At 56.4% G+C, this 281,518-nt stretch overlaps 6 protein-coding genes and 1 pseudogene across 8 annotated transcripts; 3 read left to right on the forward strand and 4 right to left on the reverse strand.

Annotated features, from left to right (window-relative positions):
• Window positions 1-17,673: 17,673 nt before the first annotated feature.
• On the forward strand, window positions 17,674-41,969 carry WFS1 (wolframin ER transmembrane glycoprotein). Of its 2 annotated transcripts, none has more exons than XM_070399614.1 (8): window positions 17,674-17,744; window positions 26,621-26,853; window positions 31,962-32,044; window positions 32,699-32,843; window positions 33,312-33,482; window positions 34,113-34,193; window positions 35,084-35,229; window positions 39,457-41,969. In XM_070399614.1, exons 1-8 carry the CDS (start codon window positions 17,677-17,679, stop codon window positions 41,260-41,262), a joined length of 2,733 nt encoding a protein of 910 aa, XP_070255715.1. In that variant the 5' UTR covers window positions 17,674-17,676; the 3' UTR covers window positions 41,263-41,969. The 2 variants fall into 2 exon arrangements, with proteins under 2 accessions (XP_070255715.1, XP_070255724.1); XM_070399623.1 differs by lacking the exon at window positions 17,674-17,744 and adding an exon at window positions 21,318-21,436.
• Window positions 41,970-49,502: 7,533 nt separating this feature from the next.
• On the reverse strand, window positions 49,503-131,107 carry PPP2R2C (protein phosphatase 2 regulatory subunit Bgamma). 2 transcript variants are annotated; one of them, XM_070399635.1, is made up of 9 exons: window positions 130,882-131,107; window positions 84,750-84,847; window positions 82,602-82,767; window positions 81,130-81,242; window positions 77,226-77,403; window positions 63,649-63,813; window positions 57,160-57,329; window positions 55,041-55,132; window positions 49,503-52,113 (listed from the first exon to the last, which is right to left on the reverse strand). In XM_070399635.1, exons 1-9 carry the CDS (start codon window positions 130,949-130,951, stop codon window positions 51,822-51,824), a joined length of 1,344 nt encoding a protein of 447 aa, XP_070255736.1. In that variant the 5' UTR covers window positions 130,952-131,107; the 3' UTR covers window positions 49,503-51,821. The 2 variants fall into 2 exon arrangements, with proteins under 2 accessions (XP_070255736.1, XP_070255745.1); XM_070399644.1 differs by having other exon boundaries at window positions 130,806-130,896.
• A 15,577-nt stretch (window positions 131,108-146,684) lies between these two features.
• On the reverse strand, window positions 146,685-176,666 carry MAN2B2 (mannosidase alpha class 2B member 2). The gene is made up of 22 exons (XM_070398715.1): window positions 176,529-176,666; window positions 174,777-174,923; window positions 172,058-172,163; window positions 169,272-169,444; window positions 168,564-168,652; window positions 167,357-167,561; window positions 161,301-161,499; window positions 160,065-160,255; window positions 159,392-159,513; window positions 159,148-159,157; window positions 157,888-158,046; window positions 156,565-156,839; window positions 153,475-153,666; window positions 152,305-152,557; window positions 151,270-151,380; window positions 150,996-151,196; window positions 150,211-150,216; window positions 149,617-149,750; window positions 149,102-149,204; window positions 147,661-147,769; window positions 147,206-147,304; window positions 146,685-146,776 (listed from the first exon to the last, which is right to left on the reverse strand). Exons 1-22 carry the CDS (start codon window positions 176,664-176,666, stop codon window positions 146,685-146,687), a joined length of 3,114 nt encoding a protein of 1,037 aa, XP_070254816.1.
• A 4,801-nt stretch (window positions 176,667-181,467) lies between these two features.
• LOC138997239 (heterogeneous nuclear ribonucleoproteins A2/B1 pseudogene) lies at window positions 181,468-182,588 on the forward strand (annotated as a pseudogene).
• Window positions 182,589-183,949: 1,361 nt separating this feature from the next.
• Window positions 183,950-186,402, reverse strand: MRFAP1L2 (Morf4 family associated protein 1 like 2). Its single transcript, XM_070411303.1, has 2 exons — window positions 185,885-186,402; window positions 183,950-184,988 (listed from the first exon to the last, which is right to left on the reverse strand). Exon 1 carries the CDS (start codon window positions 186,256-186,258, stop codon window positions 185,899-185,901), a length of 360 nt encoding a protein of 119 aa, XP_070267404.1. The 5' UTR covers window positions 186,259-186,402; the 3' UTR covers window positions 183,950-184,988; window positions 185,885-185,898.
• Window positions 186,403-198,237: 11,835 nt separating this feature from the next.
• On the reverse strand, window positions 198,238-200,356 carry MRFAP1 (Morf4 family associated protein 1). The gene is made up of 3 exons (XM_070399654.1): window positions 200,286-200,356; window positions 199,735-200,167; window positions 198,238-199,204 (listed from the first exon to the last, which is right to left on the reverse strand). The coding sequence occupies exon 2, from the start codon at window positions 200,127-200,129 to the stop codon at window positions 199,746-199,748; it is 384 nt and encodes a 127-aa protein (XP_070255755.1). The 5' UTR covers window positions 200,130-200,167; window positions 200,286-200,356; the 3' UTR covers window positions 198,238-199,204; window positions 199,735-199,745.
• Window positions 200,357-222,770: 22,414 nt separating this feature from the next.
• Window positions 222,771-223,376, forward strand: LOC138997304 (fibrous sheath CABYR-binding protein-like). Its single transcript, XM_070398927.1, has one exon. It carries the CDS (start codon window positions 222,771-222,773, stop codon window positions 223,374-223,376), a length of 606 nt encoding a protein of 201 aa, XP_070255028.1.
• The last annotated feature ends 58,142 nt before the right edge of the window (window positions 223,377-281,518 follow it).

The raw sequence follows: 281,518 nt of genomic DNA on the forward strand, positions 1-281,518 counted from the left end.
CTGGCCCCCAATCAGCCTCCAACACCCCAATCGGAAGCGGGGCCAGCCGGCCAACCGCCCATGCCCCTCCCCACCCCACCGCCAGCCCCGCCTGATGGGCCCCGATGGGGAGGGGGCCGGCCAGACCCACCTGTGCATGAATTCATGCACCGGGCCTCTAGTCTCAAAATAAAATGTTTTTTTAAAAAAACACTGTTGGACATGAAGGCAGCTGAGCAAGGCTCTTGCAGCGGCATGGGGCCTGTGGGATTTTCCTTAAAGGTAGGTAGGGCCACCAGGAGGGGTGCGAGGCAGGCAGAGTACCCATGTTCCCCATCACCGTCTCACAGGGATGTCTGGCCTTCTCCGCTGCGAGGTCCCTAGGCCAGAATGTGCGTCTGGCTCCTCTCTACCTTTCAATGAACACCCATTCTGTGGCATTTCCTGTTCTATGAATAATACATGCTCATTGCAAAGAATTCAAACAATGCCGGCAGCTCTGGGGAGAAAACAGAGGTCACCTTGAATCTCGACAAACCCGCTAACCCCCATGGGCCCTCCCATGACCCGGCCTTCGTGCCGCCCCTGTGCGCAGATGCACGGGTATAATTTTACACAAACGGCCCCGTTTATGCTCAATGTCTTTTTATGGATGCCCTGCCCCACTCTCCTAACACTCCCCCGACCAGGCAGCCCGTGTTAACAGCCTCACTAGTTTGGTTTGAACTTGGAAGGTCTGTGCTGGTCAAGATCCTATCGGAACGGATTTTTCTCCCATCAGTTGATTTTCTGCTCTGCTGCTGGCTACGCTTTTTAAAAAACCAACCTTCCTTTGCTCAGTCATCTTCCACGTCTCCTTTTCCCTGGTAGCTGATGTGCTCGGGCGTGCGGGAGATGTTCTCACGCAGTCACGCCCTGCGCTAGTGATCAGCTCGCCGTGGACGTGGCTGTATGTAGGGCAGGTCAGTCGGGTACAAGTCCTGTGTGGGAAGTTCCGCGGGCAGAGGCAGCTTCAGAGGGAAATACGCCCGCTGCTCCCCGGGTGCCTTTGTCGCGGGAACTATGCTTTCTAGGCAAATGCAGAAAGCTCGCAGGAGGGTTTTTTTTTTTTTTTTTTTTTTTTTTTTCATAAAGAAGCCGAAACACAGAGCCCAGGATGGCAGCAAAGCGATAAACCCAGTTATGGTGACTCTTGACCTCTAGTAATAGAATATAGAGACACACAATAAAATGTATTTTAAGGTATTTCTTCCAATTAAAAAAACAGCTTCCGCCCTGTGCAACAGCAGAGGGCTGAGCGGGAAGAGGAGAGAAGGTAGCTGCTGTGAGGAGGGCACAGGTGACCTGGCCCACATCCCCCTCTCCCGGGGCCGCAGTGGGGTCTCCCTCAGGAGCAGGCTCTGAGCCCGGGGTGCTCCTTGCTTGTCACTGCCACTCGTCTTCTTCCCATCATCTTTCTGAGCGTCCCCCTGTGACGTGGAGTGATTGTGGGTTTTGCTTTGACTGGGGAGTGTGAGGCTCACGTTGTTGCAAAGCCCTGGTGAGCTCCATGTAGACAGGCCATTGCTCTCAGCATTCATTACTGAAGTCAGAGCCCAGCAGGGGCCCTGGGAGCTCTCCGCGGTGCTGAAGGGATGGTCTCCTTCAGGTTCAGGCTCTGGGATCAGCTCAGTGGACACACACAGGAGTGAGCGAGGAGCCTGTCATTAACTGTGCACCTGCTGCGTGCTGCCACCTCCTGGGAGCCTGCAGCCCTTGTCACTAGTGCACGCAGTGGCTACCTGGCTCTTGGCCTCTGCCTGGCCCGTGCTCTGCCCTCCTGCTCCTTAAGCCCTTGATGCCAGGCCCTGCCCAGACCTCCTCCGTCTTTGGTCCCCAGCACATCTGGCCTGGCTCTCAGGCCACTACCCAGCTGTGTACCTCCGGACCCCTGGGAAGGCCAAAAATGGGCATGTCTGGGAGGGAGCTTTGAAAACTGGAAAGCTGAGACTGAGGTTTTCAAGGCCACGTTTTAATCACTCTCCGCCATTTTTGGCACATGTGTGTGTTTGGTTTAGGGATATTTGACACTGAGCCCCGCGTGCCAGGCATCCAGGCTGCCATTCTGTAACCCTTTCCCCCACAATGAATTGTTGCGATTGTTTATATACAACTAGAGGCCCAGTGCATGAATTTGTGCACCTTGAAAGGAACTGTGGGCCGCAAGACTGCAGTGGGCACAAGAGTGGTTCTCGGCCCATCCTCTGAGCCCCCACCCAGTCTCTCCCGCCTCGGCTCCCAGTCCCCTGTCTGCCAGCAGCCCCACTCTTGCCGACACTGCTCCCATGCACTGATGGTGCCGCCCCACTCGCATCCACTGATGGCACAGAGTGATTGGGGCTGGCACCAGCAGCGGGTATGAGCAGGGCCAGCGCCGTCAGCAGGTGTGAGCGCCTGGTGGGACCATGGCATATGGAAGCAAAAAATTTTCAGTAATCACCAGAGGCTCGCCCCAATGACAGCAACTGGCGCCCTACCTTGGTCTGGTGCCCCTGATCACTTGCTCCACTGCTGGAAGCTATCCATTGTCTACACTACCAGGAAAGTGCAAACAAGGAACCCAGAAGGCTGATGGACCTTCAGCTTTGGCAAGGGCCAAAGCTATGCACCGATTGTTCTATTGAGACAATGGTGGCTCAAGCAATTTCCTGACCTAATAGTCTCAAAGTGAATCTTTACTAATATTTACTGACCTTTAAGATAGTCTGTCTGCTATCGGAATTGCCTGCCTAAGGGCAAGATGTGTATCTAAAATTGAATAAAAGGCTGGCAGGGCCTGAGCACCAGTGAAGCCTTTCTTCTTGAGAAAGACTCTCTGCCTGGCCCCCTGTAATTTCCAAATTCATATTTCTTGTCTAGTCTCTTCATTTGTGTGCGACCCTTCCCCAGGTCCTGAACCCTAGCCGTGCAGGTCGAGGCTGTCACATCTTTCACACTCCACCATCCTGCCGTGGCCAATGCCCACCATGTTTTGCACTCTGCCACCTGCTGCCAACACCCTCCATGTTTCGTGCATGCCCTCTGGTGGTCAGTGCATATAGAGACCCTTTGTTCGGTTGTTCCGTCGTTCTGTCTATTCGCATATTAGGGTTTTATATATATAGATGGTCTCCACCATTAGACTGAGCTGCTGAGGGCAGACCTGTGTCTCAGACAGCCCTCCAGCCTCCGAGCCTGGCACAGGGTCCTGAAGACAGCCAGCACCCAGGTACTGTCGATGGACCAAGGAATGCGATGAAGAGTGAGCCTGGGCTTCCCTCCCGAGACCGGCTTCAGCGGGAGGAGGCCTACGTTCCAGCATAGCAACGGCACTAAGGGAGCATGTCCTGTGTGCCTGGCTCTGTTCAAGAACTACACGCATATCAACACGTTCAGTCCATGCTGTGACCCACAAGCTAAGGACTACTAGGATCCCCATTTTATAAGTGGGGAAACCGAGGCACGGGTTGCCACTAGTTTACCTAAGGCAGCGGTTCTCAACCTGTGGGTCTCGACCCCTTTGGGGGTTGAACGACTCTTTCACAGGGGTTGCCTAAGACCATCCTGCATATCAGATATTTACATTACTATTCTTAACAGTAGCAACATTACAGTTATGAAGTAGCAACGAAAATACTTTTATGGTTGAGTCAGAACATGAGGAACTGTATTTATTTATTTATTTATTTATTTTTAAATTAAATCTTTATTGTTCAGATTATTACATTTGTTCCTCTTTTTTCCCCCCATAACTCCCCTCCACCCGGTTCCCACCCCACCCTCCGCCCTCACTCTCCCCCCACTGTCCTCTTTCATAGGTGCACGATTTTTGTCCAGTCTCTTCCCGCATCTCCCACACCCCTTTCCCCCCAAGAATAGTCAGTCCATTCCCTTTCTATGTCCCTGATTCTATTATAATCACCAGTTCATACTGTTCATCAGATTATTTATTCACTTGATTCTTAAATTCACTTGTTGATAGATGCATGTTTGTTGTTCATAATTTGTATCTTTACCTTTTTCTTCTTCTTCCTCTTCTTAAAGGATACCTTTCAGTATTTCATATAATACTGGTTTGGTGGTGATGAACTCCTTTAGCTTTTCCTTATCTGTGAAGCTCTTTATCTGACCTTCACTTCTGAATGATAGCTTTGCTGGATAAAGTAATCTTGGTTGTAGGTTCTTGACATTCAACACTGAATATTTCTTGCCATTCCCTTCTGGCCTGCAAAGTTTCTGTTGAGAAATCAGCTGACAGTCGTATGGGTATTCCCTTGTAGGTAACTGACTTTCTTTCTCTTGCTGCTTTTAAGATTCTCTCTTTGTCTTTTGCTCTTGGCATTTTAATTATGATGTGTCTTGGTGTGGTCCTCTTTGGATTCCTTTTGTTTGGGGTTCTCTGCGCTTCCTGGACTTGGAAGTCTATTTCTTTTACCAGGTAGGGGAAGTTTTCTGTCATTATTTCTTCAAATAGGTTTTCAATATCTTGCTCTCTCTCTTCTTCTGGCACCCCTATAATTCGGATGTTGGTATGCTTGAAGCTGTCCCAGAGGCTCCTTACACTATCTTTGTATTTTTGGATTGTTTTTTCATTTTGCTTTTCCAGTTGGGTGTTTTTCGCTTCTTCGTATTTCAAATCTTTGACTTGATTCTTGCGCTCCTCTGGTCTGCTGTTGGGAGTCTGTATAATATTCTTTATTTCAGTCAGTGTATGCTTAATTTCTAGTTGGTTCTTTATCACAACATCGAGGGTCTCATTAGATTTCTTGAGGATCTCACTATATTTATCGGCGGTCTCACCAGTCTTTTCGAGGTCCTTACTAAATTTATTGGCGGCTTCTAGACAGTTCTTGAGAGACCTTAAAAGAGTGGTTTTGAACTCTATATCCTCTATTTCTGATATTTGTGTACTGTTTCTTTGTCTCCGCATTTTTTATGCTTTCTTGGTGCACCCCCTAGTGGTCTTTGTGCACAGTCTTGTTGTAGTTAAGCCTTGATTGTTGTAGGTAATACTCGGGGGGGGGGATTTGACCTCCAGTCCAACTGGCTGTGAGAATCAGCTGTGTCTGCAGTGGGAGAATTTCTGTCCTCTAGGGAGGTGCTAATCTAGCCTTTGCCTGAAGCTATCCGGCAAACGCCTCTGTGCAGGGCTTGGGCTGGGCAGGTCCCACGAGATCAACAGGGTGGGCAGAGCGAGCAGTTATGGCTGCTCTCAGTCCTGTCCCCAGAGGCTCTGCTTCTCAGTGTCCCAGCAACTGCTGCAAACCTCGGAGAGAAAGCTGCCCTCGAGTTCCGACCAATGCCAGACAGTCCCGCTTCTCCTGTATGAGTCTGGGTCCCTAGAGACTCGCCCGGATCTGGAGCTCAGAGCCTGAGACTCCCTCCTGATTGAAAACGACAACCGCGCCCTCAGCTGCCAGCCCACTCCGCGCGCACCTCCGCACCTTAGTATTTGACTTCCGCACTGCGCCTCCTCTGAGTCTCAGTATGCTTTTCTCTTTCCTTCTAGTTGTAGAATTTCCCCTCAGCCAGCCTTCCTGTGGTTCTGGGTGATGTCCGTTCCGTCTTTTAGTTGTATTTTTGAAGTGGTTGTGCGAGGCAGCAATCTCCAGTGTTTACCTATGCCACCATCTTGGTTCTCCAGGAACTGTATTTAAAGGGCCAGAAGGTTGAGAACCACTGACCTAAGGCCACATGGCAGGTAAGTGGCAGAGCTGAGCTGTAGACCCAGGCTGAGTGCCAACCAAGCCCAGGTGTTAACCCCCACCTCCCAGTATCGAGGCTTGGTCCCAGCCCCTGGGAACCTGTTGCCTAAACCTTAGGTTGCATTCTTGCTGGGGTCCAACCCCAGCAGGTCCAGGGGTCCCCAAAGGTGTGGACGGAGTCGGCGAAGAAGGAATGACATGGAAACTGGGTTCAGTTCATCAGCATAGTGAGGTTCTCCCTCCAGGATCTCCAGCGAAGTTCTGGTGCCATGTTCTCTCGCTAGGTTCTCCAGCCAGGTTCTCCAGGTTCTCCAGCCAGGTTCAGTCACCAGGTTCTTTTGCCATGTTCTGTCTAGGTTCTCCAGTGAAGTTCTGTAGCCAGGTTCTGTCCAGGATCTTTTGCCATGTTCTCTGGCTAGGTTCTGGTTAGGATCTGATGATTATTGTCTTGTTACGTCTGTATTTATACCAGCTGATTTTAATCCTGTCAATTTCTATTACAAAGGTTAGGGCGTTTCTTATCTCCATTCCAGGGAGTAAAGATTATGTAGCTTAACTACCCGCCTGGCAATTAAGGGGTTGTATCCCCTCCCTAACCTCAGGGAAAAATCCCCAACTGGGGAAACAACCTTTCTTGGAGAGGTGACCTTGGTTGAAACACATGGCACTAAGGAGAGCAAACATATTAAGAACAATATGCTATATATGCCAGGTCCCTTGAAACATATGCTGTGCAGATGTTTCTTTCCTGCAGCAACTGTGTCAAGCAGCAAGGATGGACCGGCTTCCGGCACATTCTTTTTATTAAAAAAAAAATACAATTTTATTGGTTTCAGAGAGGAAGGGAGAGGGAGAGAGAGAGAAACATCAATGATGAGAGAGAATCATTGATCAGTTGCCTCTTACACGCCCCCCACTGGGGATTGAGTTCACAAGCCGGGCATGTGCCCTGACTGGGAATTGAACCCTGACCTCCTGGTTCTTAGGTTGATGCTCAATCACCAAGGCACGCCAGCCGGGCAATATATATATATGTGGATTTCAGATCAGAAATCGGCTGCCTCCTGCATGTCCCACACCAGGGATTGAGCCTGCAACGTGCCCTGACCAGGAATCAAACCATGACCTCCTAATTCACAAATGGATGCTCAACCACCGAGCCACAGCTGGCCAGGCTTGAGTTGCATTCCGGATCATGCACCATGACTGTTGTGCAGCCATAATATAATGAGAGGCACCGTCCCTGCTCCCGCACCTGTGGGGGGACACTGGGGCGGTGGGTGCATCCCCTCCCGTGCCTCGGCTCCCTCGCCTTCCAGGGACGATCACAGCTACTCTGCAGAGTTGCTCAGAGCTTAGAGGCCACGTGGGTGACTCATGGACACGAGAGGACACTTCTGTATATGGTCCTTAGTGTTGTAAACTGTGATTCAGATCTGGTCAATCATTATTGACAGGTGAAGTTTTCCTCTGGTGTTTCTGTTTCAGAAAAGGAAAGGGGGCTGGCCGAAGGGCAAGAAGAAAAAAACCCTCGAGGGATCTCTCTGTCCCCCGAGCTCCTATGACCAGGTAAGAGGGGGGCCGTCACCTGACCAGGTGCTAAGGTGACGTTTGGGGCTCACGCGAGAACTGTGCCTGGCGCAACCATGGTCCCGTCTCCGCATGCATTTGCTTTTCAGGGCCCCTGATCGCTGGGGCCCTCGCGCCGCAGGGTGGAGGGCGGGCTGGTTAGTTCTCTCACCTGGAACCAGGTTCTGATGCTCAAAGGAGGGGCCGGGAGAGCCGGGCTTGGGTCACAGGCAGGAACGAAGCGGCTTTGGGGTCAGCGTCTGGTGTCCCTTCCAGGCCTGCTGTCATGGGTGTTCTGGGGCCTCAGGCGAGGTAGTTAACCTTTATCGAGGCTTGGAAGGCCCTCCCAGAGCCCCGAGTCCTTGTCCCCTGCCCCCCAGCACCGTGGGCTGCAGAAGAGGTGTCCTGTGCCACGCACTTCCCCTGCGCTGAGGGTCACCACGCCCCTCCGGGAGCCCGTGTATGTTTCTCTGTCCTCAGGTCCACACCCGTCTAAGAGCGAGGGTCTTTTCTGTTTTCCTGTTGGTCCCAGGACTGGTCTGTCTCACTCGAGCGCCCACGGCCCCTCCCCCTCCCCCTGAGGCGGAGCCTTTGGATCAGGAGGTGTAGGGCCTGCACCTGGAGCAGGTAGGCACCTGTCCATTACACAGAGGGGAAACTGAGGCTCCGGCAAGGTAAGTGGCACACCCATCCAGTCCTCATTCGCCTCACGCCCCATCTGCGGGAGCCCTGTTCTGGCTCCTCCTCTCGCTTCAGTCTCTAGATCAGTGGTTCTCAACCTGTGGGGCGCGACCCCTTTGGCGGTCGAACGACCCTTTCACAAGGGTCGCCTAAGACCATCCTGCATATCAGATATTTACATGACGATTCATAACAGTAGCAACATTACAGTTATGAAGTAGCAACGAAAATAATTTTATGGTTGGGCCACAACATGAGGAACTGTATTTAAAGGGCCAGAAGGTTGAGAACCACTGTCTGTGCTCCTTCCAGAGGATATTTAGTAAGCAGACGGGTGGCGCCACACCCGTGAGCTGCAGGCCTGCCAGGGCTCCCGGCTTTACTGCACCTTCCTGCGGCGCATGGCGCAGGCGCAGGCCCGGTGAGGTGGGTGGGGCCTGGGATTAACCTCTGACCAGATCGCAAGCATGTTCTCCCATTCTGCAAGTCCCCTTTTCCGTTTTTTGACTGGTGGCTCTGCAGAAGCTTTTTAGTGGGATGTAGTCCCACTTGTTTACTTTGCTTTTTTGTTGCCTGTGCTTTTGGTGTCAAATCCAAAAAAATAAAAATAAAATAATCACCAAGACTAGCGTTTAGGAGGGGCTTCTCCCCTGTGTTTTCCTTCTAGGAGTTGTAAGGCTTCAGGTCTTACATTTAAGGTCAGTTTTGATCGTGGTGTAGGATTAGGGTCCAGAGTCATTCTTTACGTATACACTAGAGGCCCAGTGCACAGATTGGTGCACTGGTGGGGTCCCTCGGCCTGGCCTGCGGGGATCGGGCTGAAACTGGCTCTCCGACATCCCCTGAGGGGTCCTGGATTGCAAGAGGGCAGTTCTCAGGTGGCCCACCCTGGAATTGGGCTCCCTCCTCTCTGGTCCCGGGTGCATCACCTGAGAACCGAAGCTTCTAAGTCACTGCAGCTCCGCAGATCCTGCATTGAACTGCCTCCTGGTGGTCAGTGCCCATCATAGTTACCAGTCGAATGGTCAAACGATCGGATGGTCACTTAGGTTTTTATATATATACTAGAGGCCCGGTGCACGAAATTCGTGCACTGGGGATGGGTGGGGCGTCCCTTAGCCCAACATGTGCCCTCTTGCAATCCAGAACCCCTCCCTTGTTACTGCCCACCTGCTTGCTGCTTCCTACGGCTTGGCTTGCTGCTCCTTAGTTCTGCCACGAAGGCCTTGGGTCTGCTGGGTGCCGGGCCTGCGGGTTTGTGTCTCTGATACCCCCAGCAGCCCCAGCACCAAGGTGGCGGGCCTTGGGGCTGCTGGGTACAGGCCCCCCATTGCATGTTTGTGTCTTCTATCAGGCCCCCAGCAGCCCCAGCAGCCCCAGCACCACCTAAATAACTTAAGGGAAACTTTATTTAGTCTTCTTTTAAAAGCAATCTAGTTTAAAAATGAGTTGCAGTTAAGACAGAACAAAGAACATGGTACCTAAGAGTGAGATAGACTGACAGAGGAGAGGCTGGGCACTGGTCAGGGGCTTACATGCCAACTATTCTCCACCTGGGAAATGATGTAAAATCGGTTTCTTTAGTTTTCTGCTTAATGGTCTTCTCCAGCACTGAGGTCAGGGGAGCCCCCTTCCAGGCCGTAGGCTGCTTCTTAGAGTCGAAATTTTCGCCATAGGCCTCTGCCTAGGAAAGGACCTCTGCACCCCCAGGATGCATGAACACACAGGGCTTCCATCAGGCTCCTCAGATCCTGGGGCGGGAGGCCTCTCAGCTCCGCTGATCCAGGCGGCCGGGAGGCCCCTCGGCCCCGCTGATCCCGGGGCCGGGAGGCCCCTCGGCTCCGCTGATCCCGGGGCCGTGAGGCCTCTTGGCTCCGCTGATCCCGGCGGCCGGGAGGCCCGTCGGCTCCGTTGATCCTGGGGCCCGGAGGCCCCTCGGCCCCGCTGATCCAGGTGGCCGGGAGGCCCCTCGGCCCCGCTGATCCCGGGGCCGGGAGGCCCCTCGGCCCCGTTGATCGGGGCGGCCGGGAGGCCCCTCGGCCCCGTTGATCGGGGCGGCCGGAAGGCCCCTCGGCCCCGTTGATCGGGGCGGCCGGAAGGCCCCTCGGCCCCGTTGATCCCGGGGCCGGGAGGCCCCTCGGCCCCGCTGATCCCGGGGCCGGGAGGCCCCTCGGCCCCGCTGATCCCGGGGCCGGGAGGCCCCTCGGCCCCGCTGGTCCAGGCGGCCGGGAGGCCTCTCGGCCCCGCTGATCCCGGGGGCCGGGAGGCCTCTCGGCTCCGCTCAACCCGGGGCCGGGAGGCCCCTCGGCCCCGCTGATCCCGGGGCCGGGAGGCCTCTCGGCCCCGCTGATCCCGGCGGCCGGGAGGCCTCTCGGCCCCGCTGATCCCGGCGGCCGGGAGGCCTCTCGGCTCCGCTGATCCCGGCGGCCGGGAGGCCCCTCGGCTCCGCTCAACCCGGGGCCGGGAGGCCCCTCGGCCCCGCTGATCCCGGGGCCGGGAGGCCTCTCGGCCCCGTTGATCGGGGCGGCCGGGAGGCCCCTCGGCCCCGTTGATCCGGGCGGCCGGGAGGCCCCTCGGCCCCGCTGATCCCGGGGCCAGGAGGCCCCTCGGCCCCGCTGATCCAGGGGCCGGGAGGCCCCTCGGCCCCGCTGATCCCGGGGCCGGGAGGCCCCTCGGCCCCGCTGATCCCGGGGCCGGGAGGCCCCTCGGCCCCGCTGATCCAGGGGCCGGGAGGCCCCTCGGCTCCGCTGGTCCAGGCGGCCGGGAGGCCTCTCGGCCTTGTTGATCCAGGCGGCCGGGAGGCCTCTCGGCCCCGCTGATCGGGGCGGCTGGGAGGCCTCTCGGCCCCGCTGATCCGGGCGGCCGGGAGGCCTCTCGGCCCCGTTGATCCGGGCGGCCGGGAGGCCCCTCGGCCTCGCTGATCCCGGGGCCGGGAGGCCTCTCGGCCCTGTTGATCCCGGGGCCGGGAGGCCTCTCGGCTCCGCTGATCCCGGCCTGGCTGCCGCCGCCATCTTGGCTGACAGTTAATTTGCATATACTCACTGATTAGCCAATGAAAAGGGTAGCGGTCGTACGCCAATTACCATGTTTCTCTTTTATTAGTATAGGATTAGAGGCCCGGTGCACAAACTCATGCATGGGTGGGGTCCCTCGGCCTGGCCGGCAATCAGGGCTGTCTCGCCCAGTCCTGATTTGGGCCGATTGGGGCCAGCAGGCCCGGGGGAGGAACCGTGGGAGTTGGCCAGCATCGGAGGTTGGCTATGGGAGTGCACTGACCACCAGGGGGCAGCTTCTGCATAGAGTGTCTGCCCCTTGGTGGTCAGTGCGCGTCATATCAGCCGGTCGAGCAGCTGACTGGTCATAACGGTCACTTAGGCTTTTATATATATAGACTAGAGGCCCGGTGCATGAAGGTCCTGGTGGGCATTGCATAGTCACGCCAGGGGCCGCAGAACGCATCAGGGACTGGGAAAGCTGGGTTTGCAGCTGTTGTGATGGTGCAAACACCCAAAAGCTCAGAAATACAGATTCTGGGTCAGATGGTCACGTTTGATGGAAAAGAACCCCATTTCCACATCAAGCTTTGATGAGCCGATTATTAAAGAGGAAGACGAAACTGGAGTGATAGGAGGCACACACAGTGATGGGGCTATACATGTCACTCAGTCCCTTTCGATTGCTTGTATAAGCTCCACAAGTTATATAACCAATGTCAGACGTCACCCATGAAAGCACCACTGTGTAAACTTACATTTGAAGCGGAATTCAGGCTGACACAAGACCGTTTTATATGAAGAGTCCAATCTTTTTAGAAAAAACATTCTGCAAGAATATCAGTTCTAGATATACTGAAGTTTGTATTCAAACTAATTTACCAGAAATGTATCCCAGCCTACAAAACACTCTTCACAGCGCCAATACCAGTCTCAGCCACGGGAAAATCCTCCTCAGAATGAAAAATTATCAAAAATAATGACTTGCATTTGCCAGGGGCAGCTGACGTTACTGTCCATCTTATCGACTGAAAGTGAGGTGTGGCCCCGGCAGGGCAGCTCCGTTGGTTAGAGCATCGTCCCAACACACCAGGGTTGTGGGTTCAAGCCCTGGTCAAGAAGCGACCAATGAACGCACAAGTCGCAACAAAACTCTCTCCCCTCCTCTCTCTAAAATAAAAGGAGCGAGTGGCTAAAAATGTAAGATGTGGTGAGCCAGTAAAGGAACTTGCAGCAAAGCAAGACCAAGCTGTCTTATAACCAAGCTATTCATGCACAGGGCATTGCTTCTTGTATGATATAAATTATGACGCCAACATATTTCCACAATTTGTAAGTTTCCGTTGTTACTCACATGTCCCTGTTGTCCCTGTGACAGTGTCTACGTGATAAATATTCTGAAGGGAAAAGGTTTACAGTCCCCCTGCTTTCAGGGCCCCCACTTTTACTTTCCGCTGGGCCCATCAGGTATGTGGCCGCGCAGTCCCGGGTGACCCTGTGTCATTGTAGCTGCTGTCCCTTGTGTTTCTCCCACGTTGCTGAGGATGTGGGGGTGCTGGCTTTTCGAGGCCCCGTGAGAACGCCCCTCGCCGGCAGGGTCCTGGGCCTGTCCCTCCCGCCCGATGGTGAGAGGCACAGGGAAGCACTCCCAGGCGCCTGCTCAGGGGCAGGTGCACGAAGTTCCTGTCCTCCAGACGCGAGTGCTCCGAGCAGCAGTGGCCTGGCCGGCACCTGGGAGCGTCACGGGTGCAGAGCCGGGGGCTCCCCCAGACCCGCTGAGCAGACGCCGCCCTTCCGCCCCGTCCCCAGGTGCCCTGCAGGCAGGCGAGAGGCTCAGAGCTCCGCCCTCCACACACCTCTTGGGGGAGCTTGTCCTGCCCCGTCTTTTATCTTTGTCCTCAGTTGTTATTAAAACTGTGGCCACTAGGGGGCACTAGAGCCAAGTGATTGTTCATTTGGTTTGACAACCAGAAGCTAGGAAATAGAAAAAATGCCAGGAACAGGACTGGAGTGACTTCAAAAAGTCACCCTACCCCTAACCCTCCCTCCCCGCTCCCCACACACACATGCAGACCCCTCCACCTCCACCCTGTACCTTCCCGCACAGGAATTCCTGTGACCTCCCCGGGGCATGTTTGCTCAGAGACCTGCATTTGCAAAGGAAGTGCCCCCTGAGGCCACAGCCCTGGTTTCCACAGTGAAACCCCCGTGGGGCCATCCTGGTGGGACGTGGAGCTAAGGACGGCGTGCTGAGTGCTCGCAGTGCTCCCTCGACCACGGTGACCTCAGGCGAGTCGCGCTCTCTCCACGTAAAGTCTCATCCATAAGGTGTAGGCACTTGGACCATGAGATTCCCAGGGTCCCTGAGCCCGGGGGATGCCGGTTTCTTCCACCGCAGCTCTCAGTCCTGTGCCCCAAATTGGTCAAGGAAATAGAACCGAGCTCCGGGCTCCCTCTCCACCGAGATGAGGACTACTCCTCCCCCTCCCCCTTCTCCTCCTCCCCCTTCTCCTCCTCCCCCTTCTCCTCCCCCTTCTCCTCCTCCTCCTCCTCCCCCTTCCCCTCCTCCTCCTTCCCCTCCTCCCCCTTCTCCTTCTCCTCCTTCTCCTCCTCCCCCTTCTCCTCCTCCTCCTCCTCCTCCTCCTCCCCCCTCCTCCCCCTCCTCCTCCTCGCCCTCGAGGCCTTGGGAGACCAGGGGCTGGGCTGGGAGGTTAGGGTGGCTGCATTCCAGAGGCGCTGGCACATTCATCTCTGTGTCAAGTAGATGGGTCTGAGCGTGGAGAGGAGTGAGATGACAGAGGGAAGAGCTGGGCCACCCCGCCATGTCACAGATGGGGAGACCGAGGTCCAGGCGAGGATGGGCGGTCTATGTGGTGCTGGGACCAGATCTCAGGTGGCCGCAGGCCCGGGCAGCTGCGCCTTGGATGGTCTCTCATCGCCCGGCTCTCTGTGGGGACTGTGCTCGCTGACTGACGTTCTCAGGGGACCCGCTGCCCAGAACGGGGCTCAGAGCCGTGGCTGGTGGGGCAGGGGGGCCAGCGGGGGAGGCCCCCGGTCCTCATGCCGCCAGGAGGACAAGAGCAGGGGTGTCTTCCCACAGCGGGGGCGCATCCAGTCTCCACTTGGCTCCGAGTCGCTGACTGCACACCCTCTCTCATGGGGCTGAGTGGTGGCGGCCATCCCAGCCGCTCTCACCAGGCCACCCCTGCCCAGGCCCTGGGGGCTCCTCTTGCAGAAACCTCGGGCTCCTCGGTGTCCTCCCCGTAAGGCACACCCAGCCATCCCACCAGACCGCCGCTCGCTGGGCGGGCACATAACCCCAGCCCTCGTCACCCCACACTCCTGCTGGGCCCACTAGCGGCCGCCCTCCTCCACCTTTTCCCGAAGGCCCCCTCCCTCTGTTGGGGGCCTAGCTCGGCTGCTAGCCTCTCCCCCCTGCCCCGGCCCCCGGGGCTCCACAGGCCCCCACATGTCCGAGCCGCTTGCTGACCATAACGCTAGGCTGCCCCCGGTGTGGCTCGCCCTGGGCCCCGGCGTGTCCCCTGGAGGAATCCCTGTGCTCACATCCCCTGGGCCATCCTGCCCTTGGCTCAGGGACCGAGGGCGGATGGACGCGAGGATGGCTGCGCGTGGGCCCTGGGTTGGGGCGGGACACAGGCAAGCGGAGTGCCGAACCGCCACCAGTCCTCTCTGTTCTCTGGGATGGGGTTCCAATTCAACAAAGGCACGCAGACACCATGTCCCGCACCCCCGGCCCCTTCCCCATCCGAGGTCCATGGGCACCGCACACAGCGAGTCCCAGGCGGGTCTGACAGCTCCCATTGCATCAAAGTGTAAGGAACACAATTGCCTGTGTGCGCAGCAAGCTCTCTGGGTAACGTACGTCTCTAACAATTGGCAAGAACAATATCTCTTGCACAACTGTCCAAACTGCCCCCACAAATCTCAGCGCTTTGTTCCCCGCTTCCTCCGCCAGACGCTGTGTCATTCCCGTCTCCGCTGCTAAGCCTCGCCCGCATGGAAAGTGGGGGTGGCTTTGAATGGGGCGCTGTCAGCTCCCCCTCACTCTGCCTGCGTGCCCCACGCCTGAGTCTTCTCTTGTTTTCTGCTGAAGTGACAAGAGCTCCTCTCCCACCACCTGTGGGGGTTGTGGAGGTGACAGTGGGAGCTCAGGCTGAGAGCTGTCACTCCCCACGAGGCAGGAAGTTAGGAGCCGGCTGGCTGCTGTGTAACAGGGACCCATAGTGACCCCCGTCTTCTCTCCTGAGAGCCCCGGGCCCCGCCTAGTGAGCCGGCTGGGTTTCCGACGTGGGGTCTGTGGGAGGCGTGGTGTAGCATCAGGGATGGGGATGGTTATAGAAAAAAGGTGTCGGTCGCAGTGTGACCTGGGGCACGTCCTTGACCTCTCAGAGCCGCTGACGCCCCACCTGTGACCTGGGATAAGGAGCCACCAAAGGCGGAGATGTTCAGGAAGGGGACGTGTTGGTTTCTGGTGTGACTCGGGGGAGCCAGCACCCCTGGGGCAGCTCCCAGGCCCTCCCGGCACCCGCAGGGTACAGGGCGGTGCTGAGGTGGCCCTCAGGGGGTCCCCGTGTCCCTAAGCCGGGCTCACCTGATGACCCCTACGCTCAGGTCCCTGACGTGAGGACAGCCCCCTCGGGTCCAGTGGGTGGAGAGTAAATGAACCGTGTTCCGGCCACACGGTGGGACGGTATTCGGCTGAACCGAGACATCACCGAAGCATGGGAGACCTGGCGGCACGGACATGAGTGGCGAAGTGACAGGAGCCGGCCCGAGAGCCACACACCGTGATTCCAGCCACAGGACGTCCTGGAGACACAGCACATGGAGATGGAAAGTCGGTGACTGTCGGGGGTGACGGGCAGGGAGGGGTGGGCAGGGAGGGGTGAGCAGGGAGGGGTGGGCAGGGAGGGGTGGGCAGGGAGGGGTGGGCAGGGAGGGGTGGGCAGTGGGGCCCAGAGGATTTGAGGGCAGAGAATCTGCTCTGTGTGAGACTGTGGTGATGGATACAGGTCATTCCGCATGTGTCCACCCCCACCCCCACCCCCACCCCTGCATGTACCCACAGGAGTGAGTCCTCGTGTAAACTTGGACTCTGGGTGACGACATGCCGTGGGGGTCACTGACTGCAGCGAGTGTACCAGCTGGGGAGGCTGGTGGAGGAGGCGGTGCTGGGATGGGGTGTGGGGGGGATGCAGAAACTCTGCACTCTGCTCCGTTTCACAGTGCCTAGGTGTTGGCGAACCTTCTGAGCTCGGTGTGTCAGCATTTTGAAAAACCCTAACTTAACTCTGGTGCCGGGTCACATATAGAAATTTTTTGATATTTGCAACCATAGTAAAACAAAGACTTATATTTTTGATATTTATTTTATATGTTTAAATGCCATTTAACAAAGAAAAATCAACCAAAAAAATGAGTTCTCGGGTCACCTCTGACACGGGTGTCATAGGTTCGCCATCACTGGCCTAGGAAATACGTAAAGCCTATTGAAAGAAGATGGAGGAGGAGGAGCAGGAGGAGGAGGAGAAGAGTGAAGTCAGCACCTCCTCCAGGGAGCCTTCCCTGACCACCACAGCCATCAGCAATTTCCCCTGCAGGAACCCACAGGTGGGCGTGGCTTCCCCATGGCCAGCCCATCCCTCTTCTCTGCCCAGTGACTGGTGCTCCCAAAACAGCCATGAGCCCCCAGGGCAGGGAGCCAGTGTTTCCGTCTTGCCGTGGCTCCAGGGTGGCTGCTGAGGGAGCGCGTGACGGACGTCCTCCTGCACCCTGACATTGGTCAGACGGGCTCAGGGCCACACAGAGATGTGGGGTGCCAGGGACAAGGTGGTCGTGTAGCAAACGTCACTGCTGCCTCTGCCCCCCGCCCCCGCCTGGTGACACAGAGCCCTGTGGCCTGTTAGCCAAGCCATCACGGCTCCTGTGGCCACGTGGCTGGGCTAAGGGTGCCCGGGTAGCTGGCCGAGCCTTGTTTCTGGGTGTGTGAGGGGTCTCCAAGAGACCTCAGCAGGGGGTCAGGACTGAGCAGAGGCGAGGCCCTCCCCAGTGTGGGCAGACTGCATCCCCTAGGGCAGTGATGGCGAACCTATGACACGCATGTCAGCGGTGACACGTGAACTCATTTTTTTGGTTGATTTTTCTTTGTTAAATGGCATTTAAATATATAAAATGAATATCACAAATATAAGTCTTTGTCTTACTATGGTTGCAAATATCAAAAAATTTCTCTATGTGACTCGGCACCAGAGTTAAGTTAGGGTTTTTCAAAATGCTGACACGCCGAGCTCAGAAGGTTCGCCATCACTGCCCTAGGGGCTGAATAGAGAACCCAGAGGCCAGAGGAAGGCGGTTTGCTCTTAGCTTGAACGGGGCATCCGCCCCCTCCCACCTGCACCCCTCGGTGCCCCCAGGCCTCGGGCCCTCGGAGAGGACTGAACCTGACCTGCGGCCGTCCTGGCTGCAGCTCCTGGACGGCAGGTGGTGGGACTGCTCAGCCTCCAGACCACGTGGGCCGGCCCCTCATCATAAACCTCATTTTTCATAGGTCCTGTGGGTTCTGTTCCTCTGCAGAACCCACACCGATGACTAGTGACAGTGACGGTGACAGTGGGATGGCAGGGACGGGGGAGGCCTGTGCCCCGGCCCTCCTGCTGCCCCGGAGCTGCCTGCACCCCCTCACTGTTCCTTTCTCCAAAGGGAACTTCTAAATGCGCTTGATGACTCACCGCCAGGCCCCTGAGCAGCAGCACGCCTTCGCCTTCGCCTTCAGAGATGAGTAAGTGGCCACTCCACTCACGGAGCGGCTCAGAGCTCCCAGCAACCGTGCAGTGTGGGTGGGTGGGTGGGTGCGCGTGTGTGGGTGCGGAGGTGCCGGCAAGTGTGGGTGGAACAGGAGCCCCCGCAGTAGCACCAGGCCCTCCGTCAGAATCCGGCCACTTGTGCTGCGATTCCAAGGAGACTGCAGGGCAGGCTGGGAGCACGTGTTTATAAAGGGACTTAGAAGGGGGGACACAGGGAGGGAGGGGGGAGGGGAAGACAGGTGGAGCACAAATAAACTGCTATTTCCCTATTAATGTCTTCAAAGAAAATGGTAATGATGTCCCCTCCCACGGCATTGGCCTTTGCCACTCTCCACCCCTAGCCCCTCTCCCCCCACAGGCACCAAAGCAGACCCTATACTTCCTCCCTCTCCCCCAACCGGATGTGGCCTTAGGGTGTCTGCCTGCACTGCGCCCCTTGCTCCCTCCACTCCTAGGTTTGCTAAGTTGGACCCTGTTTTTTATGCCCAGGGGAATGCAGGCTTCCTTTACAGCGGGGTGGGGAACCCTTCTCAGCCAAGGGCGGTTTGGATATTTATAACATCATTCGTGGGCCATACAAAGTTATCCACTTAAACATCAGCCTGCTGTATTTGGTCAAACATTTAATTAACTCACCCCAATGCCTTGGTGGGGCCAGACCACATGATTTCACGGGCCTTATTCGGCCTGGGGGCCGGGCGTTCCCATCCCTAGCCTCACAGTACGTGGCATAGATCTCAAGAACACTTACTGAGCAATTACTGTGCAAAACCCCAGGCATATGTCGATTGAACCGGGTGTTGTGCAAGGGTCACTGCTCCCACCATCTCCTGTGCCCCACGTCCGCTCTACCTTGAGGTCTTGGCCGTGACTGAACTGTCTCAGTGAGAAGGGAACTTCCACAGGGAAAAGGGAACGAGGCCGGGCCCTCTCTGCCTTGTCCTGTCACTGTGTTCTTTCCTTTGCCCTGACAATGACTTCCATTACAGCAGGGGAACAGCCCCTTGACCGGATCACCAGAGTCCCTGGACACTGTTCCAAGTCCCCTAGGGATCTGGGGCCCCTCGATTCCTGCCTTTGGGCGTAACCGGTTGTGTTTGGAACTCTGCAAGCCTTTCTCCTTAGCCTTGGAGTGGGAGACGTCGCAGGCCACCTTCAGGCCAGACACATTTTCTTCTAGCGTTTCTTTCATTTCCATTTCCCCTCCAGCTCCTTTCGGAGCTCCTGTCCCTTGCAGCTGTTCCTCCTGGAACTGTCCTGCGAGCCTCGCATCTCCTTCCTGATGGCTTTCATGTGCTTTCCCTCCACACTACAAGGCATTTATTTACTCCACAGCAGCTTCCAGTTTGCTGATTCTCCTCACCCCAGCCATTCTCTTCCTGCACTTGCCTGTGACTTTAAACATTTTTTAGTGCTGTGGCGAATGTTAAATGTTTCTATGCTCTGACTGAGGCTCCTTATGCAAGTCTCATACATTTTTAAAATATATTTTTATTATTGATTTCAGAGAGGAAGGGAGAAGGAGAGAGAGAAACTTCAATGATGAGAGAATCATTGATCAGCTGCCTCCTGAAAAACCCCTACTGGGGATCGAGCCTACAACCCCGACATGTGCCCTGACCCGGAATTGAACCATGATCTCTTGGTTCATAGGTCGATGCTCAACCACTGAGCCATGCTGGCCGGGCTCCACAATTTTATTGTGTTCAGGCCCATCTGAATGGCTCCTGGGCCAAGCCCTGCTGGGGGAGACCTCTCTGCTTCCAGCCTCGCAGGTGCAGGGGGGATGGCTGGCTCCCCCGGTGGGCTGCAGGGCCATTCAGGTAGGCCCTCGGTCCCCCGAGCTCAAGGTGAGGATGGGCGGTAAAGGGGGGCGGGTTGAAAAGAAAACAAACTCATTTAGGTGATTTCTCACAGCGCCTCTGAGTTCCCAATAATGGAGAGAGGGATGTTTCTCAGAGTTAACATGAACTGTGCAACGGCATTAGTGACAATGGAAATCAAATGACAATAGCAAAGAGACCACTTTTCAGTCACCATATTGGGAAGGAATTGGGAAAAACAACCCTACAGTGATTTCCCAAGCCCTCAGCGGTGACCTGGAAACAGATCTGAGAAACCTGTGTCGGTAAATGTGTCTTTAGATCTGAAAAGCCCCCGGGACCCAATGTTTCTGCCCCTCGGACTTCACATGAACACATGTGGTGGGGTCAGGGTGTCGTTGCCCTGGTGAAACAGCCACACACGTGCACCTACACATGCAGTGTCGGCAGCAAGTGTTGGAAACCCTTTCTTAAATATGCAGAGGCCCCAAAATGTGAGCCGCAATCGCCTCTGAGTCATTTTTAATTCTTTCTACTTTTTGTAATTAGCCAACTTTTCTGTCATTCGTGTATTATAAGGAGGGAAGGAGTTCTGTATCTGAGCCTCAATATGCTCATCAATAAAAGTGAGCCAGTGCACCTGCCTCGTTGGGTCATTGGGGTAAAATGAAAACCTCCTGAACCTGGGGCAGGAAGGGGTGCTGCCTGGTGCCGATCTCCTTCCTCCCTGTGAGCCTCACGGTATTAGAGGAGGTGGGGGTGGGGGGGGGGCATCTGGGGAATGAAGTGAGGTGAGGGACCTGAAGCATGCAGCTTTGACAAAAGCCCCGGGCAATGTGTTCAGTAGGTGGAGGTCATCTCCAAAAGCATCGGAATCTTTGCTCCCAACATGCTGGTAGCATACCGCTGGCAACCACCACCCCCACCCCCCCCGCCCCAGCTCAGGTTGGCCGGGAGGACCACACATGGAGCAGACACCGGCCACAGGCCCGGCCCAGGGCCTCACTGCCTCAGGGATAGACCTTTGCCCTCATCTCCAAACCACACCCCTCAGATCGGGTCAGGACCGAAGAAGAGGGTTCTCAAGCTGCCTGGCCTTGCCTCACTCCCTGGGCTAATACACATCTTTAAACGCGCCCCCCAATTACGTGAAAAGAGCGCTACGTGCATTTGATTTTTTGCACGTAAAGCGACGCTTGGCCACATTTTTGTATCCCTGCTGCTGTAGCAGGGGAGCCCCCTCTTTCTAGCGGGCCTGGAATGAAGGCATCTGGCGCATAGTAGGCGCCCAACCTGTTAGTTACTATTGCAATAGCAAGCATAATGAACCTGAAGAGTGGTGGGTGAGAGTGGCACGAGTTTTGTCCACGGGTCCAACCAACCACCTGTTATAGTCAGAGAACAGAGGTCTCGCCGAGCAGGGGCGGGGCGGGGCGGGGCCGAGGCCCGAATCGGCTCGGAAACTTTCGCAGTTGGACCGGCCCCCGGCGCCCTCCAGCCTGGCGGTGCTGGGGAGGACGAGTCTCCCACAGCCCGGCGAGGCGCGCCGTGATTGGCGGAAGTGCGCAGTTATTGACAGGCGCGCCGGCCGCTCAGCGGGCCGAGCCAGCGCCGCGTCCTCCCAGCCGCGTCGGGAGTGGAGCGCGGTCCGTGGCCCCGCCCCTGGCCCCGCCCCTCTCCGCGCGGAGGGCCGCACTCGCGGGCCGTGGCTGCTGCTGGCGCCGCCCGCTCGTCCCGGCTGCTTCTCTCCGGCCGCGGCGAGTCCGGCTCCTCCCGACAACTTTGCTGCGACCCGGGAGGCCCGAGAGCCAGCGCGGCGCCGCGTGCGGCCCACTCGCGGGCCGGTGAGTACTTCGGCACCGGGGACGGCCGCGTGTGGGGGGGGATGGAAAGAGATGCCGCCCGTCTCGGGCCTCAGTTTCCCCAAATGAGCAGATGGGCGGCCGGTCCCCATTTCTGCAAGTTCCCCCGAAAGGGAAGGGCGGGAGTCCCGCCCGCTCCGCGGCCCCACGGCGACCCCTGCCTGAGTGGGGTCTTCCTGGGGGGGGGCGGGGGGAGCGCCCCCTGGGCCCCAGCGCCCGGGAATTGTGGGGCACAGCGCGCTCCAAGCACTTCACGCCCTTGGCCCTTCGGGCCTCGCCGCGGAACCCCCGTGTGGGGCGGCAAAGCCCGAAAGGCAGGCGGTCCGCGGCTGGGAGGGACCCGGCGGGTGGCCCGGGCCGCCCGTCCCCGCAGTACCGTCCCGAGCTGCCCCGTCATGGCCCTTCCCCCGCGGCCGCCGTCGGTGGGACCCAGGGCCGCCTCCGGTTCCCGCCGGGCCGCTGGAAGGGCCCGAGGGGCTTGGTGGGGTTCAGTCCCCGAGTGGGGACCGGCCCGCTGAGCAGCAGCAGCCCCCGGGGACACTGTGACAGTTACCCCCATCGCACCCCACTCCTGGGGAAGGCGGTGGGGGGCGGGGGGGCTGCGTGAGCCCGGCCCTCGGAACCATAGTTTCTGTTTTGAAAGATGAGAATCTGGGGAATCTGACCCAGCCCTTTAAAGGAACGAGCATTTGTGCACGGCTTGGCCCTCTAGGTCAGCTTGGGGGTAGGAGTCGCGCTTTCCCACGAGGAAGCAGAGGCTGGCTGGGATTTGGTGACCTGCACACACACACACACACACACACACACACACACACACCCGCCTTTCCTCACCTTGGACACTGACCCTTGGAGTTCGGCCCATGGAAAGGGCTTTCCCTCCTGCCCGGATCCATCACTCACAGAGTCCTAGTCCCTCTGTGCAGGCAGCGGACTGCACTGCGCCCCACTCCGTCCCCACCCCCAACCCAGTGCAGGGGCCGTGCTGGAGGCCACACTGGCTGGTGTCCCTCCGGGGGTTCTCCTGGGAACCCAGAGGTATCTGACCAGGGATTTTGACAGAAGTTCCTTTGTTTTCCCCCCTCCCCTCCCCCAGCAGGTGGACGCAGGAAAGGTTGCTAGGCGACCACCTCTCACCTTGCTTGCGGGGTGGGGGGGGTGGGGGGGGTGGGGGGGGGTGGAAGTCCCGCTCAGGTCTCCTCTGCCCTCCCAGGCCACGGTCAAAGAGGGGAGCCTAGCCCAGTCCTGGCCCCCAAAATGCCTGTGCTGCAGGACAGAGACCAAGCCCTGGTCCCGATGCTGGTGACAAGAAGAATCCTAATACAGAGGGGGTTTTATGCTTTACACGCTCCCACGCCCCCGCCTCAGAAAGTAGCATTGCCACCTTGTGGTCCTTAGCCACAGACCCAGCCCCCCTCTGCGTCCCCACCCTCACATTCAGTTAGTGGTGCCCCTGTCTCTCCCGGCTCCAGAGCTATGCTCAGAGGACGGCCACCTGCCCCCTTTCCTGGTGCCCCCGTCCTGTCCCCACACAGCCCCACTGGTTCGTTAGCTGCCATCCCCTGCTCAGCACCGCCCTCACTTCCTCCGGCCCGAAGCCTGGCACTCCTTCAGGCCCCCAGGACCTTCCCCTGCCACCCAGCCAGCCTCTTCTCTCATCCCCCTGTCCCCTTCCCGGAGGCCACTCCACCACCTGCACCTTCCCAGCCACATTGCCGGCTCACTCTCCTTCCGCTGCCCTTTCTGCTGGGCAGTCCCTGCTGGAACGCCCCACACCCCCTTCCTCCACCCTCGCCTGGCTCGTGCCTGCGGTCCTGAAGGTCCTGGCCTCTCTTCCAGAATCCCCACCCTGGCTCTTTCCACCGCAGACTGAGGCCAGCTCCACCTCCATGGTTGTGTCTTCAGATGTCCTTCTTCCCGTCCGGCTGAGGAGCTCTCTCCAGGCAGGGGGGCCCGAGAAGTGCCAGGCGCAGGCCAGGTGCCCGGTGTGCAGTGGGACTGAGGTGCAGAGAGGGGCGAGGCCCACTCAGGGCTCCGCAGCTGGTGGGGCGGAGCCACGGGCAGGGAGCTGTGGCAGGTGAGGGGGCCAGGTGCCCTCCCTGCCAGCCTCTGCCTGTTCCACGCTCAGCGTCCTCACCTCAGTGAGGAGGGCGGATGGGCCTGGAGTCTGGGAGGGGCCTCGCAGGATCCCCACCGCACACACGGGGGCCAACCATGTCAGCGGGTTATGTCCCCGAAGCCCAGCCAGGGCCTGTGACCGTGCTGTCCTCACCGTGCCAGATGCTGCGGCTGGACATTCCCCGTGACCCGCCCTTTGTTCCTGTGAACTTGGCACTTGGGAATGTTCCTTGGTTTGGCCCTTAATACCCTGGGGCAAAAATAGGTACCAGGGAGCCTCCAAGGGCCTGGTGCCCTTGCCTTAAGGGGCCGCCCTGTGCCCGGGGGCTGGGCCGAGCAGACATCCCAGCATCTGGAACCCCTGGGCCCACACCCTTAAGGGCTCCCAGAGGTGCGTTTAAAAACATTCTTATAATCCCCCAAACCTTGCACATCCGTTACACAAAATTAGAGAAATACATTTAGAAAAAGAATTAAGTGAAAACACCCGTAATCTCTCCACCCAGAGATAGTCAGTATTTACCTTGTGGAGGCATTTTCTTCCATCTTCTTCTGTAGATAAGCTTTGTTTTCAGCCTAAATAGACGTCATGCTGCTTGGAATCCCGCCTAACAGTGTTACACACACATTCTTCTGTTGTTTAAACGTGTGTACACAGCATACAGCTTTAAGTGTTCGTGTACAGCTGTTAACAGCTGTATAGTGCGGCAGCATCTGGACGGACTGTAGCACCCATAACCGCCTTCTGGACGGGGCCGGGCAGGGCAGCGGAGACCGACAGCAGGAGGGGGCTCTGCAGGGGCTGTGGGCCTGGAGGAGCACCCTGTTTGGGGGGAGTGGACCAGGGAAGAGAAGGCCGGGGGGGTAGGGTTGCAGGGGCCCCTTGTTTTGCGGGTTGGAATTCCAGCGCCCACACTGAGCTGTGGCTGCTTTCCTGGCCCCGCCCTTCCTCTTCTGTGAAACCCGCGGGGGGTGAAGCTTAAGCCGTGTCTCCCCCTATAACACCCGGATATTACTACCTACCCGACAGGCCGTGAGGACCCCGGAGAAGTCTGTGGGAAGCGCCGGGAACAGAGCATGTTCCAGATACATGTTTGTTGTCATTACGACAGAAATGCCCGGCATAAGTCAGCTCTCAGGCGAGCTGCCCTCTGCCATTCCAAGAGGGTGGCACTTGATTCTGGGGCAGCAGGAGCCATGGAGATGGCCAGTAGCCGTGGCCCCAGGGTTCAAGTCCTGCCATGTTTGCCAGCTCAGGTCAGCCGTGGCCCGCAGTGCCCGGTTGTGTATGCTGCATCACTGCCGGTGTTCCGCCCACAGCCGGGGCACGCACTTGGGTCTGCACATGCCACCGATGACGGGTTTTGCAGAAGTGGCCTCGTGGTCTGGCTCCCGGAGCCTGGGGTTTGGAAACAGGCCTGCACTGCTTTGATCTGTGGGCCGATTTGCGTGGCCTGCCCGCGCTGCAGGTTTGCCCCCGGCGGGGCGGGGGGGGGGGGCGTGTTTTACAATAAGGGCTGAGTCCCTCTGAGGCAGGAGTGTCCACATCGGACTCGGCAGGCTTCTTTGATGGATACAGATCAGATCTGTGGGACCATGTGTAGCTGGGGACGGGCAGACACGGCTGTGAGGCCCCTCTAGAGATGTGTCGGTCACCGACCCCATCAGCTCGATGCTCGGAGCTGGGTGTTGGAACATGTCAGGGACCCTCGCACCCCCCCCACACCCTCCCTCCCCATGCACCTCGTGGTGTAGTCTCACTTGGTCCTCAGTGTCCCCGAGCATGGGTGGCAGCCCATTTACAGAGGAGACTGAGGTGCAGAGAGGGGCGAGGCCCGCTCAGGGCTGCACAGCTGGTGGGGCGGAGCCAAGGGCAGGGAGCTGTGGCAGGTGAGGGGGCCAGGTGCCCTCCTTGCCAGCCTCTGCCCGCTCCAAGCTCAGCGTCCTCACCTCAGTGAGGAGGGCGGATGGGCCTGGAGTCTGGGAGGGGCCTCGCAGGATCCCCACTGTGCACACGGGGGCCAACCATGTCAGCGGGTTATGTCCCCGAAGCCCAGCCAGGGCCCAGGGCCAGCGTCCAGCCCCGGGTCTGTGACCGTGCTGTCCTCACCATGCCGGTGGTGTCTGTGTCCACACTGCCACCAGCCGGAGCAGCTGCTTTTGTGGACCGACTGAGCCTTCCCCTCCCCCCCATCATGAGCCGGTCCCAGGATCCTCTCAGACACCACGCGGCTTACGTCACCTGCTTTTCTGTGTGTGTTCCTCTCTGGTGGCGTTGGCGCTCTGAGATCTGTGTCCTGCGGTTCTGGCCCTGGAGTTGGGCAGGTCTGACTTCATCCCAGGCCCACCGACTGTGGTTCCTGCCCCCCCTCCCCTCTCCCGTTCCCCCTCTCTTACCCTACCCCCCTGCTCCTGGGACCTCGAAGACCAATCCTTCCTGCCCTCCAGCTGCTGTGACTCTGATGAGGTCGCAGCTGCACCGCTCCAGTCTCTGCCTCTGCCTTCTGGTCCGTGGTCTCCTCTGTGTCTCTGTTTCCCTCCTCTCCTGGCAAGGCCACCGTTGTGGATTAGGGCTCCGCCACACCCGATGCCCTCCTCCGAAGAGTGTTAGTTACCTCTGCGAGCCCCTCTCCCAAGTCAGGTCTGCGTCACAGACCTGGGGTGGACGGTCACGGAGGCCAGGCCGCCAGGCAGCCCTCCACAGCCAGGCTGCTTCAGGGCATCCCTCTCGCTGCTCAGATGGGGACACCAGGCCGTGTGGCTCGTGCCCCGTGAGGCGGGGACTTGAGGTCTCAGATGTTGGGGCCTGAGCTCCCGACTGCTGGGCCCCGTGGAGCCGGACGGCACTGGCCTTGAGTGCGTTTGCTCCCTCGGTTTCCTCCTCTGTAAGTGGGGACGGTCCTACGAGGCTGTGGTGAGGCTGAGGTCACAGCGATGTTGGGCAGCTCCCAGCCGTTCCCTCGCTGCCTCCTTTCCTTCCCTAAGAGGAGGCCTGAGCAGGCCCAGCTGGGCGGTCCTGGTGTGTCTGACCCACAGCTTTTCTCCCGGCAGGATGGACACCAGCGCCTCTCCTCCAAGCCCCTCCCACCCACAGCCATCGCCGCCGGCACAGCCCCAGGCCCGCTCCCGGCTCAATGGCACTTCCTCGGTGAAACAGGAGAAGAGTGGAGCGCCCAGAGCTCCTGGACCCCAAGTTGGACCTGGACCAGATATGGGAGAAGCCGGGGTCCCGGCAGCACCCCAGGCCCCTCGTGCCAGGAGCCGAGAAGGAGTGGACAGAACGGGTAAGGGTTCAGGGCCGGGGAAGCTGGGTGGTCCTCAGCCCAGGCCAGGGCTGCTCCCTGGGCACAGTGCGGGGTGAGCCCCAAGTCCCTGCGTGGTCCAGGCCCCATCCAGCTTCCTCCTGTGGGGCTTTCCCTGCGGGTCAGGGCCCAGCACTCCATCGCGGCCCTTCGGCCCTCACCTGCGCAGATGGGATGTCACGTGTCCTTATTTTATTTAAAATCAGCTCAGACCTGCTTACGCTGGGCTGGTTCCGCACCAGGCACTGTGAGGGGGAGGGGAGAAAGACAGCCCCCCCCCCCCCCCCCCCCCCCCCCGCCCACAGTGCTGGGGAAGCTTGTGTCGTCCCCTCCCCACTCCTCGGGCCATAGGGTCTGAGGCCCCACGTGGTCACTCCTCGTGCCGCATGGGAGCCACGGCCCACAGTCCACCTGCACCACCTCCACCGGTGGCAGCCCAGCCTGTCTCTAAAGGCTCTGCTGCCTCTTATGCTTTCTGACCTCATCCCACAGCAAGACATGCACACACTGCTGTCACCTGGCGTGCCTGCCCACGGGCACACTCGCACGCTCAGTCAGTGGGGACAGATTCCCACAACCGTGCTCAGCCGTGTGTGCTGCCGGCTGCTAGTCTCCCTTCTCCTTTTATTTAAAAACTAGGGGCCCAGTGCACGAATTCGTGCCACTTGAAAGGAACTGTGGGCCACAAGGCTGCAGCGGGCATAGGGGCGGGTCTTGGCCCATTGTTCGTGCCCCCGCCCGGCTCCTCCAACAGGTGCAAGTGGAGCCGGTGCTGTCAGCGGGTGCAAGCGGTGGCTACTACCCCAATCGCCCCTCAGGAGCAGAGGGAGGTGGAGAAGCCCTGGGGGCAATAGGGGACGGCAGCCACTGCTCACACCCACTAATGGCGCCGAGCAATGGGGCTGATGCTGAGTGCCGGCAGCAGGTACATGGATGCGGGAGCAAAGAATTTTCAGTAACCAGCAGAGGCTCACCCTGATAACAGCAACCAGCACCCTGCCTTGGTCTGGTGACCCTGCTCACCTGCGCCACCATCCTGCCGTGGCCAATGCCTACCATGTTCCACGCTCTGCTGCCTGCTGCCTATGCCCGCCATATTACGAGTGCACCCCCTGGTGGTCAGCGCACATCATAGCGACTGATTGTTTGGTTGTTCGGTTGTCCGCCATTCGGTCTATTTGCATATTAGGGTTTTATATATAGACTAGTGGCCTGGTGCACAAAATTCGTGCAGGGGGGGTGTTCCTCAGCCCAGCCTGCATCCTCTCCAATCTGGGACCCCTCGGGGGATGTCCGAGTGTTGGTTTAGGCCCGCTGGCTCCTAACTGCTCACCTGCCTGCCTGCCTGATCGCCCCCAACTGCCCCCCTTCCAGCCTGATCACCACCAATGGCTGCCCTCTGCCAGCCTGCTCATCCCCAGCTGCCCCCCCCCCTGCCCCCGCCGGCCTGCTTGCCCCCAACTCCCCCTCCCCCCCCCCACCGGCCTGATCACTCCCAACTGCCGCCCCCTGCCAGCCTGATTGCCCCTAACCACCTCTGTCTTGGCCCTGCCACCATGGCTTTGTCCGAAAGGAAGTCCGGAAGGTCTCTGGTCTAATTAGCATATTACCCTTTTATTAGTATACTAGAGGCGCGATGCATGAAATTCGTGCAAAAGTAGGCCTTCACGGCCCCTGCTGCCTTGTGGCCCTGTAGCCCCCGTCCCCCGCCCACTGGTTATTCCGGAAGGTTGTTCGGGAAGGCTGTTCCGCCATCCAGCCTAATTAGCATATTAGCTCTTTATTATATAGGATATAAGCACTGCTTGCTGGCAGTTGAATTGGATCCTGGTGGGCAGAAACCTGTACCACAAAACTCTGTGGTTGGCTGCCCGTTTAGTTCTCCCAAGCTTTTCCCAACCGGGCTCCGCAGCAAATGTCTGGGCACCCGGACTGTGTGTCTGTTATGTGCCGTGGTCCGGAGGGACCTCGGAGATGGGCTACGTTTCCCCAAAGGGGCTGTGAGTTACCGAAGCCCAGCCCCCCGGTCACACTCTCCTCACCTCTCCAGAGACTAGCGGAGGAGTGACTGGGCTGGGCTCACCTCTCCAGAGACTAGCGGAGGAGTGACTGGGCTGGGCTGGCAGCCTCATGCTGGGTGCCTTTGAGGGTCACCCAGCCATGTCTGCACCTGTGAAGTGGGAGGGTGGTACTGAGCCTGAGGCATCCGCGAGGGCTGTGCGGGTGCTGGGACCTTGTGCATTGGAGGGACATTCCTCAGGCCCGTGCCTGCAGAATCCCGCTGAGTCCCCACCCCTCGCCCTGCAGGGACCTGCCCGGTGGCCCACAGAGATGGGCTGTATCTTGAGCTGTGGTACTTGATAGGCTTCATGAATGTCACCAAGTGTCTCCTGGCCCCTGGCTCCTTCACTGAGGTCCCTTTCGGGCCTCCTGTTGGGGTGTCTCTTGCACATGAGTGCGTCCACCGAGTTTTATGACCCCCACTAGACACCTCTTTGGTGACTGACCATAAGGTCAGCTCAGGACTGTGTATCTGTGTTTGGGGGCTTGTGTGTGTATCAGATTATGCCACAAACTACATGTGTGTGTGCGCGCTTGTGTGTGCGAGTGCATGTTGGGGGATGCTTGCCTTTTCTCCCCCACCACCATAGGGCGGGACCTGTGCCGGCTCTCCTATTCCTGGCTGCGTCTCCCCCAGGGGGTCTGTGAGTTACGGCAGCCCAGCCCCCAGTTCTCCTGGTCACGCTCTCCGCACCTCTCCAGCGCGCCCAGCCGGTCAGGATGTTTTCCCTGGAGAGGCCGCTGCCAAGGTGACTCCCCAGCTCACAAGGCCCACGCAGCGCCCCACTGTGATGAGCACCGCTGTGGGGTCGCTGTCCCCGGGCGTTGTGTGACCCCTCCCCACAGGGGGAGTGCTGCTGGTATCCCCACTTGGAGATGAGGAAACCGAGTCACAGACTGGTCCAGGGACCTCGGCGAGTGAAGGGCCACCCGAGTCTCTGTCCTCCCAGCCCCGCCCCCCGAGCCTGGCCCCCGGGGCTCGGTGCCGCAGACCAGGCTCCTGTCCAGTTCCTGCTGGGCCAGCCCTGACGGGCGCTCTGATCTCTGTCTCCTCCGGGAGCCCCGAGTGTCTGCTTTTACCGCCAAGCTCTGGGCGGGCCAGGGCCTGGCCTGAATCTCAGCCCAGCCACACGGCCTTCCTCCTCGGGCTGCAGAGGCCCAGCCCTGGGTGGACGAGACAGGCCTGGAAGTTTCAGATAAGAAATCAGGAAGTATGTGGTTTCTGTGTGGTCCTGCCCCTGAGGCGGGGAGAAGGGGGGAGAGGAGGGAAGGGGAGGACAGGGAAGGACAAGTCCTGGGCAGGTTGGCCGCCTCAGGGTCCCCGCCCCCCACATCTGGGCTGTGCAGTCACAGCAGCTGACCGCAGCCACAGGACCGCCCCCTGAGGCTCCCGCTGCTCGCACCAGGCCAAGTGCTCCCTTGGGCAGCCGCGGGGCCACAGACAGGGATGGGGGCCGGCACCGTTGGGTGAGGGTGCAGACTGCCAGGAAGTGTGCGAGGGAGGAAGGACCGGACCATGCAGGCGTCCTGGGCACAGGCTGCGAGGCTGCTGGCGCCCTGGGCAGGTGTGGGGTCAAGGAGTGGGGTCCACTGTCAGCCAGGCCAAGCGGGGCTTGAGGCTCAGGTTTTGTGGACGCCGGCTCTGGACTGAAGATAGCGCCCCCTTCCTCATGCACCTGTTGGAGGGTCAGTGACCGTGGAGGCGGCTCTCACTGGGCCTGGGCACTTTGATGCTGAAGGCGCTTCACCGGGTCAGGCTTCCCTCCACACCCACCCCTCCCTGTGCGCCTGCACCTGCAGGAGGCCCCACCCCTCCCTGTGCCCCGCACAGCAGGAGGCCCCACCCCTCCCTGTGCCCCCACCGCAGGAGGCCCCACCCCTCCCTGTGCCCCCACCGCAGGAGGCCCCACCCCTCCCTGTGCCCCGCACAGCAGGAGGCCCCACCCCTCCCTGTGCCCCACACAGCAGGAGGCCCCACCCCTCCCTGTGCCCCACACAGCAGGAGGCCCCACCCCTCCCTGTGCCCCACACAGCAGGAGGCCCCACCCCTCCCTGTGCCCCACACAGCAGGAGGCCCCACCCCTCCCTGTGCCCCACACAGCAGGAGGCCCCACCCCTCCCTGTGCCCCCACCGCAGGAGGCCCCACCCCTCCCTGTGCCCCACACAGCAGGAGGCCCCACCCCTCCCTGTGCCCCCACCGCAGGAGGCCCCACCCCTCCCTGTGCCCCCACCGCAGGAGGCCCCGAGTACTGGTTGTAAATCACAGAAAGGGGCGGGCAAAGGGGATCTTTTTCAGAAACTGGTTCCGAGCACCGAGCACCGCGGGGAGGTGCCGGTGAGATTGGTGAGGGGCGTGGTGCTGCTGGCACGGGCTCAGTCTTTAGAAAGTGACATGCGGCACGAGCATGAGGCGTTGGGGCGGGCACCTGGGCCTGGCCGTCAGCTCAGAGAACAGCCCCCACAATGCCACACAGGATGGCGTGTGGCCCCTTATAAAGTGAAGGGGACCGGGAATCCCCTCGAGGCCTGGCTGTCCCCTCAGCGGGATTTCCGAGCCAGTGGAATGGTAAGTCCCACCACAGGTCGACGTGGGAATTGGTTATAAATCTCTATTATAAAAAGTTATCTCAAAATGTATGCGCACTGATGCGGCTTCCAAAGACCATGTGTGTATAGACTGCAATCTCAGAAAACGTGCCTTTGGTCTGTGTGGGGGGGTGCAGGGCATCGGGGTGCAGATTCGGTATTGAGGTGGGGCCTCCTAGTGCTGCAGTCAGGCAGTGAGCCGAGGGAGGTGGGGGGACTCGGGTCTGTGGCCCCGTCCTCCCCACGTGCCCAGAGACAGAGCAGAGGCTGAGCTGACTGCCCAGGTGCTGTCCTTCTTCCGTGTGGGGCATCATGGGGTGTCTTCTCTCACCTCCCAACCCGGGTTTTCACGGAGAAGTGCTCCAGGTCTGGCCGTCCTTGCTGTCCTCCCGGCCCCTGCCCAGCGACAGGCCGGCTCCGTGACATTGTTTTCCTGTTAAAGGGCCTGTGAAGGGAGACATGGAAACCCCCTTTGAAGAAGTCCTGGAGAGGGCCAAGGCCGGGGACCCCAAGGCACAGACGGAGGTGAGGACGCGGTGTCTGGTGGGAGGCTCAGGCCGTGGCCCCTAGAACAGCGGGCCTGGACGAGAGCTCTGTGGTCATGGAGGTCGGTGCCGGGGTCGGTGCCGTGTGGACGGGCTTGGGTGCAGCGTGGTGATGCCGCCATGTGCCTGGCCCCCTGTTGTTGTGTGTCTTTGTGTGCCTGGTCGCTCCTGCCACCTCTTTGGGGAGCTCACAGGACTCTCCTGTGTCCTGCTCACACCTGTCCTTGCTCCACTCCACTCTCCTTGCATCTGGGGAGGGGCTGCCATGCCCTCCTTGTGTCTGTGAGGAGCCGGTGCCCTGAGAGTCCCACAGGCCCAGCATAGTGCAGATGCCAGTGGGACCCCGTTCCTGCAACCTTGTTTCTTGGCCTGAGTGACAGGGGAGGCTGGCCCGGCACTAGGGAAGGGAGAAGGTCCAGGAAGCCTGAGGTTGCCCGGCTGTGGGGGTCAGGTCAGGGGCGGGGCCGGCTGTGGGGGTCAGGTCAGGGGCGGGGCCGGCTGTGGGGGTCAGGTCAGGGGTGGGGCCGGCTGTGGGGGTCAGGTCAGGGGCGGGGCCGGCTGTGGGGGTCAGGTCAGGGGCGAGGAGGAGGAGGAGCCCCTGCTGAGCACGGCCTGAGCGGTGTCTCCCTGGCAGGTGGGGAAGCACTACCTGCAGCTGGCGGGCGACGCGGACGAGGAGCTCAACAACTGCACGGCCGTGGACTGGCTGACCCTGGCCGCCAAGCAGGGCCGGCGCGAGGCCGTCAAGCTGCTCCGCCGCTGCCTGGCGGACAGAAAAGGTGGGTGCGGTGGGGCTCGGGGCAGCTGCCCAGGGGATGCGTGCTGCCTGCCAAACCACAGCTCAGATGTGGGCTGAAACCCAATTGGGTGGTGGTGGTGGCCAGAGTCCCTCCCCGCCGGCCTCCTTCCTGAGCAGACCGTCCGTGCGCTGTCCGAGCAGGTCAGTGCGTCCCCCACGGCGGAGTCGGAGCCAGTAGTTCCCAGAGGCCGTGAGGGAGCCGGTCAGGACGAGGGCCAGGGTCTGAGGAGCGAGCGGGGCGACAGGCGGCCCCCGCCCACCCACAGTGGCTGCTGGGTGTGGTGGCCGCCCGCAGGGACTGGGCCTGGTGTCCTTTGTGGACAGATGTCCTTTTCTGCCTGGTGACCAAAGGGGCTGGGATGCCTCTCGCATGAGTCCCGTCCGGGCCCCTCGGACAGAGCCTGGCTCGGGGCAGGACGGGGCCCTGATGCGCCCGCTGGTCCCTCAGGCATCACCTCCGAGAACGAGCAGGAGGTGAAGCAGCTGTCCTCTGAGACCGACCTGGAGCGGGCCGTGCGCAAGGCGGCGCTGGTCATGTACTGGAAGCTCAACCCCAAGAGGAAGAAGCAGGTGGCCGTGTCCGAGCTGCTGGAGAACGTGGGTCAGGTCAACGAGCACGGTACGCGGCCTTCCCCAGGGTCTCCCGTGGCCTCGGGAGGGGCCTTCTGGGCACACCCCGTGCCTGGGGCTCCTTCCTGGGGCTCAAGGGTGGCCATGCTTGGTGTGACAGTTGGGGCCACCTGGAGCCCAGTGACCCTGCAGTAGCACAGCCCAGCTCCACCCCTGCCCCTCTGCTGGGTGACGGAGCCACTCCCTGCTGTCACGCTCTGCCCTCCCTCAGCGGGTGGCACATGGGAAGAGCCCAGGTGGGTTGTGGTTGGTGGACGGACGTTGACGAAAGGGCAGAACATTCCGGTGCCGGCTGTGTTCACTCCTGGAGCAGACCCGGACGGAGCCCCAGCAGTAGGGCTGGGACACGGGACGCAGAGTCTAGGCCAGGGAGGACCCTGGCAAGGACAACGCCAGTGAGGTGTTTGGGGCCGGTTATGCTGTCCATAAAGGGGACGCACTATGCCCAGAGGGGCACTGAGTCACTCTAGTGGGTGGAGGCCGAGAGGTGGCTGCCAGAGACGTGGCGTACGGCGGAGGCTGCAGGCCCTGTGGTCCCAGAGCTGGGGACCCCCAGGAGTGCACCGCTGGTTTGCGGAGGGCTGCCCGCCTTCATTCTCGCTCCACTCTCTCCCTGCAGATGGAGGGGCACAGCCAGGCCCCGTCCCCAAGTCCCTGCAGAAGCAGCGGCGGGTGCTGGAGCGCCTGGTCAGCAGCGAGTGTGAGTACAGCCGTGCCCGCCACCCTGTGCCCGCGTCCACCGCATCCTCAGTCTTGGGGCGTGATGGGTGTCAGTTCTGGGCGCGGGACCCAGACCCCTGCCCATTGGGAGCAAGCGTCTGAGCGGGAAGGCGGACACGATGGTCCCTGCGGGTCCTGGGCACATCGGGTTCTGGGCAGTCAGCAAGGGGGGGCGGCAGCTCACAGTGAAGGGTAAGGGGGGGGCACCCAGCATGGGCTGTGGGGTAGAGGGCAGAGTGTGATGGGGGAAGGGATGGAAGATTGGGGGCTCTGGGAGCTGGGGTGCCTTCAGGACGTCCAGTTAGAGGACACCTTCAGGTCCCCCGTGTGCAGCAGCAGCGTGTGAGTGCACTCCTGGTCAGAGCCCCGGGCGCCCACTCGGGGGAGACACAGCGGTGGGGGGACCAGGGCTGCTCAGCACTAACGGGAGCTCCCAGGTCGGCACAGTCCTCACAGGACATTAGAGGCCCTAAGGGTCTCAGTTGCATGGGGGGCGGCGGGGGAGGGGAGGGCATCATTCAGAGGGCACGTCCCACTTTCCCGCCGTGCAGGTGGGAAATGTGTTTGGAACGGCCGGAGCTCTGGGCAGATCCAGCTCTGAGGGTGGGGCCTCGGCTCCTGCTCTGTTCCGGGGGCAGCCGGCTGCCTCCCTCTCTCCCTCTCCTCCTCATTGGCCGGGTTCTCACCCACTGCCCAGGTCAGAGATGGGTGTCTGAGCCCCTGCCTCAGCTGGCCCAGCCGCTGCCCGCCTTGCCGCCCAGGCGGTGACGGCCTTCCAGGCGTGACGGCCGCCCAGGCGGTGACGGCCTTCCAGGCGTGACGGCCGCCCAGGCGGTGACGGCCTTGCCTGTGCCGTTCTCCCCGCTTTAGCCAAGAACTACATCGCGCTGGATGACTTCGTGGAGATCACCAAGAAGTACGCCCAGGGCATCCTCCCCACAGACCTGTTCCTGCAGGACGACGAGGACGACGAGCTGGCGGGCAAGAGCCCCGACGCCCTGCCCCTGCGCCTGAAGGTGAGCGTGCGGCGACCCCCAGGCGCCCTCGGGAGCAGGTGCCGTGCGCGGCGGCCCAGTGTGATTTAGATGATGTCACTCTGAGAAATTGTTTATGGTAGAGAATGGAGGTTAGTTCTTCACGATGCCTCCTGCAGAGCAAGAGCGGGTGCTCAGGAGAGCAGGGGGACCCGGGTGCAGGGATGCCAGGGTACCAGGTCAGCGGGGGCTCAGGGAGAGACGGGTGGAGTACAGAGTGGCGAGGAGGTGACCGGGGCCAGCCTGAGGGCAGGGGGCACCCCTTCCCCACCATCGGCCACGAGCAGCCCCACACGGCCTGACTGAGCGAGGAGCGCATGTGTGGAGAGCAAGGAGGGGCGGGCCAGCCTGTGACAGACGTGTGTCCTTGCGGAGACCTCGGTGCAGACACCAGGTGGCCACCTGCCCTCCACGCACTTCCCCTGCTCACTGGCCTGAGCCGCATGCGCCCGTCTCACCTGCAGAGCGCGCCAGGTTTGCAGAGGTTGGGCTGCACAACCCGGACAGGTCGGCCAGCCCAGGGCCTGGCAGACAGGCCTCACAAAGCCCATTAGTCACCCAAGAGCCCTCGGGGTCTGTGCGTGACGGACGTGTGTGACCACCCTGAGTGGTGGGGGGCTCAGCCCAGGGGGTGGCACTGGGGACACAGCTCAGCGAGCCCTGCGGGAGCCAGACGGTGCTCAGCCCGGCACCCAGGACGAGGCAGAGGTGTGCAGCCCAGGGCAACGGGCATGGCCGCCACCTCACGGCTGATGGCTGAGTGAGCACCCCGAGGACAGGGCACATTCAAGAGCACGGCGCTGGGTGGGGGGCCGGGACGGCGCTGGATGGGGGGCCGGGACGGCGCTGGGTGGGGGGCCGGGACGGCGCTGGGTGGGGGGCCGGGACGGCGCTGGGTGGGGGGCCGGGACGGCGCTGGATCGGGGGCCGGGACGGCGCTGGATCGGGGGCCGGGACGGTGCTGGATCGGGGGCCGGGACGGTGCTGGATCGGGGGCCGGGACGGTGCTGGATGCGGGGCCAGGACGGCGCTGGATGGGGGGCCAGGACGGCGCTGGATCGGGGGCCAGGACGGTGCTAGATGTGGGGCCAGGACGGTGCTAGATGCGGGGCCAGGACGGCTGAGGAATGGGACCGAGGGCGGTCGCAGCTTGTGTGGGAGGTCCACGCAGAGGCAGCCGGGGGCTGCGCGCTCACAGAGAGGTTCCAAGAGTGTCCTTACTGAGAATCAGAAGGAAGGTGGGCACTTACGACGGCTCTCTACTCCACTCCCCAGTGCAGAAAAGGGTCAGAGGGCAGGGCCGAGGGTCAGAGGGGAGGACCGAGGGTCAGAGGGCAGGGCCGAGGGTCAGAGGGCAGGGCCCAGCTCGGGTCAGAGGGGAGGGCCATTGGAGAAGACCACAGCCAGGGGACCGTGGCCTGTGGCCCAGTCTCGGTCCCAGGGTGAGTGCTGCAGGGCCCGCTCACAAAGCACCCGGCATGGACAGCATGTGTGTCGCCCACTTATGGGCAGTGAGCTCAGAGCTACACAGTCTTTCATTCCTTTCGGGGAAGAGATGGAGGGTCCGAGAGAAACAGGCCGTGTGTGTGTGTGTGTGTGTGTGTGTGTGTGTGTGTGTGAGAGCTGCCAGAGCTGGGCCCTTCACAGGTTTGCTCATTGAAAGGCTTTCGCAGGAGAGAGTGCATCACAGCAGGTGGCTCCCAGCTGGAAGCTGCTCCAGCTTTTAATAGCAGGACGTGTGCTCCGGGGTCGCTCCCGAAGGGGTGAGGACAGGCCTGTGAGCTGGTGCCTCCCACGGAATGTTCCGGGCTCCAGGCGCGGTGTGCGACAGCTGAGACCACCTAGAAGTGAGCACAGGGATAGCCGGACCCGGCCAATGCGGCATTAGGGGCTGCAGGGTCGGCCTGAACGCTCCCTCGGGCTGACAGCATCCCACAGCGCGGCCTCTGGGCCTCTGGTTAACACCAGGCGGGCGCTTTGTGAGGTCCCGTGGCCTTGGGTTCCCGAGTGGGGAGCGGCTGGCGACCTCAGACCTGGCCGAGCACTGAGTGCCCCTTTGTAGAACTTGACTCCCCACTCGGCTTCTACAGTGTCTCCTGGTCAGAGAAGAGCTGTGTCCACGTGTTTGGACTTTCTCTATGGGAATGTCTTCCGTCTCAAGGCAGTGGGGCCACAGGGGGCCGGGTGGGGCCACAGGAGGCCGGGTTGGCACCTGCACGGAGAGAACTGCCCGAGCAGCGGCCCAGGCACCTCAGTGCAAGGCCAAAGCCGGGCTCCATCAGGCCGCCTGTTCTAGAACTTCCGTCGTTTAAAAGTTCTCTCAACCATGTCATTGTGTGGCCTCACGGGCAAAAGCAGTGCCCTGGGCGTTAGGATAGGGTTTCAGATGAGTGGCCAGGTGCCAGCCACGTGGGGACCCATGCCGGCTCCCTCAGAGCCGCCGCGCCGTTGGTCACGGAGGAGGACGGGAGCGGTGGCCGCCCTGGGGGTACCTTGGCCTGTCTTGCCATTTCGAGGTCCCTCCGCGCACAGGACCGGTGAGCAGGCCTTGGCGACACAGGGCCCCTCCAGAGGAAGCCTGGGGCAGGACCTGCACAGAGGCCTCTTTGCTCTCCAGCAAGCGCCCAAGTCCCCACTGAGGCTACGCTGCGGTGCCCAGGCGCCCCAGTGCCCCAGTGCCCTCCCCACGGGCGGGAGCCTGCACCGCTCCTGCCAGAGGCTGCTGGCCCCGGAGCTGGGGCCTGTGACAGGTGCACAGAGGCCCTCAGTCTCCATGCCCACGTGTGCCCACCCTGCCCCCGAGAGCTCCCCCCCCCCACCCCGCCCCCAGTGCTAGCCACGGCTCTCGGGCAGATGACAGCCACCTCCCGGGGTGGTCACCCAGCTATGCTCACGCAGAGGGTCTGTCCTGAGGGCGTGGGTGGAAGTGGTGCTGCCCACCTCACCCGGCGCCAATGGGGTGCCATCCCAGAGCCCCTCCTCCCCTCCCTTGCCCCTCCACACCCAGACCCCTGCCCTCCACACGGCATGCAAGGACAGGCACAGCCCACAGCCCCTTTGTTTCACCCCCTCCAGCCTCCTCCCACGTCCCCCGAGCTCTGGCAGGGCCGCCAGCTCCTGGGATTTCTGCCTGGAAACCGGGCAGGTGTGGGGTCCACCCCGGATGGGAGAAGCACCCCACCCCCTTCCCAAGGCCGCTCCCAGCTCAGCTCCCCACGAGCCTCATTCACCCTTTGCTGCGGTCCAGGCCGAGGGCTGCCTCTGCCCTCTGCACTGGGTGCAAGCGGGGACCCACGGCAGGGAAGGGCCTGCACTTGAATGTGGTCGTGTGGGGTCGTGTGTCTGTTCTAAGCGGGATGGGTGGGCGGGGGTGTGGGGGGGTGGGGGTGTGGGGGGGGCTGGGCGGGTGTGGGGAGGTGGGGTTGTGTGTGGGTGTGTGTGTGGGGTGTGTGTATGGGGGTGGGTGTGTGTATGGGGGTGGGGTGTGTTTATGGGGGGGTGTGTGGAGATGGGTGTGTGTGTGGGGGTGGGGGTGTGTATGGGGGTGGGGTGTGTGTATGGGGGGTGTGTGTGGGGGTGTGTGTGGGGGGGGTGGGAGTGTGTGTGGGGGTGGGGTGTGTGTGTGGGGGTGGGGGGTGTGTGGGGGTGGGTGTGTGTGTGGGGGTGGGTGTGTATGGGGGTGGGGGTGTGTATGGGGGTGGGCGGGTGTGTTTGGGGGGAGTGACTGTTCCTTGGGTCTCCTGACACCAAGGAACATGGCCCGCCTGCCCAGCCCTGTTGCAGTTGAATCCCCTCCCCTTAGTGGGCGGCCACACCGCTCTCCACCTTCACACATGGCTCTTCTGGAGCCCCTGCCCCCACTGCCACCCAGGACTGTTTGGAGCCCAGCGTGGGCTTGTGGTGTGCGGTTCCTGTCCCCCTGGGCAGGTGGGGCGCCCCGAGGCACAGGAGGAGATGAGCCGTGCCCGGCAGTCCAGGGTGCTGTTGTGTGGACAGGGTGAGGCCCGTGGGGAGGGGAGGGCCCCGGGGTGGGTGGAAGTGGCCCACCGAGAGTGCATTGCGGTGGAAAGACCCGCGCAGACAGACAGGGGCCAGTGGTGGGAGAGCAGGGCGATTGCCCAGAGCTGGGTGGCTGCCTCCTGGGGGGCGTGAGGGGCAGCGAGCAGCCTCTGGTCCTGGCTGCATCCTCGCCTCACCCCCTCTCCGCAGGTGGTCAAGTACCCGCTGCACGCCATCATGGAGATCAAAGAGTACCTGATCGAGATGGCCTCCCGCGCGGGCATGCACTGGCTGTCCACCATCGTCCCCACCCACCACATCAACGCCCTCATCTTCTTCTTCATCATCAGCAACCTGACCATCGACTTCTTCGCCTTCTTCGTGCCCCTGGTGGTCTTCTACCTGTCCTTCGTCTCCATGGTGATCTGCACCCTCAAGGTGTTCCAGGACAGCAAGGCCTGGGAGAGCTTCCGCACGCTCACCAGCCTGCTGCTGCGCTTCGAGCCCAACCTGGACGTGGAGCAGGCCGAGGGGAACTTCGGCTGGAACCACCTGGAGCCCTACGTCCACTTCCTGCTGTCCGTCGCCTTCGTCATCTTCTCCTTCCCCATCGCCAGCAAGGACTGCATCCCCTGCTCGGAGCTGGCCGTGGTGGCCGTCTTCTTCACCGCCACCAGCTACATGAGCCTGAGCAGCTCCGCCGAGCCCTACACCCGCAGGGCCCTGGTGACCGAGGTGGCCGCCGGCCTGCTCTCCCTCCTGCCCAGCCTGCCCTTCGACTGGGGCGGCCTGAAGCTCCTGGGCCAGACCTTCTTCACCGTGCCCGTGGGCCACTTCGTCGTCCTGAACGTCAGCCTGCCCTGCCTGCTCTACGTCTACCTGCTCTTCCTCTTCTTCCGCATGGCGCAGCTGCGGGGCTTCCAGGGCACCTACTGCTACCTGGTCCCCTACCTGGTCTGCTTCATGTGGTGCGAGCTCTCCGTGGTCATCCTGCTCCACTCCACCGGCCTGGGGCTGGTGCGCGCCTCCATCGGCTACTTCCTCTTCCTCTTCGCGCTCCCGGTGCTGGCGGCCGGCCTGGCGCTCATGGGCCTGGTGCAGTTTGCCCTCTGGTTCGTGTCGCTGGAGCTCACCAAGATCGCGGTCACCCTGGCGCTCTGCAGCGTGCCCCTGCTGCTGCGCTGGTGGAGCCGGGCCAACCTGTCGGTGCTGGAGCTGGTCCGGTCGCTGACGCGGAGCTCCGTGGTCAAGCTCATCCTGGTGTGGGTGTCGGCCATCGTGCTGTTCTGCTGGTTCTACGTGTACCGCTCGGAGGGCATGAAGGTGTACAACTCCACGCTGACCTGGCCGCAGTACGGCGCCCTGTGCGGGCCGCGGGCCTGGAAGGAGACCAACATGGCGCGCACCCAGATCCTGTGCAGCCACCTGGAGGGCCACCGGGTCACGTGGACGGGCCGCTTCAAGTACGTGCGGGTGACGGACATCGACAACAGCGCCGAGTCGGCCATCAACATGCTGCCGTTCGTCATCGGCGACTGGATGCGCTGCCTGTACGGCGAGGCCTACCCCGCCTGCAGCCCCGGCCACGCCTCCACGGCCGAGGAGGAGCTGTGCCGCCTCAAGCGGCTGGCCAAGCACCCCTGCCACATCAAACGGTTCGACCGCTACAAGTTCGAGATCACCGTGGGCATGCCCTTCAGCGCCAATGGCAGCCGCGGCCCCGAGGACGACGACGTGACCAAGGACATCGTGCTGCGGGCCAGCAGCGAGTTCAAGGAGGTGCTGCTGGGCCTGCGCCAGGGCAGCCTCATCGAGTTCAGCACCGTCCTGGAGGGCCGCCTGGGCAGCAAGTGGCCCGTCTTCGAGCTCAAGGCCATCAGCTGCCTCAACTGCATGGCCCAGCTGGCGCCCGCCCGGCGCCACGTGAAGATCGAGCAGGACTGGCGCAGCACCGTGCACGGCGCCGTGAAGTTCGCCTTCGACTTCTTCTTCTTCCCCTTCCTGTCGGCCGTGTGAGGGCGCGTCCCCGCGGGTTGGGGGTGCGGGACGGGGCGCGGCCGTCCAGCCAGCCAGCGCAACACTAATGCTGAGTGTGCGTGTGTGTGCGTGTGCTCGCGTGTGCACGTGCAGGGGCCTTTGTCGTGTACAGCTGGCCTCCTCCGCCAGCTGCCTGCTTCAGCTCTGCCACTTGGAATGCCCAGTGGCGTGGAAATTGCATGCACGGCCTGACCCCATCCTGCCCTCCCCGAGTGAGGCTGGGTGCCGGGTGGACCGGACGCCCGTCCCGAGAGGCACTTTGCAGTGATGTTCCCCCCCCCCACCACCAGCGCCCGGCCCTGCTCACTTCTGTGTGGATTTGTTCTTGAATGTGCTGCTGTGTAAACTCAACATGACACTTATTTATTTGGTGGCTGCTAAGCCTCGACAGCTGTCTGCCGGCCCTGCGGGCTCTCTGAGCCGTCACATGGCCCAGGCCCCCCTGTTCCCTCCAGGTTGGAGCCATGCGAGGGGCACAGCACGTCCACGCTGCGCTCTGCTCCACAGCTTGTCTTCCGCTTCTGGGGAGTGGGGAGCGGGTGAGGGTCTCGCCTGGCTCTATCAGGCCTAGGAAACAGAACCTGGGGTGTCCCTTCCAGCCCCGAGGAAAGCCTGGCCGTGTCCCCACGGGGAGCAGAACGGCGGGGGCCCCGAACAGCAGAATAAAGCCTGTGTTGGAATCACTGTCCGTTCCTCCTGCCTCTGTTTAAAGGAAGGCCTTTCTCACGGCCCCGAGGACAGGTCTGCCCTGCGCCGAGTTCCACGCCGGCGCAGTTTGTGTTACAACGAGCAAACCCGGCGCAGGAGTTGGCGAGCCTGCCCTTGAGCAGGCCTGGCACCGCCTCCAGGCCGGGCCCTGCCTTGTGGCCTGACCACTCGGCTGGCCCGAAATCTGCCATGTCTGAAACGCGCATGGTTGCAATTATCTGTGAAACCAATCGCTGGTGAAATAGCGCTTGCGTGGTTCCTGCGGTTTGTGAAACCATAGCCTGTGGTCAGTGCCGGACAGCGTCACATCGTCCTGTTTATCCTGCAGCCCCACATCCCTGGGTGGTGTGGGGGTGAGGTTAAAGGTCAGCCCCGCCCCCTCACTGATCCTAAAGATTTGAGGCCACTAAATGCTTCACAGGTCAGCTTCACCCCCCCAGACTCACCACTAACTGTGGGGGGCGGGGGGCTGGCACTTCCTGAGCAAACAGGTGACCTCTGTCCTAACCCCGTGTGAGGGAGGTGCACTGACAGCCCTGAACCAGCCACAGGAGAGAAAAAGGCTCGGGGAGGAGGCCACGCCAGCCACATGTTAGCAGCAGAGCCGCGTGGCCGAGGCGGCCTGTCCCGTTCCCCGGGGCCCGCTCCGTGCTGGGCAGAGCCGCCTGCACTTGGACGGGCGGCTGGGCCCCTGAGGATTGCCCGGGTTGGGCTTTGGACCCCAGGTTACACTTCTGCCTCCTTCACAAACCCTGGCGTGACCAGCAGCCACTTGGTCCATCCCCGGGCCTCTGTCCAACCTGGGAAACAGGAAGTCGGAGCTTAGTGGTTTTCAAAACTTCATAGCAATGCAACCTCCTTAAACACCCAACACCCGGGACTCCAGTCCGAAGTGGGGAAGGTGCTCTGTAAGTTCAGGCGCAGCAGGCACAGCGGATGAGCCGGCCGCTGCTCCACGGGAATCCCACTCGGACTCAGCCCTGTGACCTGGGGTGAGAGGGCGTGCTCCCAGGCCTCTGCTCCCTCCACTGTGAATTAGGGACATGGCAGCACCTACCTCGGTTGTTTAGGCTCAGATGAGTTCATTTCCTTGCAGGGTGATGAAAATGGGGCCAAGCCCTAGTAAATGCTCACCAAACATGGGATTTTAAAAGGTTAAATACTCATGGAACTTCAGAACCTTCTAGCTTCTTAGAAACTTAAACTTTGTGAAAATAACCCTGTTTAGAGTGGAGCTGATCAGAGTGGCCTAATCCAGGCAGAGGGCGGGGTGCCTGATGGCGCTGTCTGCACCCAACCCTGTCCGCCCTCGTCCCTGACGTGCAGGAAAGCGTGGCCAGTACCCGTGACTGACCAGCTAAAACATTCTTTATTTAACTTAACTAATGAGCCTCGAAGGCGCTGGCCGCCCTCGAACAAATATTTACTGCGCTTTGATGCTGAGCAGATGCTGCCCTCAGCAAAGCCACCCAAGTCAGACCTGAGGCCCCAGTTCGGAGCAGGAAGTGCCATGGGAGCTGGAGGGAGGCACCCCCAGCCCAGGGGGGAGACGGGCAGGTGGCTTCTGGGAGCACGTGGGTTCGCCCACCGTGAGAGCAAGGGGAGGAGCTGGACTTGGCGAGGCCAGAGGAAGACTAACCAACAGCAGGGCACCCCTGGGAGGCCTCGGGCACGGCCCGCGGCCAGAGCCTCGGAGGACAGAGCTGAGGTCAAAGGCCGGGGTCGAGGTGGGCCCACCCTGCCAGCAGCCAGAGCCCCTCCGGGCCCTGAAGCCCGAGCCAGAAAAGCCACTGAGCTCTGGGAGGACAGTTTGGAGGAGAAGAGGCGTGGAAGGCCTGGCCAGCTGTGTGCTCTGGCTCTGGAGACTGGACGCTTCCATGAACCGTAAACATGAGACCACCCCTGGCCCTGTGGTCCCAAGGCTCCTGCTGTGTTCCCGTCCCCCTTCCTGTTGATAAACAGGCTGCTGCCTGCACCCAGCACCAGGTGTCCCTGGGGGGGGTGGGGGGCAGCACCGGGCATCCCTGCAGGGGGGGAGGGCAGCACTGGGCGTCCCGGGGGGGGTGTGTCCCTGTGAGGGGGTGTCCCTGCGGGGGGGTGGGGGGGGCAGCACCGGGCATCCCTGCAGGGGGCGAGGGCAGCACTGGGGGTCCCGGGGGGGTGTCCCTGTGAGGGGGTGTCCCTGCGGGGGGGGGCAGCACCGGGCGTCCCTGGGGGGGCTGACCACCCTCTGCCAGGGGCAGGGGCCTAGGTGTCTGAGCCACCGTGGGTCGGGCACCACTTACATGAGGTCATGTGGTCCTTGCAACTAGGTCTCATGCTCCCCCGCCAGCATTTCCCATGAGAATTCTTAAAGGTGCCACGTCTTGCCCAAAATCACACGGCAGAGCCAAGGTGGGAGCCCCGCCTTCCTTCGGGGCCACGAGGAAATCGGCATTTTCCCGGGGTCGAGCGCCCTCCTCAGACACTGCCCGTGGAGTGGCCTCGGACTGGCCGGGAGCACCAGCATGTCAGCTGCCTGCTCAGGGCTGGGCCTCACCCCGTCCCCGGCCAGGGGAGCCCCAGGCAGGGTCAGCGTAGGGTCTCACGGGCCTTCCAGGAGGCAGTAGCAGCGTCTGAGCTGCTCCCGAAAGACCCAGTGGGGTGGCCCCATGGAGAGTGATGGGTGCAGGTTCCAATGCAGCTGGGGGAAGCCCTCCCACTCCCCACTCTCCCGCCTCCCCTCCCACCTGCATGGCTAATAAATCTGGATTCTGGCCAACAGGGCTGGGACCAGGGGAAGCCCCGGACCCCACCATCCGGGCTGGTGCTGGCAGTCTGGGTCAGCCTGCTGGCTCCACGCTCCAGCAAACCCCCTCCTGCTCCCCTCCCCAGCTCCCCCAGTGCCCCCGGCACCCCTCCCTCCTGCAGGCTGCCCTAAACAGCAAGGCCTCTTCACTCCCAGTGAGGACACAGACTTCCCTACTTCCCCAGGGATGGCTGGGCCCCGTGGCAGGTGTAGCAAGACCTCAGTTAAAGGGAACAGCAGTGATGTCCTTACTGGGCTCTGGCTGGGGGGGCACGCAGGAGTGGGGGTGGGGTTGGGTGGGGAGGCAGGCTCTATGCTGACCGCATATGCAAAGATTTTCTTGTTTAGTCCCACAACCCCATGAGGTGGGACTGTCAGCCTCCACATACAGCAGGGTAGGTGGTGTCCCGAGACCCACAGCCCATCAACGCCAGGTTGTGACTCAGCCTCGGGCTGCAGGGCCCTGCTCCGACCCTCCCAGCCCCCCGTGCGGCTCCCCTGGCAGGTGCCGGGGCAACACCTGTTGGGTGAATAAACGAATACGCAGCTTGGCGGAGATAAACGGCGGTCCATGTAAGGGCAGGAGAAGGCCTTTCTCTTGGCGGTGGCCTTCCACAACGTATGAGAAGCACCTGGTAATGAAGCCCCAAGATTGTTAGCGCCTCTGATCCCAGCAGCCCCTCTGTTCAAACTGCAAGACAAGCCAAGCTACTTTCAAGGCTACATTCCTGCGTCCCCCTCCTCCCTGCAGTTTTAATGACTCCAGGGAAATCAGGCCAGTTTCTGGTTAGTGGAAGGGCCCTTCTCCCTTCCTTTCAAACCCAAGCTGCCCCCCTTCTGAACCTCTTGCAACTTCGCTCTAAGAATGTTTTGCAGGCTGTGAAGACGCTGATGAAGACGCCTCCCTAGGACATCTATGGCTGACGGTCAGACAAGCCTTGGCTCCGCAGGGCAGCCTCCGGGAGCTGGAAAACGCCAGCGTGAGTTCCCCGATTCCCTCTCCTCTCTCTATCGCTTTGCCCCACTGCCGTTTACCCTAATAACAGAGCAGCCCACTGTCTTGGGTGCCTTGTGCCATCCAACGGCACCTGGCCCTTTCCCTTTGGGGAAAGTAAAAATAAACGTTCCACATCTATCTCTTCTCTCAGGTGTGAATTCTTTCAGAGCCCGCGCCCTAACAGCCGCCAAGGTGAGAGGTGAGGCTCATTCACAGATGCCGTGGTCACCTGCTCCTCAGGCAGCCTTTGCACAGGTGCTAAGTGAACGATTCGCTCCTCCACACTTCCATGCCTATTTTGCAAGTTTGACAATGGGGGCATCATTTTAAAACTGGGTTCCTTTCCATCTCCATTGTACTTTTGTTGCTGCCTTTTGCCCACGTTTCAGCCCCTCCCTGAAAGGCTCTGATCGGATGCATCACCTGACAGTGTGGGCCCCGTTCTAATGGATCCAGGCGGAGATAATGGGGCTTTGTTTTCCAAAAGGACGGAGCTGTTTGAAGTGAATCACTCAGAACTCGGGCAATTATTCTGAGCTCTTAAAGCTGCTGGGTTGCTAGGAAACCACCCCAGAAGCTGGAGCCTTTGTTCAAGTTTTCACCAGGTGGTTGAACCTCTGCAGGCCCTGCCCCAACAGGTGGTGGTTGCGGGGCTCTAGGTCAACAGTCTGGGGGTGGGGGGGGGCAGCCTTAGTTCTGGGCAGAGGACCCCCAGGAGCCGTGGCTGGGCATCCATCAGAATCACCTGCAGGGACCTGGGGTGGTGCAGGCTGCCCGGCTCCGATCCCGGCTGGCTCCAGGACTCAAGTTTACAGCCCTGCGAAGTCCCCTCTTTGTGCCTCAGTGTCCTTGTCTGCGAACTACAGGAAGTCACAGCATCCTCTTTGGGGTGCTGTGCGATGGAATGGGGTGACGTAGGTACACAGACCCCTCAGCACGGGGCATGGCTCGCAGGGGCCCACGGAAAGGTGGTGTCGAGGGAAGGAATGCTGGTGGCCAGCCAGGCCCATCGCCCAGTGGGCCACGTGTTGGCCAAGGCTCACGGACGGAGCCTGGTGGGTGTCAGGGCCTCGGTGCCCCCAGGGTGAGGACAGACAGGGTGATAGGGACGTTGTCATCTGAGCAGACAATGGCCTGTAGTTCGGAGAGGTCCGGAGACGGGGTGGGGGAGGGGGGGGGTGGGGGCAGAGTCTGAGCGTTGTTACTTCACGTTGTTACTGGAAAGAGCCTGGCCTGGGTGGGCTCTTGACTTCGTGCAGGAGAGAGCTCACAGCAGAGTCCAGGTGACGAGGAGGGGTGCTATGGAAGCTGGGACAGCGAAACGAGGGGGTGGGGGCGCAGACAGAAGCAGCAACAGAGAGCGGAGCGGGCGGCTCTGGCCGCTAGAAACCTTATAGGAAGGAAGTGAGCCTGGCGGGTGCTGCCAGCTCACGGGGGAGTCAGGGAAAGGGGGGCCTTGGGGACAGGTCCAGGGGGTTAGCCCAGGACGATGTACAGCTGCCCAGTGCTCCCCTGGCTTTGAGGCTCGTGGGGTCCCTTAGAGTTAGGAGCTGCACACAGAGAGGAGAGGGAGAGAAAGGCGTGGCCGGCTCACGGAAGGGCCTGCTCCGGGGCCTTTGCTTAGGCTTTTAAAGGCTGTGCGTTAGGCGGGCTTCGGGAGGGTCTCAGTCGAAGGCCCATCAGCTTTCCCGGTGTGGCCTCTCAGGGCCGTGGCTCCCGATTGGTCGGCGCCAGGGCGGGTCATTAGTCCTCGCAGGTGGTCCTGGCAGCGCCCACCTGGTTCTGCGCTTTTCTGGGCCTGGAGCCGAAATCCAGCCAAGGCCTCAATATTATCTCCAGGGAGAAAGGTCAGGGGTCTCGCCCACAGGACAGCGAGATGCCAGGGGAGGAGAGGCCACCTGTTTTGCCCGTTGCTAAGCACCTGGCTTTCCGCCCCGGGGACCGCCTGTATCTGGCTGTAAGTTGCTCGGCTGTGTGTCCTGCTGTCTCAGTTTCCCCATTCCACGAGCCAAGGAATTTTCCTAGCTCCTTATTCCCCGGCCTCATCGTGGTCCGTCCACAGCTCTGACCCCGGGCCGTCCACGTGTGCAGACCCAGGGGGAGCCTGCCTGCAGCCCACCAGCCCAGGGGCCCAGCTCCCGACGTGTTCCTGGCCTTCTAGGCCCCCTCCCCCGCTCACCCCGCTGTGCCATGATGTGGGTGCCAGCCCTGAGTATTGCCGGGAGCTCCCAGCAGGATCCCTCCTGCCACCCCCAACGAGGGCAGCGTGGAGTCCGGTGGCTCTACCTCCACTGCCCTCTCACGTGTGCGACAGGCCGGCCGGGACCCGCCTGAGGGCCCTCAGCTGTGAGAGCCGCAGGAATCAGCCGGCGGGGCGGGAGGAGGGGGGCGGGAGATGGAATGAAGGTGCCCAAGTGAATTCATTTTCCAGGGCCCGTGGGACAAATGAGCAGCTTAGCACCGCGCCCCTTTTCTCTTACAGGCCTGGGTCGGGAGTCCGGCAGGTCTCTCGGAGATGGAGGTGTGGGTAGGGCTGTTTCCTGCCGGACACCCTGGGGGAGAGTCCGCGTCCTGCCTTTTCTAACCCCCTGACGAGCCCAGGTTCCCTGTGCCGGCCCCTTCCTCCAGGCGGTGGCTTCACACCCCACCTCCCTGGCCCTTCCCCCCCAGGCGGCTCCAGCTCATCCTTCACCTCTCAGAACCTCGACTTCCTCGTCTGCACCACATTCTCACGGTGGATATGAAAAACCTAACGATCCTGGGAGAGTGTGAGGACTGGGAAATCACGGGGGGGGGGTGATGCTCGCCAGCTTCAAAACAAACTCCCCAATGCGGAGGCTCATGGCCAAGCACAGTGCTCTGCAGGCCTCGCCACGCAGCCACGCAACCCCACCCCTCCCAAAACGACATGGCCGAGGATGGTCAGCTCCGTTTCCTCGGTGATGAACTCAGCTTGGAGAGATCCCAGGCTGCACTGGGAGCTGGAGGCAGCAGAGCCTGGAGTGGTCCGGGCTTCCCTGCACCCAGGTGTGTCGCCTCGGGACCGGACCCACACCCTGTGATGGGCCTTGTCAAAACAACACCGGCCTGGCCAGTGTTGCTCAGTGGTTGGGCATCGACCTATGAACCAGGAGGTCACGGTTCAGTTCCCAGTTGGGGCACATGCCCAGGTTGCAGGCTTGATCCCCAGTGTGAGGTGTGCAAGAGGCAGCCGAGCCATGATTCTCTCTCATCACTGATGTTCCTCTCTCTCCTGCTCCCTTCCTCTCTGAAATCAATAAAAATATATTAAAAATAAAAATCTATACTAATAAAAGGGCAATATGCTAATTAGACTGGAAGACCTTCCAGGAGACTTTCTGGACATTCTCCCGGACAAAGCCATGGTGGCGGGGCTGAGGCAGAGGCAGTTAGGGGCGATCAGGCCAGGAGGGGAGGGCAGTTGGGGGTGATCAGGCCAGCAGGTGGGGGCAGTTGGGGGTGATCAGGCCAGCAGGTGGGAGCAGTTGGGGGTGATCAGGCCAGCAGGTGGGGGCAGTTGGGGGTGATCAGGCCGGCAGGTGGGAGCAGTTGGGGGTGAGCCTAAACCGGCAGTCAGACATTCCCCGAGAGGTCCCAGATTGGAGAGGATGCAGGCCGGGCTGAGGGACGCCCCGCCCCCCGACCGAATTTCATGCACTGGGCCACTAGTAAATAAATAAAAAACAAACACCACCCTGAGCCTGATTTTCAGTGTAACATTTGTTATTTTATTGGAAAAGGCTGGTATTCACATATTTATAATTTTATTCCACAGCTGGATGATTTGGGAGACCCCAAAGAAAACGATGCACCCATGAGTTACAGGGTCCAACAGGGTCAGTCTGTCCGCCCCCCGCGGCCCCAGGCCGCCCGGCCCGCCCCGAGAGCTGACAAGACAGCCAGCCACCGCCTTGCAAGGCCCACGCAAGCCCCACAGGCACGAAGAGCAGAAAAACCAACCGCCAGGAAGCAACGCCTGTGACTGTTCCCGGTCCTCCCGCCGGTTCCGGCTTTGCCCTCCGCCCTCCGCACCGCTTCTCAACACACATTTGGTTACTCGGTCTTCTCTGGACGTTATTTCCCAGGGATCCCAAGACGGGCTTTCCTTCGGGAAGATCGTTTTCTTTCCCTTTTTGGTTTGGTCTCAGCCAACGTTTAAAACAGACGTGAGGAGCCAGGAGCCGTGCACAGACCTCCCTCTGGGTCCTGCGTGAGATCTGAACCCGGCAGACGGAGCGTGTGAGATCTGGGGTCGGACAGCCCCCCAGCTGCCCGGCCGGGCTTCCTCTCCGGGGCGCAACCTCAGAGGGAACCGGTCGTGCCGAGCATCCCAGGGGCCGGGTCAGGCCCTCAGAGCTGGGTTCTGGCTTCCACAAGGTTCCAGACAGCTGACCCCATTCCCGAACCTCTTTCCAAAGGGGGTGGGCGGAATCCGATCCCGTGATTGTTCATCTTAATTGGAGGGGTATGTACATGTCACGGCGGCCAGGCGGCCTGGTCTTGCCGTGAGACACAAACGTTCTTCATTCACGTTGATTAGAAAAAGGAATGCACGGACCCCTTCCCTCGTGTGAATGGCCGGAGGCGAGTGCCATGTGTTTGTGCTTTGACACACACAGGTGGGTACACCGTTGCCCACGGAGAAGAATCTCGGGTGGGTCTATTTCCTGCGTCAGGTTACATCTTGTTAAAACAAGAACGGCTGGGATTGGTGGGGCCTGTGCAGGCTGTTTTCTGAATCAAAGAGCACAGCCCGGTCCCGCTGCCCTTCCCAGCAAAGACGGGGTGGGTGGTGGGTGGGGTGGGCGGAGCTGGTTTTGACGCCGCCGTGGCCCCAGGAGAGTCCCGAGACGGTGGGGCCCTAAAGGAAAGGTGCCTAAATGGTCCTAACATGCAATTTTCTCCGGGAGGCGGGTCAGTGTGTCTACAGAGGAGAGAGGGGGCTGCGTAGGGGGGGGCGGGGAGCAGGTGGGGAGGCCGAGCTCCTGAAGCCAGCAAACAGCGGGAGCCCCCGGGGCTTCTCCATTCTCCACCCTGCACCTCGTGCTCCGGGACCCGTCGTCCTACCTGCTCTGTCCCGCTCACAGGTGATGAGAAGCTTCCGGGCCAGGCTGTGGTTTCAGCGTGAGCCGCCAGCGTAGTAGGTCGGTGCCCGTGGAAGGCCCGGACAGGACTGACGCACCCCCCGCCCCCGCGGGTGCACGCCCTGGGCAAACTGTGGGTCCTTCTGGGGCCTGTTTCCTCGTGTGAGCCATGGGGGTGATGAACTGTTCACCTTCCCCTCCCTGGCACCTGGCACGGAGCCTGGCACGCAGTGAGCAGTAGGGGTGCGTGAAGGGTCAAGATGAGGATTCCAGAAGGGCCTGGGCGGGGCAGGGAATCCCCACGGGTGCCCGGGGCTGCACAAGCGCTGGGTGCACAGGGATCACATGGGTGTCCTGAGGCCTCGGGCCGCAGCAGAGGCTGGGGGAGTCGGGCGGGCGTAGCAGGCACACGCACGGGAAGACGGCACCCCCTCCACTCAGTACCCTGATGGACCGGGACATGGAAAGACATGGGAAGAACCTAAACGACGAGCCTGCGTCCCGAACGTCTCAGCATGAACTCAGTCCCCACGCACAGGGAGCCGCCGCCCCCAGGCCCTGGAAACCACTCCCTTTCGGATCCGAGGGCCCCGGCTGGCTGGTCTGAGCTTCATTATCTGTCCCGAGCCCCAACCTGGGGGCACAGGGGGTGCGTAAGGAACCGCCGGGGGGAAAATTAACCCGGAGACGTGAAAACCCTAATAATGCGGGAAAGACAGCGCGGGGTCAAGTACGAGGACGAGGAACCCTGAACGGCAAGGCCGACGACGCGTCCGTTTTGCGGTCTGTGGCTGTGAATCCCTGTTCTCCTCTTAAAGGCGCCGGGCCCAGGGAAGCCGGGGAGAGGCTGGGCCTCGGGGACCCCCGCCCACAATGCACTGCCTGTGCTGGAGCGGCTGCGGGACCGGGACCTGCGAAGGCCGGCGGACGGGCCGCACACCTAGTGCATCTCGGAGTTCACCTTGTCCTGGAAGATGTACAGGTTGTTGGTGGCCGCGATGGCGATGATATTTTCGGCGGGGTGCCACGCTGTGTGCAGGATCTTCCGGGTGAAGTCCAGGCTGTCCACGCTGATGTCGTCCCGCCGGCGCTTGCCGCCCACACACACGCGCCGCGGCTTGAGCACGGCCCGGGGCTTGCTGCTCTCCCGCGAGGCCTCCAGGGTCACGTCCCGCTTGGTGTTGCGGTCGAACATGCGGAAGAAGTTGTTGTAGGCCCCGGTCATGATGACGCTGCGGAGAAGGGAGGCGTCAGGGGGGACGCGGGAGAGGACACGGTCCCCTCCCGAGTCATCAGCCCCGGGCTGCAGAGCCAGCACCCGGAGAGGCAGCCCGGGAGGAGGCGGGCCAGCCTGCCTCGGGGTCACCCCTCGTCCTCCCTGACGTCTCAGCTGCCATCGCTGCCCACATGTCAAGGCCGGAGCTGAGGCCCCGTCAGTGCTCTGCCCCCAACTTCCGAACAGGTCTCCTAAACGTGCCCCTTTGGTCCAGGAGCGAGAGCCCCAGGGGGCGGGGGGCAGGGGATGGGAATATGCAGAGATGCTGGGCTGTAAGGAGGCTAATCAAGGCAAGGGTAGGCCCCCCAGCCAGCCCGACCCCAGGACCCTCTGTCCTCTGAGCAGCTGAGTGAATCAGTGAACGCTGTCCGCACACGGCTGCTGTGCCAATGTTCACAGACCTGCCCGTCCTGCTAAGGAGAACAGTCCATCTGTCCGTCCACTGTCCTCACTGTGAAAACCAGGGGACGCCCTCTCTCCTCTCTCCTCTCCCCAGTGAACCAGCCATGCGGAGCTCTGATCCGTCACAGATCCGTGCTGCTTGGGGCTGGCACGTCTGTGCCAAGGTTCCCGCCCACGAGTGGCTGTGGCTCCGCTGCCCGGCCCAAGAGCCCACCACCCCCAGAGTGTGTTTGGGGTCACCTCCCCGTGACACCCACACTGCTTCCTCTGACCTCGTGCTCAGAGGTCGCTGGGCGGCGTTTGGGGGCAAACCCTGCACACACCGGCTCTGTGTGGGTGCTGGGGGGTCCCTGTGGCCCCCTGGGCTCCCTGGGCAGCCTCCCTCTGAGCCAGGACAGGCCAGCCCTGCATGCAGGGTGCATCTGGGGAGCCGTGGGTATGGGGCGCGGCTACAGTGTTTGGCCAGGTTCAAGCCTTGGACTGAGGAGAGGGCACAGTCCTCTCGTGGCCACGTGCAAGTCCCAGCTGGAGGGCAGAGCCTTCCCAGCACAATGATAGCCAACAGCTGTAGTTGTGAGCTTGAACCTGTGGTCCGAACACGTGGCCCCACGTGCCTGTGATAGAGTTCAGGTGCATGTAGTTGAGTGGGACTGAAACCCACGAGAATGTTGTTAACATCTTGATCACGCCCCTACTTTGCCTCGTGGCGTCTGCTATAAAATAAAGACACGGCTTGTAGGCGCTGGTGCTGTCTCCTCATCAGGGAGCAGCGTCCCACCGAGACCTAGCTTTCATTCTCTTGTCTGTTTGTTCTAAGCCCTTCACCGCCCCCACTCGGGGTCACTGAACCAGGCTGAGCTGGCACTGAGTATGCCATGGCCGTGCCGGCTCCCCACACGTGGGGGTGGCCCAGGCGGGGGGGGGGGGGGGTGGAAAGGGGAGTCGGTTCCGCCTTTTTCAGAGACCTGTCATCCTGGAGACAGGGAGTGGGCGGAGAATCCAGTGTACTTTCTGGCTCAGCCCCTTTCTGTTCTAAAATCGGCCACTGAAACCTTAACTCATGTGCACAGAACGTTTGCTGTTGAGACAGTGAAATGCCGTGTGCGGAGGCCCCACCTGGCTGCGCGGGGGTGGACAGCGCCGCCTCCCACCGGCCGAGGACGCCCCCTCCTCTCAAGGAGTCCGCTCACCCTGGGGGGCTGGGCTGTGCTAATGTCCACTGCCATGTGACCCCCCCTGTGGTCGCAGGGAGCAGCCGGCTGAGCCTGAAAGGCTCCGGATCCAGAGAGGCCGGGCGACGGTCACTGTGAGAGGCGTGAGGGCCAGCGGTGCCCCTGGGCGTCCAGGCGCCTGGCCGTTGTAGCCACCTGGAGGCCACGCAGGGTGTGACCCTCGGCCAGGTCATCCCGGGAGCACCCTGGACCTGCCTGGGGGCTCTGCACGGAGACCAGGCTGGAGGAGGAGGTGGCCACCACACCCGGACGGGAGCCGGCCTTCTAGAGGAAAGGCCTGGCATTAGGCTGGCTGAGAGCCCGCCAGGACCCGGGCTTCTGAGGCCCCGCCTTTGTGGGGCCACCCTGGGGGACAGAGCCGGGGCCAGGTGAAGGCGGCTGGGGGAGCAGGAGAGGCCACACTGCCCCAGTGCCAGCGGCCAAGGCGGGGAGGGGGGGAGCGGGGTACAGGGTAACACCGCCGTGACCCGTGGACACACGGGCGACTGAGGCCCGTCCTCTGACACTGATCCCCATGCAGCCACGTGGCCCCGAGGTGATGGGGAACAGCTCCCCGCGTAGGAGGAGGTGAGGCAACCTCCTGTGTCCTGTAGGGAAGGGCCACTGGCCCAGCGGAGCGCTCACAGAGCACCCATTCACGATAACTGGGGGGAGGAGAGTCAGCTCATTCAAGCCATTTGCACCCACAGTTGCTAATCCTGGTTCCATTAAGGGGCAGGGAGGCTGGGGTGCCCACGTGTGAAGTGCGGGCAGGAAGTGGTGGGCCCCAGTCAGCTGGGAGGCGTTGGGGCTCCAGTCCCAGGGAGCCAGGCATCGCCTGGCCACGCGCGCCCTCTGGTGGCCATGCGAGGAAGGGCAGGCAGCCTTCACAACCTGTGGAAACCCCAACACACACATATGCACACGCACACACACACGCACACGCACAATTGGGTTTACCTTTTGCCGGCACTAAGAATTGAACCCCAAACCCATGACCTACTGGCATGTTCATCAGGGAACCCCAAAGTGTCAGGGAACAGCCCTCACCCCAACAACCTGGCGGTGGGGCCCAAACTGACTAAACACACTTCCTCTACCGCCAGGAGAACCGGGCTCAGCGTGGGTGTCCCCGCGGGTGTAGCTACATTAGGGGACGGTTTGCTTCCTGTCCCAGGATGGAGAGCTGAGTCGCGCCTGCTGCAGGGAAGGCGGGCCCCCTCCCAGCACCTGCCAGGTCGAGGGCCCGCTGGGCGAGGTCGGGGGTTACCTGTCGCTCCCGTTCCAGGCGCATTCAAACTTGTCGAAAATGCAGTCGTTCTCATACAGGGAACAGAGCTTGCTCCGAAGGTAATCGTGGACCTGGCACGAGAAGGGGGCCAGGTGAGTCGGGGGCCCTGGCAGTCCCGGCCCCTCCAGGGGAGGGTCTCCCTGAGCAGCGAGGGGCTGTGCCCTCCGGTCTGAGGTCACTCCCGAGTCAGCCCTGCTCACCGGGAAGAGCCCACGGCTGGGCACATGGCCAACCCCTGAGCAGTGGCCAGAGCGGGGACAGGCAGTGACAAAGGACACCGAACCCTGGCTCTGCTCCCCTCTAACCCCCCGACCCCCCCACCCGCACTGTGTGATCCCAGACACGCGGCTTCGCCTCTCTGAGCCTTGCCTCCTTCATCCTTAAAGCGGCCACAGCACATTCCTCACGGGCTGTTCTGGGACCAAGTGGAGGACCCCGCCTGGCGTCAGGTCGTGCCCTCTGAGGACAACAGTCACGTGAGCACGGTGACCGTCACGGAGAAAAGGGAAAGGTGCCCCGCCCTGCTCCAAGCACCGACCCCAGCTCATGGCAGATGCCTCCTCCTGCTCTCCCCGCACCTGCCACCCCCACCCTGGCCATCTCCCCAGGCAGCCAGGGGGATCCCTTTGAAACTAAGCTGGGCCATGTCAGACCTCTGCTCACCCCCCCTCCCCACAAGGCCCCCTGGGCTCCACCCATCACCTCTCTGACCTCAGGCTCTTCTTCATTCCCCTTTGCTCACTGTTCCAGGCAGCCCCTCGACAATCTGTGATCATACTGACCGTGTCCCTGCTCAGGGCCTTTGCACCTGCTGTCCCTCCTCTGGGACCCCCTGTCCCGAACTGCTCATGCCTTACTTCCCTCGGCTTCAGCACCCCACAAGCCCACATGGCTCACAGCGAGCCATGGTGCTGCAAGGAGCTGCGATGGTCCTTGCATGAATTCATCCAGGGAAGGAGCAGAAGCTGAGGGAAGGGGTGATGGACCAGAATCACGCCGATGTCCCTGTGGGCAGGTGGCTTCTAGAAGCATCCTGTCCTCTCCTCTCAACTTCATGCCCCCCTCCCCAGGACACTTCCCTCCCCCAGGCCTTGCCAGGGAGGGAAGACAGGGCAGGGAGGTACAGGGTAGGGATATGGGCTGACTCTGTCGCTGCCCAGCAGTGAGCAGTGCCCACATATCCTGACCTCTCAGAACCCCCTCTTCCCCTCTGCCAAAGGGGGCTGACGGCACCCCCTTCCCAGGGACAGATGACGGCACCCCCTTCCCAAGGAAGAGAGGTGACAGATGTCGAGTGTGTGGAACCCCCCGTGCACCTTGGACCACCATGAGGCTTTGGCGGGGCTGCTTGGGGTGTGTGGAGGGTGTTATCCCATTCACACCTGCACAATCAAATCCTACCATCCTACGAGGTCCAGCACAGTGTCACCTCCTCCAGGAAGCCTCCCTGATCTCCCAGCTAAAGACATAACTGGAAACCGCTTTGAAACAACTGTAACGCAGTCCACATTTCTTTCAGGTCCCTGTTTTATTTTACCATCCCCTGAAATTTTTTCCCACTCCTTAATCTATCCGGATGAATCCTAACAGAAAAATAATGAATGAAGACTTTCCGAGAAGGTGCCCTAAAAGGCCTGTGCCCAGGACTGAGGAAGGTAACACACTCCCATCTCCCCACCGCGCGCCCCAGGGACGCTCCCTGGAGAGGGCAAAGCTTGCCATCTTAACGCAGAACTGCAGGCGCGGCCTCCCTGGGCAGGAGGGAGGGAGGGATGCCATCGGCTGCCCCGGAATCATTTGCGCCCTCAAACTGGGCCCGGCCCGATGCTCCTCTTGTTGCCCGGGGCCCGGGACCGCAGGCCAGTCACAGCCCTGCCTCGGGGCAGGGGCCGGCAGGCAGGGGCTCAGAGCTCCCTGCCGGGCAGGGCTGGGCAGGCCTCCTCCCTCGGCCGAGCTACGTCTGCTGATTTCCTGAGCCTCAGTGTCTTCACCTTTAAATGGGCGTATGAAAGCCCCCCCCCCCCATACGTGGGAAAGCCCCTCCGTGGGTGTTCCCAGCACAGGGGAGGTGGCTGGGGGTCTCCACGCCACAGCCCACCTGGTAGGTCTCGATGGGCCTCGCCTCCATGTTCAGGTCCCAGACCTTGACCGTGAGATAGTCCCGGGTGAGCATGTACCGGCCGCTGTGGCTGAACTTCACGTCGGACACAGAGGAGATGATTTCTGAGAAGAAGGAGCGGTTGCTGGGGTCCTCGGGTTCCTCGAAGACTGCGGAGGCAAAAAGAGACGCCCGTCACCGGCCGCTCCCGCCACGGCCTCGGAGCCACACACGGCTGTTCCCACCCTGTGCGCTCGCTGTGCGGTCTTTGTCGCCCATCAAACCTACCGTCCGGCGCCCGCCCAGGACGGAGCCCGCCAAGAGGGGAGAACCAGCAATGTGTATCGAGCACCGATTCTGAGCCAGTCCGTGCCGAGCCCTTTCTCTGGATTACTGCATCTCACCCCCATAAAACAGTATTTTTATTCCCACTTTATAGCCAAGGAAACGGGGGCACAGGTGGCTGAACACCCAGCCGGAGGTCTCGGAGCTGGAAGGACAGGTGGAGACGGATTCTGAGCGAGCGGCACGGCTTGCTGCACTCTGCCGCCACCTAGTGGTGATGCTGCCGCCAGCACAGTGAGGGGTCCGGACAACCTCGGGGCGCTGGACCACGTCCCCCAGCGCGGGTCACCTTCAGCCTCTCTGACCTCTGAATTCTGACTGGTCATCGCAGAGCCCTGCTTTGTGCCCCGGGAATAATAATTGCACCGATGCCTTTACTTCTGCAGGCGTAAACACCCGTCATTTTTTTTGGAAATTTCTGATACAGAAATTTTTTTACCAACTGACAGCAGAGTCCGCGGCACCCTCTCCCCTGTCAGTCCCATCGCACTCACAGCTGGGTGTCTCCCGGGCGTTGTACGAGGATCGGGGTCCCCCTCTCCCTGATGGACCCGCCAAGGGCATTTCCCGGTCATTACTGCTGCCGAGAGTGTAAAGGCACCTCCCAGAGCCCTGTCACTGTCATGGGCTCGATCCCCCTGCCCCCCCGGTTATTTTACAGTTGGAGGCTCTGAACCCACAGAAATCGTACCCTACTTGTTTTTAACAACTGTGGGTGTCTCGTGGTGTCACTGCTGTCACACACAGGGGCTGGGTGGGAAGTGCAGGAAGCTGCGCATTGTCATCACGAGCAGAGGAGTGCAAACAAGGAGCCCGGAACGCTGGTGAACCTCGAACCCATGGCAAGGGCCAGAGCTATGCACCGAGTGTCTGGTCCAGACAATGGTGGCTCAAGCTATTTCCTGATCAAATAGTCTCCGAGTAAATCTTCTAATATTTACTGACCTTTAAGATAGTCTGTCTGTTACTGCAATTACCTGCCCGCCTAAGAGCTAGATGTGTATCCAACATTGAGTAAAAGGCTGGCGAGGCCTGGGCACCGGTGAAGTCCTTTCCCTGGCAGTGGGCTTGCCCGCCTGGCCCCCAATATTCCCAAATTATTATTTCTTGTCTCATCTCTTTCATTTGCGTGTGGCCCCTCCTCCAGATCCTGTGAAGACTGAGAAAGAGCACAGGTCCATGGGCAAGAGACTATTGGAGCCTCTATCCTCGTTCTGCCTGGCTGTGTGACCCTGGGCCAGTGTCTTAACCTCTCTGTGCCTCTATGTGGTAAAAAAAACAACCGCCCCTCCAGGTTCCTGCATCCCAGTCCTCGCAGCCTGCACACGCTGCCTCTCACGGCAAAAGCCTTTGCAGATGCGACTGAGGACCCGACGGCAGGGACTGTCCCGGTCTCTTCGACAGGCCACTGTGACCACCAGGTTCTCCTGAGACGGAACAGGGAGGCCAAAGGCAGGAGAAGAGAGGGGGCGAGGGAAGTGGCGGTCAGAGTGCAGGCGCCTCTAGATTCTCCCCTGAAGCTTCCGGAAGGAACACAGCCCAACCAATACCTGGATGTCGGGCCTCTGAGCTCAAGTTGTAAAAGAATATATTTGGGTTTTTAAATATATTTTTAGTTGATGTCAGAGAGGAAGGGAGAGAGAAAGAGAGAGAGGCACATCCATGGTGAGAGAGAATCTGACCGGCTGCTTCCTGCACGCCCCCCACTGGGGATCGAGCCCGCAACCCGGACACGTGCCCTGGCCGGGATCACAGGTCAATGCTCAACCATGAGCCACGCCGGCGGGCATATCTGTGTTGTCTTAAGCCGAATGCGTGGCCCTTTGTCACAGCCGCCCCGGGGAACGGATGCCCGGTCCCCGGTCTGTAACATGAACAGCACCAGCCTCCATCGCAGGGCAGCCCTGAGGATGAGCAGTGAGCGCAGCGCAGCACAGCCCCCATGTGCAGTAAACACCCGCCAGCCTCGCTGCGGCCACTTCACCGGCACGGGGGCAGCGCACAGTAGGGGCCACAAGGTGGCGGCCACCATCACCACCTGGTCTAAGAGCTCTCAGCCCGGGCACAGCCCTCCTTTCGGCAGACTCCGCGCTGGTAAAAGCAGAAATAACTGTCTGTTTTGAGGACTCATGTACAGTCGTTTCCATGGTGACGCTGTCATAATAATGACCAGCAGACAAAAGACCTCGATTTCTACTGCTTCGGAGAAAGACAGGAAGCGTTGGGCCGGGCAGCAGCCACTGGGCACCCCAGCTCTGCCCTGAGCCTCAGTCTCCTCATCTGAGCAACGGCAGCTCGGGCGCCCTTCACTCAGAAACCACCGTCTCACCTACCGGGAACATGACACCGCGAGCTGCATCTCGGGCGTCACACCCAGCGGTCCCCAAGTGTGAGTGGCAGCGGGGTAAGTGGACGGAAGGGGGACGTAAAGAGAGAGTTCTGACCTCCAAGTCGCTTTAAAAATCTAGCTCAGCCTGGCTCAGGGGATGAGCATCGATCTTTGAACCAGGAGGTCCCGGTTCGATTCCCGGTCAGGCACATGCCTGGGTTGCGGGCTCCATTCCCAGTGGGGGGCGTGCAGGAGGCAGCCGATCAATGACTCTCTCCCATCACTGATGTTTCTATCTCTCTCCCTCTTCCTTCCTCTCTGAAATCAATAAAAATAGGCCCTGGTTGGTTTGGCTCAGCGGATAGAGCATCAGCCTGTGGACTGAAGGGTCCCGAGTTCGATTCTGGTCAAGGGCACATGCCCGGGTTGCCGGCTCGACCCCCGGTAGGGGGCGTGCAGGAGGCAGCCGATCAATGGTTCTCATCATTGATGTTTCTATCTCTCTCTCCCTTCCTCTCTGAAATCAATAAAAATATTAATATACATATATATTTAAAAATGAATACGTAAAAATCTAGCTCAAATGACAATCAATCGTGTTCCGATTCACAAACAGCACTGCCCCCTGCGAAGCCGCCACCGGCTGCTTAATTTCTCAGAACTAAGAGGTGACGGGATCTGGGTGGAGCCTACGCGGGACACAGGCCACCCGCCCACCGGGACATGGGAGCTGCGAGGGCAGGAAGGAGGGCGGGCACCTGCGCTGCCTTCAAGGGAAGCTTCTGTGCAGGGTGTTGGGTTTGAGAAAAAAAAAATAAATCCCCAGCCCTGGGCGCGGCTCAGTGGTCACAGCGCCAGCCTGTGTCCTGAAGGGTCACTGGTTTGATTCCGGGTCAAGGGCAGGAAAAGGAGCACATGCAGGAGGCAACCAATTGACGTGTCTCACATCGATGTTTCTCTCTCTCTCCCCATCCCTCCTTCCTTTCCACTTTCTAAAAAAAAAAATTCAATGAAAAAAATATCCTCTGGTGAGGATTAACCAAAAAAGGGAAATCCCCAAAACTTTAAAATACAAAACTAACTCCAACAGCAACCTGCTTGAAGCAACAATAAAAGACCACACTTGCGGTTACTAAGGTTTCTCTGTGGCACACGCATAGGCCAGCCCGTCTCACAAGAGGAATCATCTCAATGAAACGGGGCAAAGAGCCTGTAGGAAAGGCTAAGACCGCCTTCCCCTGCGAACGCTGTGCAAGAATTTCTCAGAAGAGCCGGGCCAGCGTCACCGGCACAGCAGAGCTCGAGTGGCCGGAAGCCAAGATGTCCCTCCCTCACACCTGGGCCCGCCGAGGCCTCGGACCCTCAGGGTGCCGGAGCCTGAGCCACGGCCCTGCGGTTAAGGTCCAGGGCAGGCCGGCGGGGGCGGGCGGGGGGGGGGGGGGGGGGCGCTGAGCTGTCAGAAACGAAGTTGTGGTCCCGGCCCCAGAGTCTGGGCTGTTCACAGGCAGCGTGTCCACCCCGGGCCTCTGACACTCACGTGGGGATGTGCCCGTGGGTGCTGCCCGTGGGTGCTGCCCGTGGGTGCTGCCCCTGGGTGCTGCTCTGCTTGTTGGGACCCCTGGGAACCGGAGGACACAGTCACAAAAGCCGGGGGGCTGAGACTTGCTCCTCTCGCCCCCCCAAAAGAAGTTATTCAAACATCAGAGGGGACACAAACGCTCTCTATCCCCCAAACACTGCCCCTTCCCTGTTCCCTGCTCAACGCTGAACCCCAAGCTGAAGGCCAAGCACACAGACACGCGTGGAGAGGAGAGTGACCCCGCCTCCCACAGCTCCCCCCGCCGCACCCCTCCCCCCGCCGCACCCTTCCCCCTACACTCAGGGCACTTTCTTGGAATATTTCTTTCCATTGTTTTCTCCGTGTGCGTTGCTTGGCTGTGCTCTGCCCCCTGTGGGATGTTTTAACAGAATCCTCTTCCATGTCACTAAAACCCTAAACCAGTATTTGAAACAACGGAACCATCTTCCATTATGCAAACATCACGGTCCCTCCTCCGGGGACGCTGGACTTTCGCCCCTAGGAACGAGGTACATCACGCCTCATCCCCCCCCCCCCCCCCCCCCGGGCTCACAGAGGGCCAGGCTGACACGGGGCCGACACAGCAGGGGGCATAGACAGGGTGGCCTGGAGGGACTGTGGGAGGCTGCCTGTGTCCCGACCACAGAACCGGGGTGGGTATGTCTCACGGCAAAGTGGCAAAGGGGGGATCAGGGCTGAGGATCGGCTGACCTGGGACCGGGGCTTTCCTGGGTTATGCTCGTGGGCCCAGTGTCACTTCTTTTGGGGGGGCCTTAAAAGTGGGGGGCGGGGGGGGAGGGCGGAGGGGGCCCGTGAGATGCAGGGAGAGGAAGGCCACCAGCAGGGCTGGCTTCGAAGGCGGGGAGGGCCCTGAGCCTAGAGATGCAGGCGGCCCTGGAGCTGGGGAAGGTGAGGGCGGGTTCTCCCAGAGCTTCCAGAGAGGAACCAGCTGCCCACCCCTCGCTCACTGTCTGGGGAGACCCAGGCCAGGCCTCCAAACTGCGGACCTGGAAAAGCATGGCCCAGCCACGCGCACACGCACGCCCCGGGCCACCTCGCTGGCCCCGGCTTCCCACCATCTCCAGCCAGACCTCGCCCCGACTCCGGGCACCTGGCTGCCCCGTGCCAGGGCCTCACGCTTACTGTGTCCAAGACGCGCCTGTCCGTCCCCGGCCCCCGCCCGCAGCACCTGTCCGTCCCCGGCCCCCGCCCGCAGCACCTGTCCGTCCCCGGCCCCCGTCCGCAGCACCTGTCCGTCCCCGGCCCCCGCCCGCAGCGCCTGTCTGTCCCCGGCCCCCGCCCGCAGCGCCTGTCCGTCCCCGGCCCCCGCCCACAGCGCCTGTCCGTCCCCGGCCCCCGCCCGCAGCACCTGTCCGTCCCCAGCCCCCGTCCGCAGCACCTGTCTGTCCCCGGCCCCCGCCCGCAGCGCCTGTCCGTCCCCGGCCCCCGCCCGCAGCGCCTGTCCGTCCCCGGCCCCCGCCCGCAGCGCCTGTCCCAGGAAAGGTCCCCTTCACCCACAACCCAACCCACGCTGTGATCACCGGTCCCCATCCCACCTGGCAAAGCCTGCAGCTCCACCGCAAAGAACACCCAGCATGGCCGTCTCCCACCTCTGGTGCCCCACCCGGGGCCCACCCTGGGTCCATCCTGGGCCCACCCTGAGGCCCACCCTGAGGCCCACCCTGAGACCCACCCTGAGGCCCACCCTGAGACCCACCCTGAGGTCCACCCTGAGGTCCACCCTGAGGTCCACCCTGGGGTCCACCCTGAGACCCACCCTGAGACCCACCCTGAGACCCACCCTGAGGTCCACCCTGAGGTCCACCCTGGGGTCCACCCTGAGACCCACCCTGAGACCCACCCTGAGACCCACCCTGAGACCCACCCTGAGGTCCACCCTGAGGTCCACCTTGGGACCCACCCTGAGACCCACCCTGAGGTCCACCCTGGGGTCCATCCTGGGTCCACCCTGAGGCCCACCCTGAGGTCCACCCTGAGGTCCACCCTGGGGTCCATCCTGGGTCCACCCTGAGGCCCACCCTGAGGTCCACCCTGGGGCCCACCCTGAGGTCCACCCTGGGGCCCACCCTGAGGCCCACCCTGGGGCCCATGGTGTCTTCTCCATCCCCCCCTCCACACCGACCCCTCAGCAGCCTCACTCCCTTTCAAACCTGCCTCTCCCGACGAGCCACCCGCTGCGCCCTCCACCCACTGCCTCCGCGCGAACCCCACTTACGCTTGGAGTGCTTGTCGCACAGGGCGGCCGCCCGCATGTCGCAGAGGCGCAGGGAGCCCTTGCTGCTGCTGTAGACGAAGAGGTTGCAGTGGTGCGGGTGGAACTCGGACGCCGTGATCACCTCCGTCAGGTCCTCCATGTTGGCCGGCTTGATGTCCACGATGTCTGGGCCGTCAAGGAAGGTGCGGCTGCCCCCTCCCTGAGCGACACCTCGGGGCCCCCCCTACACCCTGGGGTCCCCACCCTACACCCTGGGGTCCCCACCCTACACCCTGGGGTCCCCCACCCTACACCTTGGGGTCCCCACCCTACACCCTCGGGTCCCCACCCTACACCCTGGGGTCTCTACACTCCTACACCCTCGGGCCCCCCACCCTACACCCTCAGGGCATCCACCCTCCACCCTGGGGTCCCCACCCTACACCCTGGGGTCCCCCACCTCTATAACCTGGGGTCCCCCACCTCTATAACCTGGGATCCTCCACCCTACACCCTGGGGTCCCCCACCCTACACCCTGGGGTCCCCACCCTACACCCTGGGGTCCCTCACCTCTATAACCCAGGGTCTCCCCACCCCCTCTCCCTGACATATCCCACATCTAAGCCGCCTCTCCGTTCCCCAAGCCCCTGGACAAACACCCACCCCAAAGAGTCCCCAAGCTGCAGGCCTGCATGTCACAACGCCCACTGGCTGCCCCGTCTGAGTGCCCGTCCATTGTCCCCAAAAGCCTGGCCTTGCCACCTCCCTCCTGACCTGAGCCCTCTCCCCACCAGTGCCATCACTGAGGCCCCTTCCCTGCCTCCCGTCAGGGCGGGCAGAAGGCAGAGCGTGGTGGAGCGCCTGCTGGGCACTCAGTGACCGTCCCCATGCCCCCGCCTCTGCATGTGCGGTGGCCCAGGCTCAGCTCGGCCAGCTCCTGCTGTGTGACCGAGGACGAGACCCGGTTCTCGGTGCCTCAATTTCCTCGCCTGTGAAATGGGTTAACAGCTCCTACTCGGGCTTGCGGTGGAGACTAGCAGAGGCACGGCCCCCGGCACACCGCCGGCCGCATCTCAGAGCCCAGTGCCGCCAGCTGCCCATCACCGCGTGACAGTGACACCAGCGGCAACGCTGAGACGCACCTCCCGTCAGCCCTCCCCCCATCCCAGCTGCTTTCTCTCAGTAGAAAGGGGCGTCTTCTGGAAACTGCTGTGAACAGGAGAGTTTATAACCATCAGAAAGACCCTGACCCTGTGCGTCAGGGACCCGAGGAGGGTCTGTGCTTGCGCTCAAATCCCGCCTCCCGGGAAGCACGGCGCTTCCCACAAACTTAGAATCACACGGAAACGTGCAGAGAGGACCAGGGGCCCCGTCACCACCACCTGAAGCGGTTGCCCTGGAAACAGTGGTTTTCTGTGCGATAGGAAGCAGAGATTAAATCACGAGAAATGAGACCGAAGCCTGATGAGGAAGAGCTGCAGCATCTGTGACGCGAATCCCGCCCACATCAGCCTTGCAGTCCCGCCGACAGCCCAGGACTGAGGTTCTCACAGCCCGAGCCTCGGAGACCCTCTCTTGCTGTTTCAAAAAAGGACTCTGCCCTGGCTGGTGTGCTCAGTGGTTAGAGTGCTGGCCTGTGCACTGAAGGGTCACGGGTTCTATTCCTGGTTCAGGGCATGTACCTGGGTTGCAGGTTCAATCCCTGTCCCTGGTTGGGACACATGAGGGAGGCAACCAATCAATGTCTCTCTCTCTCTCTCTCTCTCCCCCCTTCGCCCCCTCCCTCCCTCCCTCCCTTCCACTCTCTAAAAATCAATGGAAAAAATATCCCCAGGTGAGAATTAACAAAACAAGGGCTCTGGATAGAGTGGGTGCCGGGGAAAGACAGGTGTGACGCACGGAGCCTGCATTTCCACGTGACCCTGGTGGAGGGAGACAAAGCCAGAGTCGAGGTCAATGTGTGTCTCTGAACCCCAAGATCCAGAGCCCGCGCCCGGCACCCCTGGGACCAGATGGCTTCCTTCAGGACCCGACCATCCACCCAGCCGCTCCAAGACCTCGGCTCAGCCCCCCAGGACCTGCCCGTGCCCGCTGCCCGGCTCCGCCCTGTGTGCGAGGGTTAGTGACTGGGGGGGCTGTCCCTGTTGCCCCCCTCAGTCCTGTCACAGAGCGGGGCCTGCGGTCAGGCTCCCGACAGGGAAGCAGGTGTAGAAGGGGCCTCGGGAGGCAGCACGACAATATGCCCCAGACAGACACGTGGACACGCCCCCGGGCTCACCCCGGTGGCCACACGCCTGTGAACTTAGAGGCACTTGGTCCTACAGCGACCGTGGCAGCGGCCCCGACGGGGGCAGTGCCCAGTGCTGGGCCGGGACCCCCGGGCTCTGGCCTGGGTGGCTGGTCTGCGCTCTCTGGAATGGCAGTGCCACCTGAGAAAGCCATGCCCCTCCCGCAAGCCTGCTTCCCCAGGTGCAGAATGAGGGGCTGGGCGTGACCCCAGGGGGGCCCTTGCATTGCGAGGATGAACCCCCAGGGCCCCCCCTGGGTCCTTGAGCAGCGGTGAGCCACAGACGGGGCCCTAGGAGGTTCAGCAGGACCGACCTCCCTTGGGAAGGAGCGTAAATTGACTCATCACGAGCCCCCCCTGGCCGAGCGGGACGGGTCATCCGCACTCTGTCCATCTCACTGTCCCCCCCTGTCCGTGGGCTGCTGTCAAACTCCCGCCGCACTTCGGGGAGAGGAATGCCCCACCCCCCACAAGGAAGGCTTGGCAGCACAGGTGGGCGGACAGGGGCGGTCAGGCCAGGCCGGGCGTGGACAGGGGAGAAGGCGGACTCCCTCAGTCCCCCCTCCCAGCACAGGTATCTTTCTCCAGCGCAGTGGCCGAGTGGTGCCCCCCAAACACATCCACCTCCTCACCCTGAGGCCGTGAGTGCGACTTCATTTAGAAAAAGGGCCTTTGCTGACTCAATCCAGCTAAGGCTCCCAGAGGAGGTCATCCTGGATTCGGGCGGCCCCGAGTCCAACGACAAGTGTCCCTGTAGGAGACCCCAGAGGAGAAGAAACAGGACAGCGGAGGCAGAGACGGGGACGACGCAGCCACAGGGAACCCCGGCTCGGGAGCTGGAAGAGGCAGAGGAGCCTCCCCGGAGCCTCCGGAAGGAGCCAGCCCTGCCCACTCCTTCCTCTCCAACTTCCGGCCCAGGCCCGGAGGGAGCAGCTTTCTGTGGTCTAAGCCCCTAGCGTGCAGAAATCCGTGCTGGGAAACTCCACCCCGGTTGCCTCCCGGGAGCTGGCAAATGGCATGGGCACCGGGTAGGACCGTGGACTCCGCCCTCTACACCCCTCCTCGCCCGCTTCTTCCAGCTCATCCTGTGTCAGCGCTCCCAGCCCCGAGACGCCAGCCAGGAGCCAGGACAGCTTCCCCACCCTCTGCCAACAGCCTCTGAGGCCTGGGCTTCCCGCTGGCCAGTCCCAGCGCTGGCCGCCTTCCGGCCTCAGCCCGAGTGCATCCCTACGGTAGGGCTTGGGTTCCACCCTGCTTAGCAGCGGCCTCACTGTCCACAGGGAACGCCAGCACCTGCTGGGCCTACCAGACCCTTCACGGTCACCTGACCATGGCTCAGCCACACCTGCGGACACAGCAAAGCTCAGAAACAGGGGTTGGTCCCACCCCCGAGAGAAGTCTGTGGCGCTTCCTGTCAAGGACACAGGAAGGGAAGGAAAGGGACCCGGCGGGGCTCCTGCAGTCATTGGGTTTGCAGGGATTTTTATAGAAACTCCTTCGTCTCCCGCTGCCAAGGGCATCGCCTGCCATCCCGAAGCCGGAGGCGGCCACCCCAGCACTCCGCACCGTTGAGGGCCCTCAGTTCAGAGCTGCGTGCATCCCCCTGGAGGGCCTGCAGAACGTCACACGGGAGGTCCCTGGGCTCCCAGTGGCCCTCGTTCCACCGAGCCGCCCCTGTGAGCCTCGGTCCCCCTCACCTGCATGGGGCCCGGGTGCAAACGGCCATCGCCCAGCCACTGGGCACATCCCTGCTGACCATAAAGCAGTCGAGATGGGAAATGGGAGCATGTGGTTGGTTCACTCTGCAAGGGGCTCAGGTGAGAACTGGGGAGCAGCCCGCTGACTCCAGGAAGCAACAAGCAGTAACCGACGCCGTGATGGCTTTAGGGGCGAGTCCTCAGCATATGACTCTGCAGACACAGCAGCTGACTGAGCAGAAGACACGTCCAAGGCCCCGGGAGCTAGTGAGGGCAGCCCCCCTGCAGGAAGGGCCCCCCCAACCCCGACCCCAGGAAGGGCAGGCCCAGGCTGCACACGTAGGTGGCAGAGCAGAGGTGGAACCCTGGCGGCCTGACTTCCAGCCCGGGCTCCTCCCACTGCCTCTCTGTCCGGGAGTGACTGCATCTCCACACAACACACAGCTCCCCCAGGGGGTGAGCACCCCCAAGGGCACCGCTGCTGGGCTCGCTGGACTGGCTTGTCCTCCGCAAGGTGGACGCTGAGAGTGGGCAGGCTCAGTGACGAGCAGGATGTGGCCTTGGGCTCCATCGATTTAACTGAGCACAGCGTGCTTCATCCAGATGTCTCGGCAGGAACACACGCTCGGGATGGGAGAGGCTGTTACCATGGTGACAGCAGCTGAGGAGCGAGGATGGAGGCAGCTCTGCCAAGGGCCACAAGGGGCCTCCCACACAGGCCCCAGGGACGCTGGGTGTGCCAGTGCCCGGAAGGCCTCCCTCCCTCACATGGAGGCGGCCTCACGGGCACACCCAGCAGAGCGGCTTTCTTTCCAGCAAATTTCTCCAGACGATGTTCCAGGCTACAAGAATGAGCTGTGAGCACTCAGGCCGAACCACGGCCGATCATGCAGGAGGGTTCCTGGCAGCCTGGTCCAAGTGAGCTTTTCCAGGCTCCACGGCACAACGCCACTGCTGGTGGCTTGAACAATAGAGAATTATCTTCTCACAGTTCTCGATGCTAGAAGCCCACGATCAAGGTGTAAGCAAAGGTGGGTTCTTCGAGGCCTCTCTCCTGGGCCTGCACACGGCACCTTCTTACTGTGTCTTCGCACGGTCTCGCCTCTGTGTGCACATCCCTGGTGTCTCCCTGTGTCCAAATCTCTTCTTATCAGGACACCAGTCCTACTGGATCAGGGCCCCCCAATGACCTCATTTACCTTCATCACCTCTTTAAAGATTGAACGTCCACCTCCCGATGGCCCTGGGGATGGGGACTTCAGCTTTTGGGGTGGGGGGTGTTACAATTCAGCCTTCTTCCCTTCTCCACTCAGAACCTTGATCTTGACAGTGCAGTCTGCTCAGGGAGAAGCAGCCAGGTTGCTGGGGCAGGTGGGGCCATGGGAGAGGGGCCTTTCTGCATAACTGCTCACTGCACAAGTCCACTAACACCCTTGTGTGGTTTCTCTGGGTGGTGAGCCAGTCTACACATCCCTACCACAGTCGGGGTATATGACTCCTAGACTCTCAGACAGGAAAGAAAGCCTTGGATTCTGAGCCGTAAAGATCCAGACACAACAGCCCAACTCCACCATACAACAGCTGTGTGACTTAGGGAAACTTCCTCAGCCTCTCTGTGCCTTGCTTTTCTCATCTGCAGAATGGGTTGGTAATATCTGCTTTGCAAGGCTGCAGTAAGGATTTAATGAAATGACACATGTCAAAGGCCCTAGCACATGGTTACTACTTTTAGCAATAAATTGGTTAGCTAAATCAAAATCAGCCTTTTTTTAAAAATCAGCCTTTCTCTTCCTCTGAAAAAAACACACAAAAATAGGAAATGAAGCAGGTTGCAAAAGCTGTGGGGGCTGTCGCTGTGAGCGTTTGTGCTGACTTGCATGCCTGAGTTTGAGACCTGGAAGGGGAAGCCCAAGGTGGACAGAGCTGGACACACTCCCAAGGAGCTGCCTTCTCCTGGCTCTGAGAGAGAGCAATGCAGCCCCGTCCTGGCTTCCTGAGGCTCCTTGCCCAGCAGCAAAACCCGCTATCAGCCCCACATGCGCTGCTCCAGGAGGGACACTCAGGGCGCACGTGAGGCGGTTTATAACAAGGCCCTGGAGTGGTCTGGAGAGTCAGGGACGGGTCCTCTGAGGCAACGGCATTAAGCCAAGGCCGAGAGCCAGCAGGAGTCATCCGGGCAGAGGGCCAGGGTGGAGGAGTGATCCATGTGAGGCGGAGGCATGGGGCTGAGGAGCTGCGAGCAGCAGGCTGGGAGGGAGGGAGGGAGGGAGAGGGAGGCAGACAGGCTGCAGCCTGGGATCGACCAGTTTTAATCAGCAGCGTGTTACAGACATGCCATGGAGGCCTGTCAGGAGGGATCGGAAGCACCACGGAGTGGCACGTCCCCACCATTAGAGGAAGCGTTAGAAACAGACAGCGGCCAGAGCTCATGCATCGGCCACCTGTGTTACAAACAGTCCCAGTGTGGCCTGTAGGGGCGTGGAAAGTGCCCGCTTTCCCTTAGAATCCAAAACAAGAGCCAGGAGACATTATCCCATCGTGGGGGCTGATGGGCAGTCTGCGTGGCTGGGGCGAGGAAAGGCCAAGGGCAGTGCACCCACTTCTCAGAGTTGAAAGGACCATCTACACGAGAGGCCCCAAGTCTGACTCCCAGGCCCTGCCACTGCCCAGCTGGGTGACTCTGGGTCAATCACCTAACCTTTCTGTGGCTTAGTTTCCTCCTGTAAAGAGGGGGCATGTTACCCTGGCCCATTTGGCTCAGTGGATAGAGCATCCGCCTGCAGACTGAAGGGTCCCCGGTTTGATTCCTGTCAAGGGCACATACCTCGGCTGCAGGCTCAACCCCCCTGACCCAGTCAGGGCACATGTGGGAGGCAACCAATCAATGTGTCTCTCTCACATCAGGGTTTCTCTCTGTCTCTCTGTCTCTCTGTCTCTCTGTCTCTCCCCCCCTCCCTTCCACTTTCTCTGAAATGGAAAAATATCCTCAGGTGAGGATTAACAAAAACAAACCAAACAAAAAAGGGGGGGGGGCGTGTTCATAACGTCTGCTCCACAGTGTCGTCGAGAGGATTAAGTAGGTTAACATGTTCCAGGTGCTTAGAACGCCGCCTGGCACAGAGTAAGTGGCACAGAGCAAGGCCGGTGTGTGGGAGGTGGTGAGGGCGACTGCAGGATTGGCTGCAGGAGGAGTCAGCACCGTGGACAGCGCACAGGAGTGAGCCAGCGCCCTGGGCAGCTTGCTGGGAGTGGGTTCAGCACCGTGGACATCGCATAGGGGGAGTGAGTGAGCGCCCTGGGCAGTTTGCTGGGAGTTTGGTCCAGCACCATGGACAGCGCACAGGGAGCGAGTCAGGGCCCTGGGCAGTTTGCTGGGTGTTTGGTTCAGCACCATGGACAGCGCACAGGGAGCCAGCCCCTGGGCAGCTTGCTGGGAGTTGGGTCAGCACCATGGACAGTGCGTAGGGGAGTGATTGAGCGCCCTGGGCAGCTCGCTGGGAGTTGGGTCAGCACCATGGACAGCGCACAGGCACACTCAGAGTGGAGGAGGCTGACCCGCCTGGCCTTGGGGAGGCCTCAAAGCAGCAGTGATGGGCTGTCACGGTTTAACAACAGGCTTTCCAAGCAGAAAACTGATGTTGGGGATTCAGACCTGGGGACTTGGGGCATTTCTGAGCAGACGCTGCCCCGTTTCCTCCTCTGTACAGTGGCACTGCGGGAACATGAATAGAGGCACCTGTGAGTGGCGACCATGGTCATGTGGGTCATGGGTCTACGGCACATCAGGCCCCGTACTCGCAGCTCCACCCGCCCAGCCCCAACCCCAGAGGCACAGCCCACTGACTGGATGGGAACAGCAAGGCTGGGTGACTGCAGTGGTTGGGCCCGGGGCTCTTGGTGCTTTGCCAGCAGAGAGCCTGGCAGGCGGAGGGGCCTTGGCGGGTCCCCTCCATTGTTCCCTGAATTGTTCCCTCAGGCTGTGCCGGAGCCTTGGAGCCTCTGCCCTGACTGCTGGCCCACCACCCAGCCTCCCTTCGGGATCTGCTCAGGAAACAGGAATTAGGCATTGTTCCAGACTGAGGGCTGGTGCAATGCCAGCTTCCAGCAAAAGAAATCACTCGGGGAGGGGGGAGGGAGAATCAATGGAACCATCTTTGCAATCCTCCAGTGCTAAACATAAAGCAAAGATTCCTCAGCTGAGACCGCCTGTGCAACCTGTTACCTTTAAGATGCATCGCACTCGAGAAAAATCACCCAGCGCTGCCCAACGGTCTCAGAATGTTGGTACTGAAGGATGCGAGCGGTGGTTTAAAAAGATGTGGAGACGGCATTGGGGTGAAACACACAATCAGAGAACCCACAGGAATTCGGAGAATGAGCCGTAACTATCCCAGGGGGCTGTTGTTGAAGAGGGAAAATGCTGCCAGCCACCGGCTGGGGCCCAACTAGTGACTGACTCCTTTATTCCTTACAAACGTCCTCACGTTAAGGAATTTGGCCCAGTTTACATTCGTGTGAACAGACGGCCCAGGACGTTAAGCAGTGAACTGAGCCCAGGGGTCCAGATCCCAGCACCCAGGCTGCTCCTCTGTAGTGTCTGGGACCCGAGCACCCTGGAGCCCAGACTCAGAGGGGGGGAGTCTCCATCCCAGGACCAGGTGGACACTGTGAGCCTCCTCACTCCATTCAGAACCATTCACAAGTACCTACTATGTGCGGGCCCTGCATTACATGTGGGGATACAGAGAGGGCACCGACTGGGTTCCTAACCCCAGGGTGTCACTGGAAATGGGGGCAGGGGCATATTAACAGGTGAGGAAAGCCCAGTGTGATGCCCAGTGTGACAGGGAGGGGGGCCCAGAGGGGCTCTGACCAGCCTGGGAGGGGTGCAGAGTGGACACGGCACAGGTGACCGAGCAAAGGGGGCAAACAGGAGCCAGCCCGGCTATGAGAGGGAGAAGGCTGGTCAGTGAAGGGCCAGCAGAAGGCAGAGCACTGGCCTGGCCCTGTGACAGGAAGGGAAGCCCAGTGGCCTGAAAGTGTGGGCCAGCCTGGCGCCCAGGACCCCGGGGAGGTGGGCAGGGCCAGTCACCAAGCACCGTAGGACACTGCTGAGTGGTTCGGACTTTGTCCAGAAGCTGATGGGAAGTGGCTGAGAGCTTTTGGCAGGGGGCTCACGTGGTCAGCCACTCTCACTGCGGTGGGCTGGCTGGCTGGCTGGGCAAGGCGGGATGCAGGCCACGGCCAGGCAGGGCTGGGGTGGCCTGAGCTGAGCCTCTGACGGGATGGAGAGCAGAACACGTTTCCAGAGCCATCGGGGGATGATGGAAGGGCCTGCATCCTTTCCATTCTGTGGGCGAGGGAGAAGGAAGCTGGGGGACCCCTAACGGTCAGCCTTGCTGGCAGATTACGGCATGCACCTGCGTGGGCGGGGGACAGGGCAGAGGCTCAGGAAGCCCAGGCCCCGACCTCCGATCAGAGCAGCCGGTTCTGGAATTAGCCAGAGAAAGGCCTCTGAGTCAGCTCTTCTCCTTCAAATGGTCCAAACGTGCCCACTCTTCTACCTGATTAGAAAAGTGTTCCTCTCTCTGGAAAACCTTTGCTAAAAATTAATTCTGCGTAAGTGGGAAGCGTTCCTGTTTGGACACAGGAGATGGTAACGCAGCAGAAAACTCCCAGCGGCCTTGAGGACTGAACAGCAGCCTCGGGACAAGGCGAGACACCACAGAACCAGAGTTAGAGGGACGGAGGCCCCAGGCCCAGGTCCCCTGGGGGGGTACGTGCTCAAAGAGTGTCTCAAATGCAGAGCAGGTGCCCAGCTCAGCCAGTCACAGCTTTCTGGACGCCCCCCCACCCCTGCCCCCCACTGGAAAGGAAACACCTTTCTCATCACTCGGCTGCTATCGGACCCATCGCCCCACCTGACACCTCCCTGCCAGTGGAGGCGGCTCCACGGACAGTGCCAGGTCTCCCCGTGTCCTCACTGGTGGTCAAGCAGCAGCAGGCCGCACGGGGGGCCACACACAGCCTGATTCCCCGGTGAACCGGTCGGTCAGGGGAGGTCTGCATCGCTCCTCCGTCTGCCGAGCTGGCACCTAGGTCTACAGCGAGGCTGCCGGAGCCCCGCTCTGCAGCCGGCAGGCAATGCCACGCACGCTCCTCCACCCCCAAGGCCTGGACGCTTCTATATCTGATCAACTAACAATTCAGTTTCACAAATCAGGCTACACACAGGCAGGATCTGCAGCCAGGGAAGCCCCCCAGGTCCCACGGGGACGCCAATCCCCAGACGCTCCCTTCCTGTCACCAGCCCTCGCCTCCTCGGCTGACAGGTCCTGGGGCCAGTCATTATTTCCACTCCTTGCCTTCACCAGCAGCCCCATGTCTGCCTGTGCACTTGGCAAAACCGCTGCCCTGGCTCTCTCCACCCACCCGCGCCTACAGCCCGGCGAATTGTGGCTGGAGAAAAACGCGCCCATGTGCTCTCTGGCCCACTCGCTCCCACAGCACTGCCCGCCTGCTCGCTGCTCGCCTGCCGGATGCTCCCCTTGCTTATTGCATCGACGGTTTATGTCCACCTGCTCCAGAGGGGCAGCAGGAGCAGGGCCTCCTTCACTCCATCTGGGCACCATCCTTCACAGAGCAGCCTGGTGTTGGAGTTGGAAATGACTCGGGGGCTGGAGGTGCGACACCTGCTAGGAGTGGGCTCTGAGCACGTTCTCTTGGGCTCCCGGTGCCTCAGTTTCCTCGTCTGTAAAGGAGGATCGTGGCCATACCTACCTCACGGGGTTGTTGTGGGGGTGAAATGAGTTAATATTAACAAGAGTTAATGCTAGAAGATGGCGGCATAGGTAAACACGGGAGTTTGCTGCCTCGAACAACCACTTCAAAAATACAACTAAAAGACGGAACGGACATCATCCAGAACCACAGGAAAGCTGGCTGAGTGGATGTTCTACAACTAGGAGGAAAGAGAAAAGCATACCGAGGCTCAGAGGAGGCGCAGTGCTGAAGTAAAATACTAAGGTTCGGAGTGCATGTGGAGCGGGCTGGAGGCTGAGGGCGCGGTTGTTTTCAATCGGGAGGGAGTCTCAGGCTCTGAGCTCCAGTTCCGGGCGAGTCTCTAAGGACCCAGACTCATACGGGAGAAGCGGGACTGTCTGGCATCGCTCAGAACCCTAGGGCAGCTTTCTCTCCGTGGGGCTTGCAGCTACTACTGGGACACTGAGAAGCAGAGCCTCTGAGGGCAAGACTGAGAGCAGCCATAATTGCTAACCCCGCCCTGTTGATCCCGTGGGACCCGCCCCGCCCAAGCCCTGCAGGGAGGCTTTTGCTGGATAGCCTCAGGCAAAGGCTGGATTAGCACCTCCCTAGAGATCCAGGAGCCAGGAAGCCCAGAGGTCAGAGTGGGACCATCCAGCTTTAAGCTCCGTGGAACCATAAAAGACACACTCAGGAGGCAGACTCAGTGAGCACCAAAGCCCCATCGAAGCAAGTCTAGCCCCAGAGGGGTGTCTCCAGCACAGAAGTTCTCCCACCGCAGACACAGCTGATTCTCACAGCCAATTGACCTGGAGGTCAATTCCTCACAGTGATAACTACAACAATCAAGGCTTAACCACAACAAGACTGTGCACAAAGCCCACAAGGGGGTGCACCAAGAGTGTCTACCTTAGGTAATTGGGACACTTAGCACAGAAAGGCACTCTATCGACACAGCGAAGCATAAAAAAATGCCGAGACAAAGAAACAGGACACAAACGACAGAATTGGAGGAAAGCAAACTGTTGGATATAGAGTTCAAAACCACACTTTTAAGGTCTTTAAAGAACTGTTTAGAAGCCCTCGAAAAGACTGGTAAGACCGCCGATAAATGTAGTGAGATCCTCAAGAAATCTAATGAGACCCTCGATGTTATGATAAAGGACCAACTAGAAATTAAGCATACACTGACTGAAATAAAGAATATTATACAGACTCCCAACAGCAGACCAGAGGGTCGCAAGGATCAAGTCAAAGATTTGAAATACGAAGAAGCAAAAAACACCCAACCGGAAAAGCAAAATGAAAAAAGAATCCGAAAATATGAAGATAGTGTAAGGAGCCTCTGGGACAGCTTCAAGCGTACCAACATCCGAATTATAGGGGTGCCAGAAGATGAGAGAGAGCAAGATATTGAAAACCTATTTGAAGAAATAATGACAGAAAACTTCCCCTACCTGGTGAAAGGAATAGACTTCCAAGTCCAGGAAGCGCAGAGAACCCCAAACAAAAGGAATCCAAAGAGGACCACACCAAGACACATCATAATTAAAATGCCAAGAGCAAAAGACAAAGAGAGAATCCTAAAAGCAGCAAGAGAAAGAAAATCAGTTACCTACAAGGGAGTACCCATACGACTGTCAGCTGATTTCTCAACAGAAACTTTGCAGGCCAGAAGGGAATGGCAAGAAATATTCAAAGTGATGAATACCAAGAACCTACAACCAAGACTACTTTATCCAGCAAAGCTATCATTCAGAACTGAAGGTCAGATAAAGAGCTTCACAGATAAGAAAAAGCTAAAGGAGTTCATCACCACCAAACCAGTATTATATGAAATGCTGAAAGGTATCCTGTAAGAAGAGGAAGAAGAAGAAAAAGGTAAAGATACAAATTATGAACAACAAATACACATCTATCAACAAGTGAATCTAAAAATCAAGTGAATAAATAATCTGATGAACTGGTGATTGTAATAGAATCAGGGACATAGAAAGGGAATGGACTGACTATTCTTGGGGGGGGGGGGAGAAAGGGGTGTGGGGGTGAGTGAAGAGATTAGACAACAATCGTGCACCTATGGATGAGGACAGTGGGTGGGGAGTGAGGGCAGAGGGTGGGGTTGGAACTGGGTGGAGGGGAGTTATGGTGGGAAAAAAGAGTAACTAATGTAATAATCTGAACAATAAAGATTTAATTTAAAAAAAAAAGAGTTAATGCTACACAAAAGCCTCGCTGTAATTATTGTTATTATTTTCAGTCTTCAGGATAGGGACAGCTGAGCAACCAGCCTGCTCTCTCCACTGCAGCCCTTCCCCATGCCCATGCTCACGTATGGACAGTTCATTCCTCGCCAGCTGGTGGGCGCTGGACTCAATCCTCTTGCCCCTAGCTTGTCCAGACGCAGGGAGCCACCAAGCAGGGCCCCCGACTCCGTCCGGCTGGGCTTTTGACACCCCAGTTGTCACTCTAAGCCCTGGGTGGGACCCCAGCGGGGAGGGTCCAGAGGAGCCTTTGGTGGACGGTCTCAGGAGGATCAGCTGTCCCTCCTCTGGGAGGATTGACCCCAGGACCTTATCTCCTCCTTCGTCCCTGGTGAGGTCCCAGGGTGACGGGGATCACGGCCACCCTGGCGAGGAGGAGGCGAGGGGTCCAATGTAACCCTCACAGCCGTGGTTTCAAAGTGTTCATAAATTCTCAGCATGAGCTCACGTCTGCGTGTCATTCACACACTGTGGACTCACCGAAGCTGAAAGCAGAAGCCCCCAAGCCAGCTCCTTACAAGCCAGCCAGCCAGCCCCACCCAGAAGCCACCGCGGGAGACGCCGGCGGCTGCGGCGGGAAAGGATACTGAAGCTCCTGTCGGTGATGGCCAGGTGCCAGAGGTTGATGCGCAGGTCGTCGGCCGACATGTACGTCTCGCAGTCGCTGTTGACGGAGATGGAGTTGATGTGGTAGGTGTGGCCATTGGCAAAGACCCTCCGTGGGCTCACCTCCACCATCAGGTCCATGGGCTTCAGCACGGGCACCTACGAGGAGGAGGGCAGGTCAGAGCAGGGCCGTTTGCCGGGGGCAGGCAGCCTGGGCCAGGCAGCCACAGCGAGGCCTGCACCAGTGGGCAGCCATCCCGCACGTGTCAGAAATAAGCAGTGCATGTGGCCAATGTCCATCGCCACCGGCCCTGCAGGAAAGCCCACCTCCTTCGCTTGGCCTCCCGGGGTTGGTTCTGAGCCCACCATGTGACTTTGAATAAGTGACTGAACCCCTTCGCACCCCAATTTCCTCATCTCTCAAATGGAACGAGAAGGTACCATGGCAGAGTCAGCTGACTGTCCACCAAACATTTGCATCCCTTCTACCAGGAAGTGACAAGTGGCTGCCCAGAGAAGGACTACGTTTCCCAGCTACCTTTGCATCTGGGTGTGGCCACATGACTGGTTCTGACCAATGGACTGTGAGTACAGTGATGCCTGGCACTATGGGCCAAGGTGGTTAAGAGGCAGGTGTGCCTTTTCTATCCTCTTTCTCCTTCTACTGAAGGAAGGTGAAGACCCAACCTTCAGGGATGGAGGCACATGGAATGGCAGGAGGCTGTGTCCCTGCAGGAGCACCTTGCTAGGAGTGAGAATTATATATTTTTTTAATTTTTAAAAATATTTTTTTTATTGATTTCAGAGAGGAAGAGAGAGGGAGAGAGAGATAGAAACATCAATGATGAGAGAGAATCACTGATTGGCTGCCTCCTGCACGCCCCACACTGGGGATCGAGCCCACAACCTAGGCATGTGCCCTTGACCAGAATCAAACCCGGGACCCTTTAGTCCGCAGGCTGACGCTCTATCCGCTGAGCCAAACCGGCCAGGGCGAGAATTACATTTCTGTGTGCTCTGCCCTGCAATGCGGGGTCATCTGTTAGAGCCATCAGTGTTAGCCTCACTCATACAAACTCCCACCTCGGACGTGTGAGGAGTCCCTGAGACAGTATCAGATGCACGCCTCTGCTTCCCTTCGTGCTCTCTGCCTGGAACGCTCCCCGCCTTGGGACAGCTAGTGAACCCCAACTCCTCCTGAAGGATCTGGAGGCAACAGCCCCCCAGAAGTACAGCTGCCCTGGTAGGTAGGGCTGGCATACACCCAGCACACGGTCCACACCTCTGCCGGGGCTCAGCATACACTGCTGTGTGTCACTCCAGGAAACTGTGAGGTTTCAAAGGTGCGAGGACAGACAGACACAATGGCCAGACCTGGGTTCGATGCCCAGGAAATGGGGCTGGCATTGCCATCCCCACATCACCGGTGAGAGGACTGGATGCCAAGGTGAACCCAACTTGCCTAAGTCACGGGGTCAGGAAATGAGAGTCGGGCCAGGAAGCTGGGGTGACTGCCCCTGAGGGTTCCTGGTGCAAAGGTGCAGACTGAGACCCGCCTGCAGCTTCAAAGCCTGCCCTGCTACTCACAGTGTTACCTTCACTGGGTAACATCTCAGGCCTCAGTTCCCTTTTCCGTAAAGGGGGTGAGGCTGGTGCCTGCTCAGAGCTAATACAGCGAGTCCCCGGGCAGTGCTAGGCGGGGAGGAAAGACCCGAGCGCCTCCCCCTCTCTCCCGCAGCCTCAGTTTATGTTAAGTGCCGTCTCGGGATGTGTGGGATGTACAGAACATCTCCGATGCTGGGAGGGAAATAAACGAGATTGAGATTCCCGTGGGCCATGGCTCTGCTGCAGACGCCAGGCCATCAAGAGGTGATAATTGCATCTTTCCCACCAGAGGAAACCCTCCTAGACTTGCCTGGGGCTGGCGGTGGGGTGGGACACCATCACTCCCTTTACTCGACAACCCAGATAATTGGCTTCCCTGCCTTCTCAGAATTTATTTGTGCAATTCGCCGGTCATTTAGAGGCCACCGTGTTTAAACGTTTATTTCTCCTTCTGGGGAACAGCACTGATCTCCACTTCGTATTTATGACAATTCTCGGGATGCTCCGTGTGTGCGCCGGCGGTCGTTTCAGTAAAAGCGAGGCATCATCTCCATTTTGCCGGTGAGGAAACTGAGGCGGGGAGCAGGGGGAATGCCCACAGCCACCCAGCGGCAGTGCAGGGAGCGGGGAGCGGTTTGTCTGCGAGCCCCGGAGAGGCGCTCACCCCACCCAGCCCAGGCAGCTCAGAGCAGCCCACACTCGCAGCTGAGGAACGAACTGAGGGAGACGGCATTTCATGGGACAGGAACGAGCCTTTCCAAATCTGCTAGAACGGCCCAGCCGGCATGGCTCAGGGGTTGAGCATTGACCTATGAACTAGGAGGTCACAGTTCGATTCCGTCAGAGCACATGCCCGGGTTGCAGGCTTGATCCCCAGTAGGGGGCATGCAGGAGGCAACTGATCAATGATTCTCTCTTATCATTGATGTTTTTCCATCTCTCTTTCCCTCTCCCTTCCTCTCCGAAATCAATAAAAATATATTTTTTAAAAGTCTGCTAGGATGTGCAAACTGGAGCTGAAGAGAGCAGTCACTTCCCGACACTGGTCCCCGCTCCTTCATGGCCCTCTGGGGCCACCTCCTCTGAGGCAGGCCTGTCCCAGGCACTGGGACACCAACAAGACTTAGGTCCCATCCTGCCGCGGGCTCTGTGTTCACTGCAGCCTCCCAGTGCCTCAAGCTGGGCCTGCACACAGTAGGTGCTCAATAAGCGTGTGTGCTGAATGGGTGAATCCGGGTCAGCACCTCCTTCAGCAAGCATGTCCGCAGCACCCACTATGCTCCCGGTGTCTGGAAGCCAGGGACAGAGGAGGCGGCACCGTGTGCTTCCTGGCCTGCTGCAGGGGGAAGGGGCCGGCTTCTCCACAGTCCTCCCCGGGACGCCACTGACCGTCCTGCAGCTCTCCCGTGAGGCAGGGGCCTCCTGGCCACGTCAGAGCAGACGGATACCGATTCTGGGCCAGCCTGCCCTGGGTTTGGATCCCAGCTCTCGGTTCCCTCGTCTGTGAAATGGGGGTGATAATGCCACGTGACAGGATTTGGGTGAGGGTTCAACGAGCTGTGCCAGCCAGAGTGCTTAGAAGACACACCTGCCACAGTGCTCACCCCTGTTCCCGATGAAGAACCGAGGCTGTGGAGCCTGGAGCCCCGCCCGGTCACACCACCAGGAGGTGGCAGAGGCAGGATTTGAACCCCGGCCTGTGACTCCATGGAACCCTTTCTTCTGGTCCCGCAGCTGGGAGAGAAAGGAGTCCTTTGGCCTTTGAATCATGTTGAGGGCTGGGCTGGCTTTAGCACGGCCCCGTGGCTTAACCGCCAGCTCTTTGTCAATCAAAGGCAATCTTGGAGGCTGAGACTTCATAGAAGCTGCAAGAGTCGCAGCCCCAGGCCCCGCTCTGCCCCTCAGCAAAGGGCTCGGAGTCCACTCAGCTCAGCCACGGGTTCCGCTGGCTCTGCCACTCACTAGCTGGGCGGCTTCGGGTGAGTTCCTGCCCCTCTCTGGGCCCCAGTTTCCCTCTTTGTGTGACAAGGGGTTGCAGGACTTGCTCTGCACCCTCAGCTGAAAGGCTCTTTATGGACGTGGTGCGCCTTGTCCTCAGGAGGCCTCCAGGAGAAGGTCATCTCTGCATCGAGGTGGGGACACTGAGGCACGGAGTAGGCAGATGACCGCAGCCAGGGTCTGCGCTGACTGTGGCTCAACTCACCAGGACCTCGAGCCCTACGATCCTCGTCGGCTAATAAAGGAACCATGGACCCGCAGTCTCCCCAGATGGCCACTTACCTGCAGTGACGTCACGGTGGACAGGTCCTTGAGTTTCCCTTCCTCGTCTTTCAGGTTATAGCCCTCAGGCCTCTTATCTCGCTCGGTAATCTTCCATAATTTGATGGTTTTGTCTTTAAAAACAGAACAAAGTGAAACAAGACCCACGATTAACATGGAGAATGGGCCATCCATCCGCCCTCGTCCACCAGATACGGACGCATCGCCCGGAGCCCTCTCGGCCGCCACCCTGTGCTGGGAGAGGCGGTTCGTTCCAATTTCCTCCCAGGTAAATGGCCCCAGCGAACATCTCCACGAGTGGGACACCTGCCTTCCTTCTCTCGCTCCTCACCACGGATCCCCACGGTGACGCTGCTGGGTCAAAGGGCACGGCACGCTCAGGGGAGTGATCAGTCTCTCACCGATCCCCAGAGAGACGGCCCTGACGCAGCTCCCCGCATCTCCAAGCCCCTCCCTGAGGCCCCCCGCCCAGGGGAAGCCCTGTATTTCCGAGCAGCACCCCCCCATCCAGCACCCACTCTCTGGGAGCCTCACTTCTCTGCCATCCGCCAACAACATCGAAAGAATAACTTGGCAGCTGTGAGGGCTGATTTATGTGTCGACTGGGTTAAGCCGCAGGCACCAGCTCTTTGGTCAGACGTGTGTGAATGTGGCTGTGAAGGTGTCTGAGATGAGAGTAACGTTTAACCCACAGAGTATAGCCAATCACCCTCCCTCGTCTGCGTGGGCCTCGTCCAATCAGATGAAGGCCTAAGAGAAAACAGATGGAGGTCCCCGAGGAAGAGGGGATCCCGGCTATGGCCTTCCCCTCGGGCAGCCGGCCTTGGGCAGGGGGGCGCCATCGCTCTTCCCAGGGTGTCCTGCGTCTGAGGGGCAGATGGACATCAAATTTGCCTCAGGCGTCCCCGTGTTCCCTGGCCCTCCACCCCAGGGGAGAATAGCACAACCATGTTCATGGCGCTGCGCATAACCATGGGATGGCCCGTGTCCAACAGGGAAGGCAGGGACAGGGGCACATTCACCGGGTGGAATTTACACCTACTCAGATGTGGTTTTTAGGAGCCAAAGACCAAGGAAAACGCTCACCGACTGTGTCAGTGCGGTGAAAACAGCATTTGATGCAAACCTTACATCACACTCCTACACCTGCATGCACACACTCAGGCACACACATGCCTGCACACACACATGCTTGGGCGCACACACACATACATGCACACACACATGCTCAGACACACACTCATGCCTGCACACACACATGCTCGGGCACACACACACATACACACACATGCTTGGGCACACACACACATACACACACATGCTCGGGCACACACACACTCAGGCACACGCACACGCAGGCACGCACTCATGCCTGCACACACACACGCTCGGGCGCACACACACATACACACACATGCTCGGGCACACACACACACACGCTCAGGCACACGCGCACGCAGGCACGCCCTCACCGTTGGTGGACAGCAGGGAGTGGGCGGCGTTCTGCTGAGGGAGCCATTTGATCTTGTTGATTTTCTCCTCTATCTCCAGGCTCTTGAGATAGTCGAACTCCGGCTCGTGGCTCTGGAAGGTGCTGTAGACGTCGTACTCGCCCTGGCTGTGAGGCGCATTTTTACTCTGCAAGGAAACCCGATGGGGCCTGAGCTAGGATGGCAGGGGGGTGGGGAACAGGCAAGAGCCGGGCCCAGGGGTTAAACCCATGGCAGGCCCGACAGCAATGGCGACCGGGCGTCCAGCGGTGCCCCTGGACCCACCAAGGGTCACCGGAGACCCAGCTTTCTCATCTCCTTGCCGTGTGGCTGTAGGACAAGCTAGTTCCTGTTTCCTGAGCACCTACTACGTGCGGACACTGAGCTAAGTGCGTCTCACGCCTCATCTCCTCCTGTCCCCGAGGCCCCTCTATGCTGAGTACCATGACTCTCCCCATTTTACAGGTCAGCAAGTGGAGGCTCAGGGGCGACTGAACCTGCCTAGGCCACGTGTCGCTCCCTCTGCGGGGTCCGTCTGTCGCAGAGGCTGAGGCTGTGGCCTGCTCCTTGCGCCCTCGTGTCCACGGGGCGGGACCCGAGGACTGAGCATGCTCTGAAGTGACTCCCCCGGGCAGTGCCCTGTCATGTCAGACACAGGTAGGGAATTGCTTCCCGGCTTCCCTCACTGGGGGTCCCATCCTGGCGTGGGCAGCAGAGCCCCAAACTAGTGAGCTGGTGAGCCCACCACGGGCATCAGGGGCCACTTCCCAGTAGACAGCAAGTTTATGTGACAACGTGACACTAACCGGAGGCCTCGCCACCTGGCAGCAAGTCCAAGGCTAAACTTACCCAGGCACAATGTCAAGTTCCCGGGGAATGTTTAAAAAGCACCCACTGCCAAATGTCAACACCTGCCTTGCTTCTCGAACGCTTTCAAGTTCTTCAGTATTCCTGCCTCCAATCACTCCGTGTCCCAGGAGCGCTGGGTGTGACTAAGGTCAGTGGGACCAGGATTAACAAAAATTAAAGGAGAAAAATTCAAAACCAAGGCTCTGGCATCTCCCCGTTGAACCTCCTTCTGCAGCTCCACAGAAAGGAGGCTGAGCTCGGCCACCCCCGCGGGACACGCGCGTCCTGCTCACGGAGTCGGCTCGCTCCTGCCGCAGGCCCGGCGGGATAACGGGTTGGGCTGCCCACGTCCCGCGGGGTGTCCTTGCTTAGCCGCTTCCACCCCGAGCTCCAGCCCGGCCGTGAGGCTGTGAGGTGGGAGGATGACAGCACGGCTCCACCCCTGGGGCCCAGGGAGGTAACGGGGGACACAGGTGAGGTCTGGATGATGCTGAAGGACTGAGTGCGGTCCTCTCCCCCCACATCCTTCCCTCCCCCCCCCTTGCCTCCCCCACGTCCTTATCAGCACGTAATGCAGCAGGTGTCTGATGCGGGAGCCGCCTTCAGAGGCAGGGTGCTGTGTAGGCGACAGGCCACAGTCTTGGTTTCTATCCTGGTTTGTGCTCACTAGCTGGCGTGACTTCTCCAAGTGTCCCTGTCTGTAAACTGTGGTGTCAGCCCCCACCCGCTGAGGTGAGCAGCAAGGGTACATGGGAAGTGCGTAGAGAAGGTGGCAGGTGGCAGCATGTAATAGGTGCTCAATAAATGGGGCCTTTTATCACCCCTTTCTTCCAGTGGTTCAGAAACAGCGCCCGGGCAGGGTGTCCCAGGCCGCCCTTCTTACCCGAATTCTGCTGGACCACCCAGGTGGCTGGGGCTCGGGCCTGGGCCAAACAAAACCGCCACCCCCGCCCGAGGGCCAGCCCACAGCCTCCCTTCTCCCAGGATGGGAAGCACCCGTACTGTGCCAGGGCAGCCTGGCTCTGCTGGTCCTGTGTCTCCGGGGCCAGGACGCAGTGAGCAATCAGCAAACATCTGCTGAGTGGACCAGGGGCCCTCCCTGCCCCAGAGCTGCCCGGTCCCGCCCTGCACCCGTGCATCCTTTCCAGCCAGCCCCGCGATCCTGCTGGGAGGCGGGCAAGCTCCCCAGGGACCTGCTGAGACAGCCCCGCCCCCACCCCAGGCCCCGCCCCTGTCCCAGCCCCCCCCCCCCCTCCAGGCCCTGCCCTCCGCCCCACGCACCTCTGGCTCCCGCTGGAAGATGACAACCCGGCCACCCTTGTCGCCCGTGGCCAGCAGCTCTCCCGTGTGGTTGAACTCGACAGTGGAGATGACATCGGCTGGGGGGTGGGGGGAGACAGGAAGGCGAGGCTCATTAGGACCCAGTCCCATGCTGTTCAACACAACTGGGCCCACCTCACCCCACCCAGAGGCCCTGCACCCCCAAGTGGGCCCCATCAGGCAGCAGGAGCCTGAGGGGTGGGGAGAATCCTGCCCCCTCCTCCCCGCTGGCCAAAGGGCAGAGACCTGTTCACTCCGGCTCCTTCCTGCCTCCTGCCTCCTGCTCCTCCCAGAAGCAGTTTCAGGGTTCCCTCCTGTGCCTACCAGGTGACTGGGATACAAACCTGACACTCACTAGCCCAATTCTGGGGGCCACTGAGACCAACTATACCCCTTCCTGCCCCACACTGAGCTCCCCTGGATGGGGCCCCTGTGACCCTCACATTCCTGGTGGGGACTCCTAGGCACCGTGGATCTACTTTCAACAACCGCAGATCAGACCACGCCTCCCAGGCCCCACCCTCCACTCTGTTCCCCGACAGCTTCCCGGGCGATGGGCCACCTGAGTCATGGCGTGTCTCTGCTCAACACCCTCCACCGGTCCCCACACCGAATCCTGATCCTGATCCCTCCAACCCCCCTCCTCTGCGCAGCCCCCACTCTCCGTGATGGCAGCTCCGTCCTCTGCTGGCCCGGCCTGACTCTCTCTCCCCCTCGTGACCTCCGTCCCCGCTCCCCCTCAGCCCACTGGCTCAGTCTTGATGCCCAATTCCACCCCCTTCTCTGCCTGTCCCCTGTGCAGGCCTACAGCTGCCTCCCCGGGCTCCCCTGGCCCCGCCCTGCCCGGCTGGGCTAGCCTCAGCAGGGAGGGCAGCGAGAGGGGGCCCGCACCACAGCCTCAACGACCCCCATCATGTCAGAGGAAAGCTAAGGTCTGGGAGCCTGAAGCGGTCTGTGACCTGCGTCCCGAGGCAGCCCACATCAGGAGCCCAATCTCCCCCCTCCTGCCCCTGCAGGAACCCAGCAATGCTGCCCCCACCCTGACCCTGGGCTGGGCCCTGGGATTGGCTTGGACCTGCGGGACACCAGCAAACAGGCCACCAAGCTGGGCCTGGGCCACCGCCCGGAGAAGGGCCTGCCCGGAGAAGGACCTGCCCAGATGGCCCGAGCCCATCGGTTCGGGGGCGGGGAGGGGGTGGGGCGGGGGCAGGAGGAGGAGGACAGGGGACGAGTGTGTGAGCCCCAGCCAAGCGCCCAGGCAGGGCCCCAGCCCAACAAGCCCTGATCAGCAGCATCAGCATATACGTGATGGCAAATAGTCAGTGTTGAATGCCGGGGAGCACCCTGTTTTTAACTCGGCAAAGAGTAACGGACGCCCTCTCTCCCAGCCCCGCCTCCCTCCAGCCCCCACTCCTGACAGCTCCACTCCCACGCAGGCTCCCTCTTGTCTCCACAGCTGCTCTCAGCCTGGAGGGCTTTCCTTGCTGTTAGTCAATAACGCGTTTCTCTTGTCCAGTGGCCGTCAGAGGCCCCGAGGCGCAGGTAACGCCCGCTTTGGCGGGAAAGAAACCAGGAGGAAGAGGCGTTTCGGGAGCAGATGACAAGGGACGGATGCATCGGTCAAGAGGAACGCACCCTGCGCTCAACTTACACAGACAACACAGGGAGCAGCTCCTGGGAAGCGCGCACGGAGGTGGGCGTGGGGTGCAGTCAGGCCCCGATGCTGGCACTGCCCCCTTCCCTACCCGCCCCCCCCCCCCCCCCCCCCACCGTGGGGAAGCCCGGCCTCGCCCAGGGACACGGAGAGCCACACGCAGGGCCACAGCCCAGCAGCACTGGGTCCCCGACATGGCCCTGGTTCCTGCTACTTCCTATCAGCACCTCTAAAGGGAAGAGAGCGGGGTATCAGGTTGTGTATAACACGTTCTTCATTATATAGACCAGTGATCACAGCCACGCCAACAGCACACACACCGGCAGAGACAGCCTGGAGGAGATTTCCATCCTGTCCGCAGAGGTGCCTTAAGGTGATTGGATTGAGATATTTTTAATGCTCTTTCTTTAATTCCCTTCTCTCCCTACTTCTCTGTCTCCTAGATTTTCTGCAATGAATACTTATTTTAACAGCTCTACTGAGGTACAATGGATACGCAAAAACGCATTGTTTTACGTATATGGTGTGATGAGTGTGGACATATGCATCATTTATATTATGTTTATGATGGAGAAATAACCATGCTGTTAAGTTAAAGTGGCAGTGTAACCAAGGGTACCCAGAGCCAACGTGGGCCATAAATGCTGGGCGGTTGCCACAGTAACGGACACTAAACGCCTGCAGGCAATTTACAACATGTACGTCAGCTTCATATCCGCCACCCCCTCTGCCCCCGGCCCTGCAGGAGGTGTGACTGTGAGTCCTGCTGGCGGAGCCTCCTGCGCCGATCGCGGGCCAGGCGGCCGTCCTGGGCTGGACCGGGCTCCAGGGCCGTGGCTGCGTGGCCATGGGCGGTCACAGCCCTTCTTGAGGCTCAGTGGTGCCATCTCAGCAGGGGGACAGCTGCATGTGCCCAGGACGAGGAGCTCCAGGGGACGATGGAGGCGAGGGGTTAGGGAGAAAGAACCTCGGAGCGTGGTGGTGGTTGTTCCGTGGCGGTGCTGGCTGAGAAGGGAGCGGGCGCGTCACAGCACCTGCCACGCACAGCATGGCCACCCCACCCCGCTCAGCCGGAGGGCTGTTCCCCTGCGTTAGAGGTGGGAAGGGTGCACGCTCCCCCGCCCCCACGCACGAGGTGCCTCGCGGACGCTGCGCTGACCACAGTGCCACCTTCGCGGGCCACCAGGCAGCTCTGATCACCATTCAGGTCTCCGCTGCCCCGGGGGAGCCGCCAAGTCCTGCACGCCAGCATCTATTCCTTTGTTTGTATCACAGCATCTCCTGTGGGGCCTGGGACAGCCCTGGGGATGGGGACAGCGTGAGGCCGCGAGAGGGCAGGCCTGACCCGGCAGACTCCGGCCCAGGCCCAGCAGCACCATCCGTAGGGAGTGCGGCCCGAGACCGAGTTTCCTTGCCTGTAAATTAGGTCCCGTGCGGACTGTGGTGAGGACAGGGCTGCATGCAGGACAGGATGCTCAAATGGGGCTCCCCGAACCCCAGCTCCCACAGAAGCACCCTCAGGCGGGGTCAGGACAGCAGAGGGAGGAGCCCCGAGAACCGGGACTGTGGGACGCGCTGGACCAGGACAGGGCACAGTAACAGCCGACCCTGGGTCCTCCCTGGACACCGTGCAGCGGGGCCTCAGCAGATCTTAGCATCTTCCCTGTGTGATGTGGCCTCCCCACTGTCTAATGCTACACGTTCCCGTCACCCCAAGACACCCTGCGCCCCAGCGGTCACTGCCCGCTCCCGGCCACCGAGGATGTGCCTGTCCTGGACGTTTCATGTGACGGGAATCCTACGGCCTCTCCCTCAGCCTCAGGCTCTCAGGTTCGCGGCTGGAGCGATGGTCAGCGTCTCTGTCCTTTTACGGCTGATGACACTCCCCGGGGGTCGCATGCTTTTACAAACAGGCCCGCTCCCTTCAGGCAGAAACCCAGGCCCCAGAAGGGGGGGCGGGGAGCGAGCCTGGGAGGGAGCCCTGGAACCCTGACCACGCTTGGCCCACATCTGCCAGCGGAGGGGCCAGAGCAAGTGGGGGCCAGCGCTGCCCTCTCGGTGGGTGCCTCAGGGCCAGGGCTGGGGCTGCCAGCTCCTCCCTGCCAGGCCAGACGGCCCCTGCAGAGTGGCTGTTGGCCTGGCCGGCACAGAGGCAGATGGGCCTGGGGACAGGGGACCGGGCAGCTGGGGGTCTGCCTGTGGTCAGCAGGACCCGGTCAGGCTGCCGGCCTGTTTCTAGGCCAGGTCGGATGGTGCTCACGGCAGCAGTGACGCCCAGATGGGGTCCAGCACAGCCCTCCAGGCGCCACCCCTCACTCAGACCCCTGTGGGCCCTCCAGGTGGTCAGTGGCCCGAGGCCAGAGCTACAGGGTCGGGCAGGGGACCGAGGAGCCCACCTGCTCCCGCCTCTCCTTGCAGCACAAGCTCCTGAAAGCCCCGAGGGAGTGTTGCCCGGCTTCTCTCCTGCAGCCGGAGGTCCCAGGGCCCCGCCCCGACCCCCGGATCAGAATCACTGGTGCCTGGAACCTGCATTTGACAAGGTCCCCGGGCGCTGAGGTCTGAGAGCCACTGGGAAGCGCTGACCAGGCTGTGACGGGAGACCCCACTTTAAAAGCCGCCCGATTCTCAGCAGGTTACAGACGTGCCTGAGCCTGCTCACTCGTCCCTAAAGGGATGTGAGGATTTCATGAGGCAACAGATATCTAAGTGCCCAGCAACGAACACCCGCCTGAAAAGTGTTAGTGCGGTCAGCACCGGGTTGTTCTCATGATGCACCCAAACCAAGTCCCAGAACCGTGGGATACGGAGAGGAAGGGGGAGGCAGGAATCACTAACCAGACGAAGACAGAGAGGGCCTGGCATGTGGGGAATCTGCAGCCGGGTCCCAGCTCCGAATCCCACCCTCTCCTGCTCTCATCCCCCCCGCCCCCCGCGCCGTCCCCGAGCCTCAGTTTCCCTCCGTGTGTGATGGCGACATGAACTGCCCAGGCCGGAGGGCTCTGCCAACTGTCAAGCGCTGTCCCCAGCCAGCGTGAGGAACCGCTGTGGGGAGGGACGTGGGGCCTGGTGCTGGCCTCGACCGGTGGCTGTGTCTGGGCAGCTGGCCTCGCTGGCTCCTCCTCCCGCCCTGCCTCCCGCAGGTGCGGCCTCTGCCCAGGCAGGCGAGTGGGGCCAAATGGCCAGCTGACAGACAAGACACCTTCGGGCCGCATCACATCAGTGTGCCCATCCGAGCCCTGGCCAAGCCCGTGTCGGCTCCAGGCGCAGGGGAGACGCGGCTCAGGCATGAGCGGGGTGCTGAGGTCATGGTTGGCAAAGCTGGCCAAGCCCGCTGCCGCCTCTCCCGCCCACCCCCGCCTGGCCCAGGCTCTGTCACGGCTCTCCTGGAAGACTGGCCGCCTTCTCCCGGCCCAGTCGCCCCCGCGGCCAGAGGGACTTTCCCGAAACTGCAACATCCTCACAGTGACCATGATCCTCCCTAAAGCCTGTGGCTCCCCCTCCCCCTCCACCCTCGCTGCCAACACAACCCCCCCCTTAGCCAGCCCAGATGTTTTGCATTTTCCTGAACGGGGCCATTTATTCATTCAGTAGTATTTACTGAGCACCTACTGGCTGCCAGACCCTGTACGAGGCACTGAGCATTCAGAGGTGGCCGGGGGGAGCCCTCCAGACTAAGCCAGCTCTGGATACTGTACACACAGCCAGGCTCCTGCCCTCCCCCCGCCTCAGGGAGAGGTCCCAGATCCCCGCCTCTGGGGCGCAGGGAGGGAGGAGGGCAGGGGTGACAGGGGCTGCAGGCAGTGTCAGGACCTGCACAAGAGGGGCTGGAACAGCAGTGACAGCCCCAACATCAGGGACACCCCAAGGTGACCGAGGGTGAGGGTGTGGGCTGGGAGGCGGACGGGCAGGGCCCCTCCCGCTCTGGGTGGCAGCTCCACCTCCCACCTCGGTAGGCTCCATTCCCTCACCTGTCAGGTCCCTCATGGTCGGGACTGAAAGGGGAGCTGCGGTAGAGGCCTGGCCCGGGGCCCACCCAGCTGCCGGGGCTCCCTCTCCAGTGCTCCCAGCTGCCTGGGCCAGGACTCCAGGCCATGAACAAGGAGTGGCCGGGAGATGTTCCCGTCCCAGCTGCACACCGGTCGCCCTGGCAGGACCTGGGCCTGGCCCAGCGGGGGCGGGAGGGGGGGACTCGCTCACTGAGAACCCACCACGGCCAGGCACCCAGGCACCAGCTAGAGGCCTCGCCCACAGGGTGCTCCACCCTCCCAGCCGCCCTGGGAGTGCGAGGCAGTTTGCTGTTTCCACGTAGGGAAACCGAGGCCCCAAAGGTGTTCGTCCTCGTGCTGGGAGCTTCTACGCCGGTTGGACCCCAAGGCTGTGCTCCTGGCACTGCGGGGCGCAGGGGGCCGGCCCGGGCCCCTTCACCGTGAGACGGCCACGCACCTCCAGGGGGAGTCCAGCGCGCCTCCCGCCCGGTGCCCTGCACCCCGGCCACACAAGCCCTCTTCCCACCCAGGACCCCTGCTCCCAGATGAAGACGAGCACACCGCCCGGCCGGCGTGGCTCAGTGGTTGAGCATCAACCTATGATCCAGGAGGTCATGGTTCGATTCCCGGTCAGGGCACATGCCTGGGTTGCAGGCTGGGTCCCCAGTAGGGGGCGTGCAGGAGGCAGCTGATCAATGGTTCTCTCTCATCACTGATGTTTCTGTCTCTCTCTCCTCTCCCTTCCTCTCTGAGATCAATAAAAACCTATTTTTAAAAATGAGCACACGAGGCGCCCTCAGGCAGGGCCACCAGCTGGGGGTTCCCAGGCTCCTTCCTGGTTTTTTCCTGGAGACACAGACCTCCAGCCCAAGTGCATTACCCTGCCGAGCAGATGACACTGTCCGGCGGGGTGGGCCGGCATGGGGCCCACTCACACCCCGGCCTCACACCCTGGTGGGGGCCTTCAGGGCTAGCATGCCTTGCCTGCCCTTCCAGAAAGCCTGATGGGTGGCGACTGCCTCCACCTCCTGGCCTGGGCCCACAGGAGGGTGTCTGCCACAGGTGGACGCCGGGGCCCAGGCTGGGCAGGTGCGTCTGGCTGGTTTTCGGAGGAGCCTTGGACTGCGCCCTCACCTCAAGTGTCCTTTACATCCCCGCACACGTGTCCCTGGGAGGTGCCAGGCGCACTAGCTGTGGCGGCGACCGTCGTGACTCCAGGACTGCGTGTAGGATGAAGAAGATGCAGAGACCGAGGGTAGGACCAAAGTGTGGGCAGCAGCGTAGGGCTCCACACAATGCAAAGCCCTAAACTCCGGAGCATCCTGGCCCAGGAGCCAACAAGCTGGGCCTGCGGGCTCTGCTCCGCTCTGCACGACCCGTGGGCCTGGCAGCCAAGTGGCTCCAGGGGCCACGACCACGGAGTGGGGGCCACAGGTCAGCTCCCAAGTGCCTGGCCGGTGAGCTCGGGGGTCAAGCCACCACCAGTCCTGGCTCTGGGAGGCCCTGAACAAGCCCCTGAGGAGGACCCACCGGTCAAGGGCATGCGTGTCCCCTTGCCTTCCTGACCGACAACACCTTCCAGGGCCAGCTGGTAGACCAGGAGGCGGAGGAGCCGGTGAGCCAAGGCCAGAAGGAGTCACGGGGCTAATGAGAGCCGTTGGAGAACTGCAATTACCGCACCCGGCAGGAAGCAGCCACAGCTCCCGCAGCTGAGGGAGTCCCTCCACCAGGATGCTGCTCGCTCAGCGCTCAGCGTGCCCGGCATGAGAGAGAGAGGGGCCCAGGGCGGCTCTGTGCCCCTTAAAGGGGCAGATGGGTCCCCTGCGGGTCGGAGCCCGGGAGACAGAAGCTCAGGGAGCCGGCACCAAGGCCTGGTTTGAAGGCGAGAATGACAGGAACGGCTCCGTCCTCTTCCTCGGCTCCCCGCCCCTCCCTGTGCTTTATTGATATTTTTTTTAAAAGATGGAAACAGGGGCTGAGCGAGGCGGGCAGGGCCAGCTCCCTGGAGCCCTCACTGTCCTCTCTGAGCTCAGAACCCCTTCCTCTGGTGAATGTTTAGTCCTGGGGGTTAAACACACTACACTCCGCCGTTGCGCCCGTCAGAGCGTGAGTCAGGCCCGCTCCCGCCCAGGCCACCACCGCGCTGTCCGCGTTGGCTCTGGCCGCTCAGGGTCTGGGTGTGATTATCTGTAAAGTGGGCGGTGGTGGCTGCATGAGGGAATCAGAAACTGCAACTGCACGACTTCCCAGCACACCCCGGGACCGAGCGCTGCCGTGTGAAAGACGGGACTCGCGCATTCTTCAGGATAAGGATATCCCAATGTTATGTGGCCCATACTTATTCTAGGGGGGAAAAAATTGTTTTCTGAAATCAAATTTAACTTGGGCGAACTGTCTTTTTGTTTGCAAAACCTGGTGACCCTATCAGGGCCACAGACTGTTCTAGAGAGACTAAGCAGTAATCCCAGCAGGGTGGAGGTGGGGAGAGGTACGCGGAGGGGTGGGGTGGGGAGGATGGGCCTTCTCAGAATCTCTCTGGGTCAGTGCCCTCTATCTGAGAATCCCTGAGCAGGGAAAAGCCGATCCCACAATTTCCGAGTGGTGCCTGCAGCTCTTGGGGCTCAGCCACAGTTGTATCTGTCTCCTCATTTCACAGATGAGGAAACCAAGAAGGATGAAAGGAATTTCCCTGAGGTCACGGAGCTCCCGAGAGGAGCTGGGTCCAGGGGACCCCGAGCCTGCTCTCCTCTCCCCCTCTGTGGGCCCAGCACAGCGCTGGAACCTGGACTTAGCAGGCACTCAACAGCTGAATGAATGAATGAATGAATACGTAAATGAACAAGTGAATGGGGGATGAAGGAATAGTGAATGCCACCGTGAGGACACGCCTTCTCTTTGAACTCAGCGCAGAAGGAGAATCCCCAGTTTAATGATGGGAAGGGATCCCAAGGGCCAGCCCATGGCAGCAGCAGCAACGCAAACACTTTCATTACTGTTTATGGCTTCCGGGCTCATTAGCAAATCCCAGGGCCCCTGGGGGCGGTTAGGTGGGGGAGGGGGGCCTGCTGTGACATAGGGGAGGGCTCAGGTCTGGGAGGCAGCCCGCCTGGAATCCAGATGCTGACATGACAACATCAAGAAAACCTCATTTGCAAACCCGAATTAGTGCCATCCTGATGGTCATAGAGAAGAGGAATGGGCGCATAAAGCCGCCGCGAACAAGCACGGCCGTGGCCATGGCGTCGCTGCGGAGCCCGGAGAACTCGTAAAGGCGGGTTGCTGTCCCCCGGCCCCATTGGGTGACTTACGGATTCGGCTCCATTCTTTGTTTTGTATCCCGGCAGGAGAGTCTCTCCCCTTAGTTTATCTCTCGTCCTCGTTAATAACAGGCAGGCGGTGCTCATATAAATACATAATCACAGCCATGACAATCCCGACGAGGAAAGCCGGCATGTTTCAGTGCGGTCGGAGCCGGCCCTTTCCGGCGCACATTACCGGCCCTACCGTGTTCACTTTTTAACAGCTTAAGACGTTCTTGCCTTCCTGCTGTCTTTCCTTCTGCTTCCCCCAGTGCATCTGACACACTTGTTTATCACGTGAACCCACGTCCACTCCTGGAGTGGCCAACGTGACCCAACCCTGGCCGGCGTGGACCAGGCTTCCCGTGACGCTGAGAAACGATGCTGGGTGTCGCTGTGCCTTTCAAAGCCCGCTCTTGTTGTGTGCACTTCATGCCCGAGAAAAATAAACCGTCTCATCCTCCTCGCTTCTTCATTCCTACTGTCAAAGCACTCGCGCTTCACTGAGGTGGGCTGAAGGGTGGCCCTGCAGGAGATGTGTCCACTGTCCAATCCCCAGAACCGACCTTATTTGGGAAAAGGCTCTTTGCAGATGCAATAAAGGCGAGGATCTCGAGATGCTACCACCCTGATTATCCAAATGGACCCTGAATCCAGTGACAAGTGTCTTCAGAAGGGACACACAGAGGAGAGGCACACTGAGGAGGAGGCAATGTGACAAGGGAGGCAGAAATTGGAGTGATGCGGCCATAAGCCAAGGAATGCCGGCAGCCTTGAGACGCTGGAAGAAGCAAGGATGGATTCTCCCCCGGGATGGGGGACGCTTCAGAGGGGACACAGCCCCCCTCACCTGATTTCAGACTTCTGGCTGCAGAACTGTACAAACATACACTCCCGTTATCTGAAGCCACTGAGTTTGAGGCAGTCCCAGAAAACCAGCACACTCACTAATGAGACGTGAACCCTGATGATGGCCAACCTGGCCTGGTCAACACGGACCCCGTGCTAGGTTTGACTGAACTATTGAATCAATAGCCCCTCCCCTAGGAACTGACCTTCAGGCCACTTCACAATGGACATGCCACTTGCCTAGACCACTATCCACTTGCTAAGACCATTCTCTCTCCCCTCCGGATTTCCCAGAATCTGGACCTGCACAGAGAAAATTCTCTGCCCAGAAAAAGCCCGCCTGGAGTCCTTTAAGAGCCGCTGACTCCCGTCACGGGGGGCTGGAGCCATCCAGGCTCAGCCACCTGGTGTGCGGATGAGCGAATAAATTCGTAACCCCTCACCACTCTGGCCTCGTGCGTTCCTCCCTCGGGACCTAACACCCAGCAAGAACAGGAGGCAGAGAATCAGGAACAATGGGCATAATCCTCCAAAACCCCAGCAGATTTCATGAGCATTTATTGCTGGAAACCCAGCAGTTTGAAGTCCGGTGCTCTCAGACAATACACTGAAAAGTCCTTAAACTATTTTAAACTATTCAAAAGTGGGTAAAGACACACTGAAAAGGATGTACAGCAAAGTCACCATTCAGAGCCACGCTGCCCGGTACGGTAGCCACCAACCACACGGGCCACCGGGCCCTGCAGGGTGGCTAGCCTGGACCGAGACGGCCTGTAAGCACAAAACACACACCAGGTCTCAAAGACGCCGTGTGAAAAACAGGACGCGAGATGTCTCATTAATCATCTCTGTATTGATGATATGTTGATCTTACTTTGGATATATAAATCAGTTATTAAAATTAATTGCACCTATTTCTTTTTACTAGAAAATTTAAAATTACACAGAGTTGCCATTACATTGCTATACCTCAGCTCCGACATAGAGAATGCTGAAGATTTGATGATTATTGGGAATTTTAAAATTGTGTGTGCCATTTGGTTGGTTTTTAAAAATGTGAATGGCAGAAGAGACTAGAATCCCAAAAGGATGCAAAAACACCCAAAAGGAGTCAAATCTATAATGATAAAAGTGTAATATGCTAATTAGACTGGATGACCTTCTGGACAAAGCCTGGGCTGCGAGGGCAAGCCCCTTGCACCAATTTCGTGCACTGGGTCTCTAGTGTTAAATAAACTGATAAACTAATAGCAAGGATAACTTATGGCCTCTTATCAGCAGTTCTGCACCACATGACCACACCCCACACTGCCCTCAGCTGACTGGATCAAGCAGTAGACAATCCCCTTCAGAGGCAGCCAATCATCAGGCTGCCCAGAGAGCTGAGCCAATCATGTTTCTCTCCCAGGGTTCTGGGGTGGGAATGTGGACGGGTAGTTCAGGAAAGGTAAGGATTCCTTGAGGTTGCAGGGCAGGCAAGTTGAGGCCCATAATTAGAGCAGGAAATGCTTGTCAAGAATTCAGATTCCTTGGCCTGGCCCCTGGAAGGCTGGGTGGGGCCTGGGAAGCCCCTGAGTGCGTCGGCTACAGGAGGTCTGTGGGTCACACTGCGAGAGACCCAGGGCAGCCGCAGAGGTTGGTGGGTAGAGGGGAGGCTGGAGCTTGGGGACCAAGCAGGGGCAGCTGCCCTGGTGGAGTTAGGGGGCAGGAGCCAGCCCGGGCATCACTCTCTCAGAGGCCACGGGGGATCACAGGTCACCCTCGCCACAAGGCCCCCATCCAGGGTGCCCTTAGGGAGCTTTCTGGAAAGCTGGCCCATGGGTGCCAGGCACTCCCCCACTTGGAGTGATGGACCTGGAATGCCCTTCATTTCCCATGTGGCATCTGTTAGATGGACGCCCCATTTTCATAGGGGAAACTTTCTGAAGCTGTTTATAGCAAAGGCGCCAGCCTGTTGTCACCGTGTAAACCTGACACGTGTCCCTCAGATGCCCTTAGTTAAGCAGGGGGCCCAGCTCCGCACCCTAGCAAGCTGGCAAGAGAGGGATATGCCTGCTTAGAGCTGGGCTTCTGAGGCTCAGGGCCACTTTCGGGGAGCCCCCCCCCCGCCCCCCGGCGGCTCACCAAGCGAGGGAAGCTGCATGTACGCGGTAATAACTCCAGCTCAGCGGCCCGTGCGGGTGCCAGGGCAGGCCGGGCCCGCTCGATCACGCAGGACCTAATGACGCGTCCCGTGTCCTACAAGCCTTGCCGTGCGATGTAATGAACCCTCCGCTCCCGGCGCGCCCTCGTCACCCACCGCGAAGGAGGAGACCCCCGCCCGACTCGGGGAGCGGCAGTGACTCAGCAACCAGGCTGTGCCCAGGGAGAGGGAGCGTGTGCACCAGCCAGTGGGGCCGGGACTTGAGTTCCGATTTAGATGGAAGATAAAATACCATAAGGGGGCATTCCCGGCGACAGGTACCCTGCCGGGCAGTGGCAGGACGGTGTCGGGCCTGGGAAGGAAGGGCCACCGAGGGGGCACTCTGGCTAGTTTGGGGCAGGGCCAGGTGGAGCATCAGGCGGCGTGGCGGACAGACGGACAGATAGGTCGGCACCCGGCTCTGCCACTTACCTCCCGAGGGAGGCTGGCAAGTGGCCCTTTTTATTTATTTTTTATTTTTTAAAATAATTTATATTTTTTTAAAATATATTTTATTGATTTTTTTACAGAGAGGAAGGGAGAGGGATAGAGAATTAGAAACATCGATGAGAGAGAAATATCGATCAGCTGCCTCCTGCACACCCCCTACTGGGGATGTGCCCGCAACCCAGGTACATGCCCTTGACCGGGATCGAATCTGGGACCCTTCAGTCCGCAGGCCGACGCTCTGTCCACTGAGCCAAACCGGTCAGGGCAAGTGGCCCTTTTTAGATGCACGTGTGCAGGTCTGAGTCCTTCACATACACGTCATCGGGTTCTCATGGGATTCCCACGACAGCCCTGTGGAGTGGGACTACTATTACCCCCACTTTAATGATGAAGAGGCTGAGGATCAGAGAGGGCAGGTAAGGAGTCCGCAGCCACACAGCCAGAAAGTGGTGCAGCCAGGATTCCAGCCCAGGACGGCCGTGCCCCTCACCAGGAGGCCCGTGATGCCTCCCTCCCAGCGCTGGTGTGAGTGTGAGCTCTGACTCACAATGAGGGGACAGGCGGTGACAGCAGTGGGTGCAGGCGTGGGGGGCGCAGGGCTGTGGATGCCAGGACGGGACGGAGCCCTGTCCTCTCACAGAGCTGGTGGATCCCGCTCCCTCTGTCCACAGGTTCAAGGACAACGTGTTTCCCTCCCTCGGAGGTGACATCCAGGGCGCCTTCCCACGGCCCCACGCCCGCCAGCGCCAGCCAGGCCGCCATTCCAGCCGCATGGAGCTCAGGGCCCTTCTGGGAGACCAAGGACACAGCTCAAGGTCAGGCTTCCCGCGGTTGAAACCATTTGTGTTCGGCAGACTCACAGCATCTTATTTTAAAGGCGAGTTTGTGCCGACTTTACTGCTTCTGCTTTAAGAAAACTAAAAACACTCAATGAGCTTGCCCAGCCTGAGGCGCAAGTGCCCCGGGCCATGGTGCAGTGCCACCCGGGGAGGCACCTCTACACCCTAAATCCTGAGCGGGGGGAGCGGCCGGCACCCAGCAGGGCACCTGCAGGTCACCCAGCCCCACCCTCCCTGGTGTCCTCTCCGTGGCCCCCCAAGCAGACCTCCAGCTGAGACTCTCATACCTCCCAGGGTGGGGAACTCACTACCTCCTTGGACAGCCCATTCCAACTCCAGGCGGCTGAGGTGAGGGAGCTCCTTCCCCGTCTCCCCCTGTGGTTCCCCTCGGGCCCAGGCCCACACAGAGGCCCAGCTCCCGAGTCCACAGGGCCGTCATGAGCACGCAGGTCCATCTTTATTCCGATCGTGGTTGTCACACAGTCTTTCTCCGTGGACTTCTCACCAGCGGTTTACACGCCCTACGCCGTGGACCGAGCCCGCCACCTTCCAAACTCTCTCCTCCACCACCTCCCAGTCAGCCTGAGCTGGCGTGAGCTCCACACCCGCCCACCCTCCCACCCCACACCCCAGCCACCTCGTTCTCGTGATGCTACAACGGCCAGGGCACAGCCTCCTGAGGCTCCTGTGGCCCGGCCTGGGCTGGGAGCTTTATGCTCACATCAAACTGCGCCTGGAGTTCCCCCATCCTGCAGAGGAAACACAGGTTCAGAGAGGCCACGGGGCCTGACCAAGTCCCACAGCTGCCGCGTGGGAGCTGGACTCCAAGCCGGGTCTGGTTTCACGGCCCCAGGAAAATGCTGCCTCCCGCCCGGAGTAGGGCCTGTCCATCCCCACATCACCCGCCTCTGGTCCCGCAGCCTCTGCCCAGCTGAGGGCTCAGCACTGCCACCCCATGCCCGCCCCACCCCCTCCAGCCTGAGCTCCCCCCGTCAGCAGACCAGCCACCATTTCCCGGCTGAGCCCGGCACCCGCCCAGGCCTCCCTCCTGACCTCCTCACCCCCTCCCCCTCCTGCTCCTCACACTGACCTGCTGGCCAGGCCTGGGCTGCCAACGTGCCCGCCGGCTGCACAGATGCCAACTGGCAGAGCCGGGCTTGAATCCAGACCCTTCTGTTGCTCAGGATGTGGGCTGCCACCCCTGGACCACACGGTCCCCACCCCCAGGGGTGGCTGGAGCCATCTGTCAGGATTAGGGGGCTGGGGCGATACTTCTCCAGTCTCCCACTGCCCTCCCATGGGGAGCCTCCCCTGTGTCTCTCCGGCCTCTCCCCTCCTTGGGAGGGGGTGGCTCACTGGTGCCTCTGGAAGGAGGGCGGGACAGGAGACGCCATCCCCCCAGTCCTGGGAGCCCAGTGCCCAGGGTGCCCGGGGGCCCACTCTGCCCCGCCCTGCACGCCGGCCAGGGATGGGTGGGGGCGCCTGATGAAGTCTGGGCCTCACTGTTAGGAAGCCCTTTGGCCGACATGCTAGGCCGGGTCCCCCAGCATCCACCACGCGGGGCCACAGGGTCTTGGCTTCTCTGGGCTGCCCCCAGCTGATGTCATGGTGGGGTCAGGGCCTGTGCTCAGGCACCTGTCAGGACCTCATGAGGGACCAGGAGGGGGGGAGGGGTGAAAGGGCCAAGGAGGGGGTGTGATGGTGCGATAGTGCTTCTGAGAAAACGGGAAAGAGAACAAGAAGAGGATGGGCCCGCCCCCGGACTCCTCCTGCCAGGCACAGAGTGAGGGTGTGACTCCCCGAGTCCACTGCCTGTCGGCCTCTGAATCTTCTGAGGAGATGCACCCCCTCTCTGGGGCTCCTGGCTGTCCTCTCTGTGACCTTGGTTTGCCCTTGGATGGCACCCCTCCCCTTCCCTGCAAGCCACAGAGGAGGCGCTCCAGGCTCCTAGACCCCAGGGCCCAGCCGCCAGGCTCCCTCTGGACTTGGCTCCACTTCTGGGTAAACACATTCAGCTGCAGAGGCTCTGGGGCAGGGGGACCCAGGGACCCCCCCATGGCCTTGGCCTTGCACAATAATTCAAAGATGCCACCTAGCCGAGGGCCATCAAACAGGCCTTCCCGGGGGAGATTCTGATTCAGGCCAGACCGTGACCAAGGATGGGGCTGGGCCGTGTATGCGAGCCAGGGCCGGGGGTGGGGGGGGGGGGGGGGTAGTGGGGGGCGGGAGGGGGGCAGGTACAAGGAGCAGCCACCTGGGAGGTGCTTGGAGGAGTCACGAGGCCTCAGTGGCAGAGGTCCTGGCAGATTCGTGTCATTCAGTCTAATGATCTGAGATGACGGAGTTTTTCCTTTGCTCCGGCCAATGTGGCCTGGCCGTCCACAGCGGGGACAAGGCCTTGAGTGACCAGTGACTCAGGAGGGGGAGGGGGCAGGAGGAGGACCAGCCAGGGCGCCTGTCTTGCCACTTGCCTTGCAGCCTCAGGCAAGCCTCGCTGAGCCTCTGTGTCCTCCTCTGTGAACGGGGGACCACAGCAACCCTTGGACAGTGCCAGGATGGCAAGGACCCAAGGGACGGGGGACAGCACCCACTCTGGGGGGAAAGAGGGCTTGACAAGATCTCGAACCAGTGAACAGAGAGCTGTTACTGAGAGCAAGCGCCTGGGCTGTGTGCCCCTCCCCATCCTGTGTGCCAGGCCCTCCGGGGAGGAGGCTGCGGCCCAGCAAGGGTAAGACACTCACTCGGGGCCACACAGCTGCCAGGCAGCAAAGCCAGATTCAAATCCCGGTCGGGCTGCCTGCCAACCCCGTGCTCCCAACACCAGCTCGAGGGGCTTCCGGGGTCGCTCCCGTCTCCTCTGGGCCTGCACCTGGCGCCCCGGCCTGGGCCCAGCACTTCTCTCTGCGAAGGCTGGCATCAGGCAGGCATTGCTTCGGCTGGCTCCCCGCCCTCTGCGCACACACTGGGCCGGATGACTCAGCAGAGCGCCGCCTCCCACGGGACGGGCGATGGCACCCGGGAGTCCCTGTTATGACAGAGGAAACTCAGAGACGGTCGGCCCAGAGGGCTTCCTTCATTCCTCACCCAATCTCCCCTGTGCCCCACCACGTGCCAGCCCTGTGCCCACCCTGTGCCCAGCGCCGGGGAGTGAAGTGCGGACAGACAGGCTGGGCATGAAGACAGGGAGGCACGCATCGGTCTAGCACTGCTCCTGCGGCCTTCCCTCGGGAAAACCAGGCACATTCTCTGGGACAAGCGAGGAAGCCAGCGCCGGGGGCTCCAGACCCGCTTCCCCCCCCACAGCTGCGCCCACGGCAGGACCCACGGCCACCTGGCCTGATGCATGTGGCTGGGCTCCCACAGACAGAACTGCAGCCCACGGGCCAGATCCAGCCCACCATCAAGGATGTTTTCTGTCTGCTTGGCCAGTGTGGCTCAGTGTTTGAGCGTTGACCTATGAACCAGGAGGTCAGGGTGCAATTCCCAGTCAGGGCACATGCCCGGGTTGCAGGCTCGATCCCCAATAGGGGGCGTGCAGGAGGCAGCCAATCAATGATTCTCTCTCATCATTGATGTTTCTCTCTCTCCCTTTTTCTCTGAAATCAATAGACATTTTAAAAATGTTTTCTGCCTTTTTAAAGGACTACAAAACAAACAACTAACCATGACAACAAAGCAAAGAAAAATATGCAACAACAGAAACATCTGCAGCAGGCACGGTATGTGGCTGGCAAAGTCTAAAACAGGGACTACCTGGCTGTTCCCGAAAACGTGTCACTGCTCCCTCAGCACCTCACCTTGCAGAGGAAGCAAAGGGGACCACACTGCACCCGGAAAGTTAGGGACCGGGCCAGGGCCGAGTCTGCCTTTCCCTTCCCACCACAAATGGAGAGGCTCAAGCCATGGAATGTATGCTCTCAAGTTCTGGGGGCCAGAGTGCAAAGTCTGCAGGCTCTGAGGGCAGATCCTGCTGTGCCCCTCTCCTACCATCCAGGTGCCAGCACCCCGGGCTGTGCCCCTCTCCTACCAGCCCGGTGCCAGCACCCCTGGCTGTGCCCCTCTCCTACCATCCGGGTGCCAGCACCCCGGGCTGTGCCCCTCTACCAGCCCGGTGCCAGCACCCCTGGCTATGCCCCTCCCCTACCATCCAGGTGCCAGCACCCCTGGCCGTGCCATGGCTTGTGGGCTCGTCTTCATTGGCCTTCAGCCCACATGCCTCCGTGTGTCCGTCTTTTTCTTATAAAGACTCCGACTGGGTTCAGGACCCATCCAGCCCAGACGCCCTCCTCTTAAGTCAAGCAATTGCATCTGCAAAGGCCCTCTTTCCAATAAGGTCATCTGCTGAGGCTGTGGGTGGACATGAATTTGGGGGGACACTGTTCAACCCACTGCCTGGAGCCCCCAATGTTTCCCGCTCATTACTGCTGCCCCCTCAGGAGCACTGTGTCATGGGGGTGTGGACACGGCTCTCTCTCTCTCTCTCTCTCTCTCTCCCTTACACACACACTCTCTACTCCACTGCCAGGTGGGCAGCACTCCCCACAGCCAGCCTGTGCACCAACGTGCAGGCTGGCACAGGGCCATGACAAATGGCCTGCTTCTTGCCAAGCCGCACTGCCATGTCTCCTTCCCTGAGCACCAACCGCCGGTGGTAAAGGTGAGAAAAAGCTCGTTCACTGCGCATGAATCGAGAGCATGCCGCCCCCCATCCGCCCAGCAGCCGCAGGCTCTCACAGGCCCACCTGGGAATCGGCGCAGCGCACTGGGCTTCCGGTCCCAGGGACCCATGTACTTTTTCTATTCCAATAAAACTTTATTTACAAAAACAGGCGGAGGGCCGGAGTCGGCCCACAATCTGTTCTGTACCACATGACACAGCAGGAGCAGCCTGCGTTTCTGACCATGACATGGCCTCTTTGTAACTCATTTCCAAGCTTATTTTTCATATCCCTTTGAACAATGAATGGATGGCTCAAATTAGATAATCAATAATCAATCAACAGTGAATCTCAGGCCCTCGTACCTGGTAGAAAGACAACAATGAAGATCAAAATAAGATGTACTTGAATTCAAGAATGCAAACAGAAATGTCAAAGAAACCAACAGGGAACTTTAAAAGGAAACCCACAGACGCGCAGTCACGCATGATCGAACACACGCCTGCTCTGCTGCTGAGAATTGCAGCGGGGTCCGCGGTTACACACAGGCGCGCGGCCGGGGTCCAACGCGGCTCTGAGTCGCACACCGCGGAGCACCCGCCGCTCCGCCCTGCCCCCGGGGTCTGTAACGAGAAAGCCCCGAAGGGATGGAAAACAGATTCATCACCCGTCTCCCCGTGCAACCAGCTCTTTGGAACTTTCCTGTGCACAGAGCCCTGGGCGTCAATTCCTGATCGAGCGGAGTGCGCAGCCAGGGGGTGAGCAAATGCCCGGTCATGGCCAAGAAGAAAGGCTCTGAGGGCAGGCTGGCCCCGGGGAAGCGGGGTGTGGGATGGGGCCAGCTGACCCCACAGCACCGAGGAGGCCTGCCCTCTCGGGGGTGACCTGCTCCTCCTGGCCGGGTGCACTGCGGACACTGAGGCCCAGGGAGGCCACAGGCCTTGCCAAGGTCACACACCACGTCCACAGGGGCCTCACCCCCACCTGACTGTGCTAGTTTCATAATCTTAGGTGCTGCCCAGGGCGTAACTGGCCAAGATCAAACTTGGGATGGGAACTGCTACTGAAGACTCGGCCCCGTGGATCCTCTCCGGTTCCGTGTGAGCTGCACTGTCCCAGCACCAGAATCAGCGAGAGGTGCCATAACTGTCCTTGATGTGCGGGCGTGTCACTTACAAATCGCCAGGGCTCTCATCTTCAAAGCCGAACCCAATCTCAGCAAAGAGGACGAGCAGAAGGAGCCGTGTCTCTCGCCATCTGTCCCCTGTTTACTGAAATGTGCTGTGGAAGCTCATAAGTATGGCCAGGAACTCGCTGCCCCCAGCAGCCAACGCTGTGTTAGGCTCGCTCTCAGCTTCCTGCGGAAGTGACAGGTGGCGCTACTCACGCTGTGTGAGAGCATCTTCACCCTCAATGCCATCATCACCTCCGCTGTCTGCCTGCTCAGACCTCGTTTTATCTGACCCTCTCGACAACCCTGCATGCAGATACACTGCCTTCCGCTCTGCGTGGGGGGCTGCTGTCTCCTGTCCTTGTAAGTTTTCTCTCCGTGAACTATGGGCCCTTGCAAGGCAGGGGACGGGAGCATGTTAGTAGCTAGTTTTTCTTCTTTCAGCCTGCGGGGCCAATCTGCACCCTGGGCTGCTTTTGGCTTCGCTGCAGCTCTCCTGGGTTTTCTGGAAGGCATGTCAGAGCGCGTTTCATGGGCCTAGGCCAGCGCTGCCACCAGCCTCTCCTTCCTGTCCCTTTCCGTCCAGGGCCACTGGATCAACAGTGCCCGGTCGCAGCCCCAGGACGGCAGCGTGCGGCCCGCACTTAATGGCTCTGCCGGCCACGGACAGTCCGTTCCGCTGTGACCACGGCTTCCGCAAAGCCAATCAGGCTGCACGTGACTTGTAACCGGAGAATTTCCGTGTGACGTGGATGTAGGTTGGTTCAAATATAACCATTTTTCCTTGGTTTGTGTGTGTTTTGTGCCAGTCGTGGAAGCAGCTGAACACGAAATGCACCCGCAGCTGGACACAGTGAGCCGCCGGGGGGCGCGGCCAGAAGCCCCACGCGCCTCGCTCCTCGGGCTCCGCTGGCCGGGTCGGCGGGCGCCTTCGCTCCTGCCCTGGGGACTGGTCTCCCTCCGTCCTTTGCTCCCTCCCTTACAGCCCCTTCCGTCAAACGACCTTCACCTTTTTATGTTTCCAAGATAAAACTGCATCATTTCTGGAACATCTGCGTATTAGGAATGTAACTGTTTTTGAGGCCGTGCTACATTTTTACAGGACTGTTACCATTTTTCTTCATGTTTCAGAGGCCACACAGGCTCCGGTGGTCCGCCGGCCTCAGCCTGTCCGTCGCCGGACGGAGTTAACACGCAGCCCGGCGGGTTGAGGCGTTTCCCAGGAATGCGTAGGTTCCCTCCCGGCTACAGACCCACACTTATCTTTACAGTGGCTGGAGGGCCGGCTGATTTGCTGGCTTTCCATTTATGGTAGAGACCCAATTTTTAAAGAAAAGTACTAAGCCCGGCCGGCGTGGCTCAGGGATTAAGCGCCGGCCTATGAACCGGGAGGTCACGGTTCGATTCCCGGTCAGGGCACATGCCTGGGTTGTGGGCTTGATCCCCAGTGGGGGGCGTGCAGGAGGCAGCCGATCCATGATTCTCTCTCTCTCTCCCTCTCCCTTCCTCTCTGAAATCAGCAACAAAAAATATTTTTTAAAAAGAAAATTAATATTTATGTGAATGCTAATACGAGGGTGTACAGGTGGTCCCGGACCCACGACAGTTTGCGGGGTAGAAACCGGACCCAGCGAGGGCCCCGAGCACACACAGCACGCGGCGAGACCGACCAGAGGGCCCGGGAGCACGCGGGGCAGACGGCACGGGACCCGCTCCTTCCACACCGAGTCCCTGAGCGCGGCCGGGGTGGTGCCGGCTCAGGACGCCATGTCGGTTACTATTCTCGCCGCCCTATTTCTAGAAAAGGCCCCAGAGAGGTTAAACCGGACGTCCCCTCTCCAGAGGGAGGCAGAGCCACACGGTGACGTCCACGTGCGACAGCCAAGCGAACAGAGAGCTTGGCTCCCCATTGACCCTGCATACGCGTCGCTTTGCTGGTATCAGCAGAAATGACTAACACTCCAGTCTGAAGCCCCGCAGATAAAGAACCGGGTTTATTACAGGCGCAGGGATGCGCGCGCGCGTGTGGCGGCGGCTCGTCCTGCGGTCTGTGACGTGCACTGATTTATGGCACCACGTCCAGACGGGGCTGCTTCCTCAGCCTCGACTGCTCAAAAGGCGACAAGGATTAAAAGGAAAAATTAGAATTCTAACTTTAGCTTCGTCCAAAATAGCTCACTTCTGCCCCAGGAGAGCAGAGGGGAGGCGTGTCTTTCCTCTCGTGTTTGTCTAAATTAGGGAGACGTGGCCTGGGCTCCTGGATGCTTCTGGTCACAACCTCTCCCAGCCAGGCCCTGAGGGCACGCCCCCCACCCCCCCCCCCAAGAAAGTGGGGAAGTCCCCCCCACTGCCTGCCCCCCCTCCAGGTGCAAGAGACCGTCCTAAATCAAAACCCCGACTCCGTCACAGTCCAGCTTCCTGACCTCTGCTGACGGCTGTAGCTCCGGCCTGAGGCCCAGTGCCCGGGTGCACTTGTCGGCGTCCTTCCCAACTAAGCCCGCACTTCCGCCCCGTCTTGGCCAGCGTGAGCCTGGCCCACACCTGGCTGTGTGCACGGTGTGCCATTCAATCCTTTAGGGGCCAGCTTCCACCCAGCCGGCCATCACCTCCACTGGGCCGCCTGGAAAACTCTTCTGATCTCTGAAGACCGGCTCAAGAAACACAGCCCTCTCCATCCCTCCGTCACGACAGAGGCCTCCCAGCCCCTCCTCCCCTAGAACTTACCAAAATGACACGAGAGCTATCTCTTAGCCAACTGTCTCCCTCCACAGCATCGAGGGGACCCCAGTCATCTCTAGTCCCCAGGGCCTCGCAAGGGGTCAAAAACAACTGGAGACCAAACCACGCCGGATGGGCGGATAGACGGACCGGGGGCCTGCGCTCCACGGACTCACTTTCTGGCAATTCCCAGGAAAAGGCATCTACCTTTAGAGCTCCATGCCCTCGCCGGTTTGGCTCACCAAAGGGTCCCGGGTTCGGTTGCGGTCAAGGGCAGGAACCTCCGTTGCAGGCTCCTCCCCAGCCCGGGCCCTGGTTGGGGGTCGTGCAGGAGGCAACCAATCGATGTGTTTCTCTCACATCTATGTTTCTCTCTGTCTTTCCCGCTCTCTTCCACTTTCCCTAAAAATCAATAGAAAAATATCCTCGAGGATTAACCAAAAAAATAATAACAAATAGAGTTTTGTGCCTAAACAATCAGTGCCATGTCCTGGCGAGCTCAAGCCAGAATCCCCATCCTATGACCAGGAAAAGCAGATTCGGGGAACCCAAAGTCTGGTCAGATCCTGTCTGCCTGGTCCAAGGATTTGCAGGGTGGGTGTGAGAGGACGGACGGGGACTCCCTGAGGGAGGCCACGCCCCCGGCACCATGGCATTGACCAGAGAACAACTGGCTTCCAGCAGCAAAGAAACAGGCTGGATGTCAAATGCCCGATTCTTTCATCCCCATTGTGGTCCCTGGGGCCCCACCAAAGGGGAGACCCCAGGGAGCAACCAAGGCGCTGCCCGGCGCTGTCCGCGGTGCTGACCTCCAGCCTCCGGTTCCTCCTGTGGCCTCAGCTCTTCCCTCCCACCTGGCGTGGCCTCAGAGCCTCCTGGCAAAGTTGACGTCACTGCCTGGTCCCGTCTCATCCTATTTCCCCTGAACTTCCTTTTTAAAAACATATTTTTATTGATTTCAGAGAGGAAGGGAGAGGGAGAGACATTAGTGATGAGAAAGAATCATTGATCGGTTGCCTCCTGCACGCCCCACACTGGGGATCCAGCCCGCAACCAGAGCGTGTGCCCTGACCGGAAATCCAAAAGTGACCTCCTGGTTCACAGGTCGACGCTCAACCACTGAGCCACACGGCCGGGCCCCTGAACCTCCTTTTGAATGAGTTTCTTGGCATCTACGCTGCCCTGCATTAGGCTGTGCCCAGAAGCGAGCCCTGACACAAGGATCTGAGCGGAAGTGTTTCCAGGAAAACCCAGGAAGGGCTGGAAAGCGGGACAGCTTGGAAAGGCCAAGAGGGGAGTGAGACGAGGTGAGTCCCAAGGACAGTGACGAGGGCTCGGTCCTATGGGAGCTCTGGTCAGTGTGGGTCACCCTCAGGCTGTCCTGACCAGAAGCGAGGGGGCAGGGGTGTACCACCACACATGTCAGCCTCGGGGTGAGGGCCACTGCTCAGAGGACACGGATTCCACGGACTTCCAGCCCCCCAGGCACAGGCAGAGGGCGTGCCAGCAGCCGGGGGAGCCCAGGTGCAGGTTCTTGAGAAAGAAAGCACTTTGTGGTTCCCCTGCATGAAAACAGGATGGGGGTCTGAGCGGACCCCTTCAACATCGGCCACAGCCCCCCCTCCCATCTCCTCGCCTTCAAGCCCCTCTCCACCCGACTCGGCTCACTGCGGGGCTCCACGCGCTTCCTGGCCGCACCGGCTGCAGGGTGGTCAGTCTCCTCTCCTGCCCCGCAGGCCTGCCCCCTGCAGCCCCCAGCTCCCAGCCTGCATCTCACCGTCCCGCCAACTGCACAGCCTACGGTCCCCGGGAGCCTCCCGGCTGCCGGCCTGGCTGGTGGCTCAGGCGTCACCCTCCGCTCGGCAGCTGCCTGTCACCCTCTCAGCACCCTGGGTCCCTGCCCCTCGCCCAGCCTAGACCCACTCCTCAGCCCAGGCCTCTGCTCCCCTCGGAACCGCCCCAGAGAGGAGGGAAGGGCCCACGCGGTGGAAAGCGAGGGGGTGGGCCAGGAGAATGCGAAGGACGGTGGAGCCGCCATCAGAATGAGATGCCTGGCGCCTGCAGCTCTCAGCCCCGCACAGCTCCTTCCTCCGCCCTCGTCCCTCCGTGCGCATCTCACAGGCCAGGGCAGAGCCACCAGACGCTGGGTCAGGGCTGGCACACGGCCCGTCGGAGCCAAACACTGACGGGGGCGGCAGAGGCCGGGGGGGGAGGATGACCCCTCGTCCTCGGGTTCGTCCTGCTCCCCGGGCCGCTGGGCTCGGCTGTCACACTCTGATTTGACTCAGAGCTGTGACATGTGGCGCCGTGTGTGTAACGAAACTGCCAGCAGCTCAGGCGGCCGAGGGCGAGGAGGCTGCCAGACCATCTAAGGCGCTGTCTCCCGCACTCAGTCCCAGCACCTGGCAGCCCTCCGGCCATCTGCCCCCTCCAGCAGGCCTGCATCTCCCCTCTCCCTCCGTCCCCAGCCTGGGGCTGTAGGTGATTCTCCTGCCTGGGCAGGACCGTCAGCTCCTGCCCACTCTTGGCAGGAAGGTGGGCGAGTGGGCAGAGGCCCGGGCTCAGGGCCAATCTACTTAGAGTCTAAGTCTTAGACACTCCCAACCCCCGCGGGAAGCACAGACTGCCCTCGGCCACCTGCTTCAGCCCCTGGGGCTGCCAATCCATGACCGTGGAGTTCTGCTGACCATTCAGTTCAATTTAGTTCAGGGGCATCAGGCCCCACGCACAGCGCAAACGGCGCGGCTCCCGTGGGCTGGGAGAGGACGCGGCGAGGACGATAATGACCGCGGCAACCATCGGAGCCGCCAAGACAAACAGCGCTTGCTGTGTCCCCGGCACCACTCCGCAGTTTGTACACCTTAACTCATTTCCGCTCCCAATAGCCCCAGGGCATGAGGACACGGTTTCACCATCCCCATTTTCAGATGAAGAAACTGAGGCACAGAGAGGTTAAGCAGCTCCCCACAGGCCACACAGCTAGCAAGCGGAGTAGATATTCGAATGCACGTGGTCTGACTGGAGTCTGGGCTTACTGCTGCGCCCTCATGGAACAGCTGCTGGCCGCGAGGCTGGGCCCAGCGCTCTCCCCAATGAGCTCGAGGTCCCCAGAATTCCCCCAGGGAGGCCCCTGGATTCCTCTTGTCACAGCCAAGGACACCCAGGCTCAGAGAATTTGCATGACTTGCCCAGGGTCACACAGAGGACTTGACCCTGAGTCTACTGGGCTCTGAGGCCATGTCCTGAATTACTGTGCGTGACCGTCTCCCTGCCTGGTTACCACCAATCACCGCCCATTTCCACACATGATGGGGAACCCTGTGTTACACGGGAGGCCTCCCGGAGAACAAAGCCCTAAAAGGCCCCGAGTTGGTAAACTTCCAGCAGGTTCGATTCTGGTCAAGGGCACATACCTGGGTTGTGGGTTCACTTCCCGGCTCCATCAGGGCATGTGCAAAAGGCAACCCATCGCTGTCTCTCTCTCTCTCCCCCAGATTGATTTTTCTCCCTCCCTCCTTCCTCTCTCTTTCACACCCCCTCCTCCACTTTCTCTAAAAATCAGTGGGAAAAATATCCTCGGGGGAGGTTTAACAACAAACAGTCTGGCTGGATTTATTAAAAAATAACCCTTCCGCCCCGGCTGTCCGTACTGCTGGAAGCAGTCCCCGCGGGCGTGCGAAATGCCGGGGACACCCAGGGCCCTGGTCACCGGTCACTGGGAGCGCGTCGGCTTACTCCTGCATGCGGCACCCCCACCTATGGCTACTTCCTGGAGGCCATGGCGTTCAGCTGGAAGACCACCGTGAACCTCAGAGCCTGGTGCACAGAGCGAGAGCTAAGAGGTCAGGAAGCCCGGATTCGAATCCCCCTTCCTGGCTGTGTGGCTTTCACGGGCGACTGGACCACTCTGAGCCCCACGCTCCTGGTCTGCATTATCAGGGAGCATCCCTGCTTGCAGGGCTGGGAGCGGCTCTGGGAGATGCTGGGTGCTTGGCAAATGTATCCCCGCCCCACCCCACCCCCGGGAGCCCCGCAGACCATCTGGTCCGAGGGCTGCGAACAGATGGCTCCGGGCAGCGTGCAGGCAGCGTGACGAGGCCGGTGCTGGGCTGGCCCAGTGCAGCAGCAGCACAAGCCACCAGCCCAGGGACGACCTAGTGCCCGCAGCCCTCGCCTGTGGCTGGGCTCGGAGCCCACGCAGGCGCAAGCACCTGACAAGGGAAGAGTCGACAGGTCCGAAAACCGGCAGCCAGAACCAAGTGAGTCAAAGATGGATAGCGCAGACGCCCACCGAGTGCCACACAGACCAGAGACAGTCCCCAGGGTCGGACCAGGCTGCTAAGGCCCAGGCCCTGATACCGGCCACAGGAGGTCTGTCTGCAATCCCACCAACTGAGCGGGGGCCAGGGGGGGCCTGGGGCCCAGAGGGGGGCCGTCCGTCACCGCAACAGCCATTCTCTCACCCACTTCCTATTCAGTCTTCCCAACATCACCCAAGCCTAGTGGTCACTCCCCCAGTTTACAGATGAGAAGACTGAGGCCTAAAGGTCACATCATTCGCCCAGGACGACTGGAAACTCCAAATGCATTGCGCCCCCCTCGGGGTCCTCGCTGCAGCAGTTCCCCGAGGTCTCCCGCGTTCCCGCCCTTCTTCGCTCTCCGCTCTCCGCTCTCCCCACCCACTGCCCGCTGCCCAGCGTCTGCATTTCAGAGGCGACCAGGGAGCAGACTTAGTTCCTTCCTTCCTTTGAACACAAGCACTGCGTATGGGAGGAGAATCATGGCACAAACACAGAACGTCTCCTTGTTTCCGAGTGACGACGAGCAGAACTGATGGCGGAGTGCGCACTCCGCACTTTTTTCTGTGACGCGTCAGAACGGTCCCGCCCAGGTCAGAGTCCGGTGGGCACACAAGCAGGCTGCAGGGGTCATTTCTGGGCGGCACCATCACATCCACGGCCCAGTGGCATCAAACACCTCGTCCCACGCCTTCGCAAGGTGACCCCTGGTCATCTCCGCAGCAGCTAGGACATTCCAGAGCCTGGCGTTGGCTGCCCAGGTCTGACGTGACATGCTGGACTCGCGCACATCTGATCGGCGACCGTGCATTTAATCCCACCAACTGGAACCAGTTCAAGGGGATTTAATTAACTATGTTTCCAAAAGGGCAGACTGTCCAAGGCACTTCAGCCTGTTCCACCCAATACCGTGACAACAAGCCACGGCCACTGTCATCTCCCACATGGACAACAAGCCACGGCCACTGTCATCTCACACATGGACAACAAGCCACAGCGACTGTCACCTCCCACAGGGCACTTCAGCCTGTTCCACCCAATACCATGACAACAAGCCACGGCCACTGTCACCTCCCACACGGCACTTCAGCCTGTTCCACCCAATACCACGACAACAAGCCACAGCGACTGTCATCTTTCACAAAGGCACAGCTCGGTAAGCAGGCTGCGGAGGTTGCAAAGTTTTAGGGGAAAATGGAACCCCACTCCTTGGTATGTACCTGAAAAACTCGAAATCATCCATATGCAAAGATATATGCATCCCTATGTTCAGTGCAGCATTATTCACGGTGGCCGAGACACGGAAACAGCCAACATGCCCTGGAATGGGGCCTGGATAAAGAAGACATGGTCCGTGTACACAACGGAGTACTCCCAGCTGTGTTACAACATGATGGACCCGGAGAACATGATGCTGAGTGAAACAAGTCAGACAGAAAAGCTAAGAACCACGTGATCTCACTCATACGTGGGATATAAAACTGAAACTCGTGAACACACACAGCAGTGAGGTGGTTGCCGGGGGGAGGGGGGAGGGGGAGAAGGGGCCCTAATAGAAGGTGACAGGAGATGTGACTCTGGGTGGTGGGCACAGGGTCCTATATACAGGTCTCGTGACACAGAAAACCACACCTGAAACCTATATGTTCATGCTGACCAATGTCGCCCCAATAAAATTTAATTTAAAAAAATAGTCATTGACAAAAATTATTCATTTCTGTAGATTCTTTTAAATTTTGAAAATGCACTGATGTTAATACACACTGACGCTATAATCAATAACAAAAGAAAAAGGGAGCTTTCAATGTGTAACTCACTAATCCGGGCGGCTCACAGGGCTCCTGCTGGCTCCAGACATCCTCGCACCGACGTGATGTTCTGAGGGAAGTGCTGGGGCCCCTCTCGGCCCCCCAGGTGTCCTGCAACCTGAAGCAGAGCCACATCTGCCACTCGGGGGGCCACTGGCCTGGAGCCCACCCAGGGGGCTGCCCTGGACACTCTCGAAGGGCCACACCTTGCCCCCTCCTGGCCTCGGGCCTCGGCACGTTCCCTAACCTCCGTGCGTCTCACCCGTAAGAAGAGTGACAGTGGGAACTACCCCATAGCGTCCACGGAAGGTTCAGGTAAATGCTTAGGACAACGCCTGCCTGGCCCACAGGAAGTGCCCAGGAAAGTCAGCTACATCCAGAGACTAGAGCGCGGCACCTTCAACCTCCCCCCGCTCCCTGCCCAGCACAAGGCGGCTTGGAAGAGGGGGGACTTCACTTCTCCAGCCCCACCCGACCTACCCCCACCCACCCACTGAGACTCATTTTCCCCCAGTGTGGTCTCAGCCCGCCCCCACCATCAGGAGGCACCCAGACCCTAGCCCAGAGCTGGAGCTGGAGTCAGACCTGGGCTTGAGGCCCAGCTGTCTCGTCTCAGGCCCAGGCAGAGATCCTGCTGCCTCCCTAAGCCTCAGTCTCCTCATCTGTAACATGGACGTTAACACCGCCCACCACACGGGCCTGGGGGAAGGACCAATGAACACTGCACACGGCAAGCCTGCTGTGAGCCGGGGTGCGCTGTGCACACGCAGGGCCTTGCGGGAGCCCATGCGCCTCACCGTCCTGAGGACACGTCCGCAGGGGCCCGAGACCCCCAGGCAGTTCCCAGGGGCTCTCCCCCGGAGCCTGTCCTGCTCGGTGGCCCTGGAGACTGGCTGATACCTGCACAGCATGCGCTGCCTACAGCCCACCTTCTGGCCGTCCCTCCCCAGCCATCTGTGAGGGCAGCATCCATGCTCCCATTGACCAGATGAGAAAAGTGAGGCTCGGAGAGCTCCTACAGTCCACATCTTTCTCTGAGCAAAGGGTTCTGCTTGTGAGAAATAAAATCTGCCGGATGGCCCGGCCGGGGTGGCTCAGTGGTTGAGCGTCGATCTATGAACCAGGGGCTCAGGGTTAGATTCCTGGTCGGGACACAGGCTTGGGTTGCGGGCTCGATCCCCAGTAGGGGGTGTGCAGGAGGCAGCCGATCAATAATTCTCTCTCATCATGGATGTTTCTATCTCTCCCTCTCTCTCTCCCCCACCCCTTCCTCTCTGAAATCAATTAAAAACTACATTTTTTTAGATCTTCTAGAATCTAGATGAAGGAGGGGTGGGTAAATGAATGAGACCACAACAGAAAACGAAGGGCGCAACACCTGATTCACCAACTCAAAGCCCGGAGGCCCGGCCACGAGAACCTGGGCGCTGCTGGCCGCCCCCTGAGACCTGCCGGGGAGCAGAGAGCTTCGGGCCAGGACCAGCTGGAGGTCCCCGGGAGCCGGCCTGTAGGAGTCCAGTGGGCAGTGCCAGCAGCGGGGTCACACTGCCGGGGAGAGTGGGGGGCACTGGCCTCTCTGGGTGAGGCTCCCACTCAGACCCAGGAGGCACAGAGCAGGTCCCAGCAGAGGACACACAGCGGCAATCCAATCCGTGGTACAGACACAGCCGGAGCAGCCTCCCACTCCCCGTTTCCATGGGGATCCCCTTGAAATAACCCCAGCGCCAGGCTGCTATTCTTCCTGCGGGGGAGGAGCGCGGGGAAGTGTGATGGGAGGCGGGCGCTCCAGCACCCGGGCTGCGGAAACGCGGAGCCCACGCCTGGCCCACACCTCCCTCCATCCCCACCCCCTGCCCCACCCCCCGCCAGCAGCCATGACCAGGGCCTGGCCCACGCCTCCCTCCATCCCGCCCCCCGCACCAGCAGCCATGACAAGGGCTTGGCCCATGCCTCCCATCCCTCTTACCCCCGCCCCCCTACACCCCCCACCAAGCACCCATGACCACACCTGGCCCACGACTCCCTCCATCCACCCCCCCAGCGGCCATGACCACGCCTGGCCCATGCCTCCCTCCACACCCCCCACCAAGCACCCATGACCACGCCTGGCCCATGCCTCCCTCCACCCCCTGCCCCCCAGCAGCCATGACCAGGGCCTGGGTGCAGCAAGACCATGCCCTGGGATTGAAAGACGTGAAGGAAATTGGCGATCGCACCTTAAGCATTAGCTGCCTCCTTGGAGAAGGCTCCATGTCGGCCCAGGGGACACGTTCTGGGGTCCCCCCAGGGTCCCTCATCGCAGCAGCGTGACCTGGACGAGCCGCTGGACGTAGGGGCCCAATTCCCACGTGCCTCAGGGAGAGCAGAGGGACCAGAAGTGCCCACCCAGCCCGCAGCCCAACCACGGGCTCCCGGCCCTGCAGCGCGAGGCGGAGGCAGTTGCCTGGTGACCCTAAAATTCTGTGGAAAGTCCTCGCTTCCCACAGCTCATGTCGGTGAGGCCTCCTGGGGCGGGCGGGGCTCCTGTCCCCTGTGACCAGACCATCAGCGCCGTGGGCCACAGAGAAGAGCTGGGCTCAGAGCCCCGGCCGTGAGGGGTGACTGCCGCCCGTGCGGGGTGATTGCTGTCGGGCCCCATCTCCCGAGCAGCAGCCCGTCATGGGTGCGGGCATGGCCCCCGGGGCCGGCGAGGACGGAGGGAGGCAGGGGCTGTGGGGAGAGGTGCGGCCCCTGTTCTAGGACTCCCCCTGATTCATGGAGTTCCTGTCCTAGATGGCGCTGGGGGTGGATTTCCTGCAGCAGCAAAATTAGCTCCGGGAGACACCGGGTGCAGTGGGAATAGCATGCGCTCTGGGTCAGGCAAAGCTGGGCAGAACCCCAATTCCACCGCCCTGCTGGCTGTGCAACCCGGGCAGGGAGCCTGGCCTCTCTGAGCCTCTGCTTCTCATCACTGCGGGGATACGAGGTACAGGGGTGTGGGGTGCGGGGTGTGGGGGTGCGGGATGCGGGGTGCGGGGTGTGGGGGTGCGGGGTGTGGGGGTGCAGGGTGTGGGGTGTGGGGTGTGGGGTGCGGGGTGTGGGGGTGCGGGGTGTGGGGGGTGCGGGGTGTGGGGTGCGGGGTGTGGGGTGCAGGGGTGTGGGGTGCGGGGTGTGGGGTGCGGGGTGTGGGGTGCAGGGGTGTGGGGTGCAGGGGTGTGGGGGTGCAGGGTGTGGGGTGCGGGGTGTGGGGTACAGGGGTGTGGGGTGCGGGGTGTGGGGGTGCAGGGTGTGGGGTGCAGGGTGCGGGGTGCGGGGTGTGGGGGTGCAGGGTGTGGGGGTGCGGGGGCGCAGTGGTGCGGGGTGCGGCTGCAGATGGCTGCTGAGTTGAGGCCTGTGCTGCCTGTGACCATCACCCGGCCCTGCTCCCAGCACCTATCCCACAGACACTGGCTTTGCCCGCCTGCCACCAGCGCCCATTTCACCGACACACAGGGTGCCTGGCACTGGGAGGAGGGCTGCCCCCTTCCCCATCTAGTCAGAGAAAACTCCAGCAGCGGCTCGGCCACCCTCGCAGAGCTCGCCAAGCACGTGAAGGAAAACGCCAGATGCCGGCGCAGCGGGTCAGCTCTGGGGACTCCGGCCCCTCAGGCCCTGGGATGCTCCCAGCTTCCTCGCCAACAAGAAGGAAGGCAGGCGGGAGCTGGCCAGCCAGCCCATGAGCTGTCCCGGGCACAGTACCCACCCTGCAGCCCAGGGGGGCCCCGCAGACCTGAGCAGGGGCTGGTTTGGCATCTGAAGGCCTGGGTTCAAATCCCAACCCACCCACTACGGGCTGTGAACCCCTGACCCCATTTGCTAGTCTGTCCATTGGAGACAGCAATTCCACACGCCACGGGGGTCTTGAGCCAGGGCCCCCCAGGTGTTGGCTGAGCCAGCTCCTGCCTGTGCACGCCCCCCCACCCCCGACTCCTGCTTCTCCTTAGATCTTTGAACTCCCTCAGGGCTCAGTGTCTCCTGTATCCCCAATCCCAATCTCAATGCCTGCACATAGCAGGCCCCATCAATATGTGCTGAATGAATTCACTTCTTCCAGGAAGCCCTCTAGGACTTCCCACCCCCCAGCCCTCCCCTGGGCAGCCCCGCCCCTAGACTCCTCCCACCACGGCCCCAGCACTGGCCCCCTGTCCATCTGGTCTGTTCTGGGACGCCTGGGGGGTGGTCCTTGTCAGTCAGCCACAGCCATATTCCCACCCCCGGCGGAGCCCGACGCAGAGCACGCGCTCAATAACCCGTGAGCTGTGCAGGGCCACCAACGCGCAGGGACTCCCGCTCCTAAGTAAATTCCCCCAAACACACCAGTCCTTCGCTCCCACGTGGCCAGGCCTCTCACCTCGGGTCTGTCTTCCTGTCCTTCGGCTTTTCCCTCCTAAACACCTAGGCTCCCCAACTCCACCGGCCTCTTATTGTGCCCAACTCCGTCGGTGAAACCCGACGTGCCCTTCCGTCCGCCTCGTGTTCTCACGTTCTCTCCAGGGACCGACCGCCTCTCGGGACAGAGAGCGGGAAGGGCAGTACCGGGCAGCCCTGGGAAGGGCCTGGTCACGGGGGTGGCCTGCCACTCGGAGAGGGCCGCCTGCTGTGAGTTCAGGAGCCGCTGTCACACAGCCGAGGCGCAGCCGGTGCTCAGCCACCCGCAGCCCCGCAGCCCCGCGCAGCCGGAGTGGGCGGCCAGGGCGGAGAGGGGACACCGGGTGCCCTGCCCTTCCCCGACCCCCGGGCCTCAGTCCTCGAGGGACTTGGTTGGGTGACTTTGGTCCAGTAAATAGCACCCCTGCCTATGTTTGGGACCCCCAAGGGGAGAGGAGAGTTGGGTACATGTGGGGCTGGGCTCCTGAGAAAGACCCCGGGGAAGATGGGGCGTAACTCACACCCAGGACCTGCCATACAGAACCCAGGACTGACTTCGCCTCCCACCCCCATCCCAGGCCTGTCCTGGTGTCACAACGGTCCTAAACCCACAAATCAGAGCCCCCACCACCTGGAGCAGCCTGAGCAGGTGGGGAGGGTCAGGGCTGGGGCCAGGCCCCACAGCGTGCCCGGGAGACGGGGGGCCAGCCCAGCACTGGGGCGAACCAGATCGGGCCTCCTCTGGCATCGAGACCGATCCAGCCGCCTCCTGCTGGCCCAGGGCCACGGTGCCTTCACAACGACACTGCACCTCCCCACTCAGAGGGAGGGTAACCCTCCTCCCATCTGAGTCCCGGGGTGTCCCTGGGTCGCCGGGGCCGTGCCCCGGGTGAGGGCCTCGGACCCGGTGCTCCCTCCCGTCTGCAGGCGTCCTCGCTTCAGAGCACACGCACTGTACCCCACGGCGGGGGCTTCCTGTCACAGGTGAGGAAACCGGCCCCAGGAGGCCGTGCAGCTCCCCAGCTCACTCAGCCGGTCACAGGGGTCCCCAGCCCACGTCACCACCTGTCACCATGCAGCTCGGCTCCTTACAAAGATACAGACGCACGACCCCACCCCGGGTTCGCAGCCACGGCCCAGTTTCTCACCTGCCACCCACGGCCCCATATGGACGTGCCCCTGCGCCCGGACAAATGTCCCAACCGGGGTTTGGAAAACTGGGTCACCTGCAGGAAAGCAGCCACCACCAAGGTGTGCCTGGGTCACAGGGCCGACCCCGGGGGCTCCCAGCTCCACATCCGATGTTCCCTCGCCTGGGACTCGGGGAGCCGCACCGAAGCAGAGTCATCACTGGGTCTTGGGGCCCAGCTGGACGCCCAGCCCCGCGGGGCCTGCAGGTTAGCCCCCCCCTCTCCCCACCCCCCCCCTCCCCCGCCGGCCCAGCGCAGACCGCACCCTCCCAGAAACCCCGCAGGAGCCTCGGACTGGGCCGGCCACCAGCCACACACCCGCCCCCAGGCTGCCCACCCCAGGCCCCAGCTCCGCGTGGTCCGACTGCAAGCCGCCCCTCCGTGGTCAAGGGCGGGGCTGGGACTGAGTGGGTCAGAGGGCAGGGTCACGGCCAGCAGAGTCACCCGGCCACCTCCTCCCCTAGGATGTGACAGTGGGCGGGGTGGGTGGCTCCCTGCACCCGTGGGCCCGCTGTCAGCAGAAAGACCAGCCTCTGCTGGGACCGTCCCGAGTGCCAGGGGCACCGGTGCCCTCAGCCGCCTGTAAAAGGCCCAGGGGTCACTCTCTGGCTCCGGGTCAGAGCTGACGCTACGGAGGCACTCGGGGCGGTGGGCACAGAGGAAGGCTGGCCCCCGGGGACCCGAGTGCCCCGGCCCCGCCCCCGCTGCGATGTGAAAGTACCAGGGACTAAGGCAGGTGGAGGGCCCCAACGAGGAAGGAGTGGAGTGAAGGTCGTCGGCGGTGACCAGCACCTGGGCCCGGCCCCAGCACAGCGCACCCCACTCCTCCTGGCTGGGGGAGGTCGTGACTTCTGGGACGCCCAGTTTCCTCACCTGTAAAATGGGGAGAACCCCCGCACCTCGAGGGCTGTTCACAATTCAGGGAGATGAGCTGCCAAAAAGATGACGTAATGGCTGGGGGGTGGGGGGGACCTGCCACCCTGCTCCCTGGCGGCGGGGAGGGCCGTGCCTGGGGGAAGCCGTCCCCTGGGAGGGGAGGGTGCCATGCCATTCGGGCTGAGGTTGCAGGACACCAAGACCACCTCTGTGACTCAGTGTCCTCCCAGGGAACCTCGGCCTCTCAAAGATCTAACTCCCGCCCCACATGGACGTTGCACGAGATACGCCAGACGCTGAGGACAGCGGTGCACACCTGCGCTCGGTGAGGCCCGGGAGAGGCGGTTCCCAGGGACAGGAAGGGTGCCCCGGCCGGGATGAGGTCCCACTGCAGCCCAGCTCCCGTCCCCTGGACCATGGTCACCTGCTTAGGCCTCCCCGGCTCCAGAGCTCCCGTCCTCCCTCCGGCACCGCCCCCCGCACCTCCCGCAGGCCATCCACCGAGTCAGGTGAGTCCAACACCGTTGTTAAAGCAAGAATGACAGCTCCACAAAGGACTATTATGCAGCCAGTAAGATTGTTTATGCGGACGGTGATAGCCGGGGAAATGTTTACCGCATGTCCAACGCTTAAAAGCTGCACAAGTGGGTTTCTGTGGCAATCTGCAAGGACGGGGGTAGGGGGGAACATAACACGGAAACAGAGGCTCGGGGCAGGGCGATCGGGATGTATTTACCTCTCTCTACTGCTGCACTTCTCTGCTGATTATTAACAAATAAATATGGAGATAAAGGCAAAGTCTGCTCACATGCACACCTTAGCTCCCAGAGGCTGACACGTCACGATGACGGATGAGACCGCACAGCCTCAATCAACAGCCTCGCCTCTCCTGGGGCTCTGAACGGGCCAGGGTGTTTGACCACGGTTCACACTGAAGCCGCGTAGGAGCCACCACCGTTCAGGCCCCAACTCCTTCAGCCAGTTCACCCGGGATGGGTCGTTCCAGAAGCAGACAGGCCAGCTGAGGGTCATGATTCTCTCTCCTCATTGATGTTTCTATCTCTCTCCCTCTCCCTTCCTCTCTGAAATCAATAAAAATGTATTTAAAAAAAAAAAGAATCGGACTGCCCTGAGGTCCGATGTGAGGGCGTGCCATGTGTCTGCTCGGCCATTCAAACACGAGACCCAGCCCTGGTGGGGACCAGGTGTGAGCTGCGTGCTGCAGAAGCAGCCATGTGCAAGGTCGGTCTCTACCGCGTTGCGTGGGACAGGACCCGGGTCCTCCGCGTCGGGCGGGCCTGGGCTCCGGTCCTGTCTTATGATCTGAGCTGGCTCATCCCTCCCCGCTGGCACTGGGTGCCCTAGCTCCAGGCAACGGCTAACACAGGCTCACAGAAGCAGGAAGGAAGTTACTGGAAGGCTATGAGGGAGCCACAGCCTTGAGGAGAGGGCACAGCAGTTGGGCAGGGGGCCTCAGGCAGAGCAGGAGCTGGGCAGGACTAGGGGTTCTATTTCAGGGACCCACAACTATTTCATTTATCTATTGCTGTGTAACAGGTCACCTCAAACATCAGTGGCTCGCCCTGGCTGGTTGCTCAGTGGTTAGAGCGTCGGCCTGTAGACCAAAGGATCCAGGGTTCAATTCCCAGTCAAGGGCATGTATATGGGTTGCCGGCCGAGTGCGGGAGGCAACCAACCGATGTGTCTCTCTCACATCAATGTTTCTCTCTCTCTCTCTCTCTCTCTCTCTCTCTCTATCTCTCTCTCTATATATCTCTATCTCTAGCTCTCTCTCCTCCCTCCCTTCCACTCTCTCTAAAAATCAGTGGAAAAATATCCTCAGGGGAGGATTTAAAAAAACAAAACACATCCGAGAGATGCAAATCAAAACAAAAATAAATCAGTTGGTTGCCTCCCTCACTTGGCCTGCAACGCAGGTACATGCCCTTGACTTGGAATTGAACCCTCGATCCTTCGGTCTGCAGGCCGACGGTCTAACCACTGAGCACCAGCCAGTAGTTAGAGCAAAACAAAACAAAACAAAAAAACCCAACAAACCACTCCTTTTGCTCAGGAACCTACGATCTGGGGGGTCTTGGGGGGAGGGCAGGCACCTGCCACCCGGGGTCTCAGAGCTGGTGAGCCTGAGGAGGGGTCCTGGCAGGAGAGGGCTGTGCCCTGGGGCTGCTTCCCGGGATCCAGGCAGCCCCACCCCATCGCCTTCCAGACCCACCAGGCAATGGGGGTCCGGACACGGGTCAGGGACAGTGCGGGGGAACCTTCCAAAGCCAGAGTCCGCCATGGGATGGGGGTCTCGGTCAGAAAAGACTGGAGAGCCAGGCCCCCCACTGCAGGGGCAGGACTCCGGGTCGGGTCAGAGTCAAACCACCGACTGGAAGGAGACACTGGTGAGACCCCCGGCACTGCGGGGGGCGGGGGGCAGGGGCAGAGTCAGAGAGCAGGCGCCAGTCCTTTGTGCGGAGGGTGGCGGTACTTGTTCTGTGGAGGTGCCTGCGGATGCAGGTGAGTTTGCTTTAAAGCCCTTCGGCCAAAAGGAGGGGAAAGTGAGTGAAGAAAGTGCAGCAAAACCCTGAGAAGACCTGCAGCGAGGGGCTGGGTGAGGGACAGGTCAACAGAGCGTTCCCTCCGTGTTCATAGAATTTGAGTTTTCACAGATGCCTTTGAAGTTATAAAAGTGTCAGAAGCCGCCAGTGACGATGCAAGTAGCTCCGTGATTGAGACTTATGCGCAGGTGCGCAGCCTTTCGCTTGGGACAAAGCCCGGTGGGGAGTCCTGTCTCTGCCTCCCGAGGGGAAGCTGCAGCCTCACCGCTGTCCCAGGTCCACAGCCCGGGTCCCAGGACCGCAGCCCGGGTCCCAGGGCCGCAGCCTCGGCAGGGCAGGGAGCAGGAGGCCAGGCCTGTGCAGAGGTGGCCGGAGCTGCCGTTGGAGATCCCATCCCTGCGTGGGCAACTGGGGCCTCTGAGCCGCCTTTGTCCTGCCTCAATGGGCCATTCAGCCCAGGGCTCGGGAGACAATGGTCCCCACTGTGCCAGGAGGCAGTGCCCGTCCTGGGCAGCACGGCGGGTCCCAGTGGGCCTGTTCCCCAGGCAGCTGGCAAGTGCCTCCTGGCCTCATGCAGAGGGGCCTGGACTGCCACTTTGCACAGGTCACTTAGCACATGCCGCTCCTCCCGCCTGGAATGTGCTAGAATGCCATGTCCTTCCTCCCTCTCACCTCGCCCTCATTCTCCCTGCCTAGCATGCAGTGGGCATTCTAGAAATAGTTGTTGAATGAATGAATGAGTGCGTGAGTGAGTAAGTGAATAATTGAATGAATGAAAGAATGAATAATTGAACAATTGAATGAGCAAGTGAGTGAATGAGTGAGCAAATGAATGACTGAATGAGTGAGTGAGTGACGGCAACCTTGATCCTCAACGTTCAACACCCAGCATCTCCCGTCCCCCTTGGTATATACAGTGGATCACGGAATGTCTGTTGAACAAAAGTGGAAAGAATATTCAACCTCATTGGTATTCAGACAGGAATTAAAACAAATACTTTCCATCCATGATATTTGCAAAGGTCAAACAAATTAGAATACCTAATGCTGAGCGGCATGTGGAAAACAGAAACTTTCTGGAGAATAATTTGGTCATACGTGTCAGGAACATTAAACACGTTCATGATTTTTACATAAAATTGCAGGCATAGGACTCGCTCTTAAGAAAATTATTCCAAAATCTGGGGGAGGGACATAAGTAGGGAGTCTTCAGACACAGTGTTCATTCACTCAGTGTTGGTTATAGAAGCAAAAAAAAAAAAAAAAAGCCACCTAATTACCCAACAATCAGGAGTGATTAAGTGAACGATGGCTTGTGTCGTGGGCTGGGTGTGCAGCCGATAAAGGAAGTGGGGAGGCGGGGCTGGGGTACCCAGTTACACCCTCCTCTCCTCCCTGCTAGACTTGGGAACACAAAGACCTACTTCGTTAACAGTAAACTTGGGGGCATGGCCGGGGGCTCCTGCTCCACTGCCCCTCCCCGGGCCTGTGGGGAGAAATGGGTATAAAGGCTGGGATCTAAAATGAGAGAAATCGCCCGGCCGCGTAGCTCGGGGGTTGAGCATCGACCTATGAACCAGAAGGTCATGGTTCAATTCCCGGTCAGGGCACATGCCTGGTTGTGGGCTCAGTGCCCAGTGGGGAGTGTCAGGAGGCAGCCGATCAATGATTCTCTCTCATCATTGATGTTTCTATCTTTCCCTCTTCCTTCCTCTCTGAGATCAATAAAAATACATTTTAAAAAATTTAAAATGAAAGCACTCAGTGTCTCTAATTGGAACAGCCACGAGTTGAGCAGCCCCTTAAATACTATAACCCCACCCAATAGGGAAAAGTTGCCCAATGGGTGATAGGCTCTCACCATTTCCACCAATCACAAAAGCCAAGGGGGTGGGAGGCGGGCCATGGAGTCCACCATCCCAGGAAGTCCCGCCTTCCCCCTATAGCATGGTAGGGCCACCTACATAATTTGTGGGTCCCGGTACAAAATGAGCACACAGAGCCCCTTGTTCAAAAAGCAGCGGGAAAATGTCATGAAAGGTAGTAAAATATAATAAAAGCCTAATATGCTAAGTGTCCGGTCTACCAGTCAGCCATTCATCCAATCAAAGTATAATATGCTAATGATATGCTAAGGCCGCTCAACCGCTCGCTATGACATGCACTGACCACCGGGGGGCAGACGCTCTGACCAGTAGGTTAGCTTGCTGCTGGAGTCCAGCCGATTGGGACGGAGCGACATGGGCCAGACACACCCTGGAGCCCTCCCTTGGTCCCTCCCTGACTGGCCAACCTCCTCCATCCCTCCCCGGCCTCAATCATGCACCGGTGGAGTCCCTGGGCCTGGCCTGGGCCCTCTCGCAATCCAGGACCCCTCGGGGGATGTTGGAGAGCCAGTTTCAACCCGATCCCGAAGGCCAGGCCTAGGGAACCCACTGGTGCACGAATTCATGCACCAGGCCTCTCGTTAAGATATAAAGTCCTTTCCTTTTTCCATGACTTGTCATGGCGTCACTTATTTGCTATTTAATGCCAAGTGAAATAAAGGAAAAGGTTTAAATTATTGGCATAGGTTTTATTGCTCATCATTCTGTGGTGCAATTCAAGTTTTAATGCACATCTAAGCGCGTGGACCTGGGACGCGGAATCACCGAGACCACAGTCGGCAGCTGGGGGTTCTGACTCGCATGTGCTGTGTTCTTCCCAGAGCAGTGGAAACGCCGCCCCAAACCAACTCGTCTGTTTTTATTCAGCTTTTTCTTCAATCCTCACCAGAGGATATTTTTCCCATTGATTTCTAGACATGAAAGGGAGGCAGGAGGGGGAGAGAGAGAGAGAGAGAGAGAGAGAGATCTGAGAGAGACACATCAATCGGTTGCCTCCTGTACACACCGCTACCAGGGCTGGGGAACCTGCAACGGAGGTACGTGCCCTTGACCAGGAATTGAACCCACGACCCTTCAGTCCATGGGCCAATGCTCTAACCACTGAGCAACCAGCCAGGGTTCTTTTTTTAATTTTTATTGATTTCAGAGAGGAAAGGAGAGGGACAGAGAGATAGAAACGTCCGTGATGAGAGAGGGACATCATTGATCGATCGGCTGCCTCCTGAACATCCCCCTCCCCGCACCCGGGGAATGAGCCTGCAACCCGGACATGTGCTGTGAACAGGAATGGAACCATGATCTCTTGATTCACAGGTCCATGCTCAACCACTGAGCCACACCGGCCGGGCTTTAATCAACTTGCTGATGCTCACACACTCTGCACACACCTCTATGCTGGCTCAGTGACGGGACGCGGAGGAGGAACCAGGTGGTCCTGCTTCCCCTCCTTCGCATCAGTGATCAGCTCACATGGGAAGTAACCGGGGCAAGAAAGCATCGGATCGGGTTCCTCGGTCCTCGGTTCCTGCTGGAATGGCACTGCCTCCTTCCTGCGTCCACATCGCGTTCTGGCTCACACCGAAAGCAGGGCCTCTCGGGGCTGCCGCCGCCGCTGCTCACGCAGTCACAGACGCGTGGAGTCCCACCGGCCCCAGCACGCGTGGGAGCTCGGCCACACTCCGAGCGCGCGCGGGCGAGGCGCGATGGGAGCTGCACGGAGCCGGCGCACGGGCCGCCTCTGCTCCCACACAAGCTCCATCGTCCCCAAAAATATCACTTACGAAACACGGGTTCACGGCTGCAATGATTAAAAGCTTCAAGGTGGCAACAGCAGGCCGCTGAGCCAAGCCAGGGTCCCTCTGAGCGTGGGCCCCACATGCCCGCACAGCAGCACACGCGAAGCCAGGCCTGCAGCAAAGCCCTGGAAAATGCCCACAACCTCGTGCGTAACTAGGGAGCAGCTTTCAAAACGGTTTGCAAGGAGAGATACAGCGCTTCTTACACACGGACACGGGCGTGCTAAAAAGACGGGAGGAACGACCCCCAGCTGGAACGGGGCATCTGGGAGGGACAGCAGGCCTCCCTTCTGCGCATTGGCACTGCTCCTCGCACCGTCTCCCTGAGGCCCAGCATGTCACAGGCGCCCCTCCCAAGACCTCAGACACCTCGTACAGGAACACCCCGTGGCTCTGCGGGCTTTCAGGACAAACGCCAAACGCTGTCGCAAGTACACAACCAGGCGGTGGTGTGGAAACTCTGATTAGAATTCGATTTCCACCTTGCAGAGAGAAAATGAGAAAACCCTACTCGGTGACTCGAGTCAGGGTTAATGAACAGTGAGCGAGTGTGGCCTGCAGCGTGACAGTCTGGGGAGACTGAGAGCGACAATACCCCGCACAGGGCAGGCCTCTGGAGTCCACATGGCCTCCGCTCCTTGGGGCCTTGTGACACCAGGGCGGGAAGCGGTGCCGGGAAACTGAGGCTCGGGGAGGCCATGTGCTCTAGGACCCCCAAAAGTGACCTCTAGCAGCCTCCGTCCCTCCCCACCCCTGAAATGGAGACAGCGTGAGTTTGTAAAATCCCAGGGAAGCTTATGCAAGTGGCATTCCTACATGGAGGCAAAGGAGCAAAGATCTCAGCAGCCCACATCCTGCTTTTCCAAAGTCAGAGGCTGGCTCCCCCCGGCCCCCTGGGCTGGCTCTCCTGCACCCCCTGGGCTGGCTCCCCCTCACCCCCTAGGCTGGCTCTCCCACACCCCCTGGGCTGGCTCTCCCGCACCCCATAAGCAAGTGCCCCTCTTAGCTGCAGTTTCTGGGGTGTGGATGGCGTTGGGTGGCCAGTCTGACTCTGACCCTAAAGAACAGACATAACTGTTAGCGGGCGATGTTTATTAAACGCTGGCTGTGCCCAGGCCCTGGGCTGGGCGAGTCCCATACACCAGGCTATTTAAAGCCTCGGGTGGGAGTTCATGGAGGAGAGGTTGCAGCATCAAACGATTGCACATCCCTCCTTTCAAGTGACCTAAGCAACAATCTGGAGAAGAAACAGGCTGGGAGAGACGGCACAGCCCACCCAGGATTAGGGACCAGGGCCAGACCCCACAGGACACGGGTCTCCTGACTCCAGATCCTGGGTATCTCATCGGGCCGGAAACACCAGCTCAGAACCCCAGGCAGGAAACCAGAACCGGAAGCTTTGATTGGAACCCAAGAAAAGAGATGGAAGACGTTTCCTACAACAGAAAGCAAGCAACTCAGAACCCTCCGGGGCTCGTGAATCTTGAATCTGGTGGTGGCGAGTGACAGGCAGCTGTCTCGGGGTCTGGACAACTGTGAAGGCTGTTCGAGTGGGGGTGCCAGCGGCGGCAAGTAACAGCAACTCGGCTTAAGCCCCTGGCACATCCAGAGGCGGGTGCAGATCAGGCCAGGTTCATCCAAGGAGTCAGAGGTGTCTCCTGCACCCCCACTTCTCACTCACTCTGCCCTGCCATCGGCAGGGTGGCTGGGCTTCCGTGCTCCGTCACAGGCCGGGGCTGACTTCCTGCGCTCTCTCTCCTTCCCACCCGACCCCAGAGCAGCTGCCTCCCCGCCCTGGAGCCAGTCGGTCAGAGGGGAGTGGGGCTGCCCTTGGATCACGCTGGCTGCACATAATTGGATTAAGTCTCCTGCTGGGAACCACCCATGTTCTCCGGAGGGTGAGGACTAACTGTTGGGAATCAGCCACAAAACCCACCACAGGGTGCAAATCTGGCTGAGGCGGGGTTTCCCCCAGGCGGCACCCCCTCACCAGCAGGGCTTAGGCCTGGGCAGAAAGCTGACATTATCCAGGGCACGAGTTCAAAACATGAAGGCAATCCCATGCGGTAAAAAATGCCCACATGCTGGATGGAGAGACGCCTCTGTCCCCTCCTGACCTTGCCAGTTCCTGAGTAAGTCCCTTCCCTCCTCTGAGCTCCCCCTTTCTGCCCTCAACTCTGTAGAGATAAACCGATTACTCTGAAGTCACGTGGCACACACACAAGGATGGCAAGGACACAGGGTTAGAGAAAAGGGAACATTTCTGTCCATGGATGAAAGAGGCATGTGCGTACGACAGAGTTTAAGGGCAGAGAAGCTGCAGGGAGGGAAAGCTGTGGACCCAGCAGAAAGCATGCCCCCAGACTGCATTCTCTGTCAGGCGTCTGGGAGTGGCTGTTGCTTCCCAAAGAGGCCCAGCCACCTGCCACCTTCCCGGCCACCTCCCTGGCTGTGAGATCCTGTGTCTGGTCCATCACTGCCTGCCCAGAGTCAGACCCAAAGTAAATGCTGCTCTAATTCACACTAAGGTGTGAATGACTAACAAAACCTAAGCTCTTCCCAAGGTATTTGAGACTTTACAAGAGACTCAGAAACTCAAGGAGGACTCCTACTCATGAAGATGGCATTTAACTTGAGCCCCAAAGGATGAGAAGGAGTCAGCCAATAGAAGAGCTGGGGGGAGGTGTTCCGGGAGAGGACAAAGCCAATGCCATGCCTGGAAACAAGGAAAGTGGCCTGCTGACGGATTAGGAAGGGGATCCGAGCATCCGTGGACCAAAGGACCAGGTGGGACAGGCATTCGCACACCTGGGTCTTTTGAAAACTCCCAGCATCCACTATTTGCTCGTGGAGTTCTCACTGGAACAAGACATTTACATTTTAACGGCGCGGTTATTAAATGCTCCTAACAGAACCAACTCTGGGTTGAGTGCTCTCTATATTAGCATAATCGCTGACTGTCCCAGCAACCTCGGAGGTCATTAGCACTTCTCCCTTCACAAAGGAAGAAAGTGAAGCTCAGAGGGGTTTAGTGACTTGTCCAAGGCTTCACAGCACGGAAAACAACAGAAGCAGAATCTGAACACAAGTCCCTCTGACATCCAAATCAGTGACTACCCTGTGCTCTGAGCACAAAATGCAAGTGAGATGCAACAGTGTGAGCATCGGATTTCACACAGGGAGGCCAGAGCTCTATCATTCTACTTCTAATAGTTTTGATATTGTCTCCTCCACTAGACCCTGCCCTCCCTGAGGCAGGAGCTTCTGATCTTCCCTCTGCATCCCTGGCACCTGAGCCCTACACCCTACAAACAACTGGCGCTCAGTCTGGTGTGCGGACAAAGGCCAAGCCTCAGTTTCTTCATCTGTAAAATGGGGAGAAGGCGTATGTGGCTGTTGTGTGAGGCCCCAGAGCACCATGGGAGCTCAGCGTACTCCCACTGCTAGTTACCAATTTACAATCCCCAGGCGGCTCCTTCCTCCACCGTCTCTCCTGACGCTCACAGGCACCGAGGACCTGTAGGCAGGATACAACCCACTCCCATTTTAAAGATGGGGAAACTGAGGGGGGTGGGTCTCTTCAACATCACAGGACCCCCTTCTAGAACATGGGCTACCCAAGGGCAGGATCTCTGTCCAGTCCCCTGGGCTAAAAAAGTGACCGGCACATAGTAGGTGCTCAGTAACAATCTGCTGAATGAATGAAGAGGAACTACAGACCCTCAAGTCTCCTCGGCTGCAGGGAGGGAAAGCTGTGGACCCAGCTTGCCCTCCCTGTGAGGCGGGGGAGCCGTGAAAGAGAAGGGGCAGAAAGGATGAGAGGACTCCGTGTCTGGGGTCGGCCCCTGTGGTGGGGGAGGGGGAGGCTTTTTACTCTCAATCACTCAGCCCTGCGCTGTCCCAACCTCCATGGAGATGGGAAAAGGCGGCTTCCTCCAGGAAGCCAGCCCGGAGTGACCTGCCAAGACCCCCTCGCTCTGGGCCAGAGCCTGACCACTGGGCACCTGCCAGCAGCCCAGAGGCCTCTCCCCGTGGGGCACTCAGCAGCGGGGAGCAGAGAGGACACAGGACACACACGGGCCTTCCTGGACCTCCCAAGGCAAGGCAAGCGGCAAAGGGCCCGCCCAGCCCTGGGAGGGGCAGCCCCGCTCCCTCTCCCACACACGCCCAGCAGCAAGCATGACTCCACGGTTCTCTTCCGGGGAGCTGGGAGCGCCACCCGCAGCACCCGCAGCCCGGGGTGCACACCCAGCCTCTGCCCCCTGGGTCAGGACGCCCTGGGAGCCGCCCTGCCTGGGCCCAGCGCTCTCGGCCTCCGCGGAGCTCGGGCTACCGGCTGGGCTTCATTTCCGGCGGAGCAGGCAGCAAGGCGGAGGACACCGCCGGGAGGCGAGTCACCGTCGCCGCTGCGGAGCCCGCACAGGCTCCCCGACCCAGGTTCCCGGGCACGGGCTCCCTGACACGGGCACCCACGCGCACCAGCCCCGCGGCACGCCAGGCCCCGGGCCCCTCCCACTGGGCGCCCATCGGGGACCTCTTACTAAAAGCCCACGAACACTCCCGCAGCTCGTTCGGCAGCGGCCAGGGAAGAGGCAGGCTTCCCCTAACCCCGCCAGCTGGGCAGATGCGCGGCCCCACTGCAGCGAGCTGACACCTGGCTGCCCCCCCCCCCCCACCCACCCCGTGCGCTGCCCTCCGCAGGCCCTGCCGCCCACGTCCCCAGGGCGCGGTGGAGGGGCGCGCAGGGACCTTGGAAGTTCCTGGCCTCAAAGAGGAGGCATGGACCCTCCGAATCCCTCCAGCCTCTGGGCGGGGTTGGGCTCGGGCTTCTAGGGCCAATTTAGAGAATTTCACATGCAGGGCCCTTTAGGGGTGGCGTGTCCCACTTTTTTTTTTTTTCAAAATCTGACAGTTTGGGGTCAGCTGCTTCTGTCTGAGTATAACTCACCAGGAATAAAGGACCAACCCCAAACCCGCCGCCTCCTCCCACCCCCTCGGGCCCTGCCTGGGAGGCACAGGGAGGGGCAAGGGCAGCGAGACTCCCCGGAATCTGGCGATGCTTTTTTTTTTCTTTCCCCCTGAGTCCCTCTTCGTCTCGGGGAGTGGACAGCCTAGAACATTCTGCGGGCTTGAGGCAGGGCCGACACGGCAAACCCAGGGTCCTAAGCCATCCCCTCTCCCGGGATTTCTGCGCCAGATTCGCCGCAGGGCGGCCTGTTTAAACATGACGGCCCGGGCCAACTCAGGGCGCCGCCAGGCCCGGGCGGAAAGCTGCCTGCCCGCGGGCGGCGCGGAGGAGGGCGCTGGGCAGCGGGGTGCCGTGGGGCTCCCTCCCTCCCTCCCGGACCCGGGGCGGGGCGGGGTGGGGTGGGGCGGGGGGACACGACACACAGCGCGCGGTCCAAACCTTCGGAGGGCACTCGGTGCGACGGCATCCCCACGCCGCGGCCGGCCGGAGGGGGCCTCAGACAACACTACGTTACCTTCAGTCACATAGCTGTGGTCCCGCAGGAAGCTGTGGTTAATTTTCCGCGTGTCCGTGTCCTCGCCCATTGAAGGCCGTGCCCGGTGCCCTGGGCATGCCCCGCCGCCGCACACCGAGACAATCCGCAGAGGTCGGGCCGGGCGCGCGAGCCATGCCGCCGCCGCCTAGCAGGGGCGCGGGCCGCCGGGGCCCCGGGGGGCGGGCATCGCGGCCGGGCGGCCGGGCGGCCGGGGACGGGCGGGGGCGGCTGGGCGGGCGCCGCGGTCAGATGCGCGCGCGGCGGGCGGGCGGCGGCCGCGGGTGGGGGCGGGCCGGGGCCCGGGCGCGCATCCCTGCCGGTGCGCGCTGCGTCCGTGCGCCCGGTGGCGGCGGCCTGGTGTCCGGGCGCCTGGCTGCGGCGGCGGAGGGAGGGAGGGGACGCGCACGGCGCTGCGCCTCCCGAGCCGGGGCCGAGCCGGGCTGCGCGGGCTGGGGCCGCCGCCGCCGCCGCCGCCGTAGGCCCCTCCCTCGCGCCGCCCGCTCCTCCGCCCCCGCGGCCGCGCTGCCCGCCGCACCGGCCCCGGCGCCCTGCAGGTGGAGCGGCCGCAGAGGCGGCACCTGGGCGCTGCGGCGCTCACGGTGGGCACCTTTGGTGCCGGTGACGCAGCGGGGGACGGAGGGAGGGAGGAGATGGCCGGCTGAGGGAGGGGGCGCTGGCCAGCTGCGCTGTCAGAGGGCACCTTGAGTGCCCAGGTGCTGCAATTATGGAAGAGATGGCCAATTGGAAGGGCATTAGAAGGGGGGGGGGGGGCAGGAGGTCAGCGTAGGCGACACCGGAAGGACGGGGGAGGGCGGGGTACAGGATGCCCTTCTTTGGTAGAAGAGGTGGGTAGGACCCGTTCGGAGGGCTACCCCAGCGCAAAACCGCATCTGTGGGAAGATGCTGGGTGGGGTTGGGGGCCTCAGGGAGGGTCAGCACTCTACAAGGTAAAGGAAGCTCTAGATGAGATGGCTGGGAGTAGGTGGCCTCCTCCAGGCAGAGCTCCATGATTTCTCCTCATGTCACCTCTCTACTTACTGGTGAGACAGTGTTGGAACATCCCTGGGTCACCCCCAAAAACAGGCTGTAAAATGGGACTCCCTGCCCCTCCCCATCCTTCTCCCCACCAAACCCAGGGCTTCTGCCAGCAGGGACCTCCCGCCTGCCTTCCCTTGTTACCAGCATAACCTGAACCGCATGGTACACAGTGCCTGGCACCGCACAGGCCCCCCCAAAATATCAGTCCCTTCTTTCATTGATCTGCCACCTCCTCCAGGCTGACCCCTCTGACTGCGAACACTGTGACGTTGCTACTTGGGGCTTTCTGGAAATAGTGCCATAGACCAGGGGGTGTTTTGTATCTGGTTTCTTAGGTTCCACGTTTGTTTCTGAGGTTCACTCACTAGTTTACATTACCTGCAGCTGCAGTGTGTTCGTTTTCATTGCTGTATAATATTCCATCGTACAAACTCACTGCGGTGAGTCCTCCTGTGGATGGGTGTGTGGCCGGGTTTTGGCCTGGAGGCGATTGTGAATAAACACGTCGCAGCAAACACGTCGCAGCAAACACGGGGCCTGGCTTCCGTGGGGTGTAGACCCTCCTCAGGGAATTGCCGGTGATGGCCGGTGTGTGGAGAGCTTAGCAGCTGATGTCAAAAAGTTAACCAAGGAGCTGATAGGAGAGTCCCTGTTGCTCCGCAACCTCCTCAGCCCAGGTGTTGTCACTGTTAGTGATTTTAACCATTCACCTCCCCCACCCGGGCACCTGGCACCCCTCCCGCTCCCCACGCAGGAGGAACTGGAATCCTGCTCTGCCCTCACCCTCACCCTCACCCTTCACAGCCCGCCCATCTCCCAGGCTCTCAGAGCTCCCAAACCCTCCCTCCCACCACCTGCAGCACTGGGCTCACCCTCCCTCAGGGGGCGGAAAGCTGACTTTCCTGTTCGAGGCTCCAGCATCCACAGGCTAAAGTCTAAAGATCTCACAGTGCAGCCCCAGCCCGCCCTCCCGCCCATCCCCTGGTGCAGCATCCTTCTTCCCCGAACATTCGAACATTCGCGGTGAAACCGAGCCAGGCAGGCCCCTCTAACACTACATCTGTGCACGCTGCCCCTGCCTGCAGTGCCGTTCCCGCACCTGCTCCTCCCCTTGGGGCTCAGCCTCACTGTCATGACCAGCGGTGATCTGGCAGTAGCTGCCCGCATCGACTGGCCAGCCATGGGGAGGTCTCAGTGCTGACCTCACACATCCTCCCTCCTGTCTCCTGCACACGGGGCAGATGTGCACTTCCCAACCCGCTTAAAATGCGCCGTAGTCGTGCGACTAGCTCTGGCTGGTGAATGTGGGGAAGTGACTGGTATCCTTCTGAGTTGGAGCTTTGAGAGCATGAGTGGTTTCTCAGATTCTTCTTTTTTTTCCTAGACTTAGGGTCTTGAAAAGGTACCTATCATGATAGACCCTGTATCAGCTAGGGACCCTGAACGACTGCAAGAACAGGGGCCCATATACAATGTGTGGGGTGAGCAAGACACAAACATGTGATATGTTTGGTCACTAAGATGTGTGGCTTGTTTGTTACTGCAGCAAAACTTCCCCTGTGCTGACTGCTACGTCCCCGTCTGCCAGGTGGTGGCTGTGCACTCTGCATGCGTTATCTTAATCTGTCCAGAAGCACGAGGACTCTGCCTCAGCCAGAGGGCCCGGGTGATAGTGCAGCCATGGCTGCCCCTGCCAGGGGTGGTGGCTCACAGCGTGGACATCCCACTCGTGCTACATGCCCACGTCGAGTTGGCTGCAGCTCTGATCCCTGTCTTCTTTACTCTGGGAACCAGGCAGATGGAGGAGCCCCAGATGTGGACATTGCTGGGCTCATGGCAGAGGCAAAAGAGGGAGACGGAGCCACGAGCTCACTCTTATAGTTTCATTGGCCCAAGTCAGTCACAACGACCACTCATGAGTTCAACAGGGCGGGGAGGGACATGACTGGTCACATGGCCTCAATGGAGCTCAATAGAGCACACAAGTCCAGTCCTCCCCAGGGGGACACTGCACATACTTTATACAATAACTAGAGGGGGGGCCCTCAGCCCGGCCTGCACCCTTTAGCAGTCCGCGAGCCCTCGGGGGATGTCCGACTGACGGCTTAGACCCTAGGACAGTGATGGCGAACCGTTTGAGCTCAGCGTACCAGCATTTTGAAAAACCCTAATTTAACTCTGGTGCCATGTCACATACAGAAATTTTTTGATATTTGCAACCATAGTAAAACAAAGACTTATATTTTTGATATTTATTTTATATATTTAAATGCCATTTAACAAAGAAAAATCAACCAAAAAAATGAGTTTGCGTGTCACCTCTGACATGCGTGTCATAGGTTCGCCGTCACTGCCCTAGGACATCCTTAGCACTGCCGCCACCCACTGCCACTGCGCTCACCAGCCGTCAGCCCAGCTTGTGGCTGAGCTGTGCTCCTCCTGTGGGAGTGCACTGACCACCAGGGGGCAGCTTCTGAATTGGGCATCTGCCCCCTGGTGGTCAGTGCGCGTCATAGCAACCAATCATTCCACCACTCGGTTGATTTGCATATTACCCTTTTATTATATAGGACTAGAGGCCTGATGCACAAGGATTCATGCAAGAATAGGCCTTCCTTCCCCTGGCTGCTGGCACCGGCACCCGGGACCCAGGCCTTCACTCTGGCCTCTGCCTTCAACCTTCGCTCCGGGCCGGAGCCGCCTCTCGCTCGCTCCGGCTGGCTCCATGGCCGCTGCCCAGAGGCCGGCCCTCAGCAGCCGGCCGGGGCTTGTGGGAGGCTTGGCTTCCTTCATTATTGGGGTGACGAAAGAAGCCAAGCGTCCCGCCTGAAGGAAGCCAATCGTCCCACCCGCTCCAGCCAGCTCCGTGGCTCCGGCCGGCACCGCCATCTTTGTGGCTATGGGCGCCGCCATCTTTGTTGTGGAGTGACAGTTAATTTACATTTTACTCTTTTATTAGGTAGGATACCCTACAGCACTCATTTTATAAATGAAAAAAATAAAGGCATCAATTCACTTTTCCCAAGCCGCCAGCTAGCAAGTGAATTCCCAGGTCTGTGAGAGTCCAAAGCTTGTAGAGTCACCCATATTGACTGGTACTAATGTGAACCAAGAGGTCACGGTTCGATTCCCAGTCAGCGCACATGCCCCGGTTGCAGGCTCGACCCCCAGTGTGGGACATGCAGGAGGCAGCCGATCAGTGATTCTCTCTCATCGTTGATGTTTCTATCTCTCCCTCTCCCTTCCTCTCTGAAATCAATAAAAAATATATTCTTTAAAAGAGAAAGAAATGGGCACATTCTGCAAATTAACACTTTCCCCCAGATGGGAAAGCACACCACCCATGACTGCAATGAATTGATGATTGCTCCCACCCCCAGCCCCACCCACCTTGATGGGTGTTGTTGTCCACCTCTTGAGACTTCAAACACGATTGCAGTTACATCACTTTTCCTCGTTCCTCGTACCCGCGTGGGCCGGTTTCCTAGGATGGACACCTGGGGGGGGGGGCGGCGGGGTACGGTGTATGCAGCTATTTAACTTCCTACGTGTGGCCAACTTGAGCAATAATGTACACGCCTACGACAGCGTGTCACATTCTGAGTGATGCCTGGAGTTGACTTTGATGCCTGGCAAGTTGGTGGGCGAGTGCTACACGGGGACTGTTTGATTTGCGTCTCGGATTGCAGTGAGGCCGACAGTCTTTCTGTCTGGCCGTTGGTGGTTCCACTTCTGCGAATTGCCTGTTCGTCCCTTTGCCCGTTTCCCCATTGGGCTGTTTGGCTTTTTCCGGATTGATCCCTGGAGCGTCTTACATAATTTTACCACCCAGCCTCTGCCTGCTGATGCGTGCTGCGAACATCCTCTTCCAATGTGTTGCTTTTCTGTTAACTTTGCTTATGGTTCTTCTTTTCCTACAAAAGCCACTCATTTTAATGTAGTGAAATTTATCGATTATTTTCCTTTAAATATTTTGCCTTTTGCGTCCTGTTGAATAAATCCATCTCTACCTCCTGAGTCATACAAGAAGGGCTGTCCGATGTCTTTCTCGTATTTAAATTTAGGCCATCTGGAGCATACTGTTCTGTTTGGGGTGAAGTCGAAATCTAATTATAAACCTTCCACATAAAGAACCTAATATACAGACAGCCTGTCTTTCTCCCCCCGCGTTATAATGCCAGTTCCCTTCCGTACCGAGTTCCCAGATACGTGCGAGTTGGTTTTTGGACTCTCTGTTCTGTTCCATTGATATACTTGTTTATCTTGACACAAATACCGCCTGTGTCACTTACCGCGGCTTTATAATAAGTTCTTGAGATTAGATCATCTCTGTCCTTCAGCGCCATTCTCTTCTTTCAAAGTTGTTTTGGCCGTCTTAGGTCCTTTGCATGTTCATATGAATTCGAGAATTAGTTTGTCAGTCCACCCCCCGCCCCCCGCCCCCCAAAAGCCTGTTGAGATTTTAACTGGATGGTGTTGAATCTATAGGTCAAGTTCAGGAAAACTGTCGTCTTAACAATAGTGAGTCTTCCGACCCATGAACATGGTACATCTCTCCACTTTCTCTTTCGCTTCTCTCATCCGTGTTCTGTCATTTTTCGGTGTAGGTTTTTCACATCTGTTGTCGCATTTATTCTTCTGTAGCTCAGATTGTAAATGGTATTTTTAAATTTTTGATGCTGATTGATCTTCTTTCCTGCAAACCTGCTAAAATCATCATTATGGGGGGGTTTTGGTAGCTCCCATCAGATTGCTATGCAGACAATCATGTCATGTGTGAATAAAGACAATTTTCCTCCTAAACCGAATGTCAATTATTTCTCTTTCTTGCTTTATTGCACTGGCCATAACCTCCAGTACAACGTTGAATAGTGGCCATCCTGGTCTTGTCCCTGGTCTTCGGGGGAAAGCATTCGGTCTTTCACCGCTCAGTCTGTGGGTTTTTCAGAGAAGTTCTTCATTAAATCGAGGATGTTCACTTCTATTCATAGTTTGTTTAGAGATTTTTACCAGAAAGAAAGGTTGTTGTTTTTTTCAGATGTTTTGTGTGTGTGTGTGTGTGTGTGTGTGTGTGTGTGTGTGTCCCTTGAGGTGATTGCTTAGGGGTTTTTTATTGTTAATATGCTGAATTACATGGATCAATTTTTCAAATGTTAAACGCACCTTGCATGCCTGGGATAAACCCACTTGGTCATGATGTACTACCCACTGTCTATGTTGTTGAGTTAGATTTGTTAAGAATTTTTTATTGGCCCTCGCTGGTTTGGCTCAGTGGATAGAGCGTCGACCTGTGGACTGAGGGGTCTTGGGTTCGATTCCAGTCAAGGGCACATGCCAGGCTGTGGGTTCAACCCCCAGTAGGGGGCGTGCAGGAGGCAGCCAATCAATGATTCTCTCTCATCATTGATATTTCTATCTCTCTCTCCCTCTCTCTTCCTCTCTGAAATCAATAAATTTTTTTTAAAAAAGAACTTTTGATTGATGTCCTTGAGGAGCATCAGTATTGGTCTGTTGTTTTCTCTTCCTGTCTTTGTCTGGGTTTTAATACCAGGGTGATGTTGCCTCTCAGAATGACTTGGGAAGTAGTTCCTTTTCTTAAAACTTCTGGAAGAGTTTGTGTAGAATTGGCACTATGTGTTTCTTAAATGTTTGGTGAAAGTCATCGGTGAAGGCATCTGAACCTGTAGTTTTCTTTGTGGAAAAGTTCTACGTTATCAGTTCGATTTCTTGACTTGTCCTATAGGACTATTGAGGATATCTTTTTATTCTTCAGTAAGCTTTGGTAGTTCAAGTCTTTCAAGTAATTTACAAATTCCATCCCAGCTGTTCAATTTATTAGTGAAAAGTTGTTCCTAATATTCCCTTATTATTCTGTTAATATCTGTAGGATCTGTAGTGATGTCACCTCCTCATTCTTGATATTGGTAACCTTGTCTTTTCTTTAGTTGTCCTGGTCAGTCTGGCAAGCGGTCTATTAATTTTATTGATAAAAATCTCCAGGAATCCAATTTTGGCTTTATTGATTTTCTCTATTATTTTTGTTCTGTATTTTGTTAACTTGTGTTCTGGTTCCTATTATTTCCTTTCTTCTGCTTACTTTGGGTTTAACTTGCTCTTGTTTTTCTAGTTCCCTAAGATGGAACCTAAGGTAATTTATTTGAGAATTTTCCCCCAATATAGATAGTTCATGCTATGATGTTCCCTCTAACGATTACTATAAAGACAGCTCACAGATTGTGAGACACGGTGTTTTCACTCTCATTGATGTAAAAAATACTTTCTAATCTCTCTGTCGATTTCCTCTTGGACGCATGAGGTATAATGACACCGAATCTTCAATATCTGGAGATTTTCCAGAGCTGCTGCTCTTGTTGGTTCTAATTTAAATCCATTGTGGCAGAGAACATACTTTTTGTAACGTGAATCCCTCCACGTTCATTGAAACTTGTCCTGTGGCCCAGGATGTGGTCTATTTTGGTAAGTGTCTGGGTGTGGACCTGGAAAGAGCGTGTATACACTGCCCTCGCGGGCGGAGGGTTCTAGAAAAGTAAACCGCGTCCAGTTGATTGATAGTGCTGTTCGTGTCTTCTATTTCCTGACACATTTTTGTTCTACTTGTTTTATCAATTATTAAAAGATGGTCATTGCTGCCCTGCTGGTGTGGCTCAGTGGTTGTGCGTCGACCTATGAACCAAGAGGTCACAGTTTAATTCCCAGTCAGGGCACATGCCTGGGTTGTGGGATCAATCCCCAGTGTGGGGTGTGCAGGAGGCAGCCGATCAATGATTCTCTCTAATCACTGATGTTTCTGTCTCTCTCTCTCCCTCTCTCTTCCTCTCTGAAATCAATACAAATATATTTTAAAAATAAAAGGTGGTCATTGAAATCTCCAACTGTAATTATGGACTCATCGGATGATGCTGGTATAAACAAACCTGCTGCTTGCCAGTCATATAAAAGTGTAGCACATACAATTGTGGACAGTGCTTAGTGCTTGATAATGATAACAAATGGCTGTTACTGTGTTAAGCACTTACTATACTACACTTTTTAATCATTATTTTAGGGTATACTCTTTCCATCTATAAAAAAAAAAAAGCTTGCTATAAAACAGTAGCCATGCCCAGCCAGTGTGGCTCAGTGGTTGAGCATTGATCTATGAACCAGGAGGTCACGATTCAATTCCTGGTCAGGGCACATGCCCGGGTTATGGACACCCAGTAGGGGGTGTGCAGGAAGCAGCCGGTCAATGATTCTCTCTCATTGATGTTTCATTGATTTCTGTCTCTCTCCCTCTCCCTTCCTCGCTGACATCCATGAAAATATTTTTTAATAATAAAACAGTGGCCGTGTTACACCAGCAGCGGCCTCATGCAGCTCACATTTACGCTGTCTCTCGACGGCATCCTTTTCTCTCGATATGACGCCGTGTTGCTGAGCGCTGCACCGGCTGTGCAGGCCTGCAGCCTAGGAGTGACAGGCCATCCCACGCAGCCTCGACGGCGGAGGCCGTACCATCGAGGTGTGTAAGCGCCCTCTGTGCTGTTCCCACCGACGCCGTCCCCTGAGGACGCATTGCTCAGAGTGCGCCCCTTGCTAAACGGCGCGCGTCTGTACGATGGCCAGTTTGGCATCTTGTCTGCTGAATCGCACATCTGTCAATCGGATCCGTTTCAATGGGCTGACTTTCCCCCTCATTATGGGTTGTACTTCTTGCTTCTTTGCATGGCTCATCACTTACCTCTATATAGGGAATGTTGTGACCTTTACCTTGGGGTGGGGGGGCTGGCATGTTTGCATTTTTATGAACATCCTGAGCCGTGTGTGGGTTGCAGTCAGCTCAGAGCCAGTCTGACCCTCTGCAGTCCCGCGTGGATCCCCGCCGGGCATGCCTGGAGCGGCTCTCCGCAGGACTGGTAATTCCACGCCCCACGCAGGGTTCTCCTGAGGGGACACCCAGGCCACGAGCGGGGCGTTTCCGGGCTGACCGGTGAGAGCAGGCACTGCCCTCCCCTCCGTGAGCTCCAGCACCCTTCCCTCTGGTCCTTGGGGTGGTCCCCTCCCCCAACTTCGGGTCATTTCCTCCACGTATGTGTGGGTCGGTGCCAGGCTGACCTCCCCACCGCCCTCTCCTCCCAGGGTTCTGCCTGTGCTTCCACCGCCTGGGGCTCCCCACCGCTGGGCTCATCCCCTCCGCTGTGGATCCCACCGGCTTGGCTCAGCGTGGACAGCCTCTCCCGGCAGCTTGTCCGGGAACCTCCCAGGGCAGAAGCGGGAGCTATCTGAGCCCCTGTCTGCTCGCATCCCTGACCACTGTCCTTCCTGCCTGCTGGCCACGCTCTTCCTGTTTGTTTATCCTTTTGGGGCGGAAGGTAAATCGGCCCCATTATTCTGTCTTGGCCGGGCGCCCAGCAGCTAGATTTTAACAGTTGAGTCACTGATCCCCACTCAGGCACCCCCTCCTCCTCCCACCTCCAGAGAGAGCGGCCCAGCATGGCCCTCTCCCCGCAGAGCAGCCCTCCCTCGCCTTCCAGGCCCTGCCCGACGCTCTGGTCAGCGAGGCTCGGAGAGTCCAGGCAGCCGGCGTTGACAGTGTCCTTTGAGGGTCTGTCCCTCCGCGGGCCCCACTCCCGCGTGCTGTGCTGTTTTACCGGATGTCTCGGCGAGGACCAGGGAGATGGCTGCGGGAGCCTGGCACATGGCCGGCGCTCACGGGGCATGACTTGCCGCTCATTCTCGGGTCCTGCCGGCCCACCCCTCACACGAGTCAGTCAAGTCTGGGGGCTGGGAATGCGCAAAGCCTTTGCCGTGCGGTGGGACAGGAGTGCCTGTAGCAAGCACCTGATTCCACCCATCCAGGGTTCACCAACTTACCACCCAAGAGCAACGACGCAGCCCTTTCTCACCCCTAGACCGCCTTCTGGCAGAACCAACGGGCGCAGAGCGACTGCCCCGCCCCCGGCCCAGCCGAGGGAAATTTGGAAAACAGGCAATTAAGCGTGACCGAGCAGTTTGGCCCGGGCGGGGAGTGACCTTGCCTACACAGTGCTCTCTGTGATCAATAATTCACAGCACAGCCGGCCGAGTGTCCAGCCTCCGCTCATCAGCTCTCTGTCCAGCCGGCCCAGCCCTGGGAGAGGCCCAGAGGCCCGGGGTCCCCCTTGGGCCTGATGATGGTTGGGGAAGGAGATCCCAAGCCTCCCCAGGACAGGCGCCCAGAAGTTCAGCAGATAAAGGGGCGACCTCCATCTATAAGGGGGGGCCACGGCGAAAGTAACCTCCCAGCCTCCTCCAGGACATGGCTCTCTTCCCCCTGGCAGTTCCCAGCCTACTCACGCCTCTTCTTGCGTGCAGCCCTCCTTGATTACTTCGTGGTTGAGGTCATCCCTGAGTCCTTAACAGCACTTATTCTGCCCTCATTAATTTAATTAGAGGTTATTGATCACCCTTGAGTATCAGGCCTGCAGTGGACATGGGGCAGAAACCGAATAACACACATTCCTGCCCTCAAGATCCCAAAGGAACTCGGGGCTGTGGGAGCACAGAACGGGCACAGGGAACCCAGCTGCGGGCAGTGGGACCTCGGCCTGCCTCCAGATTTGTCACCCCGCAAACCGTCACCCCACAAACCGTCACCCCGCAAACCGTCACCCTGCAAACTGTCGCCCTGCAAACCATCATCCCACAAACTGTCACCCCGCAAACTGTCACCCTGCAAACTGTCACCCTGCAAACTGTCACCCCACAAACTGTCACCCTGCAAACCGTCACCCCATAAACCATCACCCCAAAAACCATCACCCTACAAATCGTCACCCCCAAACTGTCACCTTCAAACCTTCACCCTGCAAACCATCACCCCAAACCATCAGAGCTGCACAGTGCGGCACATGCTTGCTCAGAGACGCGTGCAGATGGGAGGAGCGTCCTGGGTGAATGCCTGGTGCCCAGCGCTGGGCTGGCTGGTCTTCTTGGACGAGGCAGCTAGTGCTGCCTTTGTTGCATAGACGGGGAGGAACATGGCGCCATGGAGATGAAGTCGCTGGTCCCAGCTCACACAGAGAAGCTCAGAGAGGAGCCGGCATCAGACCTGAGCTGTCTGCCCCGGTGCCCAGGCCCGCTGTCACCCTGAGCCCCTACGTGTCCCGCCCTGTGTGGTGCTGGCCCGCAGGTAAGGAGCCGGCAGGTAAAGGCCTGAATCCAGGCTCAGCCACTCAGCTACATTGCACCTGTGCCAGCCCCCCCCCTCCCCCGGGGCTCAGCCTGCTGTCCATGGACTAGATGGGTGAGCACACACCTCTCAGGAGCCCAGCACCCCCAGCACAGCCCCTGGCATAGAACCGCCCAGTGATTGGTGGCCTTCCCTCTCCACCAAGTGCCCCCTTTCCCTGCCATCATGTGCCCCCCGCCCCCGAGCCTGAGGAGCCTACACGATCTGCTTCTACCTCCCACTGCCCCTGGCGCTCTCACTGTCCGCACTGGCCTCCCTGCTGTTTCCCCAGCTCGCCCCAGGGCCTTTGCACTGCCGAGATTAGCTTCTGCACAGATTGCTCTTCCCGTAGACGCCTGCACGGCCCGGTGCCCCCTTACTTCAAGTCTTGGCTCGAATGTCACCTTCTTGATGAGGCTAATCGGGATCCTCTATTCACAATCGCAGCAAGCCCCTCCACCCCCTCCTCCCGGCCCCTCACCTCGGCTTTGCTTCTTCTTGCTGCTATTTAACATAAGATAGAATTGGCTTCTTAATTATGACTATTATTGAGTGTCTGTCTCCCCCAGTCTGAATGCCAGCTCTGTGGGGTGGAGGGGTGTCTGTCTTGTTCACACTTGAATCCCGGGGGCACGCAGTGGGTATCCATATGTGTTCAGCCAGTGAATGGTGCTGGTGGGGGGCGGAGCCATTTGTCAGGGAAAATGAAGACAATGAATCCTGCCCATCAAGCTTACACACGCCGACGTCACGCACTGTGTTAGAAACCTGCCACGTGCTAATCAATTTTCTGCAGAATAAAACATCGGTTCACGCTGGTGTCTTTCTGAGGGAGGAGCCGCACGAGCAGCAGCGGGCTCTCAGGGCTGGCAGGACTGCAGCGAGAGGACAGCAAACTCGGAGTGGGGGGGAGGAACGGGGGACTCCGCTTCCTCTAATTGCCTCTAACAGCGCCCCTCCTCGGGGCCGCACTGACACCCTCCCCAGACCCCCAGCTTAATGGTTTTCTCTTTCTGTGACTCTTTGGTTGAGAGCTGCACGCAGCTTTCCAATCACACCCGCCTCAGTGTACTCGGTTACCTAGCAACAGCCATAAATCAACAGAACATGCTGGAATGTTACAGCCAAGCTCCCCGGCTGTTAGACGCTTTGGCCTTTTCTCATCCAAACGTGTTCACCTGCCCCCACGCGTCGTCCGCGGCCACCTCTCTGCCGCCAGCTCCACGGGGCACCTGGACTCGGGCATTTCGAAGCTGCGGGCGGCTGGCAGACTTCTCAGCATGAGCCTGAGCCTTCCCAGCACTCTGGCCAGCACCCAGGAACCGGACCAAGGTCTGTCCACCGGCCTGACCGCTTCCGGGTCAGCCCGACAGCCACCGGACCCGGGTCAGCCCTGCAGAGTGGGGGGCCTTGCGAATAGCCCCTGGACATAGGCGGTCAACGCGGATGTGAGGTCCTTTCCGCAGGGCCTCACCTTGGAGCCCGCCCTGCACTCACTCACTCACTCATTCATTCACTCATTCACTCACTCACTCATTCATTCACTCATTCACTCACTCACTCATTCATTCATTCAACAAACAGCTGCAGAGCACTTCCCTGTCGCCATGCCCTGCGCTGGCCCTGCAGGCAGAGAGGAATAGGCCTGGGCCCTCAAAGACTTGCACTCCCCTGGGAGGAGCTGAGCAGAGACCAGCAGCATAAAAGAAACTTGCTGCCCAGACTGAGGCCAGAATCAGGACAGACGCTCAGGCTGCCAGAGGCTGCAGGACAACCCAGTGGGAACCTGAGCCGTGCAGCCCACGGGGATGCGGGAAGCAGGCAGAGCTGCAAGCCTTCGTCCACATAGCACGCGGGTGCACAGGCAGGCAGAGCAGGGCCACATGACCAGACAGGCCAGGACAGAGGCTTCTCGGAGGAGGGGCCTGTGCTGAGTCTGAAGGACCAGCCAGGTGCTGCACACCGTGGGAGCTGAGACCATGGTACTGAGTGGCGGTGATCCCATGTGGGCTGAGCAATGTCCCCGTCTGCCCCCTTGTTTTCCCAGTGAGGGACAGGCACAAGGTCCCATGGGGCTCTTCCTAGGCAGGGTGAACATCAGCTAGAAGAGAGGGTGTCAAAGGCTTCGATGTGGCAGCTTCCCTGGAGGGAGAGCAGTAACCAGGCTCACTCTCCCCTTCGCTGGTGTATCATGTCCACCACCACACCATCACCACCACCACCAACAGCAACATTACCACACCATCACCAATATCATCACCATTACCACACCACCACCAACAACAACACCATTACCACACCATCACCAACAACAACATCATTACCACCACCAACATCATCACCAACAACAACACCATTACCACACCATCACCAACAACAACAACAACACCATTACTACACTATCACCACCAACACCACCACCATTACCACACCATCACCAACAACAACATTTCCACACCACCACCAACATTACCACACCATTACCACACCATCACCACCAACACCACCATTACCACACCATCACCAACAACAACATTATCATCATCACCAACAACAACACCATCACCATCATACCATCACCACCAACAGCAACACCATCACCACCACACCATCACCACCAACAACAACATCATCACCACCACCACTACACCATCACTACCACACGATCACCACCAACAGCAACACTATCACCATTATTGCCAATAACACCACACATCATCACCAACAACATTATCACCATCATACCAACAACAGCAACACCATCACCATTACCACCGATAACACCACATCATCACCAACACCATCACCATCATACCAACAACAACTAGAGCGACACCATCACGAACAGCCACACCATCACCACCAACAGCAACACCATCACCACCACACTACCACCAACAATAGCAACATCATTACCACCAATAACACCACACCATCATCACCAACACCATCACCATCCTACCACTGACAGCAATACCATCACCACCAACAGCAACACCATTACCATCACCACCAATGACACCATCACCACCACCATCACCAACACCATACCATCACACCACACCATCACCACCAACAGCAACACCATCACCACCACCAAACCACCATCACCATCATTACTGTCACCATCACATCACCATCTCACCACCACCACCATCACCACTACTGTCAACACCATTCCCATTGCCATCACAGCACCATGACCATCACCACCATTATTACCACCACCACACCATCACCACCACCCACAATACCATCCCCGTCACACCACCACCACCACTGCTATCACCTCCAGAACAACTCACCTTCATGGAGCACGTACTCCATGTCAGGTGCTGGTCTAAGCAGTGAGCATGTCTCCCTCCGGGAACCCTCACACGCACATAAGACAGGCATGAGGATCATTATCTCCCTTTTCACAGGAGAGAAAACTGAAATTAGGATAAATTCAGGGGCTTCCTCGTGAGCGTCGGAGCCGGAAATCCAATCAGATGCTTGGTCTCCTTCATTTGTGGGAAAAATATTTCCTCCGAGGGTCGCCTAGTACCAGGCAGCATTCTAGGTGCTGCGGGCACAGAACTGTTGGAGACAGAGGCGGGAGGGCTGCGTTCCAGAGTGCATGTGTGTGAGCATATGTGTGTGTGTGCATGCCTACACACGCAATCATGTGTGGGTACATGTGGGTGGGGCAGGGGCACAGACCATGAAGAGGACGGGGTGACTCCCATCTTCCTGTCTTCATTCTTCTCCTGAAGGAAAATCATGGAATGTCTCCCCCCCACCCCCCAGCTTGTAGTCACTTAATAAATACTGACAGCGCCGAGCTGTGGTGCTCGTCTGGGGACACAGGGCTAAAGAAACAGACGTTTTCTCTTCTGGGACACACACATCTGGTGGGAAGAGCCAGACGATCGGGGATGACACTGAGCCGGGGGAGGACCTGGAGCCTGGAAGAGGCGAGGGGATGAGTCGGTGGGTGTCAGGGTGTTGCGGGGTGTCCCAGACTCCGGTCTGCGTCTTTCTACAGCTCAGAGCCCTGCCCGGGGAAACGTTCTCCACGGCCCTCCTGACTCGGAAGCCGAGCCCCGTGCACCCACGGCTCTAAGGCCTCTTGTCCCCCATGTCCCAGCCGCCACACCCGTGTCACTGTCACACGGCACAGCCACGGTTCACACTGGCGGCCTCATGAGACCCACAGGGCCGGCACGGCGGGTGCACTGGTGTCACTGTGGCTTCGCGCTCTGTCTGGCACGGCTTCCTGTCTCTGACTTTCTCGAATGAACGAGGAGCTGTGGGTGTGTGAGGACATCACCAGGCGACAGGGGAGGAGGGGCTGGCGCCAGAGGCCGAGGAGAAGAAACGGGTCCTTATGATGCAGCTTTTATTTCAAAAAATAGGAAACCCAGCCTGTCCGTTTCCTGCGTCAGCCGACCAGACGGCAGCTGTCCTCCTGTCCGTCCGCGCTGCTGGGCCGAGTCGGGCCCTGTGGTTTCCCGGGTCCGGAAGCCCTAGGCCCACAACCTCAGCCGAGCACTCACGGCCTCTGAAAGTGGACGAAGAAGGTCCGGATCTCCTTGGGGCCGATGGTGACGACGGGGCCGTGCGGGGCGCTGGGCCGGGAGCCGCCTGGCAGGGGCAGAGATGGTCAGCCCAGCCCTCCCCCTCGGAGCCCCTGCTCCCGGGACCCCCAACACCACAGTGTGTGTGGCTGCCCCTCCTGCCAGGACCCAGGGCCGGGGCCTGCATCCCAGAGGATTTCGGCCGCATTTCTGCCCTTCCCCGAGCACTGGGCCTGCAGAGGAGGCTGGTTCTGGTCCCACGTGGCCTCAGGACCTAAGGGGCTTCTCACTGAGGCCGTTGGGGGCCCCGCCCTTTAGTTCACTGGTCCCCCAAAGTCATGCGCTGGGGTTTGGGCTCATACTGTTCACCCACCTTCCCTCCTGCACCCACCCATGCATGATCCACCCATTCACACCGCCACTGACTGAACGGCCCCCCGCCCCTGCCACAGTGCTGGTGCAGAGGACAGAGAGGAGACATGGGACCAAGACTCACGGCACCGAGAGCAGAGGCTCTGCCCCTGCCTGGCCCAGGCAGGAGAGGCCGGAAGGCGGGCCAGGCACGTTCCAGCGGAGGGAACAGCGTGAGCAAAGCCTGGGCGGCAGGAAGCAGCCTGTGGTCGGTGGGGCCACAGTGGTGTGTGCAGAGCAAGGCACAGCCTGGCACATTCAGACCCTGGGGGCCGCCGGCGAGCATGGGTCTCACCCAGGGCACGGGCAGGCGGCGTGGCCCGCACTCACACGCACTCACACATACGCACACGCACTCGCACACGCACACACCTGTGTGGAGCCCTGGCAGGCAGGCACTGGCCCAAAGCCTCTCCTAACTGCTATGGTAGGTTCAGGGCGGCTGCAGATCAGAGAGGGGGAGCCGCCTGCTCAAGGTCACACAGCCTGAAGGGGCAGCGCGGGGCAGCCGGGCAGCACCCAAACCAGGGGCTCCCAAACCTTTGTTGCGTGTCCTCCACCTCCAGCGCCGCAGCGAGTTCACACTCCAGGTCCCCGTGAGCGAACGCTCCTCCACGGCCACCAGCGTGCCCAGCCCCCGCAGCACAGCCTGCAGGGAACGCAGCGCGGGGAGGGTGAGCCACGGGTTCCAGGGCTGAGCAGAGGACACACAGCTGCAGGGGGCCACCCAGGGCCCAACACGCCGCCCTCATTCCATTCTCACAGCAAAGCTACTGGTGGGAGCCCACTTCACAGGTGGGGAAACTGAGGCCAGGAGGCCCTGCTTCCCCTCTGCCCAGCTGGATGGGTGCCCAGGAGGTGGCTGGCGCTCAGAGCAGCCCCTCCCACATCGAGCCCCCTCCTGCCCAGTGGTGCTCAGGTGGCACCAGGCCCGGCCCCTGGAGGAGGCCAGCCAGTCACCCACCCCTTAGCCAAGTAGGGAGGGAGGCAGGGCCCCGAGTGGCCATCGGCATTCAGGGACAGCGGCTGGCCGGAGGGTGGGGTTCTGGGCCAGCTGCCCTGGCTGATGGACGGGACGCGCATGGGCGACCAGGCCCTGGTGCCGCGACCCCGCTTCGGTCTTTACACCTGCTGGTGAGGCCCGACCGGCTGTGACCACAGGCGACAGCAGGAAGGAAAGGAGCTGGCGTGCTGAGGACGGTCCGGAGGACTGGGTGACTGAGGACAGCACAGCCCAGCTGTGCTCCGCTGGTGAGAAACGCCCAGCCTGCTCCAGGAGCCCTCGCTGGCAGCCGCCCTGGCAGCCGTGCACCATCCTCCCTGAAACCGCTGGGCCACCGACCAGCACCATCCACAGGAGGAGCAGCGCGGCGTCCGCCCGGCCATCTGCCCCCCAAGGGCCTCGGCACTCCGCCTGGGCCGGGGCAGCACAGGCGACCGACACCCAAGTGCCACCTTGGTCTTCCCTGCGCCCTGAACACACGTGGCTTAGACCCGCTGTCGGCCTGCGAGGCGCCCGTGGGACGGGGGGGGGGGGGGGGGGGAAGGAGTCGTCTCCTTCCCGTGTGAGGCTGGGAAAAGGGGGCGTCCGGAGGCGCATGAGCCAGGCCTGGGGCGGGGGTGCTGGGTTCCACAGGACCCGTGGAGGACACGGGCAGCAGATACGCCCCAAAGCGAAATCAGAGGGAGGAGCAGGCACTCTGGGAGCAGATGAATGGGGAGCGCCAGGCACAGAGAGAAAACGGGGTGGGGGGAGGCATCTCGAACTACCTTCCGGGGAGAAGAGGTCAGGCCTGGCACCGGGTGGGGTGAGAGGGGCGGGGCGGGGGGGCCCCCAGAGCCCACACCGGGTCTGCTGTGAGCGCACCTGACACGCCTCTGAGTTGGGACTGTGACCTGGGAATGTGACTCCCTAGGCCAGCGCCCCAAGAGGCTGGACAGGGTGGTCTGGCAGAAGGCGGGGGGCGGGGGGAGCGTTCACCTTCAGGTCCACGGTCACCGGCTGAGACAGGACCTGGTGCTCCCGGACCTCATACAGGTGGTGGAGCCGCAGCAGGACCCGGTGGAGGTCGGGCTTGGCCTTCCTTGGGAAGCCTGAGGGACGGAGGGAGGGGGCCCTGAGGACCCAACGTGTGCGGAACTTTACACCCACCCTCCCCTTCACTCCACTTTACGTCCTCCAGCTCCTGGGAGGCGCCCGCACAGCCTCCACGGGCTCAGAGAGGGGCAGTCCCTCGCCCGGGCCATACAGTGATGCCCACGCCTGGAGGGGCCCGCTCCTCCGTCCCCTGTCGTGGCTGTGGACCTCCTGGCCCTGTGCTCAGATCTTCCTGTCTCGGGAGCATTCGCTGCTTCTCTGTGGGCCTCAGTCTCCCCATTGGCAGGTGAAGGGACCAGGTGACCTCATAGAGCCATGACAACTCTGAGGAGGCCCCTTGCCCGGCGGTGTGATGGGGCCGGGTTGGCAAGGGGAGGAGGAGGGGGCTGGCCCCGGACCCTGCCTCACCTTTCTGGAGCTTCTGCAGGTGCTGTGTGTGGTTGGAGCTGTAGGTCCAGCCGGGGATGCTCAGGATCTGCAGGTGAAGGCTTGGGGGCAGCGTCACGGCCTCTGGCTGCCGGGCCGCAGGACGCTCTGAGTCGGCCTCTGCACAGTCCACAGACACAGCGAGGGGAAGGGCTGGGGCCAAACCCCTCCTCCTGCATTCGGAGCTCTCCCTACCTCGGTCCCTCCCAGCACAGCACAGCGACCTCCCAGCCTTCCCCCGGCAGCCTACACGGCTGGTCCAGAGTCCACCCAGGCTCCCACCCCAGGCCCTTCCCCCCAAATGCTCCTCCTCCCACAGGCCCAGCAGCTCAGATGATGGATCTAAGAGCTGGGCGGACCCTGAATCTCCGGTCCACCCATCGCCAGCTACAGATGGGGGACCACGGCCCAGAAGGGCACTATTTGTTCCAGATCAGATGATGGTTCACACAGAGCCCTGTTTTCTAGTCAAGCCTGGAGCCAGCTCCCCCCTTGTCTGGTCACCCCGGGTCTCTGCTCTGAAGACCCCTCAGCCCCTCATCTTTCCAGGAAATGCTCCTTTCAACTCTGGGCTGCAGCTGGAGTGCCATCTCCCTGCTGTACCCCAGGCCACAGTGATTGGTCCAGGCTGGGGTCATGTGATCCCATAGGGCCAATCAGAATCTTTCCCTGGGACTTTAGCATTTGAGACCCAAAGTCCAAGTCTCCATTCCTTTGTGGGAGAAGATAGAGGAGGGAGAAACAGCCTCATGAAGGTTCCAGCCTCGGTAGGTGTTACACCCCTGCCCTTCCCTCGATTTCTCTCACTTGCAACCAACAGAGACTGGAGTGAGGCCGGATGGAGGGAGCTGAGCGCAGCCTCGGAGCTTTCTCAGACACGGCACACGCCCCTCCGTGGGAAAGGCTGCCTTGGCCAGGAAGAACACTGGCGGCCAGCGTGGGGCCTGGAGGGGCAGGCAGTAGTTCCCGGCAGTCCTGGGAGAGATGGCTCCCGAGAAGCCCAGCGCTGCCCGGCCGCCCGCCTGCCGGGGCCGCTGCCCAGCTCCTGCTCCCGCCCTGAGCTCCCCAGCCTCTGCCCACCCAGCTGCTCCATCGTCGCTTTTCCTGTCAAACACGGGAACCCTAAGACATCCCTCAAAGCTGGCCCACAGGCTCATCTCGGCTTGCGGGTCACACTACCTAACCCCTCTCGTCAGCCCCGCCCACTGTCTGCCCTGAATCCCAGACCTGTGTGACCGCGTCTCTTCAGTGCACATCCCACGAGGAATCCCTCACGAGAGGACTCGGCCTCACGGCGCACTCAGCCCAGGCCCCGAGGGCACCCACCCTCCCAGGTTCTCCGTCTCGGCACCCCCTTACCAGTCAGCCTTCCCAGCACCACCACGGGCCTGTGCTGCAGGGCCAGCCCACTCTGCGGGCGCAGGCGAGTGGTCAGGGGCAGGGGTCCCAGCAGGAGCCAGAACACCGGGCGGACGATGGAGGAGTCTCTCAGGGTGACGTTGAAGATCTGGGACAAGTCCAAGTTGTTCCACAGCCGCCGGTGAAGCAGGACCTGCAGGGGAGAGCTGGGTGGCAGGCCCCTGGCACCGGGGCTGCCGTGGGGGGCAGCGCGGGGCCCCACCTACCTCCACCTCTCCGTCGCCCTGGCTGGAGACGCCGTGCGCCTGCTCAGAGAGCAGCACCAGCCTGGTCCTGCTGTCCTCGATGTAGGCCGACTGCACCATGGGGTAGTAATTCTGTAGACACAGACATGGCCAGGAGGGCCTTCAGGCAGAGGCAAGGCAAGCCACCTGCTCAGGGACCGCCCGCTGGCCACCCCAGCCAAGCCCCAGCTCAGGCGCAGTGGCAGCTCGAGGGGCCATGGGGGAGGGACTCATCCAGCTCCCCTGCCTCCTGACCTGTGAGCTGGGGACCTGAGCCCACTCAAGCCTCAGTTTCCCCTTCTGTAGACGGGGCGCAAAGACCCCTCTGGACAACTGCTGCAGGGAGGGAGGGACACGGGCCCGCCAGAGCCCTGGGCCGAGGGGTGCCGGCGTAAGGGCCCATGATCTGAGCAGCAGCCACACGGCCATGCCTCTGGCTCCCTGGGGCAGAACCCCCCGGGGTGACAGGCTGGACTGGGCGGGGCCTGGCCGCAGAGGGTGAGGACCAGCAAACAGAGATGCAGGGAACACACTCAGGCAGGCAGTGCGGCACGGAGCGGGGATCCCGTGGAAGGAGAAATAACAAAGGCTCACTGCGGGCTCACGAGGTGCCCAGCACCCCGCTTCCCTGGATTCTCCCAGGGACCCTCCCAGCCCGGGGGCGAGGAGAGGGCACGGGCACAGGGAAGATCAGTCACTTGCCCAAGGCCACCAGCTGGGAGCTGAAGGCGCCGGCGCTGGCCCTGGCGTCTGATTTGAGGCCCTGCTGCCGCCGTGTTCCGCTGAGAGCGCGGACACGGTCAGCCCTGGACACGCATCATCCCACGAACCCTCCGACCAACTCTGCCCAGGGAGCCCTCTTCTTACAGCAGGGGAACTGAGGCCCCCGGGGACTGTCTTCAGCGGTGACAGCCCACGTTCAGACACCGGGTTGACCCAGCCTGGGCTCCACCCCCACCGGCAGCAGGCAGGGGGGGCTCCCGCAGAGGCCCCCGCACCCAGGCCTCGCCAGCGCACCCGGGAGATGGTGTGGGCCGGGTAGTCCCGGTGGAGCCTGCGCTGCATCTGGAAGGCGTTGCTGTCCGAGTGCAGGACCCGCAGGCTCTGCAGGTGGGTGCTGGTCCTCAGGACGGCCTCGCGGTTCACCTGCAGGGGGCCCACGCGCAGCTCCTGCTCCAGGCGGTGGCAGAGCAGCTCCCGGTCGAAGCCCAGCGGCACGTGCGCCAGGCGGGAGTAGATGGCGTAGGTGTGCTCTTTGGCCGCCAATGTCCTGAAAGACAAGAGCCAAATCGGAATGCAGCCTCCGGGCTCTGGATGCCCCTTCCTCCTTCCTCCCTCCTCTCCTGTCTTCTCTTTTTTCTTTTCTTTTTTTTCTAATATATTTTATTGATTTCAGAGAGGAAGAGAGAGGGAGAGAGAGAGAGAGAAACATCAGTGATGAGAGAGAATTATTGATTGGCTGCCTCCTGCACACCCCCTACTGGGGATCGAGCCCACAACCCAGGCACGAGCCCTTGACCGGAATGGAACCCAGGACCCTTCAGTCCACAGGCCGACACTCTATCCACTGAGCCAAACCGGCCAGGCAGGTGCTTCTCTCCCCCTCCTTCCGCAGGCAGGCGGGTGGGCAGGGTGCCTTCTCAGGGACAGGACGGGAGGCGCCGGTTCCGGCCCAGGGCCCATCCAGGCCCGATGGCTTCTGTCGGGGAAAACACAAGAACTCCTCTTGTGCCGTAACCGGTTTGGCTCAGTGGATAGAGCGTCGGCCTGCGGACTGAAAGGTCCCAGGATCGATTCCAGTCAGGGGCATGTACCTTGGTTGCGGGCACATCCCCAGTGGGGGGTGTGCAGGAGGCAGCTGATGATGTTTCTCTCTCATCGATGTTTCTAACTCTCTATCCCTCTCCCTTCCTCTCTGTAAAAAAATCAATAAAATATATATTTTTTTAAAAAGAACTCCTCTTGTGCTAAGTCACTGGCACCGCAGGTTCCTGTCCCAGCTCCGCTCGGACACCACCAAGGCGACACAGCACATGCAGACGCAGCCAGAAAGCCTGGCCTGGGGCCGTTCATTCCTGCACCGGACTTCCGTCCCGCGGCAACTGCCAAGCGGGAGCTGGTAAAGGTGGGCCCGCAGCACCGCCGCGTGCACCTCCTGTGTGCCGGGCCGGCCCGGAGGCCGCGCACCTGTAGAAGAACTGCCGGATCTCCGTCAGGAGGCGCCCGAGCACGATCTCCACTCTCACCGCCTCCCACGCGGGGTCCGCGGGCCCTTTAGGCAGAAACACGTAGTTGTCAGAGACGGGGGGGTCATTCTTGTCGCCGCTGACGGTGTACTCCAGGAACGCCTGGGTCACGCTGACCGTCCGGTTACTCTGTCTGCAAGAGCAGCCCAAGAGAGCAGGGTTATTGCCGCGGGCAGCGTCTCCCGGCATCACCCTCGCGAGCTGAAGCCAGGCTGCGCCCCTCTCTGCAGGCACGAAGGGAGGATGAGTCGCCTCTGCACCCACTCTGGGGGTGGCTTGGGGACAGTGCCGGGGACAGTGCGGAAGAGGAGGCGTCCGTGAGGCCCCTCTGCCCTCCGAAGGGGAGGGAAGAGAAAAGCCTTCTTTTTGTGCATCTGGGCCTTTCCCGTCTGGGCCCAGGCCGCCCCAAGGACGTGACAAGTCACCCAGAACGGGAGCTCTGCAGACCACACCTGACAGGGACTTGCATGCGGAAAAGATAAAGAACTCTTACAACCGCATAATAAAAAGGCAACTCAGCCCGGCCAGTGCGGCTCAGTGGTTGAGCGTCAACCTGTGAACCAGGAGGTCACAGTTGGGTTCCCGGTCAGGGCACAGGCCCAGGTTGTGGGCTCGATCCCCAGTGTGGGGCATGCAGGAGGCAGCTGATCCATGATTCTCTCTCACCATGGATGTTTCTCTCTCTCTCTCTCCCTCTCCCTCTCTCTTTGTCTCTTTCTCCCTCTCCCTTCCTCTCTGAAATCAATAAAAACACATTTTTTAAAAGACAACCCAATTTCAAACTGGACAAAGGATCTGCCCAGACGTTTCATCAGAGAAGGTACACAGGTGGCCGCCAGGCCTCGCGAGAGATGCCGGCATCCCGGTCAGCGAGGAAACGCAAGTCAGAGCCCCCTCAGACACAACGCCGCGTCACACCCGAGGAGCGCCATCAGCAGAGAGACAGGAGGCGACGAGCACCGGTGAGGCTGGGACCCCACACACTGGGGGGGACTGGAAGATGGAGCTGGCACCATGGGAAACAGCCTGCCGGTTCCTCGAATGTAACAGATGTGCCCTGTGACCTAGTGACTCCGCTCCTAGGAATCCACCCCGGAAAGGAAACCCACATGCACACAAACCCAGGCACAGGCATCGCCACAGCAACATGACTCAGAAGAGCCAAACGTGGAAACTGCACAAGCGCCCGTCCGCTGTGGACTGGACAGATGAACTGGTGTGGCCAAGCGGTGGCGTGTTACTGGGCCATGAAAAAGGTACGCCGTGCGCATCCAGAGTGCACCACGGAGAAAGCTTTGGGAACGTGATGCTGAGTGACAGAAGCCAGTCTCAAAAGGACCCCCTGTGGTCTGCTTTCATTTTATGAAATCTCCAAATTGGGCAAATCCAGGGGGACAGAAAAGAGATTAGAGCCTCAGGGAGTAGGAGATAGGGAGCACGAGACGTCTCTTTGGGATGAGGAATATGCTCTAAGAGTGTGAGTGGTGACGCTTGCACAGCTCTGTGAACATCCTAGAAATCATAGATGCATCCAGGTAAGTGGGTGAATGGGATGGTGTGTGAATTACAGCAATTCAGCTCTGATCCACCTCAGGCCTTGCCCAGGCATTCCCTCCTATGGCACAATGCCCCTCATCTGTGCCAGCAGATCCTCTGGCCCTTCAAGGCCTCCGGCCGGACTCCCTCTGAGCACCCCCACTCCAGCTCCAGCAGCTCTTCTCTGAGAACGCGCCAGATGCTGCTTTGCGGTGAGCTCACTGGAACTTCAGGGAGCCCAGTGAGAAACACCCTTCTCCTGTCCTAAAGCAGCTGACACAGGCCAGGAGGTGGGCAGTGGTCCTGGCTTAGGTGTGGGCATCGAGGGCTGGGAGAAGGGAGTGGCGAGCTGAAGCTGGCCCTCGCAGGGGCACTCCGGATGGTGTGCAGGACCGAGCAAGGAAGGACCCAAAGCCAGTGGCTGACTCCACCTTTTCCCACCTGACCAGGGAGCTCGGAGCATGCTCAGGGCATCTCTGTGGCTCCCCTCCACCGCCTGCTCTCGGCCCTCCCTCCGGCCACAGCTCTCACGAAGGGTCTCATTTGGAGGGAAGACCCAGAGCTCTGTGCCTGCAGAGCTCCTGACAGCTGCCTGGGGCTGAGCTCCAGGTGACACTCACTCACAGCCACGCTCTCCTCTCCCTCTTCTCCCCATTCCCCCCACTCCCCTCTTTCCTTCTCCCACACTCCCACTCCGGGTTGGAGATCACTTCAGGACATGGACATGGTGCTCTGCAGAGGGAGCTGGGCTCGAATGAAAACTGCCTGGGCTGTGGCCTGAGCATGGACAGGGTTGGCCCCAAACCACCAGGGAGACCTTCCTGGGAGTCAGCTGCCCTCTCTGCTGTGAGAAAGTAGCTCCTGAATGAATGATTGGATGGATGGAGGGAGGGAGGGAAGGAGGGATGGATGGATGGATGGACAAATAGATGGATAAGTGGATGGATAGATGGATGAATGGATGGATGATTCAAGGGATGGATGTGTGGATGGGTAGAGATATGGATGGATGGAAGGATGGATGGATGGATGGATGATGAGTGGGTGGATGGATGGATGGATGGATGGGACAGGTGTGTGGATAAATGGGCGGGTTATACAGAAGAATGGAGGTGTAATAGGTGCATAGATGGGTGAGTGGGTGGGTAGATGGATAGTTTTGTGGGTGAGTGAATAGATTAATGAATTTTATGTTTCACTAAATTTTAAAAAGGGGGTAAAATGATTATTATATTTATTCCCTGGGGTGGAGGTCCCTCAATATCCCTTTTTCCTCAGGATCAACAGCTCTGGAATGAAAAAGTTTAAGAAAGTCTTTTTTGCACTAGCCAAAACTCATCCTCCTAGAAATAAAGATGGCAAAATGCTGAAAGACCTCCACCACCATCAAGTCCTTCCCCCAGTCAGGAGAGGAAATAAAGTCCCCAGTGGGGGAATGACAGCTCGGGCCTCAGGGAATGCCTCCACCTCAGGGCCAGCAATGGCTGCACCTCACCTCTCCCAGATGCTATGCATCAGGTTGGTGTCCGGGTCTAGGAAGACAGTGTAGCAGTCATTCTTCACGGACACCAGTTTCTTGCCCCAGGGCCTGGTGCTCGGTTTTCTTGGCTTGCGGTCAAGCTTGGAGGCGAAAGCCATGGTGGCGGTTGCCTGTTTGCCCTCTGGGGCCTGCTCGGTGGGCCTGATGCTGTAGTACCGGTAGCTGAGGCCCGGGATTGTGGTCAGCACATACAAGTCATATTTATGTGGGATCTCCTTCGATCTCTGGACCTGCAGGGCCAAAGGTTCAACATAAAAGAGATTCGGGGTTGGAGGACTCGCCTCCGCAGTAACCCTCAGCACGCCCTCCTCCTGTGCAGGGCGCTCACTACCCAGGAGGCAGGGGGTCTTTCCATCATCAAATAGCTGAGTTCCCCTCCTTGCATCCTCCCTGCTCACCAGGCTCCAGCCCTGGCCTCGTCTCCCTCCCCTACCTCCCTCCCTCTTGGCACCAGCACCACCAACTGCCCTTCCTTCCCAACTCCTGCTGCTTCCTGCCCCTGAGCCATTCCCCATGCTGTTCCCTCTGCCGGAGACCCCCTCCCGGGAGGGGGCAACCTTCTCCCTCCATCCTCCAATTTCCCACGGAGGGACACTTTCAGGGGGGACCCTTTTCCGCCTCCGGTCTCAGCAGGGGCTGCGGCCCTGGCTCCCGGGGCACCACGCCACGCCTTCCCTGGCCCTTCAGCAGCTGCTCCCCTCCCCACAGTGACATGTCCAGAGACCCAGAACTCAGCCCAGAGCCAGGCCCAGAACAGGCACGGGGGAGTGTCTGCTGAATGACTGACGGGTGGAACCTCCAGGGAAGGGCCCGCAGGATGGCAGGAGTGGTGCCCGGGGCACCAGGTCCGGTTCCAGGCAGGGGAGGAGATGAGAATGGACCACACACTCAGGGTGGGGGGCCCCTCGGTGTCTGGGTGCTGGGCCAAGAGGCAGCCCCGATATCAGCACCTCCGTAAACCACCCCTTTAAGGAACAGGGAGGCCTTTCCCTCCCAAAGTGGGCATTTACATTAGAAAACACACGCTCAGGGCAGGGTGAGCAGCGCCCTCCCCCTCCCCCCCCAGCGCAGGCCACGCCAAGGCCTCCAGGGAGGGACTGTCCCGGGGACCTGTGGCCACGTCAGCTGCCCAGGCCTGGTGTCAGTCCCCTGGGTAGATCCCTCCGACCCACATGGATGTCCTCAGGGAGGGCGGGGCTGTCGGTGTCCCTGCGAGGGCCTGGCCCGGGCAGGTGTCAGCAACAGCAAGTGCGTCCGCAGCAGAAATCGCACCCCTACCTGGGCCTTGACCGGGTGGCCTGACTCGTCTGTGACCGTGACGGAGGGGAAGCTCACGGTCAGGTTGATCAAAGTGGTGACCGTCCAGGCCAGGGGGTTGTAGACCGAGGCAGAGTATCCCTTCGGCTCTGAGCCTGCAAGGAGGGTGGGCTTTCCTTGCTGTTCTCAGGCAACACCATGGGGGTCCCCTTGGTGCAGGAGAAGCAGGCAGGCGAGAGCTGGCCCTGCAGGGCTCCCCGGGTGAGGACAGGGACGGGGTGTCTTCCCTGCAGGGCGCTCCACACTGCTTGGCGCCGTGTCCCTGTCCCCAGTGCCCTCTGGACAGCGGAGACTCCGTATGCTCCCGGCTCACCTGCCCGGTCAGCCCACCCTGCGGATGAGGACACGGAGGCCAGAGAAAGAGTTGTTGCCCCCGGCAGCCCAGCTCCTGAGGCCGCACCCCGAGGCTCTGAGTGCCCGGCACAGAGAGTGACCGGAGAATTCTCTGGAGCCTGGAAGGTCAAGTCCAGCTGCCCAGCCCAGCATGCGAGACCCCCGGGTGTGCACCCGAGTCCCTTTCTGTCCCTTCGTGTGCCCCGCGTGCAGCCAGCTCTGGCCACACCTGTGAGCCCGCACAGCACACGCTGTCCAGCGCCTGCCCCTGCTCGGCTGCTCCCTTGGGCTGCGGTGCCCCTCGGTCGTCTCCGCTGACCCCTTGCTGCACCACTGCCCGTGCCAGCTCATGGGCAGGGACTGCCCTGCCAGGCAGTGTGGTCACTGCCCTGTCCTAGCTCTTTCCATGACTGTCTGTCTCTCCCACCAAGCCCAGGCCTGTAGGCAGGCACTGTGTGCTGCTCCCGTCCCCAGGGCCACCCAGAGTCTGAGGTGGGATGGGGTCCCACACAGACACGGGGGGCAGGGGGCTTGGAGCAGGCCAGGTGAGCAGTGACATGGAGAGGAGAAGGGCCCGGTTCGGAGACCAGGCTGAGGGTGGGGGCATGTGGGTTTGAAGCCCCTTAGACCTGTCAGATGGGTGTGATCGTCACTGCGAACTCGTGACACCCTCGCGGTCAAAGGCCTGGGTCCACCGGCTGCACTGGGTGCCTGTGCCCACGCTGACGCTCGGCTGGGGCGGGAGCCCAGCCGCGCCAGGTTCCCGGGGTCACCTAGGCCTGCACAGCACAGGGCAGCAGCAGGCCTGGGGTGCAGCGCCGTCTCCCCGTATCCTCGCTAGAACAGCAGGGCAGGAGCAGTCCTCGCAGGCAGGGTGGGAGGCGGGACAGGAGCTAGCCTGGGGAGAGGCCCAGCTGATGCTCAGCCCTCAGCCCTGCCTTGTGCAGGGAGAGGGAACGGGGTTCGGAGCAGTGACGCACCTGCCCAAGGTCAGGCGAGGTCAGGGCACACGAGGTCAGGTGTTCAGGCCCCGCCCCCGGCCCCCAGGCTCTCCTCTCAGAAGGGACCAGAGCGTCCGCACCCCCAGCCCACCCCACCCTGCCAGCCTCGAGTACCTGGGGAGTCTCCGGGCTGGTCCAGCACGATGGCAGCCATCAGCCGGAGCACGGCCTGCATCCCTGCTTTCAGATGCCGCACAAACATGTCCCTCACCTTGACGGCCTCTGTCCCGGTGATGCCATCGTGGTGCTGCACCTGCCGTCCCACCAGAGAGGGGAGAATGGGTCCGGCCTGCCCGCCGAGAGCTGGCGGGCCCCACGCCTGCTAGGCCCTGGCGACCCTTCCGCTCAGCAGGTGTGGGCGCAGGTGGGTCCCTCGCCCTTTACAGAAGGGGCGCGGCTGGCGCGTGCCCTCCTGACCTTGTGAAACCAGCTGACTTTGGGGAGGGCCCGTCGCTCTGGCCGGGCGACCTCGGGACACGCTGGGCTCAGTCAGTCCCTGCGCCGCGGCCGGGCGAGATGCAAAGGGCGCCGTGTGGCCGCCAGGCCCAGCGGGTCCTGCACATTATGGCACCACATTGCCCCCACCCACCAGGTGGGCCTGTGTTCTCATGGCACAGGGAGGGGTTAGGGCTCAGAACACCCCATGCCTGAGGCCACACAGCAGAGCAGGGCCTGCCTGCATTCAGCGCCCCCGTCCAGGCTGGTCACCAGGGGGACCTCGATGATCTCATCTGCGATGGGGCCAGCAGTGACCAGGCTGGACGGGGAGGGCGTGGCGCGGAGGTTCCTGCAGAGGCGCGTTACCTCGGAGACGGCCCAGCGGAGCCTCTGGAGCTGCTTCAGGGCCCAGTGGGGGTCCAGGCGGCGCTGGGGGCTGGGCCACATGTAGCGTGTGAACATGGACTCGCCTGCGTAGAGCAGCGCGCTGGCCCGCCTCGCCAGCCCCTTGAGCGGGCCGCGGGAGGTGTAGAAGCCGGTCCACACCTGCGACTCCTCTGAGAGACAACGGCCAGCAGGGTTGTGAGCCCTCCCCCCCCCCAAGAGCTGGGGCCAGAGGGGCGGGGTCACCTGCTCCCCCAGGAAGGCCTGGGGGCTCCTGCCCCAGCCAGGCCAAGGACTGCCCCAGGGCCCCAGAGGGGCTGGGCAGGTGGAGGAGGGTGCCTGGGTGGGCTGGGGGGCAGGAAAGCCCAGGGAGGGTCAGGAAGGCCTGGCTCAGCCTTGAACCAGGGGCCTGGGAGGCCTGGGGGAGGGGAGGGAGAGAGGGGAGGAAGTGGGCAGGACCCGCTGAGAGGGCTGAGCACCACAGCCTCTGAATGTGATTCTGGGACAATGGGGGAACCAGGACAGGCCTGCCTCAGCACGTCCCTCTGGCGGCCCAGGGAGGGTGGGTGAGAGGAGGGTGGGTGGGTGGGTGGGAGGAGGGAGGGTGGGTGTGTGAGAGGAGGGTGGGTAGGAGGGAGGGTGGGTGGGTGGGTGGATGAGAGGAGGGTGGGTGGGTGGGAGGAGGACCAGGAATGGCCTCATCGTTATTCTTCGCTACATCTGGGGGCCCTTGCTCTGTCCGGACCCAGGATCCGAGCTTTCCTTGTTTCGCTTCATCTGTACAACTCGATAGCCTCAGCGCCATTACTGTCCCGGTTTCGCTGCGGCCCCGCCAGTCCGTGCCGTGCGCGCAGCCACAGAGCAGGCTCAGGCCGGCGGCCTCCGGGCCCTGGCGGCGCCAGGACACAGGCGTGAAGCATCGGCCCCCGAGCCGGACCGTGGTGAATGGGAGGGAAACCCCCTGGCCCGGCCTCCGTGTCGGGAAAGGTTTCCGGGAGGAGGGACATGGGCACAGATGAGTGGAACTTGTGCCGGAAGAGACTGGTGGGGGCCTCCTGCCGGGAAGGCAGGACCTGCTGTGAGGGCAGCGCTGGGAGCCAGGCTGTGGGTGTGGCAGCCAGGACGGCCACGGGACCGGGAGTGGGGGCCGGGCCAGCCTCCCAGACGGGAAGAGCAGACGTTGAGGGGGGCACCCAAACCGCCACCCCCGGGCGGTACCTGAGGAGTAGGGCAGGAAGTCCTGGTGGCCATGTGTGTGCCAGGTGGCATTGTGGGCATGCACGGCGCGGAAGTAGGCGCCCAGCGTGGCGTACTCCACCGTGATGCCCAGCTGGGAGGCCTCAGTGTTGAGGAAGCGCAGCAGGAGGTCCATGTTGGCAAACTGCACGCCGGCGTTGAAGAACGTCCTGTCACACCCCTGCGGCAGGACACGGCCACGTCCATCCTGAGGGCAGAGCGCAGCCCAGCAGAACGGCCCCAGGGCCTTCCCCGGGCACCTGCCACTCTCCACGGGGCCGTCCACATCCCCAACCAGCTCCCCAGCCACATTCCTGGACGTTTCCTTCTCTCTTTTTCTTTCTTTTCTCTAAATCATGTTGTACATCCCCTAGACTTGTTTATCTTTTATCTTATAAGAAGTTTGTTCCTGCCCTGGCCGGTTTGGTTCAGTGGATAGAGCGTCAGCCTGTGGACTGAAGGGTCCCGGGTTAGAATCCAGTCAAGGGCATATGCCCGGGGTTGCAGGCTTAATCCCCAGTGTGGGGTGTGCAGGAGGCAGCTGAGCAATGATTCTCTCTCATCATTGATGTTTCTATATCTCTCTCCCTCTCCCTTCCTCTCTGAAATCAATAAAAATATTTTTTTTTCCTGGATTTAAAGAATAGGGGGTTTCACATTAAAATCATGTTAAAAATATTTTTTTTAAAGTTTTTTCCTTTGACTATCTTCACCCACTCCCACATCCCCCACCCCCCACCTCTGACAACCACAAATTCGATCTCTTTTTTTCTACGCGTTTTGTGTTTTTAAACTTTGCCTATCCTATAAGTGAAATCATACAGTATTTTGTCTTCCTCTGAATTATTTCACTCCCTGGCATTTCTGAAAGCCATTTAGTAATACTACTCATCAAAGTCATCCATTCTAGTGCCGTGGGAATTGTGCATAACAATGAACTAGCCACAACTCACATTTATGGCCCTTAACTTCATCTTCAAAACAGCAAAGTCAAAATTGTTAGAAACATACTACCTACCGAGACTGAATCTGAAAAAGTAGAGGATGTACACAGACATTACTAGTAAGGAGGTTGAATCAGTAATCAAAAAGCTCTAAACAAACAAAAATCCAGGGCCAGGTGAGTTCATTGGTTAAGGCTATTAAAAGAAGAATTAGTACCAATCCTCCTAAAATCTTCCCCCAAAAAATAGAAGAGGAGAGAACATTTCCGCACTCATTTCCGAGGCCACAATGAGACAGAGACACCACAAGTAAAGAAAAGTACAGGTGACCATCCCCGATGAACATAGATGCAAAATTCTCAACAAAATGTTAGCAAACTGAATTCAGCAATACCTTAAAACTTCCACACCATGGAATCAAGCGGGAAAACAAACAATCCCATTTTAAAATGGGCAAAGGATTTGAGTAGATATCTCTCCAAAGAGGACAGACAGATGGCCAACAGGCCCGATGAAAAGGGGCTCAGCATCCCTAACCATCAGTGAAATACAAATCAAAAACCACATTGCCCTGGCCAGTGTGGCCCAGCGGATAGAGTGTTGGCCTGCAACCTGAAGGGTCCCGGGTTTGATTCCGGTCAAGGGCACGTACCTCGGTTGCAGGTTCCTCCCCGGCCCGGGCCCTGGTCGGGGCTTGTGCAGGAGGCAACCAATTGAGGTGTTTCTTCCACATTGATATCTCTCTCTGTCTTTTCCTCTCTCTTCTACTCTCTCTAAAAACCAATGGAAAAATATCCTCAGGTGAAGATTAATAATAATAATAAACAAATCAAAAACCACAGTAAGATATCACCTCACGCCTGTTGGAATGGTTACCATCAAAAAGACAAGAGAGAAGTGCTGGTAGGAGGTGGAGTAAAGGGAACCCTTGTGTACTGTTGGTGCGGCTGCAAGTTGGTGCGATCACTATGGAAAACAGTATGGAGGTTCCTCAAAAAATTTAAAATAGAACTCCCATCTGAACCAGCAAGTCCACTTCTGGGTGTTTAGTCAAAGACAACAAAACATTAATTCTAAAAGTTATATGCACCCATACCCATAGCAGCATTATTTACGATAGCAAAAACATGAAAGCAACCTAAAGTGTCCATCATAGATGAATGGGTAAACAATGTGGTCACACACACACACACACACACCATTCGATTCCTGGTCTCTCTCTCTCACACACACACACACACACACACACCATTCGATTCCTGGTCTCTCTCTCACACACACACACACACACACACCATTCGATTCCTGGTCTCTCTCTCTCACACACACACACACACACACACACCATTCGATTCCTGGTCTCTCTCTCACACACACACACACACACACACCATTCGTTCCTGGTCTCTCTCTCTCACACACACACACACACACACACATACACACACGCCATTCGATTCCTGGTCTCTCTCTCACACACACACACATACACCATTCGATTCCTGGTCTCTCTCTCACACACACACACACACACACACACACACACCATTTGATTCCTGGTCTCACACACACACACACACACACACACACCATTCAATTCCTGGTCTCTCTCTCACACACACACACATACACCATTCGATTCCTGGTCTCTCTCTCTCTCTCTCTCACACACACACACACACACACACACCCCATTTGATTCCTGGTCTCACACACACACACACACACACACACACACCATTCGATTCCTGGTCTCACACACACACACACACACACACACACACATACACCATTTGATTCCTGGTCTCTCTCTCTCACACACACACATACACCATTCGATTCCTGGTCACACACACACACACCATTCGATTCCTGGTCTCTCTCTCTCTCTCTCTCTCTCTCACACACACACACACACACACACACACACCATTCCATTCCTGGTCTCTCTCTCTCTCACACACACACATACACCATTAGATTCCTGGTCACACACACACACACACACACACACACACACACACCATTTGATTCCTGGTCAAGGGCACCTGCCCAGGTTGCAGGCTTGATCCCCACTAGGGGTATGCAGGAGGCAGCTAGTCAATGATTCTCTCTCATCATTGATGTTTCTCTATCTCTCCCTTCCTCTCTGAAATCAATAAAAATAAAAATAAAAAAGAACAAAGGGAGGTCACAGGATGATACTGTTAGGGTTCTGTGGCCTGGACACCAGTTACTTTAGGCAGGTGTTTCTGTGCTCCTTCTGCAAGCATCACATTCTATTTTGAACTGTTGAGAAATCAAACATTTCATTATTGTGTTTCTTTATTGCCTACATATAGTTTAAGTTATGCCTCAAGCCTCATCTAAAGTTTTATAGGGAGAAGCCAAGATGGTGGCATAGGTAAACACCAGAGTTTGCTGCCTTGCACAACCACTTCAAAAATACAACTAAAAGACGGAATGGACGTCACCCAGAACCACAGGAAGGCTGGCTGAGTGGAAATTCTACAACTAGAAGGAAAGAGAAAAGCATACCGAGACTCAGAGGAGGTGCGGTGCGGAAGTAAAATACTAAGGTACAGAGGCGCATGCGGAGCGGGCTGGTGGCTGAGGGCGCGGTTGTTTTTTTCAATCAGGAGGGAGTCTCAGGCTCTGAGCTCCAGTTCCGGGTGAGTCTCTGGGGACCTAGACTCATATGGGAGAAGCGGGACTGTCTGGCATCGGTCTGAACTCGAGGGCAGCTTTCTCTCAGAGGTACTTGCAGCAATTGCTGGGACACTGAGAAGCAGGGCCTCTGAAGGCAGGACTGAGAGCAGCCATAACTGCTCGCTCCGCCCGCCCTGTTGATCCCCTGGGACCCGCCCTGCCCAAGCCTTGCATGGAGGCGTTTGCTGGATAGCCTCAGGCAGAGGCTAGATTAGCACCTCCCTAGAGATCCAGGACAGAAGTTCTCCCACTGCAGGCACAGCTGATTCTCACAGCCAATTGGCCTGGAGGCCAATCCCTCCCAGTGATACCTACAACAATCAAGGCTTAACTACAACAACACTGTGCACAAAGACCACAAGGGGGTGCACCAAGAGTGTCCTCCTCAGGTAATTGGGGAGGCTGAGCCACTGGGCCCTAGAGGACACTTAGCACAGAAAACCACTTTATCAACACAAGGAAGCATAAAAAATGCGGAGACAAAGAAACAGGACACAAATGACAGAAATGGAGGAAAGCAAACTGCTGGATATAGAGTTCAAAACCACACTTTTAAGGTTTTTCAAGAATTTTCTAGAAACCGCCGATAAACTTAATGAGACCCTCAAGAAATCTAGTGAGACCCTCGATGCTGTGATAAAGGACCAACTAGAAATTAAGCATACACTGACTGAAATAAAGAATATTATACAGACTCCCAACAGCAGACCAGAGGATCGCAAGAATCAAGTCAAAGATTTGAAATACGAAGAAGCAAAAAACACCCAACCGGAAAAGCAAAATGAAAAAACAATCCAAAAATACAAAGATAGTGTAAGGAGCCTCTGGGACAGCTTCAAGCGTACCAACATCCGAATTATAGGGGTGCCAGAAGAAGAGAGAGAGCAAGATATTTGAAGAAATAATGACAGAAAACTTCCCCTACCTGGTAAAAGAAATAGACTTCCAAGTCCAGGAAGCGCAGAGAACCCCAAACAAAAGGAATCCAAAGAGGACCACACCAAGACACATCATAATTAAAATGCCAAGAGCAAAAGAGAAAGAGAGACTCTTAAAAGCAGCAAGAGAAAGAAAGTCAGTTACCTACAAGGGAATACCCATATGACTGTCAGCTGATTTCTCAACAGAAACTTTGCAGGCCAGAAGGGAGTGGCAAGAAATATTCAAAGTGATGAATGCCAAGAACATACAACCAAGATTACTTTATCCAGCAAAGCTATCATTCAGAATTGAAGGTCAGCCGGAACCGGTTTGGCTCAGTGGCTAGAGCGTCGGCCTGCGGACCGAAAGGTCCCAGGTTTGATTCCGGTCAAGGGCATGTACCTTGGTTGCAGGCATATCCCCAGTAGGAGATGTGCAGGAGGCAGCAGATCGATGTTTCTCTCTCATCGATGTTTCTAACTCTCTATCTCTCTCCATTCCTCTCTGTAAAAAATCAATAAAATATATTTAAAAAAAAAAAAAAGAATTGAAGGTCAGATAAAGAGCTTCACAGATAAGAAAAAGCTAAAGGAGTTCATCACCACCAAACAGTGTTATATGAAATGCTGAAAGGTATCCTTTAAGAAGAGGAAGAAGAAAAAGGTAAAGATACAAATTATGAACAACAAATACACATCTATCAACAAGTGAATCTAAAAATCAAGTGAATAAATAATCTGATGAACAGAATGAACTGGTGATTATAATAGAATCAGGGGCATAGAAAGGGAGTGGACTGACTATTCTTGGGGGGAAGGGGTGAGGGGGATGCGGGAAGAGACTGGACAAAAATCGCGCACCTATGAAAGAGGACAGTGAGGGGGAGGTGAGGGCGGAGGGGGGGTGGGAACTGGGTGGAGGGGAGTTATGGGGGGAAAAAGAGGAACAAATGTAATCATCTGAACAATAAAGATTTAATAATTTAAAAAAATAAAATATTATAATGCCCCCCAAAAAATAAATAAATAAAAATAAAGTTATATATATATATATATATATATATATTAGATCAAATATGTCGTACAAGTGGCCTGTTGACATCATGTATGGAGTTTTATAGTTTTCAAAAATTATTTTTTTCAAAAACTATTTTTCATAAACTATTTTATGCCTGCACCTGTAGAAAACGGTAATCGCAAATAAAAAGAGCAAACCAACAAAAATGGAACTAAAAGAAAACAGGAGAGGCAGTCACAAGTGAAAAAGGTGGAGAGAGCTGGTGGGAGCCTGAGGCGGGCGCGGGCGAGGGGCTGTGCCTCAGGGAGAGGCTGGGTGAGTTCAGGGTGTGGAAGGAGCTGGTGGGGGTGAGGCCCAGGTTGGGCAGGTGGCAGCCCGGCCCGGTTTGAGGGGAACACGAGTCTGGAGTGGCTGTGAGACGGACACCAGGGCCTGGGAGCTGCTTACCCAGGGCCAGAGGATGTGCGGGGTCCGATACCAACCGGCCCGCGACTTCACGTCCATCACAAACCTCTCCACGTACATTCCGATGTTGCGCACAGTGACGGGGTCATTCAGGTCGTTGTGTTCCTCGTTCTGGAATTGTGTTAGCAACGGGGCCTCGCCTTCCCAGGAATACCCTACCCTGCGGGAGAGAGAAAGGTTAGGGGGCCCCACCCCAAGAAGGGAAGCAGCCTGGGGTCCCCGGGCCCTGGCAGGGCTCAGGCAGTCCATGGGGCAGCTCAGGACCCGCAGACCTTCCTCGGTGACCCCGTCTCCCACCAGCACCACGGGCAGGCCAGGGGTGGGCAGGCAGGAGCTGTGCGGACAGAGGGGGCTCCGGTCCAGGCCGCCCCTCCCTGGGCCCGCGTCATCAGCTTCCCATGGAGCCCTCAGCCACTGCGTCCCCTCCACCACAGGGATCACTCCTTCCCTGGGCACCTCCGAGCCTGCAAAACGGGGTGCAGGGCCATGGCCAGGGAAGGAGGCCCCTCAAGCTCCAGTCTAGTGTCACCAGTAACGAGATGTTTCAGAAAATAAAATTAAGGCTGGAACCATCCTGGTGAGCAAAACCTCGCGGTGTTCAACAAAGGCAGACGCCGCATCGGCACTTCCCCTCCAGCCAGGCCCCCACGCTTGGCACGGCTCTGACCCTGAGAAGGAGCCTGGCACCTGCCTCGCTGGGCAGCACAGAGGCACATGGGGTCCCGGGCCAGCCCAGGATCTCGTGGGTAACACGTACTGGAGGCTGTGGTGAGGATTCAATGACAATCATTGGTGGGAAACAGCGAGAAACCGTGCCGGGCACCAAGCAGGCCTGACCCACGGCCATGCCGGCAGCGAGCCCGCGGGCGTCCCTCTCCCAGCGGCCCCTCCAGCCTGCCTGCTGGCCTCTCCTACTCACAGAGGGACGGCCACCTGTGCCCGGCCTCGCGGGTACACAGGGGCTGGCTGTACCCATGACACGAGGCCTGGGAGCTGGCGCTTGAACCAAACCTGCTCCGAATGTTCGCTAACCACGAGGACCTTGGCCGAGTGGCTCTGCCTCAGTTTCTCCTGGTGTGACATGGGGCACTCCGTGCGTCTCCCTCCGGGGTGCCGGGGGTCGGGGGGGTCACCGCTGAGGCCGTACAGGGACAGTGCCTAGAGGGGGCCTGGCACGGCGAGTGCTCACGAGCAGTAGCCGTAAAAGTCCAGGACGTGTGTGAAGATCTCCTGCTGCTCCGCCAGGGACTGGGACCCTCGCCACACGAACTGCATCTCCTGCGAACCAGAGGGACCGGCGAGGCTGAGGGCCCGCGTGGCGTGGACAGACCTCCCTCGCGGCCTCCTCCTGAGGCCCCACCTCACCCCCCACAGCCGCAGGAGCTTGTGGATCTGCCCTCGAGGCGGCGGCCCGCTCATTCACCCCCGCCTCCCGGGGCCGCCCTCAGGCACAGGGCGCTCAGCGCAGCTCATGTTCCACGGCTCAGCGGGCCAGGCGTGCTCAGGGTTACACGCGGGGAGGAAACCTGGTCCTGTTAGCATCTCTCTGGGGTGCACGCAGGCTCCCCGACACCCCAGCTACTCAATTCTGGGCCTTGGAAGACCGCAGAGCCGCACTCGGCCACAGAGTTGCCTGCGGCTGAGAGCAGACGTGCTGACCCGGGAAGTGTGCTCCGTGCTCCATGCTCCCTGCTCAGGGGCCCTGGTGGCGCTCCTAAGTGTTACTTCCCTTGCCCACCGGAGCTCCACCACTTCGCCTGCCCCCTGCGGGCGGTTCCCGCTGCTCTCTTGACCCTAAGTCCCTGCTTCTCTGCTCCATGCGGCCCAGCCCTGCAGGGGCACCTCCCTTAGAACAGGCGCTTCCTAGGGCCACAGGGGGCAGCGGCCCAACACTCACCTGCGCATGCATCAAGGTCTCCTTTATCTCATAGTCGATCCGGGAGATGACATGGGCGTTGAACCCCGCCAGGGCAAACAGGGTGGGCGTCGTGGCAGAGGCGCCAAACGAGTCGACCTGCCAGGAGAACTGTGGCCGGATCCCGAACGTTTCGTAGAGGAAGCCGTGTCCTTCTGCAGAGAGAGCACCGGTGCCCACACTGGCCACAGGGCGGGCCCCTCGCCCCTCGCCCACTTGGGGTCTGCTGCACAGACGACTCATGCAACGGGCTCCAACCCAGTCACCCCGCCCTTCACTTAGTCCTCGGGCTGAAGGGCCGCCCCCGGAGCCAGAGGCCAGGCTGAGTGACGCAGAGAGCGATGGGCTGGTTTGGGAAACAGCTTCTGGGGTCCACTGGGCAGAGCGCCCTTCCTGTCCCACAGCGATGTACCCCAGTTCCGGTCGCTGTGCGCTAGGTCAGGCCTGCAGGGCTAGCACTGGGCACTCAGGGTTCGAGGGCAGGTGGGCTGAGTCCTGAGGTGAGGCTGCTGCTGCTGTGGGCACCCCTGAGGCAGGCCGGCAGCGCCCCCCTCCTCCGCCATGCCCATCAGCGCCCCCCTCCCCCGCCATGCCCATCAGCACTTGTCCAGTCAGACCGTGAACTGAGCGGGGGGGTCCCAAAGATGACTCACACTCGGGCTTCTGACAGAGGCCCCCTGGAGTTTCGGGGGGAAGGGGAGGTGATAAGGAACTACGGGGACCCAAAGGAGGGGTCCTGGCAGAAGAGACTGAGATGAGCTGTGCAGGTGGAGGCAAAAGGAAACATTACGACCAAAAACACAGGATGGGTTCCAGTTGGAGCAGGTAAAGGGCGGCAGGAGCCCTGGCCGGTGGCTCAGTGGTTAGAGCATCAGCCAGCGAACTGAAGGGCCTCGGGTTCGATCCCAGTCAAGGGCACGAATGTCCGTTGCAGGCTTGATCCCCAGCCCTGGAGAGGGCGCGTGCAGAAGGCAACCAGTCAATGTGTCTCTGTCGCATTGGTTTCTCTCTCTCTCTCTCCCCCAATCCCTTCCACTCTCTCTAAAAATCAATGGAAAAAATATCCTCAGGTGAGGATCAACAAAAAAATAAATAAATAAAAAATTTTTTAAAAGGGGGCGGGGGGGGCAGCAGGAGGCGGAAGAGTTGCTGGCGAGGAGCCCCGAGCAGGCCCGGAGGCCACGTGAGGAGCCAGGAAGGGTTATGAAATGAGAACTAAAAGCAGTTACCATCGCGCTCCCAGCTCCGCACCTTGCTCTCCAACAGACCTGAACAGCCTCTGGGACTCACTTTCACTGGGAACCAGTTCCAGCCCCGCCCTCGGGCTTGGCTGGCGGCTGTGGCAGGAGGCTCCCTCTGCGCCAGACCCCCGCCCGGGTGTGAGCATGTGCGAGGGGCACAGGAGAAGCCCTGGCCTGCAGTAGGGGCTCTGTGGGCGGAAGGCATCTTGAACACAAGAGGGACGTGAGAGTCTGAGAAGAAAGGGTTTTGTCAGCAACACCGCCTTCTAGACGAAAGTGGCAAAGGGGGTGAAGTCTGGAAATGAGGCAGGGAGAGCCTGAGGTAGGGAAGGACTCCAGATCACAGAGCGGGAGGGAGGCAGTGCTCAAAGGCCCTAAGATAGCATCCAGTTCCTCCGACTCTGCCTTGATGGTTTACACACTGGGCACCTGGGGCCGTGCTGTCGTGGGGTGACCTGGGGCGGAGGGTCTCAGGCCTGGCTTCCCTCTGGCTCACCCACTGGCGATTTTCCTTTTTCTTTTTTTTTTTTTTTTTTTTGGTCAGTGTTCCAGCTGCCCTAGTTTCCTCCCGGCAGCCTGCCGTTAAATGCTTCTTATGAAGCCTTTGGTAAAAGGTGAGAGAAGTACCACCATTGCAATGGTGGGTGGAGATGGTCAGGTGGAGGTGGGGATGAGGAAGGTGCTGGTGGTCATAAAGGTAGTGGTGCTGGGGGTAGAAGTGGAGGTTGTGAAAGTGATAATGATGGGGGTGATGATGGTGGTGATGGTGGTGGTGATGGTGGTGGTGGTGATGGTGGTGGTGATGGTGGTGGTGATGGTGATAATGATGGTGGTGGTGATGATGGTGGTGGTGATGATGATGATAGTGGTGGTGTGGTGGTGGTGGTGGTGATGATGATGGTGGTGATAGTGGTGGTGGTGGTGATGGTGGTTATGATGGTGGTGGTGATGGTGGTGATTATTGTGGTGATGGTGATAATGGTGATAGTGATGGTGATAGTGATGGTGGTGGTGATGGTGATGGTGATGGTGATGGTGATGGTGATGGTGATGGTGGTGATGGTGGTGGTGGTGGAGGTAAAGGTAGTTAGGGTGATGGTGCTGATGGCTATGTTGGTGAATTGTAGGTGGAGTAGTGGTGATGGTGGTGTAATGATGAAAGGCATCGAACCTTTAATGAGTATTTACTAGGGAACCCTGCACTTCACTAAAGTGCTCTATTTCAATGATTGCAATCTATTTCTCACACAAACCTTTAAGGTAGGTATCATCAAACTCATCTTAGTGAGGAGGACACTGAGACACGATAGGTGGCATCCCTGGGCCAGGTTCACAGGCCGGGGCCCAGCAGGCTAGCGGGTCTAGCATTCCCAGTCGGAGCCAGGCCTTGGCACTAGCCAGTCACCGTTCGCACTGCCACAGTGCCCCGCACAGAGGGGAGGACGAAGCCCAGCACCTGGATTCAGGCACCAAGTCCCAGCCCGAATGGAGGCCCCGAAAGGGTGGCTACGGGAGAGGTGGCCGAACCTGTGAGCTGCAGGATCTGGTCATCAAAGTGTGTCACCGCCTCGTCGTGCATGACCTGGCCTCCGCTCACAAACTCCAGGCGGCCGTGGGCCAGCAGCTCGCGGACCTGGTGCAGCAGGCACAGAGGAAGGCCAGGTCAACCCCAGAGCGCTGCGGCTCTGCTCGGACATGTGCCAGCAGCTCGAGGTGCCTCCCCTGAAACTCCCACCTTCATTCCTTCTGCAGAGGCAGGACACTGTCCCGCTCAGCGCGGCATCCCTCCACCCAGAACAGCACCTGGCCTGTGGCTGCTGCGGGTTATAGCTTTTTAATTTTTTACTTTTTTAAAAATATATATATTTTATTGATTCCAGAGAGGACGGCAGAGGGAGAGAGATAAAAACATCCATGATGAGAGAGAATCATTCATCGGCTGCCTCCTGCACGCCCCCTGCTGGGGACCAAGCGGCTAACGTGGGCATGCGTCCTGACCGGGAATCGAACCGTGACTTCCTGGTTCACAGGTCGACACTCAACCACTGAGCCACACTGGCCAGGCTAAATTTTTACTTTTGAAACAATCTCAAAGTTAGAGAAAATGTGCAAGAATTGTACAAAGAGCCCCGTGGGTCCCCTGGCTGGAGTCTTCGAGGCTCGCTTTACCCGGTTCCCTTCACGCTTCCCCATGTCTTTCTGTGCAGTGTGTTTCTAAACCATTTGAAAGTATAAGTTAGCAAGGGCATGCCTTCTACCTGCAGAAGTTCAGTTGGCGTCCGGGAAGAAAAGGATCATTTTAATCATAGCCTGATGATCAAAATCAGGAGATTCACCCTCGCACACCGCTAGCTAAGCCCCAGACTTCCCCCACAGTTTGCCGAGAGCTCCCCGAACATCCTCCTCCGGGGGCGGCTGTGAGCTGTCATCGCCCCGCGACCTTCCCTGTGGAACAGCTCCTCGCCGGGCCTGGCCTTCACGGGAGGGACCGTTTCGGAGATCACAGGTTAGTCCTTTGGAGACCGTCCTGCAGTTTGGGTTTTTCTCATGACATGCTAAAGCATGTATCTTTTCAGAAGACATTCATCTCATCCACGTCTTCCAACGTTCTTCTAATGCAGCGGTTCTCAACCTTCCAAATGCCGCGACCCTTTAATACAGTTCCTCATGCTGTGGTGACCCCCGATTTCATTGTTACAAATTGAACATAATTAAAGCATAGTGATTCATCACAAAAACACTATGTAATTATATATGTGTTTTCCGATGGTCTTAGGCGACCCCTGTGAAAGGGTCGTTCGACCCCCATAGGGGTCGCGACCCACAGGTTGAGAACCGCTGTTCTAATGTTTTTGAAATATCGGAAGAATAGTAGGTAATCTTAAGTAAATGAATGGGAGAATGGAACATAACTAATGGCCAAAGAACGTGGGCCATGTCGCCACCCTGCTGTTCACAGACTGTCTTTTTTATTTGCTTTATGAAGGCGCAGTATTTATACTGCATTCACTCAACAAATAAGGAATGAGCCCCTACTCGGTGCTATTTTAGGTGACCACCTACTACACGCCAGGCCCTGTTCAGGCTTTGCGGATCCAGCCATGGAGCAAACAGTCAAAAACCCCTGCTGCCAGCACATGGAGCCATTGCGTTCCCTGCCCGGGTGTCTGTTAGGACCCTCCGCTCCCCGGCGGGGAAGGGGGGGTAGGAGACAGACAACTGGGCTTGGCGCGTCCATGGAAGAAAGTGTGGACCGCCCACTGGACACGTGGAGAAACGTACTTTGTCAGACATGCATGGTTCAGAATCCCTCCTGTCACATATGAGCTGTGACCACAGGACCGTCACCTGCCCTCTGCGAGCCTCCCCAGCTCCATAAAGCGGGGTCACTAGCCTCCCCATACAGCCAGTAGGGAGGGTCCAATGAAGAAATGTGTAAAAAGCAGGAGCCCAGCCCAGCTGGCCCAGTGGTTGAGTGTCGACTTATGAACCAGGAGGTCACAGATTCCCGGTCAGGGCACATGCGGGCTCGATCCCCAGTGGAGGGCGTGCAAGAGGCAGCCGATTGATGATTCTCTCTCATCATTGATGTTTCTCTCTCTCTCTCTCTTCTTCCCCCTTCCTCTCTGAAACCATTACAATATTCATTTTTTTAAAGCTGGCCACGGCCCCATCGAATGGAGGCTCCTCCTCATGACTCCGCAGGGGTCCTCAAATATTGTATTTGTTACCGTTTTGTTTTTTTACTTCAAAATAAGATATGTGCAGTGTGCATAGGAATTTGATCATAGTTTTTTTTTTAAACTATAGTCCGGCCCTCCAATGGTCTGAGGGACAGTGAACTGGCCCCCTGTTTAAAAAGTTTGAGGACCCCTGCTCCACAGCTTCAGCTTCAGACACCCCTCCAGGGGGCCCCGGAGCTTCCTGGTCAGCCTTCTTAGCTTTGCACCACTTATAAGCCACGGGGACCGTTGTACGTGGTCGGGGTGCCCAGGTCTGGGCCCATGGCCGCGCACACTCGGAAATGAAGGCCGCAGGGGTGGGCACAGGGCCACCCCAGGAGGCCCCTGCAGGGGGCCCACTCGGCAGGGCTCAGTGCCCGGCGGGGGAGCGGGGCTGCGGTTTCATGAGGGGCCAGGAGGCCAGGGTCTGTGCAGCTGCCTGGAGGGACCGCCAACCGCACCACATCTCAGCAGCCCTGTGCCAGCCCAGGGGCCGCCCAGCCCTGCCCCGTGCCACCCGTCACCTGGAGCTTCTGGGTCCTCGAGGCGAACTGGTCCCACCACAGCCGGAAGTACTCCTGCTCCACGGCGATGAAGCGCCGGTGCTCCTTGAGGCTCAGCTCCCGCACCACTGAGGTGTACACGCTGGCGGCGTAGATCTGCATGTTCTCCTGGGGGTGGGGGGTGTCACCAGCTGGGCAGGGACCGTGCCTGCGCCGGCCTCCCCGCTCCCGCTGCCTTCTCTCTGCTCTCATCAAGGACCCACCCACTGCCCGGACACAGGGAGGCTGGGACGCAGCAAAGGACACGCTTGCCAGCTCGGTGAGAACACGCTGCCCCGGAGAGGCGAGGAGTCGGACCATGACCCGCCCCGGGCAGTGCCCGGAGGGGCCAGCGGCCCGAGCCAGGAGAGGAACTAGGTCCCAGGGCCCTCCGGGGCCTGCTGGGCTCAAATGCAGGGAAGGCTGTGTGGGGAGCGGTCCCTGAGGTCACCTGCCTCCCTCCCCCCAGGTGGGGGCTCTCGGGGGTGACCGGGCTGCTTCCCATCAGGGGCTCGGGATGCGCACAGTGTGCCCAGGGCTGCTAGGCACCAGGCTGGCAAAGAGCACTGGGCAGCGAGTCAGCAGGCTGGAGGGTTATTCTGAGTGACCTGGGACCTTCTCTGGCCTGCTTCCTCTTCCGTAAAAGGGGTGACACGCATGCTCCCCCTCCCCAAGCCAGCTCCATCTGCAGGAGTCGTCACCCCAGAGGCTCCCACTGTGCCCCCGACCAGACTGAACCCTCGGCCTCAGCCTCTTCCTGCCCGTGTCTCTGTTACACAAATGTCCTTCGCAAAGTGACGGGTCCCACCACAGCGGCCTTTGCTCATTTTTTTAAAAATATATTTTATTGATTTTTTACAGAGAGGAAGGGAAAGGGATAGAGAGTTAGAAACATTGATGAGAGAGAAACATCGATCAGCTGCCTCCCGCACATCTCCTACTGGGGATGTGCCCGCAACCCAGGTACATGCCCTTGACCGGAATCGAACCTGGGACCCTTCAGTCCTCAGGTCGACGCTCTATCCACTGAGCCAAACCGGTTAGGGCGGCCTTTGCTCATTTGTGTAGGCATTTCCTCCCTCATTCCAAAGAGCGAGAGGCGGCCCGGAATCAAGGAAATCAGGGACTTCCACCCCTTTTCTCTTTGTGCCGATTCACTCATTCAGCAATTCTCCGTGTCCGTCAGCACACAGAGAACGTTCGTAATAAAGGGGTGCAGCCACCACCCCCCCCCCCAAGCTGTGGGGCTCCTCTCTGGTGGGAAGCAGGCCATCACAGGCAATGGGTGGGAGGAACAGACTGCAGAGCCACTGCCTGCAAGGCCTCACCGGGCAAGTGACTCACCAGGGGAGCAGGGCGCCCTGGGAGTTAGGGACGGAGTCCCGCCAATATCTGACAGGAGGAGGGAGAACCAGTGCAAAGTCTGAGGCCTGCACCCGCTGCGGGAGGGGCACGGGCCCAGAGCAGCCCCCAGAGCAGGGCTGACCACGGCCTGACTCAGGTCAATGCACCTTCCTCTGGCCTTGGCGGCCTGTCACTGGGGGGGAAGCTTGGTTCAGAGGTAGGAAGTGATCGGCTCAAGGTCAGCCGCCCAGTCACCGACCCAGAGGCACACCTGGAGGCAGGCTGACCCCTCCACGCTGGCGCGGACCCCGGCGCAGAAACCCACGCTGGGTGCGCAGGGAGAGGAGGCGGCAGCTCCACGGGCACTCGGGGGAGGAGGCCGGCACCTACCTGGACCGTGTAGAGCCAGCCCACGTCCATGTGGCTGTGTGGCACCACGAAGACCCTGATGGTGTCCTCGGCCCAGGTCCCTGGCAGCTGCAGCACCACCAGCTGCGCGAACAGAGGCAGCCAGCGCGGCAGCCCCATCCCAGTGCTTGGCGGGCAGCAGCCGGTGCGGGGAATTCTCGTCCACAGCCAGCAGGCAGGCCGCTAGGCAGCAAACTGGGCAGCTGCCGCCCCCCAGCCCCAGGGGAGGGAGTAAGGGAGCAAGTAGGCGATTAGGAAGCATGGAGCCCCGGGCTAGGTGTCGCCTGAGCCCTGCCCTGAGGGGGGGGGGGGGGGAGCGGGGGCGCGGGGCGGATGCTTGCTCAACAACTTCCAGTGATTGGCTCCCATCTCCCGTTTTCAGGCCATTGCTGTCCACCTTTTTTTTTTTTTTTTTAATTTTTAGAGAGAGGAAGTGGGGGGGAGAGAGAGAGACATCAATGTGAGAGAGAAAGAAAACTCATTCAGTTGCCTCCCACATGTGACCTGATGGGGACTGAACCCACAACCTGGGTACATGCCCTGACCGGGAATCAAACCCACCACTTCTTGGTGTACAGAATGATGCCCCAACCCACTGAGCCACTCAGCCGGGGCCATTGCTGTCCACCTTTAAGCTGAATCCCAAATGCCACCTCGCCCGGCAGCCTGCCAGGTGTCCCTCGAGCCAGGGCGTGCCCAGTGCCCACACGCCTCGCTTGTGGCTCTCTTGAGTGCTCTCTCTTGGCGTCCCCACCCTCTGGGATGGACTCCTGGACTTCATGTTTGTCTTGCAAAACTCAATTCCAAACTCAGCTTGGGAAGTGCCACCACCAGGAAGCCTGCCCTGATAGCCTCTCCCTCGCAGGAAGCCCCAATCTGGGCCACGTGACAGGGCCTGGCACTCCACCTTCAGGAGGACAACTGGCCTTCAGAAGGCCTTGCCGAGATCACCGAGCTGGTGGAGGAGCAGACTGTCCTAAACAGCCAGGGTCAGGCCTGGGTGCGGGATGGCGATCCTGGCCAGACACCTCAGCCCCCTGCCCCCCAGCCGGCACATCGAAAACTGGGGTGGCAGCAGAGGGCTGTGGCTTCAGTGCCACGCACTGCGGTGACACTGCGGCGTCCCCGGGCCACCTGGAGGCCTGGCGAGGCCGCATCAGGGCAGCCTGGGCCATCTCTGTGGTGGGGGGACCACCTGAGCACCACGTGCTCACTGCCCGCGCTGCCCGTCTTGTCGTGTCATTCACTGGGCAACGCACCCGGAGAACAAGGCCGTCTTCAAGCAGGTCGGGGTGCCTCTGCTCCACCGCCTCCCAGGTCTCTCGCCTGAGGCAGACAGGATGTGCCCCACACCTGCGCCCACATCCTGCCAGGCACACAGCGCCACACTCGCCATGGCCAGGGGGCCGCGCTCAGCCCAGGGGTGTGTGTGGTGCTGCCCCCTTCCAGGCTGGCCCGAAACATGGCCCGCTCTCCCTCACCCACTGCCCCCCCTCCCTCACCCACTCCCCCTCTCCCTCACCCACTCCCCCTCTCCCTCACCCACTCCCCCTCTCCTCACCCACTCCCCCTCTCCCTCACCCACTGCCCCCCCTCCCGCACCCACGGCCCCCTCTCCCGCACCCACGGCCCCTTCTCCCTCACCCACAGCCCGAGCAGAGGGCCCTCGAGGACCTCGGGGCTCAGAGCAGCCACTGGGCGTGAGGAATGAGTGACTGGCAGGTGCTAAGCCGCTGGGTGCATCTGACAAGCGTGCCCGTTCTGTTTCCTGCGATGGCCATGCCACGCCCCGCACCCGGAGCACGTCACAGGACACGGCACTGACCTCCTCCCACTGTGGGGACCCTACAGAGGAGGACAGGCTCCGGGTCTGTGACTTGGGTCCGAGTAGCCGATTGTCCAGAGGAAGGCGGGGGGCACTGTGCTCCCCCGGCCAGGGAGGCGCGAGGCTCCCGCCGAACAGTCACCTGCCCCGGGCAGGGCACACCGTGACGGCTCCCGAGGGCCGTGGCTGCAGGGGAAGAGGGCGAAGCTCGGGTGATCTCGAGGCGGGAACAGCGTGCCCCTCGGGGTGTGCGTGGGCGTCGGCCAGATGGGCGCCTGCCCGTTCTCCGAGTCCCCGTGACCGCAGCCTGGGGCTCACACTGCCACTCCGTGGTGGGAAACTGCCCGGGGCGCCCCGGTGCCCGTGCCCGGGGGGGCCCCAGCATAGACAGCATCGCCTGCCTCCGCCCTGCCATGGCCCCGGGCCCGCCCTCAGCTGTGCTTCAGGCCTTTGGGGTCAGGCTCTAGCCCTGGACCTGGGACTTCAGTCTGTGGTACTTGTCAGGGTGGCTCTGGAAAACTAACACGGGTGCTTCTGCAGTGAAGGCATGACATGGGGAGGGGAGGGGGCGCACCACAGGTGCCGCGGTCGCCAGGCCAGCCAGGTTTGCCACCAAGAAGTGAAGCAGCCGTGTGTCCGGGCCTGGGCTTCAGAGCCGCAGCCCAGCCGCCGGGGGCCTATCTGTGTGAACAGGCGCATAACCAACTCACACACCTGCTCGGTCAGCTGGGTGCTTGGCCGTCCAAGGCCACCGCTCCCCTTCTATCTGTACGGTTTTCAGGGTCTTCTGCTGGGGAATCTCCCCGAGGACCCCTGAGGCAGGACTGACACCAGAGGGACCCGGGGCCCTTGTGATTCATCAGGCCAGTGACCAGGCTGGCGCTGGAGGGTGTCAGGCCGTGGCCGGCCCTGCAGGAAAGGACATACTACCTGGTATTTTCTAAGCCATCAGCAAAAGAAACCATCCACAAAACAAAAAGGGAGCCCACTGCAGGGGAGAACATATTTGCCAGTGATACGCCTGATAAAGGGTTAACCTCCAAAATATATAAGGAACTCATACAACTTAACAAAAGGAAGACAAACAATCCAATTAAAAAATGGGCAAAAGACCTAAATAGACTCTTCTCCAAAGAAGACATACAGAAGGCCAAGAGACATGAAAACATGCTCAAAGTCACTGATCATCTGAGAGATGCAGATCAAAATCACAATGAGGTATCACCTCACACCTGCCAGAATGGTTACAATCAACAAATCGGCAAATGATAAGTGCTGGCGAGGATGTGGAGAAAAGGGAACCCTCGTGCACTGCTGGTGAGAATGCAGGCTGTGCAGCCACTGTGGAGAACAGTATGGAGTTTCCTCAAAAAATTAAATATGGAAATCCCATTTGACCCAGTGGTCCCACTTCTAGGAATATATCCTAAGAAACCTGAAACACCAATCAGGAAGAATGTATGCACCCCTATGTTCATAGCAGAGCAATTTACAATAGCTAAGGTCTGGAAACAGCCTATGTGCCCATCAGTAGATGAGTGGATAGAAAAGCTGTGGTAGATTTATACCACGGAATATTATGCAGCAGTAAAAAAAAGAAGAATCTCTTACCCTTTGAGACAGCATGGAGGGACCTGGAGAGTATCATGCTAAGTGAAATAAATCAGTCAAAGAAAGACAGGTATCACATGATCTCACTCATATGTGGATTCTAAGTAACAAAATAAACTAATGGACAGAGTGGATCCAGAGACATGGAAGCAGGGAACAGAGTGCGGAATCTCGGAGGGAAGGTGGGGGAGAGTGGGTGGGAGGGAGGTAATCAACCAAAGACCTTGTCTATATATATATAAAAGCCTAAGGAACCAAACAACAGAACGACCGGTCGCTATGACCGCACACTGACCACTAGGGGGGCAAACACTCAATGCAGGAGCTGCCCCCTAGTGGTCAGTGCACTACCACAGGGGGAGCGCCGCTCAGCTGACCCACCTGTCCTGGCAGCCCACCAGCCCAGCGGCAGCCACTCACTCCCTCAGTAGTCCTGCAGGTCCAATCTCAGGAGAATGGGCCAGGCACCGACAGACCAGTGCCAATGGCACAATCCCAACAGCACCACTGGCCTCCTGGAAGTCGGCCTTGGGCACCACAGCCGCTTCCCCTCCCTAGACGCTCCGCAAGGAAGAAACATTATAAAAGTGGCCGCCAGGTAACTCTCAACAACCAGCTCGAACGTCAGCGGGACGGATCCAGATCCCAGGCCGGCAAGGGCGTCCCACCAGGCATGGCGGTAAGACTTCAACATAGCAACTCACTGCAACCCTAGACAGTACAGATTGTGTCTCTGTGCAGACACACGTAGAGAGGTTTCCAGGCATTAAATGTTTGGGGGAATTCCAGAGAAAACTGCCAAAGAGTGCCCAAGTCCTGTTTGTTCAGGAGTAGATGGGACTCAGGGATTATGGTCATTGAGCAAGTTGTGGTGTTCATGATGACTACAGATGGCTAGTGGCCCAGAGACCCGTCCGTAAGACCCGTCCGTAACAGCGTGACGAAACAGAACAGTACGTCTCACAGTGCGGCGAGACCATAGCACAGGCATCAGCTGGGAGGCTGTTAGTACAGGTGACCAGGCCCTACCCAGACCAAATGAACCAGCCACCGTCGGGGTGGGCCCAGCAACGCGGTCTAACAAGCTTCCCGGGTGACCAGATGCACAGAAATCAGAGAAGCTTCCACGGAGCCATCGAAACGAGGGACCGATGGGCCTGCGTCGCACGGGGAGACGCACGTTCGCAGGGTTGATTCCACTGTATAAAGTCCAACATGGGGGGAACATGCCATATTACTTATGATTGCAATCATAGCTCATAAAACAATAAAGAAATTGGATTAAAAAATATTCAACAATAGAGTTATTTTTTTTTTAAATTGGTGAGTAGCAGCAGTGTGCAGACGTGCCTCCAGCCTTGCAGTTTCTCCGGCGGCGGCAGTTCTAGCGACAGCGCCAGGACCAGTCCGGTTGGCCTTCGACCACAGAGCTCTCTCTCATGTTGCTCGGCTGCAGGAAATCAGGCTGAAGCGACTGAGTCCGCGATGGACAGAGAAAAGGAACAATTGCAATTCTGTAAACTCTTTATTGGTGGCTTGAGCTTTGAAACCACAGAAGAAAGTTTGAGGAACTACTATGAGCAATGTGGGGGTGGGGGGTGAGGGGGGCTTACCGACTGTGTGGTAATGAGAGATCCTGCAAGCGGATAATCAAGAGGACTTGGTTTTGTAACTTCACATCCATGGCTGAGGTTGATGCCGCCATGGCTGCAAGGCCTCATTCAATTGATGGGAGAGTCGGTGGGCCAAAAGGTGCTGTTGCGAGAGAGGAATCTGGAAAGCCAGGGGCTCTGTACCTGTGAAGCTGTTCGTTGGTGGGGTAAAAGGGGACACTGAGGAACATCGTCTTGGAGATGACTTTGAGGAGGGAAAATTGTTACCATGGAGATAATCACTGAGAGGCAGCCTGGGAAGAGGCTTTGGATGTTCCTTTTGAGGAGTATGACCCTGTGGCTAAGACTGTGGCAGAAATACCAACCACCCGTGGTCATCGTACAGAAGGCAGGCTTGTCTGGACAAGAAATGCAGGGAGCTCCAAGTTCTAGAAGCGGGAGAGGAGGCAACTTTGGTTTGAGATTCTCAAGGCGGCGGTGAAATTTTGGACCAGGACCAGGAAGTAACTCTAGAGGACCTGATGGCTATGGAAGTGGCCGTGGGTTGAGCGACAGCTAAAATGGGTATGGAGGGCCTGGAGGACCTGGTTACGGAGGGGGAAGAGGAGGCTCTGGTGGTGGACCCGGATACGGCAACCTGGGGGAGGGGGGTGGGGATGCGGCGATGACAGCTCCGGAGGAGGAAATGATGGAAGTGGAAATTGCAACCATCTAACTATGGTCCCATGAAGAGTGGAAATTCGGTGGCAGCAGGAACATGGGGGACCACATGGTGGAGGAAACTATGGTCCTGGAGGAAGTGGGGCTGCGGAGGGAGAAGCCGCTTTCTTCCGATTTGTCCTGAGCGTCCTGTATAAACAGGAGGCTGAGCCCAGAGCTGACAGAACAGCGTCAGGTCATCCAGTAACCATGCTGAGGAGACTCTCAGGCATATGTGTAAGCACGCAGGGCCGTGGCAGAAGGCACCAGGGCAGATGCGGAGCCATTCTGTGAATGGGTTGGATTATTTAACATTACCTCACTGTGGAGGGAGGATTGTAAAAAAAATGCCTTTGAGAGTTTCTTAGCTTCTTACTTCTTTATTTCTAATGGGCTTTATAAGAGTGTAGACGCATTCTTTTCTGATGATGTTAAATTTGTAAGTTGCAGGTGACATGTGAAACCTTCAAGATTTTTCTCAAAGTTTTGAAAAGCTATTAGCCAGGATCTTGGCATAAGACATAACATTTCTCCTTTCAAAATAAAAAAGGTAAGTGCGTGTGTAGATTTAAGAAGCTGTTGTACATTTATGATTTAATATATTAATACTATGGGGAGGGGAGAAATTGGCAACCTGGTTCCAAGAGGGATTACCTCTAGGGGAGAGAGGAGAGAGGCAGGGCTGGATTAAGAAGAGACAGCAGAGCCCTGACCAGTGTGGCTCAGTGGATAGAGCGTCAGCCTGTGGACTGAAGGGTCCCAGGTTCGATTCCAGTCAAGGGCATGTATCTTGGTTGCGGGCACATCCCCAGTGGGAGGTGTGCAAGAGGCAACTGATCAATGTTTCTCTCTCATCCGATGTTTCTAACTCTCTATTCCTCTCCCTTCCTCTCTGTAAAAAATCAATAAAATATATCCAAAAAAAAAGAAGAGACAACAGAATTTCTGAAGATGTTGGCATGGTTTTACTTCCTGATCTGGTGTAGGGTTACACGCGAATTTCCTTCAAAGTTAAGCATTGTTATAGTTGTATAGATGTAACACACTTCCTATATATCATGTCACATGTATTTCCTATATAAGTATTATTACACGTGTAACATCCCTGTGTATCCACACACCTGTCTTGCTGGAATGTCACGTATCAGAGATGCTGCCTGCCCACCCTACATATAACAGCCCACCTCCCATGCTCCCTTCTGGTTTTCCCACAGAACTGACTGCTGACATGTACATCATCTTTCTTCCTACCTCCCAGGGCCCGGCACTGTTCTCTGCTTACAAACACCAGGTCCAAGTGCACCAGCTCGGTGTCTGCTCCCTGATGGAGCCGCGCCTCGGGGGGCACTCAGTTTATGTGCTGACAGCGCTGGGGACACCACACTGCAACTGTGGGTTTACAGACGGTCTCACTAGCTCGCCTCTCCCGGCAATTCCTGGTGCTCAGGGGACTGTGGACCAGCACGTGGGCCCAGTGAGTGAGTGACTGAATGAACCTCCTGAAGGGGGGCCAAACCAGATTTTCACGAGGCCCCTTCCTGCTCTGCCCCCGCCCCTCCTGCTGCAGTGCCTGCAGCTCACACCTCCCTCTCAACACATTTCTAAATCAGGAGCAACTGGCCTCCATTTGACAATGACGGACAATCAGTAAGAAATTTTCATTTTGAAATAAATTTATTTATCTCACCTTTTCTGGCCAATTCAATAGCTTTAGTCATTTGTACAAAGATTCTAAAAATTGGTTTTCCAGGCAAATGAACTTCATCATAACAAGCTTGAGCTCTGACCTCAGTCCCTGTGAAGTCTGCGCCGACGGCCTAGGGTGGACATCGTCTGAGCCTGGGAGATGCTCCCTGCTCTCAGCCAGAGGCCCACTGTGGCCCCCGGCTCCTCGCCTTCCACCCCAGCTCTCCCAGAGGTCATGTGCATCTGTGGCCGAGAAGCCCGTGAAATGCACGGCTGTATTATATAAAAAGCCACCAAATACATGTAGTGACGAGAACTCGTCCCCTACCCTAGGTTACTCACCAGACAGGTTACATGATGTACACCAATTAACGTGCCACAGAAAAAATTACATTTCTGAAAAAAAAGAAGAAGAAAAAACAGGACACAGGCCTCCTGCTTTGATCCGACGGACTGCGTAGTCCCAAAATTCACACCCCACCACTCTCCATGCCCCGCCGTCCTCTGGGCCGGCTCAATCTCATCCAGGGAGGAGGCGCGCACACCCTCCATGGGCATTTGGGTTCTGGCTTCAGCAGCTGCAGCCAAGGTGTCTTCTCTCTTGCAGAACGCTGACCTCACGTCTCTCTCCTGGGTCCCCAAATTCCAGGAAGCATAAAAAATAGCAGAGCACAAGCATATACTTGCAAACTTTAAAAATACAACAGTCACGGTAACGAATATGACCACACAGCAGCTTACAAGCTGGGCCCTATTTTTCATGGAAGAGCATTTAATAAAAAGTTAAAATGATACCTACGCTGTCTTTTCCAAGCCGAATGCACCAAGTAATCCTACTGCACGTATGACAAGGTAACACTGAAAACATCGCCCAGAATGGTCTGCAGGTGTCTTTACCATGATGAAAACGCAGGCGGAAAACCCGGAGAGAGGAAAAAGAAAGACTCCTGGTTTCCGCCTCTCCAGGCAGTCAGTCCTCCTTACCGGCCGAGCCCATCAGCGGATAACCTAGAGGACAAGCGGGGAAATTTACCGTCACAACCTAAACACCCGGCCCCTTGCAGAATGCTCCCCTGCCCAAGGTCACCGGAAGCACTCCAAGTGCATCAGAGCAGTTACAAGTTCCCGTCCGGCTTCAGTGTCCCACCTCCAGTGCGTCTCCCTTTTTTTCTTGCCTTGTGACCTAGGTTTGCACCCTAGTGACTGGGCTGCTCCGCATTCTGCAAATATTTCCTGCGAGTGTATGGATGCTTCACAACTACAGACCCACCTGTTTCCTTCTAAGTAGCAACGTCAAAAAAGGAAAATCTCACCCTCACCGGTTTGGCTCAGTCACGCAGTGGTTCTCAACCTTCTGGCCCTTTAACTACAGTTCCTCATGTTGTGACCCAACCATAAAATTATTTTCGTTGCTACTTCATCACTGTAATGTTGCTACTGTGATGAATCGTCATGTAAATATCTGATATGCAGGATGGTCTTAGGCGACCCCTGTGAAAGGGTCGTTCGACCGCCAAAGAGGTTGCGACCCACAGGTTGAGAACCGCTGGCAGTGGATAGAGCGTCGGCCTGCAGACTGAAGGGTCCCAGGCACGATTCCCGTCAAGGGCATGTACCTTGGTTGCGGGCACATCCCCAGTAGAGGGTGTGCAGGAGGCAGCTGATCGATATTTTTCTCTCATCGATGTTTCTAACTCTCTATCCCTCTCCCTTCCTTTTTGTAAAAAATCAGTAAAAAAATATATTTTAAAAAAATTATTTAAAAAAAAGTAAAAATCTCGGCAGTCTCAGCCTCCGCGTACCCACAGCCGCGCCCCCGCCCCGGCTCCCCAGGGCCGAAGCATGTCGGTGCGGGCGCCACCCATCACCCCCCGCAAGCCGGCTGCCCGCGGCCCGACACGCACCTGCGCCGCGCCCTTCAGCAACACCCGTGGCTGTCGATCTGCTGGTGGATCTCCACGATGCGCTTCCCCATCAGCGCGGCCTCCGCCGCCTTCTTCTCCACCTTCTCGCACAGCTTCACCACCCGCTCCTCCGCCTCGGCGCCGGGGCTGCGCGCCGGGTCGAGCGCGCGCTGCTCCGAGGCCTCCACCTCGCTGTGGATCGCGTCCAGCAGGCGCTCGATCTCCTGCAGCCGCCGGCGGGCCCGCAGGTGCGCGCGCACGTGCTCGCGCTCGAGGGCGCTGACGTCACGGCGGCCGGCGGCGAGCGCGGGGCTCAGGACCCTCTCCCCGTCCAGCTCGGGCTCCTGCTCCTCGTCCGCGTCCACAGGCCGCATCGCGCCGCCCGCCCCCCGCGGCCCCGTCACCGCCCCCGAGAGGCCGGCCGGCACACAGCGAGCGCCGGGCGCGGGGCTGAGCTCTGCCCAACCGCCACTGTGACGAGCAACAGGTTCTCCCAACTTTCGCAGCGGAGACGGCGTCCAAGATGGCTTCCCCGCCGTCTGCCGGGGCGCTGCTGGCGTGCGGCGCTTTTACGACACGCCGGAGCTCCTTTACGGCCACGCCGCCGGTGGGAACTCGGGGACCTCCACTGGCACGTGCACGCTCCCGCCCTCCCATCACGATCCGGCTCCCCAAGATCATGAATTTTAACCTCGGCTTCTCTGCGTTAGGGTAATGGAACAGCTTAGGAGGGCGCTTTCGGTGCAATGGTCTAGGTACCTAACGTGCTGATTCAAAAATAAGCCAATTAAGTTGGTGCCATTTGAAACTTAACGCCCCGAGCAGGTAGGTGGCTCACCCAGTGTCTGAATGTCAGCTGGGCCAAGGCCGCCTAGGGCAATGGCTTTCCCCGAGGCTGGTTGAGAACTGCGGCATCCCAGTGCTGATGCTAGTGGCCCTGTTCCCCTGACCGCCCTCCCCGACCTCGCCGACTGCTGTCCACAGGGTAGGTTTTACTCTGCCTTGGGTTGTGGTCAGGTCTGCATCTCGCTTTTCGGGACTTAGTGTTGGCCTGGCTCAGCAGTTTCCTCACCCCCACCTGGCACCGGGTGTGCCCTTGGAAGAGAATACTGAAAGAACCCATTCTTCAACGTGCTGTCCATGCACCTCCACGAGACAACAGACCCTCGGGGCGAGTATTAGCTCTCTAGTTCCTTACAGCCCTCATCGGAGGAGGCACACAGCAAGGGCTCAGTAAATGCTGCTTTAACGTTATTTCCCACTAGCTATTTCCATATGCTGTTACTACTGCATATGGTCGTTGTGGGATGAATAAATTAAGTTTCCAGGTGGTTCACTCTTTGTCGATCTAGCAGGTAATATTTGGGAGACCCTCTTTGTGGGTTGGCCAGGGTCACTCTCAGCTTCTGCCGGCCACTCTGGTCCTTGCACATAGTGCCCTCCGTATTCAAAGCAAGCAGCAGCATGTCAGATCATTCTCATCCTTTTCATCTCTCTGACGTCCCTTTGTTCTTAGCCAAAGGGAAGTCTGCTTTCAGGATTAGGTTACCTGAATAGTCTCTCTTTTGCAATATAAGGTAACAGTCACAGGAGTAATAAATCGTAGAGGGCCATCTTAAAATCTGGCCTGGCACAGGCTCCTAGGAGGCATGCTAAGGATCATGCTAAGGGCATGATCTCACAGCAGCCAGATATGGCAAAAGTACTGGTAATTAAGTCTAAAGAGTTAAACATACCACAGAAAGACTTGTCTTGCTTTTGGTACATGAGTGGAATGGAACAAAGTACATAGGAAACCCACAGAAATTTTGAGGCAGCCATCCTATATAATAAAAGCCTAATGTGCAGTAGAGGTGCTGCCGGCCACTATGGTCCCTGGCAAGAGCAGGACCACAGCAGGATGGTGGAGCATGTGAATGGGTGGCACCAGGTCAAAGTGGGTGCAAGCGGGGCGGATTGCCCCCTGGCGATCAGCAGCGGCGGCGGGAGTCAGGGCCACCGCTGGGCTTCCAGACACTGAGGGAGCCAGGCAGGGGCCCTGGCCCTGATCGATCGCCCTGCAGGGATGGTGGAGCAGATGAGGGTGCGGTGCCAGGCCAAGGCAGGGTGCCAGGCGAGGCTGGGGGCATGAGCTGGGGCCCAATCTCCACAGGCTACCCCGAGGGATCCCACCCATGCATGAATTTGTGCACCGGGCCTCTAGCATTAACAGAAATGCTGCCAGCTGGGATGAAAAGAGACTAAGACTATTCAAAATATAAAAAGACGTCTAGACTCCCAATTTCCTACCAGCAGAAAGCAGGCTCTGGAGCTAAAAATGCATATTTTTCAATGCTCTCTTCAGAAATGGTAAAGGAGTGAGATGGAAAAGGAAAAACATATTGGAGAGCCCTGGCAGTATTGTGAAGAATAATGTCCGTTGAGTGTGGCTCAGTGGTTGAGCACCAACCTATGAACCAGGAGGTCACAGTTCGATTCCTGGTCAGGGCACATGCCCGTGTTGTGGGCTCCATCCCCACTAGGGAGCATGCAGGAGACAGGCAATCGATAATTCTCTCTCATCATTAATGTTTCTCTCTCCCTCTCCCACTCTGAAATTAATTTAAAAAAATATATATTTTTTTGCCCTAACCGGTTTGGCTCAGTGGATAAAGCATGGCCTGGGGACTGAAGGGTCCCAGGTTCGATTCCGGTAAAGGGCATGTACCTTGGTTGCGGGTACATCCCCAGTAGGGGGTGTGCAAGAGGCAGCTGATCGATGTTTCTCTCTCATCAATGTTTCTAACTCTCTATCCCTCTCCCTTCCTCTCTGTAAAAAGTTAATAAAATATATATTAAAAAATAAATAAAATAAAATATATATATTTTTAATAATAAAAATAATGGACAAGGACAGTTGGCAAACTCTAGTCCCTGAACTAAGAATGGTTTTCACATTTTTAAGGACTATAAAAAAAAGAGAGAAAGAAAGAAAAACAGGAATATGTGACAGAGACTATTTGGCTCCCAAGACCTAAAAAAAAACAAAAAAATTTTTACTATCTGACTCTTTATAGGAAAAGGTTGCCAATCCCTGCCCTAGGAACTACTTCTAAGCTCAGAACCAAAGCCTAATCACCGTCCACCTTGTCATCCTCCACTGGGTCCCCTCATTTATTCTCCACTTTGGCACCTGCCCCCTGGTCTCCCTTTCCACCCCATGTCCTGCCAGCATCTGGATGCTCACACAGCCACCGTCCCACACCTGGGCTCCTAGGTCCTCGGCTTCCTCATATCCAATGAGCTCCTCCATGCCCCTTGACCACTCATTCCCAAGGGTGACTTGCTTTCACCACAAACCTGCTCAATACCTGCTCAGCACTCTTCTCTGCTGAGCACATCCCACCCTTCCAGGTAGCACTTCAGCTCTAGTCACCAGCACCTTTTTAAACCTCTGACCCCTCAATTCACTTTACAGCTACTTTCTCCTGTTGCTTCCCTGCTTCTCATTCCCCCACTACCCAGTTAGTGTGTGTGGTCCTTTGAGGCAATAACACCTCGTCAAAACCCTAACCTCGTATACTGTTTCCTTGTTTCCCCTTCTCTCTGTCAGAAGCGCAGCCCCTGGTCAGTTGAGGGCCACTAGGGACCATCACCAACGAGACTGCAGGAAAGCCCAGGCTTGAAGGAGTCTTCCCTCAGCTGTTACAGGTGTAAAGAAACATGCTTTGAAGGGGCAAATAATAATATGAGTAAATAGTAATCAAAACAGCATGGTACCGGCATAAAAACATAGAAATCAATGGAACAGAATAGAGAGCCTAGAAACAAACCCAGGCTGTACTGTCAATCAATATTTGACAAAGGAGGCAAAAACGTACAATGGAATAAAGACAGTCTCTTCAATAAATGGTGTTGGGAAAATTGAACAAACACATGCAAAAAAATGAAACTAGGCCACCTATTCTTACACCACAAATAAGAGTAAACTCAAATTGATTAAAGGTGTCCTGCCCTGTTTGCTCAGTTGTTAAGGCATTGGCCGACACACCAAATTGTGGGCTCAATTCCCAGTCAAGGGCACATCCCTGGGTTGAAGGTTTGATCCTCAGTCCTGGTCAGGGCGTTTGCAGGAGGCAACCAATCGATGTTTCTCTCTCACATTGATAGTTCTTTCTCGCTCTCACTCTCTCTTCCCCCTTCTTCCACTCTCTCTAAAAATCAATGGAGAAAAATATCCTCACTCAGGTGTGGATTAACAAAACAACAACAAAAAAATGGGTTCAAGACTTCAATGTTGGACTCAAAACCATAAAATCCTAAGAGAAAACATAGGCAGTAAATTTTATAGCGATATTTTTTCTGATATATCGCATTGGGCAAGAGAAACAAAAGAAAACAAACAAATGGGACTACATCAAACTAAAAGTTTTTGCACAGCAAAGGAAACCATCCTATCTAATAATAGACAAACATGGTAATTGACCGTACCTTCGCTATGCCTCCCATTGGCTAATCAGCACGATATGCAAATTAACTGCCAACAAAGATGGCGGCTAATTTGCATACTGCAGGCAGGGCGGGACAGCGTGAGCCGCCAGCCTGCCGCCATCCAGGGCAGGCCGGCCCCAGAAGCCAGCCTGCCTTGTCGCTGGGAATCCGATCCGGTCCCGGGCGGCAAGGCAGGCCGGCCCCAGAAGACCCAGAAGCCACCTGATGTGGTAGTAACTCAATCAGTAAGCACTCTGAAAGTCAGTGGCATAAAAGCACCAATTAAAAGACAGATTATGAGGGTGAATCAAAAACAAAACCCACTTTAAATATAAAGACACATAGATTAAAAGTAAATGAATTAAGCTGCAGCCTGTTTTGCTCAGTGGATAGAGCATTAGCCCGTGGACTGAAGGGTCCCAGGTTCGATCCCGGTCAAGGGCATGTACCTCAGTTACTGGCTTGATACCCAGTCCCTATCAAAGCATGTGCAGGAGGCAACCAATCAATGTGTGTCTCCCTTTCCCTTCACTCTCTCTAAAATTCAATGGAAAAATATCCTTGGGTGAAGATTAACAAAAACAAAGTAAATGGATTAAGTAACATTAAAGAGATTATAAGAAAAATATATTCCAAATTTTGTTAGTTGTATAATGGTTATGTTTAAATTATTAACACCTAAGAAATTGGGTGAAGGGAATATGCTGTAGTATTTTATAGTTTTTTTACATGTATGAGATTATTTCAAATTAAAAAATTAAAAATTAATAAAATATTAATTGAAATGTATCTGCAATACATGAAAAATTTTCTAATTGCTTCTAGCATAATTTATTAAATTGTGCTAAAACTTACAAGGGTTCAATTAAAAAATATCTTAATTCTAAATGATATAATATAAAATATATAATAGTACAGTTATAAGCACGTATCTGAAAATAAAAATTTAAAGAAGTGAATTTAAAGAAGGGATTAGCCAAAGAAAATATATGTACAACCCTGTGGGGAGCTGATGTAGGGTTAAGCCTCAGACTGACCTGTGGGCAAAGTCACAAACAATTCCCAGCTTAGAGGGCACAGTCCTCTTAGCATAATTAGGCTTGACCTTATGAGGCTCTCTAGATCTTATCTGGGAAGCTAATGGGCTGAGGGAAGTGCAGGAAGTGTAACTATGGTCAAAACAAGTGAAACTCACAAGAACTATGTAACTCTAGAAACCACTACCTTGTTTACCTCTCACTATAAAATAAAGGCTCAGCTTGCCTTGGGATCTCTCTCTGTGGCCTCAGCCAGGCACAGGGAAGATCCACGGAGACTAAGGAAAGCTAGAGAGTTCTGAACACTGTCTCTGTGTAAAACATTCTTCGCAGACTCCGTCCACACCTTTGGGAACCCCTAGACAACTGGGGCTGGACCCCAGCACAACCCGTGGACACAGACAACAGTATGTTGATGGCCAGAGAGAAGTGGGGGGCAAGAGCTGGGTAGAGGGGGCAAAAGGGGGAAATAGGGACATCCTATATCCTATCTAATAATAGACAAACATGATAATTAACTGTACCTTTGCTACGCCTCCCATTGGCTAATCAGCATGATATGCAAATTAACCCAACCAAGATGGCAGCTGGCAGCCACGCAGCTGAAGCGAGCAGGAGGCTTGCTTGCTCCAGTGATGGAGGAAGCCAAGGTTCCCCGCCTGCTGCGGCCCGGCTCTGAGCTCCGAAAGCAACAAAGTTTCAATTATAGAAGCTAAACAACCCCCAGATACCTGCTTTCAGCCGGCCATGGCCATGGAGCTGGAGTGAGTAGGAGCCGGCTCTCAGCTCCACTGATGGCAACAAAGTTTCAATTATAGAAGGTAAATAAATTCCAGAATAAAAAAGAAAGGGAAAAAAAAGGAGAGGCTGGGAGCTTCAGTCCCAGGTCAGCCTGAAAACAGCCATCAGCCCCTCATCCAGGCTGGCCAGGCACCCCAGTGGGGACCCCCACCCTGAAGGGGGTGTGACCAGCTGCAAACAGCCATCAGCCCCTCACCCAGGCTGGCCAGGTACCTAAGCGGGACCCCCATCCTGATCTGGGACACCCTTCAGGGTAAACCAGCTGGCCCCCACCTGTGCACCAGGCCTCTATCCTATATAGTAAAAGGGTAATATGCAAACTGACCCTAACAGCAGAAAGACTGGAAATGACTGGTCACTATGACACACACTGACCACCAGGGGGCAGATGCTCAATGCAGAAGCTGCCCTCTGGTGGTCATTGCGCTCCCACATGGGGGAGCTCTGCTCAGCCACAAGCCAGGCTGATGGCTGCCAGTACAGCAGTGATGGTGGGAGCCTCTCCTGCCTCCTCAGCAGCACTAAGGATGTCCGACTGCAGCTTAGGTCTGCTCCCTGCTGGCAAGTGGACATCCCCCAAGGGCTCCTGGGCTACCAGAGGGATGTCTGATTGCCAGCTTAGGCCCAATCCCCCGGGGAGCAGGCCTAAGCCAGCAGGTGGTCATCCCCCCAAGGGGTCCCAGACTGCGAGAGGGCACAGGCCTGAGGGGACCTCCCCCCCCACCCCCCCCGAGAGCACAAATTTTTGTGCACCGGGCCTCTAGTAATAATAATAAAAGGCTAATATGCACATTGACTGAACTGCAGAATGACCGTTTGCTATGATGCACACTGGCCACCTGGGGGCAGACGCTCAATGCAGGAGCTGCCCCCTGGTGGTCAGTGCACTTCCATATGGGGAGTGCCACTCAGCCAGAAGCTGGCTCATGGCTGACCAGCACAGTGGTGGTGGCAGGAGCCTCTCCCACCACCGTGGCAGCACTAAGAATGTCCAACTAACGGTTTAGACCTGATCCCTTGGGGGCCTAAGCCTTTAGTCAGACATCCCCCGAGGGCTCCCTGGCTGCCAGAGGATGCCTGACTGCAAGCTTAGGCCTGATTCCCTGAGGAGTGGGCCTAAGTCAACAGGTGGACATCCCCCAAGGGGTCCTGGACTGTGAATGGGTGCAGGCCGGGCTGAGAGAACCGCCCCCCCCCCCCCCCCCCCCAGTGCACAAATTTTTGTGCACCAATCCTCTAGTCAAGAACATAAAAAGATAACCCGCCCTAACCAGTTTGGCTCAGTGGATAGAGCATCAGCCTGCGGACTCAAGGGTCCCGGGTTCGATTCCGGTCAAGGGCATGTACCTTGGTTGCAGGCACATCCCCAGTGGGGAGTGTGCAGGAGGCAGCTGATCGATGTTTCTCTCTCATCGATGTTTCTAACTCTCTATCCCTCTCCCTCTCTGTAAAAAATCAATAAAATATATATATTTTTAAAAAAGATAACCCAATGAATGAGATAACATATTCACCAATACATCTGATAAGGGGTTACTATCCAAAATTTATAAAGAACTTATAAAACTCAACACCAAAAGAACAAACTATCCAATTAAAAAATGGGCAAAGAGCCCCAGTTTGGCTCAGTGGATAGGGCGTCGGCCTGCGGACTAGGGAGTCCTGGGTTTGATTCCAGTCAAGGGCACATGCCTGGGGTGCAGGCTCAATCCCCAGTAGGGGGCATGCAGAAGGCAGCTGATCAATGATTCTCTCCCATCATTGATGTTTCTCTCTTCCTTCTTCTCTAAAATAAATTTAAAAAAATATTTTTTAAAAGATGGGCAAAGAACCTGAACAAATACTTCTCAAAAGAGGACATACAGAAGGCCACTAGACATATGAAAAGATGCTCAACATTACTAATCATCAGAGAGATGCAAATTAAAGCTATGAGCTATCACCTCACATCTTTCACAATGGCTGTCATCAATAAAGCAAGTGTTGGCGAGGATGCGGAGAAAAGGGAACCCTCCTGCACTCTTGGTGGGAATGCAGACTGGTGCCGCCATTGTCGAAAGCAGCGTATATTGAAAGACTATGTGCAGCCCTATGTTCACTGCAGCGTTATTTACAAGAGCCAAGGTTTGAGCCGAAACCGGTTTGGCTCAGTGGATAGAGCGTCGGCCTGAGGACTGAAAGGTCCCAGGTTCGATTCCGGTCAAGGGCATGTACCTGGGTTTCGGGCACATCCCCAGTAGGAGATGTGCAGGAGGCAGCTGATCGATGTTTCTCTCTCATCGATGTTTCTAACTATCTCTCTCCCTTCCTCTCTGTAAAAAATCAATAAAATAAAAAAAAGAGCCAAGATTTGAAAGCAGATAAAAAAAAAGTGGTGGTGCATTAACACAATGGAATACGACTCAGCTATAAAGCAGAAGGAAATCTTACCCTTTGTGACAGCATGGATGAGCCTGGAGAGCACTGTGCTGAGTGAAATAAGCCCGTCAGAGAAAGACAAGTCCTGTATGACCTCACTCATATGTGGAATCTAATGAACAAACTGAACTAACAAGCAAAATAGAGACAGACTCATAGATAGAGAGCAGGCTGACAGCTGACAGGTGGGGTTGGGGGAGTGGGAGGGGGATGAGGGTGGAGGGATTGAGCAAAAAAGGAGAAGAAATCATGGACAACAGTGTGGTGATTGATGAGGGAAGTGGGAGTGTGCTGGAGGCAGGTGAGAGGGGGAGGGTATGGGGAGGTGAATGGGGAGGGACGGAGACTTGGTGGGGTGGTGAACACACAGTACAGTGTACGGATGATGTGCTGTAGAATTGTGCACCTGAAATCTGTGTAATTTTGTTAACCAGTGTCACCCCGATAAATTCAATAAAAAGGAGAAAACATAACAAACAGAAGATTTAAAAAATAGTATGAATGAGTTTGGGAATAACAGAATGGAGGCTTTTGTGAGTCATGGAATAGAAATTTTGAAGGATATAAATCAGGAGAAAGGAACTACAGAACATCATGGAGATCAGAAGAGGGGGAAATAGAATTGGCCAGGAGAGGGTCTTCCTTTGTGCAGCAACTGAATGACTCAAGCCCTTGCCAGATTTCCATTCATCTCAGGAAGAGGATGGGAATCCACGCCTGCTGATCCACTGCCTGGAGGAAACCACTGAGGTTGTTCCTCGTTTGTGCTGTGTGTTCATCATAGGTGGGCAGGGAGCTACTGTCATCAAAGGAACGGAAGCTGATGATCAACCACCCATCTTGCATGTTGCTGGTCCCTGTGCCAGAGGGAAGAGAGCTCTGGAGGGTCTCTCATGGAAGGTTCTGGCCTGGGTGTGACTTTCTTTTATAATTCATTGACCAGAATTAGTTACACACCACCACCTGGGGGCTATCGAGTGCACCCCACCCCTGTGCCTGGGAGGTGGAGAATTGGAACAGCATTAATTGCCCCTAAGAACAGTTTACTCCAGATGAGCTTTAGTTGGAGAAATCATACAGCAGGTCATGCTGGAAAGAACCTGACACAAGCCAGCGCCTGCTCAAGGCCACAGAGAGCAGGTAGCAGGTGCCAGGCCAGGCCTCCCAGCCCGTTCCCAGCAGCCTGGATCCTGAGATTTCTCCTTGGAAAGGTGAGGAACTCTGCAGGCTGTCCTGGAGTCAGGCCTTTGTTAACGCCCCCTCCTCCACCAAGTCTTCACTGTGTCCTTGGCTGTCGCCAGTCCTCCCATAATGTCCACGAGATTCAAATTTTTCTTCCCAGGGGTCACCTCTGCTGAAACATCCGGATGCAGAAGCCTCTGTGGTACGACTTTGGGGACCGTCTCCCAGCCCCATCCTGGCCACGTGGGGGGCCAGGGGAGCATAAACATCCTGCATAGTCTGCCTCCTCCTCATCAGAGCTCGTTACATAGTCCTCCAGCCTCCCACGGCTCTAGGGTTTTCTGTAACAGCACTCTGATATAAAAGGACACTTGTCCGAGCAGTTAGGTCCTCGCCTCAGGGACCTGTCCCAGAATCCCCAACAGCCCTTCTGCACAGCCATCCGTGGTCTGAACTCCACAGGGCTCCCAGGAAAGGGCCGGAGGACTTGGAGATCACGGGGGACATATGGATCTGCCATGAAAAGCTTCCGGCAACCCTAGTCTCAATTTAGCCTCTCAGAATGGTTCGTCAGGTTTTTTGCTTAGAAAATGCAAGAATCAATCGATCCTCCAATGACTGACAAGCCAGGACGGACTTAAGGAGCTGGGAACCTGAATGCCAGCTGCTTTTCAATTGTGACTAAACTCACAAGGAAGAGGAACTAAGGAGTTACTGAAAAGGATGTAGAACAATGGTTCTCAAACTGGTGCAAGAATCACCTCTGGTTCTTATCCTTATAGTACAATGAGCACGTGCAGCCATTTTAAAAAGGTAGACCTAGAGCAGTGGTTCTCAACCTTCCTAATGCCTGACCCTTTAATACAGTTCCTCATGTTGTGGGGACCCCCAATTTCATTGTTACAAATTGAACATAATTAAAGCATAGTAATTAATCACAAAAACAATATGGAATTATATGTGTGTTTTCCGAAGGTCTTAGGCGACCCCTGTGAAAGGGTCGTTCGACCCCCAAAGGGGTTGTGATCCATAGGTTGAGAACCGCTGACCTATGGTTTAGGTGGACAAAAGCAACACTCTAAGGACATTCACAGGTTATATGTGTTACCATGAAGGTAAAAAAAAAAAGTTTGGGTGAGTTTTATGCTCACCCGTATTTGAAAGGATATACAAGACTCTGGAAAATGGTTGTCTTCTCAGAGAGAAACTGGGAAACTGGGGAGTGAAAGCCACTTTTGCATCTTTTGAACTGTGTGCCATTTGTAGTACCTATTTTATCATGTTTAAAATATATTTTTATTGATTTCAGAGAGGGAGAGGAACATCAATGAATCATGGATTGGCTGCCTCCTGCATGCCCCCTACCGGGGATCAAGCCTGCGACCCAGGCATGTGCCCTTGACCAAAATCAAACCCGGGACCCTTCAGTCCACAGGCTGACATTCTATCCACTGAGCAAAATCCGGCCAGGGCTGTAGTACCTATTTTAAAAATCAATTACCAAATGCAATGTGGTACCCTAAAACGGAAAAAGGGCTTTGGTGGAAAACTGGCGAATCAGAATATCCTGTAGTTTATGTACCAAGATGAATCCTCGTGTTAACAAGCGGACCAAACGCAGCTTGGGTGGTGGTGGTTTCCTGGTTCATAATTCCGTCCTCCCCACGTCTCCCACCATTAGAATGTGCTCAGAAAATTCCCAACCTCTGGCGTTTTCTTCCTGTTCCCTGTGCCTGGATGTCCCTTTCTCTCCTCTTATACTCATTCTTTAAGGCCAGGGTCACCATTCACTTGCTCTGAATGCTCCTTGGCTCTCCCCCAGTCCTCTAAAACACGGCATCTAGATGGTGAGTTTCTGTTGTCTTACATTCACCCCTGGTCCCCGAGGAGGCACTCTGATGAAGGTTAGAGCGCAGGAAAGCTTGTAGGGATTAAGGCCTGGGGAAGGGAGAAGCGGGCTGTCATGCGGTCCTAACAGATGCCTCAGCGGACCCACAGGGAGCTCTGAAGCTGAGATGCCCTTCAAAGTTGCCCCAAGTAGCAGTGAGGGGAATGGCCGTGGACCCCAGCCCACTTAGCCCTGGAGATGGGCACCTGTGAAAGGGGGTGTGACCTGGGCTAAGGCAGCTCTTAAGCTGAGACGTTTTTTCAGAGAGGGGACCAGCTGGGGCCCACCGGCAGCAGTACTTCCAGCATGTCCTTCCCTTCTGAAGGGGTGGTCCCCCACCTCACCACTTATTCCCACTGCAAGGACTACAGTGAACGTACTCTGGCTTCTGAAGGCAGGAGCTGGACCACAGCAGGTGCCCTTCCCCTCACTCCCAGCGCAGCACGCAGATAAAGCTTCCCTGGTTAGAGGTTACTGCGAGCATCAAAAACCACATGCAATTCGTTTTCCAGTTGGTGACGAGGACAAGGAGGAAGATTTCACTCTAAAAGAAGGTCTTTTGTCTTTTCAAGCAAGTGATACTTTTATTAACATGGTAACTTTTTTAAACACATGGTAGGGCTGTGACCTCAAATACTTGTCAGGTCTGTTGCTCCGATGAACTTCCAGCTGGACAACTAGGAACCTTAGATACCCAGTCCCTGTCGGATTGAGGGTCCAATGAAGACAGTCCTTGCTTTCCTTCCCCAGCCCCTCGAAGGCAAATCTCTCATTCATTTTATCCCCTGAAACGCATCAGGGCCTCACATCAACTTGTACAGAATACCTAGACCTCGTCCCCATCTAGGTTCCACGTCCCATAAAGCTCAGTTAGGTTGTCCAAACAAACTGACCAGACAGGTTACATCGGATAGTGTGCCACATAAAATTTAAATTTTGAACAAAATACATCTCTCCTCCTTTGGTCTCACACAGAAAGAAATTCAAGTCCCAAAATACAGGCAATGCCATCTGCCGCCTTCGGATTCACCAGTCCCAGCCAGATCAGCCCCGCCGGGGCCGGTGGAAGTCTGGTCCCTTCCTCAGCGTCTTCAGCTGCTGCTGCACGGAGTCCTCTCCCCGCAGCCAGCAGCCCTCGGTCCTGCAGAGCTGGAGACCTCCAACTCCGGGTCTGGCGTCCCACACAGACCCCAGGTCCCAGGGAGCTATCGGGTCGCACAAGGAAAAAGCAAACTCAGAAATAACCAAAGCCCAGGACCAATGCGACGGCTGCAGGAGCTCACAATCTAGGCCCACTTCCGTGTCGGAGCATTTCCCAACTCAAAGGTACCTCCCCAAACAAAGACACCGCACAGGCAAAACTCATATTGAGGTCATCCACCGCAGACCACAGCGGAAACGTAGTGTAAGTGAGGACAGAGTGCAGACGGAGGAAAGAGGGGGGGACAAAAGGCTCTCTGGTTTCAGCTTCTCCGGGGCGTCGGCCAATCGCCACCAGTCGACCGGAATCCACTGGCTGGAAACCTGAAGTGCAAAGGCGAGAAGCCCGTGGTTAACAGGTTAAACCTACGGGGAAAACAGCCCCAACTCCCCGCGCCCCCCCGCCCGCCCCCCAGATGGGCAGCCCCGCCGGGCGCCCCTCCCCGGAAGCCACCTGCCTCGGCCCCGTCTCGTGGCCAAAGCCCGGAGCCGCCCACGGCGCGCGGCCTTCCCCCGAGAACCGCACCCCCACGCCCGGTGCCGGCGGCCTGCGTCCGGGTTTGCGCCCTTGGCGACCGTCAGGCTCATTTCCCCACAATTACTCCACTGGCCGCGCGACCCCAGGGCCCAGCCAAACACACGCCACGCCAAGCACGGGCGATGTGTTTCCTGGTTACCAGCGTAAAATAAATAAATAAATTAAATAAGCTAAAAAAATAAAACTTAAAGGGCAGCGAGGACGCCTCCGACCGTGAAAACGGGGCTCGCTGCTCTCCCCTCCCCCGCCCGCGGGGACGACGGTCCCTCCCGCCCCGGGGGTCCCCGAGCGCGCGGCGGCCCCGGCGCCGCCTCACCGCCGGCCGCTTCAGGACGACTCGCTCTTCTCTATCCGCCGCACCAGCGCCACCAGCATCTCGGCCATCTTCGCGACCTCCTGGGCCTTCTCCTCGGCCTGGTCGCCGCGCCGCGCCCCGCGGCCCTCGGCGCCGGCGCCCGGGCCCTGCAGGTGGTTGAGCGCGCTCTGCTCCGAGGCCTCCACCTGCGTCTGGATCTGCACGAGCATGTGGTCCATCTCCCACAGCTTGCTCCGGCTGCGCAGGTAGGCGCGCCCGTGCTCGCGCGTCAGCGCCGCGATGTCCTCGCGCATCTCGTGGATGACGGGCAGCAGGAACTGCTCGAAGTCCTCCTCGGGCTCCAGCACCTCCACCTCCTCCGGCTCCGCCAGCTCGACGATGTCCAGGGGCCGCATCCTCCTCGCTCCTCCGGGGACCGCAGGGTCGGCGTCGGCTGCGGAGAGAAAACGGAGACTCGCTACGCTTAGCCACAGAGCCCCAGAACCGCCTCGCAAACTTTTACCCGGGTCCAACTTTCCGCCGCCGAGAAGCCACGGAAAGGGGCGACTTACGCGCAGAGCAGCCGCGAACAAAATGGAGGCCCGGCCGTCAACCAGCTCCCTGCGCGTTGCGGCCCCGTTCACGACACCGCCGGGCCTCTTTACGGTCGCGCCGCTGGGGGAGCGAGGGGCGGGCGCGCGCGCGTCGACGGAGGGAGACGCAGCCGGCTCGGCCGCGGGCGCGCGCGCGTGGGCATGTGCACGAGCGCCCGAGCGCGCTCCCGTTCCTCTTTCCGCTTACCCCGTGCCCCACCTCTATGCTCCCCCGGCTTTGGGGTGAGGTCTTCCGGTGCACCCTTTCCTCCTAGATTGCTTCAAGCGCGGAATCGACACTTTTTAAAAATATATATAGTCAGAACCGGTTTGGCTCAGTGGATGGAGCATCGGCCTGCGGACTCAAGGGTCCCGGGTTCGATTCCGGTCAAGGGCATGTACCTTGGTTGCGGGCACATCCCCAGTGGGGGGCGTGCAAGAGGCAGCTGATCAATGTTTCTCTCTCATCATTGATGTTTCTATCTCTCTCTCCCTCTCCCTTCCACTCTGTAAAAAATCAATAAAATATATTTTTAAAAAATAAAATAAAATAAAAAATAAAAAAATATATATATTTTATCTATTTTTTACAGAGAGGGAGGGAGAGGGATAGAGAGTTAGAAACATCCATCAGCCGCCTCCTGCACACTCCCCACTGGGGACGTGCCCGCAACCAAGGCACACCCCCTTGACCGGAATAGAACCCTGGACCCTTCAGTCCGCAGGCCGACCCTCTATCCACTGAGCAAAACCCGCAAGGGCTTGACGCATTTTTTAAAAATATATTTTTATTGATTTCAGAGAAGAAGGGAGAGGGAGAGAGAGAAACATCAATGATGGAGAGAATCATTGATCAGCTGCCTCCTGCACCCTTCCACAGGGGACCGGCACCCCGGCACTCCCCCCAGCCCCCCAGGGACCAAGCCCACAACCCTGGTATGTGTCCTTTGCCTGAATCAAACCGGGTCCCTCCAGTCCGTAGACAGATGCTCTATCCACTGAGCCAAACCAGCTAACAGAATGTACACATTTTTTTTTTTTTTTTTTTTTTTTTTTTTTTTTTTAAATATGTTTTATTGATTTTCTACAGAGAGGAAAGGAGAGAGATAGAGAGTTAGAAACATCGATGAGAGAGAAACATCGACCAGCTGCCTCCTGCACATCTCCCACTGGGGATGTGCTCGCAACCCAGGTACATGCCCTTGACCAGAATCGAACCTGGGACCCTTCAGTCCGCAGGCCGACGCTCTATCCACTGAGCCAAACCGGTTTCGGCGTGAATGTACACATTTTTAAGATGTGAACGCTATCAATCCAGACCAGCGGTTCTCAACCTGTGGGTCGGGACCCCTGTGGCGGTCGAACGACCCATTCACAGGGGTCGCCTAAGACCATCAGAAAACACATATATAATTACATATTATTTTTATGATGAATCACTATGCTTTAATTATGTTCAATTTGTAACAATGAAATTGGGGGTCACCACAACATGAGGAACTGTACTAAAGGGTCGCAGCATTAGGGAGGTTGAGAACCATTGATCTAGATGGAAAGAGGGAAATGCTACACAACAGTGTACTTAAAGGCTGTGACACCCCCAGCTTAACCAATTGGCCCTTCCTTTTAAGAATCAGAGCTCCAGTGTCTGCTGCGTGTCTGCGTGGGTGCCAGGGTGACAGTGGCAGAGCTTGGCACACGGGAGTAAATCTGCCTTTACCTCACTCTTCTTTCTCCTTAGAGGACATACCCATGGCCACCAGCCACGTGATAAACGCTCAACATCTCTCATCATCAAAGCACTGCTAGTTAACACTACAATGAGGGATCCCTCTCACCTGTCAGAATGGCTACCACCAGTCGCTCAACAAACAACAGTGCTGGTGAGGACGGGGAGAAAAGGGAACGGGGCCCTGGTGTCTGCTGGTGGGAATGCAGACGGTGCGGCCACTGTATGGCGTCTCCACGAAAAGTTGAAAATGGAACTGCCTTCTGCTCCACCGATCCCACTCTGGGAACACTGTCCCTGCAGGAACCCACAACGTGAGTTCAAAAGGATACGCACCCCCTGTGTTCATTGCAGCGTATGTACAATAGCCAAGATCTGGGAGCAGCCCCGAGGCCCATCACAGAGGAGTGGATAAGGAGCTGTGGGACGTCTGCACAGTGGAACACCACCGGCCCTAAAACAGAAGGAAATCTCTGTGACAGCACGGATGGGCCTGGAGAGCATTATGCTAAGTAAGCCAGACGGAGAAAGACAGGTGTCACATGATCTCACTCCTGAGGACGCTAGTGAACAAAATAAACTGATGAACAAACTAAAAACAGACCACCCTGGCTGGGTGGCTCCACAGGAGCATCGTCCCACACACCAAAGGCTTCAGGTTGGATACCAGTTGGAGTGATCAGTGTTTCTCTCACATCAGTGTTTCTCCTCTCCCCGCCCCCACCACCCCTTCTTCTCTAAAGTCAATGAACATATCCTCAGGGGAAGATTTTTTTTGATAGAGCCCTGGGCAGTGTAGGTCAGTGGTTAGAATGTAACCCCACACACCAAAGGGTTACGGGTTCGATTCCCACTCAAGGGCATGTACCTGGGCTTCAGGTTCCATCCCCACCCTGGTAGGGGAGCATTCAGGAGGCAACCCATCAATGTGTCTCTCTCACATCAATGTTTCTCTCTCTGTGTCTCTCTCCCCTCCCTCCCACTCTCTCTAAATTAAAGTCAATGGAAAAATAGCCTCAGGGGAGGTTTAACAACAACAACAAAATAGAAACAGACTCATAGATACAGATCAAACTGACAGCTGTCAGAGGGGGGCGTGTGGGCTGAGTGAAAAGGGTGAAGGGATTAAGCAAAAAAGAAAGAAAAAACACCTTATAGACACAACAACAGAATGGTGAATATCAACGGGGAGCTGAGAGAGGTAAGAGGGGGGATGGATGGTGATGGAAGGAGAATTGGCTTGGGGTGGTGAACACACAATACAATATACAGTACAGTTGACATAGAATTGTACCCCTGAAACCTATATAATTTTATTACCTAATGTTACCCCAATACATTTAATTTTTTAAAAGGTACATCAGCCCTAACCGGTTTGGCTCAGTGGATAGAGCAGGGGTCCTCAAACTTTTTAAACAGGGGGCCAGTTCACTGTCCGTCAGACCGTTGGAGGGCCGGACTATAGTTTAAAAACAAACTATGAACAAATTCCTATGCACACTGCACATACCTTATTTTGAAGTAAAAAAGCAAAACTTAAAAAAAAAGGCTCTCCTAACTGTAAAAAAAAAAAAAAATAGACCTGCTAACTTAAAAAAAATAAATAAATCCTAACTTGTTCTTACCTCAGTCCTCAGGCAGCAGCAGGCTCTGCACAGGCAAGCTCGTGACTGGTCAGATCACACCAGAGACTGAGAGGAGGAGTCCAGAGACAGAGAGAAGGAGGGGAGTCGGAGAGTGTGGCGCACATTCCACACATGCCTGCTGCTGGCCTGGCCGGTGTGGCTCAGTGGTTGAGCTTCAACTATGAACCAGGAGGTCAAACAGTTCCATTCCTAGTCAGGCACATGCCTGTGATGGAGGTAGCCGATCAATGATTCTCTCTCATCATTGATGTTTCTATTTTTCTCTGCCTCTCCTTTCCACTCTGAAATCAATAAAATATATATATTATCAACAATATATATATATATATATATATATATATATATATAGTCAATGAAATATATATATGAGTGATAGTCCTGCGGGCCTGACACTCCACGCTCCGCCCCAGTTCGTCAATGCGGCTGGTCCTGCGTCACTGCAGCTGGTCCTGAGGCAGCCAAGGCATCACCTGTCAGGTTTGGCTGCTTTTCTGCGCCTGGAGCGGAAAAGCAACTGAGGCCCAGATGTTATCTTAAGGAGAAAGGTCAGGGGTCTGTACCGCGTGACCAGCGCCATGCGGGGAGGAAAGGCTATCCTGGGGGCACGTCCTTGTTTTCCCAGTTCTGCCCGTTGCTAGGCACCCAGCACCCCGCACACCCGTGTACCTCACCTATTGTCCTTGCTCTGCTCCTGTCTGTCTACCTGCCCACCGCCCTCCCAGCACCTTCTGCACCTCTCAGTGCTCTCTCCACCTCCGAGGGGTAACGCTTTCATCACCATTTCCTCGAACCTGATCCCGGGTTCCAGAACGTGTCCCAGAGCACGGAGACAGGAGCAGGAATCCCGGTGACGCCAGTGTGGGCTTCCCCGGGGTCAGGGCGTGCAGTCAGGCAGCTCGTGGTGTGACGGAGCGCGGCCTCGGTGCATCGGCTGACCCGTGTCCCCAGGGATGTCCTCCCAGAGCCTCCGGCGGGGTCTTGTTTGGACGTCGGTCATCACAGACGGAGTGGGGTAAGGGCGGGCGTGCTGGAGTGGTCAGCCCGCAAACAGCGTGCCTGGCGTCCTGAGTCACGCAGGGGGAAGAGGCCACGAGATGATGCAGCAGGAGCTGGGGGAGCTGAGGTGAGCTGCCCGCTGATGACCCAGGGGGTCTGAAGACAAGCCGACCACCAGCCCCGCACTGGGCCCAACATCCCTCCCTCAGACGGTGTCTCCCCCAGGCCTGCCTGACACCACAGGGACAGGGCCAAAGGCCAGGCCTTCACCCATTCCTCACTCAGCAGCCACACCTGCCCCCGGGGTGGGGGACACCCACGGGAAATGCACTACAAGCCGCGCACGAGGGGCCTGGCCCGGTCCGGCTGGGGGAGGGTCCAGCCCAGGGCCGCAGGATGTCCCAACAACACATTTCATCAGAGTGATGCCCAAAGGGGAGGGCAGGGTGTGCAGAGTGGTCCAGCCCTGCCTGTCTCACCCTCCACATCAGTATGGAGCCGGGTCCTTTTATAAAAGGCACCAGGGGCCTCGGTGAGCCATTCCCCAGCCATCGCAGCCGACAGGAGAAACCCATGGCTCAGGCACACAAGGCTCAGGGACCCATGGCTGAAGCACCCGAGACAGAGGCACCCGTTGCTGAGGAACCCTTGGTTGAGGCAACCGATGCTGTGGTCCCTGTGGCTGAGGCACCCGTGGCTGAGGCAACTGAGGCTGAGGCACCCGAGGCTCTGGTACCTGTGGCTGAGGCACCCGTGGCTGTGGTACCTGTGGCTGAGGCACCCGAGGCTGTAGTACCTGTGGCTGAGGCACCCGAGGCTGTGGTACCTGTGGCTGAGGCACCCGAGGCTGTGGTACCTGTGGCTGAGGCACCCGTGGCTGTGTTACCTGTGGCTGAGGCACCCGAGGCTGTGGTACCTGTGGATGAGGTACCCGTGGCTGTGGTACCTGTGGCTGAGGCACCCGAGGCTGTGGTACCTGTGGATGAGGTACCTGTGGCTGTGGTACCTGTGGCTGAGGAACCCGAGGCTGTGGTACCTCTGGCTGAGGCACCCGAGGCTGTGGTACCTGTGGCTGAGGCACCCGAGGCTGAGGTACCCGTGGCTGAGGTACCCGAGGCTGTAGTACCTGTGGCTGAGCCACCCGTGGCTGAGGCACCCGAGGCTGAAGCACTGCACCCGTGGCTGAGGCACCCATGGCTGAGGAACCCATGGCTGAGGCACCCGTGTCTGAGGCACCCATGGCTGAGGAACCCATGGCTGAGGAACCCGTGGCTGAGGCACCCATGGCTGAGGCACCCATGGTTGAGGAACCGCACCCATGGCTTAGGCACCAGACCCATGGCTGACGAACCCGTGGCTGAGGCACTGTACCCGTTCCTGAGGCACCCGTGGATGAGGATGCGCACCCGAGGCTTAGGCATCCCACCCGTGGCTGAGGCACTTCTGGATGAGGCACCCGTGGCTGAGGCACCTGTAGCTGAGGCACCCATGGCTGAGGCACTTCTGGATGAGGCACCCGTGGCTGAGGCACCTGTAGCTGAGGCACCAGTGGCTGAGGCACCCGAAGCTGAGGCACCCATGGCTGAGGGACCCAAAGCTGAGGCACCCATGGCTGAGGGACCCGAGGCTGAGGATCCCGTGGCTGAGGATCCCGTGGCTGAGGATCCCGTGGCTGAGGATCTCGTGGCTGAGGAACCTGAGGCTGAGGCACCATGGATAACTTGAAGGGACGGGATGGGGGCACTGGGAGGGATGTTGCCAGGAGGGAGGGGGCGCCTGCCTGCCAGGAAGTTCTTGGCAGCAGTGGTTCTCTGGGGTGAGTGACCTGATGGCCGTTGACTAATAAAACGCTTGTGAACTGATCCTGGTCTCAGAGAAACGGATTATTTCCTTAAAGCAGCGGTTCTCAACCTGTGGGTCGCGACCCCTTTGGTGGTTGAATGACCCTTTCACAAGGGTCCCCTAAGACCATCCTGCGTATCAGATATTTACATGATGATTCATCACAGTAGCAACATTACAGTGATGAAGTAGCAACGGAAATAATTTTATGGTTGGGTCACAACATGAGGAACTGTAGTTAAAGGCGCTAGACGGTTGAGAACCACTGCAAAGCCTCAACACCCCCCACACCCCTCCCCACACACACACCACAGAACTCAAGTTGGTCACTACATGCGCATCCCTGCCCCTGTCGTGGCCCCGGGAGGACCGTGGGACACGCATCGGTTCATTCAGCCAGGCAGGCATGGAGCCACTCCTCAGACCCTGGCCTGCACCTTCCATCTCTCCAGGCGGGATTCCTTAGGTCACACCTCTTCACGGGCGCAGTGCCACTGTTTTCCTCTTTTGCCACGAAGACTGTAGAACACAGTGACAGCCTGAGAGAGGAAGGGTCAGTGAGGACCGGGATCCCCAGCAGGGAAGGCCCGGCCGCATGACCAGTGCCCCCAGGGAGCAGCCCGTGACTCGCGGAGGCCAGCAGGTCAGCGCCGACCTGGTTCAGGCAGCGGAACCTCTTCTATCTGAGTCAGTGTCACCAGAGCAGGAAGGGGCGTTGTCAGGGCCAGCCTGACAGGTTGAGCCAAGCTGAGGTAGGGAGGTGGGAATTGAGAAAAGAAGAAAGACAGGAAAGCGGGGTCGGGAGGACCCCAGTTCTCAAAGAACTGAAGTAACTTTATTAGCCACACAATCCTATTTATACACAACACAATGAATAGGAGGTCTCTCAAGAGGAATGTATTCTTCTTCCTCTTCATCTCTAAGGGAGAGACACAGCAGAAGGACAAGTTCTCAGTACAGCAAACCTCAGTAAATAGTTACAGGCTTCTTGGTAAGCCAGGAAAGGCTGTTCTTATTCTACAAATGTTGCTCTCATTCTACTGATAACCGCCATCCAAACAAGTCTGGGAAAACTGTGTGGGTAATGGTCCCAGCCTCGCTAGCCCCTTCAGGTGCAAGGACCGTCCCAGCTTACATCTGGCCCCCAACAGATCCCCCTTCTTTGTTTTTTAGGCGAAGTTCATGTAGTTCTATTTGCAGGGATCGGATGCTGGAACCGATGGTTCGGAGGCAGACTGGAAGTAAACAGAGAATAATGAGAGCAAGGATAGCAACAATTAATAGAGACCAAATAAAAGACTGTAATCCATGAAAGGACATGAGGCTTTGAATTTCATTTAAAATATTCTGTGCTACTTCGCTAGAAGGCAACAGAGCAGAACCTGCATCTTTAATAGCTTGAATCTCTCCATGTAATCTACTGATGTCTAAAGTAAAGTTAGTCTGATCCCAAACTCCTAACAGGTGGTTGCGAACTCGATCCCAATGCCACATAGTACCATTATATATCTTGGGGGTGACACAGATCCAATCAAACTCAGCATGACACCGAAGGGTAGAAAGCACTTTCAAGCTGTGCATTTGATCTCCTATAAGGAGCACAGCTTCTCCTAGTGCATTGAGCCTTTGTGCTATTTTCTTATCTATGAGCTCTTGAGCTCCTGACGCATCTGAAACGGTCTTCGCCAGGCCATCCACAAAATGAGCTGTGTGTATTTCCTGGGTTAAAGCTATGGCTGCAGTAGTGGCAGTAGCAATGAGGGAGACTAGAGCCTCGAGGCCAGCAGTAAGCACTCCAACGAACATCTTAGGGCGGCTTAGCAAACCATTCAGTTCCCTTAATACCTGGGAGCCTGTATCCCTGTACCAAGGTCCGGTAATATTAACTGGGGCATGACAAAGGAAGGCTGATGTAATGCAACCACCTCATCAACAAGGTTGTATCTAGACACACAGTTAGACAAGTTGCAGTGAGTACAAGGAATTGTATACAAGTTGCCCTTAAGTACAATATCTGCAATTCCAATAAGGAGAAGGTAAGGAGGAGGTACACAAGCAGTAAGACCTGTGATCACTGTAAGGTTATCATGACGCAAAGAAATGCTACCTTAAGTGGCCATAAGCTTAAATATTTCGAACTGTATTCCTCCCCGCTTGGGGGTGTTTTGCTATCGGTCAGGGCACTCCGCCTTAAATCAAACACCTTTTGTTTTCCTCGCAGACTTCCACACTTACATGGACAAATAATTATACCTAAGTAGACATACAAACATCAAATAAACATCCACACTTACACCCTTTCAGTGAACAAGTCCTTTTACAGTCTTGGGCTCTTGAGCAGATAACAGGAACACCGCCCAAGTCCCCTGATGGGGGCCTGACAAGAACAGATGTGGGGGCCTTTGGCTGGGGGGTATAAAGTCTCCATTCTTCCTCCCTCGGCACTGCTAAGGGCAGGATCATTGGGGAGGTCTCTTCACATAGGCAGGGCTGTGCTGAGCCATCTGGGGCAAAGTGGTTTCTGCTTCCATCTTGGCTAAAAGGTCCCTGCCCATTAGAGGGACCAGGCCAACTGGCAAATACAGGAATTCATGAACCCCCGGTGGCCGCCTAACTGACATCGGCGGGGGTGGCAGAACAGTCTGCAGCTGTTGTCCCGGTAGCTCCAATAATGGTGACTTCCTGTCCTGAGAGGGGAGCTACCTTCTGAGTAACCACCGAGTGCTCTGCCCCTGTGTCAATCATAAAGTTCACAGTCTGGCCCCCGACTTTCATTTCGACCATCGGCTCATGGGGGCCCAGTTGGAAAGAGCCCAGCCTGTCCTAGTCGGAGTCAGCTGTTGCCAGTGGGAGGAGGTCTGCCTCAGGCGGCTCTGGCCAATAGCGGCCGGGTGGTTTGGATGGCCTTGCCAGCTTCTTCTGGCCTGCTCCTGCCCTGCCTGCCTCTCCACTCCTGCTACTAAACCTGACTCTGTCCCTTCTTACACACGCAGAACCGGACCCAAGGCGGCAAGGTTTGAGCAATTTTAAAATCCTTAACATACATTCTAAGACAGTCGAGTTTGAGGAGGAGCTATTATTCATGTTGCAGGGAGGGACCCTGGGACAGGAGGCTCCCCTGGGGCAGGAGGCTCTCCAGGTGCAGGAGTCTCTAGGGGGCAAGAGGCTCCCCTGGGGCAGGGCCGGCTGGCTGGGTGCAGGGGATGGGGGCTGTGGAGGAAGGAGGAAGGAGGGCATGGAAGGCAGAAGGGGCAGAAACTGTCCAGAGGCATGGAGGCGGAGAGACGCCCCCCTGCCCCAGGGCCATGGACTCGCAGCTCCTCGGCGTGAGGGGCCGTGGCCTGGGCGGTCTTGACCGATTTGGGGCGCCCATGCACTGTGACCAGGATGCTCCCTCTGCAGGGCCCATGGCGGGGGCTGGGATGGGGGTGGGGGCGCAGGGACCGATCCAGGGCCATCCTTCCCAACTGTCCCTCTGCAAGTTGCCCGCCACCAGCGTCCCGGCCCACCCTCTGCTCGCTCGTCTTCCCTGTTCCCAGGTCCCGTTGCCTGGTGTTCCTGAGACCGACAGGAATACACACAGGAGGAGGTTCCATCCGGGCCCCTGCCTGCCCACAGCCACTGGCCTGGAGCCTCACAGGGGGGCTCCCCAGGGGCAATGCCCGCTAACCTCCCCTCCTCCCCTCCCTTTTCTCCCTTTCCCCCTCCCCTCACCCTTCTACTCTCCCCCACCCCTTCCCCTCTGCCTCCCCACACCCCTGCCTACCTGCTCTCTAAGGTCTGCGCCTACTCTGATTCTTTGTTGTGTTAATCCTCACCTGAGGATATTTTTTCCATTGCTTTTTAGAGAGTGGAAGGGGGGGGAGGTGACACAGAGAATCATCAATGTGAGAGAGACTCATCGACTGGTCGCCTCCCGTAGGCGTCCCAACCAAGGCCAGCTCAAACCTGCAACTGAGGTACATCCCTTGACTGGAGTCCACCCTGGGACTAGGAATCTACCGCTCCACCCGCTGAGCCACACCAGCACGATTTGATTGCATAGAATTTGAGGGTTCAGGGGCGGGTCGCCTGCGCCCCCTACTGCTGCTGGTGGGATCTGCACTGTGGTGTTGCTGGCCCTGCCCCAGCAGGCTGGCAGAACCCTCAACCCCTCTGAAAGAAAGCCCGGGGGTGGGGGTGAGGCAATCTGTCCAGGCCTGGGCGGAACCCCAGGTCCACTACTCCCCGGGGCCTCAGACCTGCTTTCTTCACCTGTAACAGGTGACACCTTCCCCGCCCGTGGATTGAGGACTGGGGGTCTAGGTAGGGGGCCAGCCTGGTGGCTGTGCAGGATGGCGTTCAGTAGATATGAGGTGGGGAGTTTTCATAGGCAGCACCCACACAGCTCACGGGGCCGAGGACACAGTAGTGAGTGGGTGCAGTTCACGGTCCGTGCATTACACAATCCTAAGGCAGTGGTCGGCAAACTGTGGCTCACGAGCCACATGCGGCTCTTTGGCCCCTTGAGTGTGGCCACGAAGTTTCAATTGCACTGTACGTGTGCGCCCACAGGTGGTATTTTGTGGAAGAGCCACACTCAAGGGGCCACAGTTTGCCAACCACTGTCCTAAAGCAACTCCTCGCCCCTCCATGTGGCTCCGTGGTTGAGCGTCAACCTATGAACCAAGAGGTCACGGTTCGATTCCGGGTCAGGGCATTGCCCCGGGTGCAGGCTCCATCCCCAGTGTGGGGCGTGCAGGAGGCAGCGATCCATGATTCTCTCTCATCAATGATGTTTCTATCTCCCTCTCCCCTCCCTTCCTCTCTGAAATCAATACAAATATATTTCAGAAAAAAACAAGACAATCCTCAAATGCGTTGGGCACCCCCCACCCCCCCAGAGCCGAGAACACCCTCCCAGGTGCGGTGTCTGCACGCCCAGCGGGCCTGGCACAGCGTGGTCTCCTTTCCTCCACCCAGCGCGGTGCTTGGCCGAGGCCGAGGCCCCTGTGGGCACACCCTCGCTGACCTGCCCCCTCTCTCCTCTAGAGCGAGGAGGACAAGGACGACGCCATGGAGAAGGTGTTCAAGGGCCTGGACACCAACGAGGACGCCACAGTGAGCTTCCAGGAGTTCCTCCTGCTGGTGACGGAGCTCCTGTTGGCCTGTCACAAGCACTTCCAGGAGGAGGGAGCCAGCTGATGCCCCTCGGCCCAGCTCCTGGCCACAGCTGGGGGGGAATGGAGCAGTTCGTGAAGGGGGGTGCCTGGCTGCCAGGAAGCTCTTGGCAGCAGTGGTTTCTCTGGGGTGAGCGAGCTGATGGCTGTTGACTAATAAAACGCTTATGAACTGATCCTGGTCTCAGAGAAACGGATTATTGCCTTAAAGCAGTGTTCTCAACCTGTCTGTCTCGACCCCTTTGGCGGTCCCACGACCCTTTCACAGGGGTCGCCTAAGACTATCCTGTGTATCAGATATTTACATGACGATTCATCACAGTAGCAACATTACAGTGATGAAGTAGCAACGAAAATAATTTTATGGTTGGGTCACAACATGAGGAACTGTATTTAAAGGCGCAGAAGGTTGAGAACCACTGCTAAAACCTCAACACTGCCCTTACACACACACACAAACACACCAAGCCCACAACCCTGATATGTGTCCTTTGCCTGAATCAAACCCGGTCCCTTAAGTCCGTAGGCGGATGCTCTATCCACTGAGCCAAACCAGCTAACGGAATCTACACACTGTAAAGATGTGAACGCTATCGATCTAGATGGAATGATGGAAATGCTACACAATAGTGTACCTAAAGGCTGTGACACCCCCAGCTTAACCCATTAGCCCTTCCTTTTGAGAATCAGAGCTCCCCGTGTCTGCTGCGTGTCTGCGCGGGTGCCAGGGTGACAGTGGCAGAGCTTGGCACACGGGAGTAAATCTGCCTTTACCTCACTCTTCTTTCTCCTTAGAGGACATACCCATGGCCACCAGCCACGTGATAAACGCTCAACATCTCTCCTCATCAAAGAACTGCCAGTTAACACTACAATGAGGGATCCCTCTCACCTGTCACAATGGCTACCACCAGTCGCTCAACAAACAACAGTGCTGGTGAGGACGGGGAGAAAAGGGAACGGGGCCCTGGTGTCTGCTGGTGGGAATGCAGACGGTGCGGCCACTGTATGGCGTCTCCACAAAAAGTTGAAAATGGAACTGCCTTCTGCTCCACCGATCCCACTCTGGGAACACTGTCCCTGCAGGAACCCACAACGTGAGTTCAAAAGGATACGCACCCCCTGTGTTCATTGCAGCGTATGTACAATAGCCAAGATCTGGGAGCAGCCCCGAGGCCCATCACAGAGGAGTGGATAAGGAGCTGTGGGACGTCTGCACAGTGGAACACCACCGGCCCTAAAACAGAAGGAAATCTCTGTGACAGCACGGATGGGCCTGGAGGGCATTATGGTAAGTAAGCCAGACGGAGAAAGACAGGTGTCACATGATCGCACTCCTGCGGACGCTAGTGAACAAAATAAACCGATGAACAAAATAGAAACAGACCGCCCTGGCTGGGTGGCTCCACTGGAGCATCGTCCCACACACCAAAGGCTTCAGGTTGGATCCCAGTTGGAGTGATCAGTGTTTCTCTCTAACATCAGTGTTTCTCCCTCTCCCCGCCCCCACCACCACTTCTTCTCTAAAGTCAATGAACATATCCTCAGGGGAGGATTTTTTCTGATAGAGCCCTGGGCAGTGTAGGTCAGTGGTTAGAATGTAACCCCACACACCAAAGGGTTACGGGTTCGATTCCCACTCAAGGGCATGTACCTGGGCTTCAGGTTCCATCCCCACCCCGGTAGGGGTGCATTCAGGAGGCAACCCATCAATGTGTCTCTCTCACATCAATGTTTCTCTCTCTGTGTCTCTCTCCCCTCCCTCCCACTCTCTCTAAATTAAAGTCAATGGAAAAATAGCCTCAGGGGAGGTTTAACAACAACAACAAAATAGAAACAGACTCATAGATAGAGATCAAACTGACAGCTGTCAGAGGGGGGCGTGTGGGCTGGGTGAAAAGGGTGAAGGGATTAAGCAAAAAAGAAAGAAAAAACACCTAATAGAGACAAACAACAGAATGGTGAGTATCAACGGGGAGCTGAGAGAGGTAAGAGGGGGGATAGATGGTGATGGAAGGAGAATTGGCTTGGGGTGGTGAACACACAATACAATATACAGAACAGTTGACATAGAATTGTACCCCTGGAACCCATATAATTTTATTACCTAATGTTACCCCAATACATTTAATTTTTGAAAAGGTGCATCAGCCCTAACCGGTTTGGCTCAGTGGATAGAGCAGGGGTCCTCAAACTTTTTAAACAGGGGGCCAGTTCACTGTCCCTCAGACCGTTGGAGGGCCGGACTATAGTTAAAAAAAAATCTATGAACAAATTCCTATGCACACTGCACATACCTTATTTTGAAGTAAAAAAACAAAACTTCAAAAAAAAAGGTTCTCCTAACTTCAAAAAAAAAAGGCCCTACTAACTGCAAAATAAAAAAAATAGACCTCCTAACTTCAAAAAAAAATAATCCTAGCTTGTTCTTACCTCGGTCCTCAGGCAGCAGCAGGCTCTGCACAAGCAAGCTCGTGAGTGGTCTGACAACACCCGAGACTGAGAGGAGGAGTCCAGAGACAGAGAGAAGGAGGGGAGTCGGAGAGTGTGGCGCACATTCCACACATGCCTGCTGCAGGCCCGGACAAGTCGGCTGCTAAGCAACAGGCAGCAGCGGCAAAAACACCTGGCGGGCCGGATAAATGTTTTCGGTGGACCGCATGTGGCCCTCGGGCCGTAGTTTGCGGACCCCTGGGATAGAGCATCGGCCTGTGGACTGAAGGGTCCCGGGTTCAATTCTGGTCAAGGGCATGTACCTGGGTTGCAGGCTCAATCCCCAGTAGGTGGTGTGCAGGAGGCAGCTGATCCATGTTCCCCTCTCATCGATATTTCTCACTCTCTACCCCTCTCCCTTCCGCTCTGTAAAATCAATGAAGTATATTTAAAAAATAAAAAGGTACATCCGAGCCCTTTACATTCAACATCGACCACAGCTCTGTCTAGCGATAGCTGAAGAGAGGCTACTGAGCCCTTCAAACTGAGAGCAGAGGACTGTTTGGAAGCTGATTTCTAAAGCCACGTCCAATCACATACCATCCGGTTGATTTTGTTAGGTCTTCTTTTCACTTGTCTGCACAAGTTAACTAACCCACGTTCTACGTGGGTTTTAGCATCACAGCGCACACCTGAGCATTATGAAGATGAACACACGGACTTGTAAAGTTTCAGTAGCGAAATGAGAGGGAGTTGAATGGGCTTCTCCCACTGCTCGAGTCCTAGCCTGCAGGCTCTCCGTGTGTATTCCCAACCCCAGGCACTCGGAATAATTTTTCAAACCTGACGTACAGTTTTATGTCTTTGTTCTTCTATTTCAGGTATTCCAGGCTGTCTTCTGTTTAAAATGCAAATTGAACTTAATCGAAATGTTTTGAAAAAAAATCACTCAACACAAAAATTAAGGACAGGGAAGTTAACTTCCCAGCCTGTTGACCCGGCCTCAGGACAGTAGGAAACACTGCAGGAATCCGGCTGCCCAGTGCCATGGCTTGGCATCTGTGCCCCAGTCAGAGGGACACAGGTCCCTTTGGAATCTGACATGAACTTCTCACTGCACTGTCGTTCAGTTAAATTCTCTGGGGAGAGAATGCCCACCCTTCGTCTGGACCAGCGGTTCTCAACCTGTGGGTCACGACCCCTGTGGCGGTCGAACGACACGTTCACAGGGGTCGCCTAAGACCATCCTGCATATCAGATATTTACATGACGATTCATCACAGTAGCAACGTTACAGTCATGAAGTAGCAACGAAAATAATTTTATGGTTGGGTCACCACATGAGGAACTGTAGTTAAAGGGCCAGAAGGTTGAGAACCACTGCTCTAGACTCTTGGTTCTCACTCTGGAGGAGGCATCAGAACCCCCGGAAGGTTGTCCAGCTCCATCTCCCAGGCTCCCTTGCGGCTGGGCTCTACCCCGGGGTTTCTCATTCAGAGCGTGCTGATGCGCTGGCCGGGACCTCACTGAAGACCCCGGGCTGTGCCCTGTGTCTCATCGCCGCCCCCTGTGCACCACCCGCTCCGGAAGCCGTCCTGCTCTCCCTGGCGGGTTCGCTGCTCCTCACGGCTCCCTCCAGGCTCTAGCATGACCCTCCCATGTCACTGTTTGCTTGTTTCTCAATGTCCAGACACAGCTGACCCTTAGAGCACCTGGAAAGAGATGGCAGCTGGGACACAGAGGAGGAGAGGAATGGAAATAGTGCTGGCCCGGCCGGTGTGGCTCAGTGGTTGAGCTTCGACTATGAACCAGGAGGTCAAACAGTTCCATTCCCAGTCAGGCACATGCCTGTGATGGAGGCAGCCGATGAATGATTCTCTGTCATCATTGATGTTTCTATCTCTCTGCCTCTCCTTTCCATTCTGAAATCAATAAAATATATATATTAGGAACGAAATATATATAGAGAGTCAATAAAATATATATATGAAATAGTGCTGAGTCCTGCGGGCCTGACACTCCACGCTCTGCCCCAGTTCGTCAATGCGGCTGGTCCTGAGGCAGCCAAGGCGTCACTGGTCAGGTTTGGCTGCTTTTCTGCGCCTGGAGCGGAAAAGCAACTGAGGCCCAGATGTTATCTTAGGGAGGAAGGTCAGGGGTCTGCACCGCGTGACCAGCGCCATGCCGGGAGGAAAGGCTATCCTGGGGGCACGTCCTTGTTTTCCCAGTTCTGCCCATTGCTAGGCACCCAGCACCCCGCACACCCGAGTACCTCACCTATTGTCCTTGCTCTGCTCCTGTCTGTCTACCTGCCCACCGCCCTCCCAGCACCTTCCCCACCTCTCAGTGCTCTCTCCACCTCCGAGGGGTAATGCTTATCACCACCATTTCCTCGAACCTGATCCCGGGTTCCAGAACGTGTCCCAGAGCACGGAGACAGGAGCAGGAATACCGGTGACGCCGGTGTGAGCTTCCCCGGGGTCAGGGCTTGCAGTCAGGCAGCTCATGGTGTGACGGAGCGCGGCCTTGGTGCATCGGCTGACCCGTGTCCCCAGGGATGTCCTCCCAGAGCCTCAGGCGGGGTCTTGTTTGGACGTCGGTCATCGCAGTTGGAGTGGGGTAAGGGTGGGCGTGCTGGAGTGGTCAGCCCGCAAACAGCGTGCCTGGCGTCCTGAGTCACGCAGGGGGAAGAGGCCACGAGATGACGCGGCAGGAGCTGGGGGAGCTCGGAGAACTGAGGTGAGCTGCCCGCTGATGACCCAGGGGGTCTGAAGACAAGCCGACCACCAGCCCCTCACTGGGCCCGACATCCCTCCCTCAGACAGTGTCTCCCCCAGGCCCGCCTGACACCACAGGGACAGGGCCAAAGGCCAGGCCTTCACCCATTCCTCACTCAGCAGCCACACCTGCCCCCGGGGTGGGGGACACCCACGGGAAATGCACTACAAGCCGCGCACGAGGGGCCTGGCCCTGCCGGCTGGGGGAGGGTCCAGCCCAGGGCCACAGGATGTCGCAACAACACATTTCATCAGAGTGATGCCCAAAGGGGAGGGCAGGGTGTGCAGAGTGGTCCAGCCCTGCCTGTCCCACCCTCCACATCAGTATGGAGCTGGGTCCTTTTATAAAAGGCACCAGGGGCCTCAGTGAGCCATTCCCCAGCCATTGCAGCTGACAGGAGAAACCCATGGCTCAGGCACCCAAGGCTCAGGGACCCATGGCTGAAGCACCTGAGGCAGAGGCACCCGTGGCTGAGACTCCCGTTGGTGAGGCATCCGTGGCTGAGGCACCCGAGGCTGAAGTACCCGAGGCTGAGGCACCCGTAGTTGATGCACCCATGGCTGAGGCACCCGAGGCTGAAGCACTGCACCCGAGGCTGAGGTACCCGTGGCTGAGGCGCCCGTGGATGCAGAAACTGTGGCTGAGGCACTTGTTGCTAGAGGAACCCGTGGCTGAGGAACCCGTGGCTGAGACACCCGAGGTTGAAGCACTGCACCCGAGGCTGAGGTACCCGTGGCTGAGGCACCCGTGGCTGAAGCAACTGTGGCTGAGGCACTTGTTGCTAGAGGCACCTGTGGCTGGGGAACCCATGGCTGAGGCACCCGAGGCTGATGCACCCGTGACTGAGGCACCCGAGGCTGAAGCACTGCACCCGAGGCTGAGGTACCCATGGCTGAGGAACCCGTGGCTGCAGCAACTGTGGCTGAGGCACTTGTTGCTAGAGGAACCCATGGCTGAGGCCCTGCACCCGAGGCTGAGGTACCCATGGCTGAGGATCCCGTGCCTGCAGGAAGTGTGGCTGAGGCACTTGTTCCTAGAGGAACCCGTACCTGAGGAACCCGTGGCTGAGGCACCTGAGGCTGAGGCACCCGGGGCTCAGGCACCCGTGGCTCAGGCACCCGAGGCTGAAGCACTGCACCCGAGGCTGAGGTACCCATGGCTGAGGATCCCATGGCTGCAGAAACTGTGGCTGAGGCACTTGTTGCTAGAGGAACCCATGGCTGAGGATCCCGTGGCTGCAGCAACTGTGGTTGAGGCACTTGTTGCTAGAGGAACCCATACCTGAGGAACCCCTGGCTGAGGAACCCGTGGCTGAGGAACCCCTGGCTGAGGCACCCGAGGCTGAAGCACGGCACCCAAGGCGGAGGCACCGTGGATAAACTGATGGGACAGGAGGCGGGAGTGGGGAGGGACATTGCGGGGAGGGAGGAGGGCCTGGCTGCCAGGAAGCTCTTGGCAGCAGTAGTTTCTCTGGGGTGAGAGAGCTGATGGCCGTTGACTAATAAAACGCTTGTGAACTAATCCTGGTCTCAGAGAAACCGATTATGTCCTTAAAGCAGCGGTTCTCAACTTGTGGGTCTTGACCCCTTTGGTGGTAGAACGACTTTCACAGGGGTCGCCTAAGACCATCCTGCATATATTTACATGACAATTCATCACAGTAGTAACATTACAGTGATGAAGTAGCAACAAAAATAATCTTATGGTTGGGTAACCACATGAGGAAATGTGGTTAAAGGGCCAGAAGGTTGAGAACCACTGGTCTAGACTCTTGGTTCTCCAGAAGGTTGTCCAGCTCCATCTCCCAGCCTCCCTTGCGGCTGGGCCCTGCCCCGGGGTTTCTCGTTCAGAGCGTGCTGATGCACTGGCCCGGACCTCACTGAAGACCCTGGGCTGTGCCCTGTGTCTCATCGCCGCCCCCCGTGCACCACCCGCTCTGGAAGCCGTCCTGCTCTCCCTGGCGGGTTCGCTGCTCCTCACGGCTCCCTCCGGGCTCTAGCATGACCCTCCCATGTCACTGTTTGCTTGTTTCTCAATGTCCAGACACAGCTGACCCTTAGAGCACCTGGAAAGAGCTGGCAGCTGGGACACAGAGGAGGAGAGGAATGGAAATAGTGCTGAGCTGGCAGGTGTGGTTCAGTGGTTGAGCTTCGACTATGAACCAGGAGGTCAAACAGTTCCATTCCCAGTCAGGCACATGCCTGTGATGGAGGCAGCCGATGAATGATTCTCTGTCATCATTGATGTTTCTATCTCTGCCTCTTCTTTCCACTCTGAAATCAATAAAAAATATATATTATCAATGAAATATAACCTATCTAATAATAGACAAACATGGTAATTAACTGTATCTATGACACGCTTCCCATTAGCTAATCAGAGAGATATGCAAATTAACTGCCAACCAAGATGGCGGCCGGCAGCCAGGCAGCTGAAGCAAACAGGAGGCTTGCTTGCTCCAGTGATGGAGGAAGCCAAGGTTCCCCGCCTGCCTCTGCAGGGCTCTGAGCTTGCACTCTAAGAAACAATGTTGCAAGTAAAGAAGCTAAACAATCCCCAGAAACCTGCTTTCAGCCAGCAGGGCTTCAGCCAGCAGGATCGCAACATTGTTTCAATTATAGAAGCCAAACAAACCCCAGATTCCTGCTTTCAGCAGCCGAGGTCTCAGAGCTGCAGCTGGGCCTCAAAGCTAAAGCTGGCTCTCAGCTCCAGTGACAGCCATGGAAGGTAAATAAATCCCAGAATAAAAAGAAAAAAGAAAAAAAGGAGAGGCTGGGAGCTTCAGTCGCCCGCCAGCCTGAAAACGGCCCTCAGCCCCTCACCCAGACTGGCCAGGCACCCCAGTGGGGACTCCCACCCTGAAGGGGGTGTGACCAGCTGCAAACAGCCATCATCCCCTCATCCAGGTGGCTAGGCACCCAAGCGGGACCCCCACCCTGAAGCAACAAGATGGCGGCTAATTTGCATACTGAAGGTGGGCGGCAGTGGGCAAGGTGGTCCACAGTCTGGGACCTGATCTGTGACCCTGCGGGGCGGGTGGCAGTGCTTGAGGCTGTCCGCTGTCCCAGGACCCGGATCCGTGACCTGGTGGGAGGGGGCACCACGGAAGGCTGTCTGCTGTCCAGGGACCCAGATCTGTGACCCTGACAGGCGGGCGGCAGTGCTTGAGGCTGTCCGTGGTCAGGACCCAGATCCGTGACCCTGCAGGGCTGGGGGCAGTGCTTGAGGCTGTCTGCGGTCCCGGGACCTGGATCCGTACCCTTCCCGACAGGGCGACAGCTCGCACAGGGGCGATTCGGCCAGGATTGGGCAGCGAAGGACGCCTGGCTTCTGCCCAGCCCCAGTCACTCTGGGCAGGTGAGCAGCGCAGAGAGCCTCTGGACAGGGGAGGCAGGGCGGAGGAGGGCAGCCTGTACTCCCCACATGGCGGTGGTAACAGCTGTGAGTGTACCAAGCAGAGCCTGCAGGCTGAGCTGAAGTAGCGCCTGCAGGCCATCAGTGCCCAGGAGTGGCTGCGCAAGATCCGCCTCCTGGCCCAGAAGGTGCAGGATCGCAGGGACAGACACCGTGGCGGGCCAGACTGACGTCCTCCTGGCCACACCACGGTGGTTTGTGGATCTGCAAAGCCAGAGGCCTCTGGTGTGTACATACCCCCCCTGGCATGCGAACATCCCCCAGCACACTGTCACCCTCCCGCGCCTGCAACAGTTGCAAACAAAGGCGTGCACAAGTTCCCCCTGCCTCTCCACCTCACTTCCATCAACCCGGCATGCCTAACACCCCCACAGGATGTGCACACACCCCCTCTGATGCGCTCCCGTCCTTTGGAGAGTGTCTGGGTGTTCTGGGTGCTGAGAGTGGGCGCCTGTGAGATGACAGTGAGTGGGCGGAGTGGTGATGCCCTGGTCCTACGGAGGCCGGTGCAGCTAGGACATCACCTCTAGGGGGTTAATGCAGGTGCTGAGGCGGGAGCAGGTGCAGACAGACACACCTGGTGGGCGGGGGCGGCCCTCTCTGAGGTGCCTTGGGTCAGCGTTCAAGATCAAGAACCCAGAGGCGGAGAGGAATTCAGTCCCCTCAGTGAAACAGTGGGATAGTTGGGGCGACTGTAGAGGAGGAATGTGCACTTTGGGTGCCAGCACCCATGAGCGAAGGCTGCCCTGACTGAGCCTCGCTTGTTTGGGGCCTAGCGCACTCCTGCCGAGCAGCGGGTGACAGGATATGCTTTTCCGAATTAATGAGAAAAAACGTTGATTCTCCTGCTGCCCATGAAGGTGGAAACTGAAGTGGGGAGACATGTCGGGAGTGAGCGAGGTTCCCTCTCTGGGGGTTCCAAATCTGCTGTTGGTTTATTTCACCGCTGACTAGAGATATACAGGGTTTCCCCCAAAAATGTATACACACTTTGAATACCTACTAATTCCAATGGTTTTAAGCATAAGAAAGAAACAACAATGGAGCTGTTATCTGTTAAAAGTGTGGGCACAAACAGGCAGTTGGACACTCCTGGAAGGGTCTCAGATTGGAGAGGGTGCAGGCCAGACTGAGGGGCCCCTTCCCCCACCCCCCCACCCCAGTGCATGAATTTCGTGCACCGGGCTACTAGTGTGTGTGTGTGTGTGTGTGTGTCTGTGTGTGTATAAATATATAGTAATAAAATATATGTATGAAATAGTGCTGAGTCCTCTGGGCCTGACACTCCACGCTCCGCCCCAGTTCGTCAATGCGGCTGGTCCTGAGGCAGCCAAGGCGTCACTGGTCAGGTTTTGCTGCTTTTCTGCGCCTGGAGAGGAAAAGCAACTGAGGCCCAGATGTTATCTTAGGGAGGAAGGTCAGGGGTCTGCACCGCGTGACCAGCGCCATGCCGGGAGGAAAGGCTATCCTGGGGGCACGTCCTTGTTTTCCCAGTTCTGCCCATTGCTAGGCACCCAGCACCCCGCACACCCGTGTACCTCACCTATTGTCCTTGCTCTGCTCCTGTCTGTCTACCTGCCCACCGCCCTCCCAGCACCTTCCCCACCTCTCAGTGCTCTCTCCACCTCCGAGGGGTAATGCTTATCACCACCATTTCCTCGAACCTGATCCCGGGTTCCAGAACGTGTCCCAGAGCACGGAGACAGGAGCAGGAATCCCGGTGACGCCGGTGTGAGCTTCCCCGGGTTCAGGGCGTGCAGTCAGGCAGCTCGTGGTGTGACCGAGCGTGGCCTCGGTGCATCAGCTGACCCGTGTCCCCAGGGATGTCCTCCCAGAGCCTCCGGCGTGGTCTTGTTTGGACGTCGGTCATCGCAGATGGAGTGTGGTAAGGGCGGGCGTGCTGGAGTGGTCAGCCCGCAAACAGCGTGCCTGGCGTCCTGAGTCACGCAGGGGGAAGAGGCCACGAGATGATGCAGCAGGAGCTGGGGGAGCTGAGGTGAGCTGCCCGCTGATGACCCAGGGGGTCTGAAGACAAGCCGAGCACCAGCCCCTCACTGGGCCCGACATCCCTCCCTCAGACAGTGTCTCCCCCAAGCCCGCCTGACACCACAGGGACAGGGCCAAAGGCCAGGCCTTCACCCATTCCTCACTCAGCAGCCACACCTGCCCCCGGGGGGACACCCATGGGAAATGCACTACAAGCCAAGCACGAGGGGCCTGGCCCTGCCGGCTGGGGGAGGGTCCGGCCCAGGGCCACAGGATGTCCCAACAACACATTTCATCACAGTGATGCCCAAAGGGGAGGGCAGGGTGTGCAGAGTGGTCCAGCCCTCCCTGTCCCACCCTCCACATCAGTATGGAGCCGGGTCCTTTTATAAAAGGCACCAGGGGCCTCGGTGAGCCATTCCCCAGCCACCGCAGCCGCCAGGAGGAACCCATGGCTCAGGCACACAAGGCTCAGGGACCCATGGCTGAAGCACCCGAGACAGAGGCACCCGTTGCTGAGGCACCCGAGGCTGAGGCACACGACGCAGTGGTCCCTGTGGCTGAGGCACCCGTGGCTGAGGCACCCGTGGCTGAGGAACCCTTCGATGAGGCACCCAAGGCTGAGGCACCTGAGGCTGAGGCACCCGAGGCTGTGGTACCTGTGGCTGAGGCACCAGTAGCTGAGGCACCCGTGGCTGAGGCACCAGTGGCTGAGGCACCCGTGGCTGAGGCACCAGTGGCTGAGGAACCCTTCGATGAGGCACCCAAGGCTGAGGCACCTGAGGCTGAGGCACCCGAGGCTGTGGTACCTGTGGCTGAGACACCAGTAGCTGAGGCACCCGTGGCTGAGGCACCAGTGGCTGAGGCACCCGTGGCTGAGGCACCAGTGGCTGAGGCACCCATGGCTGAGGCACTTCTGGGTCAGGCACCCGAGGCTGAGGCACCTGTAGCTGAGGCACCCGTGGCTGAGGCACCTGTAGCTGAGGCACCCGTGGCTGAGGCACCTGTAGCTGAGGCACCCATGGCTGAGGCACCTGTAGCTGAGGCACCGTGGCTGAGGATCCGGTGGCTGAGGCACCATGGATAACCTGAAGGGACGGGAAGGGGTCACGGGGAGGGATGTTGCGGGGAGGGAGGGACGCCTGCCTGCCAGGAAGCTCTTGGCAGCAGTGGTTTCTCTGGGGTGAGGGAGCTGATGGCCGTTGACTAATAAAACGCTTGTGAACTGATCCTGGTCTCAGAGAAAAGGATTATTTCCTTAAAGCAGCGGTTCTCAACCTGTGGGTCGCGACCCCTTTGGTGGTCGAATGACCCTTTCACAAGGGTCGCCTAAGTCCATCCTGCGTATCAGATATTTACATGATGATTCATCACAGTAGCAACATTACAGTGATGAAGTAGCAACGAAAATAATTTTATGGTTGGGTCACAACATGAGGAACTGTAGTTAAGGGGCCAGAAGGTTGAGAACCACTGCTAAAGCCTCAACACCCTCTCCCCCCCACACACACACCACAGAACTCTAGTTGGTCACTACGTGCGCATCCCTGCCCCTGACGTGGCCCCGGGAGGACCGTGGGACACGCATTGGTTCATTGAGCCAGGCACGCATGGAGCCACTCCTCAGACCCTGGCCTGCACCTTCCATCTCTCCAGGTGTGATTCCTGGGGTCACACCTCTTCACGGGCGCAGTGCCACTGTTTTCCTCTTTTGCCACGAAGACCGTAGAACACAGTGACAGCCTGAGAGAGGAAGGGTCAGTGAGGACCGGGAACCCCAGCAGGGAAGGCCCGGCCGCATGACCAGTGCCTCCAGGGAGCAGCCCGTGACTCGAGGAGGCCAGAAGGTCAGCGCCGACCTGGTTCAGGCAGCGGAATCTCTTCTATCTGAGTCAGTGTCACCAGAGCAGGAAGGGGGGTTGTCAGGGCCAGCCTGACAGGTTGAGCCGAGCTGAGGTAGGGAGGTGGGAATTGAGAAAAGAAAGAAAGACAGGAAAGCCAGGTCGGGAGGACCCCAGTTCTCAAAGAACTGAAGTAACTTTATTAGCCACACAATCCTATTTATACACAACTCACTGAATAGGAGGTCTCTCAAGAGGAATGTATTCTTTCTTCCTCTTCATCTCTAAGGGAGAGACACAGCAGAAGGACAAGTTCTCAGTACAGCAAATCTCAGTAAATAGTTACAGACTTCTTGGTAAGCCAGGAAAGGCTGTTCTTATTCTACAAATGTTGCTCTCATTCTACTGATAACCGCCATCCAAACAAGTCTGGGAAAATTGTGTGGGTAATGGTCCCAGCCTCGCTAGCCCCTTCAGGTGCAAGGACCGTCCCAGCTTACATCTGGCCCTCAACAGATCCCCCTTCTTTGTTTTTTAGGCAAAGTTTATGTAGTTCTATTTGCAGGGATGGGATGCTGGATCCGATGGTTCGGAGGCAGACTGGAAGTAAACAGAAAATAATGAGAGCAAGGATAGCAACAATTAATAGAGACCAAATAAAAGACTGTAATTCGTGATAGGACATGAGGCTTTGAATTTCATTTAAAATATTCTGTGCTACTTCGCTAGGAGGCAATAGAGCAGAACCTGCATCATTAATAGCTTGAATCTCTCCATGTAATCTACTGATGTCTAAAGAAAAGTTAGTCTGATCCCAAACTCCTAACAGGTGGTTGCGAACTCGATCCCAATGCCACATAGTACCATTACATATCTTGGGGGTGACACAAATCCAATCAAACTCAGCAGGACACCGAAAGGGTAGAACGCACTTTCAAGCTGTGCATTTGATTTCCTATAAGGAGCACAGCTTCTTCTAGTGCATTGAGCCTTTGTTCTATTTTCTTATCTATGAGCTCTTGAGCTCCTAAGGCATCTGAAACATTTTCCGCAGGCCATCCACAAAATGAGCTGTGTGTATTTCTTGGGTTAAAGCTATGGCTGCATCAGTGGCAGCAGCAATGAGAGAGAATAGAGCCACGAGGCCAGCAGTAAGCACTCCAATGAACATCTTAGAGGGCTTAGCAAATCATTCAGTTCCCTTAATACCTGGGAGCCTGTATCCCTGTACCAAGGTCCAGTAATATTAACTGGGGCATGACAAAGGAAGGCTGATGTAATGCAACCACCTCATAACCAAAAGTGTATCTAGACACACAGTTAGACAAGTTGCAGTGAGTACAAAAAAATTGTATACAAGTGTCCCTCAAGTACAATATCTACAATTCCAATAAGGAGAAGGTAAGGAGGAGGTACACAAGCAGTAAGACCTGTGATCACTGTAAGGTTATCATGATGCAAAGAAATGCTACCTGCCGAAACCGGTTTGGCTCAGTGGATAGAGCATCGGCCTGCAGACTGAAAGGTCCCAGGTTCGATTCCGGTCAAGGGCATGTACCTGGGTTGCGGGCACATCCCCGGTGGGGGATGTGCAGGAGGCAGCTAATCGATGTTTCTCTCTCATCGATGTTTCTGACTCTCTATCTAACTCCCTTCCTCTCTGTAAAAAATCAATAAAATATATTTTTTAAAAAAAGAAATGCTACCTAAAGCGGCCATAAGCTTAAATATTTCGAACTGTATTCCTCCCTGCTTTGTGGTGAGTATCTTTTCTACCCAGCCTCCAGGGGTCTCTCTAGCCTTAAAACTACTTCTGCTAGATAGCGGGTTGGGATAGGACCAATCAAGTAACTGAAAGGAATTGTTAATGGGAGCTAACTCATGACGGCCATGTCGCCAAGGTGGATACCTCAGAAATAGCCTGTATTCATTATACAAACATGGAGGCAATTTGGGCGGGACACCCTGAGAGACAGTATGGGTGATGTCAGGCAAGCCATATATAGTAAGGAACCATTCTCGTCGGATCCACCCCTCATACTCTTCAGGATCTCCACCTCTGCTAATGCCATGGGTATACCTTGGTGAAGGTTCTACAGTAAGACAGTTATTCCAATATTTAATGGCTGTAAAACATATGGGGACCCTGGTTGACCTTCCCTCATATCTATAATCTCCTACCCATTGAGGAGTAAGAAAATCTGCACTTGATTGGCCCATGATATCTGTATCATTAACAAATCAGGAACACTGGGGTCATCCCAAGTAACGGCCCTGAGAAAGGGCGGATCTGGAATGTATGCCCAGTATGGAGTCTGAGCATCACAGCCCTGAACAGCCAAAATTGACAGCAGGGCTAGAAACAAAGTCTTAGCAGTTTGTTGTGCTCCTTGGCGAGCGACCATGGCCTCGGCCTCCGTTGTCAGCTTCTTCAACTGTTCCCAAGTTGGTGGAGATGTCCTCCGAGTCGTCTGTGATCTCCGTGGCAGTGGTGGTGGCACGGGCGCTAGTGGACCGACTAGTAGCCTCTTGAATGGTGGAGTGAGTTCTTGTTCCACTTTGTTCTCTATCTCTGGATTGTTTTTTTCTCTTGTCTTCATGGCTGGAGCATTCCTGATAATTCTCTTCTGTTGCATGAATCCACATGGTCTTGGAGTTTTTTTCTGAAAATATACAAATGTATTCTCCACCAAAGGTTAATAATTATTTTTGCTCAAATGAATTTCCTTTGGCTTATTTTGACACCACATATGTTTTTCATGGGTGTCTTCCTATTAGCATTATAAATGAAAATATTAATTTTCAAGTAGAAATATTAAAGCAATTAAGGCATTTACTTAAAAGGTTATTACTCCACTATCCCCCCTTTTTTATTTTTTAATATTAGGAGGTTTTTGGAAATTTTTTAGTGCAGTCTTGATAACGTTTAATTTTAATTTTTTGTATAAAAATATGACTGCTTTAGGTTTATAGTATGTTAAACAATTTATCTATGAAATGAAAATTTTGGCTAATACTTCTTGAGCTAGTTTTAATTAATCTGAAAACTTGACTATTATTTTACTGTCAAATTTAATACTTTAATACAATCTTAGTTTATACTGTAAATATTAATGGAAAGGATTATTTTGTATCCTTGAGAAGGCCCTGAGCATTCCTGGTGTTAAGCTGGATTTAGATATAGGGTAGCTGCTGTTAGCTAAGTCTCTGTTATCTGGGTATCTATCTCGGCTGGGCTAAGTCCCTTTCTGTTATCTGGGTCCCGATTTGAGCTGGGCATGGGAAGCGCAGCAGCCATGGGGACAGGAGACCTCTCTCAGAAGGAGCGAGTGTTCAAGCCCCTGCACAATTGGGGGGGTGTGGATCTGTGCCCCACCTCTGTTGACCCCCAAGTTCTTCCCTGAGGCCCCCTGCGACTGTGCCTGTCTTAGGTTGCCCCTCCCTGAAGGGTCTTACCCGTCATTGACTAACCAGCCATCCTCCGGGGCCAAGCAGGGTGATGTGAGGTTTAGTTCTGTCTCCTTGGTAGCGTATGCCCCTGTGGCCTCCATGCCTAGTAACTGCCTTTGGATCCCCTCGCCAGCTGGCGGGGCCCCTGCATTGATCATGGGGAACCCAGGTTTCTTCTCTAGAGAGGGCTCAGCTTATGCCATTGGGCGAGAGACAGATCTATGGTACCAGCCACCATGAGGCTTTAACCTCAGTATGAACAGAGAGCTTAGGCAACAGTTGTAGGCAATTGGAAGAGGGAGCCCCTTGGCAAAAAGGGCAAGAGAGGTCAATATAGAATGCTTAAGTGCCTTCCCAGGGGGCCTTCCACACAGTGGAAGGGATAAAATCCTTTCATGTTCTTATTAAATTGCTGCCAAACAATTAGTTTGTAAGCTTGTTTGGAATAAATGTATAATATGCTGTAGTCAAATATTAAAAGTTATTAATGAGCTTTTGTTATTTTAAATTATATCTTAAAATTCTACTGCTGTATTTTAAGAAATATTAAGTAAGATAACTTGTTTTGCCCTTTCTTAGAGGCAAAGACTTAAAATATATATTTATTAATATTTATTTGATAAAGCTTTCTATGTGATTTCAAGTATATTAAATTGGCTTTATTAAAAAATCCTTTAAGAAGAGAGAATATACTTTTGAAAACATTTCAGGGCCCATGAAATGTCCTGAAGTCATTCCTTGATTATAGTTTTGAAATCTAACTTAAAAGACTATTAAATATATATGTGTATATATAATTTAAAGATTATATACCTTTTATAATTATTAAGAGATATCAATTAAATTAAAACTGATCTTTGAATATAAAAATTTTGGTTGGGATTATAGAATTTATCCTCTTTTTTCAATTAGACAAATGTTGAAATTTTACTATAATTATATGATTTCTCCCAATTTATTTAACCAGAACTTTAAACTCTTAGCTGGCAAGTTAAATATTTAGCATTTCTTAATCAGTAACATTTTTCAGAATACACTTCAAAAATACAAGACATAATCAATAGATTTAATTCTATCCTCTAGATTTTTCATGAGGGAAATTTAGATTAGTATTTTAGCATTTTGTTATTTCAGAATATCTAATTCAATTTAGCTAACTCCTAAGCCTCAGGGTGCCATTGACTGAAAACAGATAACCATTAAAATGCAAATTAGTTCCATTCTTTCTACTAAGGATGGGAAACTGAGAAGCAAGCCTCTTTTTATAAGTTGTCACTGGCAGCAAATTTTTGGCCTACCTGCTCTGTTGGGGGAAGGGAGGCTAGCCCTTCCTCTATTAGAAATTGCTTTGGGAAGCCAGCCTCAATTAAAGGGCGTAGCCGTCTTTTACCTGGGCTACTTAGATTTATAATTAATATATTTCAATAATTCTTGAGATTTAAATCTAATTTATTATTTTATGGCATATTCTTTAGCAAATTTTTGTAACAGACACAATTTTACTGAATTTCCTTTTTGGCCTTGAAGTTAACTTTTTAATATCCTTTATCAGTATTTAAAAACTCTTCTTTATTATGGAAATGCCAATCCTGCTGCTAGAATCTAGCCAGCATCTTTTTTCCTTTGGGTTAAATTTTCCATTTTTGTTAGGAAATAATCAGTCTTGGGTTTTATTTTGTACATTTGTAAAGAGATTTCAGCTCAGAACTCTATCTAAATGTCCAAAATCGGACAATGCGCGCCTTAGTTCCAAGCTAGTTTTCTCTTTACACGTGTACAGAAATCCCAGATGTATTTTTAAATTTCAGATCTGGTGGCATTTGCTGAAGCTGTATCAGAGATGCAAGGAAATCATCATTTCTTTTTTATGTGGGAGGTTTTAAATCTAATGATATTTTGTTTATTTCAGAAGGCAAGGGCAGCACCCAGGGCAGACAGAATGTCTTATTCCTATGGATCCAAGGTCCAGCCCGGCACTTCCGGGGGTTGCTCGGAATAGCTCTTGTATCTATTTTGCTCTCTGGGGCAGGCTGGGTGCTGTGTAGCCTGCTGGCCTTGAGACAGCACAGGGACAGGAGGGTAAATAGACAATGCCCCTGTTATTTGCCATGGCTGGGCCGGCCCCTTTTGGTAATTTCCCGACTGGTGTTGAGCCAAAGAATTTCCCTGGATATCTGTCTAAGATTTACACTCATTTGCCCAATGTTTTCCTTTTTTACATTTAGGGTGTCAACGTAAAAAAAACCATTGAAACCTGTAAAGAATTTTTGTGAGTTTATTTGAGCCAAACTGTCGACATATGCCGGGAAGCAGAACCTCAACGAATTGAGATAGTGCTCCGGAGAATGGCAGGGTTACATCCGTATTTATACATGAAATTCATTGGTGAGAGATTTAAGGAGGTGGGATTAAGCGAAGCGGGGAAACCTCTGTGATAGGATAAAAAGTAAAATGATGGACACATACTTAGATGGGTGCAGGAACAATTAACATGATGATGAAGGGATTTGTGGTATCTGTCCTGGGACCCAGCACACCTGGTTGTGCCCCACGGGCTTCATAAAAAGGGGAGTCACAAGTTACCCAGACATCCCAAGGATATGTTATCTTAGATGCAAAAAGACAGATAGGCTCAGTTACAGTAAAGGTTGACCTTATCAGTGAAGATATCGGCTTAGGATTGTAACTGCCCACCATAACTGCTTTTAGTTAAGGTTTAATTTCAGACCATCCTTTGTGGTTACTTTAGGTCTCCGAGTCTGCAAAACTGCCATGCAGGCCTCTCCTGAGCTTGTCAGGTCAGCATGCGGCCCCTTTCGTCCACAAGGGCATAGTCCAGGTTGTTTGGGACCTCTGCCATTTCCTTCATTAATCCCTTTAGTAGAAGGACACTGTTTTGCCATGTGTCCTGTTCCTCCACAAGTAAAACACTTGTGTGTTTGACTTTTCCTTGGAACTGGTGCCGCACAAGGCAGCGGAGAGTGGCGGGAACGGCCCCCGCGGCTTCTCTTTTTCTTGCCAAGAAGCTTTAATGTTTCTAAAAAGCGTTCTAACACATCCTCTATATCACTGCCCTCTTCAGTTGCAGCAGAAAAATATTCTTCCTCCTCTTTTGCCTGAACAATACCTGTATTATCATCATGACAGAGAGCAGCAGCTTCCTCAAAATCCTCCTCATCTTGAGGAGTTAAATTATCTTTAAAAGTTACGTTATTTCTTTTTAATATACTGTCTTTTTTCGACCCCTGTTTTGTGCTATTACACTGCTTCTCCTTTTTTTTCTGGCTTAAGAGATGGTTGATTATGGTCATGCCTGGGATCTAAACAACCCCGTATTAAATTCCATAAGGAAAATGCATCAACCGGGGTCTTACTTGGCCCAAGGGCTTTATAATGATTGCGCATTTGTTCTCCAACTTTCTGCCACATGTCTAAGTTAACGGTTCCTTCCTCAGGAAACCAAGGGCAGACCTCTTGAATGAATTTTTAAAATTTTTCTACTTGCTTGTCATTAACCTTAGTTCCTTTACTGTTGAGTATAAACTTTAACATTTGCCCACAAAGGGCATTTTCTCTAGATTCTAATTGCCCCATGCTTTACTCCCGATTACCAAATATTGCTCCTCCCTTACCTCAACGAGTGCACTCTTTCTCCGGAGGAGTTCCTCACTATCTGCTTCCCTCCTCAGTCCCTGTTCAGGCGCCAGTTTGTCAGGGCCAGTCTGACAGGTTGAGCCGGGCTGAGGTAGGGAGGTGGGAATTGAGAAAAGAAAGAAAGACAGGAAAGCCAGGTCGGGAGGACCCCAGTTCTCAAAGAACTGAAGTAACTTTATTAGCCACACAATCCTATTTATACACAACACACTGAATAGGAGGTCTGTCAAGAGGAATGTATTCTTTCTTCCTCTTCATCTCTAAGGGAGAGACACAGCAGAAGGACAAGTTCTCAGTACAGCAAATCTCAAGAAATAGTTACAGACTTCTTGGTAAGCCAGGAAAGGCTGTTCTCATTCTACAAAGGTTGCTCTCATTCTACTGATAATCGCCATCCAAACAAGTCTGAGAAAACTGTGTAGGTAAGGGTCCCAGCCTTACTAGCCCCTCCAGGTGCAAGGACCTTGCCAGCTTACATCTGGCCCCCAACTGGGCGTGTGTCACCCAGGGACCCTGAGTGTGGCGGTGGACATGCTGGCCAGAGGCTGCGGCTGGTCCCTGTGGGGCGGCTGGCCCGTGTATGGGATGAGGGAGGGTTGCACAAAGTTAGGAGCAGACACACACGTGGGAGGAAAGCAGGGAAAAGCCCATGGCCGTGGCCGTGGCCAAGGTGCTGAGAGTGTGCGCCAGAGTGGACATCGCTCTACCTTCTGTCCTGCTCCTTCACAAGTGAGTACCACCCTGTGGGTGACCAAGTCACAGAAGCTGCGGAGGCACCAGAGCCCTCGATCCCTGCCTCGCAGCTGGGGTGCAGGCTCCTGACCTGGGACCCTACACCCCGCCCTCACTTCCCCCAGTTGATGCCAAGGGGGGTGGGGAGACCGGGACAGCGCTCCCGGTTGCAGCAGGTGGGAGGAGAAGTTCCAGCTCCGGGTCCTGCCCTGGCTCTGCAGGTCTCAGCGTCTTAAGGGAGAGAAGTCCCTCTGAGCCATCACCTGGGGGGCAGGGGTTGTGCCTTCCACCTGGAAGGCCAGACCTGGAGCCCGAGAATGGCACACACGCTGCCTTCTGGGACCCAGCTTCTGTCCTGACAAGCCCCCGCCTCCACACAGCCCCTCCTATCCCATGGCCCGGCTCCCCGGGAGCAGCTGCTGGGACATCCTTTCTCAGGCATCTGCAGCTCCCACGGCTGGGCTGCCCTGGAATTTCTCTCGTCATCCTGACTCCCCCAGGGCCTCCAACTGAGCAGATTCCTGCCCCACAGACCAGCCTCCTCGGTCCTCTGAGAACCCGTCTCTGTGCCTGGCGCTGAGCAGATGCAGAACGCCCAGGCCTGGTAGTGACGTCCACAGCCACCACTCAGTTCCCAGCTTGGGGGGGGGGGGGGGCGGGGGGGTGACCTACATCGAGATCCTCCTGAAGCTAGAGCCATGTCCAACCAGCAGTTCTTGTTGGTTGTTATTTTGATTGCCAAAGCTCTTTTTTTGAAATAAACCTTTATTGTTGAAAGTATTACATATGTCCCCCTTGGCCTCCCATGGATTCCTTCCAGCCCACCCCACCCCCCGCCCCAGGCCTTCACCACCCTGAAGTCTGTGTCCATGGGTTATGCAGATGCATACAACCCACAGCTTTTTTTAAAATATGTTTTTATTGATTTCAGAGAGGAAGGGAGAGGGAGAGAGAGATAGAAACTACAATAATGAGAGAGAATCATTGATCGGCTGCCTCCTGCACACTCCCCACTGGGGATGGAGCCCACAACAAGGTACATGCCCTTGATCGGAATCGAACCTGGGACCCTTCAGTCCACAGGCCGACGCTCTATCCACTGAGCCAAACCAGCTAGGGCAGTGGTCGGCAAACTCATTAGTCAACAGAGCCAAATGTCAACAGTACAACGATAGAAATTTCTTTTGAGAGTCAAATTTTTTAAACTTAACCTATATAGGTAGGTACATTGTTATTAACTTCATTGGGGTACTCCTAAGCTGGCCTTTGCTAAAAACGTCCTCAATTTGATGGAGGTACATTGGTTGAGGTCGACCCCTTCCAACTCTCCCATCCACACTCGTCTTGTATACTTGTTTCATCTATCTCCTTTCGTTCATCCTCTCTATATGTCCAAACCATCTCAACATACCTTTCTCAATCCTTGACACTACATCTTCTTTCACTCCACAACATTCCCTAATATTAACTTAATAAACTTTACTTAAAGTTTTAAGTCAACTTCGCACTGTACGTTCGCGCCCCCATGTGGTATTTTGAGGAAGAGCCACACTCAAGGGGCCAAAGAGCCACAGGTGGCTCGCGAGCCGTGGTTTGCCAACCATTGAGCTAGGGCAACAACCAGCTTTTTTTAATGATTGCATGGAATTCAGGGGAAGGAGGGTACCATCACTTGACCATTATTAAGATATAGTGTGGTCGGCAGTTACACAGACAAGAGCAGAGCAAGGACCAGGTGCAGAAGGTCACCAGGGTGGCGAGCAACCAGTAAAACTGGAAAACAAGGACCTCACCCCAGGGTGACCTTTCCTTCCCTAGTGTCAGGGCCAGCCTGACAGGTTGAACGGGGCTGAGGTAGGGAGGTGGGAATTGAGAAAAGAAAGAAAGACAGGAAAGGGGGATCGGGAGGACTACAGATCAATCGAGGAACTGCAGCAAGTTTATTAACCACGCAATGCCTTTTATACACAAAACACTGAATAGGAGGTCTGTCAAGAGGAATGTATTGTTTCTTCCTCTTCATCTCTAAGGGAGAGACAGAGCAGAAGGACAAATTCTCGGTACAGCAAATCTCAGTAAATAGTTACAGACTTCTTGGTAAGCCAGGAAAGGCTGTTCTCATTCTACAAATGTTGCTCTCATTCTACTGATAACCGCCATGCAAAACTGTGTGGGTAATGGTCCCAGCCTCGCTAGCCCCTTCAGGTGCAAGGACCGTGTCAGCTTACACCCGGACTCCAACAGATCCCCCTTCCTTGTTTTTTAGGCGAAGTTCATGCCGTCCTATTTGCAGGGATCAGATACTGGAACCGATGGTTCGGAAGCAGACTGGAAGTAAACAGAGAATAATGAGAGCAAGGGTAACAACAATTAATAGAGACCAAATAAAAGACTGAAATCCATGAAAGGACATGAGGCTTTGAATTTCATTAAAAATATTCTGTGCTACTTCGCTAGGAGGCAACAGAGCAGAACCTGCATCTTTAATAGCTTGAATCTCTCCATTATTCTACTGATATCTAAAGTAAGGTTAGTCTGATCCCAAACTCCTAACAGGTGGTTGCGAACTCGATCCCAATGCCACATAGTACCATTATATATCTTGGGGGTGACACAAATCCAATCAAACTCAGCATGACACCGAAAGGGTAGAATGCACTTTCAAGCTGTGCATTTGATCTCCTATAAGGAGCACAGCTTCTCCTAGTGCATTGAGCCTTTGTTCTATTTTCTTATCTATGAGCTCTTGAGCTCCTGATGCATCCGAAACGTTCTTCGCCAGGCCATCCACAAAATGAGCTGTGTGTATTTCCTGGGTTAAAGCTATGGCTGCAGTAGTGGCAGTAGCAATGAGGGAGACTAGAGCCAAGAGGTCAGCAATAAGCACTCCGATGAACCTCTTAGGGCGACTTAGCAAACCATTCAGTTCCCTTAATACCTGGCAACCTGTATCCCTGTACCAAGGCCCGGTAATATTAACTGGGGCATGACAAAGGAAGGCTGATGTAATACAACCACCTCATCAACAAGGTTGTATCTAGACACACAGTTAGACAAGTTGCAGTGAGTACAAGAAATTGTATACAAGTTTCCCTCAAGTACAATATCTGAAATTCCAATAAGGAGAAGGTAAGGAGGAGGTACACAAGCAGTAAGACCTGTGATCACTGTAAGGTTATCATGATGCAAAGAAATGCTACCTAAAGCGGCCATAAGCCACGTGATAAACGCGCAACATCTCTCATCAACAAAGAACTGCCAGTTAACACTACAATGAGGGATCCCTCTCACCTGTCAGAATGGCTACCACCAGTCGCTCAACAAACAACAGTGCTGGTGAGGACGGGGAGAAAAGGGAACGGGGCCCTGGTGTCTGCTGGTGGGAATGCAGACGGTGCGGCCACTGTATGGCGTCTCCACAAAAAGTTGAAAATGGAACTGCCTTCTGCTCCACCGATCCCACTCTGGGAACACTGTCCCTGCAGGAACCCACAACGTGAGTTCAAAAGGATACGCACTCCCTGTGTTCATTGCAGCGTATGTACAATAGCCAAGATCTGGGAGCAGCCCCGAGGCCCATCACAGAGGAGTGGATAAGGAGCTGTGGGACGTCTGCACAGTGGAACACCACCAGCCCTAAAACAGAAGGAAATCTCTGTGACAGCACGGATGGGCCTGGAGGGCATTATGGTAAGTAAGCCAGACGCAGAAAGACAGGTGTCACATGATCTCACTCCTGTGGACGCTAGTGAACAAAATAAACCGACGAACAAAATAGAAACAGACCGCCCTGGCTGGGTGGCTCCATTGGAGCATCGTCCCACACACCAAAGTCTTCAGGTTGGATCCCAGTTGGAGTGATCAGTGTTTCTCTCTCACCTCAGTGTTTCTCCCTCTCCCCGTCCCCACCACCACTTCTTCTCTAAAGTCAATGAACATATCCTCAGGGGAGGATTTTTTTTGATAGAGCCCTGGGCAGTGTAGGTCAGTGGTTAGAATGTAACCCCACACACCAAAGGGTTACGGGTTCGATTCCCACTCAAGGGCATGTACCTGGGCTTCAGGTTCTATCCTCACCCTGGTAGGGGTGCATTCAGGAGGCAACCCATCAATGTGTCTCTCTCACATCAATGTTTCTCTCTCTGTGTCTCTCTCCCCTCCCTCCCACTCTCTCTAAATTAAAGTCAATGGAAAAATATCCTCAGGGGAGGTTTAACAACAACAACAAAATAGAAACAGACTCATAGATAGAGATCAAACTGACAGCTGTCAGAGGGGGGCGTGTGGGCTGGGTGAAAAGGGTGAAGGGATTAAGCAAAAAAGAAAGAAAAAACACCTCATAGACACAAACAACAGAATGGTGAGTATCAATGGGGAGCTGAGAGAGGTAAGAGGGGGGATGGATGGTGACGGAAGGAGAATTGGCTTGGGGTGGTGAACACACAATACAATATCCAGTACAGCTGACATAGAATTGTACCCCTGAAACCTATATAATTTTATTACCTAATGTTACCCCAATACATTTAATTTTTTAAAAGGTACATCAGCCCTAACAGGTTTGGCTCAGTGGATAAAGCAGGGGTCCTCAGACTTTTTCAACAGGGGGCCAGTTCACTGTCCGTCAGACCGTTGGAGGGCCGGACTATAGTTAAAAAAAAAAACTATGAGCAAATTCCTATGCACACTGGACATACCTTATTTTGAAGTAAAAAAGCAAAACTTAAAAAAAAAAAAAAAGGCTCTCCTAACTTCAAAAAGAAAAACGCCCTGCTAACTTCAAATTAAAAAAACAAATAGACCTCCTAACTCAGCCGTGGGCAAACTACAGCCCGCGGGCCAGTTCCAGCCCGTTTGAAATGAATAAAACTAAAAAAAAAAAAAAAAAGACCGTACCCTTTTATGTAATGATGTTTACTTTGAATTTATATTAGTTCACACAAACACTCCATCCATGCTTTTGTTCCGGCCCTCCTGTCCAGTTTAAGAACCCATTGTGGCCCTCGAGTCCAAAAGTTTGCCCACCCCTGTAAAAACAAATAAATCCAAACTTGTTCTTACCTCAGTCTTCAGGCAGCAGCAGGCTCTGCACAGGCAAGCTCGTGACTGGTCCGATCACACCCGAGACTGAGAGGAGGAGTCCAGAGACAGAGAGAAGGAGGGGAGTCGGAGAGTGCGGCGCACATTCCACACATGCACACTGCGGGCCCGGACAAGTCGGCTGCTAAGCAACAGGCAGCGGCGGGCCAGATAAATGTTTTCGGTGGACCGCATGTGGCCCGCGGGCCATAGTTTGAGGACCCCTGGGATAGAGCATCGGCCTGCGGACTGAAGGGTCCGGGTTCAATTCTGGTCAAGGGCATGTACCTAGGTTGCAGGCTCAATCCCCAGTAGGTGGTGTGCAGGAGGCAGCTGATCCATGTTCCCCTCTCATCGATATTTCTCACTCTCTACCCCTCTCCCTTCCGCTCTGTAAAATCAATGAAATATATTTAAAAAATAAAAAGGTACGTCCGAGCCCTTTACATTCAACATCGACCACAGCTCTGTCTAGCGATAGCTGAAGAGAGGCTACTGAGCCCTTCAAACTGAGAGCAGAGGACTGTTTGGAAGCTGATTTCTAAAGCCACGTCCAATCACATACCATCCGGTTGATTTTGTTAGGTCTTCTTTTCACTTGTCTGCACAAGTTAACTAGCCCATGGTCTACATGGGTTTTAGCATCACAGCGCACACCTGAGCATTATGAAGATGAACACACGGACTTGTCAAGTTTCAGTAGCGAAATGAGAGGGAGTTGAATGGGCTTCTCCCACTGCTCGAGTCCTAGCCTGCAGGCTCTCCGTGTGTATTCCCAACCCCAGGCACTCAGAATAATTTTTCAAACCTGACGTACAGTTTTATGTCTTTATTCTTCTATTTCAGTTATTCCAAGCTGTCTTCTGTTTAATATGCAAATTAAACTTAATCGAAATGTTTTGGGAAAAAAATCACTCAACACAAAAATTTAGGACAGGAAAGCTAATTTTCCAGCCTGTTGACCCGGCCTCAGGACAGTAGGAAACACTGCAGGAATCCGGCTGCACACGTGCCATGGCCTGGCATCTGTGCCCCAGTCAGAGGGACACAGGTCCCTTTGGAATCTGACATGAACTTCTCACTGCACTGTCGTTCACAGTTAAATTCTCTGGGGAGAGAATGCCCACCCTTCGTCTGGACCAGCGGTTCTCAACCTGTGGGTCGCGACCCCTGTGGCGGTCAAACGACCCGTTCACAGGGGTCGCCTAAGACCATCCTGCATATCAGATATTTACATGACGATTCATCACAGTAGCAACATTACCGTGATGAAGTAGCAACGAAAATAATTTTATGGTTGGGTCACCACATGAGGAAATGTAGTTAAAGGGCCAGAAGGTTGAGAACCACTGGTCTAGACTCTTGGTTTTCACTCTGGAGGAGGCATCAGAACCACCTGGAAGGTTGTCCAGCTCCATCTCCCAGCCTCCCTTGCGGCTGGGCCCTACCGGGTTTCTCATTCAGAGCGTGCTGATGCGCTGGCCCGGACCTCACTGAAGACCCCGGGCTGTGCCCTGTGTCTCATCGCCTCCCCCTGTGCACCACCCGCTCCAGAAGCCGTCCTGCTCTCCCTGGCGGGTTTGCTGCTCCTCACGGCTCCCTCCGGACTCTAGCATGACCCTCCCATGTCACTGTTTGCTTGTTTCTCAATGTCCAGGCACAGCTCACCCTTAGAGCACCTGGAAAGAGATGGCAGCTGGGACACAGAGGAGGAGAGGAATGGAAATAGTGCTGGCCCGGCCGGTGTGGCTCAGTGGTTGAGCTTGGACTATGAAACAGAAGGTCAAACAGTTCACTTCCCAGTCAGGCACATGCCCTGTGATGGAGGCAGCCGATGAATGATTCTCTCTCATCATTGATGTTTCTATCTCTCTGCCTCTCCTTTCCACTCTGAGATCAATAAAAAATATATATTAGTAACGAAATATATAGAGAGAGTCAATAAAATATATATATGAAATGGTGATAGTCCTGCGGGCCTAACACTCCACGCTCCGCCCTAGTTCGTCAATGCGGCTGGTCCTTCGTCACTGCGGCTGGTCCTGAGGCAGCCAAGGCGTCACTTGTCTGGTTTTGCTGCTTTTCTGCACCTGGAGCGGAAAAGCAACTGAGGCCCAGATGTTATCTTAGGGAGGAAGGTCAGGGGTCTGCACCACGTGACCAGCGCCATGCCGGGAGGAAAGGCTATCCTGGGGGCACGTCCTTGTTTTCCCAGTTCTGCCCATTGCTAGGCACCCAGCACCCCGCACACCCGTGTACCTCACCTACAGTCCTTGCTCTGCTCCTGTCTGTCTACCTGCCCACTACCTTCCCAGCATCTTCCACACCTCTCAGTGCTCTCTCCACCTCCGAGGGGTAATGCTTATCACCACCATTTCCTCGAACCTGAACCCGGGTTCCAGAACTTGTCCCAGAGCACGGAGACAGGAGCAGGAATCCCGGTGACGCCGTTGTGGGCTTCCCCCAGGGTCAGGGAGTGCACAGAGGAGAAGAGGAATGGAAATAGTGCTGGCCCGGCCAGTGTGGCTCAGTGGTTGAGCTTGGACTATGAAACAGGAGGTCAAACAGTTCCATTCCCAGTCAGGCACATGCCCTGTGTTGGAGGCAGCCAATCAATGATTCTCGCTCATCATTGATGTTTCTATCTCTCTGCCTCTCCTTTCCACTCTGCAATCAATAAAAAATATATATTATCAATGAAATATAACCTATCTAATAATAGACAAAGATGGTAATTAACTGTACCTATGACATGCTTCCCATTAGCTAATCAGAGAGATATGCAAATTAACTGCCAACCAAGATGGCGGCCGGCAGCCAGGCAGCTGAAGCAAACAGGAGGCTTGCTTGCTCCAGTGATGGAGGAAGCCAAGGTTCCCCGCCTGCCGCTGCAGGCCTCTGAGCTTGCACTCTAAGAAACAATGTTGCAAGTAAAGAAGCTAAACAATCCCCAGAAACCTGCTTTCAGCCAGCAGGGCTTCAGCCAGCAGGATTGCAACATTGTTTCAATTATAGAAGCCAAACAAACCCCAGATTCCTGCTTTCAGCAGCCGAGGTCTCAGAGCTGCAGCTGGGCCTCAAAGCTAAAGCTGGCTCTCAGCTCCAGTGACAGCCATAGAAGGCAAATAAATCCCAGAATAAAAAGAAAAAAGAAAAAAAGGAGAGGCTGGGAGCTTCAGTCGCCCGCCAGCCTGAAAACGGCCCTCAGCCCCTCACCCAGACTGGCCAGACACCCCAGTGGGGACTCCCACCCTGAAGGGGTGTGACCAACTGCAAACAGCCATCATCCCCTCATCCAGGTGGCCAGGCACCCCAGTGGGGACCCCCAACCTGAAGGGGTGTGACCAACTGCAAACAGCCATCATCCCCTCATCCAGGTGGCCAGGCACCCAAGAGGGACCCCCACCCTAAAGCAACAAGATGGCGGCTAATTTGCATACTGAAGGTGGGCGGCAGTGGGCAAGGTGGTCCACAGTCTGGGACCGGATCTGTGACCCTGCGGGGCGGGTGGCAGTGTTTGAGGCTGTCCGCTGTCCCGGGACCCGGATCCGTGACCTGGTGGGCGGGGGGGCACCGCGGGAGGCTGTCTGCTGTCCAGGGACCCGGATCTGTGACCCTGCCAGGTGGGAGGCAGTGCTTGAGGCTGTCCGTGGTCTGGACCCAGATCCGTGACCCTGCAGGGCTGGGGGCAGTGCTTGAGGCTGCCCGCGGTCCCGGGACCTGGATCCATGACCCTTCCCGACCGGGCGGCAGCTCGCACAGGGGCGATTCGGCCAGGATTGGGCAGGGAAGGACGCCTGGCTTCCGCCCAGCCCCAGTCACTCTGGGCAGGTGAGCAGCGCAGAGAGCCTCTGGACAGGGGAGGCAGGGCGGAGGAGGGCGGCCTGTACTCCCCACATGGCGGTGGTAACAGCTGTGAGTGCACCAAGCAGAGCCTGCAGGCTGAGCTGAAGTAGCGCCTGCAGGCCATCAGTGCCCAGGAGTGGCTGCGCAAGATCCGCCTCCTGGCCCAGAAGGTGCAGGATCGCAGGGACAGCCACCGTGGGGGGCCAGACTGACGTCCTCCTGGCCACACCACGGGGGTTTGTGGATCTGCAAAGCCAGAGGCCTCCGGTGTGCACATACCCCCCTGGCGTGCGAACATCCCCCAGCACACTGTCACCCTCCTGTGCCTGCAAGAGTTGCAAACAGAGGCGTGCACAAGTTCCCCCTGCCTCTCCACCTCACTTCCATCAACCCGGCATGCCTAACACCCCCACAGGATGTGCACACACCCCCTCTGATGCGCTCCCGTCCTTTGGAGAGTGTCTGGGTGTTCTGGGTGCTGAGAGTGGGCGCCTGTGAGATGACAGTGAGAGGGCGGAGTGGTGATGCCCTGTTCCCACGGAGGCCAGTGCAGCTAGGAGATCACCTCTGGGGGTTAATGCAGGTGCTGAGGCGGGAGCAGGTGCAGACAGACAAACCTGGTGGGCGTGAGCGGCCCTCTCTGAGGTGCCTTCGGTCCGAGTTCAAGATCAAGAACCCAGAGGCGGAGAGGAATTCCGTCCTCTCAGTGAAACAGTGGGATAGTCGGGGCGACTGTAGAAGAGGAATGTGCACTTTGGGTGCCAGCACCCAGGAGCGAAGGCTGCCCTGACTGAGCCTCCCTTGCTTAGGGCCTAGCGCACTCCTGCGGGGCAGCGGGTGACAGGATGTGCTTTTCCGAATTAATGAGAGAAAACGTTGATTCTCCTGCTGCCCACGAAGGTGTAAACTGAAGTGGGGAGACATGTGGGGAGTGAGCCAGGTTCCCTGTCTGGGGGTTCCAAATCTGCTGTTGGTTTATTTCTCCGCTGACTAGAGATATACAGGGTGTCCCCCCAAAATATACCCACACTTTGAATACCTGCTAATTCCAATGGTTTTAAGCATAAGAAAGAAACAACAATGGAGCTGTTATCTGTTAAAAGTGTGGGCACAAACAGGCAGTTGGACATTCCCGGAGGGGTCTCAGATTGGAGAGGGTGAAGGCCAGACTGAGGGGCCCCTTTCGCACCCCTCCCCATCCCAGTGCATGAATTTTGTGCACCGGGCTACTAGTGTGTGTGTGTGTGTGTGTGTGTATAGTCAATAAAATATATGTATGAAATCGTGCTGAGTCTTGTGGGCCTGACACTCCATGCTCCACCCCAGTTCATCAATGCGGCTGGTCCTGAGGCAGCCAAGGCGTCACTAGTCAGGTTTGGCTGCTTTTCTGCGCCTGGAGCGGAAAAGCAACTGAGGTCCAGATGTTATCTTAGGGAGGAAGGTCAGGGGTCTCCACCGCCTGACCAGCCCCATGCGGGGAGGAAAGGCTATCCTGGGGGCACGTCCTAGTTTTCCCAGTACTGCCCGTTACTAGGCACCCAGCACCCCACACACCCGTGTACCTCACCTATTGTCCTTGCTCTGCTCCTGTCTGTCTACCTGCCCACCGCCCTCCCAGCACCTTCCCCACCTCTCAGTGCTCTCTCCACCTCCGAGGGGTAATGCTTATCACCACCATTTCCTCGAACCTGATCCCGGGTTCCAGAACGTGTCCCAGAGCACGGAGACAGGAGCAGGAATCCCGGTGACGCCGGTGTGAGCTTCCCCGGGGTCAGGGCGTGCAGTCAGGCAACTCGTGGTGTGACGGAGCGCGGCCTCGGTGCATCGGCTGACCCGTGTCCCCAGGGATGTCCTCCCAGAGCCTCCGGCGGGGTCTTGTTTGGACGTTCGGTCATTGCAGATGGAGTGGGGTAAGGGCGGGCGTGCTGGAGTGGTCAGCCCGCAAACAGCGTGCCTGGCGTCCTGAGTCACGCAGAGGGAAGAGGCCACGAGATGATGCAGCAAGAGCTGGGGAAGCTGAGGTGAGCTGCCCGCTGATGACCCAGGGGGTCTGAAGACAAGCCGACCACCAGCCCCTCACTGGGCCCGACATCCCTCCCTCAGACAGTGTCTCCCCCAGGCCCGCCTGCCACCACAGGTACAGGGCCAAAAGCCAGGCCTTCACCCATTCCTCACTCAGCAGCCACACCTGCCCCCGGGGTGGGGGACACCCACGGGAAATGCACTACAAGCCGCGCACGAGGGGCCTGGTCCGGCCCGGCTGGGGGAGGGTCCAGCCCAGGGCCACAGGATGTCGCAACAACACATTTCATCACAGTGATGCCCAAAGGGGAGGGCAGGGTGTGCAGAGTGGTCCAGCCCTGCCTGTCTCACCCTCCACATCAGTATGGAGCCGGGTCCTTTTATAAAAGGCACCAGGGGCCTTGCTGAGCCATTCCCCAGCCATCGCAGCCGACAGGAGAAACCCATGGCTCAGGCACCCAAGGCTCAGGGACCCATGGCTGAAGCACCGGAGACAGAGGCACCCGTTGCTGAGGAACCCGAGGCTGTGGTCCCTGTGGCTGAGGCACCCGTGGCTGAGGCACCTGAGACTGAGGCACCTGAGGCTGTGGTACCTGTGGCTGAGGCACCCATGGCTGAGGCACCTGAGGCTGAGGCACCCGAGGCTGTGGTACCTGTGGCTGAGGCACCCGTGGCTGAGGCACCTGAGACTGAGGCACCTGAGGCTGTGGTACCTGTGGCTGAGGCACCCGTGGCTTTGGTACCTGTGGCTGAGGCACCCGAGGCTGTGTTACCTGTGGCTGAGGAACCTGTGGCTGTGGTACCTGAGGCTGAGGCACCCGTGGCTTTGGTACCTGTGGCTGAGGCACCCGAGGCTGTGGTACCTGTGGCTGAGGAACCTGTGGCTGTGGTACCTGTGGCTGAGGCACCCGGGGCTGTGGTACCAGTGGCTGAGGCACCCGAGGCTGTGGTACCTGTGGCTGAGGCACCTGAGGCTGTGTTACCCGTGGCTGAGGCACCTGTGGATGTGGTACCTGTGGATGAGGTACCCGTGGCGGTGGCACCTGTGGATGAGGCACCTGTGGCGGTGACACCTGTGGCTGAGGAACCCGTGGCTGAGGCACCCGAGGCTGAGGTACCCGTGGCTGAGGTACCCGAGGCTGTAGTACCTGTGGCTGAGCCACCCGTGGCTGAGGCACCCGAGGCTGAAGCACTGCACCCGTGGCTGAGGCACCCGTGGCTGAGGCACCCATGGCTGAGGAACCCATGGCTGAGGCACCCGTGTCTGAGGCACCCATGGCTGAGGAACCCATGGCTGAGGAACCCGTGGCTGAGGCACCCATGGCTGAGGCACCCATGGTTGAGGAACCGCACCCATGGCTTAGGAACCAGATCCATGGCTGATGAACCCGTGGCTGAGGCACTGTACCGGTTCCTGAGGCACCCGTGGATGAGGATGCGCACCCGTGGCTTAGGTATCCCACCCGTGGCTGAGGCACTTCTGGATGAGGCACCCGTGGCTGAGGCACCTGGACCTGAGGTACCCATGGCTGAGGCACTTCTGGATGAGGCACCCATGGCTGAAGTACCCGTGCCTGAGGCACCAGTGGCTGAGGCACCCGAGGCTGAGGAACCCATGGCTGAGGGACCCGAGGCTGAGGCACCCATGGATGAGGATCCCGTGGCTGAGGGACCCGAGGCTGAGGATCTCGTGGCTGAGGATCCCGAGGCTGAGGCACTGAGGCTGAGGACCCGAGGCTGAGGCACCATGGATAACTTGAAGGGACGGGAGGGGGGCACGGGGAGGGATGTTGCAGGGAGGGAGGGGCTCCTGGCTGCCAGGAAGCTCTTGGCAGCAGTGGTTTCTCTGGGGTGAGTGAGCTGATGGCCATTGACTAATAAAATGCTTGTGAACTGATCCTGGTCTCAGTGAAAAGGATTATTTCCTTAAAGCAGCGGTTCTCAACCTGTGGGTCGCGACCCCTTTGGCGGTAGAACGACCCTTTCACTGGGTCCCCTAAGACCATCCTGCGACTCAGACATTTACATGACGATTCATCACAGTAGCAACATTACAGTGATGAAGTAGCAACGAAAATAATTTTATGGTTGGGTCACAACATGAGGAACTGTAGTTAAAGGGCCAGAAGGTTGAGAACCACTGCTAAAGCCTCAAACCCCGCCCCCCACACACACACCACAGAACTCAAGTTGGTCACTACATGCACATCCCTGCCCCTGTCGTGGCCCCGGGAGGACCGTGGGACCCGCATGGGTTCATTCAGCCAGGCAGGCATGGAGCCACTCCTCAGACCCTGGCCTGCACCTTCCATCTCTCCAGGCGGGATTCCTCAGGTCACACCTCTTCACGGGCGCAGTGCCACTGTTTTCCTCTTTAGCCGCGAAGACCGTAGAACACAGTGACAGCCTGAGAGAGGAAGGGTCCGTGAGGACCGGCATCCCCAGCAGGGAAGGCCCGGCCGCATGACCAGTGCCTCCAGGGAGCAGCCCGTGACTCGCGGAGGCCAGCAGGTGAGTGCCGACCTGGTTCAGGCATCGGAACCTCTTCTATCTGAGTCAGTGTCACCAGAGCAGGAAGGGGCGTTGTCAGGGCCAGCCTGACAGGTTGAGCCGGGCTGAGGTAGGGAGGTGGGAATTGAGAAAAGAAAGAAAGACAGGAAAGCGGGGTCGGGAGGACCCCAGTTCTTTCGATGAACTGAAGCAACTTTATTAGCCACACAATCCTATTTATACACAACACACTGAATAGGAGGTCTCTCAAGAGGAATGTATTCTTTCTTTCTCTTCATCTCTAAGGGAGAGACACAGCAGAAGGACAAGTTCTCAGTACAGCAAACCTCAGTAAATAGTTACAGACTTCTTGGTAAGCCAGGAAAGGCTGTTCTTATTCTACAAATGTTGCTCTCATTCTACTGATAACCGCCATCCAAACAAGTCTGGGAAAACTGTGTGGGTAATGGTCCCAGCCTCGCTAGCCCCTTCAGGTGCAAGGACCGTCCCAGCTTACATCTGGCCCCCAACAAATCCCCCTTCTTTGTTTTTTAGGCGAAGTTCATGTAGTTCTATTTGCAGGGATCGGATGCTGGAACCGATGGTTTGGAGGCAGACTGGAAGTAAACAGAGAATAATGAGAGCAAGGATAGCAACAATTAATAGAGACCAAATAAAAGACTGTAATCCATGAAAGGACATGAGGCTTTGAATTTCATTTAAAATATTCTGTGCTACTTCGCTAGAAGGCAACAGAGCAGAACCTGCATCTTTAATAGCTTGAATCTCTCCATGTAATCTACTGATGTCTAAAGTAAAGTTAGTCTGATCCCAAACTCCTAACAGGTGGTTGCGAACTCGATCCCAATGCCACATAGTACCATTATATATCTTGGGGGTGACACAGATCCAATCAAACTCAGCATGACACCGAAGGGTAGAAAGCACTTTCAAGCTGTGCATTTGATCTCCTATAAGGAGCACAGCTTCTCCTAGTGCATTGAGCCTTTGTGCTATTTTCTTATCTATGAGCTCATGAGCTCCTAAGGCATTCGAAACGTTCTTCGCCAGGCCATCCACAAAATGAGCTGTGTGTATTTCCTGGGTTAAAGCTATGGCTGCAGTAGTGGCAGTAGCAATGAGGGAGACTAGAGCCTCGAGGCCAGCAGTAAGCACTCCAACGAACCTCTTAGGGCGGCTTAGCAAACCATTCAGTTCCCTTAATACCTGGGAGCCTGTATCCCTGTACCCAGGTCCGGTAATATTAACTGGGGCATGACAAAGGAAGGCTGATGTAATGCAACCACCTCATCAACAAGGTTGTATCTAGACACACAGTTAGACAAGTTGCAGTGAGTACAAGGAATTGTATACAAGTTGCCCTTAAGTACAATATCTGCAATTCCAATAAGGAGAAGGTAAGGAGGAGGTACACAGGCAGTAAGACCTGTGATCACTGTAAGGTTATCATGACACAAAGAAATGCTACCTTAAGTGGCCATAAGCTTAAATATTTCGAACTGTATTCCTCCCCGCTTGGGGGTGTTTTGCTATCGGTCAGGGCACTCCGCCTTAAATAAAACACCTTTTGTTTTCCTCGCAGACTTCCACACTTACATGGACAAATAATTATACCTAAGTAGACGTACAAACATCAAATAAACATCCACACTTACACCCTTTCAGTGAACAAGTCCTTTTACAGTCTTGGGCTCTTGAGCAGATAACAGGAACACCGCCCAAGTCCCCTGATGGGGGCCTGACAAGAACAGATGTGGGGGCCTTTGGCTGGGGGGTATAAAGTCTCCATTCTTCCTCCCTCGGCACTGCTAAGGGCAGGATCATTGGGGAGGTCTCTTCACCTGGGCAGGGCTGTGCTGAGCCATCTGGGGCAAAGTGGTTTCTGCTTCCATTTTGGCTAAAGGTCCCTGCCCATTAGAGGGACCAGGCCAACTGGCAAATACAGGAATTCATGAACCCCCGGTGGCCGCCTAACTGACATCGCCGGGGCAGCAGAACAGTCTGCAGCTGTTGTCCCGGTAGCTCCAATAATGGTGACTTCCTGTCCTGAGAGGGGAGCTACCTTCTGAGTAACCACCGAGTGCTCTGCCCCTGTGTCAATCATAAAGTTCACAGTCTGGCCCCCGACTTTCATTTCGACCATCGGCTCATGGGGGCCCAGTTGGAAAGAGCCCAGCCTGTCCTAGTCGGAGTCAGCTGTTGCCAGTGGGAGGAGGTCTGCCTCAGGCGGCTCTGGCCAATAGCGGCCGGGTGGTTTGGATGGCCTTGCCAGCTTCTTCTGGCCTGCTCCTGCCCTGCCTGCCTCTCCACTCCTGCTACTAAACCTGACTCTGTCCCTTCTTACACACGCAGAACCGGACCCAAGGCGGCAAGGTTTGAGCAATTTTAAAATCCTTAACATACATTCTAAGACAGTCGAGTTTGAGGAGGAGCTATTATTCATGTTGCAGGGAGGGACCCTGGGACAGGAGGCTCCCCTGGGGCAGGAGGCTCTCCAGGTGCAGGAGTCTCTAGGGGGCAAGAGGCTCCCCTGGGGCAGGGCCGGCTGGCTGGGTGCAGGGGATGGGGGCTGTGGAGGAAGGAGGAAGGAGGGCATGGAAGGCAGAAGGGGCAGAAACTGTCCAGAGGCATGGAGGCGGAGAGACGCCCCCCTGCCCCAGGGCCATGGACTCGCAGCTCCTCGGCGTGAGGGGCCGTGGCCTGGGCGGTCTTGACCGATTTGGGGCGCCCATGCACTGTGACCAGGATGCTCCCTCTGCAGGGCCCATGGCGGGGGCTGGGATGGGGGTGGGGGCGCAGGGACCGATCCAGGGCCATCCTTCCCAACTGTCCCTCTGCAAGTTGCCCGCCACCAGTGTCCCGGCCCACCCTCTGCTCGCTCGTCTTCCCTGTTCCCAGGTCCCGTTGCCTGGTGTTCCTGAGACCGACAGGAATACACACAGGAGGAGGTTCCATCCGGGCCCCTGCCTGCCCACAGCCACTGGCCTGGAGCCTCACAGGGGGGCTCCCCAGGGGCACTGCCCGCTAACCTCCCCTCCTCCCCTCCCTTTTCTCCCTTTCCCCCTCCCCTCACCCTTCTACTCTCCCCCACCCCTTCCCCTCTGCCTCCCCACACCCCTGCCTACCTGCTCTCTAAGGTCTGCGCCTACTCTGATTATTTGTTGTGTTAATCCTCACCTGAGGATATTTTTTTCCATTGCTTTTTAGAGAGAGTGGAGGGGGGAGGGGTGACACAGAGAATCATCAATGTAAGAGAGACTCATCGACTGGTCGCCTCCCGCAGGCGTCCCAACCAAGGCCAGCTCAAACCTGCAACTGAGGTACATCCCTTGACTGGAGTCCACCCTGGGACTAGGAATCTACCGCTCCACCCGCTGAGCCACACCAGCACGATTTGATTGCATAGAATTTAAGGGTTCAGGGCCAGGTCGCCTGCGCCCCCTGCTGCTGCTGGTGGGATCTGCACTGTGGTGGTGGTGGCCCTGCCCCAGCAGGCTGGCAGAACCCTCACCCCCCTCTGAAAGAAAGCCCGGGGTGGGGGGTGAGGGACTCTGTCCAGGCCTGGGCAGAACCCCAGGTCCCCTTGTCCCCAGGGCCTCAGACCTGCTTTCTTCACCTGTAACGGGTGACACACCTTCCCCGCCCAAGGATTGAGGACTGGGGGTCTAGGTAGGGGGCCAGCGTGGTGGCTGTGCGGGATGGCGTTCAGTAGATATGAGGTGGGGAGTTTTCATAGGCAGCACCCACACAGCTCACGGGGCCGAGGACACAGCAGTGAGTGGGTGCAGTTCACGGTCCGTGCATTACACAATCCTAAGGCAGTGGTCGGCAAACTGTGGCTCGCGAGCCACACCCGGCTCTTTGGCCCCTTGAGTGTGACCACGAAGTTTCAATTGCACTGTACGTGCGCGCCCGCACGTGGTATTTTCTGGAAGAGCCACACTCAAGGGGCCGCAGTTTTCCGACCACTGTCCTAAAGCAACTCCTCGCCCCTCCACGTGGCTCCGTGGTTGAGCATCAACCTATGAACCAAGAGGTCACGGTTCGATTCCAGGTCAGGGCACCTGCCCCGGATGCAGGCTCGATCCCCAGTGTGGGGCATGCAGGAGGCAGCGATCCATGATTCTCTCTCATCAATGATGTTTCTATCTCCCTCTCCCCTCCCTTCCTCTCTGAAATCAATAAAAATATATTTCAGAAAAAACAAAGACAATCCTCAAATGCGTTGGGCACCCCCCACCCCCCCAGAGCCGAGTACACCCTCCCAGGTGCGGTGTCTGCACGCCCAGCGGGCCTGACACAGCTTGGTCTCCTTCCTTCCCCCCAGCGCGGTGCTTGGCCGAGGCCGAGGCCCCTGTGGGCACCCCCTCGCTGACCTGCCCCCTCTCTCCTCTAGAGCGAGGAGGACAAGGACGACGCCATGGAGAAGGTGTTCAAGGGCCTGGACACCAACGAGGACGCCACAGTGAGCTTCCAGGAGTTCCTCCTGCTGGTGACGGAGCTCCTGGCGGCCTGTCACAAGAGCTTCCAGGAGGAAGGAGCCACCTGATGCCCCGCTGCCCAGCTCCTGGCCACAGCTGGGGGGGAATGGAGCAGTTCGTGAAGGGGGGGTGCCTGGCTGCCAAGGAAGCTCTTGGCAGCAGTGGTTTCTCTGGGGTGAGGGAGCTGATGGCCGTTGACTAATAAAACGCTTGTGAACTGATCCTGGTCTCAGAGAAACGGATTATTGCCTTAAAGCAGCGTTCTCAACCTGTATGTCCCGACCTCTTTGGCGGTCGCACGACCCTTTCACAGGGGTCGCCTAAGACCATCCTGTGTATCAGATATTTACATGACGATTCATCACAGTAGCAACATTACAGTGATGAAGTAGCAACGAAAATAATTCTATGGTTGGGTCACAACATGAGGAACTGTATTTAAAGGCGCAGAAGGTTGAGAACCACTGCTAAAACCTCAACACTGCCCTGACACACACACACACACACACACACACACACACATACACCAAGCCCACAACCCTGGTATGTGTCCTTTGCCTGAATCAAACCGGGTCCCTTCAGTCCGTAGGCGGATGCTCTATCCACTGAGCCAAACCAGCTAACGGAATCTACACACTGTAAAGATGTGAACGCTATCGATCTAGATGGAATGATGGAAATGCTACACAATAGTGTACCTAAAGGCTGTGACACCCCGGGCTTAACCCATTAGCCCTTCCTTTTGAGATTCAGAGCTCCCTGTGTCTGCTGCGTGTCTGCGCGGGTGCCAGGGTGACAGTGGCAGAGCTTGGCACACGGGAGTAAATCTGCCTTTACCTCACTCTTCTTTCTCCTTAGAGGACATACCCATGGCCACCAGCCACGTGATAAACGCTCAACATCTCTCCTCATCAAAGAACTGCCAGTTAACACTACAATGAGGGATCCCTCTCACCTGTCACAATGGCTACCATCAGTCGCTCAACAAACAACAGTGCTGGTGAGGACGCGGAGAAAAGGGAACGGGGCCCTGGTGTCTGCTGGTGGGAATGCAGACGGTGCGGCCACTGTATGGCGTCTCCACAAAAAGTTGAAAATGGAACTGCCTTCTGCTCCACCGATCCCACTCTGGGAACACTGTCCCTGCAGGAACCCACAACGTGAGTTCAAAAGGATACGCACTCCCTGTGTTCATTGCAGCGTATGTACAATAGCCAAGATGTGGGAGCAGCCCCGAGGCCCATCAGAGAGGAGTGGATAAGGATCTGTGGGACGTCTGCACAGTGGAACACCACCGGCCCTAAAACAGAAGGAAATCTCTGTGACAGCACGGATGGGCCTGGAGGGCATTATGGTAAGTAAGCCAGACAGAGAAAGACAGGTGTCACATGATCTCACTCCTGAGGACGCTAGTGAACAAAAAAACCGATGAACAAAATAGAAACAGACCGCCCTGGCTGGGTGGCTCCACTGGAGCATCGTCCCACACACCAAAGGCTATAGGTTTGATCCCAGTTGGAGTGATCAGTGTTTCTCTCTCACATCAGTGTTTCTCCCTCTCCCCGCCTCCACCACCCCTTCTTCTCTAAAGTCAATGAACATATCCTCAGGAGAGGATTTTTTTTAATAGAGCCCTGGGCAGTGTAGGTCAGTGGTTAGAATGTAACCCCACACACCAAAGGGTTACGGGTTCGATTCCCAGTCAAGGGCATGTACCTGGCTTCAGGTTCCATCCCCACCCTGGTAGGGGTGCATTCAGGAGGCAACCCATCAATGTGTCTCTCTCACATCAATGTTTCTCTCTCTGTGTCTCTCTCCCCTCCCTCCCACTCTCTCTAAATTAAAGTCAATGGAAAAATAGCCTCAGGGGAGGTTTAACAACAACAACAAAATAGAAACAGACTCATAGATAGAGGTCAAACTGACAGCTGTCAAGGGGGGCGTGTGGGCTGGGTGAAAAGGGTGAAGGGATTAAGCAAAAAAGAAAGAAAAAACACCTCATAGACACAAACAACAGAATGGTGAATATCAACGGGGAGCTGAGAGAGGTAAGAGGGGGGATAGATGGTGATGGAAGGAGAATTGGCTTGGGGTGGTGAACACACAATACAATATCCAGTACAGCTGACATAGAATTGTACCCCTGAAACCCATATAATTTTATTACCTAATGTTACCCCAATACATTTAATTTTTTAAAAGGTGCATCAGCCCTAACCGGTTTGGCTCAGTGGATAAAGCAGGGGTCCTCACACTTTTTAAACAGGGGGCCAGTTCACTGTCCCTCAGACCGTTGGAGGGCCGGACTATAGTTAAAAAAAAATCTATGAACAAATTCCTATGCACACTGCACATACCTTATTTTGAAGTAAAAAAACAAAACTTCAAAAAAAAAGGTTCTCCTAACTTCAAAAAAAAAAAAAAGGCCCTACTAACTGCAAAATAAAAAAAAATAGACCTCCTAACCTCAAAAAAAATAATCTTAACTTGTTCTTACCTCGGTCCTCAGGCAGCAGCAGGCTCGGCACAGGCAAGCTCGTGACTGGTCCAATCACACCAGAGACTGAGAGGAGGAGTCCAGAGACAGAGAGAAGGAGGGGAGTCGGAGAGTGCGGCGCACATTCCACACATGCCTGCTGCGGGCCCGGACAAGTTGGCTGCTAAGCAACAGGCAGCAGCGGCAAAAACACCTGGCAGGCCGGATAAATGTTTTCGGTGGGCCGTAGTTTGCGGACCCCTGGGATAGAGCATCGGCCTGTGGACTGAAGGGTCCCGGGTTCAATTCTGGTCAAGGGCATGTACCTGGGTTGCATGCTCAATCCCCAGTAGGTGGTGTGCAGGAGGCAGCTGATCCATGTTCCTCTCTCATCCATATTTCTCACTCTCTACCCCTCTCCCTTCCGCTCTGTAAAATCAATGAAGTATATTTAAAAAATAAAAAGGTACGTCCGAGCCCTTTACATTCAACATCGACCACAGCTCTGTCTAGCGATAGCTGAAGAGAGGCTACTGAGCCCTTCAAACTGAGAGCAGACGACTGTTTGGAAGCTGATTTCTAAAGCCACGTCCAATCATATACCATCCGGTTGATTTTGTTTGGTCTTCTTTTCACTTGTCTGCACAAGTTAACTAACCCACGGTCTACGTGGGTTTTAGCATCACAGCGCACACCTGAGCATTATGAAGATGAACACACGGACTTGTCAAGTTTCAGTAGCGAAATGAGAGGGAGTTGAATGGGCTTCTCCCACTGCTCGAGTCCTAGCCTGCAGGCTCTCCGTGTGTATTCCCAACCCCAGGCACTCGGAATGATTTTTCAAACCTGACGTACAGTTTTATGTCTTTATTCTTCTATTTCAGTTATTCCAGGCTGTCTTCTCTTTAAAATGCAAATTGAACTTAATCGAAATGTTTTGAAAAAAAATCACTCCACACAAAAATTAAGGACAGGGAAGTTAACTTCCCAGCCTGTTGACCCGGCCGCAGGACAGTAGGAAACACTGCAGGAATCCGGCTGCCCAGTGCCATGGCTTGGCGTCTGTGCCCCAGTCAGAGGGACACAGGTCCCTTTGGAATCTGACATGAACTTCTCACTGCACTGTCGTTCACAGTTAAATTCTCTGGGGAGAGAATGCCCACCCTTCGTCTGGACCAGCGGTTCTCAACCTGTGGGTCGCGACCCCTTTAGCAGTTGAATGACCCTTTCACAGGGGTCGCCTAAGACCATCCTGCATATCAGATAATTACATGACTATTCATCACAGTAGCAACATTACAGTAATGAAGTAGCAACGAAAATAATTTTATGGTTGGGTCACCACATGAGGAAATGTAGTTAAAGGGCCAGAAGGTTGAGAACCACTGCTCTAGACTCTTGGTTCTCACTCTGGAGGAGGCATCAGAACCCCCGGAAGGTTGTCCAGCTCCATCTCCCAGCCTCCCTTGCGGCTGGGCTCTACCCCGGGGTTTCTCATTCAGAGCGTGCTGTTGTGCTGGCCCGGACCTCACTGAAGACCCCAGGCTGTGCCCTGTGTCTCATCGCCTCCCCCTGTGCACCACCCGCTCCGGAAGCCGTCCTGCTCTCCCTGGCGGGTTCGCTGCTCCTCACGGCTCCCTCCGGACTCTAGCATGACCCTCCCATGTCACTGTTTGCTTGTTTCTCAATGTCCAGGCACAGCTCACCCTTAGAGCACCTGGAAAGAGCTGGCAGCTGGGACACAGAGGAGGAGAGGAATGGAAATAGTGCTGGCCCGGCCAGTGTGGCTCAGTGGTTGAGCTTCGACTATGAACCAGGAGGTCAAACAGTTCCATTCCCAGTCAGGCACATGCCCTGTGATGGAGGCAGCCGATCAATGATTCTCTCTCATCATTGATGTTTCTATCTCTCTGCCTCTCCTTTCCATTCTGAAATCAATAAAATATATATATTAGCAACGAAATATATATAGAGAGTCAATAAAATATATATATGAAATAGTGATAGTCCTGCGGGCCTGACACTCCACGCTCCACCTCAGTTCGTCAATGCAGCTGGTCCTGAGGCAGCCAAGGCGTCACTTGTCTGGTTTTGCTGCTTTTCTGCGCCTGGAGCGGAAAAGCAACTGAGGCCCAGATGTTATCTTAGGGAGGAAGGTCAGGGGTCAGCACCGCGTGACCAGCGCCATGCGGGGAGGAAAGGCTATCCTGGGGGCACGTCCTTGTTTTCCCAGTTCTGCCCGTTGCTAGGCACCCAGCACCCTGCACACCCGTGTACCTCACCTATTGTCCTTGATCTGCTCCTGTCTGTCTACCTGCCCACCGCCCTCCCAGCACCTTCCCCACCTCTCAGTGCTCTCTCCACCTCCGAGGGGTAACGCTTATCACCACCACTTCCTCGAACCTGAACCCGGGTTCCAGAACGTGTCCCAGAGCACGGAGACAGGAGCAGGAATCCCGGTGACACCGGTGTGAGCTTCCCCGGGGTCAGGGCGTGCAGTCAGGCAGCTCGTGGTGTGACGGAGCGCGGCCTCGGTGCATCGGCTGACCCATGTCCCCAGGGATGTCCTCCTAGAGCCTCCGGCGTGGTCTTGTTTGGACGTTCGGTCATCGCAGATGGAGTGGGGTAAGGGCGGGCGTGCTGGAGTGGTCAGCCCGCAAACAGCGTGCCTGGCGTCCTGAGTCACGCAGGGGGAAGAGGCCACGAGATGATGCAGCAGGAGCTGGGGGAGCTGGGAGAGCTGCCCGTTGATGACCCAGGGGGTCTGAAGACAAGCCGACCACCAGCCCCTCACTGGGCCCGACATCCCTCCCTCAGACAGTGTCTCCCCCAGGCCCGCCTGACACCACAGGGACAGGGCCAAAGGCCAGGCCTTCACCCATTCCTCACTCAGCAGCCACACCTGCCCCCGGGGTGGGGGACACCCACGGGAAATGCACTACAAGCCGCGCACGAGGGGCCTGGCCCGGTCCGGCTGGGGGAGGGCCAGCCCAGGGCCACAGGATGTCCCAACAACACATTTCATCAGAGTGATGCCCATCGGGGAGGGCAGGGTGTGCAGAGTGGTCCAGCCCTGCCTGTCTCACCCTCCACATCAGTATGGAGCCGGGTCCTTTTATAAAAGGCACCAGGGGCCTTGCTGAGCCATTCCCCAGCCATCGCAGCCGACAGGAGAAACCCATGGCTCAGGCACCCAAGGCTCAGGGACCCATGGCTGAAGCACCTGAGGCAGAGGCACCCGTGGCTGAGACTCCCGTTGGTGAGGCATCCGTGGCTGAGGAACCCGTGGCTGAGGCACCCGAGGCTGAAGTACCCGAGGCTGAGGCACCCGTAGTTGATGCACCCATGGCTGAGGCACCCGAGGCTGAAGCACTGCACCCGAGGCTGAGGTACCCGTGGCTGAGGTGCCCGTGGATGCAGAAACTGTGGCTGAGGCACTTGTTGCTAGAGGAACCCGTACCTGAGGAACCCCTGGCTGAGGCACCCGTGGCTGAGGCACCTGAGGCTGAAGCACCCGTGGCTGAGGCACCCGTGGCTGAAGCACCCGTGGCTGAGGCACCCGAGGCTGAAGCACCCGTGGCTGACGCACCCGAGGCTGAAGCACCCGTGGCTGACACACCCGAGGCTGAAGCACGGCACCCAAGGCGGAGGCACCGTGGATAACCTGATGGGACAGGAGGCGGGAGTGGGGAGGGATGTTGCGGGGAGGGAGGAGGGCCTGGGTGCAGGAAGCTCTCGGCAGCAGTAGTTTCTCTGGGGTGAGAGAGCTGATGGCCGTTGACTAATAAAACGCTTGTGAACTGATCCTGGTCTCAGAGAAATGGATTATTTCCTTAAAGCAGCGGTTCTCAACCTGTGGGTCTTGACTCCTTTGGCGGTAGAACAGGGGTCGCCTAAGACCATCCTGTGTATCAGATATTTACATGACGATTCATCACAGTAGCAACATTACAGTGATGAAGTAGCAATGAAAATAATTTTATGGTTGGGTCACCACATGAGGAAATGTAGTTAAAGGGCCAGAAGGTAGAGAACCACTGGTCTAGACTCTTGGTTCTCACTCTGGAGGAGGCATCAGAACCCCCGGAAGGTTGTCCAGCTCCATCTCCCAGCCTCCCTTGCGGCTGGGCCCTGGCCCGGGGTTTCTCATTCAGAGCGTGCTGATGCACTGGCCCGGACCTCACTGAAGACCCCAGGCTGTGCCCTGTGTCTCATCGCCGCCCCCTGTGCACCACCCGCTCCAGAAGCCGTCCTGCTCTCCCTGACGGGTTTGCTGCTCCTCACGGCTCCCACCGGACTCTAGCATGACCCTCCCATGTCACTGTTTGCTTGTTTCTCAATGTCCAGACACAGCTGACCCTTAGAGCACCTGGAAAGAGCTGGCAGCTGGGACACAGAGGAGGAGAGGAATGGAAATAGTGCTGGCCCGGCCGGTGTGGCTCAGTGGTTGAGCTTCGACTATGAACCAGGAGGTCAAACAGTTCACTTCCCAGTCAGGCACATGCCCTGTGATGGAGGCAGCCGATCAATGATTCTCTCTCATCATTGATGTTTCTATCTCTCTGCCTCTCCTTTCCACTCTGAAATCAATAAAAAATATATATTATCAATGAAATATAACCTATCTAATAATAGACAAACATGGTAATTAACTGTACCTATGACACGCTTCCCATTAGCTAATCAGAGAGATATGCAAATTAACTGCCAACCAAGATGGCGGCCGGCAGCCAGGCAGCTGAAGCAAACAGGAGGCTTGCTTGCTCCAGTGATGGAGGAAGCCAAGGTTCCCCGCCTGCCCCTGCCGGGCTCTGAGCTTGCACTCTAAGAAACAATGTTGCAAGTAAAGAAGCTAAACAATCCCAGAAACCTGCTTTCATCCAGCAGGGCTTCAGCCAGCAGGATCGCAACATTTTTTCAATTATAGAACCCAGCCAAAACCGGTTTGGCTCAGTGGATAGAGCGTCGGCCTGCGGACTAAAAGGTCCCAGGTTCGATTCCGGTCAAGGGCATGTACCTGGGTTTCGGGCACATCCCCAGTAGAAGATGTGCAGGGGGCAGCTGATAGATGTTTCTCTCTCATCGATGTTTCTAACTCTCTATCTCTCTCCCTTCCTCTGTAAAAAAATCAATAAAATATATTTTTAAAAAAATTATAGAACCCAAACAAATCCCAGATTCCTGCTTTCAACAGCCGAGGTCTCAGAGCTGCAGCTGGGCCTCAAAGCTAAAGCTGGCTCTCAGCTCCAGTGACAGCCATGGAAGGTAAATAAATCCCAGAATAAAAAGAAAAAAAGGAGAGGCTGGGAGCTTCAGTCGCCCGCCAGCCTGAAAATGGCCCTCAGCCACTCACCCAGACTGGCCAGGCACCTCAGTGGGGACTCCCACCCTGAAGGGGTGTGACCAGCTGCAAACAGCCATCATCCCCTCATCCAGGTGGCCAGGCACCCAAGTGGGACCCCCACCCTGAAGCAACAAGATGGTGGCTAATTTGCATACTGAAGGTGGGCGGCAGTGGGCAAGGTGGTCCACAGTCTGGGACCGGATCCGTGACCCAGCAGGGTGGGGGGCAGTGCTTGAGGCTGTCCGTGGTCTGGACCCAGATCTGTGACCCTGCAGGGCTGGGGGCAGTGCTTGAGGCTGCCCGCGGTCCCGGGTCCTGGATCCGTGACCCTGCAGGGCTGGGGGCAGTGCTTGAGGCTGTCCGTGGTCTGGACCCAGATCCGTGACCCTGCAGGGCTGGGGGCAGTGCTTGAGGCTGCCCGCGGTCCCGGGACCTGGATCCGTGACCCTTCCCGACCGGGCGGCAGCTCGCGAAGGGGCGATTCGGCCAGGAGTGGGCAGGGAAGGACGCCTGGCTTCCACCCAGCCCCAGTCACTCTGGGCAGGTGAGCAGCGCAGAGAGTCTCTGGACAGAGGAGGCAGGGCGGAGGAGGGCGGCCTGTACTCCCCACATGGCGGTGGTAACAGCTGTGAGTGCACCAAGCAGAGCCTGCAGGCTGAGCTGAAGTAGCGCCTGCAGGCCATCAGTGCCCAGGAGTGGCTGCGCAAGATCCGCCTCCTGGCCCAGAAGGTGCAGGATCGCAGGGACAGCCACCGTGGGGGGCCAGACTGACGTCCTCCTGGCCACACCACGGGGGTTTGTGGATCTGCAAAGCCAGAGGCCTCTGGTGTGCACATCCCCCCTGGCGTGCAAACATCCCCCAGCACACTGTCACCCTCCTGTGCCTGCAACAGTTGCAAACCAAGGCGTGCACAAGTTCCCCCCGCCTCTCCACCTCACTTCCATCAACCCGGCATGCCTAACACCCCCACAGGATGTGCACACACCCCCTCTGATGCGCTCCCGTCCTTTGGAGAGTGTCTGGGTGTTCTGGGTGCTGAGAGTGGGCGCCTGTGAGATGACAGTGAGAGGGCGGAGTGGTGATGCCCTGTTCCCACGGAGGCCGGTGCAGCTAGGAGATCACCTCTGGGAGTTAATGCAGGTGCTGAGGCGGGAGCAGGTGCAGACAGACACACCTGGTGGGTGCGGGCGGCCCTCTCTGAGGTGCCTTCAGTCAGCGTTCAAGATCAAGAACCCAGAGGCGGAGAGGAATTCCGTCCTCTCAGTGAAATAGTGGGATAGTCGGGGCCACTGTAGAGGAGGAATGTGCACTTTGGGTGCCAGCACCCAGGAGCGAAGGCTGCCCTGACTGAGCCTCGCTTGCTTGGGGCCTAGCGCACTCCTTCCGGGCAGCGGGTGACAGGATGTGCTTTTCCGAATTAATGAGAGAAAACGTTGATTCTCCTGCTGCCCATGAAGGTGGAAACTGAAGTGGGGAGACATGTGGGGAGTGAGCCAGGTTCCCTGTCTGGGGGTTCCAAATCTGCTGTTGGTTTATTTCACCGCTGACTAGAGATATACAGGGTGTCCCCCCAAAATATACACACACTTTGAATACCTACTAATTCCAATGGTTTTAAGCATAAGAGAGAAACAACAATGGAGCTGTTATCTGTTAAAAGTGTGGGCACTAACAGGCAGTTGGACATTCCCGGAGGGGTCTCAGATTGGAGAGGGTGAAGGCCAGACTGAGGGGCCCCTTCCCCCACCCCCCCACCCCAGTGCATGAATTTAGTGAACCGGGCTACTAGTGTGTGTGTGTGTGTGTGTGTGTGTGTGTATAAATATATAGTAATAAAATATATGTATGAAATAGTGCTGAGTCCTCTGGGCCTGACACTCCACGCTCCGGCCCAGTTCATCAATGCAGCTGGTCCCAAGGCAGCCAAGGCGTCACTAGTCAGGTTTGGCTGCTTTTCTGCGCCTGGAGCGGAAAAGCAACTGAGGCCCAGATGTTATCTTAGGGAGGAAGGTCAGGGGTCTCCCCCGCCTGACCAGCGCCATGCGGGGAGGAAAGGCTATCCTGGGGGCACGTCCTAGTTTTCCCAGTTCTGCCCATTGCTAGGCACCTAGCACCCCGCACACCCATGTACCTCACCTATTGTCCCTGCTCTGCTCCTGTCTGTCTACCTGCCCACCGCCCTCCCAGCACCTTCCCCACCTCTCAGTGCTCTCTCCACCTCCGAGGGGTAACGCTTATCACCACCATTTCCTCGAACCTGATCCCAGGTTCCAGAATTTGTCCCAGAGCACGGAGACAGGAGCAGGAATCCCGGTGACGCCGGAGTGAGCTTCCCCCGGGGTCAGGGCGTGCAGTCAGGCAGCTCGTGGTGTGACGGAGCGCGGCCTTGGTGCATCGGCTGACCCGTGTCCCCAGGGATGTCCTCCCAGAGCCTCCGGCGTGGTCTTGTTTGGACGTTCGGTCATCGCAGATGGAGGGGGTAAGGGCGGGCGTGCTGGAGTGGTCAGCCCGCAAACAGCGTGCCTGGCGTCCTGAGTCACGCAGGGGGAAGAGGCCTCGAGATGATGCAGCAGGAGCTGGGGGAGCTGGGAGAGCTGAGGTGAGCTGCCCGCTGATGACCCAGGGGGTCTGAAGACAAGCCGACCACCAGCCCCTCACTGGGCCCGACATCCCTCCCTCAGACAGTGTCTCCCCCAAGCCCGCCTGACACCACAGGGACAGGGCCAAAGGCCAGGCCTTCACCCATTCCTCACTCAGCAGCCACACCTGCCCCCGGGGTGGGGGACACCCACGGGAAATGCACTACAAGCCGCGCACGAGGGGCCTGGCCCGGCCGGCTGGGGGAGGGTCCAGCCCAGGGCCACAGGATGTCCCAACAACACATTTCATCAGAGTGATGCCCAAAGGGGAGGGCAGGGTGTGCAGAGTGGTCCAGCCCTGCCTGTCTCACCCTCCACATCAGTATGGAGCCGGGTCCTTTTATAAAAGGCACCAGGGGCCTCGGTGAGCCATTCCCTAGACACCGCAGCCAACAGGAGAAACCCATGGCTCAGGCACCCAAGTCTCAGGGACCCATGGCTGAAGCACCCGAGACAGAGGCACCCGTTGCTGAGGAACCCTTGGCTGAGGCAACCGATGCTGTGGTCCCTGTGGCTGAGGCACCCGTGGCTGAGGCACCTGAGGCTGAGGCACAGGACGCTGTGGTCCCTGTGGCTGAGGCACCCGTGGCTGAGGCACCTGAGGCTGAGGCACCCGAGGCTGTGCTACCTGTGGCTGAGACACCCGAGGCGGAAGCACTGCACCCGTGTCTGAGGCACCCATGGCTGAGGAACCCATGGCTGAGGAACCCGTGGCTGAGGCACCCATGGCTGAGGCACCCATGGTTGAGGAACCGCACCCGGGGCTTAGACACCAGACCCATGGCTGAAGAACCCGTGGCTGAGGCACTGTACCCGTTCCTGAGGCACCCGTGGATGAGGATGCGCACCCGTGGCTTAGGCATCCCACCCGTGGCTGAGGCACTTCTGGATGAGGCACCCATGGCTGAGGCACCCGAGGCTGAGGCACCAGTGGCTGAGGCACCCGTGGCTGAGGCACTTCTGGCTGAGGCACCCGTGGCTGAGGCACCAGTGGCTGAGGCACCCATGGCTGAGGCACTTCTGGGTGAGGCACCCGAGGCTGAGGCACCTGTAGCTGAGGCACCTGTAGCTGAGGCACCCGTAGCTGAGGCACCTGTAGCTGAGGCACCCGAAGCTGAGGCACCTGTAGCTGAGGCACCCGTAGCTGAGGCACCTGTAGCTGAGGCACCGTGGCTGAGGATCCGGTGGCTGAGGCACCATGGATAACTTGAAGGGACGGGAGGGGGGCACGGGAAGGGATGTTGCGGGGAGGGAAGGCCGCCTGCCTGCCAGGAAGCTCTTGGCAGCAGTGGTTTCTCTGGGGTGAGCGAGCTGATGGCCGTTGACTAATAAAATGCTTGTGAACTGATCCTGGTCTCAGAGAAACGGATTCTTTCCTTAAAACAGCGGTTCTCAACCTGTGGGTCGCGACCCCTTTGGCGGTAGAACGACCCTTTCACAGGGGTCGCCTAAGACCATCCTGCGTATCAGATATTTACATGACGATTCATCACAGTAGCAACATTACAGTGATGAAGTAGCAACGAAAATAATTTTATGGTTGGGTCACAACATGAGGAACTGTAGTTAAAGGGCCAGAAGGTTGAGAACCACTGCTAAAGCCTCAACACCCTCTCCCCCCCACACACACACCACAGAACTCCAGTTGGTCACTACGTGCGCATCCCTGCCCCTGTCGTGGCCCCGGGAGGACCGTGGGACACGCATCGGTTCATTCAGCCAGGCAGGCATGGAGCCACTCCTCAGACCCTGGCCTGCACCTTCCATCTCTCCAGGCGGGATTCCTGGGGTCACACCTCTTCACGGGCGCAGTGCCACTGTTTTCCTCTTTAGCCACGAAGACCGTAGAACACAGTGACAGCCTGAGAGAGGAAGGGTCCGTGAGGACCGGGAACCCCAGCAGGGAAGGCCCGGCCGCATGACCAGTGCCCCCAGGGAGCAGCCCGTGACTCGCGGAGGCCAGCAGGTGAGTGCCGACCTGGTTCAGGCAGCGGAATCTCTTCTATCTGAGTCAGTGTCACCAGAGCAGGAAGGGGCGTTGTCAGGGCCAGCCTGACAGGTTGAGCCGGGCTGAGGTAGGGAGGTGGGAATTGAGAAAAGAAAGAAAGACAGGAAAGCGGGGTCGGGAGGACCCCAGTTCTTTCGATGAACTGAAGCAACTTTATTAGCCACACAATCCTATCTATACACAACACACTGAATAGGAGGTCTCTCAAGAGGAATGTATTCTTTGTTCCTCTTCATCTCTAAGGGAGAGACACAGCAGAAGGACAAGTTCTCAGTACAGCAAATCTCAGTAAATAGTTACAGACTTCTTGGTAAGCCAGGAAAGGCTGTTCTTATTCTACAAATGTTGCTCTCATTCTACTGATAACCGCCATCCAAACAAGTCTGGGAAAATTGTGTGGGTAAGGGTCCCAGCCTCGCTAGCCCCTTCAGGTGCAAGGACCGTCCCAGCTTACATCTGGCCCCCAACAGATCCCCCTTCTTTGTTTTTTAGGCAAAGTTTATGTAGTTCTATTTGCAGGGATGGGATGCTGGATCCGATGGTTCGGAGGCAGACTGGAAGTAAACAGAGAATAATGAGAGCAAGGATAGCAACAATTAATAGAGACCAAATAAAAGACTGTAATCCATGAAAGGACATGAGGCTTTGAATTTCATTAAAAATATTCTGTGCTACTTCGCTAGGAGGCAATAGAGCAGAACCTGCATCTTTAACAGCTTGAATCTCTCCATGTAATCTACTGATGTCTAAAGTAAAGTTAGTCTGATCCCAAACTCCTAACAGGTGGTTTCGAACTCGATCCCAATGCCACATAGTACCATTACATATCTTGGGGGTGACACAGATCCAATCAAACTCAGCAGGACACCGAAAGGGTAGAACGCACTTTCAAGCTGTGCATTTGATTTCCTATAAGGAGCACAGCTTCTTCTAGTGCATTGAGCCTTTGTGCTATTTTCTTATCTATGATCTCTTGAGCTCCTAAGGCATCTGAAACATTTTCCCCAAGCTATCCACAAAATGAGCTGTGTGTATTTCTTGGGTTAAAGCTATGGCTGCATCAGTGGCAGCAGCAATGAGAGAGAATAGAGCCACGAGGCCAGCAGTAAGCACTCCAACGAACATCTTAGGGGGCTTAGCAAATCATTCAGTTCCCTTAATACCTGGGAGCCTGTATCCCTGTACCAAGGTCCGGTAACATTAACTGGGGCATGACAAAGGAAGGCTGATGTAATGCAACCACCTCATCAACAAGGTTGTATCTAGACACACAGTTAGACAAGTTGCAGTGAGTACAAAAAAATTGTATACAAGTGTCCCTCAAGTACAATATCTACAATTCCAATAAGGAGAAGGTAAGGAGGAGGTACACAAGCAGTAAGACCTGTGATCACTGTAAGGTTATCATGATGCAAAGAAATGCTACCTGCCGAAACCGGTTTGGCTCAGTGGATAGAGCATCGGCCTGCGGACTGAAAGGTCCCAGGTTCGATTCCGGTCAAGGGCATGTACCTGGGTTGCGGGCACATCCCCGGTGGGGGATGTGCAGGAGGCAGCTAATCGATGTTTCTCTCTCATCGATGTTTCTGACTCTCTATCTAACTCCCTTCCTCTCTGTAAAAAATCAATAAAATATATTTTTAAAAAAAAGAAATGCTACCTAAAGCGGCCATAAGCTTAAATATTTCGAACTGTATTCCTCCCTGCTTGGTGGTGAGCATCTCTTCTACCCAGCCTCCAGGGGTCTCTCTAGCCTTAAAACTACTTCTGCTAGATAGCGGGTTGGGATAGGACCAATCAAGTAACTGAAAGGAATTGTTAATGGGAGTATGTACCACAGCTAACTCATGACTGCCATGTCGCCAGGTGGATACTTCAGAAATAGCCTGTATTCATTATACAAACATGGAGGCAATTTGGGCGGGACACCCTGAGAGACAGTATGGGTGATGTCAGGCAAGCCATATATAGTAAGGAACCATTCTCGTCGGATCCACCCCTCATACTCTTCAGGATCTCCACCTCTGCTAATGCCATGGGTATACCTTGGTGAAGGTTCTACAGTAAGACAGTTATTCCAATATTTAATGGCTGTAAAACATATGGGGACCCTGGTTGACCTTCCCTCATATCTATAATCTCCTACCCATTGAGGAGTAAGAAAATCTGCACTTGATTGGCCCATGATATCTGTATCATTAACAAATCAGGAACGCTGGGGTCATCCCAAGTAACGGCCCTGAGAAAGGGCGGATCTGGAATGTATGCCCAGTATGGAGTCTGAGCATCACAGCCCTGAACAGCCAAAATTGAGAGCAGGGCTAGAAACCAAGTCTTAGCAGTTCGTTGTGCTCCTTGGCGAGCGACCATGGCCTCGGCCTCCGTTGTCAGCTTCTTCAACTGTTCCCAAGGTGGTGGAGATGTCCTCCGAGTCATCTGTGATCTCTGTGGCGGCGGTGGTGGCACGGGCGCTAGTGGACCGACTAGTAGCCTCTTGAATGGTGGAGTGAGTTCTTGTTCCACTTTGTTCTCTATCTCTGGATTGTTTTTTCTCTTGTCTTCATGGCTGGAGCATTCCTGATAATTCTCTTCTGTTGCATGAATCCACATGGTCTTGGAGTTTTTTTCTGAAAATATACAAATGTATTCTCCACCAAAGGTTAATAATTATTTTTGCTCAAATGAATTTCCTTTGGCTTATTTTGACACCACGTATGTTTTTCATGGGTGTCTTGCTATTAGCATTATAAATGAAAAAATTAATTTTCAAGTAGAAATATTAAAGCAATTAAGGCATTTACTTAAAAGGTTATTATTCCACTATCCCCCCTTTTTTTATTTTTTAATATTAGGAGGTTTTTGGAAATTTTTTAGTGCAGTCTTGATAACTTTTGATTTTAATTTTTTTTTTTTTTTTATGTATGAACTTTTTTTTTTTTATGATTCCACTTTTTTTTTTTAATTTTTTTTTTTATTATTTTTCGCTTAAAGTATTACAAAGGGTATTACATAAGTGTCCTTTTTTCCCCCCCGCCCTTGACAAACCCCTACCCTCCCTTACCCCCCAGTGTCTTATGTCCATTAGTTATGCTTATATGCATGCATACAAGTCCTTCGGTTGATCTCTTACTCCCCTCCCTCCTGCCCCCCAACTCTCTCTGGCCTTCCCACTGCAGTTTGACAATCAGTTTGAGGCAGCTCTGCCTCTGTATCTATTATTGTTCAAAGGTTTGTAATGGTCTTTATTATCCATGAATGAGTGAGATCATGTGGTATTTTTCCTTCATTAACTGGCTTGTTTCACTTAGCATAATGCTCTCCAGTTCCATCCATGATGTTGCAAATGGTAGGAGTTCCTTCTTTTTAACAGCAGCATAGTATTCCATCGTGTAGATGTACCAAAGTTTTCTAATCCATTCATCTACTGATGGGCACTTAGGCTGTTTCCAGATCTTAGCTATGGTGAATTGTGCTGCTATGAACATCTGGGTGCATATATCCTTTCTGATTGGTGTTTCTGGTTTCTTGGGATATATTCCTAGAAGTGGTATCACAGGGTCAAATGGGAGTTCCATTTCCAATTTTTTGAGGAACCTCCATACTGCCTTCCATAGTGGCTGCACCAGTCTGCATTCCCACCAGCAGTGCACAAGTGTTCCTTTTTCTCCACATCCTCTCTAGCACTTGTCGTTTGTTGATTTGTTGATGATGGCCATTCTGACAGCTGTGAGATGGTACCTCATTGTTGTTTTGATTTGCATCTCTCGGATGATTAGTGACTTTGAGCATGTTTTCATATGTCTCTTGGCTTTCTGAATGTCCTCTTTTGAAAGGTGTCTATTTAGATCCTTTGCCCATTTTTTGATTGGATTATTTATCTTCTTTTTGTTAAGTTGTATGAGTTCCCTATAAATTTTGGAGATTAAGCCCTTATCAGATATGACGTTGGCAAATATGTTTTCCCACGAGGTGGGTTTTCTTGTTGTTTTGTTGATGGTTTCTTTTGCTGTGCAGAAGCTTTTTATTTTGATATAGTCCCATTTGTTCATTTTCTCTTTAGTTTCAACTGCCCTAGGAGCTGTATCAGTGAAGAAATTGTTTTGGCATATGTCTGAGATTTTGTTGCCTTTGTATTCTTCTAGAATTTTTATGGTTTCCTGTCGTACATTTAAGTCCTTTATCCATTTTGAGTTTATTCTTGTGTATGGTGTAAGTTGGTGCTCTAGTTTCATTTTCTTGCATATGTCTGTCCAATTTTCCCAACACCATTTATTGAAGAGACTATCTTGGCTCCATTGTATGTTCATGCCTCCTTTGTCAAAAATTAATTGAGCATATTGGTTCGGGCTAATTTCTGGACTCTCTATTCTATTCCACTGATCTATATGTCTGTTCTTGTGCCAGTACCAGGCAGTTTTGAGAACAGTGGCTTTGTAATACAGCTTGATATCTGGCATTGAGATCCCACCTACTTTGTTCTTTCTCAGGATCGTTGCAGCTATTCGGGGTCTTTTTTTATTCCAGATGAATTTTTGGAGAGTTCGTTCTAGATCTTTGAAGAAGGCCATTGGTATTTTAATGGGAAGGGCGTTGAATGTATAGATTGCTTTGGGTAGTATGGACATTTTAATGATGTTGATTCTACCAATCCAAGAACATTGTATGTTCTTCCATCTGTTTATGTCTTCCTCTATCTCTTTTTTCAACGTCCTGTAGTTTTCTGAGTAGAGGTCTTTAACCTCTTTAGTTAAGTTTATTCCTAGGTATCTTAATTTTTTTGGTGCGATGGTAAATGGGATTGTTTTTCTGATCTCCCTTTCTGAAAGTTCACTATTGGTGTATAGAAATGCCTCAGATTTCTTGGGGTTAATTTTGTACCCTGCTACATTGCCAAATTCATGTATTAAGTCTAGTAGCTTTTTGATGGAGTCTCTAGGGTTTTGTATGTATAATATCATGTCATCTGCAAATAAGGACAGTTTTACTTCCTCTTTTCCAATTTGGATGCCTTTTATTTCTTCTTCTTGCCTAATTGCAATGGCTAATACTTCCAGTACTATGTTGAACAGGAGTGGTGAGAGTGGGCATCCCTGTCTTGTTCCTGTTCTTAGGGGAAATGGTGTTAGTTTTTGTCCATTGAGTATGATGTTGGCTGTGGGCCTGTCATATATGGCTTTTATTATGTTGAGGTATGATCCTTCTATTCCCACCTTTCTGAGAGTTTTTATCAAAAATGGGTGTTGAATTTTGTCGAATGCTTTTTCTGCATCAATTGATATGACCATGTGGTTTTTTTCTTTCAATTTGTTTATGTGATGTATCACATTTATTGATTTACGGATGTTGTACCATCCTTGCATCTCTGGGATAAATCCTACTTGGTCATGGTGTATGATCCTTCTGATGTACTGCTGGATCCGATTTGCTAAGATTTTGTTGAGGATTTTGGCATCTATGTTCATGAGGGATATTGGCCTGTAATTCTCTTTCATTGTGATGTCTTTACCTGGTTTTGGTATTAGGGTGATGCTGGCTTCATAGAATGAGCTTGGAAGTGTTCCTTCCTCTTGAATTTTTTGTAGTAGTCTGAGGAGGGTAGGTTTTAGTTCTTCCTTGAATGTTTGGTAGAACTCCCCTGTGAAGCCGTCTGGCCCTGGGCTTTTGTTTGCTGGAAGCTTTCTGATGACTGCTTCAATTTCTTCCATAGTTATTGGCCTATTGAGGTTTTTAGATTCTTCCTGATTGAGTTTTGGAATGTTGTATTTTTCTAGGAATTTGTCCATTTCCTCCAGGTTGTCTAGTTTGTTGGAGTAGAGTTGCCCGTAGTATTGTTTAACAATCATTTGTATTTCTGTGGGGTCTGTTGTTATTTCGCCTCTATCATTTCTGATTTGGTTTATTTGGGACCTCTCTCTTTGCTTCTTGGTGAGCCTGGCTAGGGGTTTGTCAATCTTGTTTATCCTTTCAAAGAACCAGCTCTTGGTTTCATTGATTTTCTGTATTGTTTTTTTGGTCTCTATTTCATTGATTTCTGCTCTAATCTTTATTATCTCCTTCCTTCTGCTCACTCTGGGGTTTTCTTGTTGCTCTCTTTCTAATTCTTTGAGTTGTAGAGTTAGATGATTGACTACCATTTTTTCTTGTTTTTTGAGATAGGCCTGTAGAGCTATAAACTTTCCTCTCAGGACTGCTTTCATTGTGTCCCAGAGGTTTTGGATTGTTGTGTTTTCATTGTCATTAGTGTCCAGGATGTTTTTAATTTCTTCTTTGATGTCATCGGTAACCCAATCAATATTTAATAACATGCTATTCAGCTTCCAAGTGTTTGAGTATTTTGGGTTGTTTTTATTGTAGTTTATTTCTAACATTATACCATCGTGGTCTGCGAAGAAGCTTTTTATGATTTCAATCTTCTTGAATTTGTGGAGACTTTCCTTGTGACCCAATATGTGGTCTATTTTTGAATATGTCCCATGAGCACCTGAGAGGAATGTATATTCCGCAGCTGTGGGGTGAAGTGTTCTGAAGATGTCAATTAAGTCCATCTGATCTAGTGAGTCATTTAGGATTGCTGTTTCTTTGCTGAGTTTTTGTCTAGCGGATTTATCCAGTGATGTCAGTGGTGTATTAAAGTCCCCTACTATGATTGTATTGTTGTCGATCTCTCCCCTGATATCTTCCAGAAGTTTTCTTATGTATGTGGGTGCTCCTGCATTGGGTGCATATATGTTTACCAGGGTTATATCTTCTTGTTGTATTGATCCCTTTAGTATTATGAAGTGGCCTTCCTTATCTCTGGTTATGGCCTTCACTTTGAGATGTATTTTGTCAGATATAAGTATTGCTACCCCAGCTTTCTTTTCCTTTCCATTTGCGTGAAAGATATTTTTCCATCCCTTCACTTTCAGTCTGTGTGAGTCCCTTCTAATGAGGTGGGTCTCTTGTAGACAGCAGATGTATGGGTCATGTTTTTTTATCCATTCAGCCACTCGATGTCTTTTGGTTGGAGCATTTAGTCCATTTACATTTAAAGTTATTATTGAAAGGTATTTGTTTGTAGCCATTTCTTTGTGTGTGTGTGTGTGTGTGGCTGTTTTCTTTCTGAGCTTGATATTTCTTCTTTTTATACCAGTCCCTTTAGCATTTCTTGCATGGCTGGCTTGGTGGTGATAAACTCCCTTAGCCCTTTTTTGTCTGTGAAGCTTCTTATTTCCCCTTCAATTTTGAATGATAGCCTTGCTGGATAGAGTATTCTTGGATTCAGTCCTTTGCTTTGCATCACTTTGTAGATTTCCGTCCATTCTTTTCTGGCCTGATGTGTTTCTGTTGAGAAATCATTTGATAATCTAATGGGAGATCCCTTGTATGTTACTTTCCGTCTCTCTCTTGCAGCCTGTAAGATTCTCTCTTTATCCTGAACATTTGCCATGGTAATTATGATGTGTCTTGGTGTGGGTCTTTTCGGGTTCACCTTGTTTGGGACTCTCTGGGCTTGTGTGACTTTTTTCTTCCCCACCTCAGGGAAGTTTTCTGATATTATTTCTTCGAATAGGTTTTCTAATCCATGTTCATCTTTCTGTTGTTCTGGCACCCCTATTATTCGTATGTTGTTTTGTTTCATGTTGTCCCAAAGCTCCCTTAGACTCTCCTCCTGTCTTTTAATTTTTTTCTCCATTTGCCGTACAGTTTGAGTGTGTTTTGCTTCCTTGTCTTCTAATTCACTAATTCGGTCCTCCGCTTCTCCCAGTCTACTGTTGATACTTTCAATGGAGTTTTTTATTGAAGCTATGTCACTCTTCATTTCTTCTTGGGACTTACTTAAGTTGTTGATTTTTTCATCTGTTTCTTCTAGCTTCTTGCATAAGTAGTTGAGTTTTTCATCTGTTTCTTCTTGCTTCTTGAACATCTGGTGCATGTACTCTAGGAACCTTATTCTGAATTCTTTTTCCGTCATGTTGCATATCTCTGTCTCACTTAGCTGCTTTTCTGGCGAGTCCTCCTTTTCTTTCCTTTGGGGGTTTCTTTGCCTACCCATGTTTGATCTCACTGACATATGTAGATGTTGAGATGTTCAGTGGCTGCTCCCTGGGTGGCAGGGGCTCCTTGGGTTGTGGTTGCTGCTCAGACGGTTGCGGTAGCAGCTGCTTTCCAGTTGGCAGCAGCTCCTCTGGTGGGTGTTGTTCACAGCTGTGTTGGCTCTTCTGGCTGGTGGGGGGAGGCTTCACGTACAGCTGCTGTTCCACAGACAGAGGGTGTGGTGATCAGGAGGCTGTGGTGATCAGGAGGCTGCGGTGATCAGGGGGCTGCTGTTGCTTGGATCTGCTGCATTGATTTAAAGGCACAAAATACAACAGAGCAAGGCACAACGTACCAGGCACTGAACACAAGTATATTCACAATATTAATAACCCCAAATAAAGGTGACCACCCGAATTAAGAGAATTAGGGGATAAGGGAGAAAGAAGAGAAGAAGATAAAAGAGAGAACAGAAAAGAAAAATAAGAAAAAAACAAACAAAAAAGGAGTGCAAAAATAGAATTGGGAAAAAAGAGGGGGGAAAAAAAGAGAGCGAAAAAAGAGAATGAAGTAGAAGCGGGGAAGAGACTATTGGTATGAGGAGCAAACTCCAATAGAACTGCCACTAATCTCAACAAATTCCAGCAACAGATCCCTGGAGATGAATGCAAACTACAAACCACCAATAATATCCAGAGGGGTAAGGGAAAACAGAAGCACAAAAATAACCGGGGTGGGGTGGGGGAGGGAAGGGAAAAACCAGCAGAAAAAAAAAAAAAGAAAAAGAAAAAGAAAAAGAAAAACAACCTCACAACCAGTCCTAAAAAAGAAGAAAAAACACAAAACAAAACAAACAAACAAATAAAAAAAAAAAAAAAGCCCAATATATTCAACAATCAAGAAAACAATAGAAAGATAAGAGAGAAAAAAATGTTTGGAAAGTGAAGAAGGATAAAGAATAGGTGTATAAGGATTTAGAGCAGTAGATTGGAAATAGGATATATAAGTAGGGTGGAATTAGACAGGGGGTAAAAAGAGGGAATTGGGAAAGTCTGGAGCAGGAAGAGGGTAAGAGAAACAGGACACCAAAAGGGGAAAAGTAAGGAAGAGGGTTTTAGCAAAGAGGTGGAATTGAGATAGGGAAAATTAATGCTAAAGGAACGATGAAAATAGAATGGAGAACACTAATCCCAAAAGAAAATAAAGAGAAAATAAAATGGCACTTTAAAAAATGGTAAAATGGTAGCAGTAATAATACTGGTTAAAAATAAAAATGTGGTAATTGAAAGGGTAAAATCAGGTGATGGAAAAAGAAGAAAAAGAGAAAAAAAAATTGGTTTCTTAGTAAAAAGGTGAAAAAATTAAAAAGAAAAAGAAAAAGAAAAAATTTGCAGTAGTGATGGTCTTTCGGTTCTTCTACTCTTCAGCCTGGTTCGCCTTAGTCCTGCCAGGTATTTAGGAGAGTGTTGAATTTGCCTGCATTACACTGTTCCTCCGTGTTGTAAATCACAGTCCTGATTTTAAAGCAGGCCGTATTTGTGATCCAGTCTGCCTTAATTTGTATTCCCCTAAGAGTCAGTTTGTGGCTCAGCCTCTGGGTGGCAGTGTTTTTGGGTTGGCCTCTGAGGCTATACAGCTTCTCTATCCTTTTTTAATCCTTACCCTGCTCTGTGTTGTTGGTGGGACTGAAAATCCCTCTATAGGCCAGACCCTGGTAACTCCCAGGGACTAATCAGCTTGTTTTAATCCTTTATCTCATACAGGGTGGAATCTGGGTGTGGCTGTGCTCCTTGCCTGGGGGGCTGGGGGGAGGAATTCCACCCTCTGGAGGAATGGCTGCCCCAGTCCTGGGCCCAGGGGGGTCTCAGCACTCAATTCGCTGCCACCTCCTCCGGCTCCCCCTCTTTCCTCAGCCTCTCCCCAGATTCCCCTCGTCTGCACCTTCACCCTCTCTTCAGCACAGGTGAGTGTCTGTATCCGAACTGTCCTATGAGCAGGGTTCAGTGAAAACAAAGAAACAGACAAACGCCAGCCGGCCGCGGAAACGGTCCTCTCTTACCGGTCTGGGAAACGCTCCTCTCTTACCAGCACTGCATGGTCTGGGAAACGCTCCTCTCTTATGGGCACTGCATGGTCTGATCAGTTCCTCAGGATTCCCCCTTTAGTCTCAGTTCTCTGCAATCACAAAATCCAAATCTCAAATCTCCTGGCGCCAGCAAACCCGCGGAACTCCTTACCCTGGTCAGGGTCTGTGTCTGTCCCAAGAGACGCGGCTGTCTGCCATGCGGTCTCCCTCGGACCCTCTGGGCTCAGGTCTGGCAAACTTTCCTGCCCATATCCCTGGTTTTTAACCTTTCCAGGGGAGGTCTGCCCTTCCCGGCTGCAAACCGTCTCAGCAGCTGAGTAAATTTGCCAATTCGGGGTGGGTGTTATTAGTTTCAGCTGCTTACTCCGTTTGCTCCGGGACAAGACCTGGGACGCGTCTGCCTATATCGCCGCCATCTTGCTTCTCTATCGATTTTAATTTTTTGTATAAAAATATGACTGCTTTAGGTTTATAGTATGTTAAACAATTTCTCTATGAAATGAAAATTTTGGTTAGTACTTCTTGAGCTAGTTTTAATTAATCTGAAATTTTGACTATTATTTTACTGTCAAATTTAATACTCTAATAACAATCTTAGTTTATACTGTAAATATTAATGGAAAGGATTATTTTGTATCCTTGAGAAGGACCTGAGCTTTCATGGAGTTAAGCTGGATTTAGATATAGGGTAGTTGCTGTTAGCTAAGTCTCTGTTATCTGGGTATCGATCTCGGCTGGGCTAAGTCTCTTTCTGTTATCTGGGTCCCGATTTGAGCTGGGCATGGGAAGCGCAGCAGCCATGGGGACAGGAGACCTCTCTCAGAAGGAGCGAGTGTTCAAGCCCCTGCACAATTGGGGGGGTGTGGATCTGTGCCCCACCTCTGTTGACCCCCAAGTTCTCCCCTGAGGCCCCCTGCGACTGTGCCTGTCTTAGGTTGGCCCTCTCTGAGGGGTCTTACCCGTCATTGACTAACCAGCCATCCTCCGGGGCCAAGCAGGGTGATGTGAGGTTTAGTTCTGTCTCCTTGGTACCGTATGACCCTGTGGCCTCCATGCCCAGTAACTGCCTTTGGATCCCCTTGCCAGCTGGCGGGGCCCCTGCATTGATCATGGGGAACCCAGGTTTCTTCTCTAGAGAGGGCTCAGCTTACGCCATTGGGCGAGAGACAGACTATGGTACCAGCCACCATGAGGCTTTAACCTCAGTGTGAACAGAGAGCTTAGGCAACAGTTGTAGGCAATTGGAAGAGGGACCCCCTTGGCAAAAAGGGCAAGAGAGGTCAATATAGAATGCTTAAGTGCCTTCCCAGGGGGCCTTCCACACAGTGGAAGGGATAAAATCCTTTCATATTCTTATTAAATTGCTGCCAAACAATTAGTTTGTAAGCTTGTTTGCAATAAATGTATAATATGCTGTAGTCAAATATTAAAAGTTATTAATGAGCTTTTGTTATTTTAAATTATATCTTAAAATTCTACTGCTGTATTTTAAGAAATATTAAGTAAGATAACTTGTTTTGCCCTTTCTTAGAGGCAAAGACTTAAAATATATATTTATTAATATTTATTTGATAAAGCTTTCTATGTGATTTCAAGTATATTAAATTGGCTTTATTAAAAAATCCTTTAAGAAGAGAGAATATACTTTTGAAAACATTTCAGGGCCCATGAAATGTCCTAAAGTGATTCCTTGATTATAGTTTTGAAATCTAACTTAAAAGACTATAAAATATATATGGGTATATATAATTTAAAGATTATATACCTTTTATAATTATTAAGAGATATCAATTAAATTAAAACTGATCTTTGTATATAAAAATTTTGGTTGGGATTATAGAATTTATCCTCTTTTTTCAATTAGACAAATGTTGAAATTTTACTATAATTATATGATTTCAACCAATTTATTTAACCAGAACTTTAAACTCTTAGCTGGCAAGTTAAATATTTAGCATTTCTTAATCAGTAACATTTTTCAGAATACACTTCAAAAATACAAGACATAATCAATAGATTTAATTCTATCCTCTAGATTTTTCATGAGGGAAATTTAGATTAGTATTTTAGCATTTTGTTATTTCAGAATATCTAATTCAATTTAGCTAACTCCTAATCCTCGGGGTGCCATTAACTGAAAACAGGTAACCATTAAAATGCAAATTAGTTCCATTCTTTCTACTAAGGATGGGAAACTGAGAAGCAAGCCTCTTTTTAAAAGTTGTCACTGGCAGGAAACTTTTGGCCTACCTGCTCTGTTGGGGGAAGGGAGGCTAGCCCTTCCTCTATTAGAAATTGCTTTGGGAAGCCAGCCTCAATTAAAGGGCATAGCCGTCTTTTACCTGGGCTACTTAGATTTATAATTAATATATTTCAATAATTCTTGAGATTGAAATCTAATTTATTATTTTAAGGCATATTCTTTAGCAAATTTTTGTAACAGAGACAATTTTACTGAATTTCCTTTTTGGCCTTGAAGTTAACTTTTTAATATCCTTTATCAGTATTTAAAAACTGTTCTTTATTATGGAAATGCCAATCCTGCTGCTAGAATCTAGCCAGCATCTTTTTTTCCTTTGGCTTAAATTTTCTATTTTTCTTAGGAAATAATCAGTCTTGGGTTTTATTTTGTACATTTGTAAAGAGATTTCAGCTCAGAACTCCATCTAGATGTCCAAAATTGGACAATGCACGCCTTAGTTCCAAGCTAGTTTTCTCTTTACACGTGTACAGAAATCCCAGATGTATTTTTAAATTTCAGATCTGGTGGCATTTGCTGAAGCTGTATCAGAGATGCAAGGAAATCATCATTTCTTTTTTATGTGGGAGGTTTTAAATCTAATGATATTTTGTTTATTTCAGTAGGCAAGGGCAGCACCCAGGGCAGACAGAATGTCTTATTCCTATGGATCCAAGGTCCAGCCCAGCACTTCTGAGGGTTGCTCGGAATAGCTCTTGTATCTATTTTGCTCTCTGGGGCGGGCTGGGTGCTGTGTAGCCTGCTGGCCTTGAGACAGCACAGGGACAGGAGGGTAAATAGACAATGCCCCTGTTATTTGCCATGGCTGGGCTGGCCCCTTTTGGTAATTTCCCGACTGGTGTTGAGCCAAAAAATTTCCCTGGATATCTGTCTAAGATTTACACTCATTTGCCCAATGTTTTCCTTTTTTACATTTAGGGTGTCAATGTAAAAAAAAACCATTGAAACCTGTAAAGAATTTTTGTGAGTTTATTTGAGCCAAACTGTCGACATATGCCGGGAAGCAGAACCTCAACTAATTGAGATAGTGCTCCGGAGAATGGCAGGGTTACATCCGTATTTATACATGAAATTCATTGGTGAGAGATTTAAGGAGGTGGGATTAAGCGAAGCGGGGAAACCTCTGTGATAGGATAAAAAGTAAAATGATGGACACATACTTAGATGGGTGCAGGAACAATTAACATGATGATGAAGGGATTTGTGGTATCTGTCCTGGGACCCAGCACACCTGGTTGTGCCCCAGGGGCTTCATAAAAAGGGGAGTCACAAGTTACCCAGACATCCCAAGGATATGTTATCTTAGATGCAAAAAGACAGATAGGCTCAGTTACAGTAAAGGTTGACCTTATCAGTGAAGATATCGGCTTAGGATTGTAACTGCCCACCATAACTGCTTTTAGTTAAGGTTTAATTTCAGACCATCCTTTGTGGTTACTTTAGGTCTCCGAGTCTGCAAAACTGCCATGCAGGCCTCTCCTGAGCTTGTCAGGTCAGCATGCGGCCCCTTTCGTCCACAAGGGCATAGTCCAGGTTGTTTGGGACCTCTGCCATTTCCTTCATTAATCCCTTTAGTAGAAGGACACTGTTTTGCCATGTGTCCTGTTCCTCCACAAGTAAAACACTTGTGTGTTTGACTTTTCCTTGGAACTGGTGCCGCACAAGGCAGAGGAGAGTGGCGGGAACGGCCCCTGCGGCTTCTCTTTTTCTTGCCAAGAAGCTTTAATGTTTCTAAAAAGCGTTCTAACACATCCTCTATATCACTGCCCTCTTCAGTTGCAGCAGAAAAACATTCTTCCTCCTCTTTTGCCTGAACAATACCTGTATTATCATCATGACAGAGAGCAGCAGCTTCCTCAAAATCCTCCTCATCTTGAGGAGTTAAATTATCTTTAAAAGTTACGTTATTTCTTTTTAATATACTGTCTTTTTTTGACCCCTGTTTTGTGCTATCACACTGCTTCTCCTTTTCTTCTGGCTTAAGAGATGATTGATTATGGTCATGCCTGGGATCTAAACAACCCCGTATTAAATTCCATAAGGAAAATGCATCAATCGGGGTCTTACTTGGCCCAAGGGCTTTATAATGATTGCGGATTTGTTCTCCAACTTTCTGCCACATGTCTAAGTTAACGGTTCCTTCCTCAGGAAACCAAGGGCAGACCTCTTGAATGAATTTTTAAAAATTTTCTACTTCCTTGTCATTAACCTTAGTTCCTTTACTGTTGAGTATAAACTTTAACATTTGCCCACAAAGGGCATTTTCTCTAGATTCTAATTGCCCCATGCTTTACTCCCGATTACCAAATATTGCTCCTCCCTTACCTCAACGAGTGCACTCTTTCTCCGGAGGAGTTCCTCACTATCTGCTTCCCTACTCAGTCCCTGTTCGGGCGCCAGTTTGTCAGGGTCAGTCTGACAGGTTGAGCCGGGCTGAGGTAGGGAGGTGGGAATTGAGAAAAGAAAGAAAGACAGGAAAGCCGGGTCGGGAGGACCCCAGTTCTCAAAGAACTGAAGTAACTTTATTAGCCACACAATCCTATTTATACACAACACACTGAATAGGAGGTCTGTCAAGAGGAATGTATTGTTTATTCCTCTTCATCTCTAAGGGAGAGACAGAGCAGAAGGACCAATTCTCGGTACAGCAAATCTCAGTAAATAGTTACAGACTTCTTGATAAGCCAGGAAAGGCTGTTCTCATTCTACAAAGGTTGCTCTCATTCTACTGATAACCGCCATCCAAACAAGTCTGGGAAAACTGTGTGGGTAATGGTCCCAGCCTCGCTAGCCCCTTCAGGTGCAAGGACCGTCCCAGCTTACACCGGACTCCAACAGATCCCCCTTCCTTGTTTTTTAGGCGAAGTTCATGTAGTCCTATTTGTAGGGATCGGATACTGGAACCGATGGTTCGGAGGCAGACTGGAAGTAAACAGAGAATAATGAGAGCAAGGATAGCAACAATTAATAGAGACCAAATAAAAGACTGTAATCCATGAAAGGACATGAGGCTTTGAATTTCATTACAAATATTCTGTGCTACTTCGCTAGGAGGCAACAGAGCAGAACCTGCATCTTTAATAGCTTGAATCTCTCCATGTAATCTACTGATGTCTAAAGTAAAGTTAGTCTGATCCCAAACTCCTAACAGGTGGTTGCGAACTCGATCCCAATGCCACATAGTACCATTATATATCTTGGGGGTGACACAGATCCAATCAAACTCAGCATGACACCGAAAGGGTAGAATGCACTTTCCAGCTGTGCATTTGATCTCCTATAAGGAGCACAGCTTCTTCTAGTGCATTGAGCCTTTGTGCTATTTTCTTATCTATGAGCTCCTGAGCTCCTGACGCATCCGAAACTCGCGAGGCCATCCACAAAATGAGCTGTGTGTATTTCCTGGGTTAAAGCTATGGCTGCAGTAGTGGCAGCAGCAATGAGGGAGAATAGAGCCTCGAGGCCAGCAGTAAGCACCCCGATGAACCTCTTAGGGCGACTTAGCAAACCATTCAGTTCCCTTAATACCTGGGAGCCTGTATCCCTGTACCAAGGCCCGGTAACATTAACTGGGGCATGACAAAGGAAGGCTGATGTAATGCAACCACCTCATCAACAAGGTTGTATCTAGACACACAGTTAGACAAGTTGCAGTGAGTACAAGGAATTGTATACAAGTTGCCCTTAAGTACAATATCTGCAATTCCAATAAGGAGAAGGTAAGGAGGAGGTACACAAGCAGTAAGACCTGTGATCACTGTAAGGTTATCATGATGCAATGAAATGCTACCTAAAGCGGCCATAAGCCACGTGATAAACGCTCAACATCTCTCCTCATCAAAGAACTGCCAGTTAACACTACAATGAGGGATCCCTCTCACCTGTCAGAATGGCTACCATCAGTCGCTCAACGAACAACAGTGCTGGTGAGGACACGGAGAAAAGGGAACGGGACCCTGGTGTCTGCTGGTGGGAATGCAGACGGTGCGGCCACTGTATGGCGTCTCCACAAAAAGTTGAAAATGGAACTGCCTTCTGATCCACCGATCCCACTCTGGGAAAACTGTCCCTGCAGGAACCCACAACGTGAGTTCAAAAGGATATGCACCCCCTGTGTTCATTGCAGCGTATGTACAATAGCCAAGATGTGGGAGCAGCCCCGAGGCCCATCACAGAGGAGTGGATAAGGATCTGTGGGACGTCTGCACAGTGGAACACCACCGGCCCTAAAACAGAAGGAAATCTCTGTGACAGCACGGATGGGCCTGGAGGGCATTATGGTAAGTAAGCCAGACGGAGAAAGACAGGTGTCACATGATCTCACTCCTGTGGACTCTAGTGAACAAAATAAACCAATGAACAAAATCGAAACAGACCGCCGTGGCTGGGTGGCTCCATTGGAGCGTCGTCCCACACACCAAAGTCTTAAGGTTGGATCCCAGTTGGAGTGATCAGCGTTTCTCTCTCACCTCAGTGTTTCTCCCTCTCCCCGCCCCCACCACCACTTCTCCTCTAAAGTCAATGAACATATCCTCAGGGGAGGATTTTTTTTGATAGAGCCCTGGGCAGTGTAGGTCAGTGGTTAGAATGTAACCCCACACACCAAAGGGTTACGGGTTCGATTCCCAGTCAAGGGCATGTACCTGGGCTTCAGGTTCTATCCCCACCCCGGTAGGGGTGCATTCAGGAGGCAACCCATCAATGTGTCTCTCTCACATCAATGTTTCTCTCTCTGTGTCTCTCTCCCCTCCCTCCCACTCTCTCTAAATTAAAGTCAATGGAAAAATATCCTCAGGGGAGGTTTAACAACAACAACAAAATAGAAACAGACTCATAGATAGAGATCAAACTGACAGCTGTCAGAGGGGGGCGCGTGGGCTGGGTGAAAAGGGTGAAGGGATTAAGCAAAAAAGAAAGAAAAAACACCTCATAGACACAAACAACAGAATGGTGAGTATCAACGGGGAGCTGAGAGAGGTAAGAGGGGGGATAGATGGTGATGGAAGGAGAATTGGCTTGGGGTGGTGAACACACAATACAATATCCAGTACAGCTGACATAGAATTGTACCCCTGAAACCCATATAATTTTATTACCTAATGTTACCCCAATACATTTAATTTTTTAAAAGGTACATCAGCCCTAACCGGTTTGGCTCAGTGGATAAAGCAGGGGTCCTCAGACTTTTTAAACAGGGGGCCAGTTCACTGTCCCTCAGACCGTTGGAGGGCCGGACTATAGTTAAAAAAAAAAACTATGAGCAAATTCCTATGCACACTGCACATACCTTATTTTGAAGTAAAAAAGCAAAACTTAAAAAAAAAAAAAAATGGCTCTCCTAACTTCAAAAAGAAAAAGGCCCTGCTAACTTCAAATTAAAAAAACAAATAGACCTCCTAACTCAGCCGTGGGCAAACTACAGCCCGCGGGCCAGTTCCAGCCCGTTTGAAATGAATAAAACTAAAAAAAAAAAAAAAAGACCGTACCCTTTTATGTAATGATGTTTACTTTGAATTTATATTAGTTCACACAAACACTCCATCCATGCTTTTGTTTTGGCCCTCCGGTCCAGTTTAAGAACCCACTGTGGCCCTCGAATCAAAAAGTTTGCCCACCCCTGTAAAAACAAATAAATCCTAACTTGTTCTTACCTCAGTCCTCAGGCAGCAGCAGGCTCTGCACAGGCAAGCTCGTGACTGGTCCGATCACACCCGAGACTGAGAGGAGGAGTCCAGAGACAGAGAGAAGGAGGGGAGTCGGAGAGTGCGGCGCACATTCCACACATGCCTGCTGCGGGCCCGGACAAGTTGGCTGCTAAGCAACAGGCAGTGGCGGGCCAGATAAATGTTTTCGGTGGACCGCATGTGGCCTGCGGGCCATACTTTGAGGACCCCTGGGATAGAGCATCGGCCTGCGGACTGAAGCATCCGGGTTCAATTCTGGTCAAGGGCATGTACCTAGGTTGCAGGCTCAATCCCCAGTAGGTGGTGTGCAGGAGGCAGCTGATCCATGTTCCCCTCTCATCGATATTTCTCACTCTCTACCCCTCTCCCTTCCTCTCTGTAAAATCAATGAAATATATTTAAAAAATAAAAAGGTACGTCCGAGCCCTTTACATTCAACATCGACCACAGCTCTGTCTAGCGATAGCTGAAGAGAGGCTACTGAGCCCTTCAAACTGAGAGCAGACGACTGTTTGGAAGCTGATTTCTAAAGCCACGTCCAATCATATACCATCCGGTTGATTTTGTTTGGTCTTCTTTTCACTTGTCTGCACAAGTTAACTAGCCCACGGTCTACGTGGGTTTTAGCATCACAGCGCACACCTGAGCATTATGAAGATGAACACACGGACTTGTCAAGTTTCAGTAGCGAAATGAGAGGGAGTTGAATGGGCTTCTCCCACTGCTCGAGTCCTAGCCTGCAGGCTCTCCGTGTGTATTCCCAACCCCAGGCACTCGGAATAATTTTTCAAACCTGACGACAGTTTTTTGTCTTTATTCTTCTATTTCAGTTATTCCAGGCTGTCTTCTGTTTAAAATGCAAATTAAACTTAATCGAAATGTTTTGGGAAAAAAATCACTCCACACAAAAATTAAGGACAGGAAAGCTAATTTTCCAGCCTGTTGACCCGGCCGCAGGACAGTAGGAAACACTGCAGGAATCCGGCTGCCCAGTGCCATGGCTTGGCATCTGTGCCCCAGTCAGAGGGACACAGGTCCCTTTGGAATCTGACATGAACTTCTCACTGCACTGTCGTTCACAGTTAAATTCTCTGGGGAG

The sequence above is a fragment of the Myotis yumanensis genome, unplaced genomic scaffold (genome assembly GCF_028538775.1).
Source record: "Myotis yumanensis isolate MYYU_CA2020_CCGP unplaced genomic scaffold, mMyoYum1.0.hap1 SCAF_1, whole genome shotgun sequence".
In the NCBI taxonomy this organism is placed as follows: domain Eukaryota; kingdom Metazoa; phylum Chordata; class Mammalia; order Chiroptera; family Vespertilionidae; genus Myotis; species Myotis yumanensis.

Bases quoted from the DNA above. Each gene is read 5' to 3' on its own strand.
- WFS1 (XM_070399614.1), top strand. From the start codon at position 17,677: ATGCGCTTGATGACTCACCGCCAGGCCCCTGAGCAGCAGCACGCCTTC. The intron at 32,045-32,698 runs GTGAGGACGCGG...TCTCCCTGGCAG, and splicing joins ACCCCAAGGCACAGACGGAG to GTGGGGAAGCACTACCTGCA. The intron at 35,230-39,456 runs GTGAGCGTGCGG...CCCTCTCCGCAG, and splicing joins CCCTGCCCCTGCGCCTGAAG to GTGGTCAAGTACCCGCTGCA.
- PPP2R2C (XM_070399635.1), bottom strand. From the start codon at position 130,951: ATGGGCGAGGACACGGACACGCGGAAAATTAACCACAGCTTCCTGCGG. The intron at 81,243-82,601 runs GTGAGGGCGTGC...CTGTTTTTAAAG, and splicing joins CTCCCTGCTGTCCACCAACG to ACAAAACCATCAAATTATGG. The intron at 77,404-81,129 runs GTAAGTGGCCAT...TCCTCCTCGTAG, and splicing joins CCACCGTGACGTCACTGCAG to GTGCCCGTGCTGAAGCCCAT.
- MAN2B2 (XM_070398715.1), bottom strand. From the start codon at position 176,666: ATGGGGCTGCCGCGCTGGCTGCCTCTGTTCGCGCAGCTGGTGGTGCTG. The intron at 169,445-172,057 runs GTTCGGCCACCT...CTCTCTCTGCAG, and splicing joins CCAGATCCTGCAGCTCACAG to AAGGACACGGCTTCCTCTAC. The intron at 151,381-152,304 runs GTGCGCTGGCGA...CTGTGTCTACAG, and splicing joins CGGCCCACACCATCTCCCGG to AATTACTACCCCATGGTGCA.
- MRFAP1L2 (XM_070411303.1), bottom strand. From the start codon at position 186,258: ATGCGGCCTGTGGACGCGGACGAGGAGCAGGAGCCCGAGCTGGACGGG.
- MRFAP1 (XM_070399654.1), bottom strand. From the start codon at position 200,129: ATGCGGCCCCTGGACATCGTCGAGCTGGCGGAGCCGGAGGAGGTGGAG.
- LOC138997304 (XM_070398927.1), top strand. From the start codon at position 222,771: ATGGCTGAAGCACCCGAGACAGAGGCACCCGTTGCTGAGGCACCCGAG.